This window comes from Tachyglossus aculeatus, chromosome 10, assembly GCF_015852505.1.
Source record: "Tachyglossus aculeatus isolate mTacAcu1 chromosome 10, mTacAcu1.pri, whole genome shotgun sequence".
Lineage (NCBI taxonomy): Eukaryota > Metazoa > Chordata > Mammalia > Monotremata > Tachyglossidae > Tachyglossus > Tachyglossus aculeatus.
Genome location: NC_052075.1, coordinates 45565514 through 45853871, shown reverse-complemented (window position 1 = coordinate 45853871; position 288358 = coordinate 45565514). Strand labels below are relative to the sequence as shown.

Sequence of the window (288358 nt, the reverse complement as noted above, 5' to 3'; positions counted from 1 at the left end):
ACTGTGAGCCCCCCGTGGGGCAACCTGATTACCTTTTATATACTCCAGCGCTTAGAACAGTGCTTGGCCCATAGTAAGCGCTTAATAAGTGCCATCATTATTATTATTCTCTGGGCCTCAGTGCGACCTCATCTGTCAAATGGGGGTGAAGACTGTGAGCCCCATATGGGACAACCTGATCACCTTGTATCCTCCCCAGTGCTTAGAACAGTGCTTTGCCCATAGTAAGCACTTAATAAATGCCATCATTATTATTATCATCATTATTACAGAGTCCATTGTCAGCCGTGTGACTTTGGGCAAGTCACTTCTCTGGGCCTCGGTGACCTCATTTGTAAAATGGGGATGAAGACTGTGAGCCCCAGGTGGGGCCACCTGATTACCTTGTATCTCCCCCCCAGCGCTTAGAACAGTGCTTGGCATTGAGTAAGCGCTTAACAAATGCCATTATTATATTATTATTATTATTATTATCATTATGACAGAGTGTGTAGGCCCCCATCCCCCTCACCTGATGACCGAGATGAGCAGCCCCGAGGGGTCCTTGGCTCTGCTGGCTGAGCTCCTGGGCCTAACCCCCATCGCCTCCGCCGCCATCTTGGCTGGAGGGGCCGAGGGGGAGGCCGACAACGCGGGCGGGGGGGAGGGAGGGAGGCGGCGGCCAATAGCAAGCCGGAATCCGGGGGGCGCGGCTCGAAACCGTCCAATCGCGGCAGTGCTGAGGCGGGACTTCCTCCGGCGGGCCGGCGCCCTCGCTAGGCATGCTGGGACTTGTAGTTTTCCCTTGGATTCCCCCTGTCAAGGCCCTCCCCTCCACCCCTTCACTTAGCACGTGCCTTATACTAATAATTATAATAATAACGATGGCATTTGTTAAGCGCTCACTATGTGCAAAGCACTGTTCTAAGCGCTGGGGAGGTGACAAGGTGATCAGGTTGTCCCACGGGGGGCTCACAGTCTTCATCCCCATTTGACAGATGAGGGAACTGAGGCACAGAGAGGTCAAGTGAAATAATAATAACAATAATAATAACAATAATAATAATAATAATGGCATTTATTAACCGCTTACTATGTGCAAAGCACTGTTCTAAGCGCTGGGGAGGTGACAAGGCGATCAGGTTGCCCCACAGGGGGCTCACAGTCTTCATCCCCATTTGACAGATGAGGGAACTGAGGCACAGAGAAGTGAAGTGACTTAATAATAACAATAATAATAATAATAATAATAATGATAATAATCGCATTTATTAACCACTTACTATGTGCAAAGCACTGTTCTAAGCGCTGGGGAGGTGACAAGGTGATCAGGTTGTCCCACAGGGGGGCTCACAGTCTTCATCCCCGTTTGACAGATGAGGGAACTGAGGCCCAGAGAAGTGGTGAAATAATAATAATAATAATAATAATAATAATAATGATCGCATTTATTAACCACTTACTATGTGCAAAGCACTGTTCTAAGCGCTGGGAAGATGACAAGGTGATCAGGTTGCCCCACGGGGGGCTCAGAGTCTTCATCCCCGTTTGACAGATGATGGAACTGAGGCCCAGAGAAGTGAAGTGACTTAATAATAATAATAATAATTGCATTTATTAACTGCTTACTGTGTGCAAAGCACTGTTCTAAGCGCTGGGGAGGTGACAAGGTGATCAGGTTGTCCCACGGGGGGCTCACGGTCTTCATCCCCTTTGACAGATGAGGCAACTGAGGCCCAGAGAAGTGAAGTGACATAATAATAATAATAATAATAATAACAATAGTCGCATTTATTAACCGCTTACTATATGCAAACCACTGTTCTAAGCACTGGGGAGGTGACAAGGTGATCAGGTTCTCCCACAGGGGGCTCACAGTCTTCATCCCCATTTGACAGATGAGGGAACTGAGGCACAGAGAAGTGAAGTGACTTAATAATAAATAATAATAATAATGGAATTTATTAAGATCTTACTATGGGCAAAGCACTGTTCTAAGCACTGGGGAGGTGACAAGGTGATCAGGTTGCCCCACGGGGGGCTCACAGTCTTCATCCCCATTTGACAAATGAGGGAACTGAGGCCCAGAGAAGTGAAGTGACTTAATAACAATAATAATAATAATTGCATTTATTAACTGCTCACTGTGTGCAAAGCACTGTTCTAAGCGCTGGGGAGGTGACTAGGTGATAAGGTTGTCCCATGGGGGGCTCACAGTCTTCATCCCCATTTTACAGATGAGGGAACTGAGGCATAGAGAAGTGAAGTGACAATAATAATAATAATGGTGGCACTTATTAAGCACTTACTAGGTGCAAAGCACTGTTCTAAGCACTGGGGAGGTTACAAGGTGATCAGATTGTCCCATGGGGGCTCACCGTCTTAATCCCAATTTTACAGATGAGGGAACTGAGGCAAAGAGAAGTGAAGTGACTTGCCCAAAGTCACAAAGCTGACAGTTGGCAGAGCCGGGATTTGAACCCATGACCTCTGACTCCAAAGCCCGGGCTCTTTCCACTGAGCCACGCTGCTTCCCCAAAGTCACACAGCTGACAGTTGGCGGAGCCGGGATTTGAACCCATGACCTTTGACTCCAAAGCCCGCGCTCTTGATTTGTCAAGCACTTACTAAGAATAATAATGATGACATTTATTAATTCATTTAATCATATTTATTGAGCGCTGACTATGTGCAGAACGCTGGACGAAGCGCTTGGGAAGTACAAGTTGCCAACATATAGAGACAGTCCCTACCCAACAACGGGCTCACAGGCTAGAAGGGGGAGACAGACAACAAAACAAAACATGTGGGGACAGGTGTCAAGTCACCAGAATAAATAAAAATAAAGCTAGATTCATTCATTCACTCAATCATATTTATTGAGTGCTTAATGTGTGCAGAGCACTGTACTAAGTGCTTGGGAAGTACAAGTTGGCAAAATATAGAGAAGGTCCCTACCCAACAACGGGCTCTCATTTATAATAATAATGATGGTATTTGTTCATGCATGCATTCATTCATTCATTCATTCAATCGTATTTATTGAGCATTTACAGTGTGCACAGCACTGTACTAAGTGCTTGGGAAGTCCAAGTTGGCAACATCTAGAGACAGTCCCTACCCAACAACGGGCTCACAGTCTAGAAGGGGGAGACGGACAACAAAACAAAACATGTGGACAGGTGTCAAGTCATCAGAATAAACAGAAGTAAAGCTAGATGCACATCATTATTCATAATTATAATAATAATGATGGCATTTGTTAAGCGCTTACTATGTGCAAAGCACTGTTCTAAGCACTGGGGAGGTAACAAGGTGATCAGGTTGCCCCACGGGGGGCTCACAGTTTTCTTCCCCATTTTACAGATGAGGGAACTGAGGCACAGAGAAGTTAAGTGACTTGCCCAAAGTCTCACAGCTGAGAGTTCGCAGAGCTGGGATTTGAACCCATGACCTCTGGCTCCAAAGCCCGTGCTCTTGACTTGTTAAGCACTTAGTAAGAATAATAATGATGGCATTTATTCATTCATTAATCAAATTTATTGAGCACTGACTGTGTGCAGAGCACTGGACTAAGCGCTTGGGAAGTACAAGTAGGCAACATATAGAGACGGTCCCTACCCAAAAACGGGCTCACATTTATAATAATAATAATGATGGCATTTGTTAAGCGCTATTTGCCAAACACTGTTCTAAGCGCTGAGGGGATACAAGGTGATCAGGTTGTCCCACGGGAGGCTCACAGTCTTCATCCCCATTTTACAGATGAGGTCACTGAGACCCAGAGAAGTGAAGTGAGTTGCCCAAAGTCACACAGCTGACAATTGGTGGACCGGGATTTGAACCCATGACCTCTGACTCCCAAGCCTGTGCCCTTTCCATTGAGCCACCAATTACTATGTGCAAAACACTGGAGAGGTTGTGAGAAGCAGCATGGCTCAATAGAAAGGGAGTCAGAGGTCGTGGGTTTTAATCCTGCCTCCCCCACATATCTGCTGTGTGACCCTGGACAAGTCACTTCACTTCTCTGAGCCTCGGTGACCTCATCTGTAAAATGGGGATGAAGACTGTGAGCCCCGCGTGGGACAACCTGATCACCTTGTATCGCCCCCAGCGCTTAGAACGGTGCTTTTTGTTTTTTTAATGGCATTTATTAAGCGCTTACTATGTGCAAAGCACTGTTCTAAGCACTGGAAGGGATACAAGGTGATAAGGTTGTCCCACATGGGGCTTACAGTTTTTTAATCCCCATTTTGCAGATGAGGTAACTGAGGCCCAGAGAAGTGAAGTGACTCGCCCAAAGTCACACAGCTGACAAGTGGCAGAGCCGGGATTAGAACCCATGACCTCTGGCTCCCAAGTCCGTGCTCTTTCCACTGAGCCACGCTGCTTCTCTTTGCACATTGTAAGTGCTTAACGAGTCTCCTGGCTTTTAATTAAGCGCTTAGAACAGTGCTTTGCCCATAGTAAGCGCTTAACAAATGACAATTATTATTATTGTTTAATTCTCCACTTCCCACTTGAGATTTCCCACTTAGGGTACTGTACCTTCTAATAACAATAATTGGGGTATTTGGGGTTTTTATGGTATGAGTTAAGCACTGTTCTAAGGGCTGGGGCAGACACAAGACACCTGTACCACGTGTCTCACAGTCGAAGTAGGAGGAAGAACAAGGAGTGAATCCCCACTGTGCAGTTGAGGAAACTGAGGCACAGATGAGTTAAGTGACTTGCCCAAGGTCACACAGCAGGCAACTGATGGAGTTGGAATTAGAACCCAAGTCCTCTGATTCCCAGGCCTGTGCTCTTCCCACTAGGCTACACTGTTTTCCAAGCACTTAGTACAGTGCTCTGCACCCAGTAAGCGCTCAATAAGTATGAATGAATGAATGAATTTGTTAAGCGCTTACTATGTGCCATGCACTGTTCATGGAGTTGGAATTAGATCCCAGTTCCACTGATTCCCAGGCCTGTGCTCTTCCCACTAGGCGACACTACTTCCCAAGCGCTTAGTACAGTGCTCTGCACCCAGTAAGCGCTCAATAAGTACGATTGAATGAATGAATGCATTTGTTAAGCGCTTACTATGTGCCCTGCACTGTTCTAAATCCCGGGGTAATTGCAAGATAATCAGGTCAAACACAGTTCCCGTCCCTGATGGGGCTCACGGTATAATTAGGAAGGAGAACAGCTTTTTGAACCTCATTTTACAGATGAGGAAACTGAGGTATAGAGAAGTCAAACGACTTACCCAAGGTCACACTACAGGCAAGTAGCAGAGCTGGGATTAGAATTCGGGTCCTCTGATTCCCAGGCCTGTGCTCTTTCCACTAGGCCTCTCTGGGTTAAATTTCTCCTTTATTTAGTTCAGGAAGTGTTGGCCATCTTGGGATTAGCTCCACTTCCCATATATTAACCACCGCAGTGCATTTCCCGGAATTTTATCACGTTCAGCTTCCAGTGACATAATGATGGTCCTTGACAGTCTTTGCATGTGCGTCACTCACCCTACCCACCCCTGTCTCCACATTTCCCAACCCCATCCTCTTCACCGAATGAAAGAATAATATTTTTGTTTACTGGGGTTCGAGCCAGGGTAGTGTGTATAGGCATGTCTCATTTAATGTTGTCTGTAGACTGTGAGTCATGACAGAATCTGTACTTTATTAGATTTGTTAAAAAAAATGCCTAGAGGCTCTTAAATCCACAGGAGCATCCAATTAAATTAAAACGATTTGACCTCTTTAAAGGAAAGGTGTTATATAAACCCACAGTATTGATATTCCTATTATTAGAAATAAACAAAGTGCAGGAGAGGGGTCATCCCAGCTATACAATGGTTCCTCTGGGATCCCCCCAAAATAATAGTCTAGTTATCCACATGGCTTCCAAAACTGACACGGATTCCTAAGAAGGTCTCTAAATATACATACCGACGTGGAGAGGAAGAAGGCACTTTGTTCCACCTCAGAATTTGCAGTTTCGCATCCTAACTTGAGGAGGAAGGACGAGGGCAGTGGATGTTAAATGAGAGTAAAGGCGTAGGAAATTAACAGGTTACCCTGGTCAATCAATCAATCAATCAATCAATCGTATTTATTGAGCACTTACTGTGTGCAGAGCACTGTACTAAGCACTTGGGAAGTACCAGTTGGCAACATATAGAGACAGTCCCTACCCAATAGTGGGCTCACAGTCTAAAAGGGTCATATAGTCATATAGTGAGGCAACGATGTCGCTAAACACAAAGGCTAGGGGCTATTCTAACCAAAGGATCTCTTCCTGTAAGAGAAGCAGAACAACCTAATGGAAAGAGCATGGGCCTCGGAGTTGGAGGACCTGGGTTCTAATCCCGGCTCCGCCACTTATCAGCTGTGTGACTTTGGGCCAGTCACTTAGCTTCTCTGTGCCTCCGTGACCGCATCTGGAAAATGGGGATTAAGACTGTGAGCCCCACGAGGGACAACCTGATTACCTTGTATCTACCCCAGTGCTTAGAACAGTGCTTGGCACATAGTAAGCACTTAACAAATAACTAGTATCATTATTAGTATTGTTGTGACCCTGGGCAAGCCACTTAATTTTTCTGTGCCCCAGTTCCTTCATCTGTAAAATGGAAATTAAAGCCTACTCCCTCTACTTAGACTGTAAACCCCACGTGAGACAGGGACTATGTCCAACCTGATTATCGTGTATCTACCTCAGCACTTAGTACAGTGCTTGACCCATAATAAGTGCCTAGCAAGTACCATAATTATTATAAACATTGGACAAGCCACACAAATAGGAAAGATAATCCAGTGGTACTTACTGAGCACTTACCGTGTGCAAATCACTGTATTAAGCGCTTGGCAGAGTACGGAACAACATATTCCCTGTCCACAAGCAGTTTACAGCCTAGAGGAGGAGACAGACAGTAATATAAATAAATAAATTACAAGGGAGGGTGGAGGGACTATTAAGTATTCAAAGGGCAGAGGCCCATGTGCTTAGGTGACTGAGAAGGGAGAGGAATTAAGGGAAAGGGGAGGGTGAGACCTTAATAAGGATCTGAAGGTGGGGAGAGTGATGGTCTGGCACGCTTGGAACAGGAGGGATTTCCAGGCCAGAGTGAGGACATGGGAAAGGGAAAGACCTGGGCAAAAGATAGCCCTTTGGTTTGAGGATGGAGAAAGGGCTTACTGGGGGCCACTTGCTCCGTACATTTAATTCCTAGAATTGCCAAGCACTGGTTTCACTGGTGTCAAGTATCGATGTGGAGTGACCTTACTGATTTGGTGTCTTGGGTGTGAAACTGCTTTAGCATGGGCACTCTCCCACGCCACCCTCGTGCCCTCTGCCATTCTGGGCACCTCTGCTTGCCTTCCGAAAGGTGCAGGTCCCCGGGCAGGCTTGCTCGTGGATCCCATGGGACTGAAGTCCATGGAGCCAGGACAGAATGGCCCCAAGTTGAACCTGCTCAGGTCTGGGCAGGTTGTGGTTGGGGCAGGGGGGAGGCTCCCCGTTCCCCTGCTGCCTGCCACCTGAGGAATTGAATTTGAGTGCTCTTTCGTCTTGGTTTCATCTCCCCCGTTATGAAGCAAGGAAGAGCAGGTAAATCTGGATTTACCTTTAATTGCTCTTGCCGTCACCTAGGGCCCCATGTAAGGGAAGGTCATGTGGCACTTACAGCCAAAGCCAGTGACTGGCACTGTTCCTATATAAATTTATATAGGCACTGGCACTGTCCCTGTATAATGTATGCATGTATTCTCTTGTGCATTACTTTACTTATTTTCATAAATCTGTTTGTAGTCTATCTTCCCCATTAAAGTATAAGCTCCTTATGGACAGGGAATATGTCCCAGTTTTGAGGGGGTTTTTTTCACCTCTGCACCAAACAGAAACTCCTTACCATTAAATTTAAAGCGCTCAATCAGCTTGTCCCATCCTATCTCACCTTACTGATCACCTACTACAGCCCAGGGTGCACAATTCACTCCTCTAGCACCAGCTGTGCCCATCGACCAAGTTCCCACATCCTTACCCTAGCCTGGAACTCTCTCCCTTTCCATATACGCCAGACCACCCCTTTCCCCACCTTCAAAATATGATTTAGGCCACATTTCCTCCAAGAGGCCTTCCCCAATTAAGTCATAATAATAATAATGATGATGGCATTTGTTAAGCACTTACTATGTGCAAAGCACTGTTCCAAGTGCTGGGGAGGTTACAAGGTGATTAGGTTGTCCCACGGGGGGCTCACAGTCTTAATCTCCATTTTACAGATGAGGCTAACTGAGGCCCACAGAAGTTAAGTGACTTGCCCAAAGTCACACGGCTGACAACTGGCGGAGCCGGGTTTTGAACCCGCGGCCTCTGACTCCAAAACCCGTGCTCTTTCCATTGAGCCATGCTGCTTCTCTATCTTTTCCCCAACTTGCTCTCCCTTCTGCTTCTTCCTTCTGTGTCACCTATGCACTTGGATCTGTGACCTTTGGGCATTTGATATTCACCCCACTCCAACCCCACAACATAAGTGACTTATTTATTTATATTAATGTCTGTCTCCCCTCATTATAGGCAGGGAATGTGTCTGCTAATTCTGTTGTGTTGTAGTCTCCCAAGCTCTTAATACAGTGGTCTGAACACAGTAAGCACTCAATAAATGCCATTCACTGACTGATTGTTTTTTGTTTTTATGGTTTTTGTTAAACGCTTACTCTGTATCAGGAACTCTACTGAACACTGGGGTGGATGCAAGCTAATCAGGATGGACACAGTCCATGTCCCCATGGGACTCACCGTCTTAATCCCCATTTTGCAGATGAGGTGACTGAGACATAGAGAAGTTAAGTGATTTGTCCAAGGGCATACGGCAAATAAATGGCAGACTTTCAGACCATGGTTGGAATAGGCATCTCTCCCTGGGGGTAGTCTAGGGGCCGTTCTGGAGATTGACTCTGTTGGACTCTGAGGTTGCTTCGAGGCCTAGGACTCCAGGATTTTATCAGTAGAATAAGGAACAATCCGTTTCTTTACTTGTTTTGAGATTCTTGGGTTGGAAAATCAGTTCTTATGAGACGATATGCCCATCCTTTTTATCCCAGAGGGCCTGTGGCACATCACATTAATTCATATTGAATTTGTGGCTGGATTTCACTGTCCCTTCCTTATGATCTGGCTTATTGCAGAATTAAATCTTGTGAATTTTTAGGTTTCTAACCTCTACTTCAAAGTACCTAATATACTCTTCATGCTTCGTCACTGAATAAATAAAATGTATCATTCCTATTATAGACCTAGTACATCATGTGTAATATTCAGCACCCATGAGTGACCTACATTATTAATTGTCCCCTCCGAGTCCCCTATATTAATGCAGTTATTTTAGATGCTGCCCCTCCCCTCAAAGCAAGTAATTGAATAATCCATTTTAATAATAAACTATTTCTCTTTTTAAGTGTTCATACCCAGAGGACTGAGCCGCGAGCAGTAAGTCTAAAGGCAATAGTTCTGAAATGGCAGTATGGGCTATGTTTTCAGATAGTAATGCTTGGTATTACGTGGCACCTTTCACGTCGACTGTTAAAGAACATTTGACCTCACAAGTCCTCCCAAGGGCTTGAGGAGGCAGATGGCAATCAGAAGTCCCCATAGTCCACGTGGGTGGAGCAGAGGGAAGAGGCTGGTCCAGAGTGGCCATTTCAGAGAGGGCAGACCTAACTTCTGAAGAAAATTCTTCTGCAGAAAATTACTGGTTGGGCTCAGCTCTGTCTGCATGGATCAAACATAATGTTAACAGGGATTGCCCTGTGTAGGCAGTGCGAATGACTCTGGAGCCATGAAATCCTTAAAGACTTTTAGAGTGTGAGCCCACTGTTGGGTAGGGACTGTCTCTATACGTTGCCAACTTGTACTTCCCAAGCACTTAGTACAGTGCTCTGCACACAGTAAGCGCTCAATAAATATGATTGATTGATTGATTGATTAAAGTCCGGGCAGGCTGGCAGTGGAGGGTGCAGAGACAGCAACGTTGTCAATTGCATGATAATAATAATAATGAACAATAATAATAGTAACAGCATTTGTTAAGCACTTACTATGTGGCAATCTGTACTAAGTGCTGGGGAGAGATACAAGATAATCAGGTTGAACACAGTCCCGTACCCACACAGAGCTGACAGACTGGAGGGGGGAAGAATAGGTATTTCATATCCATCATCATCATCATCATCATCAATCGTATTTATTGAGCGCTTACTGTGTGCAGAGCACTGTACTAAGCGCTTGGGAAGTACAAATTGGCAACATATAGAGACAGTCCCTACCCAACAGTGGGCTCACAGTCTAAAAGGGGGAGATCGATTTTGCAGGTGAGGAAATTGAAGCTCAGAGAACTTAAGTAACTTGCCTAAGGTTACATAGCGGGCAAGTAACAGAGCCAGGATTAAAACCTAGGTCCTTTAAACTACTAGGCCCAGGCTCTCTCTAACTAAGCCATGCAGCCTGGGCAGTGGGGTAACATTGCTGATAGAGCTAGTGATGGTATTCCTGAAGCCTACTGAGTGAAATCCACTGTAGTAAGTAGTTGGGAAGTATCACAGAAGCACAAAGCAAATTCCCTGCCAACAAGGAGCCTACACTCTAATGGGGAAGACATACAATAATAATAATAAATAATAACAACAATCGCAGTATTTATGAAGTACATACTGTGTGCCAAGCAATGTCCTAAGGGCTGGGGTAGATACAAGAGAATCAAGCAGGACCCAATCCCTGTCCCACTTGAGGCTCACCGTCTAAGTAAGAGGGAGAACAAGCATTTAATCCCCATTTTACAGGTGAGGAAACAGAGGTACAGAGAAATTAAATGACTGGCCCAAGGTTACACAGTAGGCAACTGGAGAAGGCAGGATTAGAACACATGACCTGTAACTCCCAGGCCTGTCCTCTTTCCACTAAGGCTGCTTCTCAGGACATAGAAATACGAATATACATGCGTACGCAAGTCATAAGGGGGCCCATTTTAGTCTTCTTAGGCAGTAGGAGTTGAATACTCCAGGCCAAATCTACAGACAATGCCCCTTCTCTAAAATCTACCTTCATCAGACGCTCTTCATAAACATCCATTTCCCACAGTTCACATAAAACTCAGGAAACACATAGACACCTCCACCAAAGTGAGAGGGTTAATTGCTGCATTTTTCAAAGCCTCTAGGATTCCCAAGAAATGACAACATTTCAGATGCATGAAAAGACCTGTTCTGCAGCCAAACACTAGGAAACATCTATCAAAGCACAAAAGAAATGACAGACTATAGAATGCAGAAAAATAAGCATTTGAATGATCATCTTTCAAGATTCTGAGAAGAAATAACATTTATATAGATCGCATGAGAAAGGAATGCCTGATTTATTCGCCCCTGGAACTTCGCAGAGAAGGAAACATGGGAAATCAAAATCCATTTGGGGCATTCATCAATCAGTTAATCAATCAATCATATTTATTGAGTGTTTACCATATTCAGAGTACTGTATTAAGTGCATGGGAGAGAGTCCTATAACTGAGTTGGCAGGTGTGTTCCCTGCCCCCAATGACCTTCCAGTCTAGAGTGGGAGACAGATATTAAAATAAATTATGGATATGAACATTAGGGCTAGGGGGCTGAGAGTGGGGTGAATGAAGGGTAGAGACCCAGGCGCATGTTGTTAACCAATCAGTTGATCAGTGTCATTTATTGAGTGCTTAGAGGATTCAGAACACTATACTGAGTGCTTGGGAGACAATACAATAGTCGGGAGACACAATCCCGGCCCTAGAGGAGGTCAGAATCTAGTAGAGAAAGCAGCAGAATATAAGAATGTGTACATAAGTGCTTTGGGGGTGGGGTGCTTATGGGTTACTGACCCAAGTACACGGGACTCTATTTACTTTGTTAATGACGTGCATATAGCCGTAATTCTATTTATTCTGACGGTTTTGACACCCGTCTACATGTTTTGTTTTGTTGTCTGACTCCCCCTTCTACACTGTAGGCCCGTTGTTGGGTAGGGGTCATCTCTATATGTTGTTGCGGACTTGTACTTCCCAAGTGCTTAGTCCAGTGCTCTGCACAAAGAAAGCGCTCAATATATACGATTGAATGAATGAACGAATGAATGATACAGAACGGAGGGAGAGTAAGGTGAGGAGATGAGAGGATAGTCAGGAAAGGCTTCTTGTTGTTGTCTGTGACTTTGCTTTTCTGCCTCCCTGGCTGCCTGACACTTCTCCTGAAAATCAGTCATCCCGGCCTGTGGTTGTGATCTGTACTCAAACAATCAATCAATCCTATTTATTGAGTACTTACTGGGTTTTAAAGGCTACCCAGTGTTGGTAGTGAAGTGTTGGGTACCTTGTGCAGTCTCAGGAAATATCCTGTGAAGTTGGTGATGCCAAGCTGATGCCAACTCTTAAATCCGAGTTAAATAGTAATGACTAGACAGCCCTGGATTGGGAGGTATTCTCTCATCACTGCCAACCTCTTGCTCACATCCTCCCTTCTGCTTGGAACTCCCTCCCTCTTTCTATTGCAGAGAAGCAGCGTGGCTCAGTGGAAAGAGCATGGGCTTTGGAGTCAGAGGTCGTGGGTTCAAAATCCGGCTCCGCCAATTGTCAGCTGTGTGACTTTGGGCAAGTCACTTAACTCAAACAATCAATCAATCATCATTATCATCATCATCAATCATATTTATTGAGCGCTTACTATGTGCAGAGCACTGTACTAAGCGCTTGGGAAGTACAAATTGGCAACACACAGAGACAGTCCCTACCCAACAGTGGGCTCACAATCTAAAAGGGGGAGACAGAGAACAAAACCAAACATACTAACAAAATAAAATAAGTAGAATAGATATGTACAAATAAAATAAATAAATAAATAAATAAATCCTATTTATTGAGTACTTACTGGATTTTAAAGGCTTAGGAACCCTAAAGCCCTGCAGCTGGTTTCCCTAGCTGAAAAATACCTCCCAATCCAGGGCTGTCTATTCATTACTATTTAACTCGGATTTAAGACTTGGCATCAGCTTGACATCACCAACTTCACTGGATATTTCCTGAGGCTGCACAAGGTACCCAACACTCCACTATCAACGCTAGGTTTTTCTGATCCTTGTTTGCGAGCTAAATAGAACTGTGCTTTGATTCTTGAAATATAATTGTTTGAAATTGTTCTCTGGTATAATTGTCAGAGAAGCAGCGTGGCTTTGTGGAAAGAGCACGGGCTTGGAAATCAGAGGTCGTGGGTTCTAATCCCGGTTCCGCCACTTGTCAACTGTGTGACTTTGGGCAAGTCACTTCACTTCTCTTGCCTCAGTTACCTCATCTGTAAAATGGGGATTAAGACTGTGAGCCCCACTAGGGACAACCTGATAAACTTGTATTTCCCCCGGCACTTAGAACAGTGCCTTCTAGACTGTGAGCCCACTGTTGGGTAGGGACCGTCTCTATATGTTGCCAACTTGTACTTCCCAAGCGCTTAGTACAGTGCTCTGCACACAGTAAGCACTCAATAAATACGATTGAATGAATGAATGAATGAATGAACAGTGCTTGGCACATAGTAAGTGCTTAACAAATACCATCATTACTATTATTATTATTATTGTAAACCTGCAAAACCTTTCAAGAGATGTCAGGAGAAGCCCAAACGGTTCCTCCGCTTTATTGTCTTATTTCCCTTTTCATCTGTCTCATTTTTCAAGCTCTCATTCCAACCTGGGGCCAGACATTCAGCAAGTGTTAATGATCCCCAACATGTAATGTGCGGAGATGTGCTTTAAGTCCAAATAAAATCAGGCCTTAACCAACATCTCTTAACTGCTGCTGTAAATTTCAGCCAAGAACGTAAAGATCAATAAAAGAACAGGGTGATTGGTTTAATTACTGAATTGGGGATAGCTGAAAGCAGCCATTATGGCATGTGAGCGTACACTAAAGCGGGAGCCTGGGGACCTGGGACCCTGTGCAGCCTCTGTCACTGACTTTCACAGTGTGGGGTGTCAAGCTCCATCTCTCTGATCCCAATATGTTCAGTTTTCAGTTCGGGATACACCAGTACCTTCCCGTCAAAGGTTCTTTGGGGAAAGATGCAATAACTGCCCAAAGCATTATCTTTTTTGTGTCCCATCTAACCCAGCTCGACCTCATCATCCATCAAATTCAGTGTATTAAATTTTGATAAACCCGTAAACGTTCAACATGTTAATTTTACTGGGCACCTATTCAAAAGACATTTACAAACAATAGCTAATTAGTCCCCTGCAGCTCCTCTGAGGTGTATCGCAGTATCATTACCTGCTTTTGGCAGACTAATAGACCAAACCAAGTGAAGTGAATGACCTTGATTCTACAGCATTTTTCTTCTCAAATGCTCAAAGCGTCTGTCCCCTGGATTAACTCATTTCTCCTTTCATCTGTGTGAAGCAGGCGGGTGGAATCATTGCTATTTTGCAAAGGTAGAAATGAAAGTGTGGAGAGAATCAGGTCTTCCAACTGGATTATCCAGTTGAATCAGCGGTAGAGCAGGTCAGAATCCACATCTTCTAATCCATTCATGGGTATTTATTGAGCACCTCCTGTGCGCAAAGCATTGTACTAAGGGCTGGGAAGCAGATGACCTGGGTTCTAATCCCAGCTCTGCCACCTGCCTGCTGTGGGATCTTGGGCAAACCATTTAAATTCTCTGCAGAGAATTTAAGAGAAGCAGCGTGGCTTAGTGGAAAGAGCCTGGGCTTTGGAGTCAGCGGTCATGGGTTCAAATCCTGGATCCGCCAATTGTCAGCTGTGTGACTTTGGGCAAGTCACTTCTCTGGGCCTCAGTTCCCTCATCTGTAAAATGGAGATTAAGATTGTGAGCCCCCCATGGGACAACCTGGTCACCTTGTATTCCCCCCAGCGCTTAGAACGGTGCTTTGCACATTGTAAGCGCTTAATGAATGCCATCACTATTTAAATTATCTGTGCCTCAATTTCGTCATCTATAAAATACAAATTAAATATTTTCTCTTTTCCTTTAGTTTGGGAGCCCCTTATGGGACGAGGACCACATCTGACCTGATTATCTTGTACTTAGTACAGTGCTAGGCATATAGTAAGCTCTTAACAAATGCCACAGATATTATTGTTATTATTATTATTATTACTTTTAGTATTATGAGCACAATAAATGATAAATAAGATTTATTTATTATTTATTATTATTACTATTACTACTACTACAAATAGTAATACTGCTACTCCTACCTTTTCATTCATTCATTCATTCATTCAAACGTATTTATTGAGCGCTTACTGTGTGTAGAGCACTGTACTAAATGCTTGGGAAGTCCAAGTTGGCAACATACAGAGACGGTCCCTACCCAACAGCGGGCTCACAGTCTAGAAGGGGAAGACAGACAACAAAACAAAACATATTAACAAAATAAAATAAATAGAATAAATATGTACAAATAAAATAAATAAATAGAGTAATAAATACGTACAAACATATATACATATATCAATCAATCGTATTTATTGAGCGCTTACTGTGCACAGAGCACTGTACTAAGCGCTTGGGAAGTCCAAGTTGGCAACATGTAGAGACGGTCCCTACCCAACAGCGGGCTCACAGTCTAGAAGGGGGAGATAGACAACCAAACAAAACATATTAACAAAATAAAATAAATAGAATAAATATGTACAAATAAAATAAATAGAGTAATAAATACGTACAAACATATATACATATATCAATCAATCAATCGATAAATCGTATTTATTGAGCGCTTACTGTGTGCAGAGCACTGGACTAAGCACTTGAGAAGTCCAAGTTGGCAACCTATAGAGACAGTCCCTACCCAACAGTGGGCTCACAGTCTAGAAGGGGGAGACAGACAACAAAACAAAACATATTAACAAAATAAAATAAATAGAATAAATATGTACAAATAAAACAGAGTAATAAATATGCACAAACATATATCAATCAATCAATTGTATTTATTGAGCGCTTACTGTGTGCAGAACACTGTACTAAGCACTTGGGAAGTCCAAGTTGGCAAAATACAGAGACAGTCCCTACCCAACAGCGGGCTCACAGTCTAGAAGGGGGAGACAGACAACAAAACAAAACATATTAACAAAATAAAATAAGTAGAATAAATATGTACAAATAGAATAAATAGAGTAATAAATACGTACAAGCATTTATACATATATCAATCAATCAATCGTATTTATTGAGCGCTTACTGTGTGCAGAGCAATGTAGCAAGAGTTCATTAGTCACGATGGACACAGCCCAAGTCTTGCCGTCTGGCTCCGAAAGTTCCTGATCTGGACAGTTCAGTAGAGTCCTACCTTGGAGATAATTGTGGGCAGGAAAAGTGTCTACCAACCCGAGTTTATTGCACTCTCCCAAGCTCTTAGTACAGTGCTCTGCACACAGTAGGCGCTCAATAAAACACAATTGATTCATTAATTAGAACCCACCCGGTTGGCCACCTAGGTAAGAAGTCCAAATTTGCTGGCTCCCAGAGACTAGACGTTTTCAGACGTTGCCAACTCGGTATACGGAGACCTCAAACTGGCTGAAAAAGGAAGGCAGTATTAAGCTTTGGTTCAAAAGGAGTCGTCCAAGGGTTTGGAACCAGTTTTGTACTGGGCCGAGGAAAGGTGAATTATTGAATGTATTCAGGGCTCCTTTCCACTGGCTCACCTTCTGTACATATTTATTACTCTATTTATTTATTTATTTATTTTACTTGTACCTATCTATTCTATTTATTTTATTTTGTTAGTATGTTTGCTTTTGTTCTCTGTCTCCCCCTTCTAGACTGTGAGCCCACTGTTGGGTAGGGACTGTCTCTATATGTTGCCAGCTTGTACTTCCCAATTGCTTAGTACAGTGCTCGGCACACAGTAAGCGCTCAATAAATGCGATTGATTGATTGATGATTGATCTGGGGAAAGGGCTCAAGGCGTATGCAACTGAAACACTGACCGAACTTCCACCTGCAGGCTCTGCGAGGAAGAGTTCGTGAGCAAACAGAGCAGCGGCATAAAGGTAAGGCTGTGGCTTTGGCAGGGATTTACCTGCTTGGGGCCTGGAGGAGATTTCATTCCTGGGATGTAGACAGAGCCTAGCCACCGTGTCCCCAATGCCTTCCCCTCTCTCATCCTCTGAACTTTAAACTGCATTTCCAAACACATCATATAAGCTAACATTTACTCGTTTTGAAGGAAGCCAAGCCCGGTCTTAACCCACTCCGCCTGGCCACTGGAAAAGGTCTGGATTAAGAAAAATTTCTTCAATAAACAGGAACAAAGCCCGAACCTGCCCGGAAAAGAAAATGTATAAACCTTCAACTTCATTATTATTAATGGCTGTTATTTATTGGGGGTTTTTCTCTGAGGAGGTCGAAGTGTTTTGCAGCTAGCTCATAGTAATCTTGACGATGCTTGCGTCTGTGCAAGAAAATCCTTTTTGGAAAGGAATTTTCCTGTTGAAAATGGAATGATTTACCCAATTTGTCCTTGGTAAAGCTAATACTGGCTATTACTAGGAAAGGAGGAGAAGGAAAAGTACTTTTAGAGTCCCATGCACCTTGTCTTGTCTGCATGCCCACCCCGGGAATCCTGACTTTAGCAAATCCACCTGTTATTGTTGTTTATTCATTCATTCATTCAATCGTATTTATTGAGCGCTTACTGTGTGCAGAGCACTGTACTAAGCGCATGGGAAGTACAAGTTGGCAACATATAGAGACAGTCCCTACCCAACAGTGGGCTCACAGTCTGAAAGGGGGAGACAGAGAACAAAACAAAGCATATTAACAAAATAAAATAAATAGAATAAATATGTACAAATAAATAGAGTAATAAATACGTACAAATATATATACAGGTGCTGTGGGGAGGGGAAGGAGGTAAGGTGGAGGGGATGGGGAGGGGGAGGAGGGGGAGAGGAAGGAGGGGGCTCAGGCTAGGCTCAGTTGTTGTATTGTTGTTGTTGTCATTGTACTTGTTAAGCACTTATTTTGAGCAAACCACTGCACTGAAGTCTGGGGTAGATCCATCATAAGCTCATCCCACACAGTCCCTGCCCTCACAGGGACTGAGTCTAATGGAAAGGGACATCAAGTGAAAAACAGAATGGCTTAGTAGAAAGAGTACTGATCTGCTAGTCAGGAGAACTTGTTTTCTAATCCTGGCTCTGCCACTTGTCTGCTGTGTGACCTTGGACAAGTCACAAGTCCCACTTAGGGGGTAGGTATTGAAGATTAGGCCACAGAGAACTGGACAGGTGGAGATCAACATTCCAAGTTGTCTTGCGACCAGGGTAAAGTCACTTTTTAACCCACCTGCTTGGTAAAATGAGGTTTTTCTTGGGATCCTTGAGGTAACGGCCAACACATTTTTGGGGAAGGGATTTTCATAATGAAAGCCTGGTTCTGACCTGAAGCTGCTGCGAATCAACATTTCTTTCAGTGCTCTCTATTGGCTGTGGCAGGAAGCATGTCACATCTGGAAGGTAACCTTCAAGCCGCCGACTGTGAGACAGTTTGCTCTCCTGAACCCGAAGCCCTGTGGAAGGACAAATTCCCCCAGGACACCTCAAGTATTCTTCACCTCAGCACCCTAAAGACCTTAGGAAGCATCCTCCATTCCTATTTGTCCTTATCAATAGAGACGCAGCATGGCTCAGTGGGAAGAACATGGGCTTTGGAGTCAGAGGTCATGGGTTCAAATCCTGGCTGCGCCAATTCTCAGCTGGGTGACTTTGGACAAGTCACTTAACTTCTCTGTGCCACAATTACCTCATCTGTAAAATGCGGATTAAGACTGTGATCCCCCCCCCGTGAGTCAACCTGATCACCTTGTAACCTTCCCAGCACTTAGAACAGTGCTTTGCACATAAGCACTTAATAAATAGATAAATAATAAATAGTAAGCACTTAATAAATGCCATTATTATTATTATTATTATCAATCCATCAATGCTATTTATTGAGTGTTTATGGTGCACAGAGCACTGCACTAAACAGTTGGGAGAGTGCAATATAACGAAGTTGGTAGAGACATTCCCTGCCCACTGCAAGCCTACAGTCTAGCGGGGAGGTAGACGTCAATAAGAATAAACAAATTACAGATCATCATCATCATCAATCGTATTTATTGAGTGCTTACTGTGTGCAGAGCACTGTACTAAGCGCTTGGGAAGTACAAGTTGGCAACATATAGAGACAGTCCCTACCCAACCATAAGTGCTGTGGGGCTGAGGGAGGAGTGAATAAAAGGTACAAATCCAAGTATAAGTATGGCACAGAAGGGAATGAGAGAAGAGAAAAGGAGGACATCAACTGGCAGTGTTGCCTAGTGGTCTGAAGGACCTGGATTCTGACCCCCTACTCTGCCACTTGTCTGCTGTGTGACCTTGGGCAAACCACTCAACTTCTCTGGGCCTCAGTTCCCTCGTCCATAAAATGCGTATTAAGACTGTGAGCCCCATGCAGTATATGGACTGTGTCCAACCTGTTTAGCTTGTATCTAACCCAGCACTTGGTACAGTTCACGGCACAGAGTAAGCACTTAATAAATACCATTTAAAAAGCAGTCCCAAAAAGAAGTGTTGGGGGGGTGATAGACATTTCCTTCAGTCTCCACTGCAGGTCCTTAGCTAGAAACCAGACCTTGATTTGGGAGTCAGGGAAGTGAAAATAAAAGATCAGGGCGATAGCCTGACTTTGGTAGGCACTGTTCTGGTGGTGTCTGGTTTGCTGAGTGATGTGATTAAATCTAAAACCAGACTTGTGCCTGATCCAGTAGCTTCTGCAATTCCTGCCACCTCATTCCAAGTCAGCCATGGATGCAGCTAGCCTCTCCCAGTGACCATGAGAACAGTGACCTGTCTCCACAGCTTAGGGCAGGAAGGAGCCACCACCAAAAGAAATAGCAGCATTTCCAAGCTTGAAACAGGGAAAGAATGAGGCCTAGAGGAATGGGAACCAGAGGACCTGATTTCTAATTTCAGCTCCGCCTCTTGCCTGCTGTGTGACCTTGGGTGATTCACTTAACTTCTCTGTGCCTCTGTTTCCTCAACTGCAAAGTGAGGATTCGGTACCTGCTCTCCCCCCTACTTAGACTGTGAGCTCCTTGTCAGCTGTCTGTGAGCCCACTGTTGGGTAGGGACCGTCTCTCTATGTTGGCAACTTGTACTTCCCAAGCACTTAGTACAGTGCTCTGCACACAGTATGCGCTCAATAAATACGATTGATTGATTGATTTGGGCAAGTCACTTAACTTCTCTGTGCCTCAGTTCCCTCATCTGTAAGAAATGGGGATTAAGACTGTGAGCCCCACCGTGGGACAACCTGATCACCTTGTAACCTCCCTAGCGCTTAGAACAGTGCTTTTCACATAGTAAGCGCTTAATAAATGCCATTATTATTATTATTATTATTATTATTGTGGGACAGAGACTATATCTGGCCCGAATGACTTTTATCTGCTACAGAGTTTAGAACAGTGCTTGCCACATAATAAGCCCTTAACAAATGCCATTTAAAAGAAAAACTTACCTACCTGCCCCCTTCCTTCCTGTCATTACAGTATGCAACTCTCCAAAGCCTGAAAAAGCTGGCATATGGACTCTGTCCTAAACGATAACACAGCCTGCTTTATTCACCAGGCAAAATTCCCTTGTCTGAATTGGAGGATGCTTTCTCTGATATGGCTGAGTTCTGGTCGTGCGTGGCAAAAGAAGAGAGAACTCTTTGAGAAGCTGCCAGGTTTCAGTAAAGGCAAACTCCAGAGAGGGTCCCCATTTGCAAACCTCTGCTCCTCATAATTCTCGGGGACAGCATAACTAGCACCCAAAGAGGTGCCACCCATTTTCCTTCCTAACTCTAGTCCTTTCTCTAAGCAAAAAGTACAAGCCTTCTTGGGGTCAAACAAAAGTGTGGTGGCCCAGTGGCCCAGTGACTGAGTAGCCCATACGTAAACTGTTAATTCCTTAGAATGATATGAATGTCTCAGAACAACCCTTTCTTGGCCATGGACTGCACAGTGGAAGCATAGGACCAGCATCTGGGGATCCATATGGCATTTGACAACTCCCTGCGACTAAGTCACTCCCTGGATTTGCTTGACAGAGAAAGGGCATTTAACAGCTTTGCACTGATAAGAGAAGGTGGTACAAACTGTGGGCCTTTGTTTGGAAAAGAAATTTGCTGCCCTTAATGGAATGTGAAGGTGTAAATATATGCTAAAGTGACACTGAGAGTCTGTGAGACAGCTCCTGGCTTCCCAAAGGTGTGACACCCTGAAAAGCTGCCTCTGTATCAACTTCATACTATTTTTTTGCAGGTTTCATGCTCTGTTTTGATGTCTATCTCAAAATCAGTGATGCTCTGAGTGGTCTGGAGTGACGATGGACCATTGACACCCCCTGCCTCTCCTCAGTTTCTCTTCCCATGTGACACTTTTGGTTTCCAGACTATCTTGGCAGGTTTCTGCTGCACCAGCCCGGTGCTGTAGCTCTCGAACCCCGAAACTCACACCAAGGAGAGCTGTTCCGGCCTTATGTCCCAGTTCCCAATATTGCCCTCAGATTGGGGATGACCTGTCCACAGCCGCCCTTTGTTTCCATCTATTTCCCCCATTGGCATCCCCTCCCCAGCGTAGGGAGGGAGGCCTCTAAACTGTAAGCTCACTGTGGGCAGGGAATATGTCTGTTTATAGTCCTTTGTACTCTCCGAAGCACTCAGTACAGTGCTCTATAGTCAGCGCTCAATGAATATGATTGACTGACTGACAGACTGACTGTTAATTTGCATTTCCCTCCCTCCCTCCCTGTTAAAGATCTGAGTAAAACAGGACTCGGGAATCCTTCCCATAGTCCGTGCAACTAAACACTGCAGCCTTTCTAATCCGCAAATACTTTATGATTCTGTCATGTCTCCAAAATATGGGGCAGGGTCTAGAGTCACAGCGAGTAAAATGAATCTAATCCATGTAAAATGAATCTAATCCATGTTCCATATGTTATCACATTTGGCCCAGGACAGTGGATAAATGGTTCTTCACAGGCTTGAGTGTACATCATTAATGATGGATAATGACTAGCAGCATTCTTCCCCTGATGAAACTCAAAGTAAAAGTTTGAATCCTCTGGCCTAGCTAAAAAGAAGGTCCAAGACAAGGTTTTTCTCTTCTCTGAAAGCCACCCTGGTCACCATTGATAAGAAGGTGTTTCGTGAAAAATCAGCATGCAGTATCCAATCTTACATTAAATCCATTTGGAATCTTGCCTTATTTTAGCTTTCCTAGGTAGCACCTCACTGGTCCCACTGTTGGGTAGGGACCGACACTATATGTTGCCAACTTGTACTTCCCAAGCGCTTAGTACAGTGCTCTGCACACAGTAAGTGCTCAATAAATACGATTGAATGAATGAATGAATGGTGTCAGAATGCTCTGAATGGGATCAGACAGAATGGGTTGATTGGATGGCCTAGGGTAATCAGTCGATCAATCAATCAATTGTATTTATTAATTGAGTGTTTACTGGGTGCAGAGTGCACGTGCAGATAAGCACTTGGGAAAGTACTAAGGAGTTGGAATTTACAATCAAGCAATCCCTGCCCAGGATTCTTTGCAGCAGGACATAACTAATCCAGAGCTAAAACCTCAAGTCCAGAAATTAATGAATGAATCAACCAATGGTATTTATTGAGCACTTACTATGTGCAGAGCACTGTACTAAACGCTTGAGAGAGTACAATACAATCAGAGTAGTCCTGAGGAAATGGGTGGCCACCTTAACAGTAGGGAGCAAACTGGCTTGACAGTTTGTTGAAAGACTTCTTTGAGAAATTACATTTCCGCCAAAATGGATAAAGGGGCTCTCCTGGAGCCTTGATTGTGGAGGGACTGAAAACTGAGAAGGCCTCAGTTTGCTGCTTTTTTTTTCAATTTATATACATATCCTTATACTTTACTGTTTCCCCTATCTGTAATTTATTTTAATGTCTGTTTCCACTTATATACAGTAAGCTCCTAATGGGCAGGGATTGTGTCCACCAACTCTGTTGCACTGCACTTTCCGAAAGACTTAGTACAGTGCCCTGCACACTGTAAGTGCTCAATAAATTCATTCATTAATTCATTCAATTGTATTTTACCACCTATGGATCGATCGTTTGATTACCCAGTTGGAAATAAAGAGGCAAGTCATCAGCCTTTTTAGCAGAGCATTTACTCGAGTACTCTGTGTACAGCAAGTGCTCAAAAAATATCATCGCTCTGAATCACTTGGGGTAAAGGGAGTAAGGTGGGAGAGATTTGGTACTGCTTCTGACTTCTCTTCGTGTCAAACACTGGTTGTAGTCAGGCAGTGGAGCTGAAATCCTGGCCTCTGAACTGCTCGGCATCAACGATTATTATTGGCTGTCAGTTCTCCAAAATCCCAACTGTCCTCGCTAGTGAACGTTCTTTACCTCGTTCCGGGAAGGAAAACGAAGGGCAGGGAGCACAAGACACCTTTTACAAACTGCTCGCAGTTAAGGTTGGCCCTTGACTGACCTTGACCTGGACCTGGACTGATACTAATAATAATTGTGCTGGTATTTGTTAAGTGCTTAACCTTGATGATGATGATGATGATGATAACTCGTACTTCCCAACTTGTACTTCCCAAGCGCTTAGTACAGTGCTCTGCACACAGTAAGCGCTCAATAAATACGATTGAATGAATGAATGAATAATAATAATAATAATAGTGATGGTATTTGTTAAGCGCTTAACCTCGATGATGATGATAATAATAATAGTGATGGTATTTGTTAAGCGCTTAACCTCGATGATGATGATGATGATAATAATAATAATAGTGATGGTATTTGTTAAGCGCTTAACCTCAATGATGATGATGATAACTTGTACTTCCCAAGCGCTTAGTACAGTGCTCTGCACACAGTAAGCGCTCAATAAATACGATTGAATGAATGAATGAATGAATTGGGGAATCCTGTCTTTCAGGGTCCCAGGAGACTTCTCAAGATTGACTTATAAGGTGGAAAGTCAAATCCGTCTACCTTATTCGCTCGATGCTTTCTGTTCCAAAATGGTTCTCCTCAGGATCACTAAGAAAATATTAGTGATTGTGGTGTTTGTTTAGCACTTGCTATTTGCCAAGCACTGTACTAAGCTCTGTCAATACAAAATAGTTAGGTTGGACACCGTCCCTGTCCCAAATGGGGCCCGTAGTCTAAGTAGACAGGAGAACAAATATTTAGGCCCCACTTTACAAAGTAGGAAACTGAGGCATAGAGAAGTTAAGTGACTTGCCCAACACAGAGGGCAAGGGCACACCCAGCCCTGTAATAATAATAATAATAATTGTGCATTTGTTAAGCTCTTACTACATGCCAGGCACTCTACTAAGTGCTGGTGTAGATCCAAGCTAATCAGGCTGGACACAGTCCCTGTCCCACATGGGGCTCACAGTCTTAATCCCCATTTTACAGATGAGAGAAGTGAATCACAGAGATGTGAAATGATTTGCCCAAGGTCTCATAGCAGATAAGTGGCGGAGCCGGGATTAGAACCCAGGTCCTTCTATCTCCCAGGCCCGTGGATAGAACACTGTAATCTTTCCACTGGCCCACACGGCTTCCCCTAGCTGGAGACCAGGGCTCAGCTCAGTGATTCACCTCAGTGATCTGGCGCAGGGACATAATTTTCTGTGCTTCTCCATCCCGGTTAGCAAACCCCTTCAAAGTCAGTGTTTGAGTTTTCCCAGTTTGGTGCCCTCAAGGAGGAAGTCACAGACAGTGATCCTTCTCATTCCTGTCCTGTGTTAGCTTTCTCCAGGATGCTAAGATCCTGCCCTCTTTCTCACATCGGTGAAACCCTCTTTTACTTCTTCCATCAGTTTCTTGCTTCATAAAACACAGGCCGGAGAGTCAGAAGTTCTGTTCCCTGCTCTGCCACTTGTCTGCTGTGTGACCTTGGGCAAATCACTTTCACTTCTCTGTGACTCAGTTCTCTCATCTGTAAAATGGGGGTTATGACTGTGAGCCTCATGTGGAAAGTCACTTCACTTTTCTGAGCCTTCGTTCCCTCATTTGCAAAATGGGGATTCAATACCTGTTCTCCCTCCTATTTAGCCTGTGAGACCCACACGTGGGACCTAATTATCTTGTACCTACCCCAGTGCTTAGAGCAATGCTTGGCAGATGGTAAGTGATTAACAAATATTATTACTCATCTCCATCTTCAGGGAATGTCACACCCATTCCCTGCCTCCTGTAACTACCCATCCCAGAGCACTGGAACATATACTCACTCCCTTGGAGTAATTCTCCATCTCTATGTGGATGACACCCAAATCTATATTGCCTCCCCTGTTCTCTCTTCCTCCCTCCAGGCTTGTATATTCTCCTGCCTTCAGGACATCTCTAGTTGGATGTCCTCCCGCCACCTCAAACACAACATATCCAAGATAAAACTCCTTATTTTCCCTCCCGAACCCTGTCCTCTCCCTAACTTTCCCTTCACTGTGGACGGCACAACCATCCTTCCCATCACACAAGCCTTCAATGTTGGTGTCATCCTTGACTCCGCTCTCTCATTCACCCCACATATCCAATCTATCACCAGAGCCTGCGGATCTCACCTTCACAACATCGCCAAGATCCACCCTTTCCACTCCATCAAAACCGCTACTACATTAGTAAAATCTCTCATCCTATCCTGACTGGATTACTGCATCAGCCTCCTTTCTGACCTCCCAACCTCCTGTCTCTCCCCACTTCAGTCCATACTTCACTCTGCTGCCCGGATTATCTTTCTACAAAAATGTTCTGAGCATGTCACCCTTTTCCTCAAAAATCTCCAGTGGTTACCTATCAACCTCCGTATCAAACAAAAAGGCCTCACTATTGGCTTCAAAGCTCTCCATCACCTTGCTCTTTCTTACCTCACCTCCCTTCTCTCCTTCTACATCCCCGCCCGCACACTCCGCTACTCTGGTGCTAATCTTCTCGCTTTGCCCCATTTTCACCTGTCCTGCCGTCGACCCCTGGTTCCACGTCCTACCTCTGGCCTGGAATGCCCTCCCTCCTCAAATCCGCCAAACAATCACTCTTCCCCCCTTCAAAGCCCTACTGAAGGCTCACCTCCACCAAGAGGCCTTCCCAGGCTAAGCCCCCCTTTTCCTCAGCTCCCCCTCCCTTCTGCGTCACCTCAACTCTCTCCCATTGCTCTATCCCCCTCTCCCCACTCCACAGGACTTATGTATATATGAACATATCTATAATTTTATTTATTTATATTGATGCCTGTTTACTCATTTTGATGTGTGTTTATAATTCTATTCATTTATATTTATGCCTATTTACTTGTTTTGATGTCCTTTTCCCCCCTTCTAGATTGTAAGCCCAATGTGAGATTAGGCTTGTTGCCGAATTGTACTTTTCAAGTGCTTAATTCAGTGCTCTGCACACAGTAAGCGCTTAACAAATATGATTGAATGAATGAATGAATTGGTGACCTGTGTTATTCAAGGCTGCTGCTATCCACCACTGAGCCAGGGTTTCCCAGGCGAAGGTCAGCTCTCGATGAGCAGCGCAGCAAGGAGTAAGCTGGGTCTGATGCTAAACTATGGATATAAGTCAAGACCTCACCACAGGATGAACATTTGAATTTATTTTCCCAGCCCTCTTGACTGGAGTGAAAGGTGAGATAAGGGGGGGAATGTAAAAGTGAAGGAGATGGGAAGGAAGGGTGAAGGAGGAGTGGGGGATGGAGACAAAGACAGGTCCTAGAATGGGAGACTGGTGCTTTTAAAGCTTAAGCCATATTCATGTACGGGGAGAGACACGACCTCTAAGTGGGTCTTGACAGTGGTTTCATCCTCAAACGGTAAGTCCTACTGCCCCGTATCTCCAACCCCACTGTTCAGAGGATTAGCCTGGGCCATCCAGCAGGATCAAGTCACAGCCACATAGGAAGGCCTGTTTCCCCACACTGGGAGGGGAAAAGCCCAAGCCACAGCCACGGGCAATTCACGGAGCAAGTCGACGGAGCTCAGCGTCATTCCGGAAAGGCAGCAGTAAATGGCGACGGGCAAAGAGCATGTGGGGGGAGGCTCTCTGATGAATTTGAAAGCTCAATGTGATTGACACGAAGAGTTAAGTCTTAATAGTGAGTCACAGGGACCTGATCAAGGTTATTAGGCTGTGAAATAGACTAACCTTGAGAGCAGTCCCCTCTGCCCTGGGCAGGCTTTCTCCGTCTGCACCATGAAGGACTTTTTTTTTTCCAAGCCTGTAGCCAATCCATAACACATGGATTTTTTTTTTCACTCCCAGAGTTTCCCTTCCTTCAAATTCTTTGATGTGGGTGGCTTGGACAGCTTAACCCCTTCCTTTCTCTTCAATGTAAACTGTAAGCTCCTGGAGGACAGGGGATGTGCTTATCAATTCTATTGTATTGTACTCCACCAAGCGCTCAGTTCAGTGCTCTGCACACAGTAAGCACTGAATAAATGCAACTGACTAATCATATCTGTTTATTTCATTGTACTCTCCCAAGTGCTTAGTACAGTGCATGTTACAATCTCCAGTCTCACACCTTAGCGTTATCCTCGACTCATCTCTTTCATTCAAGCGCTTAGTACAGTGCTCTGCATGCAGTAAGCGCTCAATAAATACGATTGAATGAATGAATTCAACCCACATATTCAATCTGTCACCAAATCCTGTCAGTTCAACTTTCACAACATGGCTAAAATCTACCTTTTCCTCTCCACCCAAACTGCTAGCGTGTTAATTTAAGTACTTATCCTATCCTGGTTGATTACTGCATCGGCCTCCTTCCTAATCTTCTTGTCTCCTGTCTCTTCTCCCCAATCTAGTCCATACTTCACTCTGCTGCCAGGATCATTTTCCTACAAAAACGTTCTGGACGCGTCTCCCCACTCCTCAAGAACCTCCAGTGGTTGCCCATCCACCTCCACATCAAACAGAAACTCCTTATTTGTAGGCATTGCCCCCTCCTCCCTCACCTCTCTGATTTCCAACTCCAACTCAGCCCGTACACTTCTCGCCTTGAATACTAACCTTCTCACTGTCCCGCAATCTCATCCACTATTGCCCCTGATCCCTTACCCTGGTCCTGCCTCTGGTCTGGAACTTCTGCGCACTAAACTTGAGCTCCCACCCACGACTCTGTCCCGGGCCGCCGTTGCCCGGCACAGGTGAGTTTTGACTTGTAGCAGATTGCCTTCCACTCCCTAGCCACTGCCCAAGCTGGGAATTGAATGGGTAGGCCTCCTCTTGACTCTCCCTTCAGTAGCCTAGACTGGTAGAGTACTGGAAACTCCAGTTGCGATCGTTGAGAGGGGCAAGTGATTTGCCCAAGATTATCCATCTATCTGCAGGTCTGCCTCTTCCATGTTTTTCCTGGACTTTTTCTTGCATTAGTGTCTTCTCCAGAGAATTAGTTCTCCTGATTATGCGTCCAAAATATGCTAATCTAAGTCAAGTCATTTGGCCTTCCAGAGACCACTTTGGTTTAATTTGCTCTAAAATCCATTTGTTTGTTTTTCAGGCAGTCCATGGTATTCGCAAAAAGTCTTCTACAACACCACATTTCAAATCAATCAATCAATCATATTTATTGAGCGCTTACTGTGTGCGGAGCACTGTACTAAGCGCTTGGGAAGTACAAGTTGGTAACATATAGAGACAGTCCCTACCCAACAGTGGGCTCACTGTCTAGAAGGGGGAGACAGAGAACAAAACCAAACATCCTAACAAAATAAAATAAATAGAATAGAAATGTACAAGTAAAATAAATAGAGTAATAAATATGTACAAACATATATACATATATGCAGGTGCTGTGGGGGAGGAAAGGAGGTAAAATGGGGGGGATTGAGAGGGGGACGAGGGGGAGAGGAAGGACAGGGCTCAGTCTGGGAAGGCCTCCTGGAGGAGGTGAGCTCTCAGTAGGGCCTTGAAGGGAGGAAGAGAGCTAGCTTGGCGGATGGGCAGAGGGAGGGCATTCCAGGCCTGGGGGATGACGTGGGCCGGGGGTCGATGGCGGGACAGGTGAGAACGAGGCACGGTGAGGAGATTAGCAGCAGAGGAGCGGAGGGTGCGGGTTCAAAAGAATCAGTGTTTGTTCTATTCTGTTTTTTCACTGTCCATGAGTCCATGGACTAATTTAAATCTGAGTGCTTGTCAACTCCTGGAGTTTCAGTTTGCCCCAGATCACTTGAGATCTCAGAACCCACTGGTGGTGGGTGTCTTTTGAAAAACAATTTTTATGGTATTTGTTAAGCACTTACCATGTGCCAGGCACTGTACTAAACACTGGGGTAGATACAAGGTAACTAGATTATACACAGTCCCCATCCCACATAGGGCTCGCAGTCTTAACCCCCAATTTACAGATGAGATAACTGAGGCACTGACAAGTTAAATAACATGCCCAAGGTTACACAGAAGACACGTGGCAGAGACAAGATTAGAACCCAGGTTCTTCTGACTCTCAGGCCATGTTCTGTCCATTAAGCCTCTGATCCTGGAAGTATTTTCTTGTTTTAACTGAACACTCCTATGTTTGCTTCTTGCATTGCCCTGAGCGTTACTTAGACTGTTGCCTAGTGGAAAGAGGACAGGCCCATGACTCAGAAGGACCTGGGCTCTAATCGCATCTCCTTCACTTATCTGCTGTGTGACTTCGGGCACATTACTTAACTTCTTTGTGCCTCAGTTACTCATCTGTAAAATGGGGATTTAATATCTTGTTCTCCCTCCTAGTTAGACTCTGAGCCCCCTGAGGAACATGGATTATTACCTGATTATTCTTTGTCTACCACAGTGCTGAGCATACAGTAAACAGCTTAACAAATACCAGTTATCTTGTTGGAGGGGGACTGTGTCCAACCTGATTATCTCGCATCTACCCCAGAACTTAGTGCATTGTTTGGCACAGAGTAAATACTTAATAAATACCACAATTATGACTGGAGTGCAGAAGATCCATTCGGTCTTCATTCAGGGTGAGGCATCCCGTGTTTTCGCAAGACGCACCAGTTAATCTTTAACTTTCACTCTGTTAGAAAATGGAAAATTCCCCCCTCATCGATTTCAGGTGAGCACATCTCACCACATCCTGTAGCTCTGGTGAAAAAGCAGGATGAGAAGGAAAGCAGTCATTTCCCTTGGTCTTCACAGGCTTGGCCATTTCTCTGGGTGATTTCCCAGGTCTCTGCTCCCCCCTGGGGTTGTTTTTTTTAAAAAAATGTAGTTTATTATTATTTTTTTATATAGTATTTGTTAATGCTTATTGTGTGCCAGGCATTGTACTAAGTGCTGGGGTGGATGCAAGATAATCAGGTTGTACTGCTTAACAACCTACTGGGGTCTCTGGCTCTGTCAGCCACTCTGCCTTAGTTAAGCGACAGCAGCAATTTCATCAATAAGGCTTTCACTGTTGCCTGACAAGGGAACAATGCACCAAACCCACAATAGCGTCTATCAATCAGGCACTCTGGGAAATCAAGAATGACAATGAAACCCACGGCATTAAATAACCCACGGTGCTGGGAAATTCATCAGAAATCTGGTGCGGTTGAAAATTAAGGAGATTTTCATTAATTAAATCTGTGAGTTTCCTATAGGCAGTGGATCTGAACTTGGCATGTATCTGATTCACAGAGAGGATCACCTCACATAGATGACAATGATAGAGCTGATTCTTCTGCAGGCCTTCTCTGCTCTCAGCTTCTGCTTCTCTCCATCCCAACATTTCTTACCTCTCCTACCATCCTGAATATGAGGACTGGGCTTCTAGCCCTTCTGCCTCCCTAGAAACTCAGTTTCCCTGGTTTCCTCTCCTGTCCCTGAAGGAGCAGTAGTCTCACTTTCTCAATCTGTCCCTTTTTGCAGATGGGTCTCTTCACCACTTCCCCCTTTCCTTCTCTCAAAGCTCTCCCCCACTTCCTGGTGACTCTTTCTTTCACTTCTAACTCAATATATGGAAGTAGTGTGGCCAGTGCACAGAGCCTGGGAATTAAAGGACTTGGGTTATAATCCTAGCTCTGCCACTTATCTGCTGTATGAGCTTGGGCAAGTCACTTCACTTCTCTGTGCCTCAGTTACCTCATCTATCAAATGGGGATTAAGAGACAGTGACAGACATGGACTGTGTCCAACCTGCTTACCTTGTATCTACTCCCGTGCTTAAAACAGTGCCTGACACATAATAAGTGCTTACTTAACAAATACCATTTTTCTTAAAAAAAGCCATTTCCCTCATATTTGCTATTCACTGTTTTTTTTGCAAGTGGTGGGGATAGCAAGTGGTGAGGATAGCAAGTTAACAGAGCAGATAAAAAAATCTCCACTCTTTGTGGTGTGTTGGACTCCATTATCAATATATCAGGCTTGTAGATAGCTATTTTCCAGCATGCCTTAGGCTGGTAACATGAATAATAATAATAATAATAATAATGATAATAATAATAATGACATTTATTAAGCGCTTACTATGTGCAGAGCACTGTTCTAAGCGCTGGGGAGGTTACAAGGTGATGAGGTTGTCCCACAGGGGGCTCACAGTCTTAATCCCCATTTTACAGATGAGGGAACTGGGGCACAGAGAAGTGAAGTGACTTGCCCAAAGTCACACAGCTGACAATTGGCAGAGCTGGGATTTGAACCCATGACCTCTGACCCCAAAGCCCATGCTCTTTCCAGTGAGCCATGCTGCTTCAATGGTGATGAATGGTGATCAAGAGTAGAGTGGGTTTATATAGTTTACTTAATGAAAACAGGATTTTCAGCCTAGGAGTGAGGCAGGTGGGATAAAACAAATCTAAGGCCAGGTGCTTAACAGTTTGGTCTTACCACAGGATCATCTGAAATTACAATGTTCAAGTCTAGATGTTTGGTGAAGGCAAAAGCTTCTTGAAGGCAAAAAACTTTATCCAGTATCGGATTGACTTAAAAATTCAAAATCCAAACATGATACTGGGAACGGTCCCAAAGCCAATTTTTTTTATGTAGTATTTGTTAAGTGGTTCCTGGGGTGGATGCAAGATCATCAGGTTGGACACACTCCCTGTGCCACATGGAGCTCACAGTCTCATTCCCCATTTGACAGATGAGGTAAATGAGGCACAGAGAAGTTAAGTGACTTAGCCAGGGTCACACAGCAGACAAGTGGTAGAGATGGGATTAAAACCCAAGTCCTTCTGACTCCCGGGCCCGGCCCATGCTGTTTTTCCACAAGGCCATGCTGTTTCTTGTCCGCTTAGCCCAATATTTATTAGGTAAGCATTTAATAAATACCATAATTGTAGGAGCAGAAGCTGCATCCATCGTGCTGACCTAACTGGTTCTAAGTAGCTCCTTGTTTGCTCAGAGCTGGAACACATAAGGAGCTAGTTGGAAGAGATTTTTGCTTGTTCTGAACACCAAACAGGCAGGTTGACGCTTTGAGCCAAATTCATTCATTCATTCAATCGTATTTATTGAGCACTTACTGTGTGCAGAGCACTGTACTAAGCGCTTGGGCAGTACAAGTTGGCAACATGTAGAGACAGTCCCTACGCAACAGTGGGCTCACAGTCTAGAAGCAACCAACATGGCCCACACTGCCCCTGGACCACTGGAAATTTCCCACTTTTTCAGGAGGCCTGTCCTTCCTCGGATTCCATCCAATTCCGTGTCTGAACATAGGCGCCTAGACCGAGTTCAACTTTGTTCTTGTTCGGTCCCATCTGAAATAATAATAATTATAGTACTTGTCAAGTGCTTACTATGTGCAAAGCACTGTTCTAAGCCCTGGGGTAGATACAAGTTAATCAGGTTGGACACAGTCCCTGTCCCACATGGGGCTCACACTCTTAATCCCCATTTTATGGATAATAATAATAATAATAATAATGGCATTTGTTAAGCACTTACTATGTGCAAAGCACTGTTCTAAGCGCTGGGGGGGTACAAGGTGATCAGGTTGTCCCATATGGGGCTCACAGTCTTAATCCCCATTTTACAGATGAGGTAACTGAGGCCCGGAGAAGTTAAGTGACTTGCCCAAAATCACACAGCTAAGTGGCGGAGCCTGGATTCGAACACATGACCTCTGGCTCCCAAGCCCGTGCTCTTTCCACTGAGCCACGCCACACTATGGATAAGGGAAATAAGACCCAGAGAAGTAAAGTGACTTGCTCAAGGTCACACAGCATTCATGAGGTGCAGCAGGATTAGAACCCATGACCTTCTGACTCCCAGGACCATGCTCTATCCACTAAGCCATGCTGCTTCTCACACTGTCTCACACAATCCGTCAGTATCCCACTGTCCGCAAGGCCAGGAAGGGGCTTCTGAGACCACCAAGGCCCACAATTAGCCCAATCACCTGAATGTTGTTGGAGCAGTAGCCAAACTCGGTTTGGCTTAATGGAGATACTATACAGGATACCCCCTCAAATTCCTCTGCTAACAAGCTCCTAAGAAGGGCATCATTCACTCACTCATTCATTCAATTGTATTTATTGAGCACCTACTGTGTGCAGAGCACTGTACTAAGCACTTGGGAGAGGACAGTACAACAATAAACAGACGCATTCACTGCCCACAACGAGCTTACACTGGGAAGCAGCATGGCCTAGTTGTCAGAGCCCAGGCCTGGGGGTCCGAAGGACCTGGGTTCTAATCCCATCTCCACGCCCCGTCTGCTGTGTCACCTTGGGCAAGTCACTAAACTTCTCTGTGCTTCAGTTACCTCATCTGTAACATGGGATTAAGACTGTGAGCTCCATGTCGGACAGGGGCCGTGTCTAACCTGATTATCTTATATCCGCCCCAGCACTTAGAACAGCGCTTGGAACATAAGTGCTTAACAAATGCTATCATCATCAAGGGCATCCACAGGTTAACCAAAGTGACAACCTGGTTACCATCACTAGACGGCAAGATGAGGGATGGCTAAGCCAGTGTGTTTCCCCATGCTCTTCTCCTGAAAAGAGTGAAAAGTGTCTCTAGACAAATTGCCGTTTGACCTCTTAGGTTATCCAAACTGGTCTGAGGGGGAAGGCAGAGGGTTAGAAAGGAAGTGAGGCTGAGTTTAGAGTCAGTTCATTCATTAATACCTACTGGGTACTCCTCATCGATCAATCAATCAGTGGTATTGATTGAGCACTTGGTTCAGGAAGCGCACACAGGAAATACCACTGATTGACTGATCGATTTGGAGAGTACAATATAACACTGTTTTAGGCATGGTCCCTTCCCACAAGAGTTTACAATCTGGTTCCCATCACTAGGTGGAAAGATGAGGGATGGCTAAGCCAGTGTGTTACCCCATTCTAATCCTATCTCCATGCCCTGTCTGCTGTGTGACCTTGGGCAAGTCACTTAACTTCTCTGTGCTTCAGTTACCTCATCTGTAAAATGGGATTAAGACTGTGAGCTCCATGTCGGACAGGGGCTGTGTCTAACCTGATTAGCTTATATCTGCCCCAGCACTTAGAACAGCTCTTGGAACAAAGTCTAGAGGAGGAGACAGACATTAAAATGAACTATGGAGATATACAAAAGAGCTGTGAGGCTGAGGGTGGGTTACATATCAAGTTCTTAAGGGGCACAGATTCAAGTGCATAGGTGATGCAGAAGGGAGAGGGATTAGGGGAAATAAAGGCTCAGTCAGGGAAGGACTGTTGGAGGAGATGGGATTTTAATAAGGCTTAAAGGTAGGGAAAATGGTAATTGTTGCGATACCATGGACACATCTCTCCCAGGGTGCCCCACCTCCATCTGCAATCATTCTCATAGTTATCCATTGAGTTTTCTAGGTAAAAATACGGACGTGGCTTACCATTGCCTCCTTCCGCGCAGTAAACCCGAGTCTCCGCCGTCACCTCTCTCCCATGTCGCTGCTGCCCAACACAGGTGAGTTTTGACTTGTAGCAGATAGCCTTCCACTCACTAGCCACTGCCCAAACTACGAATGGAATGGACAGACCTCTGCTTGACTTTTGCTCCCGTAGCTATGACTAATGGTAGAGTTCTGGAAACTCTCCAGGTGCAACCCTGAGAGGTGAGGGAAAATGGTAGTCTGTTGTATATGAAAGGGGAGGGAATTCTAAAACAGAGGGAGGATGTGGGCAAGGGATTGGTAAGAGGTAGATAAGATTAAGTTACAATGAGTAGGTCAGGATTAAAGGAAAGAAGTGTGCCCACTGGGTTGTAATAGGAAATCAGCAAGATAAGGCAGGAGAGGGGTGGACTGATTTAGTGATTTAAAGCCAGTGGTAAGGAGTTTCTGATGTGGTGGAGGATGGGCAACTAGTGGAGCTTCTTGAAGAGTGGGGAAACATAGACTGAACATCCTTTTAGAAAATGATTCGGGCTGCAAAATGAAGTAAGGACTGGAGGGGGAGAGACACAAGGCAAGGAAGTAGCTGAGGAAGCTGATTCAGTAACTCGAGGCGGGAAGTGATAATCAATCAATCAATCAATCGTATTTATTGAGCGCTTACTGTGTGCAGAGCACTGTACTAAGCGCTTGGGAAGTACAAGTTGGCAACATATGGAGACAGTCCCCACCCAACAGTGGGCTCACAATCTAGAAGTGCTCGAATCTGAGTGGTAGCAGTTTGGATGGAGAGGAGAGGGTGGATTTTAGAGGTGTTGTGAAGGCAGAACCAACAGGGTTTGGTGACAGACTGAATATGTGGGTTGAATGAGAGAGATGAGTCGAGAACAATGCCACAGTCAAGGGCTTGTGAGATTGGGCAGATAGTGGTGTTGACTACAGTGATGGGAAAATCAGGGGACGTACTAGGCATTTGGGAGACTATAATGAAAGTAAAAGACGTGATGCCTCTTCTCTAGGAGTTTATAATCTAATAGGTAGGGTAGGATCTTTTTCCAGACTCCAATTCTCACAGTTTCCGCAACATCAAATTTGCAGTTGACAAAGATTAAGCCTGGTAGATTTGAGACACTGCATGGGTGGTTGGAGGGGAGTCCCTGGAAGGGTAGACTGAGAGAAAAGAGGACAGGTAGGGATTAATGATGAGGTTAATGGCTGATAGGAATCATAATGGGAGAGAGGATCCTAAGGTGGGAATACTGAAAGGTGAGGTGAGGGAGGTGAAGGGTCAAAATAATGGTAATGGGTTTCTAAGGCTCATCCATTTTTACATGTGTCAACTTATTCTGATTAGGTAGATTCTGATTCTGATTCTGAGGAGGTTCCACTTTGCTGATTTTTTTTTCTATGGCACCTGTTAGGCGCTTATGATTTGCCAGGCTCGGTATAAAGTGCTGGGGCAGACACAAGCTAATCAGATTGGACACAGTCCATGTCCCACATGGGGCTCCCAGTCAATCCCCATTTTACAGATGGGGTAATGGAGGCACAGAGAAGTTAAGTGACTTACCCAAGGTCACGCAGCAGACAAGTGGCAGAGCCGGAATTAAAACACAGATCCTTCTGACTCCCAGAAGGAACCTCAGAGGCAGAAATAGGGCATTGGGATTAGCCGATTTCCTCATACTGAAACACTGTTTGATTTTAGTGAAATGATACCCAAAGCAAATTTTTCCTTTTCTGCCTTTCCTCGGGAAAACCCTCTGGAGGTCTGATAGGATGTACCTCAAATCCTCCCATGATCTGATCAGTTGGCAATCTAGGTCATTGGTAGAATCTCCCCTCCGCTAGACTGTAAACTCATGGGCAGGGAATATGTCTACCAACTATGTTGTACTGTACTTGCCCAAGTGCTCAGTGAAGTACTCGGTACACAGTAAACACTCAAAAAATAGCATTGTTGATTGTAGAGCTGTCTCTCATGTTACCATAAGGCTAGCTATACTGTGCAATACATTTAGGTATGCTAGACTCCTCCTGTGTAAACGTCTAAATCTCATTAACATCTCACACGGATGTCAGTCGGGAGCAGAACAGAGTCACCTCCACTGAATGCAGCCATCTACCCAATTCTGCTAAATCCAGGGCACTATGGGCTCTAGTCTTCCTACAATTAAACAGATAATTAAGAAATAAGAGCATATTTTTTTCCATACAAATGGATAGACGCTGGCTGGCAATGTTAGCATCAGGAATAAATTGAGCCATAATCGGGAAAGGATGTTATTGCTATTATAAAATAAAGATCTGTCTCCACAACCAATCAATTCAGCAGATATATACCAACAATCAAATTGTTAAAAATGACTTCTATAAATTACCCAGTCTTCCGTCTAATGGTGCCAGAAGCAGCTGTGATACAATTTAGGGCTGATATAACCATACGTTGAGAGTGCTTTTTCATTCTGATGCTTTTCATTCCCTTCAAAGCTGTTGTTTGGGAGTCGGCATCTTTGTTTACTGCACCCTTGTGAAAACAGAGTGTATTTCACACCACGGGTTAGCTAAGTAATTTTAGCAGAAATGCTCAAGAATAGATGCATTTAATATGGGGAGAATAATTCAATTTCCTTCCTATTATTTCAGTATATTGTTGTCGTATTCTTAATTCTTCATTAAACCCTCTGGGCTGCAAGGAACTTACTGTTCTTTATGAGCTGTCATACCTCTTTCCAATGAATGCAAAAAAGACACACAAAGGAGCAGTTATAATCATGTGTTTTTTAGTCAGCTCTACCAGCCATTTCAGCTAAATCAAAGCAACTGAGCTCTTTCGCTTGATACCTGCAGCATTCCCTGGTTCCTTCTGTTCAAACTTCCATTGTTTGTGTTAAAACCTAATTGCCAGCCCATAATGCCATCATCAGTGTCCGGCTTTCCTTCACATATTCATGTCAGCTGAAAAGGCAGCTAAATGCTGACTGAACTGAAGGCAATTTTCCCAGCTGGAGACGGTGGGGCTGCCGGAATCCATCTTTAATATGATAGGAGCAAGCTCAGTTTCCCGACTGAGGCAGGTTTAGCTTGCCGAGTCATCCAAAACTACAGGGCCTTGTGAAACAGGGGACAGGGGAAGAGGGGTAGGGTTTCGGCCAACCCATCGTGTAACATTTGTGAAAGCCTATAAAAAAGTAAGGTGACAAGAAATGCCATTTTCCCTGAGTTGGAAAGAGAATCTCACTGGACTGTAAGGGTGGAATTGGGTGACAGTGATCCCCAAGATCTATAATAAATCAATCAGTCAATCAATCAATCGTATTTATTGAGCGCTTACTGTGTGCAGAGCACTGTACTAAGCGCTTGGGAAGTACAAGTTGGCAACATATAGAGACAGTCCCTACCCAGTCCCTACCTATAGAGCTCCTCTGAGAATGGTGATGCTCTCCTGTGAAAAAGAGGAATGCCTTTTTGTCCCCACCCCTTCCTTTCTAGGGATACTGTCACTTCCATATGCTCCAGCCTCCCCAGTTCATTGGGGGTGACCCGAATTACCTGGGCCCAGTGATTGGAGTCATACGAATTAGCATTAAGTACTTTCCCATCATCGATTCGGTGTCCTCACAGACAGGGTCGCCTTGGCATTGGAGGGGCTGTGGACTCCAGCAACTCTGATTCAGTGGAAAGAGCCGTGGGGAGAGAATCTCATTTCAGAGCTCCCTGGAGCAGAACTTCCTTAGTGAGATTTGAATAGCCCTGAACCAGAAAACTCTTGACTTCCAAGACACCAGAATGAGCTCTTCCAAGATCCCTGAAGGGATGCAGGTATAGATCATCTGAAAGAGATTTCCTACTCTGCTGCTACACCTTCCCAGGAGCCCAGCAGGGTTTTCCAGACCCGGTCAAAACTGCTGAGGGTACCCCTGGCCCTCTCAAAACTATCCTCAGAGGCTCTGAAGTGGCTCTTTAGAAGGTTTCAGGATTCAGAAGCAGCACGGTCTATTGTCAAGAGCATGGGCTTGGAAGTCCAAAGAAGTGGGTTTTAATCCCCCTTCTGCCACTTGTCCGCTGTGTGACCTTGGGCAGGCCACTTAACTTCCATGTGCCTCAGTTACCTCATCTGTCAGATGGGGATTAAGACTGTGAGCCCCACGTGGGACAACCTGATTACCTTGTATCTACCCCAGCGCTTAAAACAGTGTTTGGCACATTGTGAGCACTTAACAAATACCACAATTATTATTAGATAATAATAATAATAATAATGATGGCATTTATTAAGCGCTTACTATGTGCAAAGTGCTGTTCTAAGCACCGGGGAGGTTACAAGGTGATCAGGTTGTCCCACATGGGGCTCACAGTCTTCATCCCCATTTTAAAGATGAGGGAACTGAGGCCCAGAGAAGTGAAGTGACTTGCCCAAAGTGACACAGCTGACAAGTGGCAGAGCCGGGATGTCAAGGGCCCTGTATACTTCCCCTCACCCCCGTAATTGGGGGTTTCCCCCCTTCAGTGCTTTGGTTGGGGAGGACGGTCACATTTGGATAATGAAGTACTCTTTGTACCATTTATTTACTCCACCCTCAGTCTCCCAGTACTTACGTACATATCTGTAATATATTTTAATGTCTGGCTCCCCCCTACACTGTTAGATTCTTGTGGCCAGGAAACGTGCCTTCCAACTCTGTTTTATTGTACTCTCCCAAGTCCTGGTTACAGTGCGTTGCATATAGAAAGTGCTCAATAAATATGATTGATTGATTGATTGATGAGGCCAGAGTTACCAAGTCTAGCATACAGTTCAGAGTCAGGTGTCCTAGTATGCTCATTCCCTGCTACAAGGGGCACTATTTTCCCACGAGTACTTCTTCAGAAGCCCTGGTGGCCATCACCTCCTCAGAAGCCGAGGCCTGAGGTGCGACATGGAATAGTGACAGGGCCTGGCTTCATCCCTGTGGGATGGTGCTGAGCGAAACTTCCACTGTCACTCACCTCCGTTTTATTCCCCACCGGCCAAAGACTCCAGCACATTAGATCGCTTTCTCACAGATAATGAGCACCCGGCGTAAAAGCCAAAGTGGGCACCTTGGCTGATGTAGATTTAAATGCTACAACACGTTACAAAGTGCTTTATGTCACCCCAGGTTGTGTTCGCCTCCATCATGGCTCAGGATGATGGGATGCAACATAACAGGATGTGGCACTCTGGGAGATATATAATGCAACATTACGTGTCCCGCCTGCAAAGCAGGAGCGTTGGGAGCAGCGCATCAGAGCAGCAAGCCCTGCTTTCTACCGGATCCCGCTTCAGTCAGTGATCTGGGAAGTCAGTTCTGCCCCAATTGCGGATAAAAGGCTAATAGACCGCTCTCTCTCCCTTTAGATTATGAGCACCATGTGGGAAAGGGAAGGCACATCTAATCTGATTGTGTTTCATATACTCCAGCGTTTAGCACAGTGCTGGGTATGTAACAAGATCTTAACAAACACCATAATTTTTAAAAATTATTATTATTTTTTATAAAAAACAAGGGTGTATTATATGAAAGTGCTACAAAACATTGCCATCAGAATAATCAGTATCCTGATTTAAGAATGCCATTTCTGCACATCCAGCATACCATACAGCACCTCGTGGGTGACTCAATGAACATAAAACCAGGGCAAAAAGTATGAATCGTCCTGGGACTACATAAATTGGGCAATTTCTGGGGATATTTTTAGCAGTTGTTCAATTTTCCACTGAAGTTTTTCCGGCTGGGGTGGGCAGCCTTAGATTAGGGGAGGTCAGCAGCTCAGTTCTGCTGAGCTGAGAGACTTGAACATATATACTAGTGGACAAAATTAGGCTCCAAGTTTACGGTTCTAGAAATATCCTCAGCAGGCAAGAACCAAAGACCACAGAGGGAAGTAAAAACCTTCTCTCCACCTGCCTCCATTCCCTCTTTTCGTCAGACATGGTCACGCCGTAAGCACTTCCAGGCCCAAAAACATGCTGAAGGGCCATCTCCTTGAAGACTCATGTAAAACTTGGAACTAAATTCGGTTCCAAAATAGTTTCAGAAAGATACCCCACTTCTTATGTTGGTAACACAAGTCTGAAATGTTTTACAATAGAAAGTTCTTCCACGTCTTTAACCTCCTGCTGCCATTTAGCGTGGCTCACTGGAAAGAGCCCGGGCTTTGGAGTCAGAGGTCATGGGTTCGAATCCTGGCTCCTCCAACTGTCAGCTGTGTGACTTTGGGCAAGTCACTTAACTTCTCCGGGCCTCAGTTACCTCATTGTAAAATGGGGATGAAAACTGTGAGCCCCCCGTGGGACAACCTGATCACCTTGTAACCTCCCCAACGCTTAGAACAGTGCTTTGCCCATAGTAAGCACTTAACAAATACCATCATTATTATTATTTAGTGTACTTTGGATTCAATCTTTAAAAGAAATAGAAAGCTCCTGGTCCCTGCCTTCCATGTGATGACCCTTCATGTTCTAGAAGATATTCTTTCCTTCCACTGAAATAATCGTATAAATTTTCCCTTTCCTCCCAGATTCCAGGGTTCATATCTTTAGTAATTATGTTTTGCTTCTCTCCAGAATCTTTCCAATTTCTCTACTTCTTCATCACACACAAACACAGAGAGAGACAGAGAGAGAAAGAGAGAGAGAGAGTACTCAATGCAATAAGACCCTATTCAGGGTTGTATCAGTTGATATCACAAAGTTGCACCAGAACTGGCCAATTTCAATGTCTTCCTTGAGTTGATCTAGCCTTAGGGCCCATCAGCCATTCTGTATGATTGCTTCAGCCCTCACCAGTCATCCCTTATTATGATACTCTCTCAGCATTTGAGAGTTGCACTCCACCTTACATAGGGATTGTTACAGGAAATGTTTGTTTCAATTAATTAGCAATGCCCCAATGATGCAGGCAGACCACATTATTCTATTGTAACCATGTGGTAGCTCAAGCCCTAGGGTGAGGCAAAGCCCAGCAATGTTCCTTAGCGATCCTCTTAATTACACTGCTGGGGGAACCATTCTGTCTAAAAAATCTGCTTTGTAATTACAAAATCACCAGCCCAGCCAGCCATGCCATCCCATCTACTGCATGCAATCCACTGTGTCCTTAAAAAGTCTTTTCTTTAAATGATGGGGAAGTATCTGAAAGAAAGAGCTTTGAGTGCAACAACTCTAACAACAAACTTTCCAACCACCCAGTCCCCATCTCCTGCCGCTTACGGGGTTTTCCACACCTCTTTCTTCTTCACATTCTCCAAGTGGCCATGTCTTCCCGGGAGAAAGTAAGCGCAAGGCAAAAAAGATCTGTCAGAATCCAAATATTTCTCTGTGGCCCTACAATATGTCACTAAAACATCATAAAATGTTTTGCACTGATGCTTTATGCGATATTGCAATTCAGCCCCACAGGAATCAAAAACTTGAGTTCATTCTGGTGCAGACTGTTCATTCATTCATTCATTCATTCAATCGCATTTATTGAGCGCTTACTGTATGCAGAGCACTGGACTAAGCGCTTGGGAAGTACAAGTCACCAACATATAGAGACGGTCCCTACCCAACAACGGGCTCACAGTCTAGAAGGGGGAGACAGACAGCAAAACAAAATATATTAACAAAATAAAATAAATAGAATAGTAAATATGTACAAGTAAAATAAATAGAGTAATAAATCTGTACAAACATCTATACAGGTGCTGTGGGGAGGGGAAGGAGGTAGGGCAGGGGAAATGAGGAGGGGGAGAGGAAGGAGTTGGCTCAGTCTGGGAAGGTTGCATCCTTTCACCAGTCAGTACCTTGGTGGGAGGGATTGGACTGAAAACAAGATGATGATTTTCTGTTCACTGGTGCTATGTAGTAGAGGAAGGATTCCTGGAACTCATTAAAAATATGTTAACTTCTGGAAATAGAAGGGTTGATTTTTAACCTGTACCTAATAAGACAAATTTTGTTTCAGGTAGAGAAGCACGTTCCAGTTACATCTGACTTGGAACTCTCTCCCCACTTTCATAACCCTACTAAAATCACACCTACTCCAAAAGGCCTTCTCTAAGCCCTCATATCCCCTATTTCATTCATTCAATCATATTTATTGAGTGTTTACTGTGTGCAGAGCACTGTACTAAGCGCTTGGGAAGTAGTGTGGCTCAGTGGAAAGAGCCTGGGCTTGGGAGTCAGAGGTCATGGGTTCTAATCCCGACTCCCCCACATGTCTGCTGTGTGACCTTGGGCAAGTCACTTTACTTCTCTGAGCGTCATTTCCTCATCTGTAAAATGGGGATGAAGACTGTAAGCCCCATGTGGGACAATGTGATCACCTTGTATCCCCCCCAGTGCTTAGAACAGTGCTTTGCACATGGTAAATGCTTAACAAATGCTATTATTATTTTCCAGCACTTAGAACAGTGCTTTGCACATAGTAAGCACTTAATAAATGCCATCATTATTATTATTTTTATTATTACAATTCAGCAACAAATAGAAACAATCCCTGCCCACAGTGGGTCACAGTCTTGAGTCTGTATGCCTTAAGCACTTACTATTCACCCCACCCCCGTACCATGCACTTTTGTACATATCCATTTCTCCATCTCAAATTTATTTGAATTAATCAATTAATGGCATTAATTGAGCACTTACCATAGTAAGTACTTGGGTGAGTGCAGTATAACAGAGCAGGGAGACACGTTCCCTGCCCATGAGGAGTTTGCAGTCTAGAGGGGGAGGCAGACATTAATATAAATAAATAATTTATGGAATTAGGAATCATTATCGTCTAGACTATAAACTACTCCTGTGGGCAGGAATTGTGTCTACCACTTCTATTGTACTGTACTTTCCCATACATCTAGTAGAGTGCCTGGCACACACTAAGAGCTTGATTGATTGATTGATTGATTCATTCATTCAATCAATCATATTTATTGAGCACTTACTGTGTGCAGAGCACTGTACTGAGCACTTGGGAAGAACAAATTGGCAACATATAGAGTTGGTCCCTACCCAACAATGGCCTCACAGTCTAGAAGAGGGAGACAGACAACAAAACAAAACAAGTAGACAGGTGTCAATATCATCAGAATAAATAGAATTATAGCTAGATGCACATCATTAATAAAATTGAGTAATAAATATGTACAAATATACACATAGATTTATACAAATAGATTTATTACTCCATTTATTTTACTTGTACATACTTACTGTTCTATTTTGTTAATGATGTGTATCTAGCTTTATTTCTATTTATTCGGATGACTTGACACCTGTCCACATGTTTTGTTTTGTTATCTGTCTACCCCTTCTAGACCGTGAGCCCATTGTCGGGTAGGAACCGTCTCTATATGTTGCCAACTGGTACTTCCCAAGCACTTAGTCCAGTGCTCTGCACACAGTAAGCACTCAATAAATACGATTGAATGAATGAATGAATACACAAGTGCTGTGGGGAGGGGAAGGGAGTAGAGCAGAGGGAGGGAGGGGATTGATTGAGGAACTTATAACAAGGGCCTTTCCAAATCGACCAGAAGCAACCACCTCTTCTGCCACCAAGAAGTGTTAGCTTTTAATGGAGTCCTGGGGCAGTAATGTGATGTCAGCATCAAGAGGCTGAGCCAAATTTATCGACCCTGCGAGATAAATAATAACTGCTTCAGAAGTCCGAAAACTATACAGTTTCCAATAGTCACAGGGCACTTGGAGACTTTGCCCTAAATATAGAGGCCAGTCCTGTGCCCACAGGCTGGGGCCGTTTAGATATAAAACTTTGTTATCTCCACTGTCTCCCGCCATAAATGCGTGAATGAGCCTGAGGGGAGCCGAAGATGATAAATTTTCATAGGAAAATCATATTAGACTTCAATTTCTTAAATCAGTCCCCTGATCTTATCTGCGGTGGGTTCTTGTTTCTGCAGTAGAGCCAAGAAGCGATAAATCCTTTAGGCTGAGCCCTGAGATGGTTATCCTAAAGTACCAAGTAAATCAATGGGGAAGCCATCTGAGTAATATACTCTGTGCTTATATAATGCCGGGCCAGTAGTAAGGCTTGATCAGATTGTAATCACTGCCTGGTTTCTATAGTGTGTGTGCAATTTCAATAACAAAGCCTCCAAAATGCCTAGAATTTTCATCTCTTGGTGATACCAGCAAAACCCACTGTTCTCTAGGCCTCTGCTTCAAAATCCAAAATTAGATCATTCAAGAAGTATTTTGATTCGATTCGGAAAAGAAGCAGCACCACCAGGGAAAGGAAGATGCTCATTTTCTAAGGAGGGTTGGGCCAGGGAGGGCTGTCAAAATTCCCAAGATGGAGAATCACCTTCCCAACCTGGTAAATACCACTGAGGCAAAATCCAGACTTTCAAAATGGTAGGGATATCTGGTTGACCCAGTGAATATCCCTGAGGTGATATTAGTGACTGACATTTCCTTCAGGGTCAGCTTATGGTACCCAGTGATAAGGTAGCACTTCTTCTAGACTGTAAGCTCATTATGGGCACGGAATGGGTTGTTTATCAATCAATCAATCAATCAGTCGTATTTATTGAGCACTTACTGTGTGCAGAGCACTGTACTAAGCGCTTGGGAAGTACAAGTTGGCAACATATAGAGACAGTCCCTACTCAACAGTGGGCTCACAGTCTAGAAGGGGGAGACAGAGAACAAAACCAAACATATTAACAAAATAAAATAGAATAGATATGTACAAGTAAAATAAATAAATAGAGTAATAAATATGTACAAACATATATACATATACACATATATATTATTATATTGTACTCTCCCAAGGGCTTAGTATAGTGTTCTGTGCACAGTAAGCGCTCAATATGATTGAATGAATAGCAAGCTAGAAAGGCTTCTCCCAACCCACCAGCTCAGAGGAGTCCTACCCCAGAATTAAGTTCTGGAGGCATTCTACATTTGTACAGCTCCTTCCTTCCAGATTCAGCATGGAAAGACGTTGGTGGCAGAAAATGACCGGTGATAGAGTGGAGAAATCTCAGCCAGGATGCTTAGGTTAGGTTAGAAGTTCTATGACGGGTTCTACACCAAGTGACCTGGCATCAATTGATCGATTCGTCAATCAGTAGTATTCATTTAGTGCTTGCTACGTGCACAGCACAGTTCATAGAGTGTGCAATAGAGCGGATAGGCCCGTTTCCCGACCCAAAGGAGACTACAATGCAGTGGGGAAGACGGACAAGAAAATAAATTACAAGTAGTGGAAGGTACAGAGTATAAGGATATTTACAGAGGTATCAGGGAGTGGGGTGAGGGGAACACAACTTTTCTCTGTTTTTGGCTTCAGTTTCTCCATCTGTTAGATGAGGAAGGTAAGACCTTTCCCCACCACCCTCCCATTGACATTGTGAACGTTAATGAAATGATCAACCACATCCTGCCAAAACCGGCATTAACTTTCTGGCTTTATGTGGATCAGTACAACAGTTTTCTAGAGAAGCAGCATGGCCTAGTGGAAAGTGCTCTGCACACAGTAAGCGCCCAGTAAATACGGTTGAATAAATGAAAGGGCACCAGCCTGGAAATCAGAGGGCTTGGATTCTCATCTCTGCTCTACTACTCGCCTGCTGTGTGACCTCAAACAAGTCACTTGACTTCTCTGTGCCTTAATTATCTCATCTGTAAAATGGGGGTTAAATACCTTCCCCTTAGACTGTGAGCGCCAAATGGGACAGGGATTGTGTCTGACCTGATTAACCTGATTACCCCGGCACTTAGTACAGTGCTTGGCACATAGTAAGCACTTAACAAATACACAATCATTATTATTATTATTAACCTGATTACCCCAGCACTTAGTACAGTGCTTGGCACATAGTAAGCGCTTAACAAATACACAATCATTATTATTATTATTGCTGCTCTTATCAAATACTGCTCTGATGGCCTAAGAAAACCAATCTTGCAATTACTGCGTGGACCTAGGGGTAAAATTAAATCATCTTAATTTTGGTTGTTTGTGGGCCTGGCCTGTCTCTCCAATTGGACTGAGGGGTCTGCCGGATGAAGCGGCAGTGTCAGGCACTCTTGGACAGCTCAGTTACTATTATTATTATATTATTAGGTAGAGGTAAACTCAGTGGCTGAAGAGCTGGTTCTGTGTTGGTCTCTGCTCAATTATTGATTCACACCCGACACACCGTTGCATGCAAAACTAGTAAGCCGGTGTAGACCCCATTTTCTCATTTATAAAATGGGGGTGACAGTACCTGCCCTGCGTCTTCCCAGCAAGAATCGAGTGAGAAGTAACTGCTAAAAATAAAGACTTTAAGGTTTTGCAAACCAACCTGGGGGGAGTGAGGGTTAGGGGTTGGTGGGGGGCATATACCTGGTTTCTGATGGAAAAACCCTCTTGAATCCCAATTCATTCAATCGTATTTATTGAGCGCTTACTGTGTGCAGAGCACTGTACTAAGCGCTGTCAAGTAGAGTTGGTCCTTCAGTATACAAAAGCTGCCAGAGTTTCCCCCTCAACAATCCCGACATCTCCAACCCCATGGACATCCCTATCTTTCTTTTACTCAATTTCTGTCACATTGGGCAGGCTGAAACAACTCAAGATTAAAATGACAAATTAACTGTTAACTGCTAAATATTTAATGGCAAGAAAAAGCTGTTTAAAACCCATAAAATATCGAGAACATAAATCTAAATGGTACTACAGAAAATGTTATATTAACTTAGATTAGCCCGTGCCTTAATATTGTTTTATATCAAGCTGTTTGCCGATCAGAGGACATGTAATACAATTGCCACATGAATTTATGAACACATTCTAGTAACTACATTTGTTTTCTCTGTATTGTTTTCCCTTGACTTTTATGGCAACTTCAGTTTGTCACTGCACAAGGATAAGTGATTTTTGTTATTTTCTTCCAGCCTCGGAATCATAGAGCCTTGTTGAGCATTGAGTCCGAGTAGCCATTTCTCTTTTTTTTCGCCCATCAACCCCAAGAAGTCTTATAACTTTTTAGGAAAGTATAGCTAACTTGTCACAGACAAGCCCAGGGCTCCAAATATGGGAGAGACTTGGTTTAGATTCATTCTGGAGTGCATCTGATAATGTACATGACTCTCCAAATCAAATCCTGCGTTAATACCTAGTTATTACTATTCACACTGTGAGCCTCCCATGGCTCCAACTGTGTCCAACTTAACTTGTGTCAATCCCAGCACTTTTTATATTACTTGGCACGTAGTAAGAGCTTAGTAAATACCACAAATGAGTCATTATAAATGATCCATTGACTTCACACAAATTCCAGTTCAAAAATCCTTTCCCAAAATCCTCCCAAAGTCACCATTCTGCTCCTTACTTCACTTCCCAAGTTTCTCTCCTCCTAGGTATCATGAACTTCATTAATTAATCAATCAATCAGTGAGATCTATTGAGCACCCGCTGACACTATAGATATTAACCTAAGACCTGGGGAGAATGCAACAGTGGTAAGACACACATTACCTGTTCATCAAGCACTTAGTACAGCACTCTGCAATAAATACGATTGAATGAATAGGGCACTTACAATTTAATCGGGGAGAGAGACAATAATTACTTACCTCTGTTCTGCTCCTTAACTTTCACCTGTTCTCTCCTTTGGTAACATGATTCAGAGTGCTGGTTTTCTGCTTCTTCACTAGCTAGAGTCCCTCACCCTTATGGGAAGCAGCGTGGCTCAGTGGAAAGAGTACAGGCTTGGGAGTCAGAGGTCATGGGTTCTAATCCTGGCTCTGCCGCTTCTCAGCTGTGTGACTTTGGGCAAGCCGCTTAACTGCTCTGTGTCTCATTTCCCTCATCTGTAAAATGAGGATTAAGACTGTGAGCCCCACGTGAGACAACCTGATCCTCCCCAGCGCTTAGAACAGTGCTTTGCACATAGTAAGTGCTTAACAAACATCATCATTATTATCATTATTAGTACTACATTCCTTGGTTCTTTGTCAGCCATCCCACACTTTGCTCACAGTTTCTCAACAGTTCCTGCACATATCACTCTGCATTATCACTCGAGAAGCAGCGTGGCTCAGTGGAAAGAGCACGGGCTTTGGAGTCAGAGGTCATGGGTTCGAATCCCGCTCTGCCACATCTGCTGTGTGACCTTGGGCAAGTCACTTAATTTCTCTGAGCCTCAGTTACCTCACCTGTAAAATGGGGATTAAGACTGTGAACCCCACATGGGACAACCTGATCACTTTGTATCCCCCCCAGCACTTAGAACAGTGCTTTGCACATAGTAAGCGCTTAACAAATGCCAACATTATTATATCACTCTGCATTATCTTTGAGGCCTAACCCAATAATCACATCCTACTGCAAAAAAGGATATGTGTATTTGATGTGTACTTTGTTTCATCTCCATTCTTAATGATAATAATAATAATAATAATAATAATAATAATGGTATTTGGTTAAGCACTTACTATGAGCCAAGCACTGTTCTGAGCACTGGAGCCAAACATTGTACCTTCCCCTGAGCAGGTCATCATCTTCCTCTGTAACAACCCTATTTTAGAGATGGCCCAGGAAGGTTAAATCATTCTCCTCACTTCGACTGCTCATTTAATGATGACGTTTATTAAGCGCTTACTATATGCAAAGCACTGTTCTAAGCGCTGGGGTAGATACACAGTAATCAAGCTGTCCCACGTGGGGCTCACAGACCTAATCCCCCTTTTACAGATGAGGTAACTGAGGCACCAGGAAGTTAAGTGACTTGCCCGAAGTCACACAGCTGACAAGTGGCGGAGCTGGGATTTGAACCCGTGACCTCTGACTCCAAAGCCCGGGCTCTTTCCACTGAGCCATGCTGCTTCTCATGGAAGCTGCTCACCTATGATGGTTTTGACTAGAACTCTCGGCTCCTTTATTTAGAATCAGTTGCTTACCTCAGTAAACAAGTTAAATGCCTCCACCATTCTCCCCACCAGTCATCTCGCCACGCGTGCCCCTGGACAAGTCGGGCCCGGTTGAGAGAGTGTGGCTGGCTTAGTTTATGCCCTCACCATTACTACGAATACGACTCAAGCATGTGTTCTTACGGTACAGGCATACCTTTCCTCTCTTAACCATCATCATCATCATCATCAATCGCATTTATTGAGCGCTTACTATGTGCAGAGCACTGTACTAAGCGCTTGGGAAGTACAAATTGGCATTCAATTGTATTTATCAGAAGGACTTGGGTTCTAATCCCCGCTCTGCTTGTTATGGGCAGGTAATGTGCCTGCTAATTATTTTGCATTGCACTCTCCTGGTGCTTAGTACAGTGACCCATGTACAGTAATAATAATAATAGTAATAATAATAATAATAATAATAATAATAATGTTGGTATTTGTTAAGCACTTACCATGTGCCAAGCACTGTTCCAAGCGCTGGGGTAGATACAAGGTAATCAGGTTGTCCCACGTGGGGCTCACAGTCTTCATCCCCATTTTACAGATGAGGGAACCGAGGCCATCAGTGTCTGAGTAAAGCCAAAGGTCAGAAAAAGCGCACTTCTATATTTTCATGGTCACAGTGTGCAATTGTGCAAAGGTTTTCTCCCAGATGTTGACATTCATGGATGCAGTCTATCCATCCAGAGGCAGAGCTGTGATAAGAACCTGTGATTCCCAGGCCCTGCGGCTTGGTCTGGGAAACGTCCAAGAAAGCAAGGAAACTGCATCATGGTACAGTCTCTACCTCAAAATTCATCATCATCTTCCTCATCCTTTTCTTCCTTCTCCTTATCACCATCAGTAGCACTGACTGAGCACCTATCATGTAAGCTCTGTATACCTATACTGTAAACACACCTATCGTATAGGTAATATTGCATAGGTACTGTATACTACTGCATACGATGATTAACTTAACAAATACCATCATCATCATCTATCCTAGGGCTTGGAAGAGCGCTTGACACAACAAGTGCTTAAAAAATATCAGTTATAATAGAAGTAAGTCATAGCATCTGGCATTGAGGAGCTAAGAGGAATAGTATCAAGTTTACGATTCAAAATGGATCCCGGACCATAACCTGGGGCAAAAGAGCACTGTGGGCAGGGAAGGTGTCTACCAACTCTGTTATTCTGTACTCTCCCAAGTACTTAGTACAATGCTCTGCACATTGTAAGTGCTCAATATATACAACTGATTGATTGATTCATTGGTCCTACTGGGGTCATGTAAGGGCCTTGAGGGGTTGTTCTGATGGGTTGGATGGGTCCTTTCCTCTTACGCACTTTAAGGACATTTCTTCTGAATTTCTGGGAAGATAAACACATGAATCTTCTCTTCTGGGTAATGATGACTTAAACATTCATATATTACAAGAGTGTTAAATTTTTTCCTGGCCTTCTCTGGAGAGGTCACTGAAGGTGGCTGTCAGTCTTTGGAAGTGGAAGACAATGCAATCCCCCTAGGAGTCCAATTGAACACTTGTCTCTTGGGCTTCACCAGATTTTCTTTCAGGTCTAAATCCATTGCCACACTTAATTTGAGCAGTTTTTTTTCCGAGATAGGCATCACGGGAATAGGATTTTTTTTTTTTAATGAACCTTGTGGTGCTTGCTTCTTGCTCATTTTTGAAGACATCCAGAGGAGCCAGATTTTAAAATTACATTTTAAAAATTCATGACACAGTTCTTCCATAGTCAAGTACCTTTCAGCAGTGGATGTGGAATTCGTTTTTTGAAGAAGGCTGTTACTGGTCCAAACAAAGTTCTCTTATCACTGGGAACTCACCTGGGAAACCAAGAAGTGACATTCAAGGTCAGTCCTCTTCTCCCAAATTATTACCATATGTTCCAGCACAGAAAAAATCCCTCCAAAAAGTTAGTCTTTCAATTTCAAAAGTGTTTTCATGACAAGCCACACTGTATTTGTTAAAGCTAGACTAGGCTTATAAAAGAAATCTCTACAACATTTATTTTATTTATTTACTTATTTATGTCTCCCCCTGTAGACTGCAAGCTTGCTGAGGGCAGGGAATGTTTCTACCAGTTCTGTTATATTGTACTCCTCCAAGTGCTTAGTACAGTGTTCTGCGCACAGCAAATGCAATAAATATGATTAATTGATTGATTGATTTTTTTGCTCATCATATATTCAATTCACCAGCAGGTAAAGTAATAACCTGCTTAAACTAGTAGTAGCAGTAGGAATGGAATTTATTGTACATGTACTAAGCACTTGGGAAAGTACGAAAAAGTACAAAAAAGGTACCCCGCACACAAGGAGTTTATAATCTTCTGGGAAGAGGGACATAAAAAAATTTACAAATAGTAGAATTGAAATAAAATATTGAATGTACAATTAAATATATATTACATATACTTTACATATTATTTATACAAATACATAAATGATGAGGGTGAGCACGTAAACAGCATTGCTAGAAGTGACAGTAGGTTTGATCTAATTGGGACTTGATATCTCCACTATTTAACCCCCATTTTACAGGTGAGAAAGCTGAGTTCTGGCAAATTGGGGTAACTTGCCCAGGGTCACACAGCATGCAGGTGGCAAAGCCAGGATTAGAACCCAGGTCTCCTGGATCCAGGACCCGTGTCTTTCCACTATGTAGACAAGGAATTTCCAGATCAAAGTTTCATCCTCTCTCGTTTGCCCTGGAAAACACCCACAAATCCCAACCTTCCCGTGGGGGCTCTTCTCCATGATAACAACTACTCTGGTTTAGCTTGGAGTCGCATCAGTGGCAGAAGTGAAGGATAAGTACTGTCAGGTAGGGAGGGTGAAGGGACACAATTAATAATAACAACAACAATAATAATAACAATTATAGCTTGACATGGTGGATGGAGAAACAGCTTGGTGTAGAGGATAGAGCACGAGCCTGAGCATCAGAAGGATCTGGGTTCTAAATCCCTTCTCCACCACTTGCTGCTGACTGACCTTGGACAAGTTACCTAACTTCCCTTTGCCTCAGTTTCCTCATCTGTAAAATGGGGATTAAGACTGTGAGCCCCATGTGGGACAGGGACATTGTCCAACCTGATTAGCTTGTATCTAACCCAGAGCTTAGAACAGAGCTTGGCACATAGTAAGTGCATAACAAATACCATCCTTATTCATTCATTCAAAAATAATAATGATAGTGTGGCATTTGTTAAGCACTTACTGTGTGCTAAGCACTGTACTAAGAATGGTGGTAGATACAATTAATCAGGCTAGATACAGTCCCTATCACATATTGGGCTCATAGTCTAAGAAAGAGGGAGATCAGGAACTTAATGCCCATTTTACTCCCACAGCAGGCAAGTGGCAGAGCTGGGATTAAAACTCAGATCGTTTGTCTAGCCAGGCCTATTCTCTTATCACATCTGGAAAGATGAAAGGAGAATCCCCAAACTCCCTTGCAGATCATCATCATCATCAATCGTATTTATTGAGCGCTTACTATGTGCAGAGCACTGTACTAAGTGCTTGGGAAGTACAAATTGGCAACATATAGAGACAGTCCCTACCCAACAGTGGGCTCACAGTCTAAAAGGGGAAGACAGAGAACAAAACCAAACATACTAACAAAATAAAATAAATAGAATAGATATGTACAAGTAAAATAAATAGAGTAATAAATATGTACAAACGTATATACATATATACAGGTGCTGTGGGGGAAGGGAAGGAGGTAAGATGGGGGCGATGGAGAGGGGGACGAGGGGGAGAGGAAGGAAGGGGCTCAGCCTGGGAAGGCCTCCTGGAGGAGGTGAGCTCTCAATAGGGCCTTGAAGGGAGGAAGAGAGCTAGCTTGGCGGATGGGCAGAGGGAGGGCATTCCAGGCCCGGGGGAGGACGTGGGCCGGGGGTCGACGGCGGGACAGGAGAGAACGAGGTACGGTGAGGAGATTAGCGGCGGAGGAGTGGAGGGTGCGGGCTGGGCTGGAGAAGGAGAGAAGGGAGGTGAGGTAGGAGGGGGTGAGGTGATCCATCGCAGTTTCTAACAAACCTCACAATAGAAAGTCATTCTTAAGAGCAGACCTACTTACCTCAGGTTGTCATTAAAGTCCATTTCCCCTTTTTTATCCTACGTGGAGAGAAAGAACTGGAAAGAATGGAGAGAAAGGGAATCAGCATGGCCTAGTGGACAGAGCCCAGCTCTGGGTATCAGAGGACCTGTGACCTTGGGTAAGTTACTTTACTTCTCTTTGCCTCAGTTCCTTCCTATTAAAACTGTGCAAAACACGGATTCAATACCTGTTTCCCTCCTACTTAAACTGCGAACCACATGAGAGGCCTAACTTGTATTTACCCCAGCATTTAGTACAATAATTGGCAATAGTAAGTGCTTAAATATTATTATCATGACTATTATTATGATCATCTGCTGGACACCATTCTCGGTATACTATTCCTCATCATTTTCCTCGGTGAATATGTACCGATTGCCGGTGGGTTATATGGCACGGTAAAAATGCCAGTCAGGAAGTAAGACTTCCTCATTTTTATCTCCTCAATAATTGTAAAATAAACTCCTCTTAAAGAACATGAATTCTCCTGACCCTATCCCTGAATTATGCTGAGCGCTGACAGACGAAAGCTCACCAGAAGTCTCTGGGAAAGTCTGCCGGTTGGAATAAACGTTTGCAGAAAACCAAAGTCTTAATAGCACTCACAGACAAACTGAAAGGGCTCAGTAACTCTACTGCAGAAATATTAATGTTGTGAGGTGTTGGGCAAAGTGGGTTAAAAGTTCTAGAAATGGAAATGACAACTCATCGGATAGGAAACTCAATTTTTGCGCTCCTCGGTATCCAGCTTCATGCTAGAAATATTACCCCATTAGGTACCAATCGATTGATTAATCAGTCATCTCTATTGAGGTATACCAGGCACAGAGCGCTCTACTATGCACTTGGAAGAGAACAGTAGATGTAAAAGACACAAACTCTGCCCTCAAGGAGCTTACAGTCTCTTGGGGGAGACGGACATAAAATGATGTTCTGTTTCAAAGAAAATGAAAATGTGAAGTTGGATATGTGACTAAATATGTGCTTAAATAGTAGAGTATGCCAATCAACATGCAGAGCTGGAAAGAAAAATCAATGAAGAATTTATTCTGATGGTATTGACACCTCTCTACTTGTTCTGTTTTGTTGTCTGTCTCCCCCTTCTAGACTGTGAGCCCACTGTTGGGTAGGGACCGTCTCTATATGTTGCCGACTTGTACTTCCCAAGCGCTTAGTACAGTGCTCTGCACACAGTAAGCGCTCAATAAATATGATTGATTGAATGAATGAATGAATGAATGAGTGCAGAAAGATGTTTTAGAAAAATGATCCAGGCAGCATTCATTCATTCATTCAGTTGTATTTATTGTGTACGGAGCACTGTACTAAGCACTTGGGAGAGACAATATAGCAATAAACGGACACATTCACTTCCCACAATGAGCTTACAGTCTAGAGGGAGAGACAGACATTAACGTAAATAAATAAATTACAGATATAAGAAATTACAGATAAATAAATTACAGCCGAGTGAAGTATGAACTAGGGAAGAGGCTTGATTTGGGTGAGCTTTGAGGAGGCTGGTACAGTAATTTGAGAGCTAACAGGACCTTGAACCAGAGGCTGTGATGACTTGGATTAAAAGTAAAGACAGACTCAGAAACTACTGCTGAGAAAGAACAGGCAGGGTTAAACCACAGGAGGAATGTGGCGCGAAAAGATAATGAGGAGTCAAAGACAACACCAAACTTGAAGGCTTCTGGGTTAGGGAGGATGATGTTGGGGAAGCTGGGATGAGTGTGTTTAGAAGGGAAGATAAAGACTTCAGTTTGGGACCTGTTCATTTTAACATCCCAGTGGACTATCAACTGGAGGCAAGAGGAGATGCAAAATCTGACAAGCGAAATGTTGGGGCTGGTGAGGTAGATTTGCAGCTAATCGACTTACGAGGTGGTAGCTGAAACTTTGTGAGCAGTTCAAGACAGTGAATGTAGAGTGAGAAAAGTAGGGAACCCAGAATAAAGTCTTGTGTGGTATTCAAAGATAGGAGATGGAAAGAAGAGCCATGAGTTCACTGTGGGCAGGGAATACGCCGCTGTTATATTGTACTCTCCCAAATGCTTAGCACAGTGCTCTGCTCACAGTAAGCACTCAATAAATACCATTACTTGATGGATTGAGAAGGAAAGGTCGGAGACATAGGCCTAGGACACAAACATAGCATAATGGTGAGCAGAGAATGTGTCTGACAACTCTATTGCATTGTATACTCTCAAGTGCTAGCTCAAGCTAGCTCTCTTCCTCCCTTCAAGGCCCTGCTGAGAGCTCGCCTCCTCCAGGAGGCCTTCCCAGACTGAGGCCCTTCCTTCCTCTCCCTCTCGTCCCCCTCTCCATCGCCCCCATCTTACCTCCTTCCCTTCCCCACAGCACCTGTATATATGTATATATATATGTTTGTACATATTGATTACTCTATTTATTTATTTATTTATTTTACTTGTACATATCTATTCTATTTATTTTACTTTGTTAGTATGTTTGGTTTTGTTCTCTGTCTCCCCCTTTTAGACTGTGAGCCCACTGTTGGGTAGGGACTGTCCCTATATGTTGCCAATTTGTACTTCCCAAGCGCTTAGTACAGTGCTCTGCACATAGTAAGCGCTCAATAAATACGATTGATGATGATGATGATGATGAAGTGCTTAGAACGCCACACACAGAAAGTCTCAACAAGTACCGCTGGTTAATGGATTGATTTTAAAGCATACGTGAAATCATAAGGGTCAACTCTGATTTGGCTTCTCAAGCCCTCTCTATTTGGAACTCTCTAAATCAGGTGTCAAGCTAATTAAAACCCCTCATCAAAATCCATAGTAGGAAATGCATTGTATAAAATAATAAAAAATAAAAGATGCCTCCTTCGTGATTATTATTTCACTTGTACGTCTCCCACACTCCACTGGAAATGCCATCTGGTAAGATAATTCAGTTTGCCATTGTAACTATTGTTTACTGCCTCCTTTCGCTGCAGAGCATGAGGAAATAAATGCCTTCCACCTGTCAGGAGGAATAATACTAGGTTGGGCCTAGGATGACATTTATTTCCAATAAAATATTTTTTATTAGAATTAATCACAGCTCACAGAAAAGAGCTGGCAAGGAGAGCTGTGTCAAGCCAACTTAGGGAATGCTATGAAACACTCAGGTTAACGATAGCTGAGGGACAGTAAAGCTATCTGATGGGGAGGCTGGCTAATCTGCTGAAGGGCTAGCAGCAACCAGGGTAAGGCTGAGGGTAAGAAGAGAAAACTAGTCTCTACCTCCCTGCTCTGGACTAATTCCATCCACCCATTATCCGTTAGGGATATACTGTTCTGGATTCAGTGGTATCAGAGATGGAGGTTTCTGAACCACGGTTTACGCACTGGTGCGACCATCTTAAATAATTACAACAATAATCATGGTATTTGTTCTGGATTCAGTGGTATCCGAGATGGAGGTTTCTGAACCACGGTTTCTGCACTGGTGCGACCATCTTAAATAATAACAATAATAGTCATGGTATTTGTTCTGGATTCAGTGGTATCTGAGATGGAGGTTTCTGAACCACGGTTTCCACACTGGTGCGACCATCTTAAATAATAACAATAATAACCACGGTATTTGTTCTGGATTCAGTGGTATCAGAGGTGGAGGTTTCTGAACCACGGTTTCCGCACTGGTGCGACCATCTTAAATAATAACAATAATAATCATGGTATTTGTTCTGGATTCAGTGGTATCAGAGATGGAGGTTTCTGAACCATGGTTTCTGCACTGGTGCAACCATCTTTAATAATAATAATAATAATTATGGTATTTGTTCTGGATTCAGTGGAATCAGAGATGGAGGTTTCTGAACCACGGTTTCCGCACTGGTGCGACCATCTTAAATAATAACAATAACCATGGTATTTGTTCTGGACTCAGTGGTATCAGAGATGGAGGTTTCTGAACCACGGTTTCCGCACTGGTGCGACCATCTTAAATAATAACAACAATAATCATGGTATTTGTTCTGGATTCAGTGGTATCAGAGATGGAGGTTTCTGAACCACGGTTTCCGCACTGGTGCGACCATCTTAAATAATAACAATAATAACCATGGTATTTGTTCTGGATTCAGTGGTATCAGAGATGGAGGTTTCTGAACCACGGTTTCTGCACTGGTGTGACCATCTTTAATAATAATAATAATAATCATGGTATTTGTTCTGGATTCAGTGGTATCCGAGATGGAGGTTTCTGAACCACGGTTTCCGCACTGGTGTGACCATCTTAAATAATAACAATAATAACCACGGTATTTGTTCTGGATTCAGTGGTATCAGAGATGGAGGTTTCTGAACCACGGTTTCCGCACTGGTGCGACCATCTTAAATAATAACAACAATAATCATGGTATTTGTTATGGATTCAGTGGTATCAGAGATGGAGGTTTCTGAACCACGGTTTCCGCACTGGTGCGACCATCTTAAATAATAACAACAATAATCATGGTATTTGTTCTGGATTCAGTGGTATCAGAGATGAGGGTTTCTGAACCACGGTTTCCGCACTGGTGTGACCATCTAAAAATAATAACAATAATAATCATGGTATTTGTTCTGGATTCAGTGGTATCAGAGATGGAGGTTTCTGAACCACGGTTTACGCACTGGTGCGACCATCTTAAATAATAACAACAATAACCATGGTATTTGTTCTGGATTCAGTGGTATCAGAGATGGAGGTTTCTGAACTACGGTTTCCGCACTGGTGCGACCATCTTAAATAATAACAATAATAATCATGGTATTTGTTCTGGATTCAGTGGTATCAGAGATGGAGGTTTCTGAACCACGGTTTCCGCACTGGTGCGACCATCTTAAATAATAACAATAATAGTCATGGTATTTGTTCTGGATTCAGTGGTATCAGAGACGGAGGTTTCTGAACCACGGTTTCCGCACTGGTGCTACCATCTTAAATCATCATCATCATCATCAATCGTATTTATTGAGCGCTTACTGTGTGCAGAGCATTATACCAAGCGCTTGGGAAGTACAAGTTGGCAACATATAGAGACAGTCTCTACCCAACAGTGGGCTCACAGTCTAAAAGGGGGAGACAGAGAACAGAACCAAACATACTAACAAAATAAAATAAATAGAATAGATATGTACAAGTAAAATAAATAAACAGAGTAATAAATATGTACAAACATATATACATACATATAGGTGCTGTGGGGAATAATAACAATAATAATCATGGTATTTGTTCAGCACTTACTATGTGCCAAGCACTGTTCTAAGTGGTAGGGTAGATATAAATAAGGTGATCAGGTTGTCCCATTTGGGGCTCACAGTCTTAATTCCCATTTTACAGATGAGGGAGCGGAGACACAGAGAAGCTAAGTGACTTGCCCAAGATCACCCAGCAGACACAAGTGGTGGAGCCAGGATTAGAACCCATGACCTCTGACTCCCAAGCCCGGGCTCTTTCCACTAAGCCACGCTGCTTCCGTCAGTGGGTCTGCAAAGACAGTCTCTTGAACTTGAAGGCATGTCCAGATGTAGCTGATGAATTCCAAGAAAACTTTTGCCCTGAAGATGTGTGGGACACCTGAGAGTTCACAATGTGCTGATGGAATCTTAAGTTGGGAACGAGGGATGTGGTTAGTCCATTCATTCATTCATTCATTGCCATTTAGTGAGTTCTCACTGTGTACTAAGCGCTTGGGAGAGTACACTGTACCAATAAATAGACACATTTCAGGACAGAGGAGTTGATTAGAGTGCTGGTGGTTGGCACGGTTCCGCTTTCTTTTTAATGGTATATGTTAAACGCATACTCTGTGCCAATCAATCAATCGTATTTATTGAGCGCTTACTGTGTGCAGAGCACTGTACTAAGCGCTTGGGAAGTACAAGCTGGCCAGTGTGCCAGGCACTGTACTAAGCACCGGGGTAGATACAAGCTAATCAGATTGGACACAATCCATGTCCCACATGGGGCTCACCATCCTAATCAATCAATCAATCGTATTTATTGAGCGCTTACTGTGTGCAGAGCACTGTACTAAGCGCTTGAGAAGTACAAGTTGGCAACATATAGAGACGGTCCCTACCCAACAGTGGGCTCACAGTCTAGAAGGGGGAGACAGAGAACAAAACCAAACATATTAACAAAATAAAATAAATAGAATAGATATGTACAAGGAAGATAAATAAATAAATAGAGTAATAAATATGTACAAACATATATACATACATACAGGTGCTGTGGGGAGGGGAAGGAGGTTAGACGGAGGGATGGAGAGGGGGAGGAGGGGGATAGGAAGGAGGGGGCTCAGTCTGGGAAGGCCTCCTGGAAGAGGTGAGCTCTCAGTAGGGCCTTGACTCGATCCCCACTTTACAGATGAGGTAACTGAGGCACAAAGAATGATGGTATTTATACAGCATACAGCAGACAAGTGGCTCTGCCACTTTCCTCTTTCTGCTCCTATTCTTTTCTCTCTTCCTTTCTTTCTCTCTGGGGTAACTGGCCACTCAGAGCTCTAAGGAACAGAAAGAACCCAGTAATTTTGGATTTCAATCTGTACCTTCAGGGTTTCATTTTGTTGGATTTCAGAGGGGTATGATGAGGAGGAAATGGGCCAGATTTGGAGCTGCACCAAAATTCTTTGTATGATGTGGAGCTTTTCTCTTCCCAGAGCTGTTTCTGAAATCAATCAGCAAAAACTGGCTGACCCCAAAGAGCTGAATCGGTTTGTGGTCTAATCTACCTCTTTTCACGTTTCTCTCTAATAACAAGTTAGAGCCAAAACAACAACAAAAAAACCCCCTCCAAATCCTAAAACATCATTTCCCTTCTCCATTATTTTGGACTTCTAATACTGGATCATCTGCTTACTTCACTAGAGCTTAATAACACCAAACTGTATTAACTTATCATTTAAAATCTGTTGAGTCAAACAGATTAAAAACAGGAACTCAAAATAAGATGAGTCTCTGCACCAGGCCCTTTCTGAGCAAATACTCTTCTGTAATAATAATAATGATGATGGTATTTGTTAAGCACTTACTATGTGCAAAGCACTGTTCTGAGCACTGGGGAGGTTACAAGATGATCAGGTTTTCCCACGGGGGGCTCACAGTTTTGGTCCCCATTTTACAGATGAGGTAACTGAGGCACAGAGAAGTGAAGTGACTTGCCCAAAGTCACACAGCTGACAATTGGCGGAGCCTGGATTTGAACCCATGACCTCTGACTCCCAAGTCCGTGCTCTTTCCACTGAGCCATGCTGCTGCTTCTTCTGTAGATCAATCAATCAATCATATTTATTGAGCACTTACTGTGTGCAGAGCACTGTACTAAGCGCTTGGGAAGTCCAAGTTGGCAACATCTAGAGACAGTCCCTACCCAACAGTGGGCTCACAGTCTAAAAAGGGGAGACAGAGAACAAAACCAAACATACTAACAAAATAAAATAAATAGAATGGATATGTACAAGTATATGTATGGATTTGTATTTGTATGATATGTATTTCAAGTGGGAATCGGTTATCCTTGCATCTCCCATTGGCAGGTAGCACAGTACATTTTTTCCCCGTATGAACAATCAGCTTTTCTTCATTCCCCTTCTGGAGCAGAACCAGGCAAAGCTGAAAGATCTGTGCAATGCCTAAAAGATAGAGGATCCGAAGATGTATGAGGGTTGGCTTCCAGCTCCATTGGGAAAACATAAATATGTCTCCCTCCCCCCCCACACCAAACCCAGCTGGAACATCTGCACAAATACCCTTCAGAGCATTGCTGCCACATTTCTCTTCCGTGGCAGGAATCTCATTATGAATCCCTTGTCCCTTTCCTGGAGACATTGGGTAAGAACGTTCTATAAAAACCATTCCGTGTTTTGCACCTATTTAGAGCAGTCCGCAGGGAGGTTATTGCTATCACTGTCATCCTTAATAACAGCAACAACAATAATGGTAGTGTAACATTAATTTAGCATTCACAATATGCCGGGCTTTGAAGATAGCATGGACGTACTGACTCTGTCCCTGCCTGTTAGGATCACCCTGTTCAGAGACAGGCTCTCTCCTTCGACCCGCACATTCAATCTGTCACCAAATCCTGACAGTTCTACCTTCACGACATGGCTAAAATTGGTCCTTTCCTTTCCTGCTACTATGCTCATCCGAGTATTAATCCTAGCCTGCCTTGAGTCCTGCATCAGTCTCCTTGCTGTGCTCCCCGCTTTCTGTCTCTCCCCACCGCAGTCCGTACTTTACTCTGCTGTCCCGATCATTTTTCTAAAATAATGTTCGGTCCACGTCTCTCCGCTCCTCAAGAACGTCAAGTGGTGGCCCATCCACCTCTGCACCAAATGGAAGTTTCTTACCAAGGACTTTGAAGCACTCAATCAGCTCGCCCTGTCCTACCTCATCCAGCTGATTTCCTACTAAAAACCAGTCCACCCACTTTGCTCATCTAATCAATCAATCAATCAATCAATCGTATTTATTGAGCGCTTACTATGTGCAGAGCACTGTACTAAGCGCTTGGGAAGTACAAGTTGGCAACATATAGAGACAGTCCCTACCCAACAGTGGGCTCACAGTCTAAAAGGGGGAGACAGAGAACAAAACCAAACATACCAACAAAATAAAATAAATAGGATAGAAATGTACAGGTAAAATAAATAAATAAATAAATAAATAGAGTAATAAATATGTACAACCATATATACATATATACAAGTGCTGTGGGGAAGGGAAGGAGGTAAGATGGGGGGATGGAGAGATGGGGGGATGGGGTTGGGGGGATGTCAACCTACTCAGCGTACTTCAATCCTGTCTATCCTACCCATCGGCCTAATAATAATAATTGCAGTATTCGTTAAGCACTTACTATGTGCCTGGAACTGTTCTAAATGCTATGTTGCCAATTTGTACTTCCCAAGCGCTTAGTACAGTGCTCTGCACACAGTAAGCGCTCAATAAATACAATTGATGATGATGATGATGATGGGGTGGATACCAGCAAAGCAGGTTGGACTGAGTCCCCGTCCCACATGGGGCTCACAGTCTCAATCCCCATTTTACAGATGAGGGAACTGAGGCCCAGAGAAGTGAAGAGACTTGCCCAAGGTCACACAGCAGACAAGCAGATTAGAACCCATGACCTCAACTCCCAGGCCTGTGCTCTATCCGCCACGCCACGCTGCTTCTCATGACCATTACCTACACTCTCTCCCTGCCCTGAAACTCATTCCCTCTTCCTATGGAACAGATCGTCACCCTCCCCACCTCCAAAGCCTCACTAAAATCACACCTCCTCCAAGAAGCCTTTCCTGATTAAACTCTAATTTCTCCTACTCCCTCTCCCTTAGGCATTGTCTGTGCCCTGGGGCAGGTACTCTTTAAGATTTGAAAAGTTTCAGACCGACTTTTAGACTGTGAGCCCACTGTTGGGTAGGGACTGTCTCTATATGTTGCCAATTTGTACTTCCCAAGTGCTTAGTACAGTGCTCTGCACACAGTAAGCGCTCAATAATATACGATTGATGATGATTTGATAGTCACCTCACCCACTGCCCCGAGGCACTTGTGAACACATCTCAAATTACTTATTTATTTTAATGTCCATCTCCCCCCTCAACACCTTGAGGGCAGGGAATGAATGCATTTACCAACTCTGTTGTACTCTCCCAAGTGCTTAGTACGGTGCTGTGCATAGAGGATGCGCTCAGTAGATAACACTGATTGATTGATAGGCTGTTAGATTTCAAGAGGAGCTAGAAATTAGAAGAAGAATTGGACGAGGGTGGGGAAGAGGAGGAGAGAGCCAACACTAAGAAAAAAAGGAGGAGGGTTGTGAGTTTCAAAGACAGAATCAATTAGTCAATCAATGGCACCGTACAATCCTCTAGACTGTAACCTCATTGTGGGCAGGGAGCATGTGGGCATGGGAAGCAGCGTGGCTTAGTGGAAAGAGCACGGGCTCGGGAATCAGAGGTCGTGGGTTCTAATCCTGGCTCCGCCAACTGTCAGCCATGTGACTTTGGGCAAGTCGCTTAACTTCTCTGTGCCTCAGTTACCTCAGCTGGAGAATGGGGATTAAGACTGTGAGCTCTGCGTGGGACAACTTGATTCCCTTATATCTACCCTAGTGCTTAGAATAGAAAGGTGCTTGGCACATAGTAAGCGCTTACCAAATATCATCATTATTATTATTGTTGTTATTATGTCTACCTACTGCTATATTTTACTTTCCCAAGTGCTGAGTACAGTGCTCTGCACACATTAAGCACTTAAAAAATACAATTGATTGATTGATTGACTAAGCTCTTATGAGAGTACAGTGCAATAGAGGAGGTAGACGTGATCCCTGCCCACAAAGAGCTTACATACTAGAGTGGGAGACAGACAGAAGAGTACATCAGTTTCATCCATCTTTCCTGGTTCCTCTGCCTTAGCCTTTGAAGAGGAGGAAAGACCTAGACAGGTCTCAGTTCTTCATTAATTGTGAGCCCACTGTTGGGTAGGGACTGTCTCTATATGTTGCCAATTTGTACTTCCCAAGCGCTTAGTACAGTGCTGTGCACATAGTAAGCGCTCAATAAATACGATTGATGATGATGATGATTAATTCAGATGCCCTGGTGGTATCATCTTTCCTGGATCAGGTTGATATCTAGAAGGATTTACCCAAAAGAATAGTTTCTGATTCAACTCAATCCCTTTACATAGCATAGCTGGGGCCAAAAGGTTTGTGGAAGGCCAAGACATATGTGTTTGTTTGGTTTTATTTTTTTATCAATCAATCAATCAATCAATCAATCGTATTTATTGAGCACTTACTGTGTGCAGAGCACTGTACTAAGCGCTTGGGAAGTACAAGTTGGCAACATATAGAGACGGTCCCTACCCAACAGTGGGCTCACAGTCTAGAAGGGGGAGACAGAGAACAAAACCAAACATATTAACAAAATAAAATAAATAGAATAGATATGTACAAGGAAGATAAATAAATAGAGTAATAAATATGTACAAACATATATACATATATACAGGTGCTGTGGGGAAGGGAATGAGGTAAGGTAGGGGGGATGGAGAAGGGGAGGAGGGGGCTCAGTCTGGGAAGGCCTCCTGGAGGAGGTGAGCTCTCAGTAGGGCCTTGAAGGGAGGAAGAGAGCTAATAAAGAGAGAGAGCTAACAAAGAGAGAGAGTGCTCCATAAATACGAATGAATGAATACACAAGAAAATTGGCAGATGTTTGTGAACCTATATATATATGTATATATGTTTGTACGTATTTATTACTCTATTTATTTATTTTACTTATACATATTTATTCTATTTATTTTATTCTGTTAATATGTTTTGTTTTGTTCTGTGTCTCCCCCTTCTAGACTGTGAGCCCACTGTTTGGTAGGGACCGTCTCTACTTGTTGCCAACTTGGGCTTCCCAAGCACTTAGTACAGTGCTCTGCACACAGTAAACGCTCAATAAATAAGATTGATTGATTGATTGATTGATATTATTCTAATAATTAAACTGAAAAAAACTGATATTAGGTAGCACCCTGAATGCCCTACACAGCCAAAAGTCTTCGCGGGAATTAAAAAGTGAAATGATATCACTGAATGTCTGCTTCTTATGGAGCATATTGGTCAGTCATGCAAGGATAGACGAAAAGGAGATGGAATCAAGAAAACCAGCATGTATTTTGGAATACCGACGGTTAGAGGGTGATGCCCAAGTTGCATTAAGTTTCAGACCGAATGAAGTTCTACAGAGCACTTGCAGTGACCGTTCTTCTGTATAGGAAATAAATGTAGGCACTGTGAGAATGGGCTCGTGTGGTGATTGAGTTGGCCCTGGAAGTCAGATGCTCCCCAGTTCTAATCCCAGCTCAGCCACTTGTGTGCTGTGTGAAGTCACTTAGCTTCTCTGTGCCTCAATTCCCTCATCTTTAAAATGGGAACTAAGATTGCGAGCCCTCTGTGGGACAGATATCGTGTCCAACCTGATTAGCTTGTATCCATCCCAGTGCTTAGTACATTTCCTGACCCACAGTGAGGGCTTAACTTCTAGTTATCGTCCCATATCCCTCCTACCATTCCTTTCCAAACTCCTTGAACGAGTTGTCTACACGCGCTGCCTAGAATTCCTCAACAACAACTCTCTCCTCGACCCCCTCCAGTCTGGCTTCCGTCCCCTTCATTCCACGGAAACTGCGCTCTCAAAGGTCACCAATGACCTCCTGCTTGCCAAATCCAACGGCTCATACTCTGTCCTAATCCTCCTCGACCTCTCAGCTGCCTTTGACACTGTGGACCACCCCCTTCTCCTCAACACGTTATCTGACCTTGGCTTCACAGACTCCGTCCTCTCCTGGTTCTCCTCTTATCTCTCCGGTCGTTCTTTCTCAGTCTCTTTTGCAGGCTCCTCCTCCCCCTCCCATCCTCTTACTGTGGGAGTTCCCCAAGGTTCAGTGCTTGGTCCCCTTCTGTTCTCAATCTACACTCGCTCCCTTGGTGACCTCATTCGCTCCCACGGCTTCAACTATCACCTCTACGCTGATGACACCCAGATCTACATCTCTGCCCCTGCTCTCTCCCCCTCCCTCCAGGCTCACATCTCCTCCTGCCTTCAGGACATCTCCATCTGGATGTCCGCCCGCCACCTAAAGCTCAACATGTCGAAGACTGAGCTCCTTGTCTTCCCTCCCAAACCTTGTCCTCTCCCTGACTTTCCCATCTCTGTTGACGGCACTACCATCGTTCCCGTCTCACAAGCCCGCAACCTTGGTGTCATCCTCGACTCCGCTCTCTCATTCACCCCTCACATCCAAGCCGTCACCAAAACCTGCCGGTCTCAGCTCCGCAACATTGCCAAGATCCGCCCTTTCCTCTCCATCCAAACCGCTACCCTGCTAATTCAAGCTCTCATCCTATCCCGTCTGGACTACTGCACTAGCCTTCTCTCTGATCTCCCATCCTCGTGTCTCTCTCCACTTCAATCCATACTTCATGCTGCTGCCCGGATTATCTTTGTCCAGAAACGCTCTGGACATATCACTCCCCTCCTCAAAAACCTCCAATGGCTACCGATCAATCTGCGCATCAGGCAGAAACTCCTCACCCTGGGCTTCAAGGCTGTCCATCACCTCGCCCCCTCCTGCCTCACCTCCCTTCTCTCCTTCTACTGCCCAGCCCGCACCCTCCGCTCCTCCACCACTAATCTCCTCACTGTACCTCGCTCTCGCCTGTCCCGCCATCGACCCCCGGCCCACGTCATCCCCCGGGCCTGGAATGCCCTCCCTCTGCCCCTCCGCCAAGCTAGCTCTCTTCCTCCCTTCAAGGCCCTGCTGAGAGCTCACCTCCTCCAGGAGGCCTTCCCAGATTGAGCCCCTTCTTTCCTCTCCCCCTCGTCCCCCTCTCCATCCCCCCGCCTTACCGCCTTCCCCTCCCCACAGCACCTGTATATATGTATATATGGTTGTACATATTTATTACTCTGCTTATTTATTTATTTATTTATTTTACTTGTACATTTCTATCCTACTTATTTTATTTTGTTGGTATGTTTGGTTCTGTTCTCTGTCTCCCCCTTTTAGACTGTGAGCCCACTATCGGGTAGGGACTGTCTCTATGTGATGCCAATTTGTACTTCCCAAGCGCTTAGTACAGTGCTCTGCACATAGTAAGCGCTCAATAAATACGATTGATTGATTGATTGATTGATTAACGGATACCGTTAAAAAAAAAATCGGGCTCTGCACACAGTAAGCACTCAATAAATTACATCTATTGACTGATAGGTCCTCCGTTCTTGCAAAATTAAGTTCTTGAAATGCCTCTTTTTAACTGAGCTGGAAATTTTCGAACAGAAAGGTGAAGCGACCTGCCTTACACCAATTAAGAGTAGGGCAGGGAGTCTGTATTTCTCGGCTCTATCTCGGTCCACTAGGCTACACGCTTTCACTTGATTGCAATCAGTGATTAAATATAACCCAAGAGCTTTGAATTTCCATTTAGTTATTTATCTTACAGTTTCCCTGCAAGGCTGCTACCATGTCAGGAACTATCTTCATTGTTTACCACAACACACCCCTAATTAGGACTTCAATAAACTCTTTTAGCAAAATCTGGGAGTCCTTTTGAGAATTTCTAATATGTTTTCTCCAAACACGGGTTACGAAGCTATGAAAATTCATGAGGCCGAATTCAGTGCAGACAAATGCAATTAGCCCCAGTAACAGAGGACGAGGAAAATATGGATAATTGAAATCCATAGATAATCGAAACCCTTCATTTTAGCTAATCATTTCAACCTCTCCCTTCACCAGAGCTGCTGAGAAAAGGCAAAATGCTTTGATTTGCATTTCATCTCCTTCCCTTGTCCTGACTCCCTCTCTGCAGGAGGAACTAACGAGCAGTGAAAAGGCCGAACAGATGACTGTAGAAGGAAGAGGGAGGCCATGCCAGGAACCGGCATGATTCACAAAATGGCTAATCAAGCTCTGCGGCAAAAAGATTTGCAGGATCCTGCTAATACTCAGGGCTCACTTCGCCCGCTCCATTCAGGCCAAAGATGATGTCCATGGATTTTCAAGTCTCTCCGACCTGATGAAGTACGTCATTCACCAGGGAATAGCTCCTACCTCGCCTCCCGTTCAAGCCCCCGGCCCCGCTGTAACTATTGTCTATCCAGTCATGTGATTTCCAGGGAAAAGGCTGGCACGGGGATTTCTTTCCGTGAAGCGGATTCAAAAGTGATTGAGGAATGATGTCATTAAGGGGAAAGTAATAAAAGCACTAAAGGCCTTCGGAGATTATTTGCTGAATGAGATTCTCTCTTCCTTTCTCAGGTAGGGTCTCTTTTGTTCTTCCCTGAGAAGCGGGATTCTCACTGTTGGAGCTGACTGTTTCATCATCATCATCATCATCAATCGTATTTATTGAGCGCTTACTATGTGCAGAGCACTGTACTAAGCGCTTGGGAAGTACAAATTGGCAACATATAGAGACAGTCCCTACCCAACAGTGGGCTCACAGTCTAAAAGGGGGAGACAGAGAACAAAACCAAACATACTAACAAAATAAAATAAATAGAATTGATATGTACAAATAAAGTAAATAAATAAATAAATAGAGTAATAAATGTGTACAAACATATATACATATATGCAGGTGCTGTGGGGAAGGGAAGGAGGTAAGAAGGGGGGAGGAGGTAAGAAGGGGGCAGAGCACTATGCCAGCAAACCTGGGTAGGTAGAGAATAGATGGATACTGGGAAAATTAAAATATATGTATAGGGAAGGCATGAAAATAGAAGAGTTACTGACAACCGACATCCTCCCTCAGCCCTAGAATGATGATGATGATGACGATGGCATTTATTAAGCGCTTACTATGTGCAAAGCACTGTTCTAAGCGCTGGGGAGGTTACAAGGTGACCAGGTTGTCCCACGGGGGGCTCACGGTCTTCATCCCCATTTTACAGATGAGGGAACTGAAGCACAGAGGAGTTAAGTATATATGTATATATGTTTGTACATATTTGTTACTCTATTTATTTAATTTATTTATTTTACTTGTACATACCTATTCTATTTATTTTATTTTGTTAGTATGTTTGGTTTTGTTCTCTGTCTCCCCCTTTTAGACTGTGAGCCCACTGTTGGGTAGGGACTGTCTCTAGATGTTGCCAACTTGTACTTCCCAAGTGCTTAGTACAGTGCTCTGCACACAGTAAGCGCTCAATAAATACGATTGATGATTAAGTGACTTGCCCGAAGTCATAGAGCTGACAGTTGGCGGAGCCGGGATTTGAACCCATGACCTCTGACTCCAAAGCCCGGGCTCTTTCCACTGAGCCACGCTCCTAGACTGTGAGCCCACCGTTGGGTAGGGACTGTCTCTATATGTTGCCAACTTGTACTTCCCAAGCGCTTAGTACAGTGCTGTGCACACAGTAAGCGCTCAATAAATACGATAGATGTTGATGATATCCGTAATTTATTTCTTTTATTTACGTCTGTCTCCCTCTCCAGACTGGAAGCTCACTGGGGGCAGGGAATGTGTCTATCAACTCTGTTATAGCATACTCTCCCAAGCGCTTAGTACAGTGCTCTGCAGTCAGTCAATCGTATTTATAGAGTGCTTACTGTTTGTAGAGCACTGTAAGAGCACTGCCCTACGCTTGCACTGTACTAAGTGCTTGGGAGAGAACAACATAGTAGACGCATTCGGGTCCCACAGCGAGCTTACAGTGGGCACACAGCAAGCACTTAACAAACACAACTGATTAATTGACATCAGGGATGTTGGGTGGGACAGCGTTTTGCACATGGTAAGCGCTCAATAAATCCGGTTAAATGAATGAATTGAAGGAGTAAAGAATTTCATTATCCTTGAAGACTTAGAAACAATGTATCCTGAGGTAAGCTTTAAGGTGGTGGTTGGTTAGGTGAGCAAATTAGGTCATCCTGGAGCTGAAAGACGCCTAGAGACGAGAGAGGGCGGAAAGAGTGAACTAGAACCCTTGATTTTGCAACTCCCTGGTTCATTAAGCACTTAATAATTTGTCTGAAAGTCGCTTGGCATTTGATGCGAGAATTTTATGATTAATTTCATCTCTCCCCGAGCTTCTAGTCATCCCAATCAGGCTATGACTGAATAGCCCACGATGAGCAAAGACTCTAATGTGTTCAGGTAAACTACCCTCCCTGCCACCCAACAGCTGAAAAAGCAGGCACAATGATCCACAAAAGACTAAAATGGAGATGCTGCTTGAGAGTAATGAGCCTTTATATATTTCCTTGCCCCATCTCGCGTTTTTGCAGCTGCACCTTCAGCCCTCTAGATCGCCGCTCGAGATTTAATGATGGTTTGTGTCAGGGGTCTTTAAGATTGATTTGTTTGCTTGCATAGCTGGTGTTTTGTGGACTCAGGGTTCAGTTTGCAACGTGTAACTTGCCCTCAGGACATCCGCCAAACTAGCTCTCTTCTTCCCTTCAAAGCCCTGCTAAAAGCTCACCTCCTCCAGGAGGCCTTCCCAGACTGAGCCCCTTCTTTCCTCTCCCCCTTGCCCCCCTCTCCATCCCCCTCATCTTAACCTCCTTCCCCTCCCCGCAGCACCTGTATATATGTATACATGTTTGTACGTATTTATTACTCTATTTATTTATTTTATTTGTACATATTTATTCTATTGATTTTATTTTGTTAATCTGTTTTGTTTTGTTGTCTGTCTCCCCCTTCTAGACTGTGAGCCCGCTGTTGGGTAGGGACCGTCTCTAGATGTTGCCAGCTTGGACTTCCAAAGCGCTAAGTACAGTGCTCTGCATCATCATCATCATCAATCGTATTTATTGAGCGCTTACTATCATCATCATCATCAATCGTATTTATTGAGCGCTTACTCTGTGCAGAGCACTGTACTAAGCGCTTGGGAAGTCCAAGTTGGCAACATCTAGAGACAGTCCCTACCCAACAGCGGGCTCACAGTCTAAAAGGGGGAGACAGAGAACAAAACCAAACATACCAACAAAATAAAATAAATAGAATAGATATGTACAAGTAAAATAAATAAATAGAGTAATAAATATGCACAAACATATATACAGATATACAGGTACACACAGCACTGCACACAGTAAACGGTCACTAAATACGATCGATGGATTGATTGATATTATTGCTTTCCTAGAACGAAAGTGAAGCGGCCTTCCACTTCGAGAAACGACACTTCCCAGGCAGCTCCCGGGACTACAGCTCCCAGCATTCCCGGCGGGGCGCCTACAAGTCCCGTGGGGCCCGCGGGCGCGGCCGGCGCCCACTTCCGGGGGCGGGGCTGGTCGGGCCGCGGCCAATAGGGAGGCTCGGTTACTGCTACGGCGCGGGGGCGGGGCCGGTCGAGCCGCGACCAATGGGGGGCTCGGATACTGCGGCGCCGGGGGCGGGGCTTGTCGGGCCGCCGCCAATGGGGGGCCCGGAATGCTCGGCGCGGGGGCGGGGCTTGTCGGGCCGCGGCCAATGGGGGGCTCGGATACTGCGGCGCGGGGGCGGAGGAGGAAGAGGAGGCCGGGCGGCACGCTGTGACCCCTCTGGTTGCGGGCGCCCCGGCCGGGGGTGGGCACGGACAGACAGGCAGGCAGACAGACAGACAGACAGAGAGACGGACGGACAGACAGACAGACGGGCCCGGGCGGACAGAGGGCCCACACCATGGGCGGCAGCGGCAGCGCCACCCGGCGGGTGACCTTCGAGGCGGACGAGAATGACAACATCACCGTGGTCAAGGGCATCCGGGTGAGTCACCGGACCGCACCGGACCGCACCGGACCGGACCGGACCGGACCGGACGGGGGCCGCCAACGGGACTCACGCTCACTCACTCATTCATTCGCTCACGCACTCACTCACTCATGCATTCATTCACTCACTCACACACTTATTCACTCACTCACTCATTCATTCGCTCACGCATTCACTCATTCATGCATTCATTCACTCACTCACTCACACACTTATTCACTCACTCATTCACTCACGCATTCACTCATTCATGCATTCATTCACTCACACATTCACTCACACATTTATTCACTCAGTCATTCACTCACACACACACTTATTCATTCACTCACACACTTATTCACTCACTCATTCACTCACACACTCATTCACTCACGTATTCACTCACTCACTCATTCACTCACGCATTCACTCATGCATGCATTCATTCACTCACACTTATTCACTCACTCATTTACTCACATATTCACTCATTCATTCACTCACGCAGTCACTCAAACACATTCACTTCACGCATTCACTCACACACCTATTCACTCACTCATTCACTGACTCACTCATTCATCAATCGTATTTATTGAGCACTTACTGTGTGCACAGCACTGTGATAAGCGCTTGGGAAGTACAAGTTGGCAACACTCATTCAATCACTCACTCATTCATGCCTTCATTCACACACTTATTCACTCACTCATTCACTCACACTTATTCACTCATTCATTCTCACGCATTCACTCACACATTCATTCACTCATGCATTCACTCATTCACACACTCATTCACACATTCATTCATATGTATTGAGCGCTTACTATGTGCACAGCACTGTAATAAGCGCTTGGGAAGTACAAGTTGGCAACACTCATTCACTCATTCATTCATTCACTCATGCATTCACTCTCACACACACTCATTCACTTACACATTCACTCACACTCTTTCACTCATTCACTCACTCACACTCATTCAGTCATATTTACCTTTTAGACTGTGAGCCCACTGTTGGGTAGGGACCGTCTCTATATGTTGCCAACTTGGACTTCCCAAGCGCTTAGTACAGTGCTCTGCACACAGTAAGCGCTCAATAAATACGATTGATGATGATTGAGCGCTTACTGTGTGCAGAGCACTGTACTAAGCGCTTGGGAAGTACAAGTTGGCAACACTCATTCACTCATTCATTCACTCACTCCACACACTCATTTATTCATTCATTCAGTCATCATCATCATCAATCGTATTTATTGAGCACTTACTGCGTGCAGAGCACTGTACTAAGCGCTTGGGAAGTACAAATTGGCAACATAGAGAGACGGTCCCTACCCAACAGTGGGCTCACAGTCTAAAAGGGGGAGACAGACAACAAAACCAAACATACTAACAAAATGAAATAAATAGAATAGATAGGTGCAAGTAAAATAAATAAATAAATAGAGTAACAATAGCAGTGGCGTTTACATTGTTTCCGACCGTAGTTAATGTGACATCGGGAACCCAAGTAAAGGGAATTTAATGGTATTAACCGCACCGACTCTCCCAAAGTTTGGACCATTGCGTGTGTTCAGAGCATGAATAAATGGCATTTCCCTTATGCGTCTGTGATACCAAGTGGAGTAACAGAAAATAAGTACATTTTTCATCTTTTAAACAAAACACAAGGCATTGTTTTATAGGTTTTGTTTTGGGGGTACCTCTTTGCAGAAAGATTAAAATTGCTTTCTGGCAAATAAACCTTAAAACCTGTTCCCTTCCCACCACTCAATCAATAGTATTGAGAGCTTACTGTGTGCAGAGCACTGAACTAAATTGTTGGGAGAGTACAGTGTAACAGTTTGTAGACAGGTTCCTTGCCCACAAGGAACTTACAGTCTAGAGAGGAAGATAAACATTATAATAAATGTTTAAATATAGTATATATAATATAATTAAATGTTTTAAAATATAATAAATTAATCAAATCATCATCAATCGTATTTATTGAGCGCTTACTATGTGCAGAGCACTGTACTAAGCGCTTGAGAAGTACAAATTGGCAACATATAGAGACAGTCCCTACCCAACAGTGGGCTCACAGTCTAAAAGGTGGGCTCACAGTATAAAACGTATAATTAAAATATATTAATTATTAATTATATATAATATATTAATCAAATGTATAATTAACAAGTAACCGCTATTATTGTAAAATGCAAAACAACACATGCATCCAAAACCACCTCTGTTTTCAGTCTGAGGATTGCGCAGGTCCTTTGGCTCCCTGCTTTTTGTCTCTTTCACCTTGTGCTCTCTGTGGAACAGGGACTGTGTCTCATCTGATATTTTCTACCCCAGCTGTTAGCCTACAGCTTGGTCCAGAGGAAGCACTTAGTAAATACCGTTCTTATTAGTATTAATAATCATATTATTTGTTTATACACCGTGGTGGATGCAAGATAATCAGGTCCCACAGTCTAGGTAGGAGGGCGAACGAGTATTGAACCCCCATTTTGCAGATGAGGGAACTGAGTCACAGAGGAGTTATGTGACCTGCCCAAGGTCACCCAGCCAAGAAGCAGAGCTGGGAGTAGAACCCGGGTCCTGGGCTCCCTCTTAGGCCACCCTGCTTATGATTAGCTCTTCTTTACTACCCCATTAAATGGAAATGAAAGAAGAGGAGACTCAGTCCACCCTTTCGGATGATCTGAGCATTCATCATCATCAATCGTATTTATTGAGCGCTTACTATGTGCAGAGCACTGTACTGAGCGCTTGGGAAGTACAAATTGGCAACATATAGAGACAGTCCCTACCCAACAGTGGGCTCACAGTCAAAAAGAGATTGATTGATTGATACAAGGTGAGAATCTCTGAGGCCTTTCTAGGGGCGGCCTCTCCCCTTTTTTTCCAGGGAGAAAAACGGGTAAAATCACTGCCGTGGTGGCCGCTGACTGCAACGGCTCTGGGAGATTCTTCCCCAAATAAAAATAGAAACTCCACTCTGGTGGGACTCGAACCCCCAACCTTTGAATGCCTTCCACACGCTAGAGGTCCAGTGCGCTGTCCATTGCGCCACAGAGCCACTGTCGCAATGGATAGTTACCAGGAACTATCCTTGCTGTTGTCTATTACTGTGAATACGTGCGAGTTGTTGGCTGTATTGAGCGACGCTGCATGGAGCGCGGAGGAATATTGAGACCTGTTGCCAGGTTGTATAGCCTTTGACGTATTAAAGCATACACCCGTACAACTTCTCTCACTCTGGAGCTTACTGTGTGCAGAGCACTGAACTAAACTGTTGGGAGAGTACAGTGTAACTTCCTTCCTTCCTTCCTCTCCCCCTCGTCCCCCTCTCCATCCCCCCCATCTTACCTCCTTCCCCTCCCCACGGCACCTGTATATATGTATGTATGTTTGTACATATTTATCACTCTATTTATTTTACTTGTACATATCTATTCCATTTATTTTATTTTGCACCTGTATATATGGATATATGTTTGTACATATTTATTACTCTATTTTACTTGTACATATCTATCCTATTTATTTTATTTTGTTAGTATGTTTGGTTTTGTTCTCCGTCTCCCCCTTTTAGACTGTGAGCCCACTGTTGGGTAGGGACTGTCTCTATATATGTTGCCAATTTGCACTTCCCAAGCGCTTAGTACAGTGCTCTGCACATAGTAAGCGCTCAATAAATACGATTGATGATGACTCTGGAGAATGAACAGGATAACTTGATTCTGAGCTGCCCCTGGGAGTTTGTTATTGTTTTGTACTACCAAGAATCCTGGATTGGGCAGCAACCCACTCCCTTGTTGGAAGCCTTTAACCCTCTTTCATGGGATGGATTGTCTTTTTTTCCTTTTAGCCTGACTGAATCCTCAGGATCTTTGCCGGGGGGAGGAAATCCCTTCAGAGGGCCTAGGTTGGCTTTGATTTGACTTAAATCCAGGAGGTTTTCCCAGGCTAATAGTAACAACAATGACGATGATAATAATAATGGTCTTTAAGTGCTTAATAATAACGATGGCATTTGTTAAGCGCTTACTATGTGCCAAGCACTGTTCTAAGCGCTGGGGAGGTTACAAGGTGATCAGGTTGTCCCACGGGGGGCTCACACTCAATCCCCATTTTACAGATGTGGTAACTGAGGCTCAGTGAAGTGACTTGCCCAAAGTCCCACAGCTGACAAGTGGCGGAGCTGGGATTTGAACCCATGACCTCTGACTCCAAAGCCCATGCTCTTTAATAATAATAATAATAATGGCATTTATTAAGCGCTTACTATGTGCCAAGCACTGTTCTAAGCGCTGGGGAGGTTACAAGATGATCAGGTTGTCCCACGGGGGGCTCACACTCAATCCCCATTTTACAGATGAGGTAACTGAGGCTCAGAGAAGTGAAGTGACTTGCCCAAAGTCCCACAGCTGACAAGTGGCGGAACTGGGATTTGAACCCAAGACCTCTGACTCCAAAGCCCATGCTCTTTAATAATAATGATAATGGCATTTATTAAGCGCTTACGATGTGCGAAGCACTGTACTAAGCGCTGGGGAGGTTACAAGGTGATCAGGTTGTCCCACGGGGGGCTCACACTCAATCCCCATTTTACAGATGAGGTAACTGAGGCTCAGAGAAGTGAAGTGACTTGCCCAAAGTCCCACAGCTGACAAGTGGCGGAGCTGGGATTTGAACCCATGACCTCTGACTCCAAAACCCGTGCTCTTTCCACGGAGCCCCGCTGCTTCTCTACTATGTGCCAGTCGCTGTACTAAGCGCTGGGGTAGAGTAAAAGAAAAGCAGATTAGGTACAGCCCTGTCCCAGAGAGGGCTCTAAGGGAGAGTGAGAACTCTTAACGACTCTGTGACTCAGTTCCCTCATCTGCTGTAGTGGTATTCAATCCTCATTGTACCGACGAGGAAACAGAGACACACAGGAGTTGTCATTTGCCCGAGGTCACCTAACAGAAATCGGGAATGCATTGGGATGAGGGAAGAGGGGAATGGAGGGAAGAAGAGGGGAACGGAGGGAAGGTGTCCTAGAGGTTTGCAGTGACCCCAAGCAGGGATGCCCCTCACCTCAGAGCTACAACTCATTGCAACTGCCCGGGCCGGGCCTTAAATATAAGCACTATAAGGGATTTGAGAAGCGTGCAAGAGGAGTGGCCTGAGGTGACTGCTTCCCCAGCCTCCGGGTCTCCGGGATTATCCCTGAAGAAGTGTCAAGGTCATTCATTCGTTCAGTCATATTTATTGAGCGCTGACTATGTGCAGAGCGCTGTACTAAGCACTTGGCAAGTACGGTTCAGCAACAGAGACAGTCCCTGCCCACAACGGGCTCCCAGTCTAGAAGGGGGGGGGAGAAAGACATCAAAACAAGTAAACAGGCATCAGTAGCATCAATATAAATAAATAGAATTATAGATCTATAGCATCACTAATAAAAAGAAATAGAATTATAAATATGTACATATAGACACATAAGTGCTGTGGGGTGGGGAGGTCAAAGAGGCCCATTAAGAAGGGGTCTGGTCTGGGCCCAGGAGCAACACTCAAGTAGCCAAATTGCCGTGTGTATCTTGTAAAGTTTGGTTTGGTTATCTCTCACAAATGCAGTGCTAATCGCGGTTTCTCAGCATTTTCTTCTTAGTATCTCTTTTGGAATCTGACTAAATTTTCGGGGGTACTTTCCATTCTTTCCCCCCTCTGTGCAACACTCTTCTGTTCAGAAGTTTGGAACAGTTTGGAACAGAAGTTTGGACTTCTGAACAGAGACTTCAGAAGTCTCTTTGCCCTTAGCAATAAATAATAATAGTTGTATTTGTTAATTGCTTACCATATGCTGAGTATTGTCCTGAGCCCTGGGATAGGTACAGATGCACCCTAACCCACACAGGGCTCACAGCCTTAAGAGGAAGGACAGATAGTGAACGCCCATTATAAAGATGAGGAAACTGAGGCACAGAAGTTTATGGTCTTGCCCAAGGCCGCACAGCAGACAAGTGGCAGAGCCAGGATCGGAACCCAGGTCCTCTAACTCCCAAACCTGTGCTTTTTCACTAGGCCACACTGCTTTCCTCTCAACGTACCTTCTTCCTGCCTCCTCTCAGTCTCTGATTTTTTTTCCCTATGCCTTTCAAATCCTCCAAACTCTGAATTATGAGATGGGAAGATCTGGTTCATATCATCATTATTACTGTGTTAGTTAATCAGTGGTATTTATTGAGTGCTCACTATGTGCAGAGCACTGTTCCAAGTGCTTGGGAGAGTATATCAGAATTAGTGGGCACATTTCCTGCCCATAACCAGTTTACAATTTAAAGGAGGGCGGGGGGTGGTCTTAAGCACTTACTGTGTGTCAAACACTGGTCTAAGCACTGGGTAGATACAAGTTAATCAAGTCATACACATAAGTGCTTAGTACAGTGCTCTGCACACAGTAAGAGCTCAATAAATATGATTGAATGAATACACAGACCCTGTCCAGCATGGGGCTCGCAGTTTAATAATAATAATAATAATGATGGCATTTGTTAAGCTCTTACTACGTGCCAAGAACTGTTCTAAGCGCTGGGGGGAATACAAGGTAATAAGGTTGTCCCACGTGGGGCTCACAATCTTAATCCCCATTTTACAGATGAGGTAACAGGCACAGAGAGGTTAAGTGATTTGCCCAAAGTCACACAGCTGACAAGCGGCGGAGCGGGGTTAAGAACCCACGACCTCTTACTCCCAAGCCCGGGCTCTTTCCACCGGGCCACGCTGCGTCTCTTAAGCGTAAGGAGGAGGGAGGACAAGCGCTGCATGCCCATTTTACAGATGAGGAAGCTGAGTCACGGCGAGGTGAAGTGACTTGTCCAAGGTCACACAGCAGAGCCGTATTGGAACCTAGGCCCTCTGACTCTTTCCACGAGGCCACGCTGATTTGATGCACTGTGATGGGCCGTGGAGCTCCCCACCCTAGCGGGAAATATTCCGTGCATTGCCCCCTGGGGTGGCAGCGTATGCCCAGGGACACATTTTCAAAGGATTTCCAAAGAAATACCCACACATTGCATTGGCTTAATAGGATATTAAGCACCTGTATATATGTTTGTACATATTTTTTTCTCTATTATTTATTTAATTTATTTGTACATATCTATTCTATTTATTTTTTTTTGTTAGTATGTTTGGTTTTGTTCTCTGTCTCCCCCTTTTAGACTGTGAGCCCACTGTTGGGTAGGGACTGTCTCTATATGTTGCCAATTTGTACTTCCCAAGCGCTTAGTACAGTGCTCTGCACATAGCGCTCAATAAATACGATTGATGATGATGATGATATTTGATCACACCTGCTGTGCCTACTTGAAAAATGGACCCCTTGCGTCATGTTTCAAGAGCTTATCTCACAGAATCAAAGCCATCTGGGTGAATGTTCCCACGGCTTAGGCAAACTTCAGTAAGTATAGCTTTCAAAGTGATACGTACCAGGCTTTCCAAGTATGAACTAATCCCTACAACAGGGCTTAAAAATGACATAAAAATTTCATTTTATGCACTAGCAGAATTTCCTCTTTGCCAATTATAGGAAATATGCCATTGCTTTGTCCTTAGCAGAGCTTTTTCTTTTTTCTTCCTAAATGATATTCAAGTGCTATGAAGCAAGCACTGTACTAAGCACTGGGGTAGATACAAGCTAATCAGGTTGGACCCAGTCCAGGTGATCCCGCTCCCCACCTTCAAAACCTGATTAAAAAGCACACCTCCTCCAAGAGGCCTTCCTTTATTAAGCCTTCACTTCCTTTTCTCCTACTCACCCTGTCGCCCTTGCGCCTCAGTTTTCCCCCTTTATTCACCCTTCCGTCAGCGTGGCTCAGTGGAAAGAGCCCGGGCTTTGGAGTCAGAGGTCATGGGTTCAAATCCCGGCTCTGCCAACTGTCAGCTGGGTGCCTTTGGGCAAGTCACTTAACTTTCCTGTGCCTCAGTTCCCTCATCTGTAAAATGGGGATGAAGACTGTGAGCCCCCCGTGGGACAACCTGATCACCCTGTATCCTCCCCAGCGCTTAGAACAGTGCTTTGCACGTAGTAAGCGCTTAACAAATACCAACATTATTATTATTTTCATCAAGCAATGGTAATTGAGTGCTTGCTATGTGCAGAACACTGAATACAAACTCTTGGGAGAGTTGATACATTTCGATACGTTCCCTGCCCACAGCGAGCTTATAGTCTAGGGATGTGCATGTCCATAATTTATTTATAGTACAGCTGTCTGTCTCCTGTAATACCTGTAGATTGAATTTTAATAGTACACTTGATTTACTTTGTTTTACGTGTTTATTTGGAACCGGTTTCATTTTGTTTGGATTTTTTTTTAAATTTTTTCAGCTCTCTGAAAATGTGATTGGCCGAATGAGAGAATCTTCTCCATCTGCTACCAAGTCCTCTGGGGGCTCGACAGGTATTTTCAAACTTTGACTTCTAGTGTGCGGAATGACAAAATGATAAATTGAGAGGTGGTGATTGTTTCAATGGGAAACTATTTTGAAGGAGATAATATTGTTGTCCTTTCTTTTAACAACAGACCTACTGTCCTCCATGTGTTTAAGGAAGGTTCTGTTACTTCCTTTGTCTTTTATGATCTTCCACCTCTTCCTTTGGAAGGAAGGTAGGATTGCATGGAACTTCGGTAAAAGCGAGGACATGATTTGTTAGGATATACCTGAAATAGGAGTAGGGTGAGGTACGGATCAAATAATTTTCTTTATTGTTTATGTTTTGGGGGCTAGGAATTTGTGAATTTTTATCCTGACCTTTTATCTGACTTTCAGTTTGAGTTTAGGAAAGCCAGATTCCTCCTGTGTCTCTGCTTCTCTCTGTAAAATGAAGATAATTCTGAATTTTCCCTATTATACAGAGATATTCATAGTGTTCATAAAGATCTTGGGAAATGAAAAGTGCTGTAGTGTGCTTATTTTAGCCAAAAATAGTATTCATCCAGGTACTCATTTGAAAACAGAAAATTTTTATTTTACAAGCTCAGTTCAAGATTTATTTTTAAATTAGTTCAATCTGAGATTATTTTTAGACAGTTTGTAGAATGATTCCTTCTATATTCAATTCCCCACCTTAGGAATGTGAGGTTTAGATAAATGGAATATCCAGCCAATTAAGAAAAATTGACTTTAGTCAATAACTTCAATAGCATCATTCACCTCACATCTTGTAAGAGTTGCTTCCAGTGAGCAAAATTAAATATTTTTGTTTTACCTCCTCTCCCATCCTGTAGAGTTCCTGGTAAAGAGATTCATAGGACACTGAAATGGCCAACAGATGGGAAATGAATGAGAATTATCAGTGGAAAGACCACGGGCTTTGGAGTCAGAGGTCATGGGTTCAAATCCTGGCTCTGCAAATTGTCAGCTGTGTGACTTCGGGCAAGTCACTCAACTTCTCTGTGCCTCAGTTCCCTCATCTGTAAAACGGGGATTGACTCTGAGCCCCCTGTGGGACAACCTGATTGCCTTGTAACCTCTCCAGCGCTTAGAACAGTGCTCTGCACATAGTAAGCACTTAATAAATGCCATTAAAAAAAATCCACCAATTGGATAACCAAATCACTAGTAATTTTTCATAAAAGTTTCTACAGAGTAAGGAAAAGCCTTGAAACAGGTAAAAGCAAGAAACAAAGATTTGGCTGCCTATAAATGATTGGGACTGTCCCACCACTTTTATCTGAGGAAAACACTACCTGCCTTCTTAAGTAGGAAGTCTGGTGAAATCGAACCTTGTTTCTTTTTTCTTTTTCTTTGGAATGGTATATTTGTTAGGTGCAAGCAGCGTGGGCTCAGTGGCTTGGGAGTCGGAGGTGATGGGTTCAAATCTCGGCTTCACCACTTGTCAGCCATGTGACTTTGGGCAAGTCACTTAACTTCTCTGTGCCTCAGTCCCCTCATCTGTAAAATGGGGATTAAGACTGTGAGCCCCACATGGGACAATCTGATCACCTTGTATCTCCCCAGCGCTTAGAACAGTGCTTGGCACATAGTAAGCGCTTAACAAACACCAAAATTATTATTATTATGTACCAGGCACCGTTCTGAGGGCTGGGGTATGGTTGTACATATTTATTACTCTATTTATTTATTTATTTATTTATTTTACTTGTACATTTCTATCCTATTTTATTTTGTTGGTATGTTTGGTTCTGTTCTCTGTCTCCCCCTTTTAGACTGTGAGCCCACTGTTGGGTAGGGACTGTCTCTATGTGTTGTCAATTTGTACTTCCCAAGCGCTTAGTACAGTGCTCTGCAAATAGTAAGCGCTCAATAAATACGATTGATTGATTGATTGGGGTAGAGACAAGCTATTCGGGTTGGACGTAGGCCGTGTCCCACATGGGACTCAGTCTTAATCCCCATTTTACAGTGCTCCGCACACAGTAAGCGCTCAGTAAATACCATTGATTGATTTGCAGATGAGATAATTGAGGCACAGAGAAGTTAAGATTAAGTGACTTGTCCAAGGTCAAGCAGCAGGAGGTAAGTGGCGGAGTCAGGATTAGAACCCAGGTCCTTCTGACTCCCAAGCCTGTGCTGTAGCCACTAGGCCCTGCTGCTTCTCCGTGCTGTTTTGGGGGAAGGGTGGCATGGGTTGTTGAGAACAGCTCCTCTGAAGTGGATGTGAATCAGGAGGTCAGTTCACTAATAATCTGCATTCAGGCCAGTTTGCAGAAAGGCCGTAAATGGCTCGTATATTTTACTTGCCTTTCGCCCCAGTTAACTCTCCTAATTTGTCTCCTCTCCCTTAATGCTGAATAAGTTTGCCCTTTTCCTTCCATCTGTTTTTCTAAAGGTGATCAGTTAGTGGTATTTACTGGACGCTTACTACGTGCAGAGCACTGCTTGGAAGAGTACATTAGAGTTGGTAGACACTTTGCCCACAAGGATCTTGCATTCTAGATGTCCGTCTGTCATCATCATCATCATCAATCGTATTTATTGAGCACTTACTATGTGCAGAGCACTGTACTAAGCGCTGTCCTAATGTCCACGCGTGTCTCCGTCCGTCTGTCCATCCGTGAATGATGCAGTTGTTTTGTTTATATGTGAATAAAATGGACGGACAGACAGACGGACATTAGGACAGATAGGCGGATGGACAGACGGATTTGAATTGAATTGTTTAAAAACATACTTTTGAGAAAATAATCAAAACTGTGAGGTTTTTTTAAAAAAACTTGGCTAATGTCTGTTTTTTTTTTGAGGGTGTGAGGAGGGAGGAGGGATGATATTTAACCAGCCAAGGGGTTTCCTACAAAAGGTACTTTGTGAAGTTGAATCTGTAAATTAATGTACCGTGTGACAAAGCAGATTGTATTGCCACGTTAATAAATGGGTATGTTTTAAAGAACTTAACTGACTGTTTGCTTCCTCAGATCCTTTGCCTGGTACTTGCTTCTCACCTAATCGCTGCCATCTTAAAAGCTTAATGCAGTTACTATTCTGGAATCTAAATTTTCTTTCCTGAATTTATGTAGAAAGATAACATTTCACAAGGCTATGAACTATTTTCAGCAGCATCTTGCGTTTTTTTTCCTTCCTTCATGTTGAAATATTGACTTTCTACTTTCTACTTTTATTTCTGGATCTGTGGTGCAGTCAGACTTCATATGAGTGACCTGTACATATTGTTGTGGAAATTTTGTCCCTATATCAGTATGAAGATGTTAGTATCCAGACTATACTATATATATATATATAGTGTATATATATATAAGAGGAGGTACTGTGAGGGAGTCTTTGTTTTTGTAAACCTCTGATAACAGAAAATAATGAAATGGAGAATGGGTGATTTTTGTTTTCTAAAATTCTGCCTGGAAATAACTGAAACAATTTGTGTTACATATGTTATTAAGATCACTAAGTGTTTGACAGCCATAAATAATTGCAGGAAACCAATCTGTAGGAAATAACAGCTTCAAGTGAATAGTGCCAATTTAGGGAAACAAATTTATATATATTTTCTTTGTGGTTTTCATTTTGTTTGTTTTTACTCAGACAACTTGTCCTTTTGTTTGTAAACAACTTTCCCAGCATCTTTTTAGGCACAACCGCCATCAGAATTTATTCTGACTTCGTTAGTGATATGGCATTGGGTAATTTTCTGAATACGAAAAGAGTTTAAAGACCATGTTTAAAATATGAAGCTATATATTAAATCCTCTTCTGATGTGGGGATTATGTCCCCAATGGTCCCCATACTACAGAAGCTCCTATTACAGTTCGTGTGTCCAAACCAGTACGTCTGTTTCTTCTGACATTACATCACGTTCTAAGCCAGAAAAACCATAATTCTCTAAACGTGTTGTGGAAGGACAAAGTAGATTAAATTTACACGCTTAATGCCCCTTTTGATGTCAGAGATTTGTATTTCAGTGGCGCAACACTTTGTGATAGGGCAATGGACAATTTACCAGGTTACCAGGAGACATATACTTTCTTAATGAAAAACACCATACAAAACCTCGAAAATCAATATACCCTTAGAAAAAATGAGTAAATAAGCAGCACATCTAAGTCAGTGTGGATCTTTCTCACTAAAAGCTCTGTGGCCATTGTAAAATATGCAGTAACTGCAGAGGACCAAGGGTGATGGATGTTACATAAATATAATAATAATAATAGTGTTGGTATTTGTTAAGTGCTTACTATGTGCAAAGCACTGTTCTAAGCACTGGGGAGGATACAGGGTGATGAGGTTGTCCCACGTGGGGCTCATAGTCTTCATCCCCATTTTACAGATGAGGTAACTGAGGCATGGAGAAGTTAAGTGGTTTGCCCAAGGTCACACAGCTGACAAGTGGCTGAGCCGGGATTTGAACCCATGACCACCGACTCTCAAGCCCGCACTCTTTACACCGAGCCACGCTGCTTTCGAGATAAGAAATATCTTATTTGAAAATAGGTAGTTTTGGTTTTTTTTTTTTTCATAATAGAGATCCAGTGTTGAATTGAGCAGATTTTGGGAGAAAAGACGAGTGAGGTGGTATGAAGTGTGGGAGCTTGTGATGGGCAGGGAATAATCGGGTGAAGGGAAATAGACATAGGGGCAGTATTTTCTGTGACTCAGGCTGTTCTTTGTATAATCAGATTCACAGATATTGAAGTCTTCAGTGGTGAACTGTTAAGCATGTAGTGTTAAACTTTCAGTCAGTGGAAATGCTCCCTTGCTCATTTACTTGGCTGGCAAATTCCCCAGTGTGAATTCACACCCTTGTGTGGAGTCATTTTTTTTTTTTTCTGTGAAAGCTGGTGGTACGTTTGAGGGAGGAGAAAAGAAGTTGTCCATTGGAGTAGCTGAGTAAGGAAAACACTACTCCCTCATCTGTAAAATGGGGATTGAGATTGTGAGCCCCACATGGGATAACCTTGATTACCTTGTATCCCTCCTAGCACTTAGAATGGCACATAGTAAGCGCTTAACAAATACCAACATTATTATTATTATTATTTTCTATAAGCATTTTAAAAGACTAATATTTCCCCAAACTGTAGTAGTACAAGGTTGCTTAACATAAGACTGCAGTTTTGAAGCGGTAGGAGCAGAAATTCTTGTATGTAGCAGCCACTCAATGGAGAAGGTGCATGTCTAATTCCCATCAGTATACTCTTTCCCGGTGCTTATTAAAGTGGTTTTCCTGCAGCAAGCGATTACTAAGTACTACTACTACTAGTAGTGCACTTGGAGTGGAAGCCGGTTTAATGAATAGATTTGCCGCACAACTGTGTTTTCTTCTTTTAGAAGATTCTGTCAAAGCTGAGAGGGCAAAGAATAAAGTACTATCTGTGTCTTGCTTTATTTTCCTTTGGGTCTGACTTCTCTGTTCTTTCCAATCAGTGATGGAATATTGAAAATTTACAGGAACTCTGCTGCTGGAGAGCAGGATCCTTGTAAATATGACTTGCTCTTAAGGATGAATCAGATGTGTTGGAAGAGCGTGGTATGTGGTCGTAGATATAAACTTGTTTTCCTGTGTTTGTTTTTGGAGGATCAGGCAGGAGAGGCTTTTATTATTTTCAAAGATTTTGTTCTTAGAATTAATGGCAGGTTTTATTGTATTTTTTTCTCCTCGTTCTCGGAATTTCCGTTATTTCCCAAAACTCTCTTGAGAGGCCACATTTAGTTGCATTTTCCAAAGTTGACCATTCAGTTTTATTTATGTAGAAAAAAAGTTGTCCCCGCATACATGGAACTTATTGCAGTTTTTCTGATGGACCAATTTTCTGGTGACTATCTTATTCCTTAAATGAGTTGTCAAAAAGGGCTAAAACACTGGTAGATACATCTGTGAATGTGCATATAGTGGCAGGTATACCACTGTATAACTGGAAACTTTTTGAGTACAGGGGCCAGGTCTTCTAAACTTTAGTATTTTTCCCCCCAGTGTTATTTATTAAGCACTTAGTATGTATCAGGCACTGTTCTGAGCACTGGGGTAGGTATGTCAGTCAGTCAAGTGAAACAGCTGGCAATTAGCAGAGTCAGGATTAGAACCCAAGTCCTCCAACTCCCAGGCCTGTGCACTTTCAATCAGTCAATCAATCAATCAATCAATCGTATTTATTGAGCGCTTACTGTGTGCAGAGCACTGTACTAAGCGCTTGGGAAGTCCAAGTTGGCAACATATAGAGACAGTCCCTACCCAACAGCGGGCTTACAGTCTAGAAGGGGGAGACAGGGAACAAAACATATTAACAAAATAAAATAAATAGAATAGATATGTACAAGTAAAATCAATCAATCATATTTTGCTAGCCTTTGAGTGCAATTAGTTGATTGAAAGCGCTCTCAAGGGGTCATCCCCTCCAGATAGGATGACAATATCTGTGATTCCCCAATGGTTCCTGTATGTACATATATATAATAATATATATGTATACATGCACACACAAACATCTAATATTCAATGAATACCTTTTAAGAGTAGAATATATTTATATGCTTTATATTCAGCAGAATTGGTTTAAAATTCAGATAACCCTTATTTAGGGTATCTGGATTCTAAATAGTCATGTATGAATGTGGATGTATAAGTGAATTGAATATATCTGTCTTGATTTAAACATTTGTCCAAGAGCCATTTTACATATACATGAGCCTACATATGCATATGTATAAAAACATTTAATATTGATGGGCAAATCTTGAAAAGTATATTCCCAATAAAATATGTATGCAGGAGTGTGTGATGTTTTAAAGGGTCTATTTCTATAGCCTGTTTCCATTTATATCTGCAGCACATGGATTCCGGTTTAGGGTAACTTGCCCCAGAAAAATGCCAAGGGTAGCTGCAGAGAGAGTTAGGAAAAAAAGAATAATTACAAGGGTACTGTGGAGGTTGGTAGTTCAAGATTTACGTTTACCAGCCGTGTTTTGGTTTGTGGGAGTACACGTGATTCGTGCATACATGTCATGCTGCCACACCATGCCCCTGCTTGCTCTCCTGAGTGCCAGCTGTATATTAAAATCCAGAAAGGTATACTGCTTTCTGAAATACTGCCTTGAGAGGTGGATGCTACCTTGTAAGAATGTTGCAAGTGTTTTGGGGTCATACAGGCAGCATTTTTAAATCGGGCAAGTGTAATATTACTTTCTACTTGCTTCGGAAGTATCTCTTTGTTCTTCATGGCTTATTCCTGTGCTTGAGATAACAGTACATCAGATCCAAAAAATGATTTTGACCAGCGCATCACTACTTTAAAAATTATTATTATTTTACTGCTTCAGTCTGGTCTAACCTGCTGAGTAGTCCTCTCTAGATTGCCAGGCCTTGTGGGCACAGAGTGTGTCTACCAACACTTGTATTCTCCCAAATGTGTAGTACAGTGCTCCACATAGAGTAAACACTCAGTAGATACCACTGATTGATTGTTGTGTATATTCTTTTGTTTGGTTATTATCACCAATCATTTTTACTTGCAGCCCATATGAGGTTATTGGTGAAGTTAATCTTGAGGGTTTCTCCTGTTTTGGCAGTACTTAATTTTTGACGGCAGGAAAGTGGAAATATTTCATGTGTTGATATAACAGCCGTTTTTATGAGCGGCATCTCTAATTCTTATTTGTTAACTATTCAGTTGCCCCCACATATTTCCTCTGCAGAAACAATAGGTTTTTTCCTTGATGGGAGAAGAGGAGCAAGGGAAGAAACCCTCTCCCTTATCAATCAATCAATCAATCAATCATATTTATTGAGCGCTTACTGTGTGCAGAGCACTGTACTAAGCGCTTGGGAAGTACAAGTTGGCAACATACAGAGACAGTCCCTACCCAACAGTGGGCTCACAGTCTAAAAATCTACTTTAAGGACGTTTTCCCCTTGCAGACTGTAAGCTTCTCATGGGCAAAGATTGTGTCTACCAACTCTAGTTATACTGTGCTTTCCCAAACACTTAATACAGTGCACCGTATAGAGTAAGCCCTCAATAAATACTACTGATTGATTGGTTCTTGAGTGACTGTTTCTTGAACTTTGGATGATGTTTACAGTTTCTTGTTGGATGAGTTTCCCAGAGGTGTGAAAGCATATTCTAACATTTGCATCGACGTCTCTCGTTGCGTCCCCCAGCATAACTGCATAGAATAAGTAGAACAGGACTGTCTCACTATGTATCTCTGTTTTTCTCCATTGACAGTGGGGAATGGATCAGCTAGGGTTCCTTCAGCTGTGATCCAGCAAGCCATGAAGTAGTTTCAGAATATTGATAAACTTTTCAGAGCAGCCAAATTGGCCTAGTAATTTCCAGAACCCAGATCTAACTGGAGATGTAGGGCTGGGATTACTCGTAGCAGAAGCCCACAAGAGCTCCATCTTCATACGCAGAATAAAATGCAGATATGTTTGCTAAGCTAGAGAGTTCAGACCCCAGAAATAAATCTATTGGGATCTGAGTTTTTCAGTTTGCTTACCCAGAAAACACTAATTGGACGATAGTTTATTTTGTGTTGAGTAGTTCGAGGCCAAAGGCCCCTTTTTAGCTGATGACCTGTGGTTTGAAAAGCAGTTGCCCAAGTTGGTCTTTAAGAATTTGCAAAAGAGACAAGCTGCTCTTGTAGTGATAAAGCGGGAAGGTTGTAATGTAACCGTGATTGACTAGGTGAGTTTGGAGGTTCGTGACTCTCACAATAAATAATGGCGAACTTTCCTTTCCATTCGGTGTACTGAAGTAGGTCTTGGAAAGTGTTGATCTTTACTGTCATGAGGATTTTGGGTTGTCCAAAAATAATCGGCAGAGTGGTTGGAATATTTTAGCTCATTCAATCAGTGGTATTTATTGAACTGTTCGGAGAGCACTTTACAAAGCGCTTGGGAAATTACAATGGAACAGAGTTGGTAGACGCGATCCCTCCCCACAAGGAGCTTGTAGTTTCCAAGTGGAGACAAACATTAAAATAGATTAGGGGTAGGGGAAATAGATTATAAGAATATTTGTATTATTATTGTGGGGCTGGGGTGAGTATAGAAGTACTTAGGGTTAGGGTACGCAGCCAAGTTCATATTCGACAGAGAGGAGTGGGCAGATTGGGGAAATGAAGGGCTTATTCTGGGTTTCGACAGGTTCGGCTAACTTCTGGCCGTGGAACTCTTATTACTGTCATAGTGGGTGTTCATGTGAGCTCAGTTCTGCGCAATAAAGGGTCAGTCGTGCTTTAGTTGCAACTGGCCATTCACATTTTCTTGCAATTAATAAATGGCATAAGAAAATACAGTCGTCGCAAGCAGATATTGGTTGTATACCTCTAGATGTGTTTTTTTTTTAATGCTTGTTCTTTGAGCTCTTTGTTATTACCTTTCTGAAGTATAAGACAAGGTTGGTCAAAGAATGATGATAACTGCACATTCTTTAATAGCGCATATCTCTGAGTTCCATTTGGATTCAATTATTTTCTCTTTATCTGAGTGAAAGTAGAATTGAAAGAGATGCTATGTGGTAATTTGCACTTGAAGACTCATCTCCTGCTAATGAAATACATAATTGCGTAAAAATTTTACCTTTAAATCTGGTGAAATAAAATGTGAATTAGATTCTAGAGACCTTTTGGAACAATCCATCATTGTTGCGAATCTCTTTTGAAAGCGATGGTTTGTCTGTGTTACCAAGTTTACCACAAATTAAGTATTTAAAATTTTATCATCTGTGGTGAATAAACTGTACAGGCCCTTGTTTGCAATGAAGCATGTGCTGTATAGGTTTTTAAAAATTTTTCAACAAAATGAAAGTGTAGTAATAATAATAATGATGATGGTAGTTGTTAAGCGCTGCTCTGAGTGCTGGGGTAGATACCAGGTAATCAGGTTGTCCCACCTGGGGCTCACACTCTTAATCCCCATTTTACAGATGAGGTAACCGAGGCACAGAGAAGCTAAGTGACTTGCTCAAGGTCACACAGCAGACAAGTGGCAGAGCTGGGATTAGAACCCACGTCCTGACTTCCAAGCCCGGGCTCTTTCCACTAAGCCACCCTGCCCAGAAGAGTCTTCTCTAGTGAAGTTACGGGCCTCGAGAAACCCAGTGAGAGGATGCCAGCCTCATTTCAAGGGAACAAACCTAAATTTTGGGAAGTGCGTCCTCCCGAAAGTAAATCTAATTGACAAGCAATGGACCTTAAGTGTTTTTTATTTTGCTTTCACCATCGGGGGATAGAACCATGGGTAGTAATGCAGTTTAAATCTCCTGTTGAAACTAGTTTCCTTTAGCCTTTGCCTGGGAGGAATGAAAGATAGAGGTCTATATAACCGCTTCACTATGGAACGGGCAATTTGTGGAGTGGGATTTCCTGGAACATCAAAGAGCTTGCTTGGTAAGCTTTTGGAGTTGTGACTAACTACAGCGAGGAACTATATCAACAAAAGAGACCCCCTATAAGTGCGTTGGATATTTGTTACACGATGTAGGGTATGTTATCCGGAGGTATCTTTCATTCTGTTTATCAGACTTCGCTTAACCCCGGCTGATTGCTCAAGTTGGGGCTCAGAAATTTTTCATCACCTGCCCTCGGTAGCCTCGCCTCATTCGTCTTGCCAAGACTATGGGTGCTATCAATTTAAAAATCTAAACGGAAAGAAACAGTAGATGTTATTTGGAAAACTTAAGTGAAAATAGAGGAGACTTTGGTTCGGGTTTATTTTTTTTTCCCTCTTAATTGCCCGAACAAACTAAGTCCTCTTCCAGCAGGGGATTCTGCCCTTGAGTCGACAATTACTTTTTCCATTTAGCTTTGTTTTCCAATTTGTAATCCAGTTTTCAGTGCGTGAGTTCTCTGAAATAGGAGACTGAAGACATTTTCTGGTCTGATGAGTAAGGGAATTAGAACCCAGGTCCTTCTTACTCCTAGGCCCGTACTCTATCCACTATGCTATGCTGCTTCTAAGTTTAGGGTTAAGTTTAGTGATAACACCACAATCTTCACAATTCCCGTGGACTTCGTCATCCCCCCCACCCCGCCCTACCTCCTTCCCCTCCCCACTGCACCTGTAAATATGTTTGCACAGATTTATTACTCTATTTTACTTGTGCATATTTACTATTCTATTTATTTTCTTAATGATGTGCATCTAGCTTTACTTCTATTTATTCTGATGACTTGACACCTGTCCACATGTTTTGTTTTTGTTGTCTGTCTCCCCCTTCTAGACCGTGAGCCCGTTGTTGGGTAGGGACCGCCTCTATATGTTGCCAACTTGTACTTCCCAAGCGCTTAGTACAGTGCTCTGCACACAGTAAGCACTCAATAAATCCGATTGAATGAATGAATGAATTTGAATCTGGGCCAACAGTGACTGAACCTGACTTTTTTTAGGTCTTCAAATACCAGAAGAACAGTAAGTCTGTGTCACTTTCATGTGACAATATGGTCTTTTCCAGAAAATCTTACTGCCTTTCAGCCCTGCCTGGGAGGTTTTGGGTCACATCAGAGACATGGGATGAGAGAGGTTACGTTGTTTAGTGGACTAAGGGACTGTATCACTGACATTCTGCGTATGTGGAGAAAAGTGTGTCAGTTGCCCGCCTCAGTTTTCCCATTTGTTGAGTTGTAGTTAGGCAATCTTTTAGGATGAACTTCATTCGTAGAATTCGTTTGCAGTTCCCAGATAATAAGAATTTTAGATTAACTACAAAACATTAAGCGTGCTTGAAGTCATTTTATTTCCATAAAAATCTCAATTATTGTTTCTTGATTTTTTTTGGAAGCATATTGAACTCCCATTTGACTTTCAGAATTAAATTCACATGCCATGTTTTCCAAGATATATTCAGATATATTCAGTGTATTCCAAGAATCTATCAGCCCATTAATGTTTGATTAATGTTTGCTTAAGGAATGGATTTTTAACCATTATTGTCTCCCCCTCATGCTACTTATGGTCTTATTTGTTGTCTATTAACAAAATACCTATTCTTGGGTGGGACTCTTCAAGCACTCCAATATATTTGAACAATATATCTACAAAATGAATTTTTAGACAAAAGGCAATCAGTATCAATCTTACTTTTACATGCCATATCTTTTCTCCATTCATCAACACCCATGACTTGAGCAAGGCTCAGGGACAATGAAACAGATCCTAATAAATTCCTGTTACTGTCAGATCAAATATTTTTACAATAAATATATGAACCTTGAAGATCAGGAACTGAAACATTCCTGTGATTGTGCCTTGACACCAAGTCTTATTCTTAATCCTTTCAAAAGCTACACTGTAACTTTTTTAAATCTTAAATTTCAGGATTTTGACAAGGTGAGGAACATGTAGTGTAAAGGAAACTCCATTGCGGAATATAGTTCTGGCTCAATGTAATGTTGCGCAAAATCTATCAAGATTTCTTTTCACTGAAGCCTTTACAAGGGAATATATTTTATGGCTGGTGTTTCTTACTGTTTATGGATGTTTGTGTAGCGCCAAAGCACTTTGCAAATATCTTATATCTCATCTTCAAGAGTTCCCAAGGGAAGCAGCATGGCCTGGTGGGAAGAGATTGGGAGTCAGAGGACGTGGGTTCTAATCCTGGCTCCGACACTTGTCTGCTGTGTGACCATGGGCAAGTCACTTAGCTTCTCTTTGCCTTAGTTACCTCATCTATAAAATGGGGATTAAAACTGTGAGTCCTACCTGGGACAACCTGATTACCTGGTATCTACCCCAGTGCTTAGAACAGAGCTTGGCACGTAGTAAGCATTATGATATAGTGTTAAGCGCTTAGTACAGTGCTCTGCACACAGTAAGCGCTCAATAAATACGATTGATGATATGGTATCAAATTCCATTGCAATCTTTCCATTGCAATCAGTGTGTTTAGATAGCACTATTTATCTGTAAACCTCTAACACCTATTTTCCTTATACATAATTCTCCTTCACCACGCGATGGCCACTTCATGAAACGCTACTTTTAGAATACCATTATGATATCAAATACTATTATGATGATTATTTTTACTGTCAGGCGTTGGTGAATAATATTTGCCTCCAGGGGAAACAATATTGTTCTCCAGAGTCACAAATCTGTCCCTCACCTCCCTCCTATAGTCTCATACTGGGTCTAGTTTTACCACAGATAAGAATGCTCAGGACCTAGGGGCTCCTCTTATTTGCATCTTAAAGTAATTGTTTTTTTGGGAAGGAGGAGCAACTACTGCTAGGCGCTCAGCAGAGCAGGTTGAATGGAAGACATCAACCTCGTTTGCGTACACCTAGGCAGTCAGTCAGTATTTATTGAACGCATACTCCTTGCAGAGTAGAAAGGGCTTGGGCAGATAAGATCCCGTAGATCTTCCAGGCTAGTTTGGGAGACCGACACTAAAATAATTTACAGGTAAGATGGAGGAAACTGGATATTTGGGTGAGTGCTGAAACAATAGGGTAATGTCCAAAAGTGCTTCAGCTGGATAAAAACAGGACACTGGCAAGAATGACCCTGTGAAAGGTTATTGTTATTATGGTACTTGTTAAGGGCTTACTTTGTGCCTAGCATAGTTGTAAGTGCTGGGGTAAATACAATTTAACCAGGTTGGAAACAGTCCCTGTCCCACCTGAGGCTCACACTCATCCCCGGTTTACAGGTGAGGTAACTGAGGCACAGAGAAGAATGTGGCTTGCCCAAGGTCACACAGCAGACAGGTGACGGAGCCGTGATTAGAACCCAGGTCCTTCTGACTCCCAATCGCATGCTCTATCCTCTAAGACATGCTGCTGCTTTATGTCTGCTTGAATGTGGAACTACTTGTATATTGTGGGATGGTGTCTGTGAGTGGAATTGAGGACCAGGGTTGCAGTTGTTTCCTGGGAGGATGGGAAAATCCGGGCATCTGGAATACTCAGAGACCTTGAGGCAGTGGAGTTTATCTTCCAACAAGATTAGGACTCTGGGGAGCTGATTGTCCGGGGATAGATGAACCACACTGCAGATTATCCACTGGGCTCTGAACGGTTTCCCTCCCGCAGGTCAAAATATGAATTATTTTTACCTGTAGCCCTAGGATTCATACGGATAACTGGGGATTATCTGAGTACATCAGTGGGTATATCAGACCAAAAATGGGATCTGAGAGGGTAATCTTTCCATTGCAATCAGTGTGTTTAGATAGCACTATTTATTTGTAAACCTCTAACACCTATTTTCCTTACACATAATTCTCCTTCACCACGCGATGGCCACTTCATGAAGCGCTACTTTTAGGATTGAAGAGAAAAAGTTGGCCACCCCAAAGTTGACAGCAGTTCAAACGATAAGACGTGCCCACCAACAGTGAAATCCTGAAATGAAGTTAATCCCTTCGGATTGACACTAGGCTCACTCCAAAATAGCTGGGCTGGATGGGGTGTGTGGGGAGACAGCAGAATACCAGAACTGCTACTTTATAATGAGCTGAAATCTGGATACCAAAAGCAGGGAGGACAGAGGAAATATTTTAAGGATATACTTGAAAAAAAGTGAGATTTATTAAAAGCTTATTGTGAGTCAAACCCTGTTGTAAGCATTGGGGTGGATACGAGTTAAGTCAGTGAGTCAGACACGGTCCCTGTCCCACTTGGGGCTCACAGTCTAAGTAGGAGGGAGAACACGTATCTCCATAGAGAAGCAGCCTGGCTCAGTGGAAAGATCACGGGCTTTGGAGTCAGAGGTCATGGGTTCGAATCCTAGCTTCGCCACATGTCTGCTGTGTGACCTTGGGCATTTCACTTAACTTCTCTATGGCTCATTTCCCTCATCTGTAAAATGGGGATTTAGACTGTGAGCCCCACGTGGGACAACCTGATCACCTTGTATCCCCCCAGCGCTTAGAACAGTGCTTTGCACATAGTAAGCCAAAGCCCGGGCTCTTTCCACTGAGCCACGCCACTTGTCAGCTGTGTGACTTTGGGCAGGTCACTTCACTTCTCTATGGCTCATTTCCCTCATCTGTAAAATAGGGATTAAGACTGTGAGCCCCACGTGGGACAACCTGATCACCTTGTAACCTCCCCAGTGCTTAGAACATACTAAGCGCTTAATAAATGCTATCATTATTATTATTATTATTATTACTTCTATGTGTTCAAGAAATGACTACATTCTGGTGGTGTTCTGAGGCTGGTAGCATCATGCCTCAACAGTTGTGATAATCTAAATAAATCTTAAAATTTCCAAAAATATTTCTGTTGGAAACCATTTCTACTTTTCTGGTTTGCTAAACATTAGGGCTGCATATGGTTGAGGCAATTCTGTCATCCCAGAACTCGTGGGTGGAAATTTGCTGTTGACTATAAGATGGCGGGGGGGGGGGGGGGGGGGGGCGCCCCCCACGGACAAGGATGATGCTGATGACAGAAATAAAAATTGTAATTTGATTTCAAAACAGGAGGCTGGTTTAATTATCTCTGTGGATTTAATAAGAACAAAAAACAAAACCCCAGATATTGCACCATGGCTTAATGAAAAATACGAATGTTATTGTATTCTGCCGTCTCACATGGCTTTAATAAATTTGAACTAGCATGAATAAAATATGAATTAAGCAGGGGCGTGACATTTTGGGACCTGAATTGGGTTATTTAAATCTTCCCAAGAGAGACCACTGTTCCTTAATGGTTAGTTTGTGGCGTTAAATAGATTGATTTTGGTGTCTCACCCCTCTTAGCCTATAAAACAATATATCGAAAACCCTAAAGAGAAGGTATCTCTACATCTCTGTGAATATTTAGTCTACTAAAATGTCCGTTTTATTGTTAAAGTGGATTTAAATTTCATAGGAGTTAGCATTCATAGCGCTTTATGTGAAAGAGATGTGTGCAGTGCTCCTGGGTGGTAGACCTCTGATTCCATTCAGTTGCAAGGTGACTTAATATCATAGAAAGTAATTCAGGTTGGATAGAGGAATAGTTGTCTTTCCCAATCCTGGACGTTGACCCCATCGTGGTCCAAACCCAGGTCCATTGCTCATTGGGTTTTTGTCGGCTTCCTTTCCTGAATCAGGATATACGCCTTTCCTTTCCCACATCCTGCTTCCAGTTCTGTGCTAATGAAATTGGAGGGATGTGTGTACTTGGAGTAGTAGGCATTCCCACTCAGAAAGAAAAGTATCTCAACTTTGGAGTAAGGAGTCTTCTCCTTGTTAGTATGTTTGGTTTTGTTCTCTGTCTCCCCCTTTTAGACTGTGAGCCCACTGTTGGGTAGGGACTGTCTCTATATGTTGCCAACTTGTACTTCCCAAGCGCTTAGTACAGGGCTCTGCACACAGTAAGCGCTCAATAAATACGATTGACTGACTGACTAATTCTCGTCGCTGCCAGGGTGACCTTGCTTCCTCCTTCCTGACCTCGCTGCTCTCCTGCTTCACTTCAGCCCTCACACTTGGCTCCCCTAATGCCGGCCTACTCACTGTTTTTCCGTCTCATCAATCTTATCGCCGTCCTCTCACCCTCATCCTGCCTCTGGCTTGGAACGCCCTCCCTCTTCATACCTTCATACAGACCCTCCCCACCTTCCAAGCCATATTGAAGGCCCATCTCCTCCAAGAAGCCCTCCCTGACCAAGCCCCCATTCTTTTTCTTGCACTCCCTTTTGCGTCACCCTTGTTTGTTCCCTTTACTCGCCCCTCCCTCAGCTCCACAGCACTTAAGTACATATCCGTAATTTATTTGTTTTATTTTCCACCTCCCCCTCCAGACTGTAAGCTTGTTGCCATCTTCAGGCTCCTTGCAGTGGCCACTAATAGGTAGGGAGGTTGGAATTAATCAACCCATCGCTTGTATATATTGAGCGCTTACTGTGTGCCGAGCACTGTATTGAGTGCTTGTTGGGAGAGTACAGGATAACATGGTCCCTGCCCACAAAAGGGAGAGATCTGGTCTGTGCTAGATTGAGGTTTGCTTCTGTGGAGTCAGCTTGAGGTCCTCATGTAAATTTATTGTGGGTAGGGAATGTGTTTGCCAACTCCATGTAGTATCAAACTATCCCAAGTGCTTAGTACAGTATTCTGCATATGGTAAGTGCTCAGGGAATGCCATTGATGATGATGATATGTATATATGTTTGTACGTATTTATTACTCTATTTATTTTACTTGTACATATCTATTCTATTTATTTTATTTTGTTAATATGTTTTGTTCTCCCCTTTCTAGACTGTGAGCCCACTGTTGGGTAGGGACCGTCTCTATCTGTTGCCAACTTGTACATCCCAAGTGCTTAGTACAGTGCTCTGCACACAGTAAGCACTCAATAAATACGATTGATTGATAATGAGTTGAGGGTTTGCCTCCAGTCCTGACTTGTGGTTAAGTACAGTTTCTGGGCTTGAACATGGGATGCATCAGTTCATTTAGAACAGGCTTCATTGAAAACGTAGTGAAGCTATGAGGTTGTAGAATTTCAATTGGGGTTTGAGGTTTTGGGATTTATATTGGTTTAATGTAGGCCCTTGTCGTTGTGGCCAAAAAGCTTTTGTCTGCTTTTTAAACGGTGATGCAGAAATCGATATTTTTGTTCTCATCACCTGTGTTGCTTTCTAAACAGTTAGGATGGCTACATTTGGATTATTCCTCATGGTTTTACAATAACTTCTACTAGGAGGTGAATAATAACATGCAATTGTAGCTGTTTCACTCCTGGTCTTATTTGCTCTTTGAAAAATGTGAAAGTTATGAAGCTCTATTTCCCTTTGGTATCCAGCCTCCGCAGACACGACTGGCGTTGGTTTTCACATGGGCTGGAACAGCTTACTAGACTCCAGTTGGAGTACTTATTAGGGAGCAAACAATAAAGGGAAGCTTATTTGCATACTATGTCATTCAAATTAGAATTTTAAAAAGGCAGATAAATCCAGAAGGAGCAGTAAAGCCACATAATAAACTGTTAGCTTGGTGCTGTTAATGTTTTGGCTGCCAAGCTGTATATAATGTAGTTTCTGATTCAATATTTACGATTATTAGTGTGCCATTAAAAATTTTCATTCTGACATCTTCATTAACTTTAATGTCTATAGGGATGCAGTCTCCCCAGTTGGTACCTGGACAGATGTTACCTTTGGAGACTGCAGTGAGGTGCAGTGTCCCTTACTTGATAGTTGTGGCAACTGAACACACACATATACTTCGTGTATATTATTAAAACAAGGCTACCAAAGTATCGGCTAGATATTCCCATAAATAGTTACAATTTTATGTGCCTGCCTGAATCAGTTCCACTCCCGAGATGCCTCGTAGCAATCCTTTTTACTTTTCTTAAGCCAAATCGAGTCCTCCGTTTTGTAGAATTTAGTGGAAAAGAACATTTGTCCTGCAGGTCCTGCAATGCATCATTATATTTCAGTAAACCGACTTCACTGATTTCATGGATGACTTCTTTACAATAAAGTCTGTTTCTTGTTAATGAATTTATTGTAACAGGATTAATAGATTCCTAGCAGTACAGATTGTAAATTATTTAATTAATTTGGGCCTATCATTACCAATCAGTGGTATTTATTGAGTGCTTTGCGCAAGCAGAGCTTACAGTACAGCAGAGTGAGAAGCTCCATTCCCTGCCCACAGTGAGCTTCATGCTGGAGCTGCAACTTTACTTTGTCCCCCCAGCAAGCGTCAATGTCTTATCTAAAACGTGCTGTTTCAATTCCCCATTGAACATTACTGTGAAAAGTATTTTTGTGCGTGGTAACAGTAGACTTGATTTTCTTGTATTGTCTTCAGATGCTCTGTGGAAAGAAAAAGCTTTACAAAATGGGGCACGGCTTGATAGGCAGGAAGGGAAACGCCATAAGATCTACTAGAGCACAGAAAAGAGAACTGACATTTTTCAAAGATGTAAGTAGACAATCTTTCTACGCAGCTTACTGTCGATATGGTTAGAAAGCACTGCATTTGGGGAAGGTATGAGTCAGGTGCAGAGAGGAAAAGGAATTTGGAAAGCAGAGCAGAAAGGAGGGAGTAGTAGCTATGAGGAAAAGATAGGGAGGTGAATGATAAATCCTCAGGGAACAGGACTAGTCAAATGGTTTCGAGCCACTCTGCGGGGACCGAAGGCTTCGTAGAAAAAGGAAATCCCAGCTTGAGAAGGCTCTTATTTAAAATGACATCACTGATTCCGCTAAAGTTAATTTTGTTAGAAAGCACACACTACTGTTAGCCATAGAATTAATGTAATTGGGCTTCATATTGTCAAATTAGGAGTTCTTGGCCAGCGCTTTGGGGAAACTAAACAATTGTTACGGTTGGCTTTTTATTCCACGCTGTACGGTTTATAACAAATTGACAAAATGCCAGTGTAAGTGTGCTCAAAAAGAGATGCTTGCCATGGGAAAAATGAATTAAAATATCATTTTCTTAAGAGTTGGGGGAAAAAAACATGGCATGAAATGAATTACGAAGACATCCTTTTGTCTTAAAATATTTTTAAGAAAAGTTTTATATTTCTAAAAACCATGATGCCCATGCCTGCTGGACCTGAAATGGTATCTTTTTATAAATTGTCATGGAAAAATCTGATATTTATTGCTATGTTTCTTACATTTTCTCATTCTCAAACTTTGGTTCCCACAGGCTGCCCAGAAACACAGTGTGCTAATAGATAAACCTGGCCTTTTCTGTGCCAGAAGTGTCTGCTTCTTTTTCAATAGTCCATTCTGAATCACTGACCTTTTAGTTTTAATAACAGTTTTATTTGAGAAAATGACCAGATATTGAGAGCTGAACTAAGTATTTTTAGTCAGACCAAGAGATGCCCAAATGGCAGCTCCTTCTCCTCTGTGCACTTGGGATCCAATCTATCAGAAGAAGGAAATGTGCCGTTGCAGTTTTACTTCCTATTTGAAATTGTGTATCATGGGGCTTACAACTCATTAAAAATCCACCACCATCATATTTTCTTGGGTAATTTTACCAAATTTCAATTTTCCCTTAAGAGCGGGAAGCCCGTATTTATTCATCTTCTCCATATTTAGTAATTTATTAGCAATACCAGTGTTATTTATATCTGCCTATGTTTTGGGCTTGATTTTTATCATTTTAACTTTAATATTAGCTGGATGGTGATTACTTCTTGAGCTATAGATGTGAGCAGAAAAGATCTGTAATTTGTTCCGGGGTCCTGTTAAACGCTATACAATGTCTAAGCAAAGAGATCCTTGCCCACAAAGGGCAGTGGATAATAATAATTATACTAATGATGGTATTTCTTAAGCGCTTACTATGTGCCAAGCATTGTACTAAGCGCTGGGGTGGATTCAAGCAAATCGAGTTGGACACTATCCCGGTCCCACTTGGGGCTCACAGTCTCAGTTGACAGACAGATGATTGGGTTTTAATGTTACATTAAACCAACTATTTCTGTCTCAAGTTTAAGTAGATCATTTTTTGCTTTCATATTTGGCATTAGTAAAAAGTAGGTGTAAGTTCTGTAGACTGTCCAAGTTTACCTCGTTAGGCATAAATCTGTGCAACAATCTTGAGTTTTACTCACCTGAGAAGCTCTTGGTGATACGTGTACTTTTCTTTATTATGAGCTTAAGTTTAACTTATTGGGTTTGAGTGTTCCGGTGATGGCAACAGTCGACACGGATAGGAAGGAAGCATGATTTGAGTATTGGGGTTTTTTTTCGATCTGAGACCTGCTGTGTGTCACAACTCTCCATTTCTCCCTAGTTCCTGGTTCCCTTAGCAAGTCAGTTTGGTTTTTTTCTCCCCCCTTTGCTGATGACACATTCAACAGGAAATAGACACCCATGCTACCCTGGTTTCCACATTTTAAAGCATTCAATAATACTTAAAACTAATATACTAAAAGATCCTTGTTTCATAACTCGCCAATATAGAACACATGCTAGTTTCCCCTCTTATCCTTTAACCCGTCGACTGCTGCCAGAAGAGAATAGGTTTTGATCTAAAAGGCGGAACTTTTGTCTCCACCTTGGTTACAAAGCCTCTGTTAAACTGCAAGCCTCTTGAGTTTATCAAGAGCATATGCAGGAGCAGCTGGGAAGCAGCCAGGAGAGAGAAACAGGGGCTTCCTGAATCTCTAACTGCACTTGAAAGAGAGAACAGGGCAGACCAGAAAAGACACCTGGGAAAAATCACTAGAAAAACATACATATGTAACCATGTACAGGCATATGTCCACAGTAGAGTAATAAAATTGCATATAAAAACACTAGGATTTAGATTCCGTCAGATTTCACCATTTCAGCTGGCATTTCTCCCTCCTTTTAGTCTGAATTGGTGAGGTTTTACTCCATTCAGTAACTAGGGCCGAGCTAGTTCGTCTTAGTCCCTTTCCCCCCCCACTCAGTGATAGTTAGGGCTCATGATGGGCAGCTTGGTTTTTAAAACATTTTTAATAGTCTGAGTAATGTTTCATATGCCTTAGGAATCAGTGCACGGGGTCTTTATTCTCTGTGATCATAGTGTGCAAGCGAAAATATCCGAAAATACCAAACTTCACTTTTAGCAATATTGGGCTTAAAGCAAACAGCAAATAAATCCACCTTAGTTTGACTGTAATAATAGGGTAAATAAGCCAAGGAGAAAGGGCCCCTTTAGCTCAGTCTTGATTACATGGCTTCAGAAATTCTAATACTTTCCCTTCAACGCTCAGGTGAGAGAACCTTAAAACCCTGAAGTTTGGATTTAGAGTCTCTATTTTTGGTCCCCAAATGGAAGATCTTCTCATGATATTACCTTAGCCTTTTTTTCAAGCTCAAATCTTCTGACCACTCCAACCGGGACAAACCTATCCCGGAGGCAGGGACAAGGCCTGGGTAAACATTCTTTTTGCCCTGTGTATGTATGTATTATTGTTGTTGTTGTTAATAATAGTAGTAGTAGTAATGGTATTTTAAGTGCTTACTGTGGGTCAATTACTCTTCTAAGCACTGGGATAGGTACAAGTTAATTAGGTCAGTCACAGTCCCTGTCCCACATGGGGCTCACAGTCTAAGTAGGAAAGAGAACAGGTATTGAATCCTCATTTTACAGTGGATGAAACTGAGGCCCAGAGAAGTTAAGTGACTTTCCCAAGGTCGCAAAGCAGACGAGTGGCAGAACTGGGATTGGAACTCAGGTCCCCTGGCTCCCAGGCCTATGGTTTACTCGCTAGGCCACAGTCTTCCCAAACTGTATGCTCTCCTGTTAGAGCCAAGTGCAGTTTTGTTTGGTTACATGAGCTTTCTGTTATCTGAACCTGCTTTTCTTTCGATTAGTTTATAATATCAAGCTTTCCCTTCTGTCTGGCTCCTGGTACCTCTTGACTGGATTACGTGCAATTTCTGAATCTTGAAGAAAGCTGACCTTGCCAATAGGAAGTATATCTTCCCATTGTGGCATTTCCATCTCTCATTCTAGATGTCCTATTTAATAATAATTATAATAATAATGATAATGATGATAGCATTTGTTAAGCGCTTACTATGTGCAGAGCACTGTTCTAAGTGCTGGGGGGGATACAAGGTGATCAAATTGTCCCACGTGGGGCTCACAGTCTTAATCCCCATTTTACAGATGAGGTAAGTGAGGCTCAGAGAAGTTAAGTGACTTGCCCAAGGTCACACAGCAGACGTGGCGGAGTCGGGATTTGAACCCATTACCTCTGCCTCCAAATAATAGTAATAATAAGAGTGATGGTATTTGTTAAGCGCTTACTATGTGCCAAGCACTGTTCTAAGCACTGGAGGATACAAGGTGATCAGGTTGTCCCATGTGGGTCTCACAATCAATCCCCATTTTACAGATGAGGTAACTGAAGCACAGAGAAGTGAAGTGACTTGCCCAAAGCCACACAGCTGACAATTGGCGGAGCTGGGATTTGAACCCATGACTTCTGACTCCAAAGCCCGGGCTCTGTCCACTGAGCCACGCTGCTCCTGGTATTGGGTTCTTTGTCTGTCATACCTGCCTCTTTTTCTTTCTTTTTTTTTTTCTGGCATGTGGCCTGAGATTTCAGACTTACAGGTTGCTCTTCATAGCCCTTATAACTTCCTTTTATACGGCTGACCCGATAGGGCAACTATGTGTTGTTTTAAATAACATGCCCCTACGTGAATTTACCATTATTTTAGGTATATAAGTCCTTACTGTTTTCCAAGCACTGTATTTGAAAAGGTGTGGTGAATGTGAAAAGAAAGTTCCAAGTCCCATGCCGCAGTCCATGCTACAGATTACTCAACTGAATTTTTATTCGTTGCAGTTAATGAAGAAGAACTAAGAAGACGAGTAGCGGAAGAATTGGCGTTGGAGCAAGCCAGAAGGGAATCCGAAAATCAAAAGAGGTTGGTTGATGGTGTATGTGAGAGATCTATTTAAGTGGCCATTAGGAAAAAGAAAATACCCCACTTGGTGTGCGTTTGAAGTAATATCTGCTGAAAACCCTATATTGGCTCTTTGCAGGTCCTAGAACCGCTCTTCCTTGCCCTCTGGCAGGTCATTGGCTGGTGACAGGGGCCTGTCATCTGATGTGGCTCTGAACTCTGCATTGCACCTCCTGGTCGCCATTCATTCATTCATTGTCATATTTACTGAGCGCTTACTGTGTGCAAAGCACTGTACTAAGGGCTTGGGAGAGTACCATACTGCAACAGATACATTCCCTGCCCACAACGAGCTCACAGTCTAGAGGTTCCCCTAGTCCTACGAGTCGCCTTGGTTGGCTCTCTTACCTCCAGCTTCGGACATATCAGTGCCCTGCCAGCTACTGGGCGTGGGCAGGTTGTTAGACTGGGGATTTCTCTCCGTCTCTGTCTCTCGCTCTCTCGGAAAGGATGCTCTGTGGCCTGCATCAGTGATGCAGAAGAGTTTGTCTTGGGAACAGGGGGCAGATGTAGAGCAGAGAAGCAAGCCTTGAAGCACCACTCTTGTTGAGAACCCAACTTGAACCTCTCCCCCTGTTTCTCCCTTAGCCTCGTACTCTACCATCTGCTTGCTTCGGCTAAGCCATTAGGGACTAACTGTGTCAGGGGCTTCCGAGATTATTTGGATGCCAGTCTCTTCTTCCCTTAGCAGAACTCTAGCCCAGGAGCTGAACATACCCTTTCTCCATGAGAAATCTGCCACCCCAGTCAATCAGTTAGTGGTATTTATTGAACACTGGCTGTGTACAGAGCATCTCCTAAGCGCATGGGAAATTGAGATGCAATAGAGTTGATAGATGCGCAACCCCTGCCCATAAGGAACTTACAATCTGTCTCCTGTATGTCCAAAATATTCCAAACCCGTGACTTTCCATGTGCCTACTCTTCTTGGGCTCACCTTCCACAAGAAGGCAGAGTTACATATTTGCTGTGATCACCCCTCAACCCTACCTTCCCTCTCACCAGCCTTTCTGCTTCAGCCTGATATTTTGCCTCAGAAACTCTTTTAACAGTGAAGTCCCATCAAAAGCAACAGCACCATCCGAATTGCTGGCACCACAGCCAACGCAAGGACTGAGCCTGTAGGAAGGTTGAGAACGTATTAGAAGGCAGTGGAAATGGAGATATTTCCGCCTTGCAGGTTCCATTCAGAAAAGGATATTTCTACTGGAAGTGTCCTCTCCCCCCCCAAAAAAATCGGCATCATGCAGAAGGGAGACTCAGCCAGTGACTTGATTCTCTTAGATTTAGAATAAATGAGAATGTAATTCAAGTAAGAGCTCGGCACTGGAGTGAGCTTATGCTAATTTATGGAAACCCACAGTTTATGAGTCTTGAACAAGGGGGATCCGCCTCCTCCCCCCAATTCTCTGTAGAATGGAGAAAGCTCATGGCATTAGATTTCTTAAATCCAAATGTAATTAACATTGTTCAAATTATCTGCATGTATTTCAACTGTTTTCTACACAGCACAATGCTATTATTTAATTGGATTAGGTTGATGGAGTATATAATTAGATAAGAGCCTAAATGCTCAAAAAAATCCGGGCCCTTTGATTAAGAAGTAGAGCAAATCAATATGTTATGGTAGAAACTCTTGCCTTTGAAACATTATTATTTTGAATTGAATTTTACCAGGGAAATTTTTGTGAGCGTCTTCTTTCTGGCTTGCACTGGCGTACTGCATTTCATGCAGGAATTTGCTGCATATTTTGCTCCATCTGTGACATCAGCTCTTGGTTGCTGTAGCGCCCACTTTGAGGTGTTTGTTTTGCCTTTTATTATTCAATTTCCATTTGCTCTGCCTTGCTCTCTGAATGGTACAGGGCAGATTAGGTGAATAAGAGGGTCCTGATAGAGCCAATTTCCTGTCTCACTTGGACCAGGGTTGGCAGCCTAGCTGTAACCTCGACAAATGACTGTTGACAAAGAATTTCCTTTCCAGCACCTTTCAGGAAAGCAGGGGGTGGCACAGTCTATCTGTTGCTTTTCTTTAGAGAATTAAAAAAGTGAGATAGAGGAGCGTGAGGTCTATTTCCTGAAAAACTCTAATGGGTCTTGGCATTATTGCCCATTCATCTGTACAGCTTGTTCTTAGGTAAGTGAGAGCGATCAATGCACTGTTCCAGCCTTCCTTATTGTTCATTCAAAAAGAGAGATTTAAAATATTACGTTTTGCTTTGTACTGAATTTGTGAAATGTCAGTCAGTGTCCATATTGAACCAACTGATGGTCAAAATTGTGTGGGATCAGAGTTGTTCATTAGTTAAAGCCCATCTAAGATCCAGGTGTGTCCCTGCTTAATCCAATGAGTGCACAGAAATTATTCATATGCATTTGTTTAATTTGGTTTTGATTAGTTCAGCTATTCCATATTAAACTTCCTTAGAACTCCTTAATACCAAATCTTGGTGGGCCTCAACAAAACACCGTAATCTCATATGCCTTTCAAAGTCCTCTGTCCAAAATAATAAAAGGAAACCTTCATAAATCAACTTTCCAAAATCGGTGCTTCAGAAAATGAATAGGATTGTAGTGTTCTTCACAGTCCTTTCTGCAGGTGCTCACTATTTTTAATCATTACATTGTATTTTGTTGAAATAATTTGAGACCCTAAATAGTATTTTACTGCTAGCGCTTCAGCCTGACTAAATGTGCGTACTCACTGCCCACCATCTCAATCCTAGCAGCAGCAGTAGTAGTAATAATAATAATAATAATAATGGCATTTATTAAACACCTACTATGTGTAAAGCACTGTTCTAAGCACTGGGGAGGTTACAAGGTGATCAAGTTGTCCCACAGGGGGCTCATAGTCTTAATCCCCATTTTACAGATGAGGGAACTGAGGCACAGAGAAGTTAAATGACTTGCCCAAAGTCACACAGCTGACAGTTGGCAGAGCCAGGATTTGAACCCCTGACCTCTGACTCCAAAACCCGGGCTCTTTCCACTGAGCCACGCTGCTTCTTAATTTGAGCACCCACTGTACCATTATGGGTACAGTATGAAGTACAAAACAAACAACAAACAAACAAACAAAACAAGTACAAAACAAAACAAGCGACACATTCCTTGTCCACAAGGAGCTTGGGGGGGACAGACCTAGAAACATTTACAGAGTGTTCAAAATAAATACTTGAATGTACAATTGAATAAACAAGTGCTGCTGTTGAGAATAAGTAGGTATGTAAGTGCTAGAAAAGGGTGTGTGTTTAATATGAATTGGAATGCTGGAACTAAATGGGGAAGGCGTCTTGGAGGAGGCGGGTCTTTAGGAGAGCTGCAGATATGGGAAGGGTTTTGATCTGGGTATGATGGGAGAGAGAGTGCCGAGCGAGGGGGACGGAGTGAGTAAGGAGATGGGAGGTTGGGAAGGACAGATAGAAATCCCAGTCTCTTGAAGTCATAAAAAGGTAGTTCCATATGCAGGCAGACGTGGAGAAGCAGCATGGCTTAGTGGATAGAGCATGGGCTTGGCAGTCAGAAAGGACCTGGATTCTAATTCCAGCCCCACCGCTTGTCTACTCTGTGACCTTGGGCAATCAATCAATCAATCAATCGTATTTATTGAGCACTTACTGTGTGCAGAGCACTGTACTAAGTGCTTGGGAAGTCCAAGTTGGCAACACATAGAGACAGTCCCTACCCAACAGTGGGCTCACAGTCTAAAAGGGGGAGACAGAGAACAAAACCAAACATACTAACAAAATAAAATAAATAGAATAGATATGCACAAGCAAAATAAATAAATAAATAGAGTACTAAATATGTACAAACATATATCCATATATACAGGTGCTGTGGGGAAGGGAAGGAGGTAAGATTGGGGGGATGGAGAGGGGGACGAGGTGGAGAGGAAGGAAGGGGCAAGTCACTTATCTTTTCTGTGCCTCAGTTACCTCATCTGTAAACTGGGGATAAGAGCGTGAGCCTCATGTGGGAATAGTGAAGCTCACTCAGAGCATTCGCATGTTCCATTTTTTAAGCCCGAAGGGATTTTGAGGCAGAATTTCTTCTGGGAAGAACCGTTTTTTCGACTGTTCCTGTTTGACTTGCAAAGTGTTGTGCATGACGTTTTTCTAGTCCCTGTTTAGGTCATAGGTCTGCCTGATATTTGCTGCTAAGTTATCTTGGGGTTTTAGTTCATAATAGATATAGCTTTATTTCTAGCTTAAGGACTCGCCTCCAGAAGTAGGAGAATAATATTTTCTAAATGTAGCGGAGCACTTTCCCTTGTACAGTTTTCTGAAAATTCATTTAAAAAGAAAATCCTCAGCACGCACACGGAGTATCACTCTGATAGCCTGATAGTGTTTTTGGTTGAATGGTTGGAAGTGATTGAATGTGAGATTTCAGTCTCTCGCAGATAAAAACATTCATGGGTTGATAGGTTCCCCTCATGTGTTTATCAGCTTGCATAATTTTTACTAGTTCTTTTGAAAGTTGCCAGTGCTCTTAGCCCTGATGCATGTGAGGACAGTAGCCTCAGTAAATTTGGTAATAGCACCGTAGTTTGTGATTTTGATTTTTAGTTTAGTTTTGTGAGAAGCAGCATGACCTAGTGGATAGCACATGGGCCTGGGATTCAGAAGGCCAGGGGTTCTAATCCCAGCTCTGCCACTTGTCTGCTGTGTGACCTTGGGCAAGTCACTTCACATCTCTGTGCCTCGGTTCCCTCATCTGTAAAGTGGGGATTAAGACTGTGAGCCCTATGTGGGCTGGGGACTGTGTCCAACTCATTCAATCATTGTCGTATTTATTGAGTGCTTACTGGGTGCAGAGCACTGTACTAAGCGCTTGGGACGTACAAGTCGGCAGCAACTCGATTATAACAAGATAACTCGATTATCTTGTGCTTAGATCAGTGCCTGGTACGTAGTAAGCACTTAACAAATACCATTATTAAATACCATAATTATTATCATTTTTATTTTTATTGTTATTATTAGTTCCAGTCCTCCTTTTCCACAGGCCAATTTCTTTAAGGCATAATCCAGTTTCCTTCAGGCCCCAGGCCTGTGGATTCATGTTGACCTACACAACAAATACATAACAAGTAAAATTCTTTAGGCTCTGGTACCATGTAGAACACCGATACAACATTAAGGTCCTAGGGTTCTAATTTTTCTAATTTAGAGCTTGGTTGTGCTCTCCGTAATGTCTAAGGAATGGACTAACTACGCAATTCTAATGGAAACACAAATTAAATGCCTTTAGAGTGCATTCTATTCCTGATGTGTTGCTGGAGCCTATGTTTTAGGTTGTAAATGGATTTCCATGTCAAATTATAATGGTCGTAGTCCAATCTGGTAAAACTATTTTGAGCTTCAGTGTGAGTAAGGAATGTCATGTACATGTAAGGTGATGTACTTATCACCTGCTCCCGCCCTCTAAAAATCAGACTCTTGGACAGACAGAAAAATGTGAGTGCTTCTGACCCCTAGCCTTTGACTTTCACCTTTTAGCTATAAAAGCAAGTGTAAGCTTCACTTCTAATAACCTTTCTTTGAGAAACCTAGGGAGGCAAGGGTATTTGTGAGAGTGTAATCGCCAAGCGTCGAAAAAAATTGTTTCCATTTTTACATAAATACAGTAGGGTAAGGAGGCAGCTCCTCTGTAAAAATGGGAAGCCTTTTGAGATTGGTTTTCTTTTTGAAAACTTGGTCAGTTTTTCCAGCATCAAGCTGGAATTTGTTTTTCAGTAGTATTTACTGAGCACTTCCTGTGTGCAAAGCACTATACTAAGCACCTGGGGAAGTACAACAGAGCGTGATCCCTGTCCACAAAGAGCTTACAGACTTCAGTTGTTGAAATCAGAACTTCAGCTGATTTCCGCTCATGTAATTGCTACTAGTTTCTACGTTTTTCATTCATTCAGTTCCTTTCCCTCAGTGAAAAGTCAACACATAAAGGAGCCCCTCAGAGGTTACAAAAGTTTCCCCAGTTGCCCCAGCCTAAGCTCATTGTATGTGGCAAATCCCTGATTTGATTAGGAGGTATTTCTTCTGGGGCACAAGAAAAGGAGTGAAAAAGGAAATGATTCGGCATTGGTGGACAGACTCACATCTAATAAAGCAACAGAAATTTATACCTTGATCACCACGATGACTTGTAGAGATCTCGTAGCACTGTGGGGTTGGTATATCTTGAGGACTGTGTTTTAACCCGCTTCGTTGTAGTCTTCCATTTGAAATGTAAGCCAAAAAACAAAGTTAAGAACATTCAGCTCCTTAAAAAAATCTGCTGGCAAGTAGATGAATATATTCAACTACTGTGAGCCCGTTGTTGGGTAGGGACCGTCTCCATATGTTGCCAACTTGTACTCCCCAAGCGCTTAGTACAGTGCTCTGCACACAGTAAGTGCTCAATAAATACAATTGAATGAATGAATGAATTCAGCCATTTCAGGAGCAAATATCTGAGTCCAAAATCAGGTCCTGTAGGGTCCAAGCTGGCTGTTCCTGGTGGAAAAACAGGAAAGTGTCCAGTTGGAGAAGCTACTTTTACTGAACATGTATACCCAAATGTTGGAAGTGGAAAAATCAATCAAGACAAAACCATAAAGAACAGTTACTTGTTTTATTGGCTATAATAGTGGCCATGAGGTTTAAGTACTGCTCATTCAATTAGGTTTCTAACTGAGAGTAATTGTGTTGTTTTCTATTATGAAATGCATTTGGTATTCGAAGCAATTTACACAAAGTACGGTTTGCGAATATATCCTCCTATCCAGCAGTAAACTGATATTTTGATAAGTGCTGTGGATTGGTACTTCTAGACTGTGAGCCCGTTGTTGGGTAGGGACCGTCTCTATATGTTGCCAACTTGTACTTCCCAAGCGCTTAGTACAGTGCTCTGCACACAGTAAGCACTCAATAAATGCGATTGAATGAATGAATTTCATATTTTGGTTATCTAGAATGTGCTTGGATAATCCATGCCGGGGCTTTCCGCTATTAATTAGTAATGATAACAATAATGATAGTAATATTTATTAAGTGCTTACTATATACCAAGCGCTGTTCTGAGCACTGGATGGATATAAAACTGAGAGCTCACCTCCTCCAGGAGGCCTTCCCAGACTGAGCCCCTTCCTTCCTCTCCCCCTCGTCCCCCTCTCCATCCCCCCATCTTAACTCCTTCCCTTCCCCACAGCACCTGTATATATGGATATATGTTTGTACATATTTATTACTCTTTTTATTTATTTATTTATTTATTTTACTTGTATATATCTATTCAATTTATTTTGTTTTGTTAGTATGTTTAGTTTTGTTCTCTGTCTTCCCCTTTTAGACTGTGAGCCCACTGTTGGGTAGGGACTGTCTCTATATGTTGCCAACTTGTACTTCCCAAGCGCTTAGTACAGTGCTCTGCACACAGTAAGCGCTCAATAAATACGATTGATTGATTGATTGATAAAACAAATCAGGTCAGACACAGTCCCTGTTTCACATGGGGCTCACAGTCTAAGTAGGCGGGAGAACAGGTATTAAATCCCCCTTTTCCAGAAGAGGAAACTGAGTCACAGAGAAGTTACACAGCTTGCCCAGGGTCACACAGCAGGCAAGCAGCAGAGCCAGGATTATAACCCAGGTCCTCTGACCTCCCGGCCTCTGCCATTCGGCTTTCCCAAAACAACTGTCCGCTACAGTAGCGAGTGTTACATCGTGTAACATTTCCCTGATTAAAACTGTGAATTTTGTCACAGTTGATTGACAGGGTGGTGAGGCCAAGTGGTTCAGCATTCTAACTAGGGTCAGCTGTGGAGTCTGTTCTTGAATTTCATAGCTTCCAAATTCCAGGCCCGCTGCTTTCCCTTTTGAACTGTGCTGATTTCTCAGAGAATAATGCTGTTTGGTGTCACAATTGATTATATTGCATTTTCTCAGGATCAGGTGGTTTCAGAAACACTTGTTTCATCTTCATATCACAGCTTCACACGGAATGTTGGTTAGGATTACTAATTACTATTAGGTAAGTATTCCATTTTGCCAAGGGAGAAAGGGACCTAGAACAGTTTCTTTCCATGCTTACCAAATACAGGTTTTTAAGCCCCATTCCTCTCTGCGATGCAAGATATCATTGTGAGTTTTCAGTGAAGATGTTTTTCCGTGCAAAGAAGCAAAGGATACCAGTGTACCACTGCTAAATCGCTCCCATGCCATTTGCACATATTTCAATAAAGGAATTCAATATTCTAGCTCTGAAGGCAAAATGTCAGGACAGCTAATTTTTGAAATTGATTTTTCAACATATATAGTTGACGGTAAATGCAGTTACTTACGTAGATGCATTCACTACCGTTAAAGGATAACCGAACAGTTTTGGGCACCACCAGTCAAAGTCAGAAGCAGACGGGCCCAGAGCTGGAATAAGAATAAGAAAATTGGGAGGAGGGTTCCCAAGATTTAAGAAAGCCTCAGGCTTTACGGATGGTGGAGAGGAGTGCGATCTCTCCTTCCTGTCAGTCGGTTCTTGGACGTTATTTCTGATGTAAATTTTATTTCTTTGTGATCTCTGGGCTAGGATAATTTATGCATTTCCCTGAGTGCAGAAGACATATACGCTGCTCCACTGAGTTGTGCAGATTTCTCAGCAGAACTCAACGGAGCAGGTGCGTCTCTCTGACCAGAAGCAGATATTCATCTCTAAAGTTCATGAGGCGTGGTACCATCTGGTTCAGCGTAGACCCCCTCTGTGCCATCAAGACAAATGGTCCCAATTACACCACAAAATGCTTTATTGTCACACTAACAGCAAGTTCAAACTTCCACGACTGTTGAGATGCACACAGACCCATGCTTTTTTCAAGTCCCGGTCCCAAGTGTCAGAGCTTAGCTTCACCTACCGATTCCCAAGAAAGCTCAGTTAATGCTGTGACAGCTTTCTTCTTCTTGGACAAATTAAATAAATAGCAACACTAACAAGGTGGCATTTTATTGACTATGGGTTTGTAGCATCATACCAGGTAAATATTTTTTCTCCTTGCTATTTTTTTTTTTAGTAAAAAACAATGTGTGCATTACCAAATGAGAAGCGGCGTGGCTCAGTGGAAAGAGCCTGGGCTTTGGAGTCAGAGGTCATGGGTTCAAATCCCGGCTCCGCCAATTGTCAGCTGTGTGACTTTGGGCAAGTCACATCACTTCTCTGTGCTGCAGTTCCCTTATCTGTAAAATGGAGATTAAGACTGGAAGCCCCCCGTGGGACAACCTGTATATATGTATATATGTTTGTACGTATTTATTACTCTATTTGTACATATTTATTCTATTTATTTTGTTAATATGTTTTGTTGTGTTGTCTGTCTCCCCCTTCTAGACTGTGAGCCCGCTGTTGGATAGGGACCATCTCTATATGTTGCCAACTTGTACTTCCCAAGCGCTTATTACAATGCTCTGCACACAGTAAGCGCTCAATAAATACGATTGAATGAATGAATGACAACCTGATCACCTTGTAATCTCCCCAGCACTTAGAACAGTGCTTGGCACATAGCGCTTAATAAATGCAATTATTATTATTATTAATAATAAATGAATTTAATTTTTTTGAATTGTATGGAATTTAAGTGCCTTCCGTGTGCCGGGCACTGTACTAAGCGCTGGGGTAGATTCAGGCTCATCAGTTTGGACACAGTATGTGTTCCACGTGGGACTCACAGTCTTCATCCCTGTTTTATAAATTAGGTAAGTAAGGCCCAGAAAATTAAGTGCCTTGCCCAAGGTGTCACAGCAGACAGGTGAAAAACGGCGGGTCCTTCTGATTTCCAGGCCTGTGCTCTATCTGTTTGGCCACACTGCTTCTCAGTGCATTTTATGCATGTAGATCTTGGTGTATCCAATAAAATACACTCCAGTCACTGATCTTCTTTTATTCTTTCTTTTCTCTTAATCATCAATTGATTTCTATTTTATTTGAAACACATGGAGAAGCCATTGACTATAGAAACGATTAAGCCGACAGGTTTAATGCCTTCATGATATTTCAAAGGCAGAATTAGAGTTTAATACTGCTATATTTGGGCTTATTCTGTATTACACAGATGTTTTCTTTCTGAGAAAGGCACCGATGTACCTTTATTTTTCATTAAAAATCCTACTCCCTATTCAGGGTGATGTTTGATTTGACTACAAGTACTGCATTAGTAGAACATCCTTAACCCAGCTAGGAAAATCTTCATTGAAAACACCCAATGATATTTTGCATAGCAGAGAGAAATGGGGTTCAAAAACCTGCTGTTAGTAAGCATATTATGAAACTGCTCTAGGTCCCTTCTCCATTAGCAAAATGGAATACTTATGTAAGCATTTCCTAACCAACATTAGGTGCGAAGGTGTGATGTGAAGATGAAGCTAGCCTTTATAAAACCACCTATTTTCCAAAAAAAAATGCAGTATAATCAACAGTGACACCAAAATGTATTGTTTTCTGAGAAATAAGCACAGTTGAAAAGAGAAGGCAGCTCCTTAAAACATTTTTTTAAGTTAAAAAGTTAACCGTTAAAAGTTTTGATCTGATTTTCTCCTTCTGGAGAAAATGTGTGTGTTGGCAGAAATGCTGATAAAATATTAATAAAAGACCTTTCCCAAAGACTCTTACACTGTGGTTCAATTGTAGAGTTTATAAAATTTTTCTTACGGGAGAAGGACTCTTTTTAGATTGAAAGTGGGATTGTTCAGAAATCCAGGGGTGTTTCTTGGATGGGTAGATGGGTTAAAAGGAAAAAAAAAGCCAATGAAAACTCCTAATTTCATCTATGAAATACTCGTCATTACTATTCCATGCAGATGTGCTGATTTGAATTTTAAAAATTATACAAAATAGCTCTTCCTAGGAAAAGTAATAGTTGAATCATTTTTCCAGCTTATCAGTAATGTGCCTGTGCACATACATGTACAGCTGTTGGAGTCTTTCACATCCAGTTGTAGTCATGTAGTTTGCTAAAAAGTTCATCTTTTCATTTTTTGGCACATTTAATTTTATCTGTCAAACAGAACTCATAAAACGTGGCAATCAGCTTTAAATGAATTCAGCGGTAAAGAGTTAAAAAAAATTATTTTTTAATTCATAAGACTATTCTTTGAAACAAGTCATTTTGACAAGACTCTGTCAGCTATATAGAGACCGAAAATTAGAAGCCCCATAGATTTTTGTTATCACTTGGAAGAAGTGGACCTTTTTCACAAATACATACGTCAGAACCACTGTTCAATTTCGAGAAATTAAAAATGCAAAAATACACGTGTCTCCCCCGCCCCACCCTCCATGCTTATCTTTTGTTGCTCTCTAAATCTCTTCTGTTCTCCTTCCCCCCACCATTCATCACTAAGAGTGCTGTTGATTGTGGAGCATATACACAAGTGCGTTATGCAGCACTCTTTCATTGAGAGTCTGCCGCGATAGTGAACCCACCTAAATTATCGTGGCTGTTTCCAGGTGTGCTCAAAACACTACCCATGTAGGTGCATAAAGGAGGAGGTTAAAAAAACTAAAGGAACAATTCCTCATTTGTAATTATGTTATTAATTAGCATCTAATCCTTTTGAGCCATGGATTAAAGAAACAGAATAAGGCTGGTGTGATAAAAATGGGAATAGGGTTGGTTAAGAAACCAATTCAAGCTCGTTGCTCTACAGATACGAAAAGGGTGATACTTTCACCGTGCAAACCACACCGTTGGATTTCATCTTCAAGGAGAGCCCAGCTCCAGCTACTAAATAAAATTCCCCAATGCCTTATTACCAGTGGTGATATTGATAACCTATATGTGACTCCTCTGCACTATAAATACCCCTGATTGATCGTTTCTGCCAACTGTAGATGTAATTCCAATATAATACTTAGATTATATACTAAGTATTATATTGTATATATATACAATATTATATATGTATGTATGTATATATATAGTATATATATAGTATATATACTATACACTAAAACAAATAAATAAATATTTATTTATTTATTTTACTTGTGCATATCTATTCTATTCATTTTATTTTGTTAATATGTTTGGTTTTGTTCTCTGTCTCCCCCTTCTAGACTGTGAGCCCAGTGTTGGGTAGGGACTGTCTCTATATGTTGCCAACTTGTACTTCCCAAGCGCTTAGTACAGTGCTCTGCACACAGTAAGCGCTCAATAAATACGATTGATTGATTGATTGAAATAATTCCAAAGGCCTGTCATAATTGGTTGGCTGAGAATACACTCAAACCCATCGTTTTTGAAAATCTGGCCGTTCCAGTTCACTGTAGACCTGGGAGATGAAGCCTGAGCTACTCCCATTTTAAAGCTGGAGGCAATTGCGGTAAATTTTGCAAGTTGCATTTTCCGTTGTCCAGACAGAAGTACGCTATTTCTCCCCTCTTACTCCCTCTTCATGTTCTTCTTTGTCGGATTCCAGCAGTATCTTACAGAAATGACACTCTGCAAACACCTTGCTGTAGACAGCTGCTTGCAGGCAGGAACAACAAGTTTACCAGTCAAAGAACAAAGTGAAAGAAAAATGAAGAACAATATTGGAAAAGAAGCCTTTGGGAAACTGCACAAAAAAAATGTTATATTAAAATCGATACCAGGGCTTGACCTTTCGTGGTACTGTATATTTTAAAGCTTTCTGTATTGACTCTGTTTTAATAACATGTTTATTCTAGTTTACTGACATAAGTCTGGAGAGAGTACGAAAAAAATTCAATTTTTTTTTTTACCTCAGTGGTCATTGAAATTTGATCCAGAGTTTTTAGCAGAGTCATATGAATTTGTTTGATTCTTTTTAGGCCAGGAGGATAGGAGATGTAGTGAAGATGGAGAAGGAGACTATTTCTTGGTTTACTTGAAATGGCCTACTGTGATATGTAGGCCATAAAAACATATGTGATATGTTTTAATAACATGTTTATTTTAGTTTACTGACGTCTGGAGAGAGTACAAAAAAAATTCAATTTTTTTACCTTAGTGGTCTTTGAAATTTGATCCAAAGTTTTTAGCAGAGTCATATGAATTTGTTTGATTCTTTTTAGGCCAGGAGGCTAGGAGATGTAGTGAAGATGGAGAAGGAGACTATTTCTTGGTTTACTTGAAATGGTCTACTGTGATATGTAACGATAAATGTTGTCCGCCCACCCCCCCAAAAAAATTAGAATTTCTTGCTCTTTTGGCATGTATGGATGATGGAAAATCCCATGCTATTGATGTTCAAACTAGGAGTCCAACTGGTAGTCTAATCTGCTGAATCTGGGAATGCTAGACGGCATTGCTATGGATTGTGCATGAAGGCAGCTGTCGTGTCTTGTATTGTTAATAGCAAAGTCCTGGAGAATGGAGACTCTTCAAACTTGACAGTGTAGCTCATGGATTATAATCCTTTTCCATTTGAAAGCTCAAAATCCTCAGTGTCTTTCATCAAAAGGTAGGTCTGGGTTCAACTCCCGGTGTGGGAACAAATAAATATTTAGAGAAGCAGCGTGGCTCAGTGGCTTTGAGCATTGGCTTTGGAGTCAGAGGTCATGGGTTCAAATCCTGGCTCCGCCACATATCTGCTGTGTGACCATGGGCAAGTCACTTAACTTCTCTGAGCCTCAGTTACCTCATCTGTAAAATGGGGATTAAGACTGTGAGCCCCATGTGGGACAACGTGATCACCTTGTATCCACCCCCAGCGCTTAGAACAGTGCTCTGCACATAGTAAGCGCTTAACAAATGCCATTATTATTATTATTATGATGATGATGCTGATTATTATTATTATGCGTTAAGTTCAGAAGGTAAGGATTTTAAGGGGACTGCCTTTCCCACTTTGCATTTTGAGCCTGGTACAAATTTTGCGGGGGAGCATAGAGGCGGCAGGGCCAAAGAGAGAAAGGGAAGAGAGGAAGAGGAGCAGCACTGGACAGAGTGCCGGGGTAGATACGAGCTTAATCAGGTTAGACACATCCCATGTCCCACGTGGGGCTCGCAGCATTAATTCCCATTTTACAGATAAGGTAACCGAGGCACAGAGAAGTTAAGTGACTTGCCCAAGATCACACAGCAGACACGTTGTTGTGATTAGAACCCAGGTCCTTTTGACTCCCAGACTTCTGCCCTAACTCCATCCACCACAGAAGCCTTTTGCATTTTAAGAGAAGCAGTGTGGCTTAGTGGCAAGAGCACGGACTTGGGAGTCAGAGGATGCGGGTTCTAATCCCAACTCCGCCACTAGTCTGCTGTGTGATCTTGGGCAATCCACTTCACTTCTCTGTGCCCCAGTTCCCTCATCCGTAAAATGGGGATTAAGACTGTGAGCCCCATGTGGGACAACCTGATCACCTTGTAACTACCCCAGCGCTTAGAATAGTGTTTGGCACCTAGTAAACGCTTAACAAATACCATCATCATCATCACAGGCCTGCTATCTGAAAAGACTTGTGCTGGATGAGAATTTTCTAATGGCTCAGGGCCCGATTTTTGCCTGAAAGAGCTATCGACGAAGGCTTGGTCAACCCCCTGCTTCCCCTTAATTTAAGTGTTTGTTACTCTCCTCCTGAGGCAGCACTAGAAGAGGCTCTTGAAGATGTTTTAAACATTTCTTCCTGGTAGTTGGCCCGATCCTCCAGTTTATTCTTCCTCAACTCTTTTCTGTTCGCTCTCAATTTCCTTCTCCCGTCACCACGTCTTCGCGTCCTTACCTGTCATTTCTTTCATTTGCCTAGCATTCTCTCAATTTTCTGCCCGCTATTCTGACTGTCCCGACGTTACTCCTGCAGATATTAGTCAGAACATGAAGTACTCATCCAAAGCATAGAAAAAGATTTTAACTCAAATTTTACTTGTTTCTTTTACCCACTCACAAATATGCTAATAAACTCTGCGGAGAGGTCCATGTGTTTTTAATTTAAATTTTGTTCAGTATTCACCTGACTCATTATACAAAGTAAATGTAATTGAGAAATCAATCAATCGTATTTATTGAGTGCTTACTGTGTGCAGAGCACTGTACTAAGCGCTTGGGAAGTACAAGTTGGCAACATATAGAGACGGTCCCTACCCGACAGTGGGCTCACAGTCTAGAAGGGGGAGACGGAGAACAAAACCAAACATATTAACAAAATAAAATAAATAGAATCGATATATACAAGTAAAATAAATAAATAGAGTAATAAATATGTACAAACATATATACAGAAATACAGTTGTGCATGCACAACTGCTGATGTTTTAAGGGGATAACTTCCAGAAATAGTAAAGAATTTTTTGGAGTGTTCGCCGAAGCAACAATTTTCAGTTGAAAATAAATTCATGTTTCAGACGTTTGAAACGTAGGAAGTAGAATGTTCTGAAAAGAAGGCCCCAATTCCTACACCTTTGTTACAGGTGTGAAGAAAATTCCAGTATATTTGACAAAGAAGGCTGAGGTGGCCGGAAGATAGACCAGATAAAGTAAAGGACTAACTGGTTTTTCACATTGAAAAGCCCAGAAACTCCTGAATGTTAAGGGAGAGATTCCATTTTTACTATTTTAAATTGTAATAATAATAATAAATAATTATGGTATTTGTTAAACACTTATTACGTGCCAAGCACAGTTCTAAACACTGGGGTAGATGCAAGGTAATCAGGTTGTCCCACGTGGGGCTCACTATCTTAATACCCATTTTACAGATGAGGTAACCGAGGCACAGAGCAGTGAAGTGGGCTTGCCCAAGGTCACACAGCAGACAGATGGCAGAGCCGGGAGCCGAACCCAAGTCCTCTGACTCCCAAGCCTGTGCTCTTTCCACTGAGCCACGCTATAGGTTTGCTGTGAAAACATTATAGCAGAGCATGGTTTCTGTGGGGCTGACCTATACCCAGAAAGGTTAAAATACCACTGGAAGCCCAGTTTAAAATCAAACAGACCTTGAGTTTCTTTTTCAAAGTCTTTTCTGACTTGGTGCTCCATCAGAACCATTAAGGATGGTCTCAGAGGAATTTCTACCAAGTGGGAGCTGTCGAGAAGTTGTGTTCTATCAGTTGTTTATGAACTCCCAATTTTCCAGGGATTATCAGTGGCTTTTAAACTCTGTTTCTGACCTAAGGAATTGTTTCCCGAGTTTCTACATGGATGATTTATTATTGCTCTAAGACAGAGATGGATTTGAAACCATTAAGTTTGAAATAAAGTATCTGAAATAACCTCCCCTTCCCACCTCCCATCTCCACCCCTATTTCAGGTAAAGTTCAAAATGACCAACATCCCCTCACCCTACTTCAGACTTTCCAGCAATTTCAAAGAAATCTTTCCTTTTTGCAATAACCTAACCCTTTCATTTCGGAAACTGTCCAGTGAACCTGCGGGAGAAACCAAGTTCTCCTTGATTCTGATCTTGCTAACTCTCCGTTCAAAATGGCAAGATGAATGGCATTCCAACTCTCCTGGCTGGCAGGGAGTTAATTTGAGGAAAGGCTTAGAAAGCAGAGTGGTTTAGTGGATAGAGCCCGGGCCTGGGCGTCAGAAGGACCTGCGTTCTAGTCCTGGCACTGCCAGTTGTCTGCGTGTGACCTTGGGTAAGTCACTTAATTTTTTTGTGCCTCAGTTACCTCATTTGTAAAAATGGGGATTGAGTTTCATTCATTCAGCCATATTTATTGAGCACTTACTGTGTGCAGAGCACTGTACCAAGCATTGTAAGCCATATTTGGGAAGGGGCTGTGTCCAACTTGATTAGCTTGTACCTACCTCAGCCCTGGTACATAGTAAAAATTAAACAAATGCCATATAAAAGAGGGCATTTTGTGAGATTCAGTTGAAGAGCTCTTTCACCAAGTGTTCTTCATATAGTTAAAAAAAGGGGAGCATTCTTCAAATAAACATAAGGCCCGGTGGAAAAAAGTTGTCCATCGGTTTTAATACCATCGAGGGACGCTTAGCCTAAATTAGAAACTAAGTGTCTGTTTAGTTCTTTGTAGTACTGCTCTTTCCCGGTTAGTATTTGTGTTGATGTTCCTTGGAAACAGGGTGTTTTGCTATTCTTTGAAAAGTAGATATTTTATTTTAAGAATAGAGCCTCATTTTCAGAACTTGTGCCTCGGCACTGAAAGAAATTAACGTAAAACATAGGGGGCTTTAGAGGTGTAAATCTTGGTAGCTGTAAAATGGTCTAAACGGATATCTGGGGTGACAGGGATGAGTGGTCCAGCTTCATGCCATCCCGGGCCAGTGCTTAACAGCTTCCAGGATGGTATTCTGATGACTTGGAAGACCCCAATACCAAGTGTAAAAGAAGCAATATCAGTGCCATCAGACTAATAATATTAATGGCATTTATTAAGCGCTTACTATGTGCAAAGCACTGTTAGCACGTTCTCTGAATTTCATGCTTTGTCGATTTTTGTGTCGAAGGAAACAGTAAATAAAAATCAGCTTCACTTTTGAGGTTGAAGGTCTTTGCTAGGCTGACAAGACTGAGAAATGACTGGACCATTTCAGCAATTTGGAGAATTCTTTTAAAACAGTTGCTCAAAATTCATTTTCAAAAGCTGGGAGAGAGTTATATTGCCAACTTGTACTTACCAAGCGCTTAGTACAGTGAGTACAGTACAGTACTTAGTACAGTAAGCGCACAATAAATACGAATGAATGAACGAATGAATGAATTTGTATGAAATCAACAAGTTCCTGGGAATAGGAATACTTGACTATGTGACACCAATGGGAGTTAATGTGCTCATACTGAGAGGAGAATGAACCCATTGAGGGTAAGCGTTGAAAATGATGAGCAAGTGTTTATAACATTCTGCACTTCGACTTGAAGAAGTGGTGATTCCTTGCAACACCCAGTCTTTCTGGGGAAGAAAAAAAACTGTCCTTTTGTGCCCTAGAAGTGATGGCTTATCGGATGAAATCTAATCAAATGTACAGCACAAACAGCAGGCTATAAATTAAAAGTGGTTTTATGATGCAAATGAAGGTACAATACTTGGGCTTCAAGGCTACTGGAACAATCTTGTAATGTGACTAAAAATGAAGCCCATGGCCCAGTTTTAGAAACACACACCTGAGGGGCCCGTTCATCACTGGGAATTTGGTGAGTGGGGCCTGTTCTCTCTGCTCCTCTAATTTTCCGTATTCTCCACGTGCGTTTGTCCATTTTCGTGTGGTCCGTGTTCACTTCGTGTCTTTAATAATGATGATGGTATTTGTTAAGCGCTTACTACGTGCCAAGCACTCTAAGCACTGGGGTAGATACAGATTGTCCCATCTGGGGCTCACAGTCTTAATCCCCATGTTGCAGATGAGGGAACTGAGGCACAGAGAGGTGAAGTGACTCGCCCAGGGTCACACAGCAGACAAGTGGCGGGGTCGGGATTAGAGCTCATGACCTCTGACTCCCAAGTCTGTGCTCTTTCAACTAAGCCACGTGGCTTAGTACCGAAGCGCTTAGTACAGTGCTGTGTATACTGTAAGTGCTCAGTAAGCTAATTTCCAACGCATTGAGTTATATTCATAGGTGGCTTTTCAGCAGGGTCTGTGTTTTGCCCCAGTGGTGGACGTGCATGATAATTCTCAACCTTGGGAGGTAAAAGGTCCGGTTAGATTGGAATTCAACACCCTTTCCTCCTTTTAAGCCGCTTCATTTATACCTTTGCTCTCTGTAGACAGGAAGGCCTAGGAAAGTTTTCCTTCTCTCCCAAGTAGACCCGATCTTTTCTAGACTGTGAGCCGTCTGTTGGGTAGGGACCGTCTCTATATGTTGCCAACTTGTACTTCCCAAGCGCTTAGTACAGTGCTCTGCACACAGTAAGCGCTCGATAAATACGATTGATTGAATGAATGAATAAGTACAACAGTGAATGAAAGTGGCTGGGGACATGAGGGGAGGTAGAGTTGTACAGCGAGATGGTGGCCGAGGGGGAATGCTGGATTCAAAGGATCTTTTCAAGGGCATTTGTTAAAGTGCTCTTTGGGTACCAAGAGCTGGGAAATATTGAAGTGACAGAAGTTGGGCAGCGTGGCCCCCAAGGGGTGCACAGGAGTCTCCATTTTATAGATAAGGCTACTAAGGTACAGAAATGGACTAGCCCAAGGTCACCCAGTAGACAAAGGGCAGGACTTGTTTCATTGTCTGTCTCCCCTTCTCGACTGTGAGCCCCACTGTTGGGTAGGAATTGTCTGTCTGTTGCCGAATTGTACTTTCTAAGCGCTTAGTCCAGTGCTCTGCACACAGTAAGAGCTCAATAAATACAATTGAATGAAGGATAAAAGAGCAGCCAGAGGATGTGGCATTGGCCGTTTGCAATATCAGCTGGAAAAAAAAATGACGTGGCAGATAAACTGACAGATATTTGCATGGTGGTGGGAATAAATGAACACATTTCAAATAGGGAGAATTTGCAAGTTATTAGATCCTTTATTTTCAAATAATCGCCAACCTTCCCTTTGGTTCATTTTGTATTTTGTTCATCCCTCAGAAATTCAGTGTATTTTTTTTGGAGCGATCTGGTCTTAGGTCTCCTACTTAGAATGTTTTCCAAGGGCTCAGGCCAGAAATGGCAAAACTGCTCTTCGCAAGGCTCCTGCAGCTCTTATTTATGAACTGTGAATGTCATGGTGAATCATTTATTTTTGACACAGTGCCTTTGCCCATGTGGACCCAGGCTGGGGAGGAGGGTGGCACTTGCCACACCACTAAAACTTTCCAGGCACAAATCACAGTCCCTCCCCCCTAACCCACCAATCCCTGTTTTCTACCATCTTTTCCATACCCAGATGCTTGCTCTCCGCCAACCCTCCTAACCCCAGCGAATGCCTGCTCACCGTTAGGATCTGAGGCTTTGGGGTACTTTATATTTTTGATTTGCCCCAGGTTAGGATTTATTTGTTCTGTATTTTAGGACATTGTTTGCCTTGCAGACTCAGTCATTTCCTCCCAGAATGTCATGTGGCAGGTGGGTAATCTAATACCCCTACCTGGAATTGGTGTGGCACTTTGTCAGCACTTTCAATCATCATACATATCAAAAATTAATCCACTCCATGTTCAAAAGAGTAGAGATGATCGAGAGTTAGTATCCCGATCTATACTATCATGCTGGGCTGCAGGATATTTTTTTTTTTCACTTTGTTTTTGCAAAGTGCTTTGACTTCATTTAAGGAGACCGCGTATAATGAGATAAACAAAGCACCTTCTGATGTAGATATGGAAAGGACTCATTATAGGCTCTGAACCCTGTATTACAATTTCACACATCCTTACCAGAGGAACAAGCAGTTTCTCTTGGTTCAACTGAAGTGATTCCTAGATTTGGTTCTTATCACACACAAACCTGGTTCACTCTGAGTGTTTGGGCAAGTTCTTAAACTAGGCTGAATCGCTAGGTCCACCCAGTTCCAGCCTCTCTCTTCTGGTAGAGACAAGAGGATCAGATAATTTAAAACATCTTAATGGAGGACACCAAGGATAAACTTTGGGGCCTGGAATAATGATCTCCACTAGAAATTCAGCAGGAGAGGGATCAGTTTCACGCTTGAGACCCAAACGTAGAATTTAGGTTAAAGGTTTTCCTGCAGTCTGTAGCTTGTTTCTCAGGTCTCCTGACAGCTGCAGTGATTCCAAACCACATTTTTCTCCTGAATCAAGGGTAGGCAGCACTCTGAGTCATTAAATATTAAACCTTGCATTCAGGAACATTATTCACTCATTAATATTGCATTGTGGCCTAAACTGCATTGTTCAAAACATTTTAGGATGTTATGCAAGACTGTCAAAATACATTAACAAACTGACTAATGTTGAACTAAGCAAAAAAAGGACGAACTATTTGTGCCACAAACACGTTGTCTTTGCGGTTTTGAACACTGTAAGCATTTTGAGTCGTGGAAACTTAAACATGGGAACCATGGACAGGATAGGGTGGAGGTATTGGAAACCAGGTGGAATGAATATTCATCTTCAACCAAACACCTGCTACACATAATGAAATTTAAAGCTGTCCATGAAATAACTCTCTCTCTTTCTCTCTCTCTCCCTCCCTCCCCACTTTACAATAAGCCAAGACCTGCACCCAAGTGGTGCCATAGGTGTTACCTGTAAACATGTGGTCTCATCCTAAGGGAACATTTTCATATATCTATGTCCAATTCTTAACCCTGCACATTTGAGGAGGACAGGCCTCCTGCTAGCTCCAGCATTTATGGGGAAACATTTCATATTTGACAGACGATGAGTGAATGACAATTTAATCGGTGGAATTTTTTGAGTGTTTATAGTGTGCAGAGCATTGTACTAAGCACTTGGAAGGATACAGAATAATTAGTAGATGTGAAGCATTGGACCCGATGGCAAGATTTATTCTGGCCTGCTGTGAGCGCCCCTGATTTCGGATCACCTTCACAACCTCCTGACGGTGAGGAAACCAGATGCTGATTTCCATGAAGAGTAACATTTTTCAGTAGAAAAATTCTCTCTAGAATTTTAGCTGTGGTAGAACTGCTCGATGGATGAGTAGACTCAAAACAGGCCAAAGTTATAAAATTTGGCAGATGATAAGGGATTGCAGTAGTTACTGATTTCTGGTGGGTGGTTTCAGGAAATGATCACAGTCCAGCAGGATGATGTGGATTTAGACAACAACTCTTGATCATGTCTACTCCTTTGAACATGGAGGTGATTAATGTTTGCTACGGTAGGTGGATTAAAAGTTTCAGGCAGCCAACAGACTCATCTTCCACACCTACAACTATAATTTTGAGAGCAGCAGAAATGGATATTGTGAGGTAAATAATGAAGGTAGTAGAGTGAGTCCCTGCTGACTGAGAGCTAAATTATTCATTTTGTTAGTTTAGCTAACATGGTTCATGCTGTGTGGGATTTCAGCACTATGTCATATACTAATATTGCATAATTAAAAACCCTTCACTCTTCTGCCCAGTAATGAAGTTGAGATTTGGAAATGGTTGTTAACATTTTGGAAGTATAGTTTCATCTCCTCAGCAATCTTGGTGGATCCAGTTTGCCTACTCATTTGGAAGCTTTCACATTATTAAATAGGTGGGGAAGATGTAAGCAGTGTGCCAAACATATTAAAATGCAGTTAACCTTTTGTTCCTCATCTTTGTACCGTTTATTGCTCAGGACTGTGTATGCTCAGTTATAAAAGTAGTCCCACATTTCAGGGAGTTAAGGCTCGATTCCCTTGGAGGTGGCCGCTCTTTTCTCTCCCTCCCACCCCCGTGTCGAAGTTTTCGTTCCTCATCCCTCTCACATAGTTCTTTTTTCCTTGGGCTGGTGAGTTGAATGGGCCTGAAAACATAAACAAAATCAAAATTTTAAACCATCATAATGCTCCCTGCAGGTTTGGAAGACAACCATTTAAACTAACCATAATGTATCTTCCTCTCCTGTAATGTTTGCTTAAGATTCTTTATTAAGATCCTCCCTCCTTAATTCTCTTTCTTCTGCTCTTTATTAAGAATAGATGACAGACTTTTCTTGTGCAGCAGCTGGAATAATTCACTAATTGGTTACTGGGTTCAAATTTGCAGTTAAACCCCTGAATTGAAAGATGGACACATCTGTGATGTGTCATGGTTACATTTCACTGTTTTATTTTTTAACCTGGAGCACTCTTATGGTTCACTTGTGTGTGCAGTGACTCCTTTGCGTAAATTGAACTGGCCTTTTGACAAGATGATATAATATACTTGAGGGACACAGTTGGCTCAGTACTGCAAACTACAAAATAAAATCCTGGGTGACGTGAGAGGTGGCGGGAGAAATGAGCCCACTCAATCAGTACCTGCCTTTTGGACAGAGTTCCAATTGGGAAGTGTAATAATAATAATAATGAATATGATACTTGTTAGGCCCTTACTATGTTCCAAGCACTAAGTGCTGAGGTAGATACAAGTTATTCAGGTTATGTAGTCCCTGTCCCACGTGGGGCTCACAGTCTTAATCCCCATTTTTACAGATGAGGTAACTGAGGCACAGAGAAGTGAAGTGACTTGTCCAAGGTCACACAGCAGACGTGGTGGAGCCGGAATTAGAACCCAGGACCTTTGACACCCAGGCCTGCACTCGATTCACTAAGCCACACTTCTCCTCTTATGGTCGGATTGGCCGTTGCCTCTTCCTTGCCCCGTCCCGCTCTTTACCAGTCCAGAAGATGGGGCTACAAGGGGGGAAATTCATTCATTCAATCATATGTATTGAGCGCTTACTATGTGCAGAGCACTATGCTAAGCACTTGGGAGAGTACACTACAACAATAAACAGACACATTCCCTGCCCACAGTGAGCTTACAGTCTAGCGGAAATGAGGGCAGTGCTGCGCAGAATGCGACTTCGAGGGCGAGCACCTCTCCAGACTTTAAGCTCGTTGTGGGCAGGGAACGTGTCTGCCAAATCTGTTGTACTCTCCCAATAATAATAATAATGATGATGGCATTTGTTAAGCGCTTACTATGTGCCGAGCACTGCTCTAAGTGCTTATTACAGTGCTGTCCATTCATTCAATCGTATTTATTGAGCGCTCACTGTGTGCAGAGCACTGTACTAAGCGCTTGGGAGTCCACATAGTGAGTGCTCAGTCAACACCACTGATAATGATTGAAAATAGGCTTCCTGAAAAGTGCGGGGAAAACCGGGTGAGGGTTCTTGAGGGTTTCTCTGGTAGTGGCAGTCTGTGAAAGCTAACGTGGATTGCGGCAGTCTTGGTACCACACGTTTCTCGTTTGAAAATGCAGGAGGAGATAAAGAACGAGGGGCTTTGGGGTATTGGTGGGAAACTGCTCAGAGCAGTGGAGAACAGAAGCGGAACCGTGGGAGAGGGAAGCAGTGCGGTCTAGTGGAAAGAGCACGGGCCTAGGAATCAGACTTGACTGGTGTGTGGCCTTGGGCAAGTTAGTTCTCAGTTTCCTCAACCTTAAAATGGGAATTCAATACCTGTTTTCCCTCCGACGTAGACCATGAGCCCCATGTGGGACGGGGACTGAGTCTGTCCTGATTATCTTGTCTTCACCCCAGGGCTTACTACAGTGCTTAACAGATACCACTATTATTAGGGGGTGGAAAGGAAATTGGCCTCCCCACTCTGAAAGGATGCCTTTCATTCATTCACTCGTATTTATTGAGCACTTACTGTGTGTGTAGAGCGCTGGACTAAGCACTTAGGAAATACAGTTCATGTTGGGTGTCATCAATATGTCATCTTTTACATTCTATTCTATTCTGTTTTATTTTGTTAGTATGTTTGGTTTTGTTCTTTCTCTCCCCCTTTTAGACTGTGAGCCCACTGTTGGGTAGGGACAGTCATCATAATCAATCATATTTATTGAGCACTTACTATGTGCAGAGCACTGTATTAAGCGCTTGGGAAGTACAAATTGGCAACATATAGAGACAGTCCCTACCCAACAGTGGGCTCACAGTCTAAAAGGGGAAGACAGAGAACAAAACCGAACGAACATACTAACAAAATAAAATAAATAGAATAGATAGACTGTCTAATAGATAATAGACTGTCTCTATGTGTTGCCAACTTGTACTTCCCAAGTGCTTAGTACAGTGCTCTGCACACAGTAAGTGCTCAATAAATACGATTGATTGATTGATCTTTTAGAACACCGCATGCTCTGGATTTTCCATAATGTGGTAGATTGGAGCCCAAGGTAAAATTTCAGTGAGAACCTAATTTGGCCTGAGGTATCTATTCTGGAGTCATCTCAACATTCCATGTTAACTTAAATACTGAAAGATATTTTAAGCAGAGCTCCCGGTTGCCCAAAATGAATATCCTTGTAATGCACTAAAACTTATAAATTGTGTTATTAACTAACAGCACTGTGGTTTGTTTGAAATTTAAATAGACGTGTTTTCTTGATGTTACTGGCCCTTTGCTACAGATTGAAGCTCAGAACCCAGTTTTTTTCACCTAAAAAAAAGTGAGATTGTAAATTTATTTCCTTGTATTTGATTCCCAGTCTGTCTCCATGAATTCTCGGCAGTACTTTGAATGGAGTTTGAAACAGTTGCAAAAGCGAAATACCCTCACTGTCCACTCTTTGTCAGATGAATAGTTTAAGTTGAAAGTTGTACATTTGTGCAGTCAGTATTTTTTAACAGTCTAATAATTAGTTTGAATCACCCACTGTCAGCTTTTCTTGTTAAAATGTATAGCAAACACGATCTGAACTGCTGGTTCAGCATTTGTTCCGACAAAATAAGATGCATTAAATTAACATTTGTCATTAGCATTAAAAATGACCTGGGAGGGCCTAGTAACTCATTTTTCTCTTCTTGCCGTTGGAGCAATTGTTTTCATTTTATCAGATGACACCACATTTGCCTGAGCTATCCATTTTAAAGCAATTAAAATTTTTACAGGGCTTCACAGAGATGGCGTGGCACAGTTGACTGAGCAGAAGTCCGGGGATCAGAAACTCCGGCTTCTTAATCTAGCAGTTTGCAAGTCATTTTAGCAAGAAACTTCCCCTCTGAAAACCCCAGTTTCCTATTTAACCCTAATCCTTCTATAACCTCCCTCCTGGGGCTGTTTGAAGATAATTATTAGAAGGCTCTGCAGAATTCTTGCAAAGTGAAGTCCTGTAGTATTATTAAATACAAGAAAGAGTCGAAATTGTTGAGCCCGGTTAGCCTGCTTCATGCACCCAAAGTGGCATGCTAGGGCTAGCCCACTGCCTGTGGTGAGTGGAGTAGATGATTTAGAGAGCAGTTGCAATGTTAATTATAACAATAATAATAATTATGGTATTTGTTAAGCGCTTACTATGCGCCAGGCACTGTAATAAGCACTGGGGTAGATAGAAGCAAATGGGTTTGTACACAGTCCCTGTCCCACATGAGTCTCAATCCCCATTTTACAGACGAGGGAGCTGAGGCCCAGAGAAGTAACGTGACTTGCCCAAGATCACACAGCAGAGGAGAGTAGAACCTTCTTTTTGGCTATGAGACCTGGAATTTTTTTAATGGTATTTGTTAAGCACTTACTATGTGCCAGGTACTGTACTAAAATCTGGGGTAGATGCAAGCTAATTAGGTTAGACACGGTCCATATCCCACATGGGGTTCCCAGTCGTAATCCCCATTTTTACAGTTGAGGTAACAGACACCTCAGTGAATTGAATTGAGAAGTGAATTGACTTGTCCAAGGTCACACAGCAGACAAATGGCGGAGCCTGGATTAGAACCCAGTTGCCGATTCTCAGGCCCGTGCTGGATCCAGTAGACTGTGCGGCTTCCCACAGTTTCCAAAGCGGTCACTCACATCCAGCTTCTAGAGCAGTTCTTTCATGACCGGTGCCAAATATCTACTGGACAAGGTACAGACCAGCTGAAAACTGATTTCATATGAAACCGCACAGCTAGTCCCCAGTTGACTCAGGCTTCAGGAAGACAATATTAGTATTATTATTATTGACAGTGCTTGGCAGAGTAAGAACTTAACAAATACCATAATTAATATTATTGTAGAACTTCTTAAGCACTTATTAGGTGCTCAGCACTACGCTAGATACAATACAATCAGGTCAGGCATAAGCCATGTCTCATTTGGGGCTCACAGCCTAAGTGCGGAGGAAGAACCGGTATTTAATTTCCATTTTACAGAAGAGGCAACTAAGGTGCAGAGCAGTTGAATGACTTCCCCAGGGTCACACAACAATGACAATTGAGGCAGAATTAAAATGGCACCAAGCTGTAACCAGTAGCAGTTGGCTCTGGTGCAACAAGAGGCAGTCTTTCCCTGTACTCCATGTCAAAGGGATCGTTGACCCCTTATCGGTTCAATCATTTCAATCGCATACACTGCTAAAATCACAGTCGGTAATGAATCCTGAAGGGCAGCTATGGCTATGACTTAAGTTTGTCTTTTTTTTCTTTTAAAAGAACAGAGAGTAACATAATTCATCATAGGGGGTTTAGTTGGCATTTGGAAATTCATTTTACTGGCATATCATAAGTCTCACACCTGGGCGAAAGTATTGGCACGAGAGAGAATAAGGTTGAAGCAGGAACTAGAGATGTGTATGGGCTGAGTCGACTTCTGTTTGTTTCATTAAGCTTCAGCAAGCCACCCAATTATATAATGCAAATAAGCAAAGTTTACACTAAACTCCTACTTCTTTACTTAAGTCTCTAGAGAATTTAAATGAGGCTGGCTATGCGCTAAAAAGAAGGAATGTAAATGAAACTTTCATCAGGGGCTTAAAGCCGAAATGTTGCTGCGCCCAGGAATCGGAAATAATAGTCTCCTCCTAGAGCCCCTACCTAAATCCTGTAACTTCGGTGAAAAATGCTAATGAATTAATAAGTGCTGGGTTTGCCCAGATACTATTTCAATCGTTTGAAACCCAGGTTATAAACTCACTTTACAGTATTACCACTTTTGGGTGATGTGTTTCTATGTAGATGAGCAGCTATGATCTCAGCAGTCCTCTCCCCTGCGCCATAAGATTCACCTCTCCGCATCAGCCTGGCATCCAATTTTCAGGACCCCCTCTCGGGGGGTAGCGTCCTTGCCTAGTTTGGAAAGGAAATTGCGCATTAATTGGCATGCAGAGGGTCGGCATAGGCTACAGGAAGCTTGGCTGATCTTTGCAATCTACCTAGCAGGGCAGTTAGTCGAACCGTTTTGTCAAGAAGCCGGGTGGCTGCCGTTTACACAGGTTAACAAAACTAGCAAAACCGATGCCCAACCTTGCGGGTAAGAGGATGTTGCGAGGTGGTCATCTCTGAGAGCCAGAGAATTTTAAATCAATCAATCAATCGTATTTATTGAGCACTTACTGTGTTCAGAGCACTGTACTAAGCGCTTGGGAAGTACAAGTTGGCAACATATAGAGACAGTCCCTACCCAACAGTGGGCTCACAGTCTAAAGCATTAAATGAGGTAAAGCTCTAACACACCAACAGGGCTGGGCGGTGTGAATGTTAAGAGACGTAGCTGTGGGACACAGTTTCTTCACAGGGCCGCTCCTTTTTAATAAACGATCAACAGGAACAGCTAGAGAAAGGATAATGATCAGAAGAAAACACCGCATCGAACAAACGTTAAGCTTCCAGGAACCTAATCCCCAGAATTTCAGTGTGTTCCTTCGACTTTCCAAGGCAATACAAAAAGGAACTCTTCCACGATCTCTCCCATGGGGCCCACTTTTAAAGAAATAGATTTTGGTAGTCTTGAAAAGTGAAGTGGCGTATGTTTTGAATGCCACTACATCTCCTTTTTATGTTCATGGCCATACCGTATACTTGATGCACGGTTGTTATTGGAGTAATTGGAGGGACCTTGGGAAATAGTTCAGTGGAATTGGGTCTGTATTGGCATAATTGGACTTGTTGCTTGACTAATTAAGGCGACTGCTTAATAAACTTTATAAATGCTCCCAACTGATTGCAGTGCATTGGAGAGGTTTGTCTTTGACTACAGAAAAATTGAAGGATCTAATTGTCTTTATCATTATATTTTACACATTTATTACGGTCTTCAGGGAGAAAGGTAATCTAATGGAGTATCGTAACTGATACATTTTAGAAAGTGACCCTGCACTTTATAATTGGTGCTCTGAAGCTCCCTGGGTAAAACACAGTTGCAGGCTACAGTCTGAGTTTTTGTTTTCTTATCCTTTTTTTTAAAAGAAGATTTTTGAATGTTAACTTGTGATATTCCAGTACAGTCATTGAACTCTTTAGAGAAAGAGTTTGATTCTGTGCTTTTTGGGAGAATCTATATAGAGCAGTTGCTTTTCAGCATGACCCTATCCAAAACTTTTTTATTTTAGGAGATTTGTGGTTGGCACGCTTTTTTTTTCTTGTAGTTTTACTTACTGTATAATAAGGGGTGTGATGAAAGGAAGCCATTCTCTAATTGGAATATTCAAGAAACAGAAAATCATTGTTTTTCAGAGAAGCAGTGTGGCCCAGTGGAAGGAGGACGGGCTTTGGAGTCAGAGGTCAGGGGTTCAAATCCCGACTCTGCCAGTTGTCAGCTGTGTGACTTTGGGCAAGTCACTTAACTTCTCTGTGCCTCAGTTACCTCATCTGTAAAGTGGGGATTAAGACTGTGAGCCCCCCATGGGACAACGTGATCACCTTGTATCTCCCCAATGCTTAGAACAGTGCTTTGCACATAGTAAGTGCTTAATAAATGCCATTTTTATATAATTATTGTTTGGAAAAGATCAGTATTGACCAGAAACTGTTTTTCTTAATAGTCTCTTGTAGGGTTAGTGCAGTTCATTTACTAGTGAAAGTGTTAAGTACTTATTGTGTGCAAAGCACCGTACTAAACAGTGACAATACATGGGTGAAAATTAGGGCCCCGAACCCTCAAGGTGTTCACAGTGTAAAAGCAAGGCATGCCAAGGGGGCTGGCAACAGACACATGTGAAGAAAATTAGAGTAAAATCACATGACGGACATAAGGACAGGAGAGGGATAAATTCAACAAAAATTAAAACCTTCAGATTGTCCAACAGTGTTTGAATATAAATAGGGTTTGGTAGTCAAATATGGTATAACAATAATAGTAATACTTACTGAGGTGTTTGCTTACAGTTTGCAAGACAATGTTCTAAGCACTAGTGTAGATACAAGCAAATGGAGTTGTACGTAGTCCCTTTCCCACAGTCTTCCCATTTTACAGATGAGGTAACTGAGGCACAGAGCAGGAAAGTGACTTGCCTAAGGTCACATGTAACAGGTGGTGAGCCAGGATTAGAACCCAAATAGTAACTTAATGTAATGACTAATTTACCAAGAGGATACAGAGACAGACATATTGAGTTTGTCATTGCCCCCCAAAGTGGGAGATTTGTACCTCAGTGCAATTGGACATGAGTTGCCAGAGAGTCAAAGGCTCCATTTCCAGCCCAGCCTCCTTCTCCCTCCTTCTCCTTCTCCCTTGGCCCTTTCTTTTCCAGGCTGTGCAGTAGGGCTTCCTTCCTTTGGAAATGTTTGGACTTCACTCCTAGACTAGATTTGGCCTGAGTGCTTCCCCTCCGAGGGTGGCAGGAGATTCAGGCACTGTACCCCCTTCCATTGTTTTGTGGTAAGTTGGGGGTTTGTGGACACCCCCAGAAGGATTGGAGCCCATCAAAGGTTTCCAAATGATTGAATTAGTGAATTGTTTACAGACTAATAAATTGAGTAGAAGTTTTTTGAATTTGAGTTGCTGTGTCATCAGTAAGTGACGCATGGCTGTGAGCCCCTTGTGGGACAGAAAAGGTTTCCAACCTGATTATCTTATATCTAACTCAAAGCTTAGTACAGTGTCTGGCAGAAAATAAGGACTTAATACCATAAAAAATAAATTATAATTTATTGAAAGTGTTGGACATTCTTCTGATTTATTAACTATTTGGTGAGCATTCCTGCTCATGTTTCTCGGCGGTTATTTTTCTCACCTAGGCAAATCTCGTTTTGAAAATAAAAATCCCCAAAACCACAACTCACTTTTCTAAAATGGTTTTCTTAAATTTCATATTGAGTTGACTGATTTCTTAAGGAAGGTGTTCCAGCTGTTTGGGACATTAGAATGAGTTTATCACATGTAATGCATTTTCTTATACATACTAGAAACTTCACTCCAAGCATTTTCCAAGTGTCTGCCGCCAAGAATCAAGGCGTTAATAATTTTGAAATTAACATTCTCTGAAGAAAAAGTCACTTTTAAAATGACGCTTTCCCTTCATTTAGTAGGCTGAAACAAGAAAAAAGTCAGGCACGCGATGAAATCAACAAATTTCTCGAACGAGAGCGTGCTGCCACCAATGAACAATTGACCAGAGCTATTCTACGAGAGAGGGCTTCGAACGAGGAGGAGCGCTTGAGGACAAAGGACTTCGTAAGTCTTTCAAATTTCCATCACACTCAAAGCGGAGTACAAACTAATGTTCTGAAAGTACTGTCCTGTAAGCTAGCTTTTAAATATACAATTTTCTTTCTGTACATATTCCTGTACATCGTTCTGTACGTATATTTTTTCATTGCCTACAAACCTATCCAGAACATATGGTATTAATCAATCCATTGTATTTATTGGGCCCTTGCTGTGTGCGGAGCACTGTATTAAGGTCTGGGGAGAGCAAAGTATAACAGAGTTGATAGATATGTTCTCTGCTCACAAGGGGCTTACAGTCTAGCGGGGGAGACAGCCATTAATATAAATAAATTAGGGATATTCATTCATTCATTCAATCGTATTTATTGAGCTCTTACTGTGTGCAGAGCACTGTACTTGGGAAGTACAAGTTGGCAACATATAGAGATGGTCCCTAACCAACAACGGGCTCACAGTCTAGAAGCGGGAGACAGACAACAAAACAAAACATGTGCATGGTGCTGTGGTGTTGAGGGAGGGGGTGAATAAAGGGCGTGAATCCAAGTGCAAGCATTAGCCATCAGGGCTGGGGAAATACTTTCAGCTATCTAAAGTGAGTGATTTCTTTTTCTCCTTATGGCGCTTGTAGTTCTGCTGTGCTGGAACCTCTGCAGTCAACAGTTGCTGCTGCTTCTCTGCTTCCCTGCCCAACAGCTTCTTGCTGCTGTCCAACTGACTCCTTTCTGGCTGATAGTGTCAGATTCCCTTTTGGAGTTGGCATAGGGTGGGAGGGACAGGACGCTGCATCTGACATCAGAATAACAAGAGATGGATGAGAAAGGTGGGAAGCTTAATCAATCAATCAGTCATATTTATTGAGCACTTACTGTGTGCAGAGCACTGTACTAAGCGCTTGGGAAGTCCAAGTTGGCAACATATAGAGACGGTTCCTACCCAGCAGTGGGCTCACAGTCTATAAGCAGCGTGGCTCAGTGGAAAGAGCCCGGGCTTTGGAGTCAGAGGTCATGGGTTCGAATCCCGGCTCCGCCACATGTCTGCTGTGTGACCTTGGGCAAGTCACTTAACTTCTCTGAGCCTCAGTTACCTCATCTGGAAAATGGGGATTATGACTGTGAGCCCCACGTGGGACAACCTGATCACCTTGTATCCCCCCCAGCGCTTAGAACAGTGCTTTGCACATAGTAAGCGCTTAACAAATGCCGTTATTATTATAAGGGGGAGACAGAGAGCAAAACATATTAACAAAATAAAATAAATAGAATAGCTGTACAAGTAAAATAAATAGAGTAATAAATATGTACAAACATATATACATATATACAGGTGCTGTGGGGAAAGGAAGGCGGTAAGGCGGGGGGGATGGAGAGGGGGAGGAGGGGGAGAGGAAGGAGGGGGCTCAGTCTGGGAAGGCCTCCTGGAGGAGGTGAGCTCTCAGTAGGGCCTTGAAGGGAGGAAGAGAGCTAGCTTGGCAGATGGGCAGAGGGAGGGCATTCCAGGCCCGGGGGAGGACGTGGGCCGGGGGTCGACAGCGGGACAGGCGAGAACGAGGCACAGTGAGGAGATTAGCGGCAGAGGAGCGGAGGGTGCGGGCTGGGCTGGAGAAGGAAAGAAGGGAGGTGAGGTAGGAGGGGGCGAGGTGATGGATAGCCTTGAAGCCCAGGGTGAGGAGTTTCTTCCTGATGCGTAGGTTGATTGGTAGCCACTGGAGATTTTTGAGGAGGGGAGTAACATGCCCAGAACGGTTCTGGACAGAGACAATCCAGGCAGCGTCATGAAGTAGCGGCGTAAAGCTTAAGATAAGGAGGGTTAGAGTCGGTGGTACAGTTTCAAAATTATCATATCTTTTCCCCTTTAACGTGCTTCTTGTATTCTGTGCAGCTTTAAAAGGTTAGGCAAATTATGCTTGTACTCACAGTGTCCTGAATGGCAAGTAGAAACATTCTCACGTGCTGCCACCATTTCAGGATCAAATAGGGCACCTTTTCGAGTGGACTCTTCCCCCTTCTAGACTGTGAGCCCGCTATTGGGTAGGGACCATCTCTATATGTTATCAACTTGTACTTCCCAAGCCCTTAGTACAGTGCTGTGCACACAGTAAGCACTCAATAAATACGATTGAATGAATGGTGTGAGAAGCAGCCTGGGACAGTGGATAGAGCACAGCCCCGAGAGTCAGAAGGTCATGGGTTCTAATCCTGGCTCCCCCACTTGTCTGCTCTCTGGCCTGGGGCAAGCTTTTCACTTCTCCGTGCCTCAGTTACCTCATCTGTGAAATGGGGATGAAGACGTGTGGGACAGGGACCGGCTCCAACCTGGTTTGCGTGTATCCACCCCAGCACTTAGTACGGTGCCTGGCACATAGTAAGCACTTAAACGAATACCACATTACTATTATAACTCTTAACAAGTGGAAGAGTGAACTGGACAGTGACGTGGGACTTCCGAGCCTCTTATCACAGAGTTTTGGTCCAGTGATCTCTTTACCTCTTCCCGCAACAATCTCTACAGGGTTCCACTTGCCCAGACCTCTTTCCTTTGCAATTCTTGCCGTATATGGTAGGTCACACAGCAGCCGAGAGAAAAGCCGGGATTTAAATCCCAGGTCCTTTTGACTCCCGGGCTGGTGCTGGGCTGGTATCCAAATCGTGCCCTAATTTTCAAGAGCTAAAAATGCAATTAATGATGAAAGCCAATTTTTCCCAGTGCATTTGGGGCATTTTATAAAATATCCAATTCCCCTAATATCGGTTTCAGGAATTTAAAAGGCATTTTCAGTAGTATTTAATTAGTACGTATCATTTTATATTTTTAAATGGTTGACAGTTGTAATAATAATAATAACTGTATTTGTTAAGCGTTTAACTATGTGCCAAGCACTGTAGTAAGCGCTGGGGTGGATACAAGCAAATGGGGTTGGACACAGTCCCTGTCCCACGTGGGGCTCACAGCTTCAATCCCCATTTTAAAGATGAGGGAACTGAGGCCCAGAGAAGTGAAGTGACCTACCCAAGTTCACACAGCATCCAAGTGGCGGAGCCGGGATTAGACCCACAGCCTTCTGACTCACAAGCTCTTGATCTATCCACTATGCCGTGTTACTCACAATCGCCCTTGGCAGTAGATTAGCTGTAAGATATTTCCTCATTCTTCTGCAATCAGGGGTCAGAATTTCCTTCGACATCAAGAAGCAAGGGGGTGATGGAAGTTGGAAGTCCAACCAAGGATCTGAATTTCCAGCTTCTTTTGAGAATGGTCGGGAATTAGTGCCAGTCCTGGGCTGGGTTCATAAAACCCAATAAACTAACCCTTCAACCACAGCCTCTCTTCCTCCCTCTTAGTGAAGCAGAACTTGGGAGTGGTGGGGACAAGAAAGATAAATAGAATTCTTTTTTGACAGCAATTGCTTTGAACTTCTGGGAAGGCATTATGTAAATTCCAGCTAACCATTGTGGATATTTTTCTTTAAAACTTAAGGTGGCAGAGTCTGAAAGAGCATGGTGCAATTTTGGGGAGGCATTTTCCCCAGGAAGAATTTTCTTTCCTTTCCTTTTCAACAGGATTTGCCCACCAAATTGACATTTTGAGAACCACATACCACTAGTTTCCCCCATCCCCATCCTCCTTGGTTTCTCCAATATCAGCAAGTCTACCTGCTTGGCAGAGTAGGGAACTTCTTCACCCCTAAATTGCATTCCCGACTGCTGTCTTTAAGGGCAGCCTTAAAGGACTAGGCAGATTCATCATATGGTAAGGGGTGGAAGGAGTGCCATTCAAGGCTCATTTTAGAGCACAGTCTCATGGAGAAAATACTGAGTTTTCTCTTGTCCTGGTTTTTTTTTTTGTTTGTTATTTTAATGGTATTTGTTAAGCATTTCCTATGTGCCAGGCCCTGTACAAGTTGGACTAGATACAAGCTAAGCGGGTTGGACGCTGTCAGTGTCCCACATGGGGCTCACAGTCTTAATCTCCATTTTACAGGTGAGGTAATTGAGGTCCAGAGAAGTTACGTGACTTGCCCTAGGTCACACAGCAGACAAGTGGCAGAACTGGGATTAAAACCCAGGTCCTGCTGACTCCCGGCCCTAAGTTTTATCCACTAAGTCACACTGGTGCTCTCTCTTGTTGAACGGAGATAAAAATGCTCTTATCACACCCACTATGGGAGTTCATTTGTTAGTTGACTTAGTTTGTGAGCTATAATACCTTTTTAGCACGCAGGGTCTATGAGTTAAAAAATAAAACTGTCTTTAGTTTTACTCTGAGCAAATGAGGCCCTTTAAGTATTGGGGAGATTTGCTCAGGAGTTTGCATGTGTAGCTAATAAGAATGCTTTGTATGTGACTGCGGTTCTTCTGTAGTTCGTTTGTCAGGGAAATAGCTCTGACGGTGAGGCTCGGTTGGCAGCTGATTGGGGAAGAAGCTCTGCACAGTTTGTTTCCGATTGTTGATGTTTTTAGTGGGCACTTAACTGAAAGGTAAGCACGCCCCACTGAATAATTAGTCAGGTTCAGGGACAGTGTCCGTGAATACTTCTGTTCCCTGGTGCTTGTGGACAGTTTTAAGGAGGAAAACTCTTCGTCTCGTAGCCAAGGGTTCTTTTATCCTTGGGGGCAAAGCCTTGGTCTCCACCCTTGGTCTTTCCATAATGCCTCATGTAGTTTGTACTAATGGGGCCTTAAAAGCTTTGTGATGATGAGGTAGGTAAACCTGTTTTTTCCATAAAAATGGAATATCCCTCCCTACCAAGTCTGAAAAAATAGTTTTCCAAGGAATCCTCTCAATCCTTTAATGTACTTGTGCTTACGTTTCCTTCAGTTCTTCTAGTTGCGAGATCTTCTTCGAGGACTTACCATTAGCCTCGTGAGGCTAATTAACTTTGAGGCTCTTTTCCAATGGCGACTTGGTGAAATACATCTTATGTTCTATTCTTCTGGTGAGATTGTTTCCCTCCCACACCAGAACAATTGTAGGTTTTCCCAAGATCCATATCAATTTTAGTGTAGTAGACTACACTCCATCCTATGCTGTTTTAAAACAATAATCACCAAAGCCTTTCTTCTGAACATAAAATAATATATAAACCAGTTTGCATTAGCCTCCTCTTGTTGAGTGGTTTTAAATGTGGAGACCTTGCCATAAATAGCTTATTGACATTCCATCACTTGCATCATTATGGGTGTCTGGGTGAGGTATGGCAAGCACTGAATAAAAATCCATAGATACCCAAAGTGCAAAGGGCCAGTTATATTTCCATCTCTTTATAATGACCTGGCATTTACTGTTAACATATTTGCTTCACTGCCTGGTCTGAAATGAGCTGTCATTAAGACCTTGGAGTTGTATTGAACGGCACCTGACATTAGAGTCTCTTTTGCTACTGAAGAGGCAGAGAATTATTGTACTCAGTGCATGCTCTAACCTGTAACAGATTAAAAGTTTATCATCATCATTATCATTATCCAGGATATCAATCCATATTAAGGAAAAATAAGTGTTTGGCCCAGAATACAGCAATTGAAGGTGGGACCAGTAGGAACAATCTGGAGGCTTTGTTCAGGTGCAGGATTTACGGGAGTTCTTTATCTTCGCAGAAAGTCATAGATTTAGCTGTGTAACGTACTCTTGGATGATCGGTTCCCAAGCACAGCGGTGGAGTTAATTTTTAATTTTTGGCAGCTTCAGCTAATTCAGTTGTAAATTGAGCAGAGACGTAATTGCTAAAATGCAGTATTGGATTTCCTCATGTGTATCCAGACAAGATTTTCTCACCATAGATAGGTCATGCCATCTCTCTCTACGCTCTAGCCGACGTGTATCTTTGAATGTTTGTTTATACCTCTCAAAGCCACACCTTTGAACTCTGAATATGTTCACTGTTTTCACTAGACTTAATCCTGTGTACTTTTTCTGCGCGACCCACATTCAGTGGGTGACATCTAGAAAAAATACCGTTGGACAGGATTGCCAAATGTAGTAAGGTTTCCAACCTCCAGAGAACAGGAGTGTGTTTACAAACTTACAGTATTTATTACATCCCTCATTTAGCTTATTCATCATTTTAATAGAAAAAATGACTCATTTTGGATGATTCTGATATAATTCAAGGTAAGCTACATCGCCCAAGGCAGAATACAATTTACGCAGGCAGCGCCAAGCTGTTTTCAACAAAAATTATATGATCAAAGACAATAATTTATGACAAAGTGAAATTATTAGCTTTCACCTGTAAAGAAATTTGATCTTAAAACTGATAGCTTAGAGGTTAAACCTGAATCAACATTCAGACCTTTCTTGCTGCTTAAATTTCTGAACTAGCTATCCATAGGTTCTATAAATTGATTTAAATTTCTTCCTCTTTCCAAAGCAGTAATGCCAAAGGTAACTGCTCCTTTGCTATTGTTCAGTTGGTAAAGGGAAAAAAAAAAGGTTCATGAGGGAAATGTATCCATCTCACCAGATATCTATTTTACGGAGGAATATTCATCATCATCATCATCAATCGTATTTATTGAGCGCTTACTATGTGCAGAGCACTGTACTAAGCACTTGGGAAGTACAAATTGGCAACATATAGAGTCCCTACCCAACACTGGGCTCACAGTCTAAAAGGGGGAGAGAGAACAAAACCAAACGTACTAACAAAATAAAATAAATAGAATAGATATGTACAAGTAAAATAAATAAGTAAATATGTACAAACATATATACATATATACAGGTGCTGTGGGGAAGGGAGGAGGTAAGATGGGGAGATGGAGAGGGGGACGAGGGGGAGAGGAAGGAAGGGGCTCAGTCTGGGAAGGCCTCCTGGAGGAGGTGAGCTCTCAGTAGGGCAGTATGATCATATTCAGTATGATCATATTCAGTATGATCTCCTCATGGTTTTGTTCCTGAATGTGTGTCTCATTTACATTGTTTATTTTGTTCAACATTCCCATTAGAGACATGTTCCAGCATTGAGTATTTTTATTTTTTGGTTATTATCATTCTGTAGCATTTCACTGAAATCTGTATACCTTATTTTGGTGGTTTCCAAACAAGTCATTTGTGCTGAAGTTATTGATGTCGTCTAATGGGGAGGAAAATGGTAAGGTCTAGGATCAGATCTCAACTTGATGAACCCCTCTGGGAAGATGTATCTTACTGTTGAAGGTTAAAGATTCTCCTTTGAATACTTTCTCCTACCTTTAAAGAACCTCTCCCTTGCTGTCAGAGGGAAATGAAAACCCAGCACTTGCCTGGAAATACTCAGTGGCTTCATCCCTCATTCACTCTGAATGGCAAAGTGGCTGCCTCATGGAACTGGACACTAGTTCTGGTTCATAAAACATTCCTATCATGAACGAGATGTAAAAGCAAATTCAGTGCATAGCAGTACAGTCTTTTGTAGTCCGCTGGTGAATTTTATACATTTTGTACTTTCTGGTTCAAATCTCATTCGTATCCAGCATGATCGAAACTAATGCATAGGTTTGTCTCGATAAGCGTAGGACTCAACTAGAATTGGGAATTTTACACCAAATAAATTCATCCGATCTCCTGTCATTATAGTTAGGCAGATGGCTGTGGCTATTTCGTCTTGCAGCGTCCTTGATCCTTGCTGCTGATACAGTTAAGGGAGAAATATGGAGGTAGGTCGATTAGTATTTCCTGTTCACTTTCCCGTTTTTCATTCGAAAGGACAGTTCGTATCAACAACATGCTATCTGGGAAAGCTAGTAAGGTAAAAAGATAATTATGTATTGACCATAATAGCTCTTAAACGGCTTGATTTTGCAGTGGGGAAATATGTTTTTTTCCAAAGTGAATAACTCTCATTAGGGAATAAGTTGCCATGTAGATAATGAATTCTTCCAGTAACTAGTGTTTCCAACAGGTGAGCTGTTGACTCCAAGAGCTGAGAGAGTGATATAAGAAAGCGGTTAACTGAAAGTTGCTATTAAAAAGGAAAGGTACAGAATTAACCCTGGACCAATTTCATCATCATCATCATCATCAATCGTATTTATTGAGTGCTTACTATGTGCAGAGCACTGTACTAAGCGCTTGGGAAGTACAAATTGGCAACATATAGAGACAGTCCCTACCCAACAGTGGGCAACAAAACCAAACATACTAACAAAATAAAATAAATAGAATAGATATGTACAAGTAAAATAAATAGAGTAATAAATATGTACAAACATATATACATATATACAGGTGCTGTGGGGAAGGGAAGGAAGTAAGATGGGGGGATGGAGAGGGGGACGAGGGGGAGAGGAAGGAAGGGGCTCAGTCTGGGAAGGCCTGGCTCAGTCTGGGAAGGAATTTGTACAAGGCAGAAAACAGATTACTTTGTGATCTACACTGTATAAAGTGAACTTAAAGAGTACAGTTTAAAATGTAGGATAGTTTCAGAAGAGATTTGGAAACAAAGGGAAAGCAGAGGAGTTTGAAGATAAAACACTGGTAATGATTTTGCTAGGGTAACTGTGTAAAAAGGTATTCTCATTGGTACTCATTGAGCACTTACTGTACTTGGGAGAGGGCAGTACAACAGAGTTGGCAGACGTGTTCCCTGCCTAGGGATGTACTAGGATCTCAGCTAGTGGGATATGGAAGGAGTTGGAAAAATAAAGAGTTTTCAAACATTGACGCTCAGGCTTAATGGTAGATGTATTGAGGAGCACCAAAGTTATTTTGGAAGGAGTTTCATTTCTTCACGGCGCTTGAATGACTTTAATCGTGCCTTGCACTGGTAACTTCATGGCGTAAATCTAGGACACAGTAGTAATAATAATGACAGTATTCGTTAGAGAAGCAGTGTGGACTAGTGGATAGAGCACGGACTTGGGAGTCAGAAGGACCTGGGTTCCGATTCTGGCTCCACCACTTGTCCGCCGTGTGGCTTTGGGCAAGTCACTTTACTTCTCTGTGCCTCAGTTCCCTCATCTGTAAAATGGGGATTAAGACTGGGAGCCCCGTGAGGGACAGGGATTGTGTCCAGCCTGATTAACTTGTGTTTTCCCCAGAGCTTTAAACTGTGTCCGGAACATAGTGCTTAACAAGTGCTTTAAAAAAAAGGTTCAGACCTTACTGTGTGCCAAACACTGTACTAATCATCATCAATCATATTTATTGAGCACTTACTGTGTGCAGAGCACTGTACTAAGCGCTTGGGAAGTACAAATTGGCAACATATAGGGACAGTCCCTACCCAACAGTGGGCTCACAGTCTAAAAGTGCTAAGTACTAAGTGCTGGGGGTAGATACAAGATAATCAGGTTTGGCATAGCTCCTATCTCTCACTGGCTCACAGATCTATTTTTCCCCCCTTCTCATTCCCCTGTTAGTTGATACGTATCAGAGATTCATGTTGAATTAAGAGCTGTAGTCCTTCTTTTGAGAAATTGGAGGCAGTTTTCTTGTCTGAATTTCCTCCCACTCTCTTTTCAGCTGGGATGGTTGAGTTGGGTGAATAATGTAGTTTTATGTATAGTCAGGGAAAGAAACCATCATTTCCCGGACATAATTTCATTGTTGGCTTATTCTGAGCAAGTCTTTTAAATTCCCCGTGCCCCGGGTTCCTCCTGTTTTAAATGAGCATGATGATATGGCCAGTCTATCTTCCAGGGATGTCATATGGATGAACAGATTAAAAAAATGCAAACATTCCTGGAAATATGAAGTACAGAGCAATAAACATTTATAATTTGACATCTCAGAAGGCAGTTCTGAATTATGATGAGTGAACTGCTTTCTTGCCTTCCATCTGCTTTGTTTTGGTGGGCATCATCTCAAGTTGCCTTGGAATAAAATGTAAAGGATAAAGATTTCTTTTGGTGGATAGGATGGGGTCTTTAAGAGCAAAAAAAAATACTTCGTATGGGAAACACAGTCTGATTGCAGGGTTTAGTTTGACCTTCAATTCGCTAACTAAAAAATAAAAAAAAAACACAATCAGATGTTTTCTTTTAATCAAAGCAATATGTTAAATAGGTTCTTCTCGAAGCCTGTTCTTTATTAACTGACACATGTTAATTTCCATGCAGTCGTTAAGCCCAAAATGGTTCATGACAGAATATGAATTAAGCACTTGTCATATCTCTGTGTCCAGATGAAGATCTATCATTTACAAAGCTCACTTCACTTCACATTTGTTCCTTTTGCTGAATACAAATTATGTGTTAATTTTTAATAAAAGCACTGCATCATCATCTCCTTTTGAGGCATCTATTCATTAAGTAGTTTGTTGCCCACCCCTCCCCCTTCGCCCCCATATTGCATTTGCAGCACATATACCACAATGCCTACAGAACATTCCCCATCATTTCCTGTCATGCATGGGCCACAGGAAAATATATGGGTCCTTGATACACTTCATTTTTTTTTCCCTCCTTGAGGGACTCAATAATTTATAAGGAGACTGGATCTTTTATGACACTGCAGGTGTCAAGAAGAACAAATTCTAACTAAAATTCCGCTTGAAAATTCAGCACATTTTATTCGTATATCTACATCGTGTAGAACTCTGTGTTCAAGTTATAGTTGTAGCCATATATATATGCTGGGCTTATATACTGTTTTACTGCTTCCTCCCCCTCCACAAACTCCTTTTTCTTCTTTCTTCTTGCACACTCCCTGTAATTCTGGAGCATGTCAAATGTCCCTGTAAGAGTGACGCAACAAAAGCTGAATTTGGAAGTCCTCGAGTTTTGGTGTAAACGACATGGTCCAAATGCATCCGGTGAATTAATACACGTTCCCCTGACAGAAATGCCTGGAAAAAACAGGAAAGGCAGTTTTTGGTTTTGTCAAAGCTTGCTTCAGAGGTTAAGAACAACTTGCCAGGGCTAGAAATATCACAGGCTCTTATTTTGGTAGTACATAAGTTAGTGACTCCAATTTTAGTATTCAGTGTTTTTGTCTTTATATCTTGTCATCTCGAATTTTTAGAATACATAAGGGTTTTTTTTCCTTTGTGTAATTATAGGACTTAGGATGGCGGTGAAGAGGAGAAGCTGGGGAGTTTTTTAATGGGTCAAAAACCAAAACTAACTTATAGCTATTCAGTAATTGAGAATTCACTGGAAATTGAACCAGGTGGGCTACAAATCCATCCATGCATTTCTTTTATGCCTGCCAACTTGGTAGCTATATAAAAGGTAATTTTGGTTCCTACATTGGTAGTGTTTCTAGTAAAGGATCCCATCCATGCATTTCTTTTATGCCTGCCAACTTGGTAGCTATATAAAAGGCAATTTTGGTTCCTACATTGGTAGTGTTTCTAGTAAAGGAACAGTATACCTTTTTTGTTTATTTTTCCTCCCCAACACACTGCATTCCCACATATGACCACGGTTTGCGACCCAGTCGTGGCCGGTTTGTTCAACAGGAGTCTTGAAGAAGCCAATATATGAAGTGAAAAAGAAAAAAAAAAAATCACATGTAGGTGTGAGCTGATCTCATGGTGAACGATGCCCCGATTCAGCAGCACCCGAGGTCCTGCCTGCCTTTTTCTAGTGGCTCAGAGGATCCACTCCAGCCGTCTGGTAACTGTGCGACCAACTCTGTGCCCTCAAGGTAGTGCGTGCCCCAGGACGGGCCCGGACCTTTGCAGCCTGCTCCACAGTGGCTTGGCTCCCCCAACCCCGTCAAAGCCCGGAGTCATCTTGGCCCGTTCTGTGGGATTGGCCTGAGTGGAGAGGCAGAGTACCATTTTCTCTTTTGCCCTGTGAGAGCATCCTGGGCGGGAAACGCTCAGTTTGCTCATTTAGTGGGGTGGCATTGGTTAGATTTTCCTGTTGTTTCTCAAGCCAGATCCTCTGGTACTGCATGTGGCCTAGTGGAAGCAGCATGGCTCAGTGGAAACAGCCCGGGCTTTGGAGTCAGAGGTCATGGGTCCGAATCCCGGCTCCACCACAAGTCTGCTGTGTGACCTTGGACAAGTCACTTAACTTCTCTAAGCCTCAGTTACCTCATCTGTAAAAATGGGGATGAAGACCGTGAGCCCCACGTGGGACAACTTGATCACATTGTATCCCCCCCAGCGCTTAGAACAGTGCTTTGCACATGGTAAGTGCTTAACAAATGCCATTATAGTGGAAGGAGCACAGGCTTGGGAGTCAGAGGCCGTGGGTTCTAATCCCGACTCCACCACTTACCAGCTGTGTGGCTTTGGGCAAGTGACTTCTCTGTGCCTCAGTTACCTCATCTATAAAATGGGGATTAAAACTGCGAGCCCCACGGGGGACAACCTGGTTACCCTATATCTACCGCAGCGCTTAGAACAGTGCTTGGCACATAGTAAGCGCTTACCAAATACCATCATCATCATTATTATTATTAATAAACTGAAGGCGTCAAGCAGATGGAGTGGTAAACTTAAGTTGGCCACCAGGAAATATGCCAAATCAAGGACTAACAATTCGGGTTCCACGGTAACACTCTTCCTCCGACGGCAAGTCCAGTTCCTGGTTGAGGATCATTATATTTTAAAGAACTCAGCCCACGTCTGGTGGACTTTTACCCTGCCTGCTATGGCCTCTTTGATGCTTTTGAAGATCTTCAAATGTAGCAAGGAACAGGGAATCAAGGTTAGGTGCTCATCCGGCCTCCCCTTCTGCTAGCTCCAGCCCCACATGAGGCGTCTCAATTTCCCCATTCTTCACTTCTTGAAGTCCCCTTGCTCCCATTTCAAACTACTCATCTAGAAGGGCACTCATCTAGAAGGGCACTTCTAGAAGCTTGAAGCAGATAGGAAAGTGGATAAAGCCGTGTGTTAGTATGCTGAATTGCCACTGTAGGTACTTTTAATCGAGCTTGAACTTAATGGGCCCCACACAAGTTGCTTTGCTCTTACAACCTTTGTGTGGTGAACCTTTGGGGTGGGTTTTTGCCCGTTACCCTGTATTCTTATTTTTATAAAGTCTCCAATTAATAGGGCTAAAGAAGTATGTTGGGTAAGATAGCTTGTAGAAGTTATTTTTTACACTTATAATAATAATGATGATGGTATTTGTTAAGCGCTATGTGCCACGCACAAGCACTTGGTACAGTGCGCTGCACACAGAAAGCGCTCAGTAAATACGATCAAATTAATTATTCTAAGCGCTAGTATGTTTGGTTTTGTTCTCTGTCTCCCCCTTTTAGACTGTGAGCCCACTGTTGGGTAGGGACCGTCTCTATGTGTTGCCAATTTGTACTTCCCAAGCGCTTAGTACAGTGCTGTGCACATAGTAAGCGCTCATTAAATACGATTGATGATGATGATGATGCAAGGTAATCAGGTTGTCCTATGTGGGGCTCACAGTCTTAATCCCCATTTTACAGGTGAGGTAACTGAGGCACAGAGAGGTGAAGTGACTTGCCCAAAGTCACACAGCTGACAAGTGGCAGAGCCGGGATTAGAACCCATAACCTCTGACTCCAAAGCCCGTGCTCGTTCCACTAAGTCACGCTGCTTCAAGATAAAGTCTCTGGATACTGTGGTTCAGGTACTTGAGTGTGTAAATAAAGCAACCCCTCATTACACAATTCTTTTCGCGTTTACTGTAGCATTGGCAAAAGTCACCATTGTAGAGTGGGCCATTGGATTTGGTGCTGGGTCCATTCCCAGCACTTCTTAAAGAAGGAAGCAAGTAAATGAATAAATAAATGGCGCAGGAAATGATGACTTTCACCTGGGCTTCCTCCAAAGCAGAGAGAGAATTAGGCCTCCATGGAGCCTCTCGTTCTGGGGTCTGTACAAAGGTGGATCACTTTACTCTTCTCTCTCCAGTTAGCACTTCCCTTTTGGGCTGTAATTGAACATGAAGCAAATACCCATTGAGCAACTGGATTTTAAAAATTTCAGCCCCTGCAAAAGAACATCTTTAAACAGTTTAACTGGCAGTTCATCAATCGTATTTATTGAGCGCTTACTGTGTGCAGAGCACTGTACTAAGCACACTACTAAGGCAGTTAGCAGTGGTTGCTTTATTGGGAACAGAGGATTGTGGAATGAAACCGTTGGTGTACTTAAAACCTCTATTCATTGGCATTTAAGGACAGTTTTCCTGGGGTTGATTTCAGGGGTGTAAGATGCCAACCTCACATGGATTGTTGGATAGTCCATCATTGTGGATTAGTCAAGGATAATAGCAGCAGACAGACTGGTCTGGATTAATGATGATGATGATGGTGGTGGTATTTGTTGAGCGCTTACTTTGTGCCAAGCACTGTTCTAAGTGCTGGGGTAGATACAGGCTCATCAGGTTGGCTCACAGTCTTAATCCCCATTTTACAGATGAAGGAACTGAGGCCCAGAGAAGTTAAGTGACTTTCCCAAAGTCACACAGCAGACAAGTGGCGGAGCCGGGATTAGAACCCACATCCTCTGACTCCCGAGCCCGGCCTCTTTCCACTGAGCCACGCTGCTTCTCCAATGACCATCACAGGGACTCCACCTTAACCACTACCGGGCTGGCCCCTGCAGCTTTGAAAGAGCACGGGCTTGGGAGCCAGAGGTCATGGGTTCTAATCCCGACCCTGTCACTTGTCACCTGTATGCCTTTGGGCAAGTCACTTAACTTCTCTGGGCCTCAGTTCCCTCATCTGGAAAATGGGGATTAAAACTGTGAGCCCTAAGTGGGCCAACCTGATCACCTTGTACCCCCCAGCGCTTAGAACAGTGCTTCGCGCATAGTAAATGCTTAGCAAATGCCATCATTATTATTATACCTGCCTAGACTATTTACCAGACCTGACTTAGAGCTTTTCAAAGTGAGTACTGTTGGTTCAGATAAATTGTGATGCTGCGGGTCCCTAAAATACATTCTCCAACTACCTAGTTGACTGCCCTGTTCTCCCCCAGGGCAGAGTGGTATGGATCTCAGCCGGTCAGTCGGTCATATTTATTGAGCGCTTACTGAGTGCAGAGAGCGTACCTAGCAGTTAGAAGACTATAATATAACAGAGTTGGCAGAAACAATCTACCAGTGCAGCAAGGGGGCTTCAGGAGAGAAGGGAAATCAATCAGTAGTATTTATCAAGCGCTGACTCTTTCCAGCACACCAAACTAATTGCTTGGGAGAGTAAAATAAAGCTTAGACCACACAGTCACTGCTCTCGAGTTTCCATTTCTCGCCTGTCCCGCCATCGACCCCTGGCCCATGTCATCCCCCGGGCCTGGAATGCCCTCCCTCTGCCCATCTGCCAAGCTAGCTCTCTTCCTCCCTTCAAGGCCCTACTGAGAGCTCACCTCCTCCAGGAGGCCTTCCCAGACTGAGCCCCTTCCTTCTTCTCCCCCTCGTCCCCCTCCCCATCCCCCCTTCTTACCTCCTTCCCTTCCCCACAGCACCCGTATATATGTATATATGTTTGTACATATTTATTACTCTATTTATTTTACTTGTACATATCTATTCTATTTTATTTTGTTAGTATGTTTGGTTTTGTTCTCTGTCTCCCCCTTTTAGACTGTGAGCCCAGTGTCGGGTAGGGACTGTCCCTATATGTTGCCAATTTGTACTTCCCAAGCGCTTAGTACAGTTCTCTGCACATAGTAAGCGCTCAATAAATACGATTGATGATGATGATGATGATGATGAGAGGAGCCACCAGCCTCAGGGCAAGATCTGGAACAATCCTGGACATCCTGGCGGCAGGGGGTACCGGGTTCCAGTGCACAGACCTGTTCCCCTAACCAGCGCTTACTTTTAAGTTGACCCACAACTTTGTTCTGAATCAGATGGGGATAATTGTCCATGTACAGTTTTCAAATCTCAAAGCCCTACTGAAAGCACACCTCCTCCAGGAGGCCTTCCCAGAGTGAGCCCCCTTTTCCTCTGCTCCTCCTACAGCACTCATGTATATATGTACATATTAATTATTCTATTTATTTTATTAATACCTGTAATTCTATTTATATTGAGGCTATTGATACCTGTCTACTTGTTTAGTTTTGTTTTTCTGTCTCCCCCCCTCTAGACTGTGAGCCCATTTCCGGGTAGGGATTGTCTCTATGTGTTGCCGAATTGTACTTTCCAAGTGCTTAGTACAGTGCTCTGCACACAGTAACCGCTCAGTAAATACGACAGACTGAATGAATGAAAAAATAAAATCTGGAGTATTACAATGAGGAATGCGGGTAGTACTTATAGAGCAGAAACATAGGGAATATTATACTACCATGAGACGGAACAGCACCGCACAGCAAAGGCTCTGTGCTCACAGAAGAGGAATAGGGCTGTCGATAATTTATCTAGCTCTTAAATTGCCCCGGTAAAAATCTCACCGTTGTTAGCTTCTTTCTCAAACACAAAGGGCAGCAGTATGTGGATGTGTAGAGACCCAACAAATATTGCTTTCGTTCATCAGAAAAAACAAAATTCTACCAGTCAGATGTCCCTGCCTCTACATCTCTGTTTCTTTGTGGTAGATTACTTCCCAATATCTTTCAATAACTCTCCACCTCCCACTGTAGGGCTTGCTGAATTGCCCCAGAATAAGGACAGCTTGCCTGCCAACCTTGACTTTTCATTAGTTGTTGCATTTGTTGAGTTCTACGGGCAAGTGTGTATTTGTTTAAGATGACGAGAAAGCTTTCAGTTAAACATCCAGGGTTAATACCGTGGAGAATTTCAATAGTGCCTTTTCATATCTGTAATTAAGTTGATATTGCTATCCCTTCTAGGCCCAAGGCTACTATTGTGCCTGTCTGCCGGGTGTGTCCTCAAAAATTTACAGCTGGCTAATACATTCTGTCCTAGTTGGAGCTGCAGAGAGGATAGATGTATCACTTCTAGTGCACGTGAGAAGCACCGTGGCCTAATTCATTCATTCAATCGTATTTATTGAGCGCTTACTGTGTGCAGAGCACTGTACTAAGCGCTTGGGAATTACAAGTTGGCAACATATAGAGATGGTCCCTACCCAACAGGGGGCTCACAGTCTAGAAGGGAGAGACAGACAACAAAACAAAACATATTAACAAAATAAATAGAATAAATATGTACAAATAAAATAGAGTAATAAATACGTACACACATATATACAGGTTGTCCCACGGGGAGCCTAATGGATAGAGCACGGGCCTGGTCATACTTATTTAGAGGCCTCCAAGCTTTGTCCGTTGTGACCACATGCTGCTTTCCTTCTGTGCAACCCTGCACATCAGGGAGACCTGTGTCCACTGACTTCGTGCCCTCTGCCTGTTCAGATTCCTCTCTTCTTAGTTTAGGAAGAAAAAAAATTAAGCGGGAGGTTTATTTTTTGGTTGCCCTTCTTATGCTCGCCACTTTTAACATTCTTGTAGGAATTTTATCTTTTTGTTGCCCTTCTTATGCTTGCCACTTTTAACATTCTTGTAGGAATTTTTCTGGGTGATGCTCTTTGCCCCATTGTCCAGCTACGGTAGGAAAACCTGCAACTTTATCCAGTCACTTCCATTCCTGGCCGAATGTGAGTGAAGTTGCCTATAATTAGCTTATGGTTTGGAGAGTCACCAGCCAGTTAGCACATTGAGTTTCCACCCTGGCCATTTAGACAGTTTAATTCCAATCACGTTGGTAAACTAATATTTCACCACTTCTCATGTTCCTAATTATCATGCAGATAAACAGTGGGGATCATGACATTAGGATAAGTGAGTGGCTTGTGATTTTGCCTAGGAGAGAGAAACTCTTGCTGTTTTTCTCCCCCCTTGGGCTACGCAGCAGTAATAAATGAGCAGGTCCAGAATACTTTATGAAAGATAGTTAATGGTGCTGTGCCTGAGCCAACAGGCCTGTTTCCTCAGCATCTGTCACAATTCATAGTCATTAGCATACCTTTAATGGTTTCTTCTCAAAATCATTTCTACTAGGGCATTTAGAATACATCAAGGAAAAAAAATGAGTTGTAGAGAAGGGTGTTCTAAATGTAGACAAATGATTTTCAGTCCATCACCTATAATTTTGATAGAATTAAGAAACCTCCCGGCTACGGGCAACCTAACACGCTTATTTACAGTTTTTAGCATACTGTGAGCCACCCAATCCATTTGTTTTCAGCATTTTCGTGCAGATTCATGGGCCTCCAGAAGAGTTTCTCCATCCCCTGATCCCTCCAAAATGGCTTTCTCCAAATGGGTTGTGGCAGAAGCATCTAGGTGAATCAATCAATCAATCAATCGTATTTATTGAGTGCTTATTGTGTGCACAGTACTGTACTAAGCGCTTGGGAAGTACAATGAGCAAACATCAGTTTATTTGTTGTAATCCGTATCGGTAGCCCATAGGCCAAAAGGGACAAATGAATGGTTAAAAGGCTTAATATTAAGTAATTTTCAGTACGAGTAGTATCAGTTAACTGGTCTATCAGTGAAAAAGTATTCATTTATTGTAATAGGAGAAAATGATTTGCGAGGGAAAAGAAACGATCAACCTCAAGTGATCTGAGGTGTTAAATGGGAAGAAAGTTGAAACTGCAATGCAGCAATGTGTCAGATGTTATTGGAACTAAATGAATAGCTTGATCTCTTTCGTTGCCTTTCATTCCTCCAACTGCTTTTCCAACTATATTGAGGTGTTTTGTTGTTTTTTTTTCCTCTGATTTTCCTGCCTTGGCCTTTTCTTGTATTGATTTGCCCCCTACCTTTTCAAGTTAAAGTCATGCCGGGCTGGTAGTGGGACTGTTCGAGTTGATTCTGCTATTATGATCTTGGTGGGTGAAACTATCCCACAGCTTTTCAAGGATCAATCTGTGCCATTGGATCCCCTTTCCCACTCTCTTTGAGGGGCAAATATATGAAAAGACAGCAGCGGGCACAAACCCAACAAAATCCTTTGAGAATTAGCTATCCATCACTTGATATCCATAGCTTTTGGACTGCGGTAACGATCTACATGGAATCTGTCGTAAATGAACATGTTGTCATGAGTGGTCTAGGTGATTAGAGGAATAACGCTTGGGGCCTTTGTAGGGATTGACAGATATTGGCAAATTCTTACCACGCCTCCAATGGATAGGTGGTATTTTTCTGCTTTTTACGGATGGCTGATAGGGAAGCCAGGAGTTTGACTTTTGAAAGCCTCAGAGAGGATATGGTTGCAGCAAGGTTTGGAATATTGGTTTTCCTTGATTCTATTCTAGTGTTCACACCATTAGAGCCCACTTTTCTCTTGTGAGTGATCCAAAGAGAATGGCATAAGAAAATTGTCCTGAAAGGCTATTATGCCACATATTACTTCAATGATAGACCTGATTTTTTTTTATAGGAGCAATTTATTTGACTCCTTTAATTGGAGAAGGAAGAAGCGTCATTATAAAGGAATGTAACCCCATTTTTGCAACACATGTTTTCCTCTTCACTTGGAAAAACTTCAGAGTATGTCCCTTAGACAAAATCAGATGCTAAAAAAACTAAGGAATATTCAGTATTATGTTGAAACTATGGTAGATATGCCCTTTGAGTAGTTTCCTGTGTGTTTTTTTCAACTTCTTTTTAACAATTCCATTAATCAATCAATCAATCGTATTTATTGAGCACTTACTGTGTGCAGAGCACTGTACTAAGCACTTGGGAAGTACAAGTTGGCAACATATAGATACAGTCCCTACCTAACAGTGGGCTCACAGTCTAAAAGGGGGAGACAGAGAACAAAACCAAACATACTAACAAAATAACAAAATTAAGCTGTCATTGATGTATTATTTACATATTGCTCTAAATTGACCACAGAAGGTAAACCCAATTTAATAAGAGGATGTTCAGAAAAGGAAAAAAATCCTCAGGGATTTTGGATCACCTTGTTGACTACATATTAGTTTGAAGCCCTCAAATAGTTGTGTTTTTTTCCCCTCAAAGTTTCACAGGGGTAAAATATTGTCAGAGAAGAAAGGCATTTTACAAAAGTTTCTAAAATAGGATGAAGTGCCAGTTTAGAATTCTAATGACGTGATTTCAACATATTTCTCTCACATTATAACTTTTATAGGGGAGGGGAAGGCAAGCAACACAGTGTTTTTGAAAAATCTCAGCTACTGAGCATCAGTTTTAATTATAGGAAAATATTTTTAAAACCTGCTTGTCCATCTAAAAGCTTTATTGTGGGGAAAGTTTATGTTCTGTTTTTAGAAGTTGTGTAACAAAGAATCCAGTCCACAAGTTTTTGTGCAATAGAGACAAATTAATTTTTGCTAGCAATCTTTTTTTATGTTTAGTTCAACTACAGCCTTTTTAATTTGTTAATTTGGAGCCACGCTGACATAAAATACATAGGTGGTGGTGATGGTAAATGAAGGTAAAATGTCTACTCTGTAGTGAACAAGAACTGTACCCTTTTCTGTCTATGACTTTTTTTTACCAGACCTTGTTTTTAGGTGATTTTGTTCTCTTTTCGTGATAGTGGCCTGTAGAATTCATGCCTCAGTGGTATCTGTATATGGAATTGGAATTACTGTAGTTAGAATTTCACACAATGTAGCAGTCATTTTATGCCAAAGTGCTTCAGTATGTAGTTTCAGTAGACTCCGGGACCTCTCAGCTACCTCAGGACACTGTGGACCATCCCTAGAAACGTTCATTTTTGCTTCCTCCCTCCAAGCTAGCTGTAAATGTTTACCCTGTTCCCTGGTCTTCTCACGAGTGTCCACACTGAGGACAATGGCAAAGCAGTTATTTCTTTTTAAACAAATATATGTACTAATTTGAACTCATTTTGTTAAAAGAATACCAAGTATCTGCATTGTAAGGAAGGGCCTCAACTTTGGCCTTCTCTGAGGTCAGCTATGTCCTCCCTCTTGCCAAATTGTTACTATTATTTCCTCCTACAACCCAGCACACCCACTTTATTCCTCTAGCACCATCCTCCTCACTGTACCTCAGTCTCATCTCTCGCCACTGACCCCTTGCCCACATCCTGCCTTCCCAGACTGAGCCCCTTCCTCCCTCTCCCCCTCGTCCCCCTCTCCATCCCATCTTACCTCCTTCCCTTCCCCACAACACCTGTATATATGTATATATGTTTGTACATTTTTATTACTCTATTTATTTATTTATTTTACTTGTACATATCTATCCTATTTATTTTATTTTGTTAGTATGTTTGGTTTTGTTCTCTGTCTCCCCCTTTTAGACTGTGAGCCCACTGTTGGGTAGGGACTGTCTCTATATGTTGCCAATTTGTACTTCCCAAGTGCTTAGTACAGTGCTCTGCACATAGTAAGTGCTCAATAAATACGATTGATGATGATGATGATGGTGATGATGAAGATCCTGCCTCTGGCCTGAAACTTCCTCCCCTTTCATAGCCAACACACAATCACTGTCCCCATATTGGAAGCCTTTTAAAAATCCCTTCTCCTCCCAGGGGCATTTTCTGACTAAGCCCCTATTTCCCCTTCTCCCCATCCCTTCTCTGTTGCTCTCCCATGTGTGCCCTTTCTTCACCCCACATCACACATTTACATATCTAAAATTTATTTTAATGTTTGTCTTCCCCTCCAGGCTGTAAACTCCCTGTGGGCAGGGAACCGGATGTCTTCCAACTCTTTGAGTATTCTGCTTTCCCAAGCACTTAGTTCAGTGCTCTGCACACAATAAGCACGCGATAAGTATGATGGATTGATATTAGGTATACTCCTCAAGTTTAATATCTGAGTAACATGATAAAATTGGCAGTTTTTTAATATAATGATAGTAACGTTAATACACATCAATATAACGCGTGATAGAACCGTATCTATTAGAGCTATCACATTATTATTGCAATATTTTTAAAAATGTGAAACGTTGTCTGGTCTATTAAAAAATCATTTTTTTTCCCAAATGCTCCCCAAGTTAAAAACTGAGCGTATTTTATTTTAACAAGAATATTTAAACTTAAAAGGATGCCTTCGTCCATCGTATTCCTTTTGAAGTTGATGTAATAACAATTTAGAATTCACACCATGTTAGGGGAAATACTTTTTCAGGCTCAATCTCACATAGTTGTCATTTTCAGGTTTCTTTAAGTAAGGAAAGATGATTTAATCCAGCACTATCTTATTTCTAATCTTGAATTAATAATTCTGGTATCTTGATTTTTCAAGTTGCAGTGGGTTGTCATTTGATTCACTTTTATCTTGAGAAAATTGTGTCTTAGCAGTATATTCACTTGAGAGTCTAAGTACAAAACTAAAAATACTTATGCAGTAGCAGTTAGCTTTGGATTTTAGAAAGCAGGTATCTTTTCAGCGTCATTTAAATTGATCTTCAGTATTTTCATTCTTTTTAAGTCCCCTTCTTAATTTTCTGGCCTTGATAGTCATAACACTGAAATTCAGGGAAAGGCAAGCAGAAGAAAACAGAGGTACTGAACTGGAGGATTTCCAAAAGAGTAACGTGGTAGAAGGGGAAATGTCTGGGAATGAAATGAGTGATGTCTAGGAATTGGGGGTATGGAGGTACTTCTAAGAAGGGTGCCAAGCATTGTACTAAGCAGTTGGGAGACTCCAGTGTAACTTAGTTGGTATATGGTTGTGAGCCCCCTCCTGCCTTTGAGGAACTCCCGCGGCTTTCCTGTTAATTTTGGGATACATGGATACTTGGCTGCCCAATGTAGGAAAATGGAATTGGATACAATTAATGGATTGGTACCTGTTAGGTCAGAAAAGCCTCCTTGTGACCAAGCTGATCTTCTACACTGTGAGTTCTTTGTGGGCAGGGATTGTCACTGTTTATTGTTATACTTTCCCAAGCGAATAGTACAGTGCTCTGCACACAGTGCTTAATAAATAATAATGTTGGCATTTGTTAAGCGCTTACTATGTGCAAAGCACTGTTCTAAGCGCTTGGGGGGGGATACAAAGTGATCAGGTTGTCCCACGTGGGGTGCACAGTCTTAATCCCCATTTTACAGATGAGATAACTGAGGCTCAGAGAAGTTAAGTGACTTACCCAAGGTCACACAGCAGACATGTGGCGGAGCCGGGATTCGAATAAATCGAATAAATAAATCGTATTCGAATAAATTCGAATCAAATTGAATAAATACGATTGAATGAATGAATGGACCATCAATGCTGACCTCCAACCGGGTTATCAACCTATTTTTGAAATTTGATATCCTTCTGGCCACCAGAGCACAGTTCATCCCTTCCTTCCTGGTGCTACATCAAAACTCTTAACCCATTCAGAAGTCTCAACCAGGAAATATTGGGGGATTTGGGCCAGTCCAAATTCACATCATCTTTATCAAAGCTATCTTGACCTTCATCTCCCAAGTCATTTGTATCTGGTGTCCTGGAATACTTGATGCAGCTAATAACTTGCAAAAGAAATTTTCTTTTTCGAAGAATCTTCTATTGTGGCCATCTCCTGACATGATATCAATCTCGTATATATTGAGCACTTATGTGTGCAGAGCACTGTCGTTACTGCTTGGTGAAGTACAGTAGAAAAGTGGTTAGGCACATTCCTTGCCCACAAAGAGCTAAAAGTATAGAGGCAGAGACAGGCATTAAAATAAATAAATTAAGGATGTGTACATCCGTGTTCTGAGGCAGAGGGCAGGGTGAATGTCAGATGCTTAAAGTGTATGGAACCAAGTTCACATAACTCATACCAGTGATACATCTGATTTCCAAATTTGCTTTGCCAAAAGATGATAAACATAAACTCTTTATATCAAATTTATCAAATATCAAATTTACCTTCTTAGTAGAAGAGTTTATGTTTATAGGTAAATTTGGTCTTTTCTGATTTCTTGGTAATTTTCTGCTGTGTGACCTTGGGCAAGCCTCAGTTACCTCATCTGTAAAATGAGGATGAAGATTGTGAGCCCCACTTGGGACAACCTGATTACCTTTTATCTACCTCAGCTCTTAGACCAGTGTGTGGCACATAGTAAGCGCTTAACAAATGCCATTATTTTTTTTTCTCATTACTTTTTTTCCCTTCCAAAAATGCCACCTTCCCAAAAGGACCCTTTTTTTTCCCGGTTATACTTGTGTTAACTGTGTGCCAGACAGTGGGACACAGTCCTTGTCCCACATGGGGTTCATTGTCTAAATTGGAAGGAGTAGGGCTTAATCCCTATTTATACAGATGAGGTTACTGAGGCCCTGTGACTTGCCCCTGGTCGCATAGCAGAACTGGGATTAGAACCCAGGTCCATGGACTTCCAGGTTGGTCCTCTCTCCAGTAGGCCATTCTGCTTCCACTCTTGGTTTATATACCTAATTTCTATAATAATGATAATAATGGTATTTGTTAAGTGCTTACTATGTGCCGAGCTCTGTTCTAAGCGCTGGGGTAGATGCAAGGTTAACAGGTTGTCCCACGTGGGGCTCACAGTCTTAATCCCCATTTTACAGGTGAGGGAACTGAGGCCCAGAGAATTGAAATGACATGCCCGAAGTCACACAGCTGACAAGTGGCAGAGCGCGGAATTAGAACCCATGACCTCTGACTCCCAAGCCCGTTCTCTTTCCACTAAGCCATGCTGCCTCTCATATTAAAACATATTCAAATTCACAATACAGCAGAGCCGACGGAGCAGACCAAACAAGATAGTTCACCTTTGGTTCACAAATAGCACCTATGAATTGACTTAATGCTTTACCATGAAGATTTTATGAGGCAAACCTGAATAGGAGTTATCTGGGCACTATTTAGAGATGTCACCAAGAGCAAGAAAGAAAATCCTATTTCGAGTAAAGTTTGTAAAGGAAAAGCAATTTTTCTAATAGATCAACCTCACACCTGGGTGTCTAGTGCTGTGGTGAACTGTGATTTACAGGTAGCTATCCTAATTATCCTTGTTCCTATCATCTGAGGGAAATTTTTTGTCTTTTGTGATCCAGACCTGAAAATACTAAGTCCTGGACCTCTGACCAGAATCACTTTCAGTGTTTGCGTGTATTTCTCTCATGCCAATTCCTTTAATATTAAAACACATCAAGAGAAAAGGTTTGAATATTCTCCTAATATGTTAGGCCACAAATTCAATGATTTGAAGCCACACAGCTCTTGATTTACCTTTAGAGAATAACAATTACTGATACTGCAAGTAATTTTCTCTCTAACTTGTAGTTGCCGCAGAACAATTTAGAAAATTGATGCCTCTGTCAAAAGGCTGTATTGGTAGGGTTCACTTCCAAGTTGGGATATGACAACCCCTTTATCCCCCCCCCCCCCCCAAAAAAAAAAAACCCCAACAAAAACTTTTAGTCATCGTGAGAAAAGAAATCCATTTTATACTCCATTAAACTGTTACACATCATAAATAATTTATACCCAGCCTTGCTCTTGTCTCTGTCAAGGTTGATAAAGTAGTAGTTTTAAGAGTATTTAAATGAATAGGGAAGTAGTAATCTTCCCTTTTCCAAATTTTTCTTATGTGGTGGAATACCCTTTAGGCCAAATATCTGGGATAAATTAAAAGTCAAATTGTGAACACACGTCTCACCAGCGATTCTGTGGTATTCCTGTTCGTGAGAAATAGCACTCTAGGCTGTCCCACATTTAGTCAGTCATTTCAGTTACAAAGGAAACAGCTAGATGTAAAGCAATCTAGAACAAGAGGGTTTTTTTTTTTTTACCAATACAGATTTATGTTGGCTAATATTTTGATTATTTTATGATCTTTGAAAAACCATATCAGTAGATCCATGTTGCACAGGGAGATAGCGTTTGTGATCTGATTGATGGGCCGTAGTTTTCACACTCTGAACTTGCTTCTGTCTCAAGGTGGCTTTCTGAAACCCCACGCCTGAAGCCGTTCAGCCTGAAAGTGATGATTGCCATAGCAACAGTGTACTCAAGTTAGGATCGAGTGTTTTCCTCAGTCAGAAGGAGGTTTTTCTCCTATTTGCAGCTCATTTTCCCAGACTGGGCCTAAGGATTCTGACTCCACTGGCAGTGGTAATTCTCGAGGCTTGTAGCACCTACTCGGTGCTACCCCACTCTTCCTTTCCTTCCCCTCCTCCCCTCCCAGAACACTAGGGTTTTTTAACTCCTCCTTTTACACCCTTCCTCCCCGCCAGCTATGGGGCCTCTTTCCGAAACTCATAATCCTGATCCAATCCTAAAGCCCTGGGATGGAGGCAACGACAGTGATGGTTCCGGTGCTTGGGTCAATGGTTATTTGAACGAACCCTGACAAGATGGACATTGGGGGGAAGTGAAACCCTCATCCAGGCTATAGGTCTGACTTTCCTTCCTCTGGTTCCTATTCCCTTTCCTCTTTTGTCTGTTTCTCAAGTCATTCGCCCACACAAGACTCACATGGCATCCCAGGGAACCAGAGGACTCCAGCATACGTTTTAGCTCCAGTGACTCTTTGGCAGTCCTGTTTATCCAGGAGCAGTTGATGTGCCCTAAGGAGCTAATTAATCGATCATATTTATTGAGCGCTTACTGTGTGCAGAGCACTGTACTAAGCGCTTGGAAGACTACAATATAACAGACACATTCCCTGCCCACGAGTTTATAGCCTAAAGCGGGAGAGATGATGCCCACCGTAGACAGATGTGCCAGTTCATATTCTGGGCCCGCTCTTAAAATTGTTCTGTTTCTGCCATTTGAGCACTTTAAAACTGCATTTCATCACGGTGTCTGGCATGCCTACCTTGCTAGTTATTGTGATGGGAAGATGTGTGTTTGGACAGACCTCTTAGGTTGACTTCCTTAATTAATTAATTAATTAATCAATTAATGATGGTATTTGCTAAGTGCTTACTAGGCCCCACCACTATTCTAAGAAATCAGGTTGGCCCTCATGGGGCTCAGAGTCATAATCCCCATTTTACAAATGAGGTCACTGAGGCACAGAGAAGTTGTGACTTGCCCAAGCTGATAAGTGGCAGAGCTGGGATTGGAACCCATGACCTTCTGACTTCCAGGGCAGTGCTCTACCCACTGAACCATGCTGCTTTATTCCATGCTGTTGGCATTTCATAGAGCAGCATGGCATACTGGATATTGTACTTCCCAATCAATCAGTCATATTTATTGAGCGCTTACTGTGTGCAGAGCACTGTACTAAGTGCTTGGGAAGTACAGGTTGGCAACATATAGAGACAGTACCTACCCAACACTTAGTACAGTGCTCTGCACACAGTAAGCGCTCAATAAATACGATTGACTGAATGAATAGAGCACAGGCCTGGGAGTTAGAAGGCCATGGGTTCTAATTTCGGCTCCGCCACTTGCCTGATGTGTGACCTTGGGCAAGTCACTTAAATTCTCCGTGCCTGTTACCTCATCTGTAAAATGGGGAATGAGACTGTCAGCCAGCCCCACATGGAACAGGAACTATGTCCAACCCAATTTGCTCGTGTCCATCACAGCGCTTAGTACAGTGCCTGGCACATACTAAGCGCTTAACAAATGCCATAATAATTATTATGATGATGATTATATCTTCAGACCCGTTGAATGTATATAGAGACTTCCACATAAAGGCCATATGAAGTCAGTCAGGGCTTTTGCGGAGAGATAAAAAGTTGTTTGCCGTTTTGTTGGCATTATAAGGAAATGTTTCCCATTGTGTTCTAATTTAAGAACTATACACATGGGAGACAGAGGTTAGCTTTCTTTGTGGGATTCCAGTCCAAACAACCTTATCAAAAAGGACAGCGCTTAGCACAGTGCTTGGCGCATAGTAAGTGCTTAACAAATGCCATCATTATTCTTATTTGGAGCCCACTTGGACAGGATGTTATGCAAAGCTAGTTACTCTGATCAAGCCCTATCCTTTAAAGACCAACAGCGACCAGTCCCTCAAACATCTTAGCTGACATGAAGAGTATGTCCGACTGAACAGAGTGTTTGTGGAAGGAAGCGGTAAATTCCATCTCCATTTTAAATGTTTCTTACTGTCCCCAAATGTGTTTTTATCAGAATATTCCTAGCCCTCATAAAGGCCCAAGCAAGCTTATATTAGAACATTCCAGGCCTTAATAAAGGCGATCAAAAGTCCCTCATCAGATGGAATGGTCCCATTTTCCGTGATCCCTTTTGTCACCCGAGCAGCCTATGGCAGGATCCCTAAAAGGTCCTTCCTTCAGCTGGGATTTCAGGAGACATCCCCTCTACTGCAGTGACGAGGGTGGTGGCAGTAGTGGTTGCAGCTGCTTTAGTCAACCACCATAAAGAAGGCAGACGAGTCCTTAGAGTGGCGACCACGTTATGGCTGCTGTGGCCTTTGCCCCCGTAGATGTAGCGTCTCTTCGGATGGAGATACTTCCTCCCACTGTGCCAGAAACGATTTCTTGGCCTGACTGGGCTAGTTTTAGTGTAATTGGCAGCCATGATTGCCTTTGATCCCCAGCTGTTCCCCACCACAGCTTCAGATTTACTTCTGCCACTGCAGCCTGGCTTTGGTGATGTGTGGTAGCCCCGTCTTTCTGAACTGCTCCCCTTTTATTTTTCCTTTCCCCTTTACAATCTTTCCCCTTTCCCCATTTCTCTTTCCTCTCTCCCTTTCTTCTTTTCCTTCCTCCCCATCTCCTTCTCTTTCTCTTTTTCTGCCCTTCCCTTTGTTGTTTTTTTTCCCTCTCCCATTCCCTCCATCTGGCCCTGCCCCTGCTCCTTTCTCACCTAATGTGATTTCTGATCATCTTATTCTAACAACTATTCAAGCTGTGCAGCCAGGCTAACTTCCACAAAAGGTTTTTAACTCGACTCAGTGGGGGTGTAGTTTTGCGCGAGGACATGGACCAGAAAGTCTTCCTATCTGGGAAAAAATTAAACGTGGTGTGGAACTCTCATGTTGTACAGACATGTCCCCCAAATGAAGCAAACAGATAAATCCACAAATAAATCATATGGATTCTAGTTATAGGTATTAGGAATTTGGTTATCCTTAGATTATTATGCAGATAATTTTTCCAGTTGTGGTGTGGAACTCTCATGTTGTACAGACACGTCCCCCAAATGAAGCAAACAGATAAATCCACAAATAAATCATATGGATTCTAGTTATAAGCATTAGGAATTTGGTTATCCTTAGATTATTAGATAATTTTTCCAATTGTGGTGTGGAACTCTCATGTTGTACAGGCGTGTCCCCCAAACGAAGCAAACAGATAAATCCACAAATAAATCATATGGATTCTAGTTATAAGTATTAGGAATTTGGTTATCCTTAGATTATTATGCAGGTAATTTTTCCAATTGTGGTGTGGAACTCTCGTTGTACAGGCGTGTCCCCCAAACGAAGCAAACAGATAAATCCACAAATAAATCATATGGGTTCTAGTTATAAGTATTAGGAATTTGGTTATCCTTAGATTATTATGCAGATAATTTTTCCAATTGTGGTGTGGCACTCTCTTGTTGTACAGGCATGTCCCCCAAACAAAGCAAACAGGTAAATCCACAAATAAATCATATGGATTCTAGTTATAAGCATTAGGAATTTGGTTATCCTTAGATTATTATGCAGATAATTTTTCCAATTGTGGTGTGGAACTCTCATGTTGTACAGACATGTCCCCCAAACGAAGCAAACAGATAAATCCACAAATAAATCATATGGATTCTAGTTATAAGTATTAGGAATTTGGTTATCCTTAGATTATTATGCAGGTAATTTTTCCAATTTTTTTTGTTTTCATGTGACTGGGAATGGGTGTTAACTCTGTTGAGACCTGTGAAAATTTTTTTTATGGTATTTGTTAAGCGCTTACTGTGTGCCAGGCACTGTTCTAAATACTGGGGTAGATACAAGGTAATCAGGTTGGAAATTTGTTTTATAATGGCGGAAACTACCTTTCAGGCCAGGTTTTAGACTTGCCTCATTGCCTCTTCCAATGAGACGTAGGACGAGGTTGCTAATATTTAGTAATTTTAATAAGTCTTTGTTACACATGTGCACATACTCCGCTTCTGTTGGTATGCTAAAAGGAGGTGTTAAATGATTTGAAAACTGTAATTAAATAGCCGAAATTACCCTGTAACTACAGTTAACATTACTGTGTGATGTTTAAGTGCTAAATGCTCAAATTCCTCTAGGTAACTGTGACTAATCTAGTCTTTATCTGCAACACATCTGAATTAAAAAGGTGTATTCTGGAGTTTATGTACTTGCCTTTCTCATTAAGAGTAATATTGCTGATGGGAGTGACAAATGCATTTTCTGCCTTCACAGTAACACTCCTATTTTATATGTTGCTAATTCTATGAGGGTGGGCATTTTCTCATGCCGTGAAACTCATGTTTGTGTGCTCTGTGTTTAAGAATTTGGCCTGTTTTCCAAGAGGAACCAGTAGCTTGAAGGACTACTACGCTCCATCCTGATTTAAATTCTTCTTCAGCACTCCTGCTTATGCTAGAGAAGCATGGTGGCTCAGTGGAAAGAACACGGGCTTGGAAATCAGAGGTTGTGGGTTCTAATCCCTGCTCCACCACTTGTCAGCTGTGTGACTTTGGGCAAGTCACTTAACTTCTCTGGGCCTCAGTTACCTCTCCTGCCAAATGGGTATTCCCCCCTCCCCCCAGCACTTAGAACAGTGCTTCAAACATAGTAAGTGCTTAACAAATGCCATCATTTGTTAATTTGTTAAAGCCCGGGCTTTGGAGTCAGAGGTCATGGGTTCAAATCCCGGCTCCTCCACTTGTCAGCTGTGTGACTGTGGGCAAGTCACTTCACTTCTCTGGGCCTCAGTTTCCTCAACTGTAAAATGGGGATGAAGACTGTGAGCCCCCCGTGGGGCAACCTGATCACCTTGTAACCTCCCCAGCGTTTAGAACAGTGCTTTGCACATAGTAAGCGCTTAATAAATGCTGTCATCATCATCATCATTACTATTATTATGTTTGTTCAGTTGTACATTTATTTTGATGAATCTGATATCAGTATTTTTGTGTCCATCTCCCCCCACTAGAGTGTCAATAAGCTCCTTACGGGTAGGAAATATGTCACTTGCTTGTTTTGCACAACAAAAGTACTTAGCACTGTGCATTGTACTCAGTGAGTCCTCAATAAATGTTATTACTAATTCTAATACCACTGGTAGTTAATAATCTCAGGGGAACAAGTCGCACACACACACACGCACACACACACGTAGTCTAAAAGACTCTTTAATGTTTTGATTGTTTATGGACAGTTCTTCCTAATCAAATCCCTGTATTTGGGACTGTCATCTTTAGCGGGCTTGTTGAAATATGGATGCTTTAGAGTTGGATATGCATCAACAACATGTCTCAAAATTACATTCCACCAGACAAATATAGATTCTTAATGAGAAATGTGGTTTGTTACCCAAGTATTGTGTATTTGTGGAGGTAGCTGTTAGACACCCATTGCGTCCACTCCTTTACAGTGGTAAAGATCTATAATATTTTGATCTTTTAGGGATGCCTATTTTAGAGAAGTATTTCCTTTTCTGCAATGTCAGTAAAGGGCTCTAAATAAGACCTGTCCTTTGACAAATGAATAATCATTCCCTTTATGTGCGACATTGCAGAAAAAGCAACCACCGTATTAAATCTTAATCAATAACAATGTCTCCCTAATTACAGGAGCTGGTTTATATATGGAGTAAATTGCTGTTTGTAAACGTTGGATTATATTAACTAACAGAGCTAATTGCCAGCAGCAGAATAAACATAAGGTTTGCTAAAAGCTTCCAGCAGTAGCTTGAAGCAGTCACTGCTGCCTGATATTTCAGTCAGTGTGGAAAGTAAGGTAATGACATTATGAATACATTTATAACGCAGGGCAATTTCTTCTAAAATGCATGTAAGTATTATTACTTTGCTAGGAGTCTGTGAAATATGATTTATTTAATGCATTTCGGCCCCCATAATATTAAGATATAATTGAGATGAGAAGTAAAAAAAAAATTGCATGTAGTCAGAGCATGGTGCATGAATCATGGTCTAAATTGCCTGTAATTTTAAAGGCACTTAGGGGAATTGTGAAATTTATATAATGCATTCTTAGGTTTGGAAAAGGTTATAGGAACAACAGTCCAGTTATTTTAGTATTTCAGGTCCCCTTGAAATAGGATTTTTAGAATGGTTCTATAAAACCCCAAATTGCCATCCATATTATCAGTGAGCTTGAATCCTAAACATTGTATGTCCTGTGCTCTTAATTAAATCTGTTGTATGTTAGTTATTTTTCTTCAACCTCTCATGCTCAAAAAAGTAGTTGAGCGGCGTATCATTACCACAAAGCCCATAATCTAGGTTTATAAACTCTGTAACTGGATGAGTGACAACAACGTAAATGTTGCCAGCCTGCTTAGAAGGGAATCAGTTAAATGGTACTTGGAATTTTGATGATTATTGCTTTCAAAAGATGGAAAATCACAGGTCTCCGCTTTATAGTTTAATTACTTGCTAAACAATTGCTGGTGATTTCAGTGAATCACAAGGCTTCCAAACAAATAGCATCAGTAACTGCAGCTATGCCTGAGCAACTCCAATTTTCTTGACAATGGCTACCAAACTGTGTTTAGCCTCATGTAAACCGTTAGTTTAACAGCAAGCAATAGTAGCGACAAGGCTGTGGTTGGTAGGAGGACCGAGAAATGGAGTTTTTCATTGGTGGACACTCCTGTAGCAAGAAGGACGCAAGCATTTTCCAACAAGACCAATTGGGACAGCACATCAATACACCCCGATCTTCCAAAATGCCTCCTTTTACTGCGTACTTTGGTTTGAACACCGTTAATAATAATAACGACGATAATAATGCGGTATTTTTTGAAGTTCTCACTGGGTGGCAAGCACTCTACGTAGGGCTGGGATAGATAATCAGGTAATCAGAGCGAAAACAGTTCCCTGTCACATGCCCTGAGAAGAAGGGAGAACAGGTATCAAACCCCCATCTTACAAATTAGGAAACTGAGGCACAGGTAGATTAAGCGATGTGCCCAACATCACACAGTAGGCGGGTGACAGAGCTGGAATTAAAATCCAGGCCTTTTGACTCCCTAGCCCGTCTTCCTTCCACTAGGCCATGCCATCAGGGAATTAGAGAATGTTCAATCTGACAATTTGTTTGGATTAGAATGTGATTGTGATGTTGGAAGAAATAGTTGTTCATAATAATAATAGCAGTGGCATTTAATGAGCACTTACTATGTGCAAGGCACTATTCTAAGTGCTGGGGAGGGTACAAGATGATCAGGTTGTCCCATGGGGGGCTCACAGTCTTAATCCCCATTTTACAGATGAGGGAACTGAGGCACAGAGAAGTTAAGTGACTTGCCCAAAGTCACACAGCTGATAATTGGTGGAGCAGGGATTTGTGGTACTATGCAATATGTACGTACTGTACTGCAAGATTTCCTTAATACAGGATTTGTTAGAAATGTAACCCTCATGATATAGAACCAAAGGTATAGAAGGTATTTTTATGCCTTGGTGATGGTGCATTTATTGTTGTGTTGGCCATTAGATGCATATAGTGATAAATTTCTAAGTGAGGCTAACTACCCATGTGGTTCCTTGAGTAAAACTTTGCTACATTCGTAAGTGCCTATAACAGAGCTAAGCATAAAGCAGGTGCCCAATAAATAGTGCCGATGCCTGTTACAATATACATTTTTGATTTCCTTTTGCACCCCATGACTTCTTGGATTGAAATTGGATTGACAAAGTTTCAGGAATATGAATCAGCTCCACTGCCCACAGCTTACCTGTGACTGGCAAACTGGATTAGAAAAAGCACTGTACGTTTAGGTGGGCCAGAGCCCAGGCGTTGGACCAGCTGTTAAAGGGAAGAAGGTCAAGAAAGTGCAAGGGCTTTGGGTGCTACTTTAATTGGCTGCAGAATTTCCCTGGGCCTATTTTTTTCTTGACTGTGAGGAACACTGTCTCTCCTTGTTGCAATGTCCTGCTATAGGCTTCATAGGAGATTTCTTAAAATCACATAATTACCTTGAGTCACCATTCGATTTAAAATTTATTTCGGACCCACTTTGTGGCAGGTGACCTGTTTGATATGGTGCTGAACTGTAAAGATTTTATATTAGAAACCGTCAGAGAAAACCCACCTCAGAACTGTTTTTAAGTAGAACATATTAACGTTCATTCAGCCGTATTTATTGAGCGCTTACTGTGTGCAGAGCCCTGTATTCAGCGCTTGGGGAGTACAGTTTGGCAAGAGATAGAGACAACCCCTACCCGACAACGGGCTCACGGTCTAGAAGTCTGTAACGTGTCGTATGGTACTCATCACAGAGTGGTCCTTCTGTTGCCCCTGCCCAAACTTAAAAAGTTACCCATGCTCCATTGTAAAGTAAAAACAGTATTAACCTGAGCGCTCAACCTGACGTGATTATTGCTTGTGGCCTGCGGCTTCAGTTAATTGGGGGTTTGGGAATGTATTTTCAGAATAAAGAATCTAAGTGGGACCATAGGGTCCAATTCATCCCCCTGGTTTACACTGACTGCAGCCAATACTGACATAATTATCGCAACACTTTAATAGCAGTTGCATTTATTATCACTTACTATATGTCAGACACAGTGGTAAGCTATGGGCTAGATTTAGGTTAATTGGGTCAGACATAGTCGCTCTCCTAAATGGGGCGTATGATCTAAGAGCTAGGGGGAGCAGGCATCTTACCTCCATTTAACAGTTGGAGAAACTGAGGCCTAGATGTGAGTGCCCACAGTCCCATCATCATCATCAATCGTATTTATTGAGCGCTTACTGTGTGCAGAGCACTGTAGTAAGCACTTGGGAAGTACAAGTTGGCAACATATAGAGACAGTCCCTACCCAACAGTGGGCTCACAGTCTAAAAGGGGGAGACAGAGAACAAAACCAAACATACTAACAAAATAAAATAGAATATATATGTACAAGTAAAATAAATAAATAAATAGAGTAATAAATATGTACAAACATATATCCATATATACAGGATATATACAGTCCCATGGTGGGGCATTGGGAGTTCCAAGATTAGAACTCAGCTCTCTGGACTCCCAGGTCCAAATGCACATAGCCATCGTTTCTCCAAACTGTTAAGATCTGGGGATGGGTTAAATAGCTTCTCCCTCATTACAGCTTTGCCCCGGGCAATTTGTGCCATGTAGGAGTTAATTAAGAGCATCCCCTGGTCCCCTGCAGCCCCCCATTTCCTGTGACCTGCCTTCCCCTCCTGGCATCCTTTCTCTCCGGCATCCTTTCTCCTCAAAACTACTTCCCGGTAACAAGAGCCACGTTAACGCACTCTGAGAGCTCCTCTCATATCCAGCGTTTAGAAGAGTGCTTTGCACATATAAGCGCTTAATCAACACCATCATCATTATTATTATCATATTTTTGCTATTTGTGGATGTACCTTGGATTGGGCAAAGGGCTCTAGTTCCCTTCTTGGCCTCAACTACTAGTGTGGAGAGGAACAAACTCGTCATCATCCCGATGCAGTGGGGAGGGTGGGAATGTGATAGGATTAGCTGGGATTTCCAGGCAGTTTACCCTATCCACTCTTGTTTTAGATTAACTTGCCCCAGTGGTTAAAAAGATCAAGGCGTTGTTACAGTGATGTTGCCCTCAGATGGCCTTGAAGGTCTTGGAGGGTAAAAGTATACTCGGCTAGGCCAGAAGAATTTTTGTCCAAAGGAGTAGGCTAATCCCCCTTATTTCCTTCTCTCCCTTAAGGCTGGTCCAGCTTCCCCCACCCCTCTAAAAAAAAGATTTTGGAAATCGGCAATAATCATTTCTTACTGCACCTTGATGTGTGTGTCTTTTGGCGGTGGTGGGCGGCGGGGGAGGAGGGGACCAGTGTGGGGGGTATCTTCCATCCAACTCTTCTTACCTTGTAAATTCTAAACACCAACAACAAAAGATCCCAGATCAGGCCTTAGTGTTGCTTCAACCCTGTTGGCCGCTGAGCTTCAGAGGCCAGTGGGAAGATTCTTCAGGGATGGCAGCGGTTAGCAGCTTTGCTTTGACTCTTTCTTTGTTTTAATGTCCCCTATTCTTTGACCAGTTAACAATAAAAAAAACCCTTTTGATTTTGGAGTGTTTTGCTGCGTTTCTTACTTCCCTCCCGCAATCTTTCTTTTTTCCTGTCACATTCCACGAGGTGCTTTTCTCCTCTCTCTCCTGACCCAGAGCTCCAGTCTTCATCGGTAGAGCACATTCTGGGCGAGCTCTAATTGGCAAAATGTAACCCGGTAGTGGCAGTTTTTTGCTATTTCAGTTTCCTAATTGGCGTCAGGGAGTGCTGGTGGAAAGCTAGCTACAGTTGATTGATTGATGGATGGGCCGCTGTGTCTGCCGAGCCTACACCTGACCCACAGGGTTAGTTAGTTCTGCAATAAAAATTAAAATGCTAAAGATGCCCTCCTTGAATGTGGTGGCTCTTGAATAAAACCATCCTTTCAGCATTACAGAACAATTTCAGTATCACCTGAAGGACCCTTGGGTTTCCAAACTAAAAATTTCATGCTATTTCTAACTCACAACTGGCTGTTCGCCTGATTTTATAAGGCAATGTAAAAGTTGCATTATATTGCACACCACCTGCTGCACAGTGGGTATTTCCTTTTTAGAAACAATAAAAGAAATGGTGTTAAATTCAAGTGTTTGTGTGTGTGTGTGTGTGTGTGTGTGTGTGTGTTGAATATGGGAGTGTATCTCCTTTTACAGCTCTTCAGATTTTTAGTGCGTTTGTATTGACCAGTACAGAGTGCAAATAGCTTTTTATCAGATGAATCTTAGTGCACTTTTTAAAGGTAGAGAAATTTTTTTTAAAAAAAAAAAGCTTTCTGTGTGATTGGTGCTTGCGCTAAAGGCTGGTTTATAATTCATCTTTCAGTGGCATGCTTCTAGTATAGAATGACTACCAGTCAGGATGCTGATGCCTTGAACAAATGTCTAAAAATAGTACTGTGGAACATGGGTGCACTTTAAAAACTACTTTCAAAATTTTCTGATCACTGGCTGTTTTAGAATAGTCTTAGAAAGAGGCCAGGTGGTTCCAGAGACCAAAGCCTGGAAATGGGAGTGTGGGAGACCTTGAACTAAGAGAAGTTGAAGTGTTTTTTGTTTTTCGGTTCCAATGAGACCACATCTTAAGGCGGGCTTCCTGATCCTGATCGAAACCTCCGTCCAACAGACAGCAACTGCCCAGGAGTACTGCCTCAATGCATCTTTATTCAGTTTGGATCCTGGGGCCTGCTCTGGGGGGCTCCAAGTGGGTGGGAAACCAGAAAATGCTATTTTAGGGAAGCTGGATACAAAACGTTTTTGACGAGCTCTTGAGTTAGTGTAGTGGTCCATGGCTAGTTCTCTTAGTCGTTACTAGTAGTAGGATCTGCAGAAGATGAGCATTCCTGTTTTTACCCTGAATCTGTATCCAGCACCCTGGCTTGGAATGCGTCTACCATTTCTTTTGTCTTGTAATAATAATAATAATTGCAGTATTAAGTGCTTACTGTATGCCAGGCATTGTTTTAAAGCACTGGAGTAGATACAAAGTAATAAGGTTGGGCACAGCCCATATCCCACTTGGGACTCACATTTTGCCGATGAGGTAACCGTGGCACAGAGACCTTAAGTGATTTGCCCGAGGTTACACAGCACACACGTGGCAGAGCTGGGATCTCCCAACTGCTTAGTACAGTGCTCTGCACACAGGAAGTGCTTAATAAGTAGGATTGATTAAATGTAATCGGGTATCACGTCACACAAACAGAACAAATGACTTTAAAGCCATAGACCACTAGGACCTACCTCAAGAGCTCGTCTCAATCGTTTGTGGCCAGCTTCCTTAATATAGTATTTTCTGGTACCCTAAGGGGCTGGAGTGCAAAAAATAGTTCTTGCATCACATCTTAAAGTTAGATGGCTGCAGTGGAGGCTATAATAATAACAGTAATAATAATAATAATGGTTTTTTAAAAGTGCTTTCTTTGGGCGAGCACTGTAACAAGTGCTGAGGGTGGATACAACATAATCAGGTTGGATGCAGACCCTACCCCATATGGATCTTATAGTCAAGTGGGAGGAACAATAGGTGTTTAATCCTCATTTTACAGGTAAGGAAACTGACACCCAGAGCGGTTAAGTGACTTACCCAAGTTCACACAAGAGGAGGTGGTACAGGCAGGATTAGAACCCAGGTTCTCTGATTACTCAGTCCAGTTCTGTCAAACCACACTGCCAAGGCCTTTGGGAAACATTAGACTTCGTAAACATTTTTTCAACCTGCCTTTTGTTTCATGTTCTGTAGCCTCAATTGTTTTGAAGGATGGGACTTAGCCTTTAAAGGTGAAATTTTCTGTCATCAAAAAGTGCATGCTTCAGATGAAAAGGCATCCTTCCTCTTGGGGATGAACTGACAAAACTGGAGGCTTGGGAATCTTGGTAAACTTTTATTAGCAGAATAAACTATAGAGAAAGTACTTACCAAATTTCTCTCTACTTATTTTTTTCTATTTGAAAGTAAAGTGTGTAAGCCTTGAAGTAGTATTAGCTTCTCATAATGGTTCTAAAATCTAGTAGTCTAAACTCATAACAGAGACAGATTCACCATCCCCAGAATACTCTTAAATTCAAGCTTGTCTATTTTTACGAACCTCTTAATAGATACTTAACTGGTACAGCTATTTTAACAGTGTCTTTTTTGTTAAAAATAACCTTTTCTTTTGGATTCAGGCCACTCTTAACTTGCCAGGTTCATCCTTATATGGGCAGCAAGCTCTGCTAAATGTTTCGATAGAGATTTAAGGCAGCTGTAAAAGGCCATTTGACTCAGAGGACTCAATCCTAAGCATGGGCGCACTGCTGCATATCTTATAAAATCACCTACTTGCCCTGCTTGGGCAGTGAGAAATTAGATTCAGGATGTGGGGTTAAGGCATACATACTTACCTGGTTTATTGTCTTATACACCACTTGGTACTGGATGCCAGGTTTCAGTACCTTTGTGTCCAAATTAAAACAAGAATGGCCATTTTTCTGGCACTTGTACCAGTGATATTTGTAAAATAATGCAGCAGATAGATGGGTGTAGAAATTCTGATAGTTGACTGAAAAATGATATTTGAACCTGGTGATTTGAAAACCTCGTTTTGGTGAAATTATCATGTACTGCTTATTAGATAGCAAAGAAGAGAAAGACTGTGAAATACTGAAGTGGCATAGTTACTGTAATAAAATGTTATGAGCTTACACAGTCCCTTAGCATATGGAGTAAGGCTTATTTAACTGACCCTGAAGCTAGAGCTTGGTGGTGTCCTTGGGCAAATCAGTCAGTGGTATTATTGAGCACTGTACTAAGCACTTGGAAGAATACGATACAACAGAGTTGGTAGACACATTCCCTGTCCACAGTGAGCTTACACCTGCAAATTGCCAGCAAAACCCTTATGAAGATGTCAGTAGGATGTTCTGGGGAAAAAAACAACAACCTGAGACTGTTTTCTTTGGTTTATTCAGACATCTGAAGTTACATTTTCACTAATTGCTAGGCACTGGAAAGATCTACAGGCTCATGGAGTCCCCTTGTTCTTGGCAAACCAAGGCCTGTGTAAATCATTCATTTAACTCAGTTTATTGCTGTGGTTAGGTATTAGGAAAATGCATTCCTCTCACTGTTTACGTTTATGAATGCTGAGTTATAGTTGGCAAGGAGTTAGGTAATTTAAGCAATATTGAAGTGAATCCAAGCACCAAAACAGGGCTCTGTTAATGGGGCACTTGTCAACGTTCACCAACATTACCCTGTAATAGGTGCCAAGCAGCCAGTATACTGAGTTGTCATAAAACAAACCATTTATGAAAGGGTAAGTGTACCTCTTTGAACCTCTCCACCTACGTAGCATAATTTATCGTCTCCTAATTGTTGCTGTTATTATCACTGTTATTGTTCCTTTTTGAGTGTTAGGGGATTGACTTCATTTCATTCCCATCTTCTTACTCTTTTTCCCCTCCCAGAACGTGTAAGTCAAAAGAAGTTGTAGATCCACTTTCATCCATTATAAGTAATTTTCATTTGAACCTGTCATCTTGCTTTTCTATTACAGTGGAGATCAAAGGAACACAGGTTCACCACCAGAATTCAGCAGTTCTTTTCCATTGTGGACCCTAAAGAAATAGGATCTAGTTTAATTTGTTGCCGCCTTAGATCTCTCTCAAGGCCTGTACCACTCAGAGGGCTTGATATTACTGCATGCTGAGTGCTTTGTAATGGTTTTTTTATTATTTATTTTTTTTAAAAGAGCGAGTGAGAGGCAGAAGTTTTGTTTTCTTTGTGATGCCTGCCCTTTTACTGTGTTCTGTTGACAGGGATCTTGCTGAAATATATTGGAATTGACATATTTCCAGAGTCTCTTCATACTGAGTTGTAGGACCTTTAAGAAAATACTGGAAAGGCACCCCACAATTTGAACTCTTGGGTCGTTGTAATTTTTGCCTCCCCTTTCTAGATTTCTGAAAAAGTTAGAATGTCCTGTTGAATATCCATTCTCTGATGTAAGCCAAAATACGTTAAAACCATCAGTCCATTAAATAATTCAGTGCAGATTTGTTTCCCCTCCCTTTGTCTGCAGTATGGTAGGGATAGGGTTGGGGTTGGCGAAAGAGGTCCTTTCTTGTATTTTAAACCAGAAAACTGAAGGGTGCTTTAGTTACTAAGAGGTCTGACAAACCCATAAATTAAGAAATTGAAGGTATTTTTCATGCCCTTTTCCAGTGCTTTGTATTTTCAGTTCTTCCGTACAGTACTAGAATGAGGCTCTTATTGTGAAGTAAGGGCATCTCTCTCACATATACAATTTACAGTTTCTTCTGTGGAACAGAATACTGAGTGCGTTTGAAATAGTCTAGTTTTGATTTTGCATTGATGGTCTCTTGACCACCCCCTTACCCTATCCTCTAATCTCATACCCCACCAAATGACCTCTCCTCCAGTGTCAAGTCTATTTTAATGCTGACCTTTCCTTTATTCATCAGCCTATCACTTCTTCACCCCTCAAACATTGTTTTTTACCTCATCCTTTACATAGACCCTACCCTTGTAACTTTCACGTCCAACCACTTATGTCACCTCCTTTTTTTCCTCAATTTCCCCTATCTCCCTTCAGACTTCCAAGTCTCTCTTCTCTGTTTAGCTCATGTGTATATGCCTAATTTAATTTAATTTAATTCAGTGTTTATTTTTCTTCAGTTATTTAGCTATGTCATCCTGATATATTTGTGCATCATTTTTGTGGTATTTGTGAAACACTTACTAAGTGCAAGGCTCTGTTCTAAGTCGTGGGGTAGATAGAAAGTAATCAGGTTAGATACAGTCCATGTCCCACATGGGACTCACAGTCTTAATCCCCATTTTACAGATGAGATAGCTGAGACACAGAGAAATTAAGCGACTTGCCCAAGGTCACACAGCAAACAGGTGGTGGAGCCAGGCCCCTGCTCTATCCACTAGACCACACTGCCTCTCTACTTTGCATATCCTTATTCTTCCCTTGTTTTTCACTATTTGTAAGTAATCATTGGTTTTCCCAATGAAATTGTAAGCTCGAGGGCAGGAAGCATAGGTCTTGGTACTGTTGTTCTTTTTCAAGCACTTAGTATAGTACTGAGCACTCGGAAGGTGTTTGATAAGTACACTTGATTATTTGAGTGAAGAGACCAATTCTGTGTCTCTTGGTTATGAGCTGATAGCTAGAGGGTGTAATTGGATCCAGAGGAAGGTTATTTTTGGATAAGGGATAAGGAAGGTTATTTTTGGATAAGGGATAAGGAAGGATATTTGAAGGGATAAGGGGAAGGAGCCATCAGAGAGTAAGTGATTGAAGATGTCAGTCACGGGAGGAATGCAAAAGAAAAGTCAGTTTTTGATGGTATTGTTACATGAAGAGGACATAAGAAAGAATAAGATTCGGGGAATTTGTGAGCATAGAGGAAATTTGACTCAAAGACTTAAGGGAAGTTACATTAAGAAGTGTGATAGGGGCTGAGGAGCTGTGAAATTTGTCAGGTACAAAGGAATCTTTTAAAGAAAACCTGAGAAACCATTGGTCTGTGCATCCTTAACCGTAGTGAATTTCAGGGTTTGGTTGCCCGCTTGAAGAAGTGGGAAATATTCATTAAATGTTTGGCCACGTCCCTTCTTCTTCTGAGCAGTGTTATAGGGCTTTCCAAGCAATTACACAGTCCCTTTCCTCCTCAGCTCCTGTGTACACACATGCCTGCAACCCCCCCCAACCCTTCTCTTTCTCCCCTTTTGCCCCCCGCCCACCCCAGTTTTTCACATTCTCCTGTGGGTTTGTGTGGATGTGCGTGTCCTGCTTTATCATTCTATCTCCCTGCTTTTAAGGAGGGTCAGGAGAAGAAATCTTGGACGATGGCACTCTGCATCCTGACCTGTCTTCTGCTCCTGTACGTTCTTTTTCCTCTTGGCAAAGTGCTGGAGAAGAATTCTTCTTCCTCCATTTTCCAAGTGTCTGGTGGCCAGGAGCATTTAGCTGTGCAAGATGAATTAGAGAAGCAGCGTGGCTCAGTGGAAAGAGCACGAGCTTTGGAGTCAGAGGTCATGGGTTCAAATCCTGGCTCTGCCACTTGTCAGCTGTGTGACTTTGGGCAGGTCGCTTAACTTCTCTGGACCTCAGTTACCTCATCTGTAAAATGGGGATTAAGGCTGTGAGCCCCACGTGGGACAACGTGATCACCTTGTAACCTCCCCAGTGCTTTGCACATAGTAAGTGCTTAATAAATGCCATCATCATTATTGTTATTATTATGAATCGGGGACACTGTGGGGCACTTGGTGGGCCCGGCCAGTTCCTTGACTTCCAAATGGAAGTGTCTCCTCACTGACAGGATCTCCCTGTTTGTCTAGTCCTCCGTAAGGGAAGCAGCATGGCCTAGTGGTTAAAGTGCGGCCCTGGCTTCTAATACCAGCTCTGCCACGTGTCTGCTGTGTGACCTTGGATAAGTCACTTCACCTCTGTGCCTCAGTTACTTCATCTGTAAAATGGGGAATAAGACTGAGCCCAGTGTGGGACATGGTCTGTGTCCAACCTGATTACCTTTTATCTACCCCAGCGCTTAGATCAGTGCCTGACACACAGTAAATGCGTAACAAATACCATTTAAAAAAAAAAAAAGCAGCAGCCTAATCTGTAACATTAACAAACAGTTTTCTGCCAAGTCTTCCCTTCAATCTGTGCTCCTGCCTTCTGTGAGCATTAAATGTTGAAGAAGAGCCTAGAAGGATCAGTGTTTTTTGTTCAGCATCTCAGAAGGGATAATGAATTGTTTTGGCAACTGTGTCTGGGGTTACACCAGATCACTCTTGAGCTTTTCTACAGTGTTAGCTGCATCTCTAAACCTTTCTGTTCTCCCCTAACCCCCGAGTGGAATAATGTAGAATTCTAACTCCTCTTCTGCGACATTTGTTGAGCCCTCAAGGAAAGAGAACTATTCTCCTTTTTAGCGACTATTCCAAGAAGTTTGTTTTTTGAGGTCAGGGGGCAGCCCAAAGGAATGGGAATTCAACTTCCATTACAGCTGCATTGCACGAAGCTAATAGTGAAGTCAGAAGCGCTTCTGCTGTAGCCAGCACAAGCTGATTGGCAGCCTTTCTTAGAAGTTTTCCATTCCGTAGGCTTTGAATGCCGTCTTCTTTTGCTGCAGAAGTTTCTAATTTATTTGGCGAGAAGGTCAGGCAGCAGGTCAAGAACTTAATAGAATACGAGCCCCTTCGCCTCCCATTCCCAAACATTAGGCTCATCCAGACAGAGCCTAATCACTCAGTCACTCAGTCGCTTTCCAGACATTCTTTCAGAAGCCGTGTTGTAATCTTGCTTCATATAACCTTTTGCCAGTGTATTCAAGAAATTAGCCAGCCCCAAGTCCTCCCGTTGAATTAGAATCTTGAGATGATGCGGGCAAGGTTAATAATCTGGACTGAGCTAAAATGCAAGTCTCCTTCCACATTGCCTTAAACTTAAAACCCCTGGAATGAAATCAGCCCCTTTCCTGGCCTGAAATCAGTAGAAACCATGCCCTGAGTCGTGCTGGGTGTGGAGGTAATACCCATAATAGTGTGGGTATTCTTAACCAACAGTTAAGTGACCTGCCCAAATAACTAAGGTAATCAATCCCCTTAGTCTCTGTAAGACTTAACCACGTGGAATTGAAGCCTTGGGTTGGGGTTGAACCCAGTCGGTGTTGAACATGGCTTAATTTCCATTTTAATTAAGGAATTACAGCCTAAAAGGAAACTCAAATGGGGTTTTGAGGAGCTGAGTAATGTTTACGGCACTGTGACTAAACAACCGAATGGGAGATTTGAAACAAGGTCCTCATCCTAGCTCCCTTCTCAGCTTGGCTCTGTGATCCTGATCGTGACACTTAACCTCCCTCCATCCCCTACACGTTAAGACGGGTGAAGTAAGCGGCCCTTCCGTCAAAGGGTCTGGATAAGACAGTAATGAAAACGTGGTGATAGTTCTCTCCATTGATAGCTGTGGAGTTATATTTATATGCGGACTCTGGGTACTTCTTGAAGCCAGGTTCACCTCTCACCTCAAAAGTAGACATTCCAATATTGATTATTAGTAAAAAAGGGTTACATTTATTTGTTGGAAAAGGGTGAGGAATAATAGAACCCAAAAAAGTTATGTGGGACAATTCGTGTTCCGTCCATTTGCCTGCCTATCTTCTCCATTGAATGGAAAAACTATGAGTGCAGGAATATCTTTTACTTTGTACTCTCCCTAGTACTTAATACAGGGGTTATTACCCTGCAGGCATTCAGTGTTTACTATTAATGATGATGATGATGAGGCAAATTTCAAGGCCAAGAAATAGCAAATGAAACAAGTGAATATCAAATGAACATCATTTGCTTATCAGTCAATATTCATGTAGGGAAGCAGGGTGGCCCAGAAGTAGGAGTAGAGGCATGGGAGTCAGAGGATCTAGGTTCTGGTACCATTTTCACCACTTACCTGCTCTGTGACCTTTCAGGGGCAATGATTTTCCTGTTTCTAAGTGAGGCGCAAGGTTTGTGCCGAGGAAAGTCCTGGAAATAAAACTGGACACTGCAAAACTTGGCTGAGCGATCACCTGCATACACAACTCCACAAGAATGGTTGCCCCCTGTTTTTCCTCATAACCGGTCGTGGCTCCCGATTCATTCATTCTTCTAGACTGTGAGCCCGCTGTTGGGTTGGGACCGTCTCTATATGTTGCTAACTTGTACTTCCCAAGCACTTAGTACAGTGCTCTGCACACAGTAAGCGCTCAATAAATACGATTGAATGAAATGAATGAATGAATTCATTCAATCGTATTTATTGAGCGCTTACTGTGTGCAGAGCACTATAAGAAGCCCAAAGTCTATCACTCTTAAAGGGCCAGGATGAAATTCGTCTTTTCATTCTATTTAGAGAATCAACCCTTGAACATTGGAGGAGGCAAAGTTTTAGTAGGTGGGGAGAGTGGTACCTTCCTGAGGAAATTGGAGTCCAGAGGGAGGAAGTGGGCAAGAGACCAGCAGCTAGAAAGATCAACTCGAGGTACAGTGACTAGGTGGGTGTTAGAGGATCCAAGTGTGCAAGCTGAGCTGTATGTAGTAGGAGATTGGCGAGGTAAGGTAAGAGGAAAGAGCTAATTGAGTGCTTTAAAGCCAGTGGTAAGGAGTTTGTTGCAGAGATGGGTGAGAGACCATTGGAGACTTTTAAGGAGAGGGTTGTGTTTTTAGAATTGTGAATTGTGAATTCACATTGCTTGTGAATGTGTTTTTAGAAAAACAGTCCAGGCAGCAGAGTGAAATATGGACTGGAGAGGCTAGAGACACGATGACTGAAAGTTAACAAGGAGGTAGATGCAGTAACAATAATAATACTAATAATAACAATGGCTAAGTGTTTACTGTGCGCCAAGCACTGTGTTAAGTGCTGGAGTGGATACAAGCAAATCGAGTTGGACCCAATCCCTGTCACACGTGGGGCTCGCAGTTTTAATCTCCATCAAGGTGAGGTGTGATAGGTACTTAGACCAACGTGGTAAGCAATTTGGATGGAGAGAAAAGGGCGAATTTCAGTGATGTCAGGAAAGTAGAATCACCAGGATTTGGTGGAAGACTGAATGAGAGAGGTGAATTCATTAATTCATTCATTCATTCATTCAATCGTATTTATTGAGCGCTTACTGTGTGCAGAGCACTGTACTAAGCGCTTGGGAAGTGCAAGTTGGCAACGTATAGAGATGGTCCCTACCCAACAGTGGGCTCACAGTCTAGAAGGGAATCAAGGATAATACCAAGATTAAAGGCTATGTGAGACAGGGAGGCTGCTCATATTTCCTACAGTTATGAGAAAGTCAAGGCGATGACAGGGTTTTGGTTGGGAAGATAAGTTCTGTTTTGGACATGTATAGTCCATGACATGAGATGGACATGAAATGTTCACAGTACATGTTTTGGACATGAGATGTTGACAGTACATCCAAATAGAGATGGCCTGAAGAGAGGAAATGCAAGATTGTATAGAAGGAGAGAGGTAATTGTGTTTAAAGTCAGGAATCTTTTTGTTAGGATTCCTAAGTAAGAAAGAATACTTTAATGAAATTTCCAGACATTATGAAATCAGTAGGATTGAACAGACAGAAAATAATAGAAAGATTTAAAAGTTGTGATTATATTTGATAGAAAGACAAAATGAGATTGAAAGGGGAAATTAAAACCACTATATTTGGGAATTATAATTCTGAGCATTAATGTGAGTTGGAAAATCATATCTAGAGAGAGCCATGGCTATCTGCTGACCAGTCATCAGACATTTTTTTTACCACGTGTTGGATATACAGAGAAATAAAGCTATTTTGGGCTTCCTACATAAAGACATTCTTGCCTCGGAGGAATGAGGTTTTTATACCTTTTGCAAAGAGCCAAGATTGTACTTGAAAAATATTGCATTTGGCACCCTAAAATAATGCCACTTGCTTTAGAAACCCAAGTGTCGGATAAGGAGTCTCAGAAACAACCAAAGAATAGGATGGAATGATTTAGCAATTGCCCTAGACTTTGTTTTGAATTATGAGTGTAACTTGTACCATTTCCAAATTTATACCGTGTTTCAGTTATACAGCACATCAGTTTTGATTTTACAACCTTACCCTCCTTTATATGGCACTAGCTTAGCGCGGACGGGAACCACAGTGCAATAGGGAAGTGCTTTTCCGAGTTGTGACATGAGGCAGGGAAGAAATGGAGGAAAGTGTAGAAAAGGTAATGGGAGATGGAGTGGAAAGGCAGCAGTCAAGGAGTGGTGATGTTTTGTGGGGAGTCACCAGGGAGGATTGATTCCTCCATTTTTTAAAATAAAAGTAAAAGTTGCCCACTGTATTGCCGAATCACTTTGCCTCGGTACAGATCCATCAGTGTAACTAAATTACCATACTCTGTGCTACATTGACATTTATCGAGGAAAATTCATTAAACATTAGCGTGGAGGGAAAGACAAAATGGGTTTTGGCTATCATTAATGGGCTAGCCAAAGCTGGCCAGTTACCCAGACCTTCCATAAATTATCTGAACTGGCCATTGAGAAGCAGCATGTCCTGGTGGAAAGAACATGAGCCCGGGAGTCAGGGGACCTGGGTTCTAATCCTAGTTCTCCCACTTGTCTGCTGTGTGACTTTGGGCAAGTCACTTAACTTCTCTGTGCCTCAGTTCCCTCATCTGCAAAATGGAGAGTCAATACTTGTCCTCCCTCCTAGACTGTGAGACCTCTGTGGGATCTTCTTATCTTGCATAGTAAGTGCTCAACAAATACCGCCATTGTTGTTGAAGTAACCAAGATTCAGGTAATGGACTTTCTGATGTGTGTGTTGTTTTAGAGGTTACATTATAGGGGACAGGGGAAGGACATATCACAATGCGAACATCATTTCCATTGTAGGGATTCTGAAGGTCTATGTTGTTACATTCAGGTGTGTGTCAGAATCTACTTAAGCTGTTTATGGAAAATATGGATCCCATAACCACCCTTCTGTCTTAGACTCTATGCTAAAGTCTAAAATAAGTTGGTGACAAGGTGACTTTCCCTCAAATGAGTGAAAGATCTTAAAAGTGTTACAGGGACAGTTTGCAGAATAGGTCAGTTAATATTTTTATTTTGCATTTTACCTCTTGAGGGTGCCAGCTAACTCAGGTTATACAGAGCACCAGTAGGACAAAAGAGATTTTATTGTGAAGACAGCCAGGCAGTCTTTTACTGACATTTCCAGCCATTAGTCAGTGCTTGATCATGTCATCATTACTTCTGTATTCGTCTGACATTAGACAAAGGGAAAAAAAGGAAACGTGGGGGATGATTGTGAAAATTCCTTCAGCCCATAAACCAGACTTGTCGCACTGCAGGAACACAATGTCTGGTTATAATAATCTTCTATGTCATACACTATGTAATACTTGTAAGATATAAACCTATTTCTTAGAACTTAACTTTGTTATTTTTAAAAAGGATCATGAAATTTCATTTTTGCTCTTCCAGGAAAGTATGGGGAGAAATGAGACTTTTCCTGTCTGAATGTTAACCTGCTAAATGTCATTACCCGGCTTGTTTTCAGTTTCAGATTAATAGCAGGTGGTGACCATTTTTTCTTAGCAAGCAGTCTTGTCTTTTAGAAAACACACATTCTCCACTGTGGCCCAGAAATTTCTGAACAAAGTGGCAAATGATGAACATCATAAAGCATTCAGCTATTAATAAAACAATTGTGGGTTTGAACATCTTACAAAGCGACTTTTCCTTTTCTAAAGGAAAAGTCTACCTTTCGAATCGGTGGGCCTTTTTTAATGGTATTAAGCACATGTGACAGGCACATGGGGTAGATACAAACTAATCAGATTGGATATAGTCCAAGTCCCACATGAGGCTCACAGAATTAATCCACCTTTTACAAATGAGAACACAGAGACACAAAGTAGGTAAGTAGTAGACTTACCCAAGTATAAAGTAGTACAAAGGTAAAGATAAAAATTCCAAGACTAGAAATCTACAGTATACAGCATTTATGATAATTTAGCGCAGAAAGCACTTTTTTTTTTTTACATTCTCATATTAGTAAACTCTTGAAGGCTTTCCCACTTGCCCGAGTAGACAGAGTAGTAGACTAACCCAAGGTCCACAGCAGACAAGTGGCCGAGCTGGGATTCGAACTCAGGTCTTCTGACTCCCTGTCTGACGATTTTTCCACTAGCCACACTGCTTCTCATTTGCTCCTCAGCATGTAGCTAGGGAGTTGACTTTCTTTTTTCTTTATGCCATTTGCTATTTTACCGTGTTCTCCACTCCTGTTGACTGATTTTGGTTCTCATCAGACATAGGTTTCTGCATTTGGTTCTTCTGCTAGAGGGTTATAAGAATTAGCTTAATATATTTTAATCACCAACTTGTACTTCCCAAGTGCTTAGTACAGTGCTTCGCACACAGTAAGTGCTCAATAAATACGATTGAATGAATGAATTGCGCTGTTGTTTCCAAGGACAGATTTGGAATGGGGGCTGGAGAATAGAGAAAAAAATGTGACCAGAAGCCACTGGACCCTTCGTTACCGCCTTGTCACTCCAGCATCCTCATCATCGTCCACAGTCAAACTCTGAAATAATGCTGGCCTCCAGTTTTCTTTCTTGAACATTGCTTTGGCCCAGCTGAAGTATTGAGAAATGCCAGGATGGCCTCGTGGAAAGGGAATGGGTTCGGAAGTCAGAAGATTTGCATTCTAATCCACTGTCTGATATTAGTCAAGTCACTTAACTTTTCTATGCTTCAGTTACCTCGTCTGTAAAATGGAGATTAAATACCTGTTTTTGCTCCCTCTTAGGCTGTGAACCCCATGTGGTACAGGGACTGTGCCCAATCTGACAGCACCTACCACAGTGCTTCACCCCATAGTAAGGCTTTTAACAAATACCAAAATTATTGATTATTTTTGTCTCTGATTATTGTGACGTCTACATTGTTCAGGAAGACATGCACTCTGTTCACCTCCAGAGACATAAGAACATACAGATCTAAGATATCTGGAACTAACATGTGATAAGTTTCATGAATGGTGATTCAAAAAGGGGAATTCTTATGATAATAATAATGATAGCATTTATTAAGCACTTATTATGTGCAAAGCACTGTTCTAAGCGCTGGGGAGGTTACAAGGTGATCAGGTTGTCCCACGGTGGCCTCACAGTCTTAATCCCCATTTTACAGATGAGGTAAATGAGGCACAGAGAAGTTAAGTGACTTGCCCAAAGTCACACAGCTGACTCCATGTGTGATTTGGACACATCACACATGGATGTGATTTGAACCCATGACCTCTGACTCCAAGGCCCATGCTCTTTTCCACTGAGCCACGCTGTTCTTATCATCAGCATCATCAATCGTATTTATTGAGCGCTTACTATGTGCAGAGCACTGTACTAAGCGCTTGGGAAGTACAAATTGGCAACATCTAGAGACAGTCCCTACCCAACAGTGGGCTCACAGTCTAAAAGGGGGAGACAGAGAACAAAACCAAACATACTAACAAAATAAAATAAATAGGATAGACATGTACAAGTAAAATAAATAAATAAATAAATAGAGTAATAAATACGTACAAACATATATACATATATACAGGTGCTGTGGGGAAGGGAAGGAGGTAAGATGGGGGGGATGGAGAGGGGGACGAGGGGGAGAGGAAGGAAGGGGCTCAGTCTGGGAAGGCCTTATGAAGGTAACATTCCTGTCACAAAAATATATAGCACACACCACTAATGGTTATTTTTAGGCCAACCAGATATTGAGAATCACAAGTATTTTCTGGTTCTGAGTTCTGGAATTAAAGTTGATTTTTCTTTTTTTATAATTCATTTCTCATGAATTTTAGATCTTTACTTTCTATTTCTTCTCATGGGAACGTTCTCCTAAACCCTCCACCCCAGACAAATGAGCAGCCTGGCATATTAGGTAGTGCGTGGGCCTGGGAATCAACGGGTTATGGGTTCTAATCTGCGCTCTGTCTGTTGTGCGGCCTTGGGCAAGTCACTTCACTTCTCTGTGCCTCAGTTACCTCATCTGTAAAATGGGGATTGAAACCATGAGGGCTACATGGGACACGGATTGTGTCGAACCAAATTTGCTTGAATCCACCCCAGCGCTTAGTACGGTACCTGGCACATAGTAAGCACTTAACAAATACTACAATTATTATCAATCAATCAATCAATCAGTCGTATTTATTGAGTGCTTACTATGTGCAGAGCACTGTACTAAGCGCTTGGGAAGTACAAATTGGCAACACATAGAGACAGTCCTTACCCAACAGTGGGCTCGCAGTCTAAAAGGGGGAGACAGAGAACAAAACCAAACATACCAACAAAATAAAATAAATAGGATAGAAATGTACAAGTAAAATAAATAAGTAAGTAAATAAATAAATAAATAAATAAATAGAGTAATAAATATGTTATCATATTATTATTGTTATCATAAGTAATTTTTAAATTCCATATCCTCTGAGCTGCATTTTGTGACATACAATGACGTATACCTCTGAATTGGAGAAATGATAGTGTGGTAACACATTTGCCCCTTAAATAAAAATCTTGTTCTTATGGAAGTTCAGTGATGCATTCTCATAAATTACTTTCAATTCTTCTTCCTTACCCATTCTCACAAATGCTTTGGGATTTTTACATTCAGTAGTTCAAGTGTCGAAATATGAATTTGGCAACGAGTTGATGTGTCCAGAGAAGCTTAAAGGCCTAAAGTAATTTCCATGCCTGTGAATGAGAAAAGTCCTTTGTAAAGTATTTAAAGTTCATTCTTGTTTGAGTCAATCCGTAACTGCTGTTGCTTTAGTAGATACTCGTTTGCTTAAAGATCAAGTGTTTGACTTTTTTCCCCCCCTCTCATCTTTACATGTTCACAGTTTCCAGGTAGTGGACTATTGCTGTACTGTTACAGTGTTTTTTTTTCTTTTTACTATCTTTCATTCTCCACTTTTTACCCTTTCTCTCCTCTTCAGCCCTCCTATTCCACCTCCTGTCCCTTCGTTCCTCCCTCCCACTTGCCCAGTGGGGCTTAGCTATTGATCCCAGCATTGGAGACATGAGAATGGATTTGTGTTCTCATCAGTTTTGTCTTGGTCTTATCAGATCTCGGGTCGTACTGTGTTCTCCTAGGTCTTTATTATGCATAGTCGATCTCTGCTTTTAAAATTTCTAAAGGAATAGATCTTAGGTAGGTGAAATAGGACGTTGCAGTATGCCCTTTGTGATCTAATTGACTATTCAAAGGCAAATTCATTGGCTGACAGCATCCTTTGCAGGATCAAGCAGTATATTTTGCATTGAATTATGTCACCCAAAGCTTTTTTAAATTACCGTGAGGATTTCGAAGAGCCATAAATGGAATCTTATTACATTTTTTTGGTTTGTTTTATGCTGCTACATTACTGTGTGTGAACAAAAGAAAACATTATTCGGTTTGTAAGTGTTTTAGGGGTCAAGGAGGGTAATATCAGTCAGAGAATGATGCTGCGCAGAGGGAACCAGATGATGGTACGTAAGGGGTTCAGAAGGTGAAATCATTTCCATTACCATAAGGAACTATTCTTCGTCTTATAGCTGTCTCTTATTGTGCTATCATAATTGCTTAATTGCCTGCTCACCATAAAGTTTTATACTGTGTTGCCTTCCTATTTTACTGTTCACATGGAAAGAAGTTTTAATGACATTGATATAGACTTTACAGCATTTTTCTACCTTCATCATTTTCTTTACAGTTCTGGTTTTTGAGGCTGTGTTGAATGAAGGAACTCTATAGGCCTGTGATAGTGTGTATATGCGTGGCTTGAACTCTATAGGCCTGTGATGGTGTGTCTATGCGTGACTAAGTGGAAAAAGCATGGGCTTGGGAGTCAGAGGACGTGGGTTCTGATCCCGGCTCCACCATTTGTCTGCTGTGTGACCTTGGGAGAGCCACTTAACTTCTCTGTGCCTCAGTTACCTCATCTGTAAAGTGGGGGTTAAGACTGAGCCCCTTGTGGGGCAACCTGATTACCTTGTATTTACCCCAGCACTTAGAACAGTGCTTGGCACATAGTAAGCGCTTAACAAATAATATAATATTATTATATTAATATATATGCACCTATTTTTTAAAGGCATCTTCCCAAAAGACCACAATCACTATTACAAAGTGCTATTTAGTTCTCCAGTTACTCTCAAGTCCCATGCTTTGGGTTTGTATAAACGATTGTTTTCTATTATACTATACTGTATTGGTACTATCGTATTCTATAATATAGTACATTAAAGTTGTAAGTTTTTACATTAAGTTTCTTTTTCATTTTACACGCCGCAGGACTTAGACACAAAGGTGAGTCGTGAAGCAGAGGGAAACACAAAACAGGCATATGGCACCCTCTTCATCCTGCAGATAGTAGATTGTTCAAATGTCACGATATAAGATTGCAACTGTAAAAAGGGTGATTTTCTTAATTACCTCCAAAAGACAGGTGAAGGGCTGTTGGCCAATCCCATTCAACTTAATCCCTTAGGCAGCAATATGAGTCCGTTTCTGTTGGTTTTCTCCTTGTCGGAGGGGGAGACCATTATCTCTATAATAACCTTTCTAGACAAAAGAGCATAAGCAATGGCACGGATTGCATCAAATCTAGAGCTCATCCACTGCAATAGTCCATTTCCTTCAGTGACAACAGGACACTTGGAGAAACAGTGTGATAGTTGCTCTACTTGACAGTCATTGTAGCAGTTAGAGATATGCTATTTGAAGTACCTAAAATATTCCGCTATATCATTAACGTTCCGTCTATTACCTATTATTATAAATACATTCAAACTCCTTGAACTGACTGATATTTTGGCATACAACTTCCAGTGAGATTTCAACCGTAATTTTACCATAGTATGAAATATTTGGTTGGGTTTTAACTTACCACCTTGAAGCTTTAATGGGAGTCCTCTTGTTGTGGTGTGATAGAATTTGGTGAACAGTAATACTTTATCATCTGTCCAAACCTTTCATGTCTTTGTAAATTTCAGTTCTGTCCCCTGTCTCAGCTATTATTTTTGAAGCCAGAGATCACCTGTGGAACCCTTCTTATAGATAGGAGTTACTTGCCCAGGTGGTACTGTCAGCATCGGCGATGACAGGTTGCATAATCTTTCTTCAGAAACCTCCACCGGATTTCACCCAGCCCCAGGGATTCGTGTATATGTTGTGTATCAATTTGGTCTAAAATATCTAGTGCGGGCACCACGCTTTGGTTCAATTCTTTTGACCCGTCTGGTACAAAGTGCAATTTGTAGGTGAGAATTTGACTTACTTCCTCCATTGAAGACCAGTAAAAGAAAGACTCCATCTCATTCATCTCCTTTTCTTCCTGGGGGCATTTTTTTAAACCACAGCAAGTGACTCTACTGATTCCACAACAAGATTTCCTTTTTATGTCATGTGCAAAGAACCTTCATCTTTAGCTTGGTCAAGGAGTTTTCATGCTATATTTTGTTCTACCTGATTTCCTACTTTCCCCATGATCTGCCACTCATTTGAGAGCTTTCCATTCTCCAAAGGATAACTATTTTCCTCTGACAACTGTTATAGATGCATTTGAACCCTAAAACGTGTCTTATTTTTAGTGTTGTGTGGGGTTTGTAACCAAAAATTTTGCTCTTTGAAAGATATTTCTTCATTCCCTAAAATCTCCCACATCATTCATGACTCACAAATTCCTTAATTTTTATGATTACTGTTATTGTCATTTAAAGGATAACAAGTCCTTTATCTCTGTTCTTTTTTCATTTCTGGAAAAATGAAATGCCTCACAAATCAGAGTTGCAAAACTAATAGCTTTTCCAAACCATTCAACCACCAGCATTTCAACAATATGTGTTTTTTTTCCCAAGAGGCAACTGTTTATTAGAAAGGAACTGAATAATATAAGGAGTGGTGTGCAAATGCAGATTTCTTCATTGAATAGTTTCAAGGTTCCCTATTGTGAATATGTTCTGTACAAGTCACGTGTAGAAAAATTTGTGTGCAGCCTCGTATTCTGCTAGTAGGCTATCGTATTGCTGAAACAGCCTTTGTCCAAAGTAACATGGAAGCTTTACTATATAGCACAGTGATCCTTGAATTTGAGTAACACTGTGCCTCATGCAGCATTCTGACACTTTCAAATTCTTTCGGACAAAGTAGGGCACAGCTGTTATAGAGGAAAAAAATACAATACAGATTCAGCCTTTACATTTAAATCAGCAATCATCTTCTTATTAATGTTTTTTTTTCCTGTGAGTAGCAAAATCCTAACTGGCTGCAAAATTTTCATCTCTGTGTACTGTACTTATTTCCAACACAATTTATGTTTAACTTTTACTTTGCTGGTGCTGCTTTTTCTTGATATAGGTTTTTCCTCGTTTCTTTTTTTAGGCCAGGCAGCTGGAAGAGAAAGACAGAGCGATGAAGAAACAGGATGCCTTCTACAAAGAGCAGCTGGCTAGACTGGAAGAGAGGGTAAGAACAGTTTCTCTCTTTTGAGGGGATGGAGGGGAAAGCACAGAAATATTTTTTCTTGGTATTTCCTGCGACCAGCTTGATCATTTTTGATGAAATGTGTTTAAAAGCCTTAATCCCACCATGTCACCAGGGTTAAGTAGGAGCAAAATGAAGCCCTGCATGCCTCGCTCCCCCCAACACATACACCCAAACCCACCTACCCACCCCCACACCCCACCCCCAACCCCCGTATTTTAAAGCTACATGTGAGTTTCCAGTACTCTACCAGTCTTGACAATAATAATAATAATAATAATAATGGTATTTGTTATGCACTCACTAGGGAGAGTCAAGCAGAGGCATATCCATTCCTAGCTTGGGCGGTGGCTAGCAAGTGGAAGGCAATCTGCTACAAGTCAAAACTCACCTGTACTGGGCAGCAGCGGCGTAGGAGAGAGCCGAGGGCAGAGATTCATGTTTACTGCGTGGAAAGAGGCAGTGGTAAACGTCTTCTTTATTTTTACCAAGAAAACTCTACGGATACCCTACCAGAACGATTGCGGATGGAAGTGGGGGGGTTCTGGGAGAGATGTGCCCATGGAGTAACTATGGGACAGAAAGACATGACAGCATAAGACCAGACAAATGATGATGAAATGCTAAGGATTGTAGAGCCTTCCTGAATTCCTGGAAAATGATCCTTTTTCACCTCCAGTGCCCCATCCCCTGCCAGATTTAACTTAAAAGTCATCTTATTCTCACCACTCATTCCCTTTGGGCAATCCTTAGATGATGACAGTATATTTCACATTGGATTTGTATTAACTGAAGAGGAGGGACCAGTCCTAAGGCTTTGTACATAGGAAACAGCACAATCAATCAGTGGTATTTATTGAGTGCTCATGGTGTACTAAATGCTTGGGAGAGTGCAATAACACAGAAAAGACCAGACTCCCAAGTCTGCTCCTGTGGACAAGGTGGTGCCTAAGTGTGTGGCCTAATTGGAGAAAACACAAAACTCATTAAAGGCAGCCATGCTCCCAATGTGGTCATTGAATGATTAGAGAAAGATAGTACTAATAAGCTATTTCTGATAGCCCTAGAATATCATCTGTTACAGTATATAAACTCCCAGGCAAGCTAGAATCAAAGGGATTTTCTCTGGCGATTTTCCTTAATGGAAATGTTGAGGGCATAACCCAAACTGGAATGATTAGCCATCTGGCATGGCAGGCACTTACGGTGTGTGCCTTGTCTGTGTCGGTTTTGAATGGACTTGCACCTTTGAAAATGACCAGCTGCCATGGTGTTGGGGAAGGGAAGCTGCAGGCTGTAAGAATAACTTGTTCCTGAAGCTGCTTAGATCCCTCCCTCCCTACCACAGAGTTCAGTTGGATTCAAAAATGACCACTTGAGAGTAAGAAGGAAAGATTGGCCAGTGGGTCATTGCTAGGTTGCTGTCTTTTGTTGGGCCTGTGAGTGCCCCTCCATGGAATTGACAGCAGCTTCCCGCATCGCCCCGACTAGACTAGGGAAACCTGATCTGAACTCCAGGGTGGCTTTGCCAAAGTCCCCAGGGTTGACACTGGGTTTTGGTTTATTCATTCATTCATTCAATCGTTTAGAATGGAGAAGACCTCAGGACCTTAGCCGAACTGGAGTGTCTCCCTCCCGGACTGGGAACTTCCCCGGGCAGAAGAGGTGGAGAGCCAGAGCCAGATGATTCTGTAGACTGTATTCTTCTAGACTGTGAGCCCGCTGTTGGGTAGGGACAGTCTCTATATGTTGCCAACTTGTACTTCCCAAGCGCTTAGTACAGTGCTCTGCACACAGTAAGTGCTCAATAAATACGATTGAATGAATGAAATGAATGTAGCCCAAAGAGGATCTGATTTGGTAGCATGTTCCCAGAGGATTTAGATGGAAGTGGTTCTTCCTCCACCTTGTTTTCTCCCAGAGTTGGTCATGATCTCTGTCAGGACCCTAATCTGGTCTTTTATGGAGTTCCTCTGATTGGGAGCCATCTCAGCCTAGAACAATCTTTGAAGCTCACTTCTGAAGTGCCAGAAGGCCCATTAGGAGCTCTGGAGTTTGGGACAGAAGGCATGGGACCCACGGGTGCCAGAGAGACATTGTTTTTTTTTTTTCTCCCTCCCTCCCTTCTTCTTTCCCCTTCCCCCAACTCTCCTTTCTCCTTCTCCTCCTCCCCGTCCCCCAACTTCTGTGCCTCCCCTGTGACTGACAATGCAGGAGAACTGCAGTGGAGAGGTCAGACATTCCCTGACAATGCTGGAGTTTATTCCCGCGAGTAGCACCAGGTGCGACTCTGTTGAGACTTTTTGAACCCATCCCAGGTAAAGTGCGTTCATAAAGGTTCCAACTAAAGAGCATTATGTGAGTCATTGTGGGACGGTAACATTTTCGTCCTGACAGATAGGGGAGCAATAACGAGGCAATCCCCAGACATCTTATTAATATAATAATAATAATGATGGCATTTAATAAGCGCTTACTATGTGCAAAGCACTGTTCTAAGCGCTGGGGAGGTTACAAGGTGATCAGTTATCCAGTGTTCCCTCTGGCTACCTGGCACCAATAGGTGCCATTAAAAGATTATTTTAGCATTACATGGAATGATATTGCTTTCTGTTACTCTGATGTTCATTCTTGGCCACTTCCTCAGTTAATGTTTTTCTCTGACTGGATTTTATCCAGGATCAGATGCTTGAGAGACATCTGGGTAACTGAGGCTACATTTCCTGAGTATAATGCAGAAGAACTGGAGAGTTGAATTTTGCCCACAGTGTCATGAGAATAAAAACTGACAAATACCTCCTAACAATGCCACATGGATATCGCAGAGTCAAAGAAATGCTGTTGCAAGCAGTGGTTAGAGGTGCATTAGTAGAAGCAGAAGTGATAGAGATCTTGGTGAACGAAGAGTTCTGGGTCCTGTCCCCCCACCAGAGAAATTCCGTGGAAACAAACCTTTGGCTGTGCAGTCCTTCTAGTGGAAAAAAGGGGAGGCTAATGACCAGAAGAGTCTCCGACTATTTCTGCTCCCACCTAGAATCAGATTAAACCCTGAAATACCTTTCCAAAGCAGTATTCTGGTACATCCGTTAGCTTGAAGCGTCATGGAAAGGTATGCTAATCATTCTTGCAGCATTTGAGTAGTCTCCCCCCCTCAGTAAGAGGGGGCACATAGGTCAGGTAGAATTGACATAGACATATGACACAGGCTTGTTTACCATCTTAAGAAGGTTGCTTGTCAGTTCCTTATCTGGGTCCACAGCTGAAGAAGATGTGGGAATTGTGTGGTTTGCTCCCGCCGCTAACGTTTCTCAGAAAAAGGAGATTTTTAGCATGTTCCCAAGGGATTTAGTTGGAAGTGGTTCTTCCTCCTCCCTGTTTTCTCCCAGAGTTGGTCATGATCTCTGTCAGGACCCTAATCTGGTCCTGATTAAAAGAAGGAAACTAGGAAGTGAGAGATGGGCTTTTGTGTCTCTGGGTGGGTGGCTACAGCAGGGAAAGGACAGCACTTCCCTTGAGGCTGTAGGGCAGCTTAAGATTCCCTCAGCATCTGTCTGGCAAGTCTAAGTTTTCATCAACTTTTCAATTTTTCAACCATGTGATCTTTCTTTGGTCCAGAAGTTGTTCAACCTGGCCTGTTTCTGCAATCTGGAAGTGTAGGGGCTGGAAAGGGTGGGGTAGGATTGTAAAGTGCCTTTGTCTCGCTCTGTTCAGGCGACAATTGGCACATTTGCTGCCATGGGTGCAGTATTTGCCAGGATACCTGCCAGTCGGGTTCTCTGCTCAGCCTTTATTGGGACTGAGTGTAGTTAGGAGTTTTATGGGGAATTTAAAAATCAGGAAGCTAATAATAATAATTATGGTATTTATTAAGCGCTTACTGTATTCTGAGCACTGCTCTAAGCGCTGGGTTAGGTATAAGGTAATCTGGTTGTCCCATGGGGGGATTACAGTTTTAGTCCCCATTTTACAGATGAGATAGCAACTGTATTTAGTATGGAGATTACACTTTATGTACCATTTCACTTTTTGGATTCTTGTATAGCTATATTGTGAAAAATAATATCAGTGTCTCAGCATTTAGAATTTTTCAGAATCCTTGTCTTTACTATGCCTGTCCTAAATTTTGGAGAGTTCTAATTCTTAGGTTTTTTTCTCATCAGTCATAAGGAACAAGCCCGCTCACCTTCTAACTATCCCTTGCTCTCTTCTGTCTCTCTAGCTTAGGCCTTTCCTTCTGCCTGGAATTCCCTCCCTCTCCCTAGCCGCCAAATCCTCCTGAAAGCCCACCTCCTGGAGGAAGTCTCCTCCAATTAATTCCCACCTTCCTAAACCTGTCTACATGTTTTGTTGTCTGTTTTCCCATTCTAGACTGTGAGCCTGCTGTTGGGTAGGGACCGTCTCTATATGTTGCTGACTTGTACTTCTCAAGCGCTTATTACAGTGCTCAGCACACAGTAAGCGCTCAATGAATGCGATTGAATGAATGAATGAATAAATCTACTAATCCCGACAACCCATTCGATGCTTTTATATTTGCATCCCTCCCCAGCACTGGCGTGCAGACCAATAGACTGCTTTGGTTGTACACTCCCAAGCATTTAATAAAATGAGATTGCACAGGATGGACTCAGTAAATATCAACAACTCATTGACGAATCAACCAATCACTTGTGTTTACTGAATGCGTACTGTGTGCCACATACTCTGTACTGAGCACTTGAGAGAGTACAGTAGATTTAACAGACCCGATCCCCACCCTCAAGGAGTTGACAGTCTAGCAGAAGCAGTCTCAACGCTTAGTCTGAAAGTTTATAATTCAATCTCTAATATTAGAACTCATTTGAATGGAAAGGTGCGCCCACACTTAAAGGAGACAGGGAATAAAAGGCAAGATCCTGCTGGGGAGGAGATGAGGTGCTTGGAGAGGTACAGTAACTGTAGATTTCTAGCAAACCATTTGTTGCAGTGAAGCTGTAACTTTCTGAAGGGGTCCCTCATGGCCTGAAGAGGTGATGAATTTCCAGTAGAAAGGGGTCTGGCCTACGGGATCTAAGAAAAGAGCTGCCCCTTGCATTTTAGAGCTGCAGTACAATCTCCAATTGGTTAATTTAATAAACTCTGCAGCTGGTGGTTCTTTTTCCAATATGAAGGGCATGGAAAAATAGCGCTGGCCTTTAATCCATCTCTTTGCTGGCCTTCGTTCATGTATTTGGAGCCCAGCTGATGGGATTTCAAAATCGTTGTATTGTTTTCTCTTTCAGGAAAAAATTCCCCTACTTGTCTGTATTTTTTTTTAAAAGGAATTTTGCGGGTCATTCCTTGGTATTTAGAGTGCACTGTATACTGTTAAAGCAAATACGTGTTTATCTGTCTGTTAGCCCTATTTGGAATTTGAAACACGATGAAATCGGAATTGGAAGAGATGGAGAGAGGACAAGAGTCTCCCGGGCCTCCTTTGTCAGTGTGCTGGAGAGGATTGAGGCACTACATGTCTCATCAAGAGGTCTTGCAAACTAAGGTGTCTCAGTTATTAATGCGCTCTTGCTCTTCATTCCATAGTATTTATTGAGCGCTTACTGTGTGCAGAACACTGTACTAAGCACTTGGGAAGTACGAGTCGGCAACATATAGAGACGGTCCCTACCCAACAGCGGGCTCACGGTCTAGAAGGGGGAGACAGACAACCAAACAAAACTTGTAGACAGGTGTCAAAATAATCAGAACAAACAGAATTAAAGCTAAGAGTGGTGGGTTTTGGCACCACATGGAGGGAGTTACAAGGGCCCCGAGTGACTGAAGAGCCCAAGGCATCAGAGAGCTAAAGAGAGGGACTTGGGATAGTATGGCATGTATTATGTCAGGTTTACAAACACCCGTTGTTCTCAGAAGACATTTGCATACTAATAGCAGTGTTTTGTGGCAAACCGAAATGGAGAGAAGATCACAGTGGTGCGGGATGGGTTGAGACCAACAGAAGAGGAGCTGAGAGAAATAAATTGCCGCTATGAAGAAACATACAGTACTAGTCCATCACCTGTGGAGAGAAATGCTAATTAAATTCTAAGATCATGCTTACATCAAATGAGCAATTTTAAAGAAGTCTCTCACTTGTGAATAGGTGGCGTTTCTGTCTATTGCATCATAAAGGGTCGGAACTCATCTCTGTGATTAATTGGCTTTTTGATTGCTTGACTTTTTTTTTTGTCAATTAGAAGCTCCATTTCTACTTTGCTCTGTGCACTGGAAAAAAAAATAACGCCAAAATTCGTAATAAAGGAGATGACAACAGAACAGATTAGTGTCAGCACAGCATGCTCTTATAGGAAGAAATGATGATGCATATTCGCAGCCAGATGAAGCTTGTCACTAATAAAATATTTCAGGGATAGGAGTGAAGCTGTGTCAACCTTTCCAGGGGATTAATACAGGACGAAGTAAATGTGTTCCAGCTGCAGCTGTGACTCTAAAAACATAAACAATTTTACTCTCAGGAGGGGATAACTGTTCATAATTTGGTTTCTGTGAGAAAAAGCCCTTTGATACTTTTCCAAAAAAGTATTTTTCAAACAGCCGTCAATGTTCTAGAACACAGGTAGCACTTAAATTCCAAAGTACTACATGTGTTTGAATTGTTAAACTAGAATGATTTAGCCAAAGAGTTGAGAGTAATATTCAAGTACAATTTAGCTGGGTACATTATAAGGTTATTTTAAAATTGGTATATTAAACTTGCAAAGAGATTTCACTTCTCAGCCTTCAAGAAGATATTCTTTGGCTGGTAGCTGGAGAATTTATCTATGCCTTCCTCTTCCCCAATGTAGCAAGACAGATTATCAGGGGATTTTAAGAGTTACAAGAGCCGTAAAAAGCATTGATAAGGTCCTTAGGTGACTGTATTTTGGTGAGGTGGGGGTACAAGTCATTCACTTTTAATCTTCATGTCTGCGGAGCCTTCTATTGTAAGGGAAGGACTCGGCTTGGTCCAGTTATAAGGATTTCGTGGCCGAGACCCTTGGTGAAGGAATTAATGATACTGCTAGTAATAGTAATAATTGGTGGTTTTGACAGCTCCACTCTCTCATCCCTGGATGCAAGAAACAGGTGAATAGAGGTGCAGCTCACTGCAAATTGTCACAAAAATTTTAACACACAGAGTCCATTTGTGACCAGGGTGACCACAGCATAGAGCCAGTATGGTGTCACAGCACCATAAACTAGGTAGTAATAATAATAATGGCATTTATTAAGTGCTTACTATGTGCAAAGCACTGTTCTAAGCACTGGGGAGGTTACAAGGTGATCAGGTTGTTCCACGGGGGGCTCACAGTCTTAATCCCCATTTGACAGATGAGGCAACTGAGGCACAAAGAAGTTAGGTGACTTGCCCAAAGTCAAATAGCTGACAATTGGCGGAGCCGGGATTTGAACCCATGACCTCTGACTCCAAAGCTCGGGCTCTTTTCCACTGAGCCATGCTGCTTCTCATGGAGAGTAGCCATCTCCAAAGCCGCTGCAGTCTTCACCACCCTCCTTAGCCAGATGTTTTCTGGATTTCTGCTGGGGCTGCGCATTAAGCGAGACACTTTAATCAGAGCAAGAGGCATTTTAGCAATGCAGAGTAGAGTGGGTAACCCTGAGTGGTGCTTAGCAACTGAGTTATGCATTATTCCCTTTTGTATCAATAGCTGGTTTATAGAAAAGTAGAGTTCCATTAGAACAATATCAATTGTTATCATGATTGTTGAGGTTACCCATACCATATTTGGAATTTAAGAACCGAACCACTGGGATTTTTATCGTCTGGCTGCCAGACTAGTCGTAAGGAATCTTACAATCACAAGAATCCTAAAGGGCAGTATGTAAGTTTTCATTACAGTCTGGAAAAAAAAAAAAACAATACCTGAAAACTACAGGAGTTGGGAGTGGGGAAAAGCAGTTTACTGTCGTTAGTAATTCACTGCCCAACAAACCCTACAACCATTTTGGCCTTTTCTAAGCCTTCATGGGTGTTCTAATGGGAAGTGCTTGCCACAGAGCCAAGAAATGTCATTTTCATTTGGTATTAAAAGTCTTGGCCTTTTCTGGTTCAATCTTCAAAGCATGCTCTGTTAAAATGATCCCCTTAACTGGAGCCAGTTTATTCTTCCATATCTAAGTTGGGAGGAGAAATTTCAAGTCATAGGATCAGCACTTGATTTGGGGTTCTATTTACCATCCAGGCTGTCGAGGAGTATTAACGTTAGGGTAAAATGAGAACCCAGAGTACAAAGCTGTGAACTGATGGCAAACCGTACACCTGGTATTAAATAGCATTATCCATCCTGCTTGCTACAGTAAATAGGATTTCAGTATTATGATGTGTCAGGGCTTTCAGAGAAATCAAATTTACAAGACACTAAACTGCCATACTCTCTGCTGAGCTGCTCTATTCTGGGATCTTTGCTTTCATATTAATCCCATTGGTAGGAAATGCTTGTACCAATTGTGCATGGAAATTATAATTTAATGATCTCTTCCTTTTCTCTATTCAGGGTTTAGAATGGACCACTGTGCTTTGCAGTGATCGCCCCAGGGCTCTGAAGAAAGAGATAATGTATAGTTCAGCTGCAGAGCCGAATATTGCCTTTTTGTGTGTGCTTATAATGATCATGAGTGCTAAGATGCCTGCAATATGGGTTTTATGTTTGTTCATACTATCTCAGCCCTTAACGTTTTCTTTACCCTTTGAAAGATGGTGCCATAATATAATCAGATTCTATTACCGTGACAAGTTTTTTCAAACTACACACCACTTGCGAGGGTCAGAGCCAGGTAAGACGTAATAGGTTGTTACACGGCTGAGGAAATCAAATCTAAACTTTTTGTATTTCTCTACAGTATGTCTGGGTATGCTAGACAGGCCTCGTCATTTAAAAAAATAATAGTGATCACCCTGTTTCTTTTCACAGAGATGGTCTCTCGCGGTTCACAATTGTTACATCGGGAAAAACCTTCCTTGTTTCCTAAATTTGAGCCTTATGGTAGTTTGGAGCCATGGCATTGTATTCTTAGAAGTTAATATTTATGCCTTCAATTTCTAAGTGAATAATTATTATCGTTTCTACCCCTTTGGCTTTCGAAGGTTCAGTATGATATCAGGTGCAGCCCTTTGAGGTAGGTCAGTCGATACCTTTGTTACCATTTTGTAGCTAGGAATTGGAGTGCAAAATGCAGAGAGGATAGTAGAAATCATTCTTTAATTCTTGGACCATAGACCTGTGCTTTATAAGCCAGAATTTCATGAAGATTGGCCAGGCTCAAAGGTCTCTTCGGCCTCATCGAGAAATAATACTAAGTGTCCACAGGTGCAGCGTTCAACCATAGGTTCTGTTTGGAGCAAGTGAAACAAACGTGGTGCCCGGTGTTAATTTGGCTTAAATAATCCCTGTTCTAAATAGAACAGGGTTGAGAGACAGGAATTGAACGGCTTTGGAGTCAGAGGTGGTGAGTTCTAATCCCGGCTCCACCACTTATCAGCTGTGTGACTTTAGACAAGTCACTTAACTTCTCTGTGCCTCAGTTACCTCATCTGTAAAATGGGGATTAAGACTGAGCACCACGAGGGACAACCTGATTACCTTCTATCTACCCCGGCGCTTAGAACAGTGCTTGGCACATAGTAAGCACTTAACAAATATTATAATTATTATTATTATTCCGAGGAGGCATGGTGTGGGCCCAAGGAACTTAGAGGCCCACCAGGCTTCCAGTGCCTTAATTTTGCCAGGTCTTATCTGTCACTAATGGAAATGATGAAGTTGACTAAAATTAAAGGGGAAGATGTGGGATGCTTGTTTCTCACTTTGCATGACTTCAAGTCATGGTACGGTAAGTTGTTTGGGAGGGAAGCGGTGGAGGACTCTAACAGAGCCATAAAGATTAATAAAGATCTGGGCTTCTTTATGGGGTGAATTTCAAGGTCTGGAGTTAGAATTCCTACATTTCTCTCTTAAAAATAGAATGCTTGATAAGTCTGGAACTAGTCTCTCATTTGGTGTGGGTTCTTGCTTCAGTGTAGAAATTTGGCAGTCATCCTTGGAACTATTTGTTAAGATTCAAAAGCCTATAATTAAGGAGCAAGGCATGCCATTTCTCTGTTGGGTCCTTAAAACATGATATCATGTATCTTTTGAATTTAGCCCGGTATTTAGTTCCCCACGTGCATTAAATGAGATGGCAAAACGGGCAAGTAGTTTAATTCCAAATAGGGTAGCAAGTTTCAAACAGTAGCTGATTTCACAAATTTCAGCTGCGCTCTGTTTAAAAATGCAGTTATGAGGCAGCTACTCATTGCATCAACTGTCCAATAAAAAAATATTGCACATAGTAAAGAGTGATGCTAAAAGTTTGGAGGATTGGCCCCGTGTGTAGTCTAACAAGCAAGGATGCTTTCAACTTAAATCATTGTTGGGTTGGAGTTCCTGCAGCTGCTGTTGAGACAGGTGAAAACTAAGGGAGAGAGTGAGATGGTCTGGGAACAACTTTGTAGTTCCCAGAAGTGGAGGGTAGTAGAGATGGTATCTGTTGAGCAGCTCCTGAGTGCAGTGCACTGTACTAAACTCTTAGGAGTTATATCTGCAGTGTTCACCATCTCTCCCCCCACACACCCATAAACACAAACCATTCTGTGGAGTTGTGTGTCTTAAATTAAATAGGATCAGCACTTGGACAGGTCAGGGGAATTAAAAGGAAATCAGGAGATGACTGGGAAAATGTGTGGGGTCATTTTGGGGCAGTGCACCGGCCATGAACTAGGGCTGTTGTAAAGTAGATAGCAAGGGAGCCAAAACGAAACTCATTCAGTTGCTGCCTCCATATATCTTAATTACCTTTCTAAGTTAAGACTGGATTTAGTAATGAGCCTTTTGGGATTTGTGGACTGTAGAGAAGAGGATAAACTGGTGGTCTTCAAAAGAGCAGGGAGGTCTGAGCTATTGAACACATTCAATCACCGCATCAGGCAAAAACTCCTCACTCTCGGCTTCAAGGCTGTCCATCCCCTCACCCCCTCCTACCTCACCTCCCTTCTTTCCTTCTCCAGCCCAGCCCACACCGTCCGCTCCTCTGCCACCGCTAATCTCCTCACCGTGCCTCGTTCTCACCTGTCCCGCCGTTGACCCCCGGCCCACGTCCTCCCCCTGGCCTGGAATGCCCTCCCTCTGCCCGCCTGCCAAGCTAGCTCTCTTCCTCCCTTCAAAGCCCTACTGAGAGCTCACCTCCTCCAGGAGGCCTTCCTAGATTGAGCCCCCTCCTTCCTCTCCCCTTCCTCCCCCTCCCCCCGCCTTACCTCCTTCCCCTCCCCACAGCAGCTGTATATATGTTTGTACATATTTATTACTCTATTTTACCTGTACATATTTACTATTCTATTTATTTTATTTTGTTAATATGTTTTGTTGTCTGTCTCCCCGCTTCTAGACTGTGAGCCCGCTGTTGGGTAGGGACCGTCTCTATATGTTGCCAACTTGTACTTCCCAAGCGCTTAGTACAGTGCTCTGCACACAGTAAGCACTCAATAAATACGATTGAATGATTGAATGAATTCTCTTGACAGGTGGGCTCAGCGCACTATAGATGAGGAGAAAAGTGGCAGGCCTGATCCCATTCGGGCAGCTCTGTTGGAAGCCAAAAGCAGAGACACCCTAAATTGCTTTTGTATGGCTGATAAAAAAATTAAGTCATTTCCATTTATAGAAATCAAAAAGAAAAAAAGCCTTCATCTCATAAAATCCTTGAAAGAAAAAAAAACAATGCTCTGCTGCCAGGTAACTTTTCCTGTTGCCAGCATACCTGCTGAAATTTCTTGAGCGCCAACAGGCATTCTGAACCAGAGAAAAATAGGAAATCATTCAAGATCCCTCTCCACCCCACCATTTATTTTCTAAATAACACTTTAAATTTAAAGAGAAAAAAAAAACTAGAGAACCTGAATCGAGAGGAACTCCAAGATGATCCTGAAAGAGGTCAGCATCCTAAAATGTGTGGTCAGTGATTAGGGGCATAGAAAAAGGGCTGTTTCCAGATTGAAGAGAGTGTGTAACCTGTAGTGGAAATTTTGGTAGTAATGTTGTAGGATGAGGAGTAGAATTAGTGGTATTACTGAGTACAGTATGCTATTTAAGTGCTTATAATTATATATATGGCATTTGTTGAGCATCTACTATGTGCCAGGCCCTGTACTAAGTGCTGTGGTGGATACAAGCAAATCCGGGTGGACACAGTCCCTGCCCCACATGGGGCTCACATTCTCAGTCCCCATTTTACAGTGGAGGGGACTGAGGCCCAGAGAAATGAAGTGACTTGTCCAAGGTCACACAGCAGCTAAGTGGTGGAGCTGGGATTAGAACTCATGACCTTCTGGCTCCCAGGCCTGTTCTGTAGCCACTACACCAGGTGCTTCCCAAGAAGCAGCATGATATAATGCTAGGATGCTCATTCAGGAACATCTTGGATTTCCCCTCAATTCGGCTTCTCTAGTTTTTTTCTATTTAAATTTAAAAGTTATTTAGAAAATAAATGGGGTGGAGAGGGATCTTGAATGATGTCCTGTTTTTCTTTGGCTCAGCATGCCTAGTTGGTGCTCAATAAAAATATATGTTTTATGTTTATATATAAAATACACTAGCTCAGATGTTTATAATTATCAGTTCCTATTATGTGCCAAGCCCTACTGTGTGCTGAGGTAGATAGAAAGTATTCAGATCGGTCCCTGTTCCAGAGTCCAAGAGGTAGGGAGAAAAAGTGTCTTGTCCCCATTTCACAGATGAGGAAAGTGACAGTGAGTGACTTGCCCAAGATCAAAAACCAGTTCTGGAGCTGGGTCTAAAGCGTGGGTTTTCTGCATCCCAGGACCTTGCTCTTTCCACTTAGGCCCATGCTGTCGACAGAGATCCACAAGCCCATAAGTGAGGGCTATGGTGCTCCAGGGATTGCTCAGGGATTGGTGTGAAGTGCTCAAGGAGTTTGTTCGTGATATGGAGGTACTTTATTCAGAGTGATCATCGCGTTAGAAGAATTACAGGCCAAGAGGAGAAGTCCTGAAGGATGGGAGTTTACGTAAGAGGGAGAATCATATGTAAAGTGTCCCAAGAAGCCCCTTATGAGAGCAGAGGTATTAGGGTGGGGATCTTTTAGACTGTGAGCCCACTGTTGGGTAGGGACTGTCTCTATGTATTGCCAACTTGTACTTCCCAAGCGCTTAGTACAGTGCTCTGCACACAGTAAGCGCTCAATAAATACGATTGATGATGATGATGATGATCGTGTAAATGGGGTGGGTGAACTGTGATTTGGGGAGGAGGAAGAGAAACAACACAGCTCTGGAAAATGAATCTTGTATAGGAAAATCCACAGCCGCTTCTCTAGAGGGTTAGATCCAGGCTACCTGTAGTGTCTAGGGAGTTATGAAGCCGTCTGTTTGGAACTCACTGGGAGTGTAAAATCACCAACGTCCTGCCTATTGCAAGGTGTTTTCTCATCACCCCACTGGCCAGTTCCTAAAAGCGACTCTAGATCTTTTTGAAGACTGCCCCTTTATTTTTCGGAGACCCTTATAAGACACTGTCATATTAGAGGATTTTCGTGGAATTAAAATACCATTAACCTCAATCTGAATGCAAAGAACAAACCTAAATAACCTTGCCATGGTCCTAGCTTTTCTAACTGGTCAAACTTTAATTATCCATTTTAAAGTATATTTTAAAAATTTTGATATTTCATCCTTTTTTCCCCTCTTTCCTCCCTTGTAAAACTTGCTAATAGGCTGAGATTCTGTTGGACTCTACCACTTCCTGTTTGACTTGAATCAATATCACTTGTGAAATAAACTTAATGACAAAAATAAGCAGTTGTTGCAGTCTGAGAAATGGACATCAGAAGGCATAAAAGATCTTGAAATGGAGGATGGTGTTCTTTTATGCATTTGTTCTACAATCTAAGGTAAAAGCAGGACTAATATTTAAATTGTTTTTCTCTTACAATAACATGAAATACTTTAAAATACACTGTCATGCCTCCAGTTTACCCAAAGTGCATTCCTTTGAAATTCAGCGATTAATTTTTCTTGGAAACTTTTGTATGATCCATTTTCCAGATCCCGTAATAAGCAACGACAGTTGATTTTTGCTTGTGCACCTGTGTGGAAATCAGTTATGGTTTTTCCATAGAGCAAAATATAGTAACTTATTGAAATGGTCCGTTGTAATTCTCAAGTTTGTCAAAATCAGAAATGGCAGAAATTCAGAAACTAAGACTCTGGACTCTCCCAGCATATGTACCCCCACGTTAAAGTACCATATTATCTAGTGGAAAGAAGAGAGCTCTGGGAATCAGTAGTCCCAGGTTTCTTGTTCCAGTGCTGTAAATAGAAGAAGTCCTGCTGAAACTGAGCCGTTGGCAGTGACGGTTTAAGCCTGATGAACCTTTTTGGGCATTTCAGTATCACTGAAAAATTGCCGTTTAATGTGGGCAACAATGACCACGGCAGCTACTGAGGCAACTCCCTGCTGGATTCAATGTTTCGACTCACTTTAACAGCCCTTTCCTCTCTTTCAAATCAGCCAAAAACCGACTCAACACCAATCACTATTTTGACTCACTGTTTATCTCCGTTGTTCTTTAGTCTATTTTCGATCCGTTGGCTATATCTCATTTCTAGGCCACCTTCAAGTTTTTAACTCAAGTTTCCTGGTGAGACAGGCAAGAACATCTTCATTGGAGGTTTTCAGTGTCATCACATCAACTCCAAATGCGGAGCGGAGCCTTTGTCTATTGTTTATTCCCCAAATGGAGAAATCTAGCCTGAAAGTGATTTATTTGAAAGTGTTCAATTTAGCAAGTTATTCCTTCTTATTCAGCTTCTCAGTGAGCAGAGTTTTGTCAGAACTCCTAAATTAGAGACTTCTTAAATGTTCCTCAAATTTCCAATGTATTTTAACTCGAATGTTAAAGGAAAGGATTTCTTGCTTCAGTACCTTTCAGTTGTTTATTCTCTCCAACCATGGCTAGGAATATTTGCCACAAAATGTAATTCTAATAGCAGAACTAAAGTCTTCCCACTGTTTTACTTAACCTTTGTGGAGAAGAGTGGATGGGAGGTTGTCATCCACACTGGCCATAACTGGAAGAATTTGCAAATCTTAAATTTTCCAGCTATCTGCATCTGATCCACTGTGGTGGGAGGTGGATGGTGGGAGGCAATCTGGCTCAGCAGACCCCTGTTTTGGCTTGGACATCCAGCTAATAGCAACAAGAGAACTTCTGGTTCCTGGAATGATCTGGACTGGTGTGCAAGGAAGGCCCCAACCTGGTAGAGAGCAAAGATTCCCACAAATAATAGCTGAGGTTCTCCTTTTTGGGGGTGGTCTATCCCCACATAGGCTGAGCCTGCATATCCTGTTTTGTTCATCTATAGGAAGGTCCTCTTTCTATGCCCCATTTTCCCCTCCAGCTCTCCTTAGCAATCGGAGCACTCACCTGGTAAATATATAGCCAGTACAAATATCGAGCCCTGTACCTTGTTTGAAATGTACTAGCCAGCAGGAACCTAGTGCAGGTTTTATGATATGCAAGTGTAGAACTTTTTCCATGGAGTGTGCTTTAGGATGCTTATGGGGATTGCTGCCCAGTAAAAACACCAGGTAGTTCCTTCATTAGCAGATTTCCTTCTCTGTTTTGCTTATATTTATCAGCAAAAATTTGTGGATGTGTAGGCTTTAAAACAAGTAACTGGACACTCTCGAAGTCATCGCAGGTGAAAGCGTCTGTTTCTGTTTACAATTATAACTGCAGTATCCTCACTTGTGTTTTTAAGGAGCAAAGTAAAATATGCAATCAGTAAGTTTTTAAAACGTGCTACTGACTAGAGGAAAGATGTAATTAGAGAGTCTAAAATGGTTTATGTGACAGTTAAGTATTTTGAGACTCTAAAATGATGAAACTCAATTGAGATCACTCAATTTCTTATGAAAGGAAACCCAGTGGACTCAATGGGATTGTAAACTTCTGCAGTACGCAACTGAGCCAGCCCCAAGGACCCCCATTCCTTGTAAGATGCCTGTTCTACATGTCACAGAACATTAAGAACCAAGTCTGTGACCTCAAGGTCAATATATCCTTGGTATATTTCCTACTAGTTGTGGTTCCCTATATTCGTACATCGATGCGAACTAGGTGTGCTAGTAGAGGGTATTGGCGTGAATTGGCCTTTGGAACGCTTATCATAGGCTTCAGAGGCTACCCGAGAATGTCACTGATAAATGTTGCCTATTCCGAAATCTTAATGTGCATCCTAATTTCATCTGTCCCCTTTAAGGAGGTTTCAGGACTTCGCAGACAATAATTAGAGACCTCTTTGCCATTGCAGTACCGATATTTACAACTCAAAGACATTTTACAGGTCAGTAAACTGAAGTTCCCAAGGGTGAGCAGAGTTGTCCGTCGGTGGACATTAAGCCAGCGGCAGTGAAATAAAGCCCACAGGCCTTGATTCTTTGCTGGGTTTAACTGGACAGCCTTCCCTCAGTGTGTACGGGTGTGCCCCCTTAAGTGATTGGGTTAGTTATATTTTCCATTTTAAGCAGCAATTAGCTTTTCATTTTAGATATTTTATGGCACTCCATGTGTATCTTTCATTTGGAGCCTTAGCTTATCCAGCTAATAGCCAGCAATTTAGTTATATATGAAGCAGTAGCTCTGTGAAATACCGATGCAGCCTTGCACTAAATGACATTGCAGAGCTAATGTTCAGGCAACCCTCTCTTCGCATATAGAGCCTCATTTTCACCGCTGTCAGCCTGAGTGATATTTTAATTTTTCGGCCCCTTGGAAAACTTCAGTCTCTTATCCAGTAGATAAATGAGTGAACCCCCAGGAAACACTGCAGCGTGTTTCCGTTTGGCGATACAAGAAATGCAGGAGTTACTAAGCGTCTGGTCCCATCAAGAGGAGGCGTGTAATGAGTAAATGATGGGAAAAAGAATTCGGGAAACAGGTGATCAATCCAATCTAAGTTGACCGACCACTTCTTAATAACTTGGCCCCCAGATGAACACAGAGGGCTTTCACCGGCAAAAGAAAATAACTGCCGGAACCCACTGTAGCACAGAACCATTTACATCCAGCAGCCGACGGATTGAGTCAGTCGCATTTGGGGTTCACTGAGCAATAAGCCATTGATCCCAGACCCAAACTGTCTCATGGAGTTTTGCTGTATCCTAATTTCCATGACTAGATGGGTAGAGAAGCAGTGTGGCTCAGTGGAAAGAGCTTGGGAGTCAGAGGTCATGGGTTCTAATCCCATCTCCGCCACTTGTCAGCTGTGTGACTTTGGGCAAGCCACTTAACTTCTCGGTGCTTCGGTTCCCTCATCTGTAAAATGGAGATTGATCAATCAATCGTATTTATTGAGCGCTTACTGTGTGCAGAGCACCGTACTGAGCGCTTGGGAAGTACAAGTTGGCAACATATAGAGACGGTCCCTACCCAACAGTGGGCTCACAGTCCAAAAGATTAAGACTGTGAGCCCCATGTGGGACAACCTTGATTACCTTGTATCCCCCCAGCGCTTAGAACAGTACTTGATACATAGTAAGCAGTGTGACTCAGTGGAAGGAGCACAGACTTTGGAGTCAGAGGTCATGGGTTCTAAACCCGACTCCGCCACTTGTCAGCTGTGTGACTTCGGGCAAGCCATTTAACTTCTCTGTGCCTCAGTTACCTCATCTGTCAAATGGGGATTAAGACTGAGCCCCACATGGGACGACCTGATCACCTTGTACCCTCCCCAGCGTTTAGAACAGTGCTTTGCACATAGTGAGCACTTAATAAATTAAGCAAGTGCTTAATACCAACATTATTATTATTATTGTTGGAAGAAGAGACGCTTTGGGGATTTAATTCACTTTGCTAATACCAGATTACAAGCCCTACATTCATTGTTCTGCATTGTCTTTTAACGAATGCCTTGTACCCTTCCCTTGTGATGTCTTCAAATCATGTAGGATAGGGGTCTCATTCCTATTATTCTGGGGGTTTATATCTGTAGGGCGTGAGGCTGGTGAACGAAGCCCCCCGCAAACCCTTTCGTGTCAAAGAGGTTGGATTGTGTCTACCAACTTTGTTGTAGTGTACTCTCCCAAGTGCTTAGTACAGTGCTCTGCGCATAGTAAACACTCAGTAAATACCATTGGTTGGTGGATTGATTGCTTAGCAGATGCTTTGTTGAGACCAGCCCGCTAATTCCCTTCTGTCTGAGGAGATTAGCAGGAAGAATACTGGCTCCCTCAGAGCAGGACAGGAGAGGTTTTACACCCTACTGCCTACCCTACAATCGCTTTACAGATATGTTGAGAATGATCTCAGCTGGGAATAGGATGAATATATAAAATATATGAAATATAAAATAGCCGAGACCTGTACAAGATAAAAGAAGACTGTGAGCCCGCTGTTGGGTAGGGGCCGTCTCTATACGTTGCCAACTTGTACTAAGCGCTCAATAAATACGATTGAATGAATGAATAAAAGAAGCAGTGTAACTTAGTGGTAAGAACATGGGCTTGGGAGTCAGAGGACGTGGTTTTTAATCCCTCCTCCACCACTTGTCTGCTGGGTGATCTTGGGCAAGCCACCTAACTTCTCTGTGCTTCAGTTATCTCATGTGTCAAATGGGGATTAAGACTGTGAGCCCCACATGGGACAGTCTGATTACCTTGTATCTACCTCAGAGCTTAGAACAGTGCTTGGCACATAGTAAGTGCGTAACAAGTGCCACCATTATTATTATTATAAAATGGAAAATAAAAGAGGAAGGTTGTAACCTATAATGAAAGGATGAATGAAAGCCACTCCTCCTGGGATGCACCTTTATTTGTGAATCAAAGGGGCTTTTTAAACAATTGTCATCTCTGGGACATCTCCTTTCCCAAAAGGTAAGACTTTCTCTTCACCGGGAGCTTATTGCAGCATTGTTTCTTGTGAGAATCAGCCTCAGAACATGGACAAGTGCACATTAGTAAGTTGCAAAGCCAGACTTTTGGGAATCATCAGTTTCTACAGCTGAGTGGCCCAATTTTCATGACTACTTCATTCAGCTTTCCATAGCACGTTATACAGCTCTAGGTGGGCAGAGAATGTGTTTGTTCATTGTTGTATTATACTCTCCCAAGCGCTTAGTACTGTGCTCTGTGCCCAGTAAGTGCTCAGTGAATGTGATTGACTGACTTTAACGATAATTTAAGCTCCAGTTTTGTCACGTACCAAATCTGCGTGAATCAGGTTCAGCCCTGCATTTGATGAGTGAAACTGTTCACTCTGGCATCAGTTTTAAAGCATTCAGTTAAGCAAGCTCTTAATCAACAATGACATAAAGGGGCTGGACAGAGGTGATAATGCAGAGCCCTCTCAGTGTACTATGCCACATAGAAAATGTGCCATGGAGAATGAAGTATTCCAGTGCCTTCTGACTGAGAGCCATTTTATCTGAAGCGTAGACTTTTCGGTGTATTCCTATTCACATGCATATTTCTGTGCAAAATCTTTCAAAAGGCCTTTCCTTTGAATTACAAAAAGATAAACATGCCTTTGAATTGAATAGGTGATCTTTTGCCATTTTTGAAATCTTCATTTTACTCCCTTCATATCTGAGAATTTAACCCTTGGTTCGAGAACTATGGCTTTCCCATTCATCAGGGTGCCTTTATATGCAAAGCGAACACAAAAGAAAGCCATGTTCCAGTTATTATTGCTTCCAAAACTGGTCTCAAAGTGACTAAAGGAAATTAAAACTTGAGATAGGTGTTCCATCTGAAAGTCACCCCTTGGAGATTGCAGCATATTAGATGACATTTATGTCACATAAATCTCTGAGTCTGCAGTACAACGAAAGTCAAGGTGGCGTGAATTGGTCCAGTAATTGAAAAGGCCTGTTTACGTACTGCATTTTTTGTAAAATGTATTATTATTAATTCTCAATTTTGTTAGGTTGCGATATGAAATCTGAGATTAAAGCATATTTGACTGTGAGGTCTGAGGTTTTTTCTGATGTTCTTTCAACCAAGTTTTATCTTGGGCAGAGAATAAAGTTGCGTGTGTCCATTTTTCAGTCCTGAGTCATATCTTTATGGCATACTGTCATAGATGGGGAATTGAGCTTCTGGAGATGGTCTTCCAAGATAGCAGGTGTAACATCGTAAATACTTCAACTATAGAGATGACCCTACATTCCAGAGCTAACCACATTATGACATTTCTGAGCCAAAGGACCCCAATTAGTATGGTGCCCGTTTAATATTATGGTCCATTAATTTTCAGGTTCATTGTCGGTTGAACTTTTCCCCACAATATCATTCCCGATCTGTCCCTAGGTCTCTGTGGAACATCCTTCCCCAACCCCCATTTGTAACTCAGAAAGTTCATTTTGAATGCTCACTGTAAACATCAATTCCATCTCTTAGCGTCTGGGGATTCATTCATTAAGGCATATTTATTGAGCTCTTACTGTGTGCAGAGCACTGTACTAAGCGCTTGGAAAGTATAATTCAGTAATAAAGAGAGACAGTCCTTGCCCACACTGGGCTTACAGTTTAGAAAATGCGGAAGTGGCAGGGATTGGGGAGGCCTGGTAGGGGGCAGATATAAAGACAGATTTGCACTTGAATTTTCACCCTTTATTAATAATAATAATAATAATAATGGCATTTATTAAGCACTTACTATGTGCAAAGCACTGTTCTAAGCGCTGGGGAGGTTACAAGGTGATCAGGTTGTCCCACGGGGGGCTCACAGTCCTAATCCCCATTTTACAGATGTGGTAACTGAGGCCCAGAGAAGTTAAGTGACTTGCCCGAAGTCACACAGCTGACAATTGGCGGAATCGGGATTTGAACCCATGACCTCCGACTCCAAAGCTTGTGCTCTTTCCACTGAGCCACGCTGCTTCTCTATATTCACCCTTCCTTCAGCCCCACAGCACTTATGTCTGCATCCAGAATTTATTTATATACGTGAATGTCTGTCTTCCTTTCTAGATTGTGCCTTGTGGGCAGGGAACATGGTTGCCAACTCTGTTGTATTGTACTCTCCCAAGTGCTTACTACAGTGCTCTGTACAAAGTAAGCGCTTAGTAAATACTGTTGATTCACTGAATGTCTCCCGTGTGCAGAGCACTGTAATAAGTCCTTGGGAGAGTGCCATAGGGTCGAAGATACGCTCCCTGCCCACAGAACTGACCAAAATTGATGGGTAGAAAGGCAGTAATTAATTACTAATAAGAGGAAGAACTGTTCAAATAGTAGACATTGTGAATTAGTACATACATAACTGTAATGAGAGGTTGAAGTTAAAACTGCTGAGATAATTCTGATGATGTGGCCTCAGGAGAAGGGAAATCAGTTAGGGAAAGCCTCCTGGAAGAGGTGATATTTCAGAAAGACTTAGAAGAAGGATTGAGGTATGGTTAGGTATATTTGCCTGGGGATGGCATTCCAAGCAGGAAGAAGGGAATGATCCAGGGGTCAGAGGATGGAGTGTTGAAAACAAGGAACAGTGAGAAGAGTAACTTGGAAGGTATACGGAAGGTGGGTTGTGGTGTACTGACAATAATAATAGTTGTGATTTTCATGGTGGGTGGGGAATGTGACTACTATCTTTATTGTGCTCTCACAATCACTTGGTACAGCGCTGTGCACACAGTAACCTCTCAGTAAGTACCGATGATGATCATAGTTTTTGTTAGTACTTACTATATCCCGGCTCCGCCAATTGTCAGCTGTGTGACTTTGGGCAAGTCACTTAACTTCTCTGTGCCTCAGTTACCTCATCTGTAAAATGGGGATTGACTGTGAGCCCCCCGTGGGACAGTGTTATCACCTTGTGTCCCCCAGCGTATAGAACAGTGTTTTGCACATAGTAAGCACTTAATAAATGCCATTATTGTTATTATTATTACTGTGTTCCAAACGTACTGAGCACTGGGGAAGATACTAGATAATCAGTTTGGACTCAGTTCCTGTCCCATGTAGAAATCACAATCTACGTAGACGGGATAATGTAATAGTAGAAGAGAGTGGAAAGGAATGGGAGGGAGAGCTGGTGGAGTGCCTTCAAGGCAGCGGTCAGGCATTTCAGATTGATATGCAAGAGGAAGGAATGGATTTTTGAGGAGTGGAGAGCTGTGGGCAGAGCATCGTTTTAGGAAGATAATTCTGAGCAACAGAGTTGTATAGCCTGGAGAGGGGAAAGGTCGGAGGCAGGGAGGTCAGTGAGGAGGCTGGTACAGTAGTCAAGCCAGGGTATGTCTAGCACTTGGGCCAGGGTGGGGCACATGTATATGGAGGGGATCCGGGAAATCCTGTGAAGGGAAAATGGAAACAATTTAGCAAAAGACTGAACATGACCGTTAAAAGAGAATGAGGAATCCAGGAGTAATAATAATAATAATGTTGGTATTTGTTAAGCACCTACTATGTGCCAAGTGTAGTTCTAAGCACTGGGGCAGATACAAGGTGATCAGGTTGTCCCACCTGGGGCTCACAGTCTTAATCCCCATTTTACAGATGGGGTAACTGAGGCACAGAGAAGTGACTTGCCCACAGTCACACAGCTGACAATTGGCAGAGCTGGGGTTTGAACCCATGACCTCTGACTCCAAAACCCGTGCTCTTTCCACTGAGCCACGGAGCTTCTCTGCTTCTGCAGGAATAATGCCAAGGTTGTGGACTTCCAAAATAGGGAGGGTGGTGGACTTGTCAACCGTAATGGTAAAGTTAGATGGGGGCGAGGATCCTGACGAGAGGATGAGGAAGTCTACGATCAATATGTTGAGCTGACAAACCGGAAAGCTGCAATTTTGGGCTCATTCCCCGATTGGAAACACGAGTGTCTTCTCAAGAGACCTAGGATGAGTGCAACTGGAAGTCCTGCACAAAAAGATGTGGACACCCCCACCCCCACCAATGCCCCCATGGGGTTAGCACTTATACCTTTAGGAACTTGGATCCCAAATTCCAGTTACCGCATTACTTTCTGGAACTGGGACAGTTCCATTTTGTCAAGACATCTATTTTGATGGTGGCAGACTCACACTTTCTTTGATTTCAGTCGTTGCTGGGTTTTACATAGATAATGTTTATTCTAGAGGGGCTATTGACTCTGCATAATGCCAGTGACGGAAATAGATCTGCAAATGTGATCCTGTCATTGATGGCAAATTCCGCCAACAGTGAGGTTTCTCAGTGATTGCAGGTGCCATGGGTGCGAGTGATGGTGGTGTTAAGAAAGAAGTTGAAATCCGGATTCACAAAACAGCTTTCCAAGATTGATAATGAAGTTATTTATTTTGACATTTAAGAATGAGTTTTCTCACATCTACCTCCCAAAGCACCCCCTCTTGAAAGCTTTAACGTTCAGATTCATTGAAGTTCATCTGAATTATTTCTTTCTTTACGTGATTCAGAGGTGAGAAACCGTGTGGCCTAGTCAAGGAGAGCAGTGGCCTAGGAAGCAGGACCTTGGTTCTAATCCCAATTCTGCCACTTGTCTGCTGCGTGACCCTAGGCAAAGCACTACTAGATTGTAAGCACCTTGAGGGAAGGGATTGTCTCTTCCATCTCAATAATAATTGTTGTGGTGCCATGGTGCCATGCCAAGGCCCTGCTGAGAGCTCACCTCCTCCAGGAGGCCTTCCCAGACTGAGCTCCTTCCTTCCTCTCCCCCTCGTCTCCCTCTCCATCCCCCCATCTTACCTCCTTTCCTTCCCCACAGCACCTGTATATATGTATATATATTTGTACATATTTATTACTCTATTTATTTATTTATTTTACTTGTACATATATATCCTATTTATTTTATTTTGTTAGTATGTTTGGTTTTGTTCTCTGTCTCCCCCTTTTAGACTGTGAGCCCACTGTTGGGTAAGGACTGTCTCTATATGTTGCCAATTTGTACTTCCCAAGCACTTAGTACAGTGCTCTGCACATAGTAAGCGCTCAATAAATACGATTGATTGATTGATTGTGGTATTTAAGTGCTTTTTTATTATATTCCCCCAAGTGCATTGTACAGTGCTGTGCCCACAGTAAGCCCTCAAATACAACTGATTGATTCTCTGTGCCTCAGTCTCCTCATCTCCAAATTGGAGGTTAAAATACCTGTTCTCCCACTTACTTGGATTATGATCCTCATCTTAATTCTACCCCAGTGCTTAGTACAGTGCTTGGCACAAAGGAAGCATTGAATAAATACCACAAGTCTTAGATTTCTCAACTTTTCTCTGTGAAAGGTCCATATTCTCCGTTAAAGCACATGAATGTTATTATTGGGCCAGACCAGTGGCCCATTCAACCCAGTAGGCTGAATCCATCCATGGCAACAGGATACTTGGAGAAGGGGTAATGGCCTTCCTTGCTGTCATCCATCCTAATCATCATCATCATCAATCGTATTTATTGAGCACTTACTATGTGCAGAGCACTGTACTAAGCGCTTGGGAAGTACAAATTGGCAACATATAGAGACAGTCCCTACCCAACAGTGGGCTCACAGTCTAAAAGGGGGAGACAGAGAACAAAACCAAACATACTAACAAAATAAAATAGAATAGATATGTACAAGTAAAATAAATAAATAAATAAATAGAGTAATAAATATGTACAAAGGATTATTAGGATTATGTATCCTAATAGGTTGCTCTAATGTTGGATTCACCTATAAAGCTTATTTTTTCCTTTCCATCCCTAATTTTCCCTCTAGCTAGCCACTATGGATGATTCTCTCTCGGCCACTCCCCATCTATGAATATGCCCAAACCTTTCCTGAGCCTTCATATAATTTTCAACCAGCACTGGCTTTTAGGGTAACTAACTTCCTATGCATACAGCCCACTGTGTGAAAGCGTGGGTTTGCTTGGGGTAAAAGAGAACTGAGATGGAGGTTGGACGATCGATATAGAGAAAATGTTCCTGAATGTCAAAAATTACAGCTGGTAAAGACAGGTTTTGGAAACAGGATCGAGGGATCTGTAGCTTCAGACACAGTGGATAGTTTTGCTTTATTATAAGCGTCGCGTTGGACGTATTCCCCCCCAGCCTTCCACTCCATGTTCTCTCCACTTGCTAGAAAATCCAAAGACACCCCCCGACCCTACTTTCCTTCCCATTTTTACAAATTGCTCATTAACCTTCTACTTAGAGGTAGTAATTAAAGAGTCAGGAGAATAATGTGGAGCACTGGGCAGATCTTAGCAACATGAAAGTGCAGTGGAAGAGGTGCCAGGGGAGAATATGGACAGCTTGAAGTAGCGTCTGATTTGAGGCCATGAAAACCGTGATTGCTGGAAACAATACCTGCTGATAACCAGAATGGAACACAGAATGTCAAGTGTGTGTATGCAGAGATGTGGCTAGCCCTATCGAGGTTGATGAAGCAGTGTGGCTTAGTGGAAAGACCATGGGCTTGGGAGTCAGAGGTCTTGAGTTCTAATCCTGGCTCCGCCACGTGTCAGCTGTGTGACTTCTGGTAAGTGACTTAACCTCTCTGTGCCTCAGTTACCTCATATGTAAAATGGGGATTAAGACTGTGAGCCCCACGTGGGACAACCTGATCACCTTGTATCTATCCCAGCGCTTAGAACAGTGCTTGGCACATAGGGCTTAACAAATACCATTATCATTATTATTATGATGATGAAGGAAGCCTGCATCAGTAAAAAAGAAAGGTAACTTTTGGGCCATTTTATTGAAGTAGTTAATATTTGGATTGTTTCCTGGGGTAGAAAAATGTTAGTATGTGGCACATATGGTATAGAAACCATATGTCTCCCCCTTCCAGACTGTGAGCCCACTGTTGGGTAGGGACTGTCTCTATATGTTGCCAACTTGTACTTCCCAAGCTCTTAGTACAGTGCTCTGCACACAGTAAGTGCTCAATAAATACAGTTGAATGAATGAATAAATATCTCCTGCTATAGTTCTGGATCATTTACATTTTTACATTAAGGAGATTCAATCCCAAAGGGTCTTGAAATAGAGGTCCAAGAGTGCAGGTGTGTGGTTTGGGTTCTGGAGGAGGTAAGGCCTGCAAGGTGGATCCCATTAGTTTCTTGGACTGTGGATCTTTCAAGTATGTCAAAACCCATACTTTCGTGGCTAAAGCAAATATATGTCAGTATCCGTTTTGAAGCCTCAAGGTTATTTGTAGTGAATTGTGAGTGGCTTAAAGTACAAATTGTTTCGATAGTAAGGAAAAATAAGACTGTTGCTTCCTTTATACAAGTCATTATTGTACTTGGCTTTCTTTCGGTCTTCGGGCTGCCAAGGAGCGTGTGAGCATGTGTCTCACTGTGTGTCTGTTACATTTACGTAGCACCTTTCTTCAAAGATTATATGAGACGAGCTGTAGAATAAAACGGAGCGAAAGCCTGGGATGTGAAGTCAGTGCAAGTGGTGCTTCCTAAATAGAGTCATCTGTGTAACAAACATGCGGTGACAGGTCATTGAACACCTTAGAAATAAGACTTGTGACACAGATAGTCAAGTGTACCACGTCACAGGGTCCTCAAGAGATTAGAGAATTTCATGCTCTGGTAGCGTGCAGTAATTTAAGAGTTACCATCCAGGTACTCAAGTAATTACGTGTAATTCTTGTGTTAACTCTTAGGATAGCCATGAAATTGCTTCATCTCAGCGCTGTAGATGAAGCACCAAGATCCAAGGCTATGTCGAGAATAGAAAGAGCTCAGGTGGATATGAAGGAAAATCAAAGAGCGTGGGGGTTGGAGGATTGTCACAGGCAAAACAAACACACAAAACAGAAAGATCTGCAACTAGGTTGTCATTGATCTTTGTCAAGTTTAAAATGTTCTGCAGTTTACAATGCCAAAAATGTATTGGCAAAGTTAGCAAAGCTTCAAGAGTGGTAATAAGAAACATGAGCCTCTTGTCTGTATGGGGGAAGGAGAGCTAACAGAGCTCTGAATGGGGCAGTTGTGGGGTGTCATCTGGTCCAGCCCCCTGCCCTCTCTGGCCTGAGCCCGATGAGAAGTGAAAAATCGGCCTATCTACATCTAGACTTTTAAAATAATTTACTTGGTTGGCAGGGCCAATAAATAAAAGACCCACATTGGAGAGAACAGCATGGCCCAGCTCAGTAAATACGATTGATTGATTATCCTTCACTTACAGCAGGGCACAGCTTATCAGGAAGATGCGTGTGAGCCATCTAAACTCACCTGACGTGGGCTCTGTCCCATCCTCATGAGTGTGGACCACATTTGTTTCATGCAAATCTTCAAGCACCACACTTAAAGCTCTCGGGGAAGAGATGATGTGAGAGTTGGATGGTGTGGAGGGGTGTTTGTGGTTGTTCACCATCAGTGGCCAGGTTTACCCAACTTAAATCCCATGCAGTTGTTTACAGTCTCGTACCTACAGGCATCCAGCTGGTTTATGTGGCAAAATTAACACCCCCAACAAGTATTAGTAGAGTAAATACTATGTGCAGAACTCTGTATTAGTGATTATGGAAAACACAGAAAAAGTATAAGGCACAGCCCTGCCCTCAAGGAGTTTGCAGCCAAATGGTGGATGAGCACACATAAATGTATACCTACACAATAGTTAGGCGAACACGGTAATAAATTTATTTAACTCTAGCACGTGTGGAAAAAAAAATGAATAAATGCCGACAGATAATATGACTGCTGATGCTGCTGTGAGGGGATGGCATCATCTCAAATGGTAGTAATATAGACTGTAAACTCACTGTGGGCAGGGAGCGGGTATACCAACTCTTACATTGTACTCTTCCGAGCACTTAATGCAGGACTCTGCACACAGTAAGCACTCAAAAAAACATGATTGATTAAGGTTATGAGGTTGTGGTGGTAGAGGAAATAATTAAATATCTTGTCCAGAGCACATTTGCAGTTCGTATTTTTTGCATCTTCACTCTCTTCTAGGGATGTCTCATTGATGTTGTAAATATTCTTCCATTGTTTGTGACTTGGAAAATATTTAACATTTAGGATTTGCTGTAGGCATACAAAATCCAATTCTGTATGGTCGACTGCAAACTCCGACTTACTGGTCAAAACTTGTTTCATCCAAGAACCGTAACATAGATTTTTCTTTATTGTGTCTTTTCTCAAGTCATCCTGGTAGGTCTCAGAAGTACACCGTTGAATGGGAGCAAAAAGATTATTTTTGCCTTGAAATTGTATCCTGGTGCTTGTCTCCTAATTGGTCCAGGCATCCTGCTGCTTAATACCTGACACCTAACCCTTCTCCAATCTAACAGGGTTCTGTGAACTCTCTAGAGGTTCACAAGAGGTTCTCAGAGAGACAGAAGAAGTTTGGGGAAATGAACAGGCCTCAGTGATGTTTATCAGTCAGTTGCCTGATATGAGAAGTTTCTAAAGTGCCTGAATAGAACTAGAAATGCTAGACGAAAATTCCAAGTGGATTTTTCCCCCCTCAGATGAAATACACTGAAGATGGAGTGAAAGGAAAATTGTAAAAAAGTATTAATATTGTTTAAGTGCACAGTTGACACCAGGACTTTAAAGAAATACAGCTTTTAAGAGATGAGTTGTTGACAGGAGTTAGGCACTGCTTTTTGTAAAAAAAAAAAATCGTTCTTGGTCTTTGCAAAGGAAATAATGGCACTGAGGCACTGAAATTCATTCATTCATTGTCGTATTTAGTGAGCGCTTACTGTGTGCAGAGCACTGGACTAAGCACTTGGAAAGTATGAGTTGGCAACATATAGAGACGGTCCCTACCTGACAACGGGCTCACACTCTAGAAGGGGGAGACCAACAGAACAAAACATGTGGACAGGTGTCAAATCATCAGAATAAATAGAAATAAAGCTAGATGCACATCATTAACAAAATAAATCGAATAGTAAATATGTACAAGTAATATCTGCCTGTCTACTTGGAAATTGCAACCCTACAAGATGTGAATTGGATGAGACTTGTTCCCCAGGGCTGAATATCTTTCATTACCCCTGAGGGAGTCAGACCCAGCAACAAGATTGAGAAATGCCTGTGATCGTGTTCTCGTGCAACCTTCAGAGGATCCCACCCAGGCCTTTGCCTGCAAATTTCAGCAGGAAGAAAGCATCTTAGTGCATTTGAAAAGCCAGTTCCAAAGTGTGTGCGATAACATGAATATAATGCAGTCTTGGTTAATGAAACCTCAAATCTGACCAATGAAGGTGGGACACAGCTACACAGAAAAGGAACCGTACTGCTTTGTCATCACATTTGACTTTAGCATATACTGTTTAAGTGCAGAGAATACAAAGCACTCTAATGAATATTTATAGGATAGTTGGTGTATACCTGTCCAGGAACAACTACAAAGGGAAGTAACTGTATTGCTGTGTCAGTGTTGACAGTAGGGAAAGCGAAGTATTGCAAGATTAAGCAATTTACGGATGACGCCCTGTGGACGGCACCCAGTGGCAGAGCCAGGATTAAGTCTGGTTCTCCTGATTATATCCCTGTGTTCTTCCCACTGGAGATGGAAAGATATTGCACACCCTGGGAAGAGCAGGTGAAGGAGGTGGTGGAGAAGCTTCCTCTCCCCCTCCTCCCCCTCCTCATCCCCCCCGCCCTACCTCTTTCCCCTCCCCACAGCACCTGTATATATGTTTGTACAGATTTATTACTCTGTTTATTTTACTTGTACATATTTGCTATTCGATTTATTTTATTTTGTTAATATGTTTTGTTTGTGTTGTCTGTCTCCCCCTTTTAGACTGTGAGCCCGCTGTTGGGTAGGGACCGTCTCTATATGTTGCCAACTTGTACTTCCCAAGGGCTTAGTCCAGTGCTCTGCACACAGTAAGCACTCAATAAATGCGATTGAATGAATGAATGAAAAGGAGAATCCGCTTGACTTATAATCCAGTAAATACTGTGTAAGTGCAGAGAATAGAAAGCACTTCAATGAATATCTAAAGTTTTTAAAGATATTTGGTGTGTACTTGTCTAGGGACTCCCTTATGGTTGGTCAGTGTTCACGTTTAGAGATTTTTGCATTGGTATTGTACTATTACCATATGGACATCTCCTTAGGCAGATTCCTCTCTGCCTCCTAAATTCCTTCTAGCTTTATTCAGTCGTATTTATTGAGCGCTTATTGTGTGCAGAGCACTGTACTAAGCTTTAATTGGAAAGGAACCCATAAGGACCTCAAGATGTCCCTCTTTAGGCAAAATGAGCATGAATTTGGGGATTCCATCCCGCCACCCAGAAAAATCTCACCGGGGGCACAGGGAGAACACGTATTTCCATTTTCCCAAGAAGAAAGTCTTTTTGGGGTAGAAGATAAGGTGCAGGTAGAGGGAAGGAAGGCCAGTTATGTTGGTTAAATTAAACATCTCCTTCTTAAGCTGACATATTTCATTTTAGCTACAGGGGAATAGAGGAGAAAGTAACCGTGTCAGCAATCTGGCCTGGTTGCTTGCCTGATTTCTCCCAAATCAGGGCAGCCAGGAGCACAACTTCCCCCATCCCTACCCTTCCACCAATCAATCAATCAATCAATCGTATTTATTGAGCATTACTGTGTGCAGAGCACTGTACTAAGCGCTTGGGAAGTACAAGTTGGCAACATATAGAGACAGTCCCTACCCAACAGTGGGCTCACAGTCTAAAAGGGGGAGACAGAGAACAAAACCAAACATACTAACAAAATAAAATAAATAGAATAGATAAGTACAAGTAAAATAAATAAATAAATAGAGTAGTCCAGCCTCTGTAATCTTTCGCAGCTACCCAGATTGTTAGGGGGATAAAGGTACAGGAATGAGGAGTGGTAAATATGGAATGCAATTGGACAATAAGGTGTCTGTGTTGCCAGCCAGCTTTTATGGGGCTTTGGAGGCAATTCCAGGCTCCAAAAAATATCATCTTCGTTTGTATCAAGTATTCCCAGGTTCATGTTGGCTTTGTGACAGTGGTTAAGTTGTCCCTTGCCGACCCATGCAAAATACCTCCCTCCGGAAAGACCTGTCCCTTGCAGACTCAGCCTAACATTTGATTGATTGCTTTCATGGATGAAAAGTCAGTTATGTTTGGAGGCACATCCAATCTTTTTTTGTTCTTCAAGTAGCATTTAATAAATCAGTCTACAAGATTATGGTGTTTTAATGGTTAGAAAGTGTCAGTGCATTACCCTAAAGGGCTTAACTTTACCCAGCAAGAAATTTACCCATTGATCTGGCCATATTTTCTAAAGTAATCCTGCTTCTTCACCCCTCTGCCCCCTGCCCAGCCACAGCTACACACACACACACACACACGCGCGCGCACCCCCCTCCCCCACCTTGGAAGGAAGGTTATCAATTTTATTTTTGATTAGACAGGCTGACATTAAACCTAGGAGTACAAAAAAGTGTCTCGCATTTACACCAAAAGTTTTTGTGTATGTGTGTCTGGGGAGGGAGCAGGTGGAGAATGCTGCAGATATATATATATTGGTAGATTAAAATAGTCTTGTGCCATTCAGATTAATTTCCCTTTTTAAAGTGGAAGCCAGTCATCAGATAATAGGGGTGAAGTGACACTTGTTCTTGGAGGGGTTACTTAGAATGTGAGCCCCTTGAGAGACAGGGACTGTGTCTGAGCTGATTAACTTGTGCCTTCCCCCTGCCCTTGTTATTATGGTATTTGTTAAATGCTTACTATTTGTTGAGAAGTGGTCTACGAATAAAAATAATAATAAAAATTTATTATTGTAATAAAATAATTAATAGTAATAATAACAGCAAGAAGCAGTGTAGCCTAGTGGATACAGCACAGGCCTGGGAATCTAAAGGACCTGGGTTCTAATCCCAGCTCCGCCACTTGTCTGCTGTGAAACCTTAGGCAAGTCACTTAACTTCACTGTGCCTCAGTTACCTCATCTGTAAAATGGGGAATACAGCGCCGAACCCTTTGTGGGACATGGACTGTGTCCAGCCTGATTACCTTCTATATACCCCTGCCCTTAGTACACTGCCTGGCACACAGCAAGCACTTGACAAATTCTGTAAAAGAGTGGGTCCTAAAAATATGAACAGCAATTATAATGTTAATGCTAAAGGTAAGAAAGCCGTGCTTGGGAGCTCATAGAAGGAGTCACACCTTAAACCTGTTGTGCTGACAGTTGAGATCAAAACTGGCTCCCACCTGGTGTTCACTTTCCCTTGACAAACTTAGTAGAAGTGTTATGAAAGTCGATTGGCAATTAGCAGGGGAGACCATCAGTTCTCTTTCTTGGTCTTCGCGGAGAAAGGAAGAGTCAGGCTCTCAGTATGTCAAGTAGTGTCTCAGTCATGTATGTAATGGATACATTTGTGTCCACAATACACAATGGATTTGTGTAAAGGATTCTATGCAAGACCTGACAAGGACTTGTTAACGGATTATGTCATACGACCTTTCAGATTTGCATTTAAGTTGTAAGAGAGAATTGAAGCATAAGATCTAGAATGAGGGAACAAGGTAGATGGTTCCTCACTAGACTTTTAAGTTGCTCGAGTGCAGAGGTTGTGGCTAATTAACACTCTTATACTCCCGACACTTAGTACAGTGTTCTGTTCACAGTCAGTGTTCAGTAAGTACTGTTAATTGATTGATGGATTGAAGATGCCTGATGTGGCAGAAGCATGATTTTGTTTTCTGTTATCTGAAGTAGAACTTGAAAATAGTTGCTTTCTAGATTTAGGAAACGGATTCGTGGGGAGGAGAGGCCCGGGAGGCTTGGATGCCACAAGGGAGGTTCTGTCTGACCCCTGAGTAATAAATAATAATAAATAATAATGGTGTTTGTTAAGCGCTTGCTATGTGCCAAGCACTGTTCTAAGCGCTGGGGGAATACAAAGTGATCAGGTTGTCCCACGTGGGGCTCACAATCTTAGTCCCCATTTTACAGATGAGGTAACTGAGGCCCAGAGAAGTTAAGCGACTTGTGCAAAGTCACACAGCCGATAAGTATAAGACCTTTCTCTAAACTATAAGCTATAAGATGTGATCTCTCCCCGCAAGGGATGACATCTACCACCTCCATTGTACTGTACTTTCCCAAGTGTTTAGTACAGTGCTTTGCACACAGTAAGTGCTCAGTAAATACCATTGACCGATTCAGGTGTGCAATGCGGGCACATTTTTCAAGCTTAGGTTTTTTAGTCTGATCTTGAGGCTTGGGAAAAATGGCAGGATTCACCACTTTGAGGACTGGTTGCATGTACTTATTGACTCTTATGCTCCTTTGACATAAACGTACATCCTGGATTCCTCATTCCTTTGTCTTCTGATGCCGTCGAGTCGTTTCCAACCCTTAGCGACACCATGGACGCATCTCTTCCAGAACGCCCCGCTCTCCACCTTCAATCGTTCTGGTAGTGTATCCATAGAGCTTTCTTGGTAAAAATCCAAAAGTAGTTTACCACTGCCGTCTTCCAGGCAGTCAACTCGAGTCTCCGCCCTCGACTCTCTCCGATGCCGCTGCTGCCCAGAGTGGGTGAGTTTTGACTTGTAGCAGATTGCCTTCCGCTCACTAGCCACTGCCCAAGCTAGGAATGGAATGGGTAGGTCTCTGTTTGATTCTGCCTCCCGTAGCCGAGACTGGTAGAGTACTGGGAACTCTCCAGGTGCGACCCTGAGGGGCCTCCTTCCTTTGGTGACCTCTGAATCCTGGTGGACTGGAGTCACGAAATGAAAGTATGAAGCTGAATGGTGAAAGTCATTAGGGAAACTCAGGGTTTCCTGCTAAGGGGTACACGGTTAGCCATAAACTGTGTAATTCGGTGCAAAGGGTTATCTTTATGTGTGCACTGTACACTCACAATTGTGGGTCCCAAATGGGCCATTTCAGCTTTGCAGGCAAACTTTATCGTTAGGGGTGTTGGCTCTGAGTACAAACGGCACCGATATATTCATTGACCAATTAGCCATTAATCGGGAACACGTAGCAGCCAGGCCAAATTTCTTTCAGGATATTTTGTAAAAACGTCTTCTCACGTATAGGGATCTTAAACTAATTGGAAGATTTTTCCCAGGGCTGGAGCTGGTTCCCAGGTTAAGATATGTTAATGTCAGGGAACTGCCAAGGGAAGGCTATGTACCATTTCCAAGACTCTGAAACTACAGTCTGTTCTCAGAAATGCTAGCAAAAAAAAGGCATCGGTACCTGTAAAGGGCTTCTACATCTGGGGGCATCGCAGGAGACCGAACAGATACTAGGCCTGGAAGTTGGGTTTAGAACCAAGACTAGAGAAAAGGCTAGCTGGGAGGAAGACAGTAAGTCTTGTATTTTGGGCCATATGGAAAGCAGAGGAGCTTGGTAAAACTGCCTGGCAGAGCACATGTTGAACAGAAGGTTTGCGGAAAATGATGGTTTAAATTCGACTTGAGTGGCTTTATGGTCCTTTTGCCCATTACTGATGCTCGTTAAATAAATATTGCATACTTTTTTCCTTTTCCTCATTTTAAATCAAAGGTGCTTTCTGGCTGTTTCCTAACTTCTTGTTTTCCATATTTTGTATAAAAAGAAACACCTACAGAGTGCGGTGTGATGGGTGTTTCTAACTGGACCCCAATGAGAGGGAGTTGATTTCAGATACAAGGCTGCCGTTGTGGTGGTTGATCTTAAAGTCTTGCAAGAAGCAGCATAGTCTAGTGGCTAGAGCATGGACCTGGGACTAAGAAGAACCTGGGTTCTAAACCCGGCTCCACCACTTGTCCTCTGGGTGACTTTGGGCAAGTCACTTAAACTTCTATATGCCCGTTACCTCATCTGTAAAATGGGAATTAAGACTGTGAGCCCTGTGTGGGACATGGGCTGTGTCCAACCTGATTAGCTTGTATCTACCCCAGCGCTTAGTTTAGTGCCGGGAACATAGTAAGCACATAACAAATATCATAAGTAAAAGTCACTGGAACATCTTGTGCCTTTGGATATGCAAATTGGGAAATACTCCTTAGAGCTGAGTGAAAAACTAAGTATGCTTATTTATAAAATATTTCACTTTTCCAATATGAGGAAGATCCTGCTGTTTATGGCCGATGGTGACGTCCTGCATATTTAGGAAAGCCCTGAAGTGGCTAAGGTGCAAGTTGAGACATCAGAGTTTGTACCTTGGGTCAATTTGCCAACTTTCTACACACCCCCAGTTGTCCTTTAACGTGGAAGTTGTGTTCTTCCAATGCTCCGCATTAAGGAAAACCTGTGTCGTAATACTGATCATGTCTAATACTATGGCATGCTTTATCCAAGCAGGCCTGCCTTGTCAAACAAATGTTCTTTAATGCCCTAAAACCTTTCTATCCAAAATTCACCCTGAAAACGTGCATTATGGGAGAACCGAGTCTCTTGAGGCAGCAAATGGACAGTGGTCGCATCTCAGTGCCACTGCTCCCAGGATTACCTTGAGTAGAGCAAATAAAGATAAAATTTAATTGAAATCGACAAATTGTGGGATGAAATGACGGCCCAAGCAATACCTTGGCTTGATCACAACTTTGGACACCTCCTCAGTCCCATAAAGATATTTGGTCAGCGGGCTACTTAAGGGTTAATTGAATAGTTTGGTCAGTGTGTGCTTTTTCATTGTCTTTTATCCGAGCCTTTAACCCATCACTAGTGAGCCACATCAACATTTTAGAAGGGTTTTGCCTCGGCAGTTTCGGTTCCGCTGGCAGGTGCTCACACATTAAACAAGGCTTCGCCACACTCCGTAGGGCAAAATGCCGAGCTGTTCTCCTGGCATCTCAGCGACCAGCTGGGTGAATGGACGGATGCTCACTTCCAGACAAAGGCAGCAATTTTCAGCTTCTAGGTCTTCACCCCCAGTTTGGAAAAGGGGTTATGGGACCCATGGTGCCAAAATACGCCACGTGTTGCCTCTTATCCTTTCTCCGCCTCTCCCCAAATCTTCGCTGTCCGGTCCTAACTCTGCCACAGAAAGCTATTAATCAGGAGGGTCCCTGAGAGGCAGCGTGTGAGTTGCCCCTACCTAGAAGAGGGACCCTGGTAACCCCCAAGGAGGACCAGCTGCAGGTCAAAACGGACTGTCTAGCTTAGTGGAAAAAATATGGGATCGAGAGTCAGTCTGCTGTGTGACCTTGGGCGAGCCACTTAACCTCTCCTGGCCTCAGTTTCGAAAATGCTCTTGATTTTGTTCCTTGCCCCGAAGAGCTTCTATTCTAAGAGGACACTGAGGGGCACTGGACCAAACATAGGTTTTAGGAAACAGAGAGCAGTCAGCGGAAGGAGGAGCATCATCATCATCATCAATCGTATTTATTGAGCGCTTACTATGTGCAGAGCACTGTACTAAGCGCTTGGGAAGTACAAATTGACAACAAATAGAGACAGTCCCTACCCGACAGTGGGCTCAAAGTCTAAAAGCAGAAATCTGAGAGATTCTGTGGTCCCTGAGGGAGCAATGCGGCTCCCACGGTTGCCGCTTGTAGGTTTGGCACGATGTTTTGGAGATCCGTGTCTTGCCCCGTCCCAAACTGTGACAGGCATGTGCCAAGATGGGCATGGGAGTCTCCAGAAGTCGTGGGCACCTCGATCTGATGGCACTGGCTGCATGTTAGTCAGGACTGCACCCTTATCATGGCTGACATGGATAAGTGCTGTTGAAATACAAAGTTTAGACCAACTTCATATTCTAAGCCTCAGTGGTCCTCGTGCCGTACTAGCCTGCATTTTTGTTTTCTGGTGTTTATTATGTTCCAAGACCCAGACTTAAAACTTTGTTGTTTAATTAAAGCTGTTCTATTGAAAAAGACAGTTCCCCTAAGGTAAAGAGAAGACGGAAAAATACGTGACTGATTCCATTCAGTCCCAGTCTGAAGCCACCTAAATTCTAATAGCTTGAAAGGAGTCTTTTTATGTTTCTTTCAAGTTGACATATTGGACTATTTTATCCTTTGGAATGGTGAATTTTTTTATTCTTTTATGGGGAATAATGTGTTGTTTCTTCCCACCCCCCTCCCGGTTGGCCGCAAGAGCTAAACTGGAGACCCAAAACAAAATCCCATTTTCGTGTTTAGCGAGCCAAAAGCTTTGACCTGAGAAATTGTCAAATGTGATTTCTATACTTTGCACTTGTCCCCGGAGCAACTTTTTTTTTTAAATGCAGTAGTGAGAAGATTTTTGAATCAGAAGGGGAAAGGACTGTATGTCAAGAAGGGCATGATCAAAGTAGTGTAAGGACCTCTCACTAGCCTAGAAGGAGAATCACTAATAAGCGGAATGTAAATACTTGGCAAATATGAAATGCAGTATATCTGTTTGCTAAGTAATAATCTGTTGAAATACTAAGGTGGGACAAGATCACTGGAATTGCACTAGCTCTCCTGACTTTTTACTCTTTGTTTAAGGTAATCTTGTCAGGTTTTTCCTAGGTGATTTCAACATAAAGACAAGAAGAACCTTGAAGCATTGATAGGTTGCCTTCCAAAGAATATGAAGGGTTTCTCACTCTAAATCCCCCAGGAAAAAAATGTTCTCTTCCCTTTATTTCTACATTTCATTTATTCCACATACCAAGAGGTTTTCAATAAAAACAAATCCTCCTGTTTTGTTTCTTGATTTTGTTTTTCTTTTTTTTTTGTGTGTGTGTGTGTGTGTGTGTGTGTGTAAAAGACCATTTTCTCTTTCTCGGCCATATGCGTGGTAAAGTAAACTACTAGCTGCTTGACAATTGACTAGATTCTCTTTAATAGTTGTGTGAACCGTGTGTTAAGATTGAATTTGCTCAGGTGTGTTAAAGCCAAGATTTTTGAAAGAATAGTTCAGTAACAAGGAGGAGGAAGGTGGCCTAGTGGATAAAGCACAGGCCTGAGAGTCAGAAGGACCTGGGTTCTAATCCTGTCTGCTGTGTGACCCTAGGCAAGTCACTTCACTTCTCTGTGCCTCAGTTGCCCCATCTGTGAAATGGGGGTTAAGACTCTGAGCCCCATGTGGCATATGGACTGTCTCCAGTCTGATTGGCTTGTATCTACCCCAGCATTTAATACAGTGCCTGACACACAGTAAGTGCTTAATAAATACCATTTTTAAAAAATTGAGGTGGCGTGTTCTTTTTGTACATAGTAATAATGATTATGGTATTTAAGGGCTTACTATGTTTGCAACATATTTACTATGTTTGCACCATATAGTTTGGACCAAGCATTTGATGTACGGTGGCCAGGTAGGTTTTGCTATATGTTGCAAAAAATGAAAGGACCCCCTCAAGTTTCACAGCCTTTTTGTGATAATGATGTTCTTGAAGGCAGGCATCTTGTCTGCTAACTTACATATTCTCCCTACTTCTTAGCACATCAGTTTGCACACAGTGAGCACTCAATAGTTGCTGTTTATTGATTGTTCCCTTATTTTGCCATCAAGCTCTAAAAATGACTATATGTTGTAGTGGAGCCCTGCTTTCAGGAAAGAGGTGCCTGACACTGTATTAAGCACTGGGGTAGATAAAAGCTAATCAGATTGGACACAGTCCGTATCCCACGTAACTGAGACACAGAAAAGTGAAGTGATTTGCCCAAGGTCACCCAGCAGTTACATGCCTTTCAAATGGTGAACTCTTCTGGTCAGCACAGGTTCCATTTTTTTTTAATTCCCAAGTACTGCCTTTTAGAAATATTTATTTGTTGCCCTTTTGAGTTGTGGAAGCCTACAGGGATACAGTTTTTATGTTTCAAGTTTCAGCCCACCAACAGAAAATGCAATTATTCATTAGGCAGTTCTCTGGCATTATAGATTTTCAACAGTAAATGTCTCCGATCTGGGGATTGCCCATGGTATTTAAAGCTACGTACCCAAATTATTCAAAGGGAAAAATCACAATGCAACTTGCCAACTTTTATCTGTTTACTAGTTAAGCTGCTGTGTGTTAAGGAATTTTGTTGGTGATAACTTCACGTTGCTGGGAGAGTGTGTACTATCATTTTTGCCTCTTGGGACATATATATTTGCAGCTTTATTTGTTAAGTGATACTGACCCAGATATAAGCGCTTAGTACAGTGCTCTGCACATAGTAAGAGCTCAATAAATATGATTGATGATGATATAAGAGGGAGTTGGGAGCATAAGGGAAATGACCCTCTCACGTTCCCCCTTCCAGTTTATCCATATGCCCCCACTAGCTTTCCTGTCTCCGAAGTGCTTCTGAATCCCTCCTCCTACTTCAGTAGCTAATTTCCCTCTCCCCCCGATCCACCTCCTGTGCCTTCAGGTATCTCCTTTTCCACTCAGCCTTCATTTTGATTCTTAAAAAGCACCATACCATACCTTCCGTCAGTATGTTCTATTGCTGGTAATTCTTCTTGCTTTTTTTTTTTTAAGAAAAAAAAATAAAACCTAAGAAGGCTTTTTTTCCTATGTGGCATTTTTAAACAAATTTTACTCATTTTTATTCCTTTTACAGGTCAGGAAATTTTCCTTTTGAGGAAGCAATTTTTTCAGTTTTAGAAAAAGTTCAGATGGTGAGGAGGAAAAGAAATGGGGCCAGTGTTTGGCAACTTTTCATGCAGCTAAGGGTAGAAGACAGCCTTGTTTTTATTTTATAGCGTGGCTTAGTGGAAAGAGCCCGGGCTTTGGAATCAGAGGTCATGGGTTCAAATCCCAGCTCCGCCAATTGTCAGCTGTGTGACTTTGGGCAAGTCACGTAACTTCTCTGTGCTTCAGTTACCTCATCTGTAAAATGGGGATGAAGACTGTGAGCCCCCTGTGGGACAACCTGATCACCTTGTAACCTCCCCGGCACTTAGAACAGTGCTTTGCACATAGTAAGCACTTAATAAATGCCATAATAATAATTATTATTATATGTTAGCATCCTAAAGGAAAGCTTGCAAAAAACAGTGATAATTTTATCTGCATTGGCATTAAAATTCACAGAGGAGCTTGCTATTCCTTATATGTCAGAGCTCTTGCTTCTGTGCATCAGCCCACTTCAGATAGCTGACTGTTTCATTTTGATGATTCTGAGTTAGTAACTAGAATGGGGATTGCCCAAATCAGTTATTATCCTGTGAAATGACTTTATTACAACAGTGCCTTCAGGATGAGCTGGAGGCCTCTGGAAAATCACCGCTTAAGAGGAGAGAGAAAATGTTATTCAGGAAACTATTGCTCTTGCTAGGAAGGACATTAATGGAGGTAGAGTAATGTACTAACTTACAATGCAGTAAAGACATCTGAATAGTCTCTAATTAATGTTATTCTGATTAGCAAATGGTCATTCTCCCTCTCCCCTTCCCTCTTGTTGAGTGAATTTTTTTTTAACTTTTTCCAAAAGAGGAAATCCTGCAAATGAAATTGATTGGAGAACGTGAAGACAAGATAGACTCTATCTAAGACAAATGGATTTTTGATAGTGGGACTCTCCAATTGAATTAAAACCTTTCAGCATATAGAACAGTTCAGTTGATCACTCAAATGACAATTTTTTAAAAAATGTAAAAAGAAGTACACTTGGAATATTGTCTTTGTGTCAGAAATGCACCTTCATGCTTGAAAATGATAAAAAATTACAATCAAGCCTTACAGCAGTTCTGTTCATCTTTATTGATCAGGTGCAAGAAAGATAAATCGCAGCCCAAATAAGATTATAGTAAATGTTAGCATTGCTGGGGACAGTAGGTTGATAGAGGGCCATTCATCATCTCAAATGGTGACCTGTCCATGTCTCACACCATACTCAGTCGGCTGTCTAATCACATGCCTATTGATTTTATCTGCATCTAAGAAACCGGGATGTGACTGTCATTGGACAACCCAGATTGCTAAATGCAAAGGGGTCACTGGTGTGAAGAGGATTTCGTTTTCATTTTCTTACCGGCCAACAATGATTTATTGAAAAATAAACCACCCCTAGTCGCACATGTGAAACCTCAATTCCTACACACCACCAGTGAATGATTGGGGCTGTATCATGCTGGGGTAGGTGACAGCCTTGCGTGGAGTGGTCTACCTTTGTTCTTGTCGTTTTCTTATGCTTTCGAGTCGTGTCTGACCCATAGCGACGCCATGGACACATCTCTCCCAGAACGCCCCACCTCCATCTGCAGTTGTTCTGGTAGTGTAACCATAGAGTTTTTTTGGTAAAAATACAGAATTGGTTTATCACTGCCTCCCTCCACACAGTCAGCTTGAGTCTCCGCCCTAGACCCTCCCATGGCACTGCTGCCCTGCACAGGGGAGTTTTGACTTGTAGCAGATGCCTTCCACTCTCTAGCCACTGCCCAATCAATCAATCAATCGTATTTATTGAGCACTTACTGTGTGCAGAGCACTGTACTAAGCACTTGGGAAGTACAAGTTGGCAACATATAGAGACGGTCCCTACCCTACAACGGGCTCACAGTCTAGGAATGGAATGGATATGCCTCTGCTTGACTCCCCCTCCCGTAGTCGAGACTGGTAGACTACTGGAAACTCTCTAGGTGTGACCCTGAGAGGTGAACCTTTGTTCCTATCTCTACGGTACTGTCACATGTAGAGCGGAAAAATTCATCGAATATTACCCCTCAGTGGGGCCCTCCAAGATCAACTAGTTTCAGAGCTTCCTATCCAATATATACCTGTAATTTATATCAACGTCTGACTCCCCCTCTAGACTGTGATCTTGTTGTGGACAGGGAATTTGTCTGTCTTATTATTATATTGTACTCTCCCAAGCACTTAATACAGTGCTTTGCCTTTGAATGACTGAATGAATGAACCACTGTGACTCAACAAACTCCTTAGGAATTATGGAGAGGCTGCCAATTGGGGTTGTGTGACCACATCAAGTTTGGTGCCACATGAACACAAACTGTTGCCGATGTGCTTCTGCTTTTGCACCTGTGGCTCCTGTTTCTCTGTTTGAGCAGTATTCCTGCTCACCGTCAAATTGTGTAGGGTGGGAAGTGTAGTGAAGCTAGAAAATAGACGTACCTCAGCCTATAAAAGATGGGGACTATGTCTTCTCTGTTATTCTCCCAAGCACACAGTGGGTGCTCAGTACTCAATCAGTACTACCCACTGTACTGAGAATTCAGTCGTATTAATTGAGCACTTACTGTGTGCAGAGTACTGAACTAAGCGCTTAGTAAATGCTAGTGGTTACTGGTACCACCCTTTCCAAACTGTCAACCGTCTCCAAGAGAGGGGAGCCTTTCCTATTCTTAAAAGCCCTAGGCTTAATACTCCATCTGATCAGTCTTTCATTGTCATTCACTGATTGATTCATTTGGTCGCATTTATTGCGTGCTTACTGTGTGCAGCACACTGTACTAAGCATCTGGGGGAATACAGTATAACAATAAGCAGACACATTCCATGCCCACAATGAGCTTACAGGATAGAAGGGAAGACAGACATTTTTATAAAATAAATTACAGCTATGTATATAAGTGCTGTAGGGCTGGGAGGAGGGAAGAATAATGGGAGCAAGTTAGGGCAACTCAGAAAGGTGTGGGAGAAGAGGAAAGGAGGGCTTAGGGAAGAACTCTTGGAGGAGATGTGCCTTCAGTAAGGCTTTGGATGGAGAGGAGGGCGGGTGGGGGGGGGGGGGGAGTACTTATCTGTCAGATTTGAGGAGGGAGGGATTTCCAAGCCAGAGAGAGGACCTGGGTAAGGGGTCGGTGGCGAGATAAATGAGATCAAGGTACAGTAAGAAGGCTAGCATTAGGGGAAGTGGAGTGTGCGGGTTGGGCTGTAGTGGCAGAGTAGTGAGGTGAGGTAGGAGGGGACAAGGTGATTGAGTGCTTTAAAGCCAGTGGTGAGGAGTTTTTGTTTGATATGGAGGTGGATGGGCAGCAGAGTGAAGTATGGACCTAAGTAGGGAGAGACATGGCGCTGGGAGGTCAGCAGGAGGCTGATGCCGTAATCCAGGTGGGATAGGATGAGTGATTATATTAACATGGTCGCAGTTTGGATGGAGAGGAGAGGGCGGAGTTTGGTGATGTTGTAAAGGTGGAACCGACAGGATTTAGTGATGGATTGAATATGTGGGTTGAATATGAGAGAGGAGTCAAGGATAACGCCAAGGTAACAGCCTGTGAAACAGGAAGGATGATGGTGCTGTCTTCAGGGATGGAAAAGCTGGGGACGAGTACAGGGTTTGGATGGGAAGGTAATGAGTTCTGTTTTGGACACGTCAAGCTTGAAGTGATGGGAGGACATTCAAGTAGAGGTGACCTGAAGACGGGAGGAAATGCCAGACTGCAGAGAGGGAGAGAGATTCAAGCTGGAGATGTAGATTTGGGTGTCATCCACATAAGGGTTGAAGTTGAAGCCATGGAAGTGAATGGGCTCTCCAAGGGAATGGGTGTAGATAGAGAATAAAAGTGGACCCAGAACTGAACCTTGAGGGACCCCCATTCATTCATTCATTCAGTCGTATTTATTGAGTGCTTACTGTGTGCAGAGCACTGTACTAAGCATTTAATAGTTAAGGAGTAAGGGACAGAGGAGGCGCCCGCCAAGGAGACTGAGAATGAGCAACTAGAGAGATGAGGAGAACAGGAGAGATGACAGTGTCAGTGAAGCCGAGGCCAGATAACGCTTCCAAGAGAAGGGGGTGGTAGACAGTGTTGAAGGCAGCTGAGAGGTCTAGGAGGATTAGGATGAATTAGAGGCTTCCCATATATATCCTTTATATTGTTGGGAAGCTAATACTAGTGACCGTGAAGACATTGTTAATCAGAATTGGAGCTCAGCTAGTTACGGGCTTGTCTCTTTAGACTTCAGTGAATGACGGCATGGGTCATCTGTCAGATAAAAGTGCACATTTGGGCTTTATTAGTGGTTCAGGCAATATAGTCCCTGTTTCCGAGAGGCTCATGACCTAACTTGAAGAATAAACATCTCTTTGTCCTCCCCTCATACATATGGGAAAAATGATACTTTTGTGGACAAGCAGGAGTATCGATGGGTTAACAAGGAAAATTTGCCTGTTTTGTGTGAATTCCAACCTGAGACCTCAAATGCACAGTATAGACGTTTGCTTCCGAGAAAGGTGTAATCTAGAAGAAGTAGTGAAAATAGTGATTGAAAAATCATATCAAGGATGAGTATAGTAAAACCTCATTAATTTGGACCATTAATCCAGAAATTTCAAATGTTTCCTCCCATTGCCCTGTCATGTAAAGGACATGTTGGGCACTGTACTAAGCTCTTGGGAGAGTACCTAACAATAGACGTGCTCCCCACCCATAAGGCGTTTCCCTCCTCCTATATTCTGAATTCTTACGGTATTTATAGTTCTACTGTATTTGTAGAAATAAAATACAGCCTAGAATTAAAACCTGTGTAGGTGGATTTTTATCATTTAGAATTTTTTAAATTTTACTTTCAGTAAGGAAAACGTTTCATCCATAAATAGTTACTGAAATGAATACTCTTCCATATATTTGTGTTGCAAAACTTCATTGTCAGTATCTGTCTTTCTAGAGTGCTGAGTTCTACAAAGTCACCACAGAGCAATACAAGAAAGCTGCTGATGAAGTCGAGTCTAGGTTCAAGTAAGATTGTTTTTTCTTTTTATTTACTGTTTTTGAAGAAATGAACTATTGCTCGGTTCATATTAAACTGTGGGAGAGAATTCTCTTGTGATCCAGCCCTCTGGAGTGGATACGATATGTTGGTGGTAGAGATAGAATTTGAGTGAAAGAAGAAAATGTTTGATGAAAGCTTGTTGCCAAGCCAATCTAATCTGTTTCACGAGCTTCAGGGAAATTGAAAGCAATGTCAGTATAAGTTTTATTTAGGATAGTGTGTGAGGAAGGTGAGGTAACTTGAGAAAAATTCTTCCCCTCAGAGAAAGGTGTTGGCCAAAATGATGGGGAGGGGTCCAAATTCTGGAGTTGACCTTCCACATGTTTGTCATTTTTAGATTTTTTTGAAGGCATCTCTGGCCTCAGAATGCAGAAGCAAATATTTTATAACTGATGTGACCCTGACCAGTAACCCGAACTTTTTCATTTTTGCCAGCATTCCCATTATGTAAAAAGACACCGTTCTGATTTTCCATAAGAATATGAATGGACTTATTGTGTTACCTGTTTCTTCGTCCAGGCCCTTAGGGAACAGCCAATTATGAGCAGAACAACCAAAAATCCACTGGGACAGTTTTGGTTGAAAGTTTACTCTGGGATCTGACCTCCCTCCTGCACGTGTTTTTGAATGTTCGATAAAATGATTAAAATCGATAACAAGCATTAAGGGGAAATCCCTGTTTCCGCAATTTTAAATGTACAGCAGGGCTGTTTTTATGCACCCAGAATAGTTTATTGTGTTTGTCTATGTGTAGATTCTTCAGCCGGTTGATTTTAGAAAATAGTTTTTCTCAAAAAGGATTTTGTTGCTGGTCAAAGGTTGTGTAGATATATGGTCCCATAGAGGAAATTCACTTTTTATAACCACACATCTCCTGGCCGTTATTTGTGCCAGTTTCTTCCACCTTGCCACTTCCTGTACTCTTCATCCCTGGCTGCCGGGGAATTTCAGTTTTATTGCACTTGCGAACTTTTAATGAACATCGCAGAGTTGAATGTGATCCCAGCTCACTCTGCTTACCGTCTTTTACATCGTAATGATATGCTCGCCATATCTTGTCTCCCCCTTGTAGACTGTGAGCCCGTTTTGGGTAGGGACCATCTCTATATGTTGCCGATTTGTACTTCCCAAGCGCCTAGTACAGTGCTCTGCAAACAGTAAGCGCTCAGTAAATATGATTGCATGAATGAATGAATGAATGAATATCCTCAGCCTCTTACTCTGGATCATTTTAGGTTCTGAACAAAGCATATTAGTACAAATCATTAAAGCCTGTAGTGATGATATAAGAATGGTGTGTGGTGTGAATAAAATGGAAGCCAATGCAAATAGTGAAAAGACAGCCCTGGGTAGGTTTATTGCAAGTCAATGAAAGAAGGCCTGTTTATAGGGAAACTATGGGCTTTCTGCCCTTGACGCAAATAAACCACATGGACATTAAAAAAAAGCCAAAGAAAAATTCAGTTTCTCTGTGTAGAAAATATTGGGAACCGCTTATTACAAGCAATAATGCCAAAGCAGGAGGTGCATTTCCAGGGCCAATTTTAATATAATAATGTGATGTTAGAAATAGTCCAGTTCAGTGCCAGAGACTTCACACAACTATCCATTCATTAAAAGCAAGTATGAGAAGCCTGGGCCTAGAAAGAGCTTGGGCCTGGGAAGCAAAAGACCTGTGTTTTAGTCCTGACTCTGCAGCTTGCCTACCAGGTGACCTTGGGCAAGTTATTTAGCTTTTCTGCGCATCACTTACCTCATCAGTAAAATGGGGATTAAATCCTCCTCCTTCCGGTTTAGCCTGTAAACTCTATGTAAGATAGGGACTATGTCCAACCTATCTTGTATAATAATAATAATAATAATAATAATGTTGGTATTTGTTAAGCACTTACTCTGTGCCAAGCACTGTTCTAAGTGCTGGGGTAGGTACAGGGTAATCAGGTTGTCGCACACGGGGCTCACAGTTTTAATCCCCGTTTTACAGATGAGGTAACTGAGGCACAGAAAAGTTAGGTGACTTGCCCAAAGTCACACAGCAGATAAGTGGCAGAGCCGGGATTAGAACCCATGACCTCTGACTCCCAAGCCCGGGCTCTTTCCACTGAGCCACGCTGCTTCTCTACCCCAGCGATTAGAACAGTGCTTGACATAGTAAGCACTTAACAAATACCATTTAAAAAACAAAAGTCCACATCACCTGCAGACTGTAATGAGAAGGATCGCTCTACCAGATAAACACCGTGAAAAGAAATAATAAATGCTTGCAATCAGTGTGATTCCCCAGAATGGTTTTTAATGCCCATTTTCTTGATCACGTATTCACACAAAAGCTTTGGACTGTAGAATTTGATCTAGACTCACTTATAAATTGATGATACGGCAGACAGCATAAGGTGGTAAACAGCATGACCTAGTAAAAAGAGCAAGGGCCTGGGAGTACCGGGGCCTGTGTTCTAATTTTGGCTCCACCACTGGTCTGCTGGATGACTTTGGTCAAGACTCTTAACTTCTTTGTGCCTCAGTAACCTCATCTGTAAAATGGGGATTAAGACTGTGAGCCCTATGTGGGACAGGGACTCTGTCCAAACCCGACTATCTTGCATTTACCCAGCACTTAGTACAGTGCTTGGCACATAGAAAGTGCTTAATGAATACCATAAAAAATCTTTACTTTCATACATTTAATTGGCGGTTTATTATATACCAACAAGCACAAATAGTTCCAGATCCATATCTAGCCTTTAAAGTGCAAGTACCTGACTAGATTAACAATGTTGCTACAAAGTTGAATATGGTGGAAAACATGTATTGTGCCTTGAATAGGATGAACATTCTGCTACCCGATAAATTTAAAATTGAAGTGGTAGAGCTTATTGATACTGCCGTTCCCCTTGGTAATTAAATGAAGCAAAAGAATCTGAATTCCCCACACACATCTATTATGTGAACAAAAAGAGCCCATTTATTGTAGACGAAAATTGTCTTGATTTGGAACCTGCTTGCTCGTTTCCTTTTAAGCATAAAAAAATCCCAGAAAATAGGTAGTCTGAATTTGTTGCTTCTATTGTGGCTACTTACATTCCCTATGCCATTTATTGCCTTAAATGAAATACAGCTTTCTGCTGACCAACAGTCACTGTCTAAAATTCCGTATCTAGATGGAAGGTCTGGCTCACAACGCATCTGGCATCAATATAAGAAAGGCCTTCCAAAGCAGCAGCCCTGAAGGTTTGAGAAGACTATGCTTTCTGGTTTCTTTTGCTCGATGGGAATGGTGGCTATTCTTAAGGGTTTTGCTCTCGGGAAAAGGGAATTGCCTAAGAAGGGGAGAGGAGAAATGAGCTGTGTATTTTCTTTGTGACAACATGGATGTGAATGCACTGTAGGGAAAAAGAAATCTGAATGATGTGTAGAGTGTAAGTGATTACATACCACAGCCACATTGATGTGTCTCACTGTAATGGCCAATAGCTATTATTTTAAAGATTTGTGGATTAAATTGGCCCCCAAAAGGTCCTTGAACATTAACTCCAACTCCAGTTCCTCGGAGTTATTATAGGCTGTTATGCCAGTGAGCCATATATGATGGAATAATCCCCAGATGAGAGGATTAGACCATGTTATTGTGCCAGAAATCTTTGAGCCAGGTATAACCAAAGCACACCTCAGCGATACCCACCAGTAATTCGAAATACCATATAGCACTCTCAGTTGCAATGAAAGATATGTTCTTAGTGTTTTCAAACTTTAGGCCAATGCAGAGTTCCCACTTTTCAAAGGAAGGCATTTTTAAGTTAATCATGGAAAGAAAAGAAATCTAAAGAAGGCAGCCTAAACCCCAAAATACTACCATTCAAAGGGGTGGGTTATTGTGTCCACAAGAATAGGTCCTTCTGACCCTACTTCAGAATGAGCTGTAAGTGGCTAAAATTGAGCCAAACCATCCTACCTCTGAAATGGTCATTGATCTGTCAACAAATAATTCATGTGTGCGCGGGAGGGTGAGCGTTACAAAGTAGTGGACCAGCTCTTCCCAGAGCATAAATCATCCTTCTGGATAAAATTACTTTTGGAAGTTGGTTAACTTTTTAAAGCCCCTTTTGGACTTATTTACACTTCACTTTCTTCCATTTGTAAGTGGGAGGCGGAGTACTTGCCAGCCAACCAATTTTGTGGAGATCATTTAAGTAGTAGTATATCATGTTTTGTCATGTGAAAATCATTCACTTTTTGAGTGCTTACTATGTGCCTAGCACTGTACTAAGTACTTGGGAGAGTACACTGTAACAGTTGACAGATACATCCCTCTCCACAGTGAGTTTCAATCTAAAGGAGACAGATAATAATATAAATAAATCAGGACTATGCACATAAATGCTGCTGAGGGAGGGCTGAATAAAGGGTACAAATCCGAGTGCCGGGGTGAGGTGGAAGGGAGTAGAAGAAGAGGAAATGAGGAGTCAGGGAAGGAGGAGATGTGTTTTTAATAAAGTGTTGAAGGTGGGGCGAATGATCGTCTCTCCAATGTGAAGAGGGAGGACACTCCAAGCCAGTGGCAGGATGTGGGCAAGAGGTTGGCAAGAAGATAGATGAGCTCAGGCTGGGGGGGCAGGGGTGGTTACATACATAAAATCTTATGTCCTATTTGCACTTGACAGTTTATAAATTGTTTAGCCACTTTCGGAGATACATGGTCTCTTCGAGGCCTCTAGATGACCTTTAGAAAGTTTCTTCTGTAGGGCAATAGAAGTGATCCTGAATGGCCGAGAGTCTCCATACGAAGTTCCTGACTCCTAGGAACTTACAAGAGCAGTCTCTGAGATGGAAGGGACCTTCACAGGTCACTGAGTCCAACCCCTCGCCTTTATGCAGTGCTGTATCATAATCCGGGGTTGACAGATAGGTATCTTGCTTATATTTAAAGACCTCTAGGGAAGGTTTCATACTATCCCATGGCACGCTCTTCCAGTGTCTCCTGACCCTCCCTGTCACTGCCTGACTGAATCTAAAATACAAAAATAAATTGAGCTACCATTGTCATAGTCTCTCTCTTTCTCGGTTGTGTATTATTTTGGTCATCATTAAAAAAGCAGGGAAACACTGATGATCAATGGTGCATTTAAAATGGTCGTATTAACTCGATTCCCAGAGCAAAGTGAGGACGTCTACTTGAAAACCCCTGGGCAGAAGAAGCCTGGGTGATTTCAGTGTTGTTGGAATAAATTAGTTATTCTAGAAAAATTGAAGCGAGAACAGAATAATAGCTTTGATTTAGAAAACAGTGTTTGGAGATAGAATGGATTTTGCACAGTATTACAATTGAAGCCTTTCCTCAGTGTGAAAATCACTCATTTTAAACTTCCCCTGGTTTTTAGGGTGCAGTTTGGCTAGTAATATTTTTATGCTGTTTTGCAGGGAGCATTTTCATGCCTTTATTATTAACAAATCAGTGAAACATAAAGCTGATGCTACCTTGATGTCAGCACGTCCATTTTTTTTTTACCTTCCCTGCATTTAAAGGTGTAAACCCCAGACAGTTTTGAGCATCAGAGTTTAAATATCTTGCCTAATTGCCTGTAAAAGAATTAAATTGGGTGAAACTAATAAATTTACAATTCTGTTAAATGCATACACCTGGGAACTTGATTGTTGGTGTAGCTTCAATTTAAAAATATTAGATTAATTGAACTAATCACAATTTGGGCACTGAGTGTCTTTGTGTAATAGTTCTAAGCGTCTTCTAGAATTTACCTTGCTTCAATTCATATCTCTTACCTTGCTGCCTAAACTTTTTAATTAAAATTTACTTCAGAAGTTTGAAAGAACCATTCAGTTCTTCTGCTTTTCCTCCAATTTTTCCAAAATTCAGCCCTTGCAATGGTTCATTAACTCAGCTGCTATATTGACTGGCTTGCCATAGCGAAAGGATTAAAATTATGTACCGCCCTAGATGTAGTTATGCCTGGGAATTGATGATTTTCTGTACATTGTCTGTAACACTTATTGAAGCCCGCTTATAACCTACTTTAGAATGGCGAGAATGAATCTGATATACCAAATGTACATGATAAATGTTTCATCTCGCTAAGTCGCAGGTTTTCATTGATCAAATTCTAAATGACCAAATGGTTTATCTCTGTAAGACACTAATTCACATTGATCAAATCCGAAATGATCAAGTTGAGTCGGTTCTTGCTGTACACAAATTGAATTAAAACAACATTATTTGAACATGTTGCCTTTTCTAATTCTGGAGTTATGTTACCAGCAGTTACATTATAACCAGAATTATTGTATTATAAAGATGTCTCCTCCTTAATGAAAAGTTTACACAAGAAGAAAAGAATGTGATATTACAGGAAGAACAGGGCTCCGGGCGAGGATTTGGGCTTTTACTAACTAATTAAATTCTGCATTTCGGGGCTTTTTCCCTTCTTTAATTTGAAGGGCTGTGAGGAGGAAATATGACAGTGGTGACATTTTATTCCCTACGGTGGCTGGATCCCTGTTACGTCGTGATTATGCAACTGGGGACGCAATAATTGAAGGGGCAAAATTTGAACTAAAGTAAATATTTCAGCCTCTACCTTTGCTGCTTTTGTTTCTTCTTTTCATTCGTCTGTGGGAAACCTAATGGTATCCCATTTGGGGTCTCTTAGAAATGACCTTTGATTCTCTCTTGTTTTCGCCAGCTTTTGAACTCCCCAGTACCTCCCTGCTTTCTGTTACGTGGTAAAAACTTCACTCTGGAAATAGGAGAGAGTTTTGGACAAAGACCTTTTGAGATGACAGAAATGCGTCCTTCATCTAGAGCAATTGGGGAAAAAATTCAGATCAAACAGAGAACTGGCCCAGGAAATCTGAGTTCTCATACTGTGCCTGAGATGTCTTCCTTATCAGTTCGTTTATGGGTATGTTCTGAAATACAGTAGAAACTTGCAAAGTATAAAATGGAATGGCTACCTCCTCCTCCCCTTTCTGCCCTTTCCCACCTTCGTGAGGACTTGGGGAAGTGTTTAATAAAGCAGAGTTTCAAAGCTATTTATATACCCTCAGCCCTACTTCCTCCCTTTCCCCTCTCGCCCTTAGGAATGTAGGGTTTGATCTAAAACGGGAAGCTTTGTCTCTAATTACGGTTCGCAGAGCCTCAGATAATCTTGCAAACCCCTTGGGCATCTTACAAACCCCATGGGATGGGAGAGAGACCAAGGCACTTTCTGTTTCCATAAAGTAATGGATTACTAGTGGAAAAAATTTAGGGTGATAGATGGCTTATCTGTAATTACGACAACGACGGTCAGGAACTGCAACCATTACACTGTTCTTCGGTGCGTCCTTTGGGGCTACTGTTGAACACAGAAAACTGGGCTTGATGGAATTTCGGTCTGATCTTGTATGGCATTGCTTAGACTGTAATGGTCGTGGGGCCCTGGGCCATTCGGAGGCATTTTGTCCCCTTGATGGAGTAAGAGACTAAGCAAACAACTGGTTTCACTGAGACATATCCTCCGTCCCAATCTCCACCATGGGGGCCAAGGCCCACCTTTCCACTCGGCTGGCAGCTTGGTACCTGTTCCTGTGGAATTTGAAAAGGGGAAGGGGAGCCAAGTCATTAGCCCTTTTCTACTTCCTCCCTGGACATCCCCTTTCACCCTCCCACCCCCTAGAACCTGCTTGTTAGTGCTGGAGTCTGATATGTCACCTCTTCAGTCAGTCAATCATATTTATTGAACACTCCGTGTGTGCAGAACACTGTAGAAAGCACTTGGGAAAGTACAGTATGACACAGTTTGTAAAAAATGTTCCCTGCACCCACAGTGAGCCTACAGTCCAGAGAAGGAGACAGGCATTAATGTAAATAAATAAATTGTGGATATATACATAATTGCTGTGGGGCTAGGAACAGGTGAATAAAGGGTACTAATCCACATGCAAGGGCAATGCAGAAGAGAGTGGGAGTAGAGGAAATGAGGGCTTAGTCGGGGAAGGTTTCTTGGAGGAGATATGCCTTTAATAAGGCTTTGAAGGTGGGAAGAGTGATCATCTGTTGGATACGGTGAGGGAGGGCGTTCCAGGCCAGAGATAGGACTTATGTGAGGGGTTGGTGGTGAGATTTCCTGCTGCAGCCCTTTTTACCCCCATATAACTGGAGTTCTACCTGGCAGAAGTCAAGACTGTATAGGGTACTGTCCATTCCTGCCCGTGCTCTCCATCCTTTGCTCTTCAGGGGGATCGTGACTGTTAGGGCGCGTGAATGGTGTCGTACAAACCACCATCACTCTAATCGACTCCCCCACACAGGTTCTTGGTTCTGAAGCCTCAGGGCCAAGGCTCATCATCATCATCATCAATCGTATTTATTGAGCGCTTACTGTGTGCAGAGCACTCATCTGCTGTGCCCAATGGAAGTCACCATAATTAGCAGCAGCAGCAGCACACCCTCTTACCCTCCTTTCACCCTCTTTTCTTACTTGTCTTTCACACACCTTCTCTTCTCCATCAGATGCTTCCCTCACATCCTTCCTCCCATCGTTCTCCTAGTCCCCCCATTTCCATCTTGCTCCTTTTTCTATTCTTCTTTCATAACTCCTCTTCACACACTTTCTGCATTAAGTGGCAGGTATTTCAGTGCCAGACGAAAGGTGACAGGTTCTATATCCATTTCTAGATAGATTTCGTGCTGCCTTTCCTGCACCTGTTCTAGGGATGAGCAGGGGACTCCAGCCTCTGGGATTGTTAGCCTGTCACTTTTTCATGTGTGATAAATCTGTAAACTCTCGTGGGAAGGAATCATGTCTACCAGATTTATTTTGTGCTTTCCCAAGCACTTAGTACAGTGCTCTGCACACAGTAAACACTCAATAAATACAATTAACGGATGGATCTCAAGAAATTAGGAAACATTTCAGAATGCTCATAATATTTAGCAATAACAGCTTGAGGATTGGATAAGAAAAGATTGCCTCAGATAAGAGAACTTAAATTTGCCTTTAAAGTGAGTATCAATCTTGTCCCGTGTTAATCCAGTCGATTTTTTATGCCTTGAATCTGCTGTCCATAGTCAGCAAGATAATGAAGGGGAGTAATTTCTGGAAGGGTGAGTCCCCTTTGCCATAATAACCCAGTTCATTCACTTCCTGGCACTTGCTTGGCCCAATTTCGCACACTCCATCCTCTCTGGTTATTTATTGTGCAGCAAAATGTTTACTCTAGAGTGAGATGGAAAGAAGGAAAGAAAGAATCTCTGGTCTGGATTTATTTTGTGGGGACAGCCACACTTCTGAATGAGGGGATTTTCTTTCCGGTTCTTTCTTTCCATGACGTGTATTTGGCACCTGGAAAATGGGAATTGGTCTATTTATGTATGCATTGATCAGGACAATGCACTTCTAGACCCTTTCCAGTCATAAAATAAGTCTTGTATTACATGTAAATAATCACCTACAGTGTGTCATTATGTTTCTGCCTGTTTTTGCCCGTCATGTTAGTGATCCTGTGCTTTGGGTCTTGTGATTTGTTTTGTGGGAGATAGGAGATCATTCTGCTTTTCCTTGCAGCAACATGAGCATTTTAATGTTCATCATTTGATCAATACAATCCATTAAGAATGTAGTCTACTCAACAGTCATATAAAATATTAATTGCACACATTTTAGTTAGATAAATGAAGATTCAGCCCGAATGGCAGAGAACCTGGAAACCCAGTGTGTTCTCTTGCCTTGTTCCACGTCGTATTAAATGTCGGATCTTTGCTTTGTGTAATATTTCTGGTGGAAATGACTAAGTGTGTTGGATTTCGAGTCTACTGACCGCTACTCAGTGGCTATTCGGTTCTGTCTCACTGTCTTTCTCTCACCCTCTCTCATTCTCTCCCTCTCTATTTCAGATATCACTTTCTGAAAGCGATTTTCTCCGAGTACCAATGAGTTGGGCTTTTGCTTGTTCTGTTAAGTGGGATGTTCAATTGTGAAGGATTGGGTTGGAGAGAATCTCTTTGATTTTCCTTTGATATTTTCAAAGGTAGGAAAGAATTGCTTTCCTTTTTGAATGCCATTCGGTTCTAGGAAGAGACTATTGTAGCTTTTAGGTCGACCAATTAGAGTTAATCATTGTCTTACTAGCCTGTCATAGTACTAAAATGTCCAGTAGGATTTGCAGAATGCAGAATTTCCTTTCACTTCTTCTGTCAGATTTGGAAAGCCTGCTGCCTTAAGGACCCGAACAAAAAAAATTATGACATCCTCAGGTTGATCTGAGTGTTGTATTTTGGGCTTCTCAATACACAGTCATGGTTTCCATCTATTTATGGGAGGGCTTTTAGCAGCAATTCATCCATCATCCCTGTATTCATTTCCACCGTATAAAGCTTTGCTTGTAGTTTCCCTTTTTCTGATGTCTCCTACTCTTTGACCTCTCATTGGAAAGTGTGCTTTCCTTTCCTCAAAGGCACAGCTATTATGCAGTGTCCGTGCGGTTTCTTAACGGGAATGCAGGGAGAGGAAGGAGGAAATTGTTTTATTTAGAAATAAGCTTGAAAGAAGATTCACTTTCATAAATTCGATGACAACCCTGCATAGCTGAGTGGTTTTAGATGGCAGAGCTTGATTCAGCTTCTGAAAACTCCTTTAGAAAAGTGCTTTTGTAGAGTGTATTTGTAAGTGGAGAATGGAATCCTGGAGTAATAGAATTTTAAAGCAAAATTACCAACGCAGGGAATCGTTCCTATTTAAAGTGTTTGAGATTTGTGTGGCTTGCATCTTGGCTGTTCCTTTACATGCTTGAAGTGAAAGCACACATGCTCATGTGTTAAAATGTTGATCGCACCCCAAGCGTGCTCACAAGACTGCTTCAGGAAATTTTGTAGACTTCGGAACCAAACCAAGTGATTGACTCTTCTCATTCAGGGGCCAATGTTTAAATTGGCTTGTTTCTGTTGTGAGTTGGGGGCATTGGGGAGTATGTACTGGTGATCAACAAAGTTCCCTGAAAATGGATGGATGCGCTCATTAGGACATTTCTTGCTTTTGGCTGCAGTTTCCCCAGCCACTGCAACCAATAGGAACTACTCTTTCCTGATGAAGCTGGCAAGTGATACTCTGCAGTGGTACATCTGGCTTCACACTCCCTTTCAAGACTGAAACCTCTTGCTTTAATACGTTAAACATGCTTTGAAGGGATTTTCCACACACAAAGAAGTCAGCTATTTCCCAGTTATTACATTAACACAAGAAAGGCTAAGGGCTCCGTATCTTTTTTTTGGTGCTCTGCCATTTGTTTTTCATTTTGTTCTCTTGTGCCTCGGAGATTACGCAAATACCTATTTATTTTTGGAGCAGGAGCCACCCAAAGAGTCAAAGACAACAAATCTCGTAGCCGCTGCCAGTGGAGCTCTTCCCCCCAAAACCCTTGTGTGAGAGATGTCTTCTGCCATTTATGATGCAGGTTTTTAAAGCAGCATACACCTGTTTCGGCTTTTAGAGTGAAGAATGAATTGCCAATTACCTTAGACGTGTTCAAACATGACAGTTTATATTGTAGGGGCTTGTGCGAGTTGTTTTGGCTTGGGCCCCCAACAATGAACCCATCGGCCCAGAATAAGGGTGTTGCGGGGAGGGAAAAAAAAAATCAATCCTTGATCAGCTGTTATTATTATTTGTGCATGTGCAAGCTGCAGGAAGGGAGGTCAGTGCCACTAACCTTGTTTTCCCAGCAGAGCTCTTGAACAAGATGAAGTGATCAAAGCAGGATGCCAGTACATCATCACAATCTCATTACTTTGCAAGCTGCACACACAGATGCTGCCGTTTCTGCATCAAGCGTCACTGATTTACATTCCTAACACCTCTATTACAGTTCATTTGGTACTACTCATAATTAACCAGTTCTTTCCTCCTGGCAGCGGGGTTGATCTAATTCTGGAGATAATAATAATGATGGTATTTGTTAAGTGCTTACTATGTGCCGAGCACTGTTCTAAGCACCGGGGTAGATACAAGGTTATCAGATTGTCCCACAAGGGGCTCACAGTCTTAGTCCCCATTTTACAGGTGAGGTGACTGAGACCCAAAGAAGTTAAGTGACTTGCCCAGAGTCACACAGCTGACACATGGCGGAGCTGAGAGTAGAACAGCAACAACAACAATAACAATGATGGCATTTGTTAAGCGCTTACTATGTGCAAAGCACTGTTCCATGCGCTGGGGGGGATACAAGGTGATCAGGTTGTCCCACGTGGGGCTCGCAGTCTTAATCCTCATTTTACAGATGAGGTAACTGAGGCCCAGAGAAGTGAAGTGACTTGCCCAAGATCACACAGCAGACATGTGGTGGAGTCAGGATTAGAACCCACGACCTCTGACTCCCAAGCCCGGGCTCTTTCCACTAAGCCAGGCTGCTTTTGCCAAAGCAAAAAGGGAAAAATCACATAACCATACAAGGAATCTACCCGAGATCAGTTTGGGAGTGACGAGAAACCTGTATTAAACCATCACATTCATTCATTCATTCAGTCGTGTTTATTGAGCACTAACTGTATGCAGAACACTGTACTAAGCGCTTGGAAAGTACAGTTCGGCAACATATAGAGATGGTCCCTACCCAACAACGGGCTCATCTTGGGTTATCTGAAGTTGGTACTTTTGATAGCTTCATTCATTCATTCAGTCATATTTATTGATCACTTACTGGGTGCAAAGCACTGTACCAAGTGCTTGGGAGAATAGAACATAACAATAAATGGGTACATTCTCTGCCCACAATGAGCTTACAGTCTAGAGTGCTTAGTACAGTGCTCTGCACACAGTAAGCGCTCAATAAATACGATTGAATGAATGAATAGAGGGGGAGAGAGGCATTAATAAAAATAGTCCAAAACTCATTTGTTGAGTGGATTCTCTGGCTAAGGAGTTTGCTCCACCTGGAGAAGCAGCGTGGCTCAGTGGAAAGAGCCTGGCCTTGGGAGTCAGAGATCATGGGTTCTAATCCCGGCACTGCCACATGTCTGCTGTGTGACCTTGGGCAAGTCACTTCACTTCTCTGAGCCTCAGTTCCCTCATCTGTAAAATGGGGATTAAGACTGTGAGCCCCACCTGGGACAACCTGATCACCTTGTATCCTCCCCAGCGCTTAGAACAGTGCTTTGCACATAGTAAGCGCTTAAATGCTATTATTATTATTATTATTATTATTATAAGTGGCATCGGTAGCCATGTGATAGATATTACCGATGGCCATGGTGGCAACTGTTGTTGATTGAGCAAGTGCGTGTAAGCACCTTGTGCACGGGGAACGTGGCTACCAACTCTGCTATATTGTGCTTTCCTAAACGTGTAGTACAGTGCTCTGCACACAGCAAATGCTTAGTAAATGTGATTGATTAATAGCCGTCCCTTGCATAATATCCGCACGTATGGACTAGCCTTTATTACCCATTGTACGTGGCAGCGTATTTATTTCTCCTTTCTGATGTCAAGGAGCTTTCCGAAAGCTCGGTTCGAGGTAGTCACCCTATTTCTCATTTCTAGACATTGGGATAGTTGATCGTTCGCTGCGATCTTCCAACTGTCCTCCGCTAAAGCCACCTCAGGTATGGTTTTCCTGCCTTCTGCCTTTCTAGTGCTTCTCTAGTCCACGCATGGCAGTTCATCATGAAGGATTCAATCATTCTCACATGTCCGCCCAGCCTGTGTGATGTGATAAACATTGCTTTCGTACCTACATTGCTCTCTCGGACCTCATTGCTTGTGCTTCTGTCTCCTCATTCTGCCTTCGGTTTGGAGTTCCTCTGGGTCACTGACACCCAAACCAGTTTTTGCTTATCTCTCCCATGAAGATGGAAACACTGTCATTACATGAGCTGCTGCTGTAATTCAGTTCCCTGCTTTTCATTTACTTGCAAGTTGAAAGCAGATGTGGTGTTGACTGTTCACTTAGTTGCTAACACCTTCAAGGAGGAATATTCCTAAGGAAATGATTGTCATGCCAACACTGTTGTGTGGAGCCATAAAAGAAACCCCCAAATTTTGAAAATGAAATCCCGTTTTTTTCCGAGTTAAAAAAAAAAAAAACCAACCAAAAACTAAAATCTGGATTTATTTCCTGAATGCTATATTTTTTAACACCCAAAAAATCTGTACTCTAATTATGGATGAATCATATATAAATGTGGTTTTTCTGAGTATCTGACATTTGGATGTTTATGCTTTATTAATGATGTTTCCAACCAAACAAATTACAGTTTGCAGAACAACTCAGAAATTCTAGACAATTCCTCATTAGCCATACTCTAATAACCAGTTACTGTTGTTTAAATGGACTTTGATAACCTCTCCAACTGAATTTGGTAATGCAATCACTGAAATAGAGCTTCTCTTAGCTTCCTATATACTGAGAACAGAGCCCAGGCCGTGTAGGTCCTGAAAGGTAGGTTTCGCTCCGGAGCAAGATTGGACTCTGGAGTCTCAAATTGGGTAATATTTCTTTAAAATTAGTAAAAGCCATGTCATTCAAGTCTTTGAGAGATTTCTTCCGAGGTCATTTTTCTTGTTGAGTGGTAAATATTGGTTCAGCATTATCTAGCAATGACGGACGTAAAAATGTATATTTCCCCAAGGAGAATTGTAAACATTAGCCCTAGAACTTCTGCCTTTTCTCTGGAAGAGACCATTCATTCATTCAGTTGTATTTATTGAGCGCTTACTGTATGCAGAGCACTGTACTAAGTGCTTGGGAAGTATAAGTTGGCAACATATAGAGACGGTCCCTACCCAACAGCGGGCTCACGGTCTAGAAGGGGGAGACGGACAACCAAACAAAACATGTAGACAGGTGTCAAGTCATCAGAACAAATAGAATTAAAGCTAAATGCACATCATTAACAAAATAAATCGAATAGTAAATGTGTACAAGTAAAATAAATAGAGTGATAAATCTGTACAAACAGGTGCTGTGGGGAGGGGAAGGAGGTAGGGCCGGGGGATGGGGAGGAGGAGAGGAAGAAAGAGGCTCAGTCTGGGAAGGTCTCTTGGAGGAGGTGAGCTCTCAGTAGGGCTTTGAAGGGAGGAAGAGAGCTAGCTTGGTGGATGTTTGGAGGGAGGGCATTCCAGGCCAGAGGGAGGACGTGTCTTTCGGCAGAAGTGTTGTCAACCCTTGGAACGCTTCAGAGACGTACGTCTGGGAAGAGAAGCATGGAGAGGTGGAAGTCGGCACCTAACTTGAAAACAGAAATGTGTACAGGTATTCACCTTTCTCCCCCAATTAAGCCAAATGGAAAAATATCTCCGTTGCGGGTGGGGCACACCCATTCTTAAAGTGGCTGCTGCATTAAGTAGCAGACGACCTGCATTAAGGCTGGGTCTTTGAAGAGACCTCGAGGGCCATGCTTCTGGTTGAGGTTTCCAAAAAGAAAGGCCAATCCATTTTTATTAATATTGCACCTGGCTGCCCAGTGTATCATTAAAATGTCTGTCTCTCTGGCTCACTGTCCAAGAAGGGGTCTAGAAGAGGCAGACTGGGCAAAGTGCCGCAGATCAGGTTGGTTCAGCCAAGGAGCCCGGGAAGTTTGCTGGAGGAATGAAGTCACCGAGCCTAGAAGAAGGCGGGAGGCATTTGAGGACACTGCCTGGTTCCCTCTCCGTGATCTGCTCTCTTCTCTCACGACACCACAGCGTGCGCTCTTTGCTTCCCACAAGAAAACCTCCCAACTGCTTCTCACGCTAACCCCTCCCACCTCTCGCCTATTATTCACGCTTTTCCCCTCTGCATGGAGCTCCTCGTTCCTTTCGGCTTTGCCAAATCGGCACCACCTTCCCCCACTTCCTACATCAAAGCCTTCCTGTAAGGCCCACCTTCTCCAGGAGGCCTTCTCTGATTAACCTCCTCACTTTCCTGGTCATGCCATCTCTGGCTCTTAATCATTGTGTTTTCCTCAGTGGGTGCCTACTTTCTTTGCTATTAGACTGGGCAACACCTCGATGTACACAGCCCCAAAACCACCCACATCCACCAAGCTAGCTCCCTTCCTCCCTTCAAAGCCCTACTGAGAGCTCACCTCCTCCAGGAGGCCTTCCCACACTGAGCCCCCTTTTTTCCTCTCCTCCTCCCCACCCCCCCCACCCTACCTCCTTCCCCTCCCCACAGCACCTGCATATATATTTATACAGATTTATTACTCTATTTTACTTGTACATATTTACTACTTATTTTAATAATGTGCATATAGCCTTTATTCTATTTGTCCTGATGATTTTACCACCTGTCTATATGTTTTGTTTTGATGTCTGTCTCCCCCTTCTAGACTGGTGAGCCCATTTTTGGGTAGGGACTGTCTCTATATGTTGCCAACTTGTGTGCTCTGCATACAGTAAGCGCTCAATAAATATGAATGAATGTGGGGGCCCACGGGGGCTCCGCTTATTGCCTGGGGGTCACCTCGAAGCTTCTACCCGCCCCCATTCAGTAATATCCAAAACACCTTTTGGAGATGTTCTAGACTGTGAGCCCGTTTTTGGGTAGGGACCGTCTCTATATGTTGCCAACTTGTACTTCCCAAGCGCTTAGTACAGTGCCCTGCACACAGTAAGTGCTCAATAAATACTATGGAATGAGTGAATGACGGGGAGGGGCTGCAGTCCAGATCGGCTCTAAGTGGGAAACAGCATGGGCCTGGGAGCGCCGCCATTCGTCTGCTGAGCGGCCTTGTGCAAGTCGCTTCACTTCTCTGTGCCTCAGCTACCTCATCTGTAAAATAGGGATTAAGACTGTGAGCCTCATGTGGGACAGGAAGGGGCTATATGTCCAAGTTGATTAGCTTGTACCTATCCCAGTGCTTGACACATAGTAAGCGCTTAACAAATACCTCGTTATTATTGTTGGACTCTTTCAAGCGCTTAGAACTGAGCTTGGCACACAGTGAGCACTCAGTAATGACCATTGATTGATTGACTCGTTGAGCAGCATGGCGGGTGAGCATTGTACTCTTGTGCTGTTTCATTTAAAATTCATTGTTTTTAGTAAATCATTCTTATTGTTCAGTCTCTGCCTCCGCCTGCTAATTTTGTGAGCCCACGAGAAGCAGGAATTGTCTGCTGTGGTTATCTTGTCTTAACCCAAGACATAGCAGAGTGCTCGGCACATTGTGAGCACTTAATAAATACCATTACTACTTCTACAACTAGAGTGAAAATTCCTCAAAGGCAGGGGTTGCGTATCTTGCTACTTCCATTTGTTCTCCAAGCGCCTAAGAACAATCATTGGCATAGAGGAGCAGGGTGGCTCTGTAGAAAGAGCCCGGGCTTGGGAGTCAGAGGTCATGGGTTCCAGTCCCGGCTCCGCCACTTGTCTGCTGTGTGACTTTGGGAAAGTCACTTAACTTCTCTGGGCTTCAGTTACTTCATCTGGAAAATGGGGATTGACTGTGAGCCTCACGTGGGCTAACCTGATTACCTTGTATTCCCCACCCCCAGCGCTTAGAACAGTGCTTGGCACATAGTAAGCGCTTAACAAAAGCCATTATTATTATCATTATTATTATTATTATTACATAAGTAGAGCTACAAAGCACCGTTAATATATTACTGATCATTTCGAAGCAGCGTGGCTCAGTGGAAAGAGCACAGGCTTTGGAGTCAGAGGTCATGGGTTCGAATCCCAGCTCCACCACATGTCTGCTGTGTGACCTTGGACAAGTCACTTAACTTCTCTGAGCCTCAGTTACCTCATCTGTAAAATGGGGATGATTACTGTGAGCCCCACGGGGGACAACCTGATCACCTTGTAACCTCCCCAGTGCTTAGAACAGTGCTGTGCGCATAGTAAGCACTTAATAAATGCCATTATTATTATTATTTCCCTGGCCATTGCTGCTATCCACTCCCTGAGTGTCTTCTGGGACTAACACCAGCGAGAATGTGAGAACTGCGAGCTTTCCTCTGTCCCCTTGCATGGCTGGGGAGGGTTGTGTGGGTGTCGTTGTGTGGGCGTGTGCACACGGAACTACCCGACTCCAAAATAACATCATCTCCAGGCCTTGCACTACGCAACTGTAACTAGCTCGAAATCATCAGTTTCTCTTTTCTTTTTTTATATATGTGACCTGGTTACCATGAAACAATTAAGCAGACAAGCATAATCGATGCTATTCTTGGGTAAAGTGATGAGTTTGGGGAGCTAAAAGCGGGAGTGGGGCCGCTGAACGTGGAAAGAGAGCCAGATTCAGAGAGGAGGGAAATAAAAAGATAGAGGAAAGGAGGAGCCAGAGAGAGAGAGAGGTTCACTCTAGCTGGTGTCCAAAAGAGTGGAGAAAGAGAATAATAACTATTGCAGCATTTTTTAAGAGCTTTCTGTGTGCCTCAAGTGACTTGCCTGAGGTCACACAGTGGTTGCCCGTCCACCTCCGCATCAAACAAAAACTCCTCACCCTGGGCTTCAAGGCTGTCCATCACCTCGCCCCCTCCTACCTCACCTCCCTTCTCTCCTTCTCCAGCCCAGCCTGCATCCTCCACTCCTCTGCCGCTGATCTCCTCACCGTGCCTCGTTCTTGCCTGTCCCGTCGTCAACCCCCGGCCCACGTCCTCCCCCGGGCCTGGAATGCCCTCCCTCTGCCCATTCGCCAAGCTAGCTCTCTTCCTCCCTACAAGGCCCTACTGAGAGCTCACCTCCTCCAGGAAGCCTTCCCACACTGAGCCCCTTCCTTCCTCTCCCCCTCGTCCCCGTCTCCATCCCCCCATCTTACCTCCTTCCCTTCCCCACAGCACCTGTATATATGTATATACGTTTGTACATACTTATTGCTCTATTTTACTTGTACATATCTATTGTATTTATTTTATTTTGTTAGTACGTTTGGTTTTGTTCTCTGTCTCCCCCTTTTAGACTGTGAGCCCACTGTTGGGTAGGGACCGTCTCTGTATGTTGCCAACTTGGACTTCCCAAGCGCTTAGTACAGTGCTGTGCACACAGTAAGTGCTCAATAAATACGATTGATTGATTGATTCTCACTATGGGCTTTAAAGCAGTCAATCACCTTGACCCCTCCTACCTCACCTACCTCCTATTACCACCAGCCCACACACTTGGCTCCTGTAATGCTAACCTTCTTTCTCAAAGTGTATCCAACTTACCTGTCTCACTGCTGACCCATTAACCAAGTCCTTCCTCTGGCCTGGAACGCCCTTCCTCTCCTAAATCTGACAGACAGTTACACTCCCCTCCCTTCAAAGCCTTAATGGAAGCACATCTCCTCCAAGAGGCCCCCTTTCCTCTTCTCCCACTCCCTTGTACGTTGCCCTGATTTGCTCCCTTTTTTCATCCCCCATCCCAGCCCCAGAGCACATATGTACGTATCTGTCATTTATTTATATTAATGTCTTTCTCCCCCCAACCCCATCCCCAGACTCCAGACTGTAAGCTGATTGTGAGCAGGGAATGTGTCTGTTTATTGCTGTATTGTACTCTCCTAAGCACGTAGTACGGTGAAGTGTACACACTAAGCACTCAATAAGATGACGAATGAATGAATGAATGAAAGTGGCAGAGCTGGGATTAAAACCTGTCCCACGTGGGGCTCACATTCTAAGTGGGAGGGATACAGCGTGGCTCAGTGGAAAGAGCCCGGGCTTTGGAGTCAGAGGTCATGGGTTCAAATCCCAGCCCCGCCAATTGTCAGCTGTGTGACTTTGGGCAAGTCATTTCACTTCTCTGTGCCTCAGTTACCTCATCTGGAAAATGGGGATAAGGACTGTGAGCCCCCCGTGGGACAACCTGAACACCTTGTAACCTCCCCAGCGCTTAGAACAGTGCTTTGCACATAGTAAGCGCTTAATAAACGCCATTATTATTATTATACAAGTATTGAATCCCCATTTTACATGTGAGAAAACCATGTTTTAAGTTAAGAAGTTAAGTGACTTGCCCATGGTCACACAGCAGACAAATAATAATATAATAATAATGGTGTTTATTAAGCGCTTACTATGTGCAAAGCACTGTTCTAAGGACTGGGGAGGTTGCAAGGTGATCAGGTTGTCCCACGGGGGGCTCACAGTCCTAATCCCCATTTTACAGGTGAGGGAACCGAGGCCCAGAGAAGTTAAGTGACTTGCTCAAAGTCACACAGCTGACAATTGGTGGAGCCGGGATTTGAACCCCTGACCTCTGACTCCAAAGCCCGGGCTCTTTCCACTGAGCCATGGCAGATAGGGATTAGAACCCAGGCCTGTATTCTTTCCACTTGACCACAGTGCTCACCTTCCATCTTCTTTCCCTCTCTTCCTTCCTTCCCTATTCCTCCTCCCTCCCATTAACTTTAAATGCAAGCATATCTCGGCCAATGCAGCTATAGCCAGAGGGATGGGCCTTTGCAGAAAGACTCTATCATTTCAGGAGTGTCCCACCTAAATTAGGACAGCTGGTCACCTTCGTTATTATTATCAATCGTATTTATTGAGCGGTACAGAGCACTGTACTAAGTGCTTGGGAGAGTACTTAGGAGAGAGTACTTGGGGGAGGCTTAGGGAAGCAGCGTGGCTCAGTGGAAAGAGCCTGGGCTTTGGAATCAGAGGTCATGGGTTTGAATACCGACTCCCCCACATGTCTGCTGTGTGACCTTGGGCAAGTCACTTAACTTCTCTGAGCCTCAGTTACCTCATCTGTAAAATGGGGATGAAGACTGTGAGCCCCACGTGGGACAACTTGATCACCTTGTATTCCCCCCCCCCCCCAGCGCTTAGAACAGTGCTCTGCACATAGTAAGGGCTTAACAAATGCCATCATTATTATTATTATTATTACAATGTAACCACATATAGTGTATTTATAGATGACTAATTATTCATCCTCAAACATAAGAGGTGGCAAGATAGTGTTATCCTCCATTGTTAAAGGGAAAAAATACTCTTCTCCTTTTTTAAATCAATTAAAATTGTACCCATTTGCTAGCGATGCACAAGCCTATTAAGGCAGTACTTTGCTCTCCTGCATAAATTAGCTGCAGTATCACTAAAGTGTGAAGCAGGCTTGCCATGTCATAGACACATTTATGAAGATTGATAACAGCCAGGGTTGAGTGTTAACTTTTATTGTCAGATAGGCTGCAAGAGAAACTGCCTGGTATTGGCTTTTGCTTTGATTTATGAAAAGGTTGCACATGAAAAAGGCATCTCATAAAACAGCCCTGCTGGCAGTAGCATTGTAAATGAGGGCCGTAAGTATACCAAATAATAACTAACTAATTATGTTCATTATCATATCTCGGAGGGCTTCGAGCTTCGGACGGGGACGAGCCCTGCTGGCCCAGGCCGGTTAGCAGTAAGAACGCCTTCCTTACCCTGAGCGTAACACATCGCAATTTCATTGTGCCGACTGATCCCAGATTTTCCTTAGGGAATCTGCATGAAGAAGTCTTCCCCTTGAGAAGGTAATCTTCGGTGGTTTCCTTACTGATGGCTCAGGCAGCCCTTGGGAGGGCTGTAGCAGTGACTTCAGGTGTAAACACCCCATGTGAATATAGCGTGATGTGGCAACACCAGAGTAATAATAACAGTGTGTATCAAAGCATCCCTCTGAGCGGTGCACTTACGGGCTTGGAAAGGTATAACAAGAGCATGCGATATGTTCCCTGCCCACAGTGAGCTTATCTTTTAACGGGGGGATGCCAGTCACTAGATTAAGTAATTGTACAGTTGATGAAACATGGTCAAAAATGCTAGAGAAGGCTGCCAGGGCTATCTAAATCCCAGGCCGGGGAAACGACTGGGCCAGGAGACGGAGGTGGGAGAATCGAGAGTGAGATGCAGGTAAAAGCGTGGCACAGGAGCAGTGAGGAGAGCCGATGCGTAAGATGGAGAGTGTTGTTTCAGCCGCCGACATGGCAAAACCTTTTTCTTAATGGGTCTTTAGACCTGGTGAAAATGGTCAGCACATTTGGCTCAGTTTTTAGCTTTTGCTTTTTTTGTACTGCTTGTACTCCTTCAATTATGCTCTGAAAAGTTTCTCTCTGTTGCGCACATCTCTGTCTTGTGTAACCAGTTCCAGTTGTTCCTTAATATGCAGGAAAGGCAGCTGTGTTTTCACTTAAGCAAATGTAATTGTGGTGCTAAGCGCCTCTGTTTATCCTGAGAACAAATACGTTCGGTGAGGGGGGGCGGCAGAACAAAATCTGTGACTTGAAGAGACTAATAGAAAGGTAGCGTAATCTCTCCTAAGTAGTTGGGTGTTTGCCTCTATTTCCATAATATCCTCATTTTCTTTATGAGCTATCAGTTGTTTGGCCTCATGGGATGGGGGGGGCTTAAATAGCATAGAGTTTACACATTTTGAGAAGCAGCATGGCCTAGTGGCAAGAGCAGACTTGGAAGTCGGGACATGGAAAGGATTTGGAAGCTGACGTTGTGCTTTTATGGATCCACCCTGGAGAAGGAGGGCCATTAATAATAACAACAACAATAATAATAATGATGGTATTTAAGCGCTTCCTGTGTTCCAAGCACTGTTCTAAGCACTGGGGTAGATACAAGGTTATCAGGTTGTCCCATGTGGGGCTCACAGTCTTAATCCCCATTTTCCAGATGAGGTAACTGAGGCCCAGAGAAGTGACCTGCCCAAAGTCACCCAGTTGACAAGTGACGGAGCCGGGATTAGAACCCACAACCTCCGACTCCCAAGCCCGGGCTCTTTCCACTAAGCCACGCTGCTTCTCAACACCTCAGCACAAACAGGTTCTGAAGTCCCATCCTTCCTCCCGTTGGCCAAGAACCGTTTCTTTTTATCTTTTCCCGTCAGTACCAAGGCCAGGGACACGATCTGGGAACTGCTGCTGCTCCTGAGAAAAGTCTAGTGCTATATGCAACATCCCAGGAATTGGATCGTTTGAAATCGGCAGGGTTTCAGGCCAGAGACTGAGACTTTGCCTTACCCTCCCCTTGCTGGCTTGGTCAGCCCCCACTGTTAAACGGGAAGCAAGGGCACCAGCTGGAAAATTCCAAATTTGGCCTAAAATGACAGTAATTTTGTGCCTATGAAGGGCCTTTATACAAGGGGGAGAAAAGCCAAATTATGAGGGTCCGCATATAATATGCTGTCATTAAAGGCTTTTTTGGGAAAGGTTGCAATTAAATTCTTAGCCAATGCAAAGTGTGTTATAATACGCAGGGTGCGGGTCACTAAATAAATGTTCACGGAGCCAATTCTGTTGAATGCACAGAGCTGTTTATTTTAAGTACAGTTTTACGGCTTAATATTTAAAAAGGTAAATGCATCTCAACCTCAGAGCCTGAAGAGATTTCTGTTTTCTCACATACATAGATACACATTTTTTTTTCTCTCTCTCTCTCTCTCTCTCTGTCCCTTGGATGAACTGAAGAAGTAGACCACATCTCCTTTATCTGCCACCGCCATCCACATAGGTGAATCGCGGGGTGGGAGGAAGCCTACGGTTCCGTTCTCTTTGAGAGGTTAATGAAGTGAGGCAGGGAGAGCCGGATATTTCCAATCCTGCCCTCAGCTCCAGAGCTTGACGCCGCCTCCCATCCCCAGAGTCAGGGGTTGGGGAAAAGTCTGAGCTGTAGTGTGAGGACTGCTGTTGGCAGCGACCCTGCCGAAGGCAGCAAGGAGAGGAGAAAAGGAACAAGTGTTGGTGAGATTTCTAAGTGAATACTTCTGTAGTAAAAGACCTGTTTGGTAGAGAAAGACTGATGTAGTCTTAGTAATAATTGTATTCATTGAGTGCTTGTTGTGTCCTGTGCTCTCTAGTTGGGAGATACAACAGGTCCCTCTAGACTTTAAGCTTTTGGGTGGTGAACGTGTCTACCAACTCTTTTGTATTGTACTTTCCCAAGCGCTCAGTTCAGCGTTCGACATGCAGGAATCACTCAGTAAATACCATTGACTGGCTGAAGCACAAGTCATGTTCCCTGCCCGCAAGGAGATATTTACTTAAGAAAATCAAACAAATGAAACCCAAGGTTTAGCAGAAAAGAAGACTAACCAGGGAAAAAGGAGGCAGAAACATTTTTGACCACCCGTGTATCATTTTATATATTGATGTATTAACTGGTTATCATCTTGTCCTTGCTCTTTTTATCTGTGCTTATGCACTCTTCATTATTGTATGTTTGTCTTTTCTTCTTCATTAGATTGTAAAGTGCTCCAGGGCAGAGGCAGTATCCTGTGGTCCTGTCTAGTCTCCAAGTGGAGGCCGTACAGAATAGCTTCTCAGTAAATGCTGTTGATGATGATATTTGTTTATTCGTTTAAGAACAATCTCTTAGTAAGATCTCAAGTTGCCTTCACTCACCTTAATGTGATCCCCAGGGAAGAAAGGATCACATTAAGCCCACACAATTCTTATAGTAATAGTTTGTTTTAAATACCCACCGGTTGTGATGCACTGAACTAAGGGTTTGGGAAGAACAGAATGGAAAAACGACAGATTCCCTACCCCTAAGGATCTTCTAATCTAATGGAGGATGCAGACGTAAAAGCATTTTCAGATAGTATAATTGAATTAAGTAATCGAATGACAGATATACCCAAATGGTCAGGATGGCTATAAATAAATGCTGGAAACTACTGTTGGTTTTGTATGGCTTGAGGTACCGGGACATAATCTGGAAAGCCTTGTTAAGAGATGAGATTTTAGGAGAGCAGTGCATTGCGGGCAGAGACGTGGTCTGCCAGATTTGGGGAGGAGGGAGTTTCGGGCTGGGGGAACAGTGAAGGTGAGGTGGGATGAGTGATGAAGGTGGGAGAGGTGAGGAGTAAAAGTAAAATACAGTTAGGTTAGTTTGAGAGGGGCGAAGAGACCCAGCTGGGAAATAGTGGGTGAAAGAGACAGATATGCAAAATGGGCCGAGTTGGTTGGGAGCCTTCAAGCCGAGTGTGATGAGTTTTTGTTTGGGTTGCAGGGGGTTGGGAAGCCAGAGAAGGGTGTTCAGAGGTAGAGAGGCATGTGCCAACGACAATCCGAAGAAGATTCATTCATTCATTCAATCATATTTTTTGAGCGCTTACTGTGTGTTGGCAACATATAGAGACGGTCCCTATCAATCAATCAATCGTATTTATTGAGTGCTTACTGCGTGCAGAGCACTGTACTAAGCGCTTGGGAAGTACAAGTTGGCAGCATATAGAGACGGTCTCCACCCAACAACGGGCTCACAGTCTAGAAGGGGGAGATGAGCTGCAGTGTCGACTGGAAAAGAGAGAAGCTGGAAGTGGAGAGGCTGTAGTTGCCTACCTGCAGTGTGGCTAGAGCTTGGACCAGGGTGGTGGTAGTTGTTTCTGTGGAGAAAAAAGGACAGACTAGACAGACAGACAGTCTTCTAGACTGTGAGCCCACTGTTGTGTAGGGACTGTATATGTTGCCAACTTGTACTTCCCAAGCGCTTAGAACAGTGTTCTGCACACAGTAAGCGCTCAATAAATACGATTGATTGATTGATTCAAGAATGTTCTGTAAGAAGAACCAGTGAGATTCATCAATAGGTGAATGTGGGAATTAAAAGACTACAAGGAGTCCAGGAGGATACCGAGTTTACAGGGTGATGGAGTTATCGACAGATGGAAAACTTAGGAAGAGGAGTGGGTTTGGGCGGAAGATGAGTATTTCTTAAGACCTGTTGGGTTTGGGGCGTCGTCGGGACATCCAGGCAGGTGTCGATGGCCTGACAGTATGTAAAGATGCAAGGGTAGGTTAGATGGACGGTAACAACTAAGGATGTAGCTTTTGGAGTCATTTGCATAGAAATGGTAGCTGGAGCCATGTGAGAGGACTCACTCCCTGAGAGAATGAGGGAGAAGAGGGGGAGCCCCAGAACTTAGCCTTGCACAACTCCCACAATAAGAATATGAGGAACAGAAGAGGAACCGGCAGAAACTGAGGAGAGATCAGAGGGGTAAGAGGAGGACTTGGTTAGTACCGTGTCAGCAGACCTTAGGCCTGTTACGATTTCAAGAAGTGAGGGTGTCCACAGGGCTAAAAGAAGGAGAATTGGGACAGAATAACAAGTAAATATCAAATACTGTGTTTTGTTGTCTGTCTCCCCCTTCTAGCCTGTGAGCCTGTTGTTGGGTAGGGACCGTCTCTATATGTTGCCAACTTGTACTTCCCAAGTGCTTAATCCAGTGCTCTGCACACAGGAAGCGCTCAATAAATACGATTGAATACATGAATGAATGAAATATAAGGTGGCTACTGACAGCCCTTGTGGCTACCAGATATTGAGATGCATGTGATGCAGTGTTTTGTTTTTTGGCTGTGTTTTCCCATGGTACTTACTAAGCACATACTATGTACCAGGCACCGTACACTGGGCGCTGGGATGGATACAAGTTAATTGGGTTGGACACAGTCCGTGTCCCACAGAGGGCTCACAATCTTAATCCCCATTTTACAGATGACGCCCAGAGAAGTGAAGTGACTTACCTGAGGTCACACAGCAAACGGGGTGGAGCCGGTATAAGAATCCAGGTCCTACTGACTCCCGGGGCCATGCTCTATCCACTAGGTAACACTGCTTTCTGCGTTATGCCAGCCCAGCAGTCTAAGACAATGAAGCCATGGGCAAGGTTTTGCAAAATCTGCCTGAAGCCAAAGCAGTTCTCTGAAGGGGTCCCCTGACCTCTTCCCCACTTGCTCCAGAGTCTGCATTCCCATCCCGGGTCCCTCTTTACAGAAGTGCTGCTTCCAGCCCACAGAACTCACTGAAAGGAGTTGAGAGAGAAGGAAGCTGAGCACTTCAAATAAAAACACAAATCAGAAAGGTATTCGGTGTCGTAGCCATACCAGCTCTAGTATAAAATCAGCCCTGGTCAGACATAGAACTTATATTCAGCACGGTTAACTTTCTCATCCGCGCAGGTTTCACCATAAATGACTTTTGTCAACCGGAAGTTCTAGAATGTGGAAGGACCCCAAAAGCCTTGTCTTTGCACACGGGTTGTTCTTTAATAATTACTTTTAGACTGTAACTGAATTTGAGCTAAATGGCCACCTTGGTATCCAAAAGAACCACAGAATGGATGACGCAAATTCGTGAAGCGTTCCATATTTTTCCTTCAAGGCCCTATTGAGAGCTCACCTCCTCCAGGAGGCCTTCACAGACTGAGCCCCCTCCTTCCTCTCCCCCTCCTCCCCCTCTCCATACCCCCTGCTTTACCTCCTTCCCTTCCCCACAGCAGCTGTATATATATATATATATGTTTGTATGTATTTATTACTCTATTTTACTTGTACATATCTATTCTATTTATTTTATTTTGTTAGTATGTTTTGTTTTGTTCTCTGTCTCCCCCTTCTAGACTGTGAGCCCACTGTTGGGTAGGGACCGTCTCTATATGTTGCCAACTTATACTTCTCAAGCGCTTAGTACAGTGCTCTGCACCCAGTAAGCACTCAATAAATGCGATTGATTGACCTCCCTCTCCCCCCACCCTTTTTCCATCATCATGTCTTTGTTACCTACACTTGATGAAAGTGATAAAATTTTGTTTCAGTGACTCCTGTCTTTGGCCTCTAGTGAGACGGTTGCCAAGGACACCATTTATTGCCAGTTGTGAGGATCGTATCTCTTTCTGCTATTATTCATTCAGTTGTATTTCTTTCCATTGTATTTATTGAGCACTTGCTGTGTGCAGAGAACTGTACTAAGCGCTTGGAGAGTACAATACAACAATAAACAGACGCAGTCCCTATAAGCCATCTGCCTACCAACAAAAATGGGGGGTGAGGGGGCAGGGAGGGGAAGGATTTTAATCTATTCTGTCCAGTGCTTCCTAAACAATGCACCTCCTTGGGATATTTCCAGTTGTCTGTAGAAACTTTATTTGCAGTACTACCATTTTTAATTTCAGTGAGCATGCACAGGTATACTCCCAAGGTCAAAGGCCTGAATTAAAGATGGTTGCCCCATAATTAGAAGCTCTCCACTCTTCTGTGTTTGTGTTTCTGTGTTTCACCATGCCTGGTTAGGCTGAGCTTGGCAGTATACTGTACACAAAATGATGGAATATGAAATCTAAAATGGCAGTATCCTCACCAGTAGGTACTCTGCCCCCCCAACCCCCCACCAGTCAAAAGAAAGTGGAAAATACTCATCTAACTCCAGTCAACCCCTCACCTAAGCCATCTCCTGCTTGTAATGAAAACCACACCTAAGCAATCTGAATGAGGACTTTTTACATTCTCATCACAGAGTTCTCTTGTGTAAGTGCAGGTTACTTGCATTTTGCAGCTAGAAATTTGTGTGCGTTGAGATTTTTCTCTTGCTCCTTGCCGTCTCTCACCTAATCAACAGATAAAATTGGTCCCACCTTAGAAAACAATTTGAAATGGATTTGTATTGACCAGTCAAAATTACTTTTCATTTTTGTGCCTAAGTGTTCTTCAGTGGTTCGGGGGAGGGGAGACCCAAGCCTCCCAACTTGAATAAATGGACAGCTAAAATTTTTAATTAACATTGGCCCTCCTGAGCCTACCGCTGATGGTGACCATTTGATTTTTTTATCCGAAAGTGACATTTGTCACACTGACAGTACAGAAACCCGCTGAGATGAACTGAAAGCCGGTTTCCAGTTTGTGTGAAGACTGGTTTTTAAGCGATTAAAGAACTTTAACTGCGTGGTGTCTAATATTCTTCATGTGTTAAACCTGTTTTATATAGGGTTGAACCTCTATTAAAACAAATTAGAAAATGGTTTGCCACCCGGCCTGTTGAGCAACCCCGTACAGTCCAATTCACAAATAACATCCCTGCTACTAACACCGAGTGAATCCATGCTAAGTGTAATTCTTTCAAATTCAATTCCATTTATTCACAGTGGGGAGTGCTGCTCACCAGGGGAACCCTGACTATTAGGTTGAGGAAAGAAAGGGTATGAAGGTTTGCATTAATTTCCTACCATGTAGCAGAGATTTGATTTTAACAGGAGTGAGGCTTTTCAGTCTCTTTAGCCAAAGCGCATATATCTGCAGTTGGTAACGCAAGGGAAGGCGTACGCTTCACTACCTGTTAACTTTGCTGCCGTCGCCCTTTCACGGTAATAATGGCTTATGTTAACGCCACCTGACTTGAGATCTCCAGGGTGACAGGACGCGAAAGCAGCTCATCATCGGGGAAGCCAACGAAGCCTCCGGATTGGGTGAGAAATGCATCATTGGGTCTTGCAGTAATACACTGTCATCACTTGATAGTAATCGCTCAGATTCAGATTTTAAAATACTCCCATTAGAGGCTAATCGCATTTATTTGGAGCGTTTGCCTTGTTGTTTTTACTGCCCCTCTTCCATGGTGGGTCTCATTCATTTCAATGAACAGCAGCAGCCCAGATTTTAAGCCAATTTGCTAAGGCTTGGCTGTCCTCATGAAAAATGCTTAAATCCAATTTATGCCACACAAGGGGATGAGATTTAGGTGATGTGTTGAAATTCAATACCTTACACTTATGACATTAGTATTGAGTGCTTTAGTTAATCTTTGCAAAGGGGAAAATGTTTGTATATCAGAATAGTTTCATTTGTTGAGAAGCTACAAGGTATGTATGTGTGCATCATAGAAAAACCCCTACAAATTCAGACGCTCGCCATGTACAACATTATTAAGCAGTATAAATGCAGTCTGTGAAGATAGAAGGATACAGTGTGCTGTCACTCTTGTAGAGTTGGTGATGTGGAAGCTATTTTAAGTACAATGGAGTAAACTCTTTGAACCAATAGTGGCTTATTTGTGGAATTCTCAGGAGGGGGGGAAATATTAGCTTTTGGGTGATCATCACGTTACGTGATTCTTTCCCTTCCCCTACCTCCCTTTCCAGTCTCTGTCCCAGAAGGAGCAAATTTTTTTTCCTATTTCACCAATCCTGTTTGATGCTGAACTTGGAAACAAGTGAGAGAGGATGGCCCAGAATCCACGTTCTAGTGTGATACTTTTTCCCCAACATTTATCATGAACACTTCAGTTAAATCGGTCTCCCCAAATGAATGGAGGCTGCTCTCCATCTAATCTCCCAGGGAGTTCAAGCATTAGTAAATTTGAAGCACCGTGGCTTATTCGAAAGAGCATAGGCCCGGGAATCAGAGGAACTGGGTTCTAATGTCGTACCTGCTGGGTGACCCTGGGCAAGTCACTTAACCTGTCTGCTGCAGTATCCTTATCTGTAAAATGGGGATTAAATCGTACTCCCTCCTATTTAGACTGTGAGTGCCATGATGGATAGGGATTGTATCTAGTACCCCAATACTTAGTATAGTATTTGGCACCGTGTGAGTGCTTAACAAATACCACAATAATTACTATTAGTAACTGTGGTACTCCTTAGGTTCCTTGGAGGAAAAGCATTCTTAAAGACCACGTATTATTTTATATGTTTGCGGGTTTGGTTGGGTTTCATTTCCCCTTGGCCTCCCTGTACTTCTCACCTTCTGAAGTAAATTTGGTTTCTATGGAAACTGTGTCATTGGTCTAGATGAAGTTTCCTTACCCACAAGTGCAAAATAAAATCAATCTGGACAGTGATTTTCTAATGAACACCATGGTTGGTGACTCGTACAGTCGGAGCTCATTTGAAGGGCTCTCATGGAGCACGGAGGGAGAGGGTTGGCTCATTTTGTAAATATTCCTGCTTATGAGTAGTCACCTGACTTTTAGTCGCCCACATGAAGGCAGTCTGCTGGCACTCTGTGACCTCTTTACCGATAGTCTTTTTCTTTCCCTCCCCTTCCCTACCTGTTCCTTTGGGCTTGACATTGACCCCTGCAGCCTTTTCTTACCCACATATGTGCTAATAAGGCTAAAGAGGTCACTAGCCCAAGGCCCAGTCTGTTTTTATGAATCAGCCCCCTCTTCTGTGTTATAAGGGGATGGAGCCTACGGGAATTGTGTATATTCTTGTTCAAGATTCCCCATGGCCCTCTCTACCGCTTTTCCAGTGGTGTGACTCATTTGTGCTTTGCAAACTGGAAGAAACCTCTCCCCCCTTCCTGTTGCCCTCTCCCTGGAAGGCGTTAGGTAAGAATTAACTCAGGGTATACAATATAATACAGTCTATAAAGCTGTCTGTTTCAAAGTGGGGGTGTCATCGGGTGGCATTTCTACTGTCTGGGAGCCCTCTGGTTTGAATCTGCACGGTGACAAGCAGCAAGCAGATCGTAGCGAGTTAGCCTGGACTACCTGGAGCCAGACGGCTGTTCCGGCGGGATTTGAAAGCAGATTTGGGGGCTTTTTGTTGGTTGAGTTGGGATTCCTGTCTTTGAGAATAGATTGACTCTAGCCCAGAGGCTCTACGTGCCATCTTTTCATTAGCATTAAATTGAATATTTTCTTGGGGAAAGTCAATCGTGCTGCTTACAAAGCCAGGAACTTACTGGTTGACGGGTTGGGAAGCAGCGTGGCCTAATGGAGAAAGCACGGGCCTGGGTGTCAGAGGACCTGGGTTGTAATCCTGGTTCTGCCACTTGCTTGCTGTGTGACCTGGGTCAAGTCACTTAAATTGTGTGGGCCTCAGTTTCCTCATCTGTAAACTGGGGATGAAATATCTTTTTTCTCTCCTACTTAGGCCGGGACCCCATTGAGGCACAGGAAGTTTGTTTGACCTAATCAGGTTAAACTTGTATCTGCTCCAGCACTTAGTACAGAGCTTGATACATAGTAAGCACTTAGCAAATACTATAATTACTGTTATTGTCATTAGAGGGCAAGCGTACAGGCAGAGGGCATTTTGAATTACATCCCAGTTTACCATGTCATTTTCTTTTTTTTTGCACTGCAAAATACTTCAGTGATGGCTGATGGCTATTTCATGTCATTGTGACGTTTGGTACCACAAAATGTTTCAAGGTGACATTATGGTTGAGAATCTGGATTCATCGCATCAAGAAAATTCGCAGTCTGGTGTCTCCCAGAAGCTATAACTTACTTCCGTTCTAGTCTCCTACAGTTTTATCACCATGTGAGCGTCATGTTGAGGTCTGAGAGCACTCCATGTGTGTGCAGAGAATGGTTGAGTTATGGTTGCAGGAAATCTGATAACTTCTTGGTTTTTGAATTTTGAAAGTGGGTGGGTAGGGTGCAGAGAGGCATTCACATTCTCATTGTTCAGATCAGTAAACTCAGGCACGGATTCAGTGTCCTGATTGCTAATTCAGTGTTTTTCTACTAGGCAGTTGGGTCTTTGAAAGCAATTTCATATAATAATAAGAATTGTGGTATTTGTTAAGTGCTTACTATGTACCAGGCACTGTATGTACTATGCAGTGGGGTGGATACAAGCAAATCAGGTTGGACATAGTCCCTGTCCCACATGGGTCTCACAGTCTTAATCCCCATATAGCAGATGAGGTAACCGAGGCACAAGGAAGTTAAGTGACTTGCCCAAGGTCACACAGCAGACGAGTTGCAGAGCCAGGATTAGTAGCCAGGTCCTTCTGTTTCCCAGGCCTGTGCTCTGTCCACTAGGCCACGCTGAATATGTTACTCAAGAAAACACTAAATTCAGGAAATTTATATCAGAAATTGACTTTATGAATGTGGTATTGTCAATCAGTCAATCAATCAATCGTATTTATTGAGCGCTTACTCTGTGCAGAGCACTGTACTAAGTGCTTGGGAAGTACAAGTTGGCAACATATAGAGACAGTCCCTACCCAACAGTGGGCTCACAGTTTAAAAGGGGGAGACAGAGAACAAAACCAAACATACTAACAAAATAAAATAAATAGAATAGATATGTACAAGTTAAATAAATAAATAAATAAATAGAGTAATAAATATGTACAAACATATATACATATATACAGGTGCTGTGGGGAAGGGAAGGAGGTAAGATGGGGGGGATGGATAGGGGGACACTATCTGGGAACAAGAATAGTAAACATTTCATTTTTTAAAAAATGAATCAGATATGCATACTTTATTCCCTTGGGGGAAAGCATCAATGCACATCAGGCAGATTCAATGGGTAGCTTTCCCCCTGAACCGCAATTACCATTTAGTCACTTTTAGAGCTGCATAACCTCTCCCAGTATGCCTCTCCCCTGACTGGCCTTCCTTCCTCGCTCTCTTCTCTGTCTTCTCCCGCAATCCCGCTGGCTCCAGTTCCTGTTTAAAAAATGCCCTCCAGCAAATAGGTAGCCAAGTAGTAAACAGATTAGTGACTTCTTTCCTTTTTGATCTATAGGAGATTTAAGCAAAGCCGGTCTTCTAGTGGCCCAGATAAGTTACTGTGGGAGGAGGCTCAAGGGGGTGGGAGCAAGGTTCCCAGCAAGGTTGGGAAAGAGTTTGCAAGCCACATCTTCCCTGCTGGCCCAGAGACTATTAGAGAGCCAAGTCTAGGCTGGCACTCTTAGGGGCATGTCAAAGCGGTGAACTCTGTGGCTAATGAAGAGAGCATCTGGCCAGAGTTCACTCATGTTAGCCAATAAAAAACTGCTAGTTGCTCACGGGGACCCGGTGGCCGGAATTTTTCAAAGATGAGCATGTGTGGATACTTTTCTCCCTCCCTAAAATGAGACATATTTTAGGCCTTGATGAAGAATAACAAGATAGTTGCAGGGGGAGGGGGCTATAGAAACAAATAAGCCATTTCATAACCACTGAGGACGTACTGCATCTTAAGTTTTCGAAATGTAATGGACTCTGTACTTACCATTAAGATTCTCGAAGTAATCTGGTCAAATATTTATAAAGTCAGCTATAGTGGGGTAGTGTTTTCACTCATAAATAACTCCTCTCTGCATCTTAAACCTGATAGAGGCATCCCAAATGGTAACCGTGTGACTCTCATCACATTACTGGGTTTTGTTCACTCATTGATGTACTTGTCCACTGGGATTTCAAACTTAAGGGTTTTTTTGGCCCCAGGTGTTTGTTCACTCTATTACAAATATATTTAGTGAAGGATTAAGGGAACTATTCCCCCTTCAGACATTGCAACCATTTTACAACGGAAGATTGACTCTCTACAATTTTGTAAAGGTTTTCAATCTCTTCACATTTGACACTACTTTCAAATGAACAGGATGCCCTTGAGACTGTAGAGACTTTAAAAATGTATTGTTTTCCTTGTGAAGATGGTGATTTTTGAACAGCAGTATTATTTAACATCTTTTGAATGGTAACAATGACCTCATCATTGTATGAAACAGAGAAAGAAGCACAGTCCTTGCCTAAAGGGTTTTTGATCTAAAGAAGAGTGATTTGAGTTGATTTGTAGGAAAATGTCAAAGATGATGGTTAGATTTGCATTTATTTTCATTCATTCATTCATTCAATCGTATTTATTGAGCGCTTACTGTGTGCAGAGCACTTGGGAAGTACAAGTTGGCAACATACAGAGACGGTCCCTACCCAACAGCGGGCTCACAGTCTAGAAGGGGGAGACAGACAACAAAACAAAATATATTAACAAAATAAAATAAATAGAATAAATATATGTACAAATAAATAAATAGAGTAATAAATACATACATATATACAGGTGCCATGGGGAGGGGAAGGAGGTAAGGCGGGGGGGATAAAGAGGGGGAGGAGGGGGAACCCTCCCTTTTCCTTTTTAAATAAAAACTTGAAAGCCAGCCTGCAATAAAATAGTTGTGGAATTTTAAGTGTTATGAGGACTTTGTGAAACGTACCATGTTCCACTGAATACTTAACTTCTCTCTGGACTGTTTAAGTTAGGTGACTTTTAGTAACACTCCCTCTTTCCTGAAGTTGGTCTAGAAAAGCCCAGACTGGGAGAATTGTCCCATCTGCTGATAGAGTTCTCGAGATGGAATTAAGATGAGCTGGAAGAATTAGCCCTAAAGAACCAGTACATATTTATTACTCTTTTTATTTATTTTACTTGTACATATCTATTCTATTTATTTTGTTAGTATGGTTTTGTTCTCTGTCTCCCCCTTTTAGACTGTGAGCCCACTGTTGGGTAGGGACTGTCTCTATATGTTGCCAACTTGTACTTCCCAAGCGCTTAGTACAGTGCTCTGCACACAGTAAGCGCTCCATAAATACGAGTGATTGATTGATTGACAGTATGGCAGAGAGCAGGGCACAGCAAGACCTAAACTGGACTTTCCAGGAGCCAGAATGCATTCCTTTTACTGTGTTTCCCCCCAGAGATAAAACCTGCCCAATTTTACTCAACATTCTGTTCCTCTTCACCTTCATTCCAACTATGGATAGTGATTGTGGGGAGGAAATTGAAAGCCCGTGACACCTCTGTGTGTTCCCATTTCTATCCATGGTAGTTGGCCAGGCACCATGGGACAGAGGTGATGTCTTTGTTTTCTTTGTCCAGGGCCTGGATCGTGGTAAGCATGTATTCATCCAGTAGTAAAAATGGAGTCCTTTACATGAGCTGCCTCAAGCTCAGATGACCAGATGTCCCAGTTCTACCGGATTATGCTGTTTTTAGGGCTTTTGTTTGCGACAGGAAATCCTTCCACATGGGCAGCCTATTCCCTTTTTACATTTCGCCATTCAGTTCTTTTCCCTGTTGATCCAGGCTTTTTTCTTCAGAGGCAAGAGATAAAGCATTTTCAAATGCGCTATCATTATCCTTCCAGTGATTTGGGTTTAGGGAGGAGATTATTCATCCCTTGGTATGCAGCTGGTCAAAACTTGTTAAATAATAAAAATGTACATGGATGGATTTCCGATTCTTTTGGTGTAGTACGGTAGAAGGTACCACTAGTTAGAGTTTGCTGAGTGCCGAAGTGGTTAGAGAAGCAGCGTGGCCCAGTGGAAAGAGCCCGGGCTTTGGAGTCAGAGGTCATGGGTTCAAATCCCAGCTCCGCCATTTGTCAGCTGTGTGACTTTGGGCAAGTCACTTAACTTCTCTGTGCCTCAGTTACCTCATCTGTAAAAGGTGGATGAAGACTGAGCCCCCTGTGGGACAACCTGATCACCTTGTAACCTCCCCAGCGCTTAGAACAGTGCTTTGCACATAGTAAGCACTTAATAAATGCCATTATTATTATTATTAGTTCACTTGACAGAATGACTGCATGAATTGGGTTCATGGTCATTATGTCCAAGGCACAGACAGCTCATTGAAGTATACATAAGTAAACATAAATGAAAACAGAAAAGTAACCTTCTACTCTCAACCATTCTTGGGCTTGTATAAAGCTCTAAACTTTAATCATGGAAGCTTGATTATGGCCTGTCTAAAAAGTCCTTTCTGGAAATCGTGAGGACGATAACGTTAGGTAGTTTGAGGGTATCATTTTCACATTTTATGTTGGTTAGAATGTACTGGTTCACTTTTCAGTTTGGAGCGAGTGTTAGGGAACTGCCATTGAAGGGACATGCCAAAACAAGGGGGGAAATATATTTTGAATAGGACTGGTATATTTGAGATATTTCATATGTTCTTTCATGCCCCTTATCGGCATTGCCTTTTATGATGACTTTTATGATGATAAGAGATATGCAAGACGGTGAATGAATGAGTCTAAGTACCGTACACTATATTGCAACTTCGGGTTATGAAGAGCAAGAAAGAGGAAAGTTCCTGCCCAATGGGGTTTCAGATATTGAAGGGTTCATGAGAGATGTTTGCATTCCTCTTGGGTGCAGCAGTCGGGAGGCACTGAGTCTGCTGTCACAGCCGGTAAGTCATGCAGAAATCTAAAAATGGTGGAATTAAGTTAGTAAAATCTCCATGTATTTTAGGATAATGTGCATTCATTATGCTTGGTTTCTTAGGGCTGGGGTGGGGGGCAAGTGTACCTTCTAATCTCAAATCCTGTGTAAGTGCAGCTCGCCTTCCAGTCAACTTCATTTTCTCATCTGATGCTAAGGCCACATGACTTGACACCTGTCCACATGTTTTGTGTTTGTGTTAGGGACCGTCTCTATATGTCGCTAACTTGTGCTTCCCAAGCGCTTAGTACAGTGCTCTGCACACAGTAAGCACTCAATAAAAACGAATGAATGGATGAATGAATGAATAAAACAGTTTGGATCATATGATGTTAAAATAGTCTCCTTGCAGCCACAGCCTAGCACTGCCCAGGGAAATGGGGGAAGGCTAGAACCCATGAGGAAATTTGTAACCCCAAAACAAAAATAAGACACCAGCAGCAATAGTCATCAGCTTTAGATCAACAGCAAAATTAATGGCTGTTGTCCTGTTTTCATCCTTTTTGATTGGGTGCTACAGGGAAGCCACAAAAACACCTGGAGGTGCATCATATCATCACCTTATTTTGGCCTTACCTCGTAACTTACTATAAACACAACTTATGACTTGGAATCTGGCTATCCCGTAAAACTGTAGATTGCTTTGGGCATCCACTTGAAATGTATTTAAGATAGAATTTGGTAAGGCAGTCTGGTTTCCAGCTAACATGCCCTGTAGGAACCTGATCAGCAAATCAAATTTCTGCATTCAGCTTGGCCATTTTCTCTCCTTTTGTATTGCATTATGTTGCCTGCAGAATTCTCTTAGGGCTCTTACTGTGGTCTGACCACCTGCAAGAGACTCCTGGCTCGTGAACCCGTGCCTGCAGTGAATGACCTTTTTTTGGAGAGAAGGAGACTGGGTAATCTTTCAGGAGCGATGGCTACTACCTCACTGTCATGTAATCGGTTCTTTAGCTCTCTAAACAGAGTGGAAGGAAGCAATCTTTATTATTTCTTTTCTGAACTTATCTCGCTATCTCTCCCATTTGCCCATTTACGTTAGCTGTCCTGAAAAGAGAGGTAGGTAGTTTCCGCTAAATGTTAATGCTCAGTTGCATAGCAGAGAACTCCCCAGAGATCCAGAATCCATGACAGAGACAGTAAGGAAACGAGGAGACGCAGCGTGGCTCAGTGGAAAGAGCACAGGCTTTGGAGTCAGAGGTCATGGGTTCAAATCCTGGCTCTGCCATTTGTCAGCTGTGTGACTTTGGGCAAGTCACTTCTCTGGGCCTCAGTTACCTCATCTGTAAAATGGGGATTAAGACTGTGAGCCCCCCGTGGGACAGCCTGATCACCTTGTAACCTCCCCAGTGCTTAGAACAGTGCTTTGCACATAGTAAGCGCTTAATAAATACCATCATTATAATAATTATTATTAAAACGATCAACAGAAAGTAAGTCATTAAAGCATTAATGATCAGATCAGAGAGTTCAGACTGCTGGCTATGTCTGATGATGGGATTTTTACCAAGACAGTATCAAAAATTTACCCAAAATACCATTTTCCTTGGAGCCTGTTCTCTCATCAAATCACAGTGCTTCCACACCCTCCCCCAGAAACCTCTGCTAACATAAAAGATTTTACCTTTAAGAATATTTTTCCCCAGTTTCCTGTCCAAACTTACCTTTATACCACTTTTTACACACTCCCTTTTTACTGCCATCCCCAATTCCTCCCACTTTGCGGAGGGAACTTTCAATCAGCCATTTTGTCTACTTTTATCGAAGTCTCGCTTTCTGCATTTAGATTTCCAACTCTGCTTTCTTCCACCGCCTTTCCAGCCCCTTCATCAGAGCTGAATTATTTTTCCTTCAGAAAATCTGTATTCTCCAAATCCTCCTGGCAACTCAGTCTTCCTTTCCCTGCACAAAAGACGCCCTGACATCTTGCCTGTTGTTATGATTGTTCACTAATAGTAGCTTTATGCATCAGCGGGAAAGAAAGCATGCGACAAATCAATTGCTGACTGTATGGAGGGTTTACCATAATGCATATTGGGAGCATCTCTGAAATTCTTTCCTGAATGGAAGGTGCCATGACTTGTGTTTTATGGCCTTCTAAAGTTAGACAGTAATCTCATTTAACGTTTTCCCAAAGTGAAAACAGTGCATTAGGACAGCAAAACAAGCAGAGCAGATCAATACCAAGGCAGAGCTTTCCTCTCACAGACTAATCCGAGAGAATGGACAGAGTCTGCTCCAGGAACTGGGGGACATTTGTGTTTCCCCCCAATTCCCAGCTCTCTCCCCCATCATCAATATCAGGTTGAAACGCACGAGAAGATGGATAGAGTGAAGGAGCGTATTAAAAAGGCCTTCTGATTGTAAGTGATCATCAGACAGGAAGCTTAGGGCCCTGGAAATGAAGCAGTATTGACTTATGGTGATAAAAGTATATTTTGACACATTTCAAATTAGAAATAATGCATAGACTTTAAATTGTGCCACTAATAGCACAACTCAGGGTAAATGCTCACATCAGGGCTAAAATATACTTTCAAAGATGTACGTGTTATTAGATGAATTATAGAGAATATGTGAGTGGTCGTTTTTATTTTAACCACCTTTCAGTCAGTAATGGTGCGAGGGGACATATCATCCCTGTGAACTGTTAGTAACGGGAGTAGCGGTGGCTCCATTGGCTCTTTCTCTTTCATTTTATTTTAGTTTTTTAATCTGATTGAGCATTTGTATAAGATTATAAATCCCTAGCACTGGAGCTCAGTTAGTATATGCAGGTCAGATGAGGCTCAGCTTTGCTAGAAACTGAGAACCTCTGAAGCAGTTAGAAATCTGAAAACTGTGTGTGCCCTGATGCTCATCATATTTTATTTGATATTGATACAGATGTGGGCCCTGCCGTAATCAGTCAGTTACCGGTGTTTTAGAAACAAGTGTTTTCTAAGCACAGCTGGCTCCTTTTAAATGCTGATGTTCATGGTGGAGGATTAGAAAAATCCATGTCCACAAGAATCCAGACATCTGAACTTTATCTTGAAGAGTGGAAACTCCGGGGACTGAATTAAAAGTCTCTCTTAGGTATTTCACAGAGCTGTAAAATAATGAATAAAGACAGTATAGGTGATGTCATATATAATCAGGAAATTAAACTTTTTTTTTCCCCTGTATGCTCTACTTCCTTAGAGAGTCCCCTGGACTGAATTCTCTAAGGAGTAGTATCATGTTTTGCGTTGTGTTCTTCTGCTCCAGTAAAATGTATAGCTGCCTAGGGCAGTGGGTGAAAGGAGCAAATAGTTGGCTGGGAATTCCTTTGGGTTTTTTTCCTCCACCCTCTTGGGTCATTTTGAACTCATTAAAATTCCAAATAATGTCATTTGGAAGTTATTTTGGAGAAGACCACTTTGCACTCCATGAACAGAATTAGTATAAAAGATAGGAAGCTTTCAATATAAAACAAAAGTTAATTTGGAAATATGAATCCCTAGATTAAATGGAGGGATACTGTCATCAATGGCTGATTCTCCCTCCATCATGGTGGTAATTTTCCCTTGTTTAATCACAGCTTTTGGTCCCAGTAGGCAATGCATTTTATCCTACCTTGCCATCTTTTATCTGATGCATATTCTAAATTGTGTAGTGCAAAAGTCATCTGTCTCTGTGAATCACATGGCAGTGGATATACTTAGGGTAGCAAATATGAAATCTACTCTCTCTGCTATTTAACTACCTTGGGAGTTATGGAGCATTGGAGTTGATTCTCCTATTGACCATCTTCCCACCTTAAAAAAATTTGCCATCAGGTGATTATCTTATGCTTTTTTTTACCTCAGATAGTTCAGAAGCTGTTCACTAATCTCTGTATTTTCTATTTTCAGACGATACGAGACTCATCCGGTCTGTGCTGATCTGCAGGCTAAGATCCTCCAGTGCTACCGACAGAACTCCCAGCAGACCCTCAACTGTTCTGCCCTGGCCAGCGAATACCTTCACTGTGTCAATCATGCCAAAGAGGTGGGTACACACGTCCAGCTAACTAAAGTGTCCTAAAAATTAAAACTGGGAAGGACCGATTAGAACAACTGTTTGCTCTGCCAGCCTAGCCAGTGTAGAGCAGTGGCCTTCTTCATCACATCTAGTGATCTCTTCCATCTTGTTTTCACATGAGTTAAGCAGTGGGGCAGCTAAACTGATATGAGTACTTCAAGTTTAATTGAACCCTGAATGTCATTAAATCAGGACTTCTGGGCAAGCGGTTTGGGGGTGGATGTTTTTCAGTGAAATCTATCATTTTTGGCCAAATTTCCCTTTGGAATGAATCAAGCTCTTATCACCAAACTTGGTGTGGCTGCACCAGAAAAGCACAGGTATTATTTCAAGCCACGGTTCACATATCTCATTGCCCAGCTCAACTCGTTGGAATCCTAGCATAAGCCCTTCAACCTAATTAACAGAGAACCTCTGAAGCTTTTCCATCTCTCCCCTGTTCCTCCATCCTGCTTGCTCTCTGCCATGCCCTGGGAAGTCATAGAGGGAAAAGAGAACGCACCCAATTAATGGAAACTCTACTGGGGTCCTTTAACGGAACAATGTAAGGGTAGTTTCATCAGGGAAGACTTTAGACTTTGCGTAACCAGACCAGTACCTGTGCCTGACTTAGTGGCGGCTCACACCTCACCAGTAGTCTGTGTCTCTAACAACGTCATATTTCCTCAGTGATCCCGACGCTGTCACTCACACTGATACTTCAACGCCATCTTCAAAAAGCCCTTCTCATGGTTTTCTGAGATGGAGTAATTATTAATTAACCAAATATCGAGTGAACAGCATCCTACCACCAAGTGGCTTATTTATCTACAACCAATCACTTTTGCAGTTGGATTAGAATTGTGCATGAACTTTTACAAATTCTTTCACCCTTTCTCTAGTGCCTGATGCTTCTTCTTCTTCTCTTTCCTCTTCTCCCTCAACTCCCCTAGACACCAATTGATCTTTCATTCAAACCATGAACCATTTCAAGAGGCCAATCTTTTGCCATGAAGCCATCATTCTCAAGCTTTGGATAGAGGAAATTGTGGACAAGCCACAGACTAGTAGGAAGTGTTCCCACTCCCCTTGGGTTGACAGCTGCATCATTTTTTTTTAAAGTCCTCAAGTGGAGGTTCTACTTTTATCCATTTTTTAGAAGCACCAAGACCTCCCCCCCCCCGCCCCCCATCACTGCCATTTTAACATATTATTGCATGGCTTGGAGTTGGCACGTCCCTGGCACGTGATTATTTGAATCCAGGGCCACTGGTTTGGAAGGGCAAGGGGAGCTACAAGCCCTTGGTAGTTGGGGGAGGAGAGTCCCAGAGGCCTGTGCCCATTTGGAATTTCTCTCCAGTTTGTGGAAGGTCCCATGAATATGGCCTTCATTTGTTTGAGGAAAGAAGAGTGTAAGATTTTGGCCCCCGAAAAGAAAACATCTCATTGAAATTTTCGTCCTCCCTCCCAACCATCTTCTCTTGTCTGTGTTCATAGCAACACTGGTATTCCACTATTCCCAGGACACCCGTTTGCTAAAGCCAGCCGGATAGCAAAACTAATAATGAAACCTGAAATAAACCACCCATTCTGTCTCGGACTCTTCCAAGTGCTTAGTACAGTGCTCTGCACACAGCATTAAATAAATGCCATTGGTTGATTGATTGTTTGCCTATCATGTAAGTGGTTCAGTCATTGAGTCCAGGATTGTGTTCAACTACGAAAAGGGTAGGAAAAAAAGATTTCTTTCAGGTGCCAAACTCCCCATAGCTGACCACCTCATCAGCAGGAGCTTGCGGTTGAGTCCCATGCCATGTCTCTGCCACTTAATGTGCTGCTACTTTAATAATATCCCTCAGTGTATATTTCTAGCCCTCTGTAAATATTTGCTGGCTGGTGCTGGGAATGACTGATTAACAACAGCAACACCAATTAAAAAAAAAATCAAAATCTATCAAGAGCCTAGGCTAACCTTTAAAAGGCCGGTATCCTAGCACTCCTTTCTGTGGGTATCAGCACTCATACATTCCTTATATCATTTCTTGTATCAGCACTCGTACATTTCTTAATGGTAAATTAGAGGTTTTCCCATAGATTCTTTTCTAAAAAGGTCTTTGGTGGAGGTAATAGTAATGATGTGAAGTTTGGCTATTTTATTTGTCAGAATCCGCTTCCGACAGGCACCTAACAAGCCCGAGCTGCCACATTCCCATTAACTGAAGCACTTGGGACCTGTTAGTCAACACAGGAATCTCCGAATTTGATATTAGTGTCATTGTGCAGTACGGGGAGTTGCTGGAAATATTAGCTGTGGTGAAGTGTATGTTTCAAGCCCGCCATATGCCATAAGTATGTGCTTAGGCCCAATGCATGTGACTATTAATATCGATGAAGTGGCGGCTGAAAGGAAAATTGAAGGGCTGGGTTTAACCTGCTTGCGGACTGGTGTAAACCCTTCCGGTATTTGTAGGATTTCCACTTTCCTCTTTCGGCAGTTAATTGTTGCCAACCCACTAACATGTAATTTCACTTTGATTCTTTGCATTTATTCCATGGCAGTGCTGTTTGCATTCATTCATTCATTCAGTCGTATTTATTGAGCGCTTACTGTGTGCAGAGCACTGTACTAAGCGCTTGGGAAGTACAAGTCGGCAACATATAGACGGTCCCTACCCAACAAGGGGCTCATAGTCTGTAAGGGGGAGACAGACAACAAAACAAAACATGGCCTGATAGGTTTAAAATAAGGAAAATAAAGCTTATCTACCTAAATCCCTAGAAGCATTACATATTTTTGCTTGAAAATCTTGGGGAACCTTTGAAAGCAAGCTATCGAAAACATTACTTAAATGGTATTTGGAATGCCACTCAGAATCACTCAGCTTTATAATTTTTGTGGCCTTCTCTTTTATTTTTGTGGTTGTTATTTCCATAAGTGACGGAGGAAGTAAAATTGGATTTCCAAATCCAGGAGCCCTGTGAAGGGTTGGGAGGTTGTTTTTTAATTTGATCATTCCTTACAGCTTTTTGAGGGAATCGGAGGAGAAAGACAGGAGGTACTTCTAGAAAGACTGAGGACAGGTACCTGCAGAAGAGTGCTTTCTTGGTGAGTGCTGAGGCAAAACAGTTTTCCAATAGCCTTTATTATTTTCTTTCTCACTTTCCTTCTTTCTTTATAAAGAAAATAAAACCTATTGGAAAATGTTTGCCTCAGCACTCACCAAGAATATATGCGGTATATAGAGAAGCAGCATGGCTCACTGGAAAGAGCCTGGGCTTTGAAGTCAGAGGTCATGGGTTTGAATCCCGGCTCTGCCATATGTCTGCTGTGTGACCTTGGGCAAGTCACTTAACTTCTCTGAGCCTCAGTTACCTCATCTGTAAAATGGGGATTAATACTGTGAGCCCCGCGTGGGACAACCTGATCACCTTGTATCCCCCCCAGCGCTTAGAACAGTGCTTTGCACATAGTAAGTGCATCATTATTATTATTATTATTATTATTATTTGTCTGTGCGTGTGTGTTTTATATATAAATATGTGTGTGTGTGTATATATATATATATATACATATACACTATAGGAGAGGGAGAACTCACAAGGCACTAATCAGAGATGCAGGCTAGACAGAACCCCAGGTGCTAGTGATGCCGAAGTGGCCAGGAAGATCTGATAAATGGAATCATAAATGGCTCTTTCCGGGTGCCCACACTCTTCCCTCAGGTTTTCAGTATCCTCTTTGATGAGTGACGAGGCTAAATTATACCATCACAACCTCATCCCCTTGTCTAGTCTAGGGTGCCAGGGAAACCAGAAGTAAAGCAGCCATCGTCGTTCACCGGGCAACCCCTGAAGGGCCAGCCAGCCCTCTTGAGTTTCTCTTTATGTCAAAAAGAACATGTTGTGCCTAGTATACTGTACAGGGAAGTAGCAACTAGATATGTAAAGGGCACATTAGGTCATCTGGTCCATTTTCATACTGTTGCAAGATTATTCCCTGCAGAACAAACTCAATGGCTTAGTCCACTCCTGTTTTGAAATGACTGACGTGGCAGGACTTGCACTACTCCCCATGGGAGGCACTTCCACGGTATTAGATCCTACTGATGGGAAAATTTCCAGCTCTTCCCCAGCCCTGGTTTTCCTTTGTTCCCTTTTTTCCGCATTGTCAAATTTATACTTCTTGAACCTTCTTCCAGCGGTGCTTCACGTACACAGGGATGTCACGGGAAATGTAGATTGTTCTTTCCAATGTATTAATCCTTGTGTGTTCATCGTAATGGTAAGGGCATTTTAAAAGATAATTGTTATCTCTAGCACTGAAACTACCAGCTAACTAGACATGATAATAGTCATTAAAAAGTGACTGGGAACTCTCTTATGTGTTCGGCCCTGATTTGTAATCTCTCCTACCCAGAGGCATCAGCCTCACAGCTTTTTGAGGACCACCTAGGGATGGATTTCTGCATTTCTTGACTTTGACATTTGGCCTGTTCCCGTTCTCCTCCTCTGTCTTACCATTGGAGTCCCCTGGCTCTGAGCCAGAAGGGAAGGAGGTAACAGATACCATTGTTATTATTATTTGTTAAGCACTTACTATGTGCCCGGCACTGTTCTAAGCACTGGGGTTGATATAAGATAATTGGGTTGGACACCGTCCATGTCCCAAATGGGGCTCAGAGCCCAGTGGAAAGAGCCTGGGCTTTGGAATCAGAGGTCATGGGTTCGAATCCCGGCTCCGCCACATGTCTGCTGTGTGACCTTGGGCAAGTCACTTAACTTCTCTGAGCCTCAGTTACCTCATCTGTAAAATGGGGATTAAGACTGTGAACCCCACATGGGACAACCTGATCACTTTGTATCCCCCCCAGCGCTTAGAACAGTGCTTTGCACATAGTAAGCGCTTAACAAATGCCAACATTATCATTATTTTTATTATTATTTCACAGATGAGGGAACTGAGACATGGAGAAAATAGGTGACGTTCCCAAGGTCATCCAGCAGACGAGTGGCAGAGCCAGGATTAGAACCCAAGCCCTTCTGACTCCCAGGCTGGTGATCCATCCACTAGGCCATGCTGCTTCTCAACTTGATCCAGAGTTGACGGTCCATACCCAGAGAGGGCCAACCTTCCAGGCAGGCTATGGCTGGTCTGAGTCCTGGCCCTTGAAAGCAGCACGCAAGCTCCTGCGTGCTCAGAAATCCTCCATCCAGAACCTGGTTTTCCAATCCAATTTGGTTTCCTGCTTCGGAGTCATCACCCCATCCAGAATCAGGGAGAAATCCTACCAGCTCTGAAGGGGAGATTCTGCCCCAACTGCTCCATTCTTGGTAGAGCGGATTCCACACTAGGCTCTTCCTCACACTTCATCATCATCATCAATCGTATTTATTGAGCGCTTACTATGTGCAGAGCACTGTACTAAGCGCTTGGGAAGTACAAATTGGCAACATATAGAGACAGTCCCTACCCAACAGCGGGCTCACAGTCTAAAAGCTTCAAGCTTCCTAATTTCCCCCACTGTCAGCCCTCAAAGTGGAGGAGAGGGAATACAGCGCTCTAGATAGCCCAACCCTGAATAGAGGTGAAAAACCACGATTTATGAGCCTGGGATTCAGAGTACCTGGATTCTCATCCTGACTCTGCCACCTGCCTTTGTGACATTGGGCAAATTACTAAACATCTGTGCTTCAGTTTCCTTGTCTGTAAATTTAATACCTATTCTCCCTCCTATTTAGACTGTGAGTCCCATGTTGCACAAAGACTGAATCCAACTTGATTATATTGAACTTTCCCCCATGCTTTGTATGGGGCTTGGTACATAATAAATGCTTAGCCAGTACCACAACTAGCTTGGCATGATGGGCAGTGCCCCTGGAGTGCCAGATGCTTCTATAGTGATTCATTCATTTGTATTTAATGAGTGCTTACTGTCTGGATAATGCAGGCTCAGAAATTCTTAGCCCCAAAAGTTTTCATCAGGAAGGAATATGCCTTATTGATGTTTCTTTCATGAAGCTTCCCCTCTTGGCACGGGGCATCTCTCTGCTCGAAAATCTGAGCAAAACTTCCAGGATGTGTCCAGCCTCCAAAGGTTAAGGAGCCGAGATCTGAGCGCACATAGGAATCTTCCAAACCTCCTCAGTACTGAGTATTTCTTGTGGGTCGAAAGTGAATTCTTGATAGGTCAATAATCTCCCTCCCATTTCCTTTTGAAATTCACATGTGTTCAGCAAATGTGGTCATTCGAGCCCCACGGTTTAGACTGTAGTGATGCTGCAAAAAGTAAATCCATGTTATTTCATTGTTTTTCAGGTAAATTTGAATGATAAGCGAGTGATTTACCCTGATCTAGAGGGAAAAATTGCTGCTTACCTTTGGCCTAGATTGAGATCTTTGGAGATTGTTATCCTTAGAGAATTTAGAGTAGTAAAGAAATTAACTTCCTTAGTGGACCTGAAGAAACAGGTTTTGATTATGTTGGAGGGCATCATGTACATCAACCTCTGGCATTTCTTGTATTGCATGTCTGCCTATGGTTCTTTCCGCAAAACGGCAGGCGGGAGGGTTTTGCTACATGGCACATTTTGGAGCCACCACCACCGACCTCCAGCTGTGAGATAGTCAACCCATTCCCCCACTGCCCAATGCGGGCTCCTTGCCCCACTTTCTTTCAGGGATTAGTATTCTCTAAGAACAAAAACTGAAAGTGATTTTTTCCCCTTAAGAGATGGGGGAAATGGAGTCTGGGCTGAATAAAAATGAATATTGCCATAGAAATTGGTTTTTGCTTTTCATAATGAATATTTCTTCCCTAGAGCTCACCTTTCAAGAGTTACAGTTGCAAAGTGTTATAGCCTTTTGCCCGTTATTGCAGCAAGGGCTCTAAGCAGTTAGGCTGTTTTTATATACTTCCTCTCTCAATATCACACAGGCAACATTTCCAGAGGGGCATTGGCAAGGAAAATGGCATCCAGGCTTGAGAAGTCAACTGGTGTTTTCCTCCAAAGCAGGAAAAACAAAGAACAACACTTGTTGGGGGTGGGCGGGGGAAGAGACAGATATACTGAAAACAAAAAGTTAACTAATCAGATTTTCAGATAGTGAGAAGAGGTTCTTGTGCCCAAGCAGAGTAGGCTTTGCATTCTTCATAAATTGAATGCATTGATTCCATTTTCTTCCATGCTCACTTATAATCTTCTCATTCTGCCTTCCATTCGCTCCCCATTTCTCACTCCACCAATGATCTCCCCTTCTCTCTCTGCCCCTGTGTCTCTCTCCCTCCCCTCCCTCTTCCTCTCTTTTTTTCCCCCCTCATCCCTCTTAGTAAAGCCCAGCACGCTATTTTGGCTAGGAAATCTAACACCCTGGGAATTCTGATGTTTCAATCTTCCCCTGCAGTGGTAGTAACCCTGCCTGCTTCTTACATTCAATGCTGTTGGTTCGCATTGGGGAATATTAAAACCTTTAATATGGTCATTAGGGGTAGGGCTTGGTCAACCACATCCAAAAAATAAAACTACTTTCTCTCTCTCTGTGATGAGTTGTCATAATTCCCATCGAATAGAATGAGACAGTGAGGCAGCTGAAACTACAGTGATTCAACCCAACTGAGAAAGCTGTAATTCAAAAATCAGTTGGAGAGATTATTATGTAAGAAAAATATTTGAGAGAAACTGTTAAGATCGTTTTAATACAGGGAAATGACACACAATTTGCCGTCTCTGGGGGCATTGTTCTTGTTTGACAATTCTAACTGCCAGTTGTTCCACAGTGGAGAGAACCAGAAAAAGAGAAAAAGAAGAGGGGAAAAGCCCAGTTTATCCTGTGTATGTGGTGGTGGTGGGTAATTCACTAGGCTGTTTGGGAATGGAGTTGCTGCAGTCCAAAATATGTGAATTACGAGCAAATGCTAGGAATTTCTTTTCCCCACATTGAGATTAAGAGTTAGCAGTTTCCTAAATGAAGGAAGCAATTTTTTATAACTTACAGTGCTTTTCCCTTGTTCTTTGGGGAATTTCCTATGTTAATTTATGCAGTGTTAAATTTATGCAGTGTTAAAATTCAGCCCAACAGCAGTTACTTACAGAAACCATACAGCGGTTGAAGGTACGCTTATTGCTAAAATATTGTCAGCTAGGCCTCAGAATACCCTAAATCTCTGTCCATGCCAGTGTATGAAATGGGATTCGGATGGCCTGTTTTGAAACTAGTAATACAGAATATTTCCAAATGACTTTATCTTCATATTTGCAAGTTGATGGTTTATCCATTAATGCTTCTGACAGCGGCAAGCCCACTTTGTAAGCATCCCACCACTCGATGGGCCGCACGTCCAAACTCAGTTTGACAGAACGTTCATGAACTGCCCCTTAAGCGTTCCAAGCTTCCCTTCTGTCCGTGTCTTCAAGGAGCAGTGTTTGATTCGGCTTAACTGCTGCTGTGTCTTTGGAGATTAGAATTTTAATACGCGCATTAGGGTATTACGTGAGTGTAGTCAAAGGGATTATTAAACAGTCTGGTTCTCTGGCCTGGTTTCATGTTTTTCATATATGGCTTGTTTGCACCTGTAAGCAAGAGTACCCGGCTTAGAAGGAATTCTTCTCCTGACCCCCCACTTTCCCACCCTCCCCCCAGCCCTGCTCTGGAGAGGCCACCACTGTAGAAATAACATGACGACCTCTTAACTGGAAAAGGCTATAGATTTTGCTTGCATCTTTTAGGGATTTTTTGGGAAATCTTTTAACATGCCGAACAGTTTTGGCAGCCTCTGTACCACAATTTGAAAACAAGCACAATTGTGTTTTACACACCCCCACAACGTAGCACTTTAGTGGGCAAATAGAACATATTTTCTGGCCAGAGTGAGCTAGCAAATCTAACTGCAATAGTGCCGTTGATTTCTCTCCGGATTTCTTCCAAGGAATTCAGTGAACTTTAACAAGGAGGGAGCTTGATTCCTCCCTTGGGGACCCAGCCCTTTTCCCAAGTTTACAACTGGAGCTTTGTATTCTCTAAACTATAAACTTGCTGTGGGCAGGGAACATGTCACCAGGTCTGTATTGTACTCTCCCAAGTGCTTAATACAGTGCTCTGCACATACCGTTGAATGACTGGTGATTTAAGCCAGGCTGGAACATAGCTTCCTATAGTCTTCTCGGAGTTATGTCTGCAAGGCACTGTAGGACACGGAGCAGGTGTTTCAGGGTATGTTGTAAGGTTCGCTCAGTTGCTGTTGGTCACTGAACAGCCCATGGCCCAGATACTTGCTGCTATTTGTGCTAGGAGGGCAGCCCGTAGGAGAGACATTACGTTGCAAACCCCTATCCTTCCTCTCTGAAAGGGGATTGAGTTCATTAACATAAATCACTATTATTTTACAAATAAAGATCTCTTTAAAAAAAAAAATTAAAGCAACTTCAGAGGCCCACTATTTGGAGGAGCTTCAACTACCATCCACGGGCATTCCGAAAACACCCAACACCCAAGGGAAGCAGTGTGGCCTAGTGGAAAGAGTACAGGCCTGGGAGCCTAAGGGCCTGGGTTCTAATCCCTGCTGCACCGCTTGCCTACTGTGTGACTTTGGGCAAGTCACTTAACTTGGGGAAGCAGCATGGTTTAGTGGATAGAGCACAGGCCTGGGAGTCGGAAGATCATGGGTTCTAATTCCTGCTCCTCCACTTGTCTACTGTGTGACCTTGGGTAAGTCACTTAACTTCCCTGGGCCTCAGTTACCTCATCTGTAAAATGAGGATTGAGACTGTGAACTCCACGTGACCAACCCAACCTGCTTGTATCCACCCCAGCGCTGAGCACAGTGCCCGGCATATAGTAAGCGCTTAACAAATACCACAGTTGTTATTATTATTTTCCGTACCTCCGTTTCCTCAGTTGCAAAATGGGGATTCAATACCTGTTCTCCGTCCTTCTTGAGTGTGAGCCCCATGTGGGACAGAGACTGTGTCCGGTCCGATTAACTTGTTCTACCCCAGCGCTTGGAACTGTGTTCGACACTTACTATGTGCTTAACAAATACCATTTAAAAAAATTTAAAAGGCCCAACAGCCAGGACTGACATTTCCAACCCCTTAGCCTTCCCTCTCAGAAACTGATAATCTTTCCAGTTTGTCACTTGCCTGGTTCTCCCCTTTATCTTATGCTCCTCAAACTCAAGACTGGGGTTTCTGCAGGCTTCAGCTGCCTGTCTTGTGTGTGAGGAAGGCGGGCCCGCTGGGCTTCGGGGAAATGAAACAAAGTCACAACTGAAGATCTCAGCAGGAGCATTCTGTCAACACATTTCGGGGTGGGACTTCTCTTCTTTAATCCAGGATCAACTGGGTAGCAGTTATACAACCTTAGGAACCCTTCCTTGGGTCTTCCTGCTTTTGGTCCAGGATATTCCTTCCAAGAGACATCCCAGGACATCTTGATCACAAGCTACTGCTCTCCTGGTGGCCACGTGGCCAAATATCTAGCTTTTAAGAGCTTAGGATAAGCATTTGGTTTGGCTGTTTTCACCCTGGATAGCATCGGAATAGAGTTCCTCACCATCTATGATGGCAGTATTTTGGAGCAGAAAAGGCAGTCCTCTGCCATCATCCCCCGTTGCCTTCATGCCGGGAAGGTGAGTGTTTACAAAGCAGGTAAAATGGGACTAAATTTTGCTGTCCGGGTTAGAACAGTTGCACGTTCCTTTCTGTTTTCTCAAGATGTCTAATCCTGTGCTTTTCATTTCTCGGCAGAGCGTGCTCGGGAGAGGAGGATAGAGCCGACTCCAAATCAAGCAAAAGCCCATCAACTTTCATTCCGGCGGCGGAACTTTTTTCTTTTTTTATCCCCCCCGAGAACAATCTAGCGGGCTATTTAAAGGGCAAGACCGGTAAAGAGACAATCTGGGAGAGCCGATTCAACAGCAGCAACTGTCACAACTCAGTCAGCAGGCATCCGAAAAGCCAGGACCTGTATCCGATTGCATCCGAAATCAGGCATCAAATGACACCGTTCAGTTGTAGTCAAACCCACGAATTTGTAATTGGAAGCGGGGAGGGGAAGGGCCAGCCTCCCCTTTTCTCTGCCCCTCCTCCATCCCCACCCCAAACCCCTTCCATTGATCACAGAAAAAAACCTCCCTCCCTGCCGGCCCTTAGGGGAGGAGCAAAGAGGGCCACGGGAGTGGGCAATAATCCGGCTCAGTGAGCTGGCCACTTCTGCTGGCTGGGTGGAAGACCATTTCTGTCCTTTATTCTTTGATTTTCCTCTCCGGTGTCTGAACGGAGCTGTTGATTTTTAATTTATCACGGAGATCATGTAACTGGAAAGAAAAGAAAGATGTCCCCCTCTTGCTGGAATAATTGTTTGTGATTGCAAGTAGAATAGGGTCCTTAATCAATGTAGACACAACCTTCCATCCTCTGCCGTGTATACTGACTTACCAGGCCTTACTGGGTATCAATAATAAATCTATTTTAGGAACGAGACCGATACTGTCGCCTGCGGCGTGAACTGCTCCTTTCTGCTGCGTAGTCGTCGAGCTTATGAGAGTTTAGATTCTTACTCCGTGGTGGTTATTTATATAAATGACGTCTTTTCTTGGCTCTCCAGTCTTATTAAGCAGGTAGTGATCCTCTGGTGTATTTCTGAAAGAGATGGGATTGAATGAAGAAGGCGCTACGGGAAAATAGAATAGCACAACTCTTAGATATGGGTACATACCGGCATTTATGGAGGCAGTGGGTTGAACTAGATGATCCATGTATGTGCCTTTCAACCCTAGGGGGTGGTGAAAGTAATTCTAAGTGGGGCTTTCGACGGGTTAAAAATCACCAAGGTTTCTTTCACTAGTTTCAGACGGCTAGCTGATCCCATGGAAGTTTAGGATTCTTCTGTCGTTCAAAACGGAAAGGGATAATCACTCCAGGACTACCTATAGTAATGGTATTTGTTAAGCGTTTGCTATGTGCCAAGCACTGTACTAAGAGTTGGGGTAGATATAAGATGACCTACATCAGGCTCACAGTCTAGAGGGAGAAAAGTATTGAACCCTCTAGTTCTATTGAGTTTGATTTGAGTTCAGTTGAGTACAATACTCAAAAGTATTGAGTTTTACAGATGAGGAAACTGGGGCACAGAGAAAGTAAGTGACTTGCTGAAGGTTGTGCAACCGGTAAGTAGCAGAACCGGACTTAGAATAATAGTAATAATAATAATGATAATAATGATGGTATTTGTTAAGCGCTAACTATGCGCAAAGCACTATTCTAAGCACTGGGGAGGTTACCAGGTGATCAGGTTGTCCCACGGGGGGCTCACAGTTTTAATCCCCATTTTACAGATGAGGTAATTGAGGCACAGAGAAGTGAAGTGACTTGCCCAAAGTCACACAGCAGACAGTTGGCAGAGCCGGGATTTGAACCCATGACCGCTGACTCCAAAGCCCGGGCTCTTTCCACTGAGCCACGCTGCTCACCTGCTCACCCTGGGGTGATACAAGCAAATCAGGTTGGGCACAGTCCCCGTCCCACGAGGCGCTCACAGTCTCAATCCCCATTTTCCAGATGAGGTAACTGAGTCACAGAGAAGTGAAGTGACTTGTCCAAGGTCACACAACAGACATGTCCTATGACTCCTGGGCTGTGCTGTATTAGGCCATGTAGACCCAACTGCCATTTCCTTTGAAGTCAGGGATGGCTTCTCCCCGCTTAGTTTTGGGAAAATCTCAATTGGGGCAAGTGAGTAGTATTTATGG

General features: G+C 42.7%; 2 protein-coding genes and 1 non-coding gene across 5 annotated transcripts in view; 1 reads left to right on the top strand and 2 right to left on the bottom strand.

Moving 5' to 3' along the window:
• The window catches only part of EXOC4 (exocyst complex component 4), a 628131-nt gene extending 627534 nt beyond the window's left edge, over positions 1-597 (bottom strand). For both annotated transcript variants that reach the window (XM_038752201.1, XM_038752203.1), the window contains exon 1: positions 512-597. In XM_038752201.1, coding sequence (XP_038608129.1) covers positions 512-597 — 86 coding nt within the window. The remainder of the gene's footprint in view (positions 1-511) is intronic.
• A 71490-nt stretch (positions 598-72087) lies between these two features.
• Positions 72088-287094, top strand: CHCHD3 (coiled-coil-helix-coiled-coil-helix domain containing 3). Of its 2 annotated transcripts, XM_038752092.1 has the most exons (9): positions 72088-72225; positions 80585-80657; positions 103913-103994; positions 134757-134904; positions 188179-188193; positions 190267-190350; positions 234850-234920; positions 275465-275600; positions 286356-287094. In XM_038752092.1, exons 1-9 carry the CDS (start codon positions 72142-72144, stop codon positions 286377-286379), a joined length of 717 nt encoding a protein of 238 aa, XP_038608020.1. In that variant the 5' UTR covers positions 72088-72141; the 3' UTR covers positions 286380-287094. The 2 variants fall into 2 exon arrangements, with proteins under 2 accessions (XP_038608020.1, XP_038608021.1); XM_038752093.1 differs by lacking the exon at positions 188179-188193.
• On the bottom strand, positions 223927-224064 carry LOC119933800. Its single transcript, XR_005452670.1, has one exon. It is a non-coding gene; the product is annotated as a small nucleolar RNA SNORA7 (small nucleolar RNA).
• Positions 287095-288358: the final 1264 nt, after the last annotated feature.

Coding starts and splice junctions, on each gene's coding strand:
- CHCHD3 (XM_038752092.1), top strand. CDS start 72,142: ATGGGCGGCAGCGGCAGCGCCACCCGGCGGGTGACCTTCGAGGCGGAC. Junction 190,351..234,849: donor TGGCTAGACTGGAAGAGAGG/GTAAGAACAGTT, acceptor CTGTCTTTCTAG/AGTGCTGAGTTCTACAAAGT. Junction 275,601..286,355: donor GTGTCAATCATGCCAAAGAG/GTGGGTACACAC, acceptor ATTTCTCGGCAG/AGCGTGCTCGGGAGAGGAGG.